The 288358-nt window shown below is 37.4% G+C and overlaps 4 protein-coding genes across 11 annotated transcripts in view; 1 reads left to right on the forward strand and 3 right to left on the reverse strand.

Moving 5' to 3' along the window:
* Positions 1-16348: 16348 nt before the first annotated feature.
* DNER (delta/notch like EGF repeat containing) lies at positions 16349-151142 on the reverse strand. Of its 2 annotated transcripts, XM_074912315.1 has the most exons (13): positions 150766-151142; positions 96748-97044; positions 85530-85624; positions 82921-83087; positions 68490-68635; positions 61551-61704; positions 56746-56859; positions 46857-47081; positions 34093-34215; positions 30750-30863; positions 29526-29657; positions 23467-23713; positions 16349-17445 (listed from the first exon to the last, which is right to left on the reverse strand). In XM_074912315.1, the coding sequence occupies exons 1-13, from the start codon at positions 151024-151026 to the stop codon at positions 17334-17336; spliced, it is 2187 nt and encodes a 728-aa protein (XP_074768416.1). In that variant the 5' UTR covers positions 151027-151142; the 3' UTR covers positions 16349-17333. The 2 variants fall into 2 exon arrangements, with proteins under 2 accessions (XP_074768416.1, XP_074768418.1); XM_074912317.1 differs by lacking the exon at positions 46857-47081.
* Positions 151143-168307: 17165 nt separating this feature from the next.
* On the reverse strand, positions 168308-250406 carry TRIP12 (thyroid hormone receptor interactor 12). 6 transcript variants are annotated; one of them, XM_074912710.1, is made up of 43 exons: positions 249977-250406; positions 220533-220679; positions 211883-212008; positions 210259-210911; positions 210112-210171; positions 202588-202693; positions 201312-201448; positions 200295-200378; positions 198839-198934; positions 197724-197872; positions 197362-197397; positions 197179-197274; positions 196693-196785; positions 196401-196562; positions 194827-194895; positions 194543-194708; positions 193759-193876; positions 193461-193617; positions 193000-193153; positions 192262-192490; positions 191394-191512; positions 190564-190771; positions 189353-189453; positions 189054-189228; positions 188513-188654; positions 187400-187591; positions 186538-186689; positions 184591-184748; positions 184083-184156; positions 183774-183973; positions 182906-183033; positions 182484-182635; positions 181894-182036; positions 180804-180960; positions 179553-179651; positions 178906-179020; positions 178469-178623; positions 177807-177971; positions 176456-176620; positions 172855-172968; positions 171003-171097; positions 170712-170815; positions 168308-169694 (listed from the first exon to the last, which is right to left on the reverse strand). In XM_074912710.1, the coding sequence occupies exons 2-43, from the start codon at positions 220628-220630 to the stop codon at positions 169498-169500; spliced, it is 6099 nt and encodes a 2032-aa protein (XP_074768811.1). In that variant the 5' UTR covers positions 220631-220679; positions 249977-250406; the 3' UTR covers positions 168308-169497. The 6 variants fall into 6 exon arrangements, with proteins under 6 accessions (XP_074768811.1, XP_074768810.1, XP_074768808.1 ...); XM_074912709.1 differs by having other exon boundaries at positions 210112-210911; XM_074912707.1 differs by having other exon boundaries at positions 184591-184763; positions 210112-210911.
* A 151-nt stretch (positions 250407-250557) lies between these two features.
* On the forward strand, positions 250558-282905 carry FBXO36 (F-box protein 36). Its single transcript, XM_074911944.1, is given in 6 exon segments — positions 250558-250576; positions 250579-250652; positions 269937-270045; positions 275679-275851; positions 279727-279832; positions 279835-282905. Coding segments are annotated over 6 exon segments (558 nt in total). The 3' UTR covers positions 279912-282905.
* SLC16A14 (solute carrier family 16 member 14) overlaps positions 282899-288358 on the reverse strand; it is a 13315-nt gene continuing 7855 nt past the window's right edge. For both annotated transcript variants that reach the window (XM_074911942.1, XM_074911943.1), the window contains 2 exons: positions 285015-286007; positions 282899-283366 (listed from right to left, as the gene is read on the reverse strand). In XM_074911942.1, the coding sequence (XP_074768043.1) occupies positions 283218-283366; positions 285015-286007 (1142 nt within the window). In that variant the 3' untranslated portion in view covers positions 282899-283217. The remainder of the gene's footprint in view (positions 283367-285014; positions 286008-288358) is intronic.

Here is a 288358-nt window from a genome sequence, read left to right on the forward strand (position 1 = left end):
TCCCCGTGCCCGTGCCCAGGCTGCTGCTGGCACCGAGGGGCCGTGGAGCGCCGGGGGCCACCGGCCGGGGTCAGGATCCCTCCTGCCCGGCCGGTCCCGGGGTGGCTGAGGGTCCCACGCCACACCAGCGTCGAGGCCACGCTCGGCTGTTCCACAGCGCCTGGCATCAACAGCGCCAGCAGGACAAGGACAGGCTTCGGGACCTGCCTCCTCCTCCTCCGGGGCAGGAAAATACCCCGTGGAGCGTCTCGACCGCCCTTCCCCACAACCAGCCCGAGCCTCTGGTGCTACATTTGCGGTGCAGATGGAGGAGTGAGGGCACAGTGCCGCGGAGAGCTGCCCCAGCCCTGCTGAAGCTACAGCAAGAGGCATTGGGCTCACCCTCGCGTCAGAGCGCAGCCCAGCCCAGGCCCCAGCCACACGCTGGGCTCCTCCTGCCCCTCAACCTCTGCAAGGCCTGAGCTGCTGGAGCGGCAGAAATAGGACCATTTCCACCCCCTAACTCTGGCAGAGTAGGGAGCAGCAGATTAAGGCACAGCAATTGCAGTCAATGGATTTGTTTCCAGACACTGAGGTGCAAAAACTTACCTTCTCCGCTCCCACAGCACACACCCACCCGCCTCCACCCCAAGACCTGACGAGATACACCCACACCTCAGCTTGCCCCAGACACCACGGCGGCAGCGCCGGTCTCAGCTCCAGCTGCCACACGGGCGTATAAGGAAAACTGTCGCTGTTATTAAAATAACGTGTGAATCGCAACGTTCCTGTCACCCTCACAATTATCTGACTTGATGTTTCCATCTCCTTAGATGGATCCGCTTCATGGCTCCTGCCAGGCAGTGAGGGGGATGCTGTCACTGACCCCAAATGAGCTGTCAGCTAACAGCACTCTACACTGGCACAGGACATCCCTTTAAGCTGTAAAAGGCAAAAACCCCAGACCTGAGCCCTCTTCTGTTGTCCAGGAGGTTTAAGGCAAAACCTCCTGAAGTACCTCAGTGACGTTGGTGCTTGGGCATGTTTTAGGTCATGGCAGAGCTGCATCCCAGCTACCAGGCATGATGGAGGGGGGGCAGGGCCAGGAGTGTAGTACAGCCATCGACCCTGGGGGCAGCGGTGGGGGCGGCGAGGTGGGGGCTCTCCCATGGCTCTGCCCCAGCACTCGCAAGGAAACACACACGCTCTGCCCCCAGCTTGTGCAGAGATGTGCAAGCATTGCTCTTCCCCGAGGAGATCAGAAATGCCACAGAAAAGGGAAAGTCTCTACAGGTTCCTGAACTGCACCAAAGAACATTTTTCCAGGCATAAAAGCTGCCCCAGGCCCTCCCTACTGACACAGGGCCACCTGGGCATTGCCTCATGCTTGGGTGCCATGAAGATTTGTTAAAAAGCCAAAGGAGCATGTGTCATGCTTGTCCCAAGCATTAAGCACCACACCCAGTAGCCTGCAAACCAGGCTCCCAAACCAGTTGTGGGTGCGTCAGCCTGAGGGGCAAGTGTGATATCATTTCAGTGTCAGTGCTTTAAATTGCAAAACAAAGCAGTACTTAAGGGCATTTTCTCAAAAAGCCAGGCATCAGGTTCACCTGTGAAGAAACCATGATCGTCGCAGGGCAGCTCTGCCACATGGCTAGTCTGGAGAACCAACACCCTGAGACATGTTGCAGGATGTGGGTGAGGCTGCATCTGGTCATGGTGAGGCCTCAGTGAACTTAAACTTTTCAATTGTTTCTGAAAACACTTTACCACTACATCCTTTAGCAGTGATGGCCTAATCCCTTAGCAGTGACAGCCTAATTAAAGCGATTCAGGTCTTGCAGCCTCACTTACTGATGCATCACCCTCCTCCCTCCAGGAAGGGAAGCACTAACCCTGTACCAGCTCCTGACCAAGATGCCCACCAGAGCTCTCCCCTTCCCACTCGCTGAGCAAACACTGTGTCCCTGTTACCCTCTTGTTTCTTCCAGCTGATGCTTACACTCCTGTGCAAAGGCATTTTCTAAAAGCCTTAATCTTCCTCCGGTGAACTCAGGAGCAATTTCATCACTCCTTCCCATAAGGGTAAATCCACCCGCCATCACTGCTTGAACCATCTGGGAGCAGGCACACCCCAGGCTGTCTGCAGCAGCGGCGCACAAAGGAAGTTCAGGATCTGCAATTAGCAGGAGACCAGCCCTATGGCTGGAGGCTCCTTCTCTCTTTACACGACTTTTATACAAACTAAAACAATTCGGGGGGTAAGCTGCATTTACTGCAAAATGGGTGGAATGCTATTAGAACAAACAAGAACAGTCAATTTCCAAATGGATATGAGAACAGAGAAAATGAATGCTGTAGACTTCAGTCTGAGGTTCTATGACAGGAAGGTAGGAATATGCTTATGGGTGGAGAGGAGCAGCTTGACTGCAAATTTCTCAAATCAGACTGGTTGATTATAAAGCAATCTGTGAGCCCTGCAAGCCCCACCAGCATCCTCCCTAAGCCTTACCCCTCACCAAGACAGGTGAGCAGCACTGTGGAGAGGAAACAGCTACAGAGCCACCCTGCTTGGGTTTGTTTAGTCTCCAGTAGTACTCGAGCATCACAAGGGATACGGTGTGTCAGGAAATTCATCCCTTTCGGACATGCCCCATGATGCCCCTGCAGGAAACTCACTTTCTGGCTGGACCGAGCGCTGCTGGGGTGGCCAGGGCACCAACCAGAGCCCAGCTCAGGAAATGATCAATTAAATTCGGGTGACTTCATGTCACAGTCTCACTAAGATGAGGTCATTTTTACCTAGACTTTCTAATATTTTAATCCAAGCATCATTTTTTATTGGGTATCTAAGCTGTTCTGCATTAAGTAAGTGCTGCTGCCAGCTAGTCAGACATCTTTTGCTTTTGCTTAAATAAATAGTGTGAATTCATATTTCCAGGATGTACTGTGTTCCAGAATGTGCCTGAAGAAGATACAGATATTTTTTCTATCAATTTTCCTTTTACTGTGCCAAATTGTGAGTTTCTCTTCCTGTATAAGTTAATATTAAGACAATTCTTTCCAAAGACTGCAGTACCTTATGCAGGTTGGTCCCATTTCCCTCAGTCTCCTTCACTTCTGTGCTCACAGCACAAAAATACTGGAGCAAGGGGAGTTCTTGCATTTCAAAAGGGAGTATTTGATGCCATAGGACCTATTTCACTTTTATTCACATAGCAAATTTGAAGCATTTCCAGTGACTCCAGAATATTTTCTCTCTTTTAATGGCTCCTAGTTATTTAGTTTGCCTTTCTTTTGCACCATCTCATACCCCAATGTAAGATGTTTATAGCAACATGGCTGCTCTGCATTTGAAAACAAAAATAATCTACTTTTTTTTTTTTTTTAACTGTAGACATTGCTTTTCTAATTAACTAAAATTGTCTAATTGCTGATCCCAATGAATTACTGGACTTCACAAGCTCCATTTAGCTTTAGGAGCACTATTATTTCTCACTGAAACATGACTAGAAGAGTCATTCAGTTACTTAAATTCTGCTTCCCCAAATATTGTGCAGACTTCGCAAGTCCTGTTTCCAAGATCCTCTTTTTGATTACGCAAGTTTACAAAGTGTACAGTTTACCTTGGATTTGTTTTTGCAGAGTAAGAGTTTGCTTAATTAGCAAATTTAATGTTCTGTAAAGTGCTGTAATTAATAACATACTTCCAAAATCTAAATACACTTGTTACTCTTAAACATGTTGTCAGCTTGCCCCAACCAAATGCAGCATCCTTGCATAGATGAAGGACATGAGATACATTGTATGAGTTTTCTGATATCTTTGTGAAAAAATGTTTTGTGGTGAAGCAACCCAAAATATACTATCCAAGTAATTTAAACTGTTTTCTTTGACAACGATCATATTTTAACATCCAAGTTAATAATAAGTACATTTTTAAGTAGAACTTCATCTCTTGCAGATAACAAAGCTAGATAGGATGGCATGGCCTCAACTTTATGTCAGATAAATATGGCAGAGTAAATACCCAAGCTAGAGATTTCCAGCCCCTGTGGCAGGGTGAGTGCTTTGGAGACTTGGCGTGGGGGAACCGTGGCCCAGGAACTGCTCAGGGAGGACATGGCCAGGCTGGGGGACAGGCTCCAGCACCATGGCCAGCCATGGAATTCAGGCAAGGGGTGGCTGGGGCAGTGTCAGAGCATTGGCAGTTCACAAATGCTGACAACAGAAACCTGGACTTTGAGGGGACTCAATCATCTGCAGGGTTCAGGGGCTATTGAAAAGCAATTTAAATTACAGTTATATCTAAATGGCAGATATACACCCTTCGATAGGCACAGCAGCATCTAAGGATCTGGCTTTGTATTCCTTACCTGGGAGCTGCCTAAAGTATGGTTGCTGTTAAGGTAACAGTAATTCAACAGCAAAGATATTTCATTCAAATACTGGGAAAGTGCAGACCACATGTCTCCAGAGGTCCTTAATTTCCTTTCAGAATTGTGTTTTGGTAAATTGAAGGGAAAATTTATTTACATACTTGCTTACTGTATAATCCCAGCGGTGCAGTACTGTTATTTAGGTAGTCGTTTTTATCCTGATGATGTAGGTGCATTGGGATGATTGCGCAGATGTGGGAGCACAGTTCCCCCAAAAGTGGTTCAGCTGAGGCCACTTCTGCTCGTAGTGCATCTGGCTCATTATCCCATTCACAAGTATTTTAAAATGGCATCAGGAGATGCTATAAACCTGAAGCAACATGGTATTAGTGATTTGTTAAATTGAGGCAGCAATAAGTATCCCAGGGAAGGGATATAATTCAGGTTCTGATACACCATGTTCTCCTACCCATCCAGACTGGGCTTGTCAGGTATCATGAAGTCCTGATTTCCAATTTGTTTGAGAAGTTCTTGCTGGGGTTCCCATAGCAACCAGGTGTCTTTAATCACCTGTGCTGGCACCAAAAGAGGTTATGGTTCTGATTACCTCTTCAGCTGTAACTACCCACCACCTTCCCCAAGAACTAGTATAGCTACCTCTCTTCCTCTACCAAAAATAACTTGGACAATTTTGAAAAGTGCCTGAACTAAATAAATGCATGCAATACACACGTAGTGACCTATTTGTCCATATTTATGTGACATCCCTTTCTTCTTCTCACCTTTTGGCTTCATCCTTAGAAAGGCAGATATTTGGTCTCACTCCTCCTTCCCATTGGCACTGTACCAGTCCTTACTTGCAGCAGCAGTAAAAATAAACCACCAAAGCCACAGTAGGTCAAGTGCAGAAGGGAGATTGCTGCAAAGGTCTTGCATGGATTTAAAGGGCCGTGTCAGTTCTGCACAGGACAAAATATATGATAACACAGGGGCAAGCAAGTTTTATTCTTAGTATTCCCGTCACCTCTGCTGGCAGCACCTCCACTGAAGCCGGAGGAAGCCCCCGGTGAGCAAGCAAAGAAGGGGCATCAGCCTCCCAGCAAACACAAAGCTGATCTTTGGGAGCTGCCAATCCTCTGAAATCAGTACCAACCAGGCCCCTTTTTTCCTAACCAGCATCAGGAAAGAAAGGACTAATCTGTGGAATTTGGCAGTGGCCGTGCTGCGGGGGCAGGGCTGGGGCTCGGGGGCTGTGGCTGCACCAGCTCCCCGGGCGAAGGCGGCCTCCTGGCTCAGCGCCCTGGCAGTCTGATGCCAGCCAGCAGGAAGCACCGGCCTGCGGGGAATTCAGGCTGTCCGAATCTGGGCCATGGAGGCAGCGAGAAAAGCGCCTGGAGAAAGTGGGAGGAGGCGAAGGTGGCTCAGAGGCTGCGGTCCGGGCAGCAGTCCCGTGGCGGGAGGCAGGGGGTACCCAGTCGTGGGGACAGGGGAGAGGCAGGGCAGGTGCAGGGAGTACTGTTGGCAGTCACCAGTGCCCAGCTGCTGTGTTAGGAAAGGCTGAGCTATCCAGGGCACAGGGGGTCCCTGCGCGGGCTGTGTCCTGAGGGATCCCCGCCAAGGAAGTGGGACGGGGAGGAGAGAGGCAGCAAGGATGTGGAAGGGGAAAAACCTGAGGCTCAGAGCCTGAGGAAGCCAAAGGATAGAGGGGTTTGGGGGTGGTGAGGACATGTGGGAGGCAGAGTAAAGGCCAGAGAGACGGACAGAAGAAGTCCTCACCTCCCAAGGGAGTGCTCCCACCATGGCACCAGTGACACAGATGGTAGCCAGACACCTCCTTGCCAGGACAATGACATCTCCCAGACAGCCTCTAGCAGCAAATCTTGCGTTAACATACCCCAAGAAGCTCAAGTCCAGCTCTTAATGCACCAGTTAATCTTGTAAGCAGCAGAAAACAATTGTCATAAAATCTTCGGGTTGACGTGTGCCAAATACTTACACCTTCACTCTCTCCAAGGTCCAGAAGAACTTGAAACAGGACCTGTCAGCTCTGCTCTGCTGTGCACCTTTGACTGTATTGTCTTTATTTGTGAATTACCCCATACGATTATTAAATGCTTGTCTGTTAAACAGAAATATGTACTTCCACAAATCTGTACAGAGATCACCATCATCCTACACCAGTTTTACACCAAACTAAAACCATGGCATCTTCACAGCTTCTGTCCATGACTCTGAGTTGCACTCTGTGAACTTAATTTAAATTACTTTTGATTTTTAGTAACATAAGCCAGAGGAGAATCATGTCTATATAGATAAGCTGTTTTTAGAGAGAGTACTGAAGACAATGGAATTATAAAAAGCAATGAAGAATCATAGGTGATAAATATTTGGGCAATTTTATATGCACTGGATATTCTCACAGAATCAGAAAATTTACTGAGAAAAAGATACTTTTGACAGTCTTCAATCAAAATTTTTATTTGCAGAGCATCACTGTAACAAGAAAAAGGTTTGGCAATCTGTGATCTAGATTTCACAATTTCCAATGACTCAAGATTATCCGTGAAAATAGGAAGTTTACTAGAAGCCACACTTCCTATTTCAGTGACATGTACCCATTAGCTATTCATAGGCATAAGGAGACTGGTCAGCTGTGTAATAATCTGGGAGATGGTTCTCCTTCCCCCACTTGAGCATAGGGTTCTAAAGGGTCACTGTTATAACAACCCAAATTCTCCTGGAAATGTCTGTGCATACAAACGTTCTTTCACAGATAAAACCAGATAAGTTTCACATTACACTGCTGAGATGTTCATGGTAGAGGGTGTAATAGGATGTGTAACAGTGTTGGTGTCATTTGTTTAATGCACTCACTGTCCTCCACAATCAACAACAACTGGTAACAATAAAACACTAATGTCTGAGTAAGTCAAATCACATAAAAGGACAGAAAACAAAAAACATTGTAGGACAAGGGACACATATTCCCTGCTCTGCAGTGGTTCTAGACTATAAAATGTGTGAGACAGGAAACAGAGCAGAGTTCAGGGATGAAGCCATGCTCCAATTCACTCAAGCCCTAATTAAGAAAAGACAGATGGGTAAATGGGTTGTGGAGGGCCTCCTTGGTCTGTAACCTGGGCAGATTTTTAACACACGTGCTGCTGGGTGGATGTGAACTGATTTGCTGGCAAATACCTATAGAGGTTGTAAATACAGATTTATAAATCATCCAGAGAAGTCCAAGAATCACCCTCTTGTGTACAATAACTTAGTGGTACTCAGTCCCTTCTAAGTTTTTGGAAAGCAGAATGAATGCAGAGGCCTCACTGAAGGAATAAGGCTGATGTCATCAACATTTCAATACAAGATTTTACCAAGCTTTGGAACTCATAGAAGAACCCTACAAACATGTAAAATGTCTTCAACCCAAGAAGAGGCAAAGATACATACAAGAAAATTAACAAACCTCAAAAGTCCATCATTAAATTCATGCTTAAATTTCAGCATGAGCAGTCCTCAGTACAGCAATGCAGCTGGACTCACATGCTTAGCTTGAGTGCCATGTGGGAACTTGTTTCAAGCTAAAAGCAAGAGAACAGACTGACCCGTGAAAGTCGGAGGGGCTCTTGATGGATCCATCACATAAAATGCCGATGCCACCTATCCAGAGCAGTTTTTACACAAGTAACATATCTATGTGTAATTATGAGATGGATTATTATGAGCTGGGATTTGCATTTTTCCTTTCAAAAAGCTTATTAAGCATTGTCTTTTTAAAGAAATTTAAGGGTTATGTGCCTCTTTGGTATGTAACAAGAAGAATATATCCGCATGCTGAGGGAAGGGATTTGCCAACTATTGCTGCAGAATTTAACAGAGAAAATTGAACTCATAAATCACCCCTGACACTGAAGTTTGAAGAAGAGGGATGTAAATCAGAGACAACACATAAACGAAAGAGAGAGACAATGAATTCTCAGAAATCTCTAGGCTGAGATGCTTTTGAATGAAGAGCATATTTAATTGTTAATTTGGAGTCTGATATTATTTTTCTGCCTGCAACTTCTGCCCTTCATGAGAGGTACTGCCAGATGGAAAAAGCGATTTCTATATTGCTTATGCAAAATCGGGGCTTCTTGAAAAACAATTGAAAAAACATGGGTAGTGCCAGCCCTACTTCCAGGGTAGGGTAGTGGTTTATTTGGAAGATTTTCGTTTTCTCTGCAGACAGGAGTCCCCTCAAGTGGAACAAAATTAGATAATATTAACCAATGTCTACAGGAATTTTGTAGTATTGCATAAAACCTTAAAATGTCATCAAAGCACCATCATACTGACCATTCAATAATCAATTCCAATTAAAGTCTTACAAAATTCAGCAACATATATCACTAAGTAAATCACAGCTGTGAATTATTTTGATTTAAACTTAACCTGTCTGTCAATACTGCTCGATTACTACCCTAACTCTTCAAAGCTATCAGGAATTAAGGCATCTCCATGGAATTGTAAAATACTCTCTCTGTGGAAATGAAGTGGTTGAAAGACAGGGGGAATCTGATAAACTCTGCACCTAATTCAACACTCTAAAAATCTCTACCAGGCTTTGTCCTTATCGCATGCAGGACAACACAGGGCAAGGGAAGAGAGGGAAAGCAGCGTGCTGAGTACTGGAGATAAAAATAACTGGTCATCATCTTTTATATGTAATCTCAATTTCAAATGCATGGCAAGATGAAAGTGGAATGGCATAACAGGCACACGTGAAAGCAGATCCTTTCTTATTTACATGATGTTTTGCCAGTTTTGTTTTGACGGATCATTCTAGCACATGCCATACAAGGGAAAAACAACTGAAATGAGGAGTGAGGATACATTCTTGTGGATACATTCACAGGTCAGATCCATGTGGTCTGACTGTCATCAGAAGCATCTTGTGCTGATATTTTAACATAAACATGTCCTATCTTTGTTATTAGAAGCTGTAGATACTTTCCTCCCAGGAAGAGTTCCAAGCACTCTTGAACTTGTATTTGTATGTCAAACACCCTAACAGGGGCAAAAATACAATTATGTCAAAATGCTGAGACTTTGAACAAGGAAACAGTAGAAAGCATGGCTTGAGGACAAACAAGGGCATTCACATAGGCTACAGACCACCACCTCTATTAATGCATCATTTAAGTGCTAAACACTACAGTCTTGGCTGAGCAATGTTATGCTGAGATATTGCTGTCCTGATGCAATAGCAGATGCAATCTTTCATGTGCAGGAAGGGAAGAAGAGATTTAACTGATCAAAGACTTACAGACATAGATGAGTCAAGAGAGTGTCATAAGTTCATCCTGGTCTGGCTTGCCAGATAGATTCACAGCTGAGAATTCTTCATTGACCAATTTTCATCTGTTTTTCTTGCTTCTCTCCATCTATAGTGCCAATGGTTAAATTTCTCCGTAAGATACCCTAGAGCAGCAAGGCAGAAGATACAGCACAAGCAAAGGGAGAAAGCAGATGATAAGATACATTTCAGCAGTGATCACCCCTCAAACCATTACAATTGAGGATGAGAAATATGTCTTCTGCTGACAAATTAATAATTGCAGCTGCTACATGCCAGAATCATCTAAATTGCATTAGGCCACTTTCTCTTTCCACAGCAGCTACACACATTTTTGTTAAATTGTGCAACTTGTGTCTGGTTTATAGGCTCAGATTTCAGGCAAAATTACTTCAGATTAGTTCAAATCCACATAAATCAATAAAAATTTGTGGCAAAGAACAGAACAGTCTGATCTTTGAGCACTCTGACTTCTTTGAGCAGTGGTGGACTGACATCCATGTACAATCACGTGTACACACACATAAACTTGCTCATATGGAAACATGAATGGAGTCCAAAGTTTAGGACACTGAACATTCAGATTATTGTCCATGTGTGTCCTACTCCCAGGAGGTGGAAGAGAAGTCACAGCTGACCTTGTAAGAGATCTCTTTCTCTTGCAAGGAGCTAAGGGCTGAGGCCAACTGTAGGAGTTTCAGTAAGGCCAAATGCCGGGGGCTGCCCTTGGGCCACAACAACCCCCAGCAGCGCTACAGGCTTGGGGAGGAGTGGCTGGAGAGCTGCCAGTCAGAGAGGGACCTGGGAGGGTTGATTGACAGCCAGCTGAACGTGAGCCAGCAGTATGCCCAGGTGGCCAAGAAGACCAATGGTATCCTGGCTTGTGTCAGCAATAGCGTGGCCAGCAGGGACAGGGAAGGGATCTTACCCCTGTACTCGGCACTGGTGAGGCCGCCCCTCGATTCCTGTGTTCAGTTTTGGGCCCCTCACTACAAAAAGGACATTGAATGACTCGAGCGTGTCCAGAGAAGGGCAACGGAGCTGGTACAGGGTCTGGAGCACAGGTCGTACGAGGAGTGGCTGAGGGAACTGGGGGTGTTTAGTTTGAAGAGGAGGAGGCTGAGGGGAGACCTCATCACCCTCTACAACTACCTGAAAGGAGGTTGCAGAGAGCTGGGGATGAGCCTATTAAACCAAGTAACAAGTGATAGGACAAGAGGGAATGGCCTCAAGTTGCACCAGTGAAGATTTAGACTAGATATTAGGAAGTATTTCTTTACAGAAGGGGTTGTTAGACGTTGGAATGGGCTGCCCAGGGAGGTGGTGGAGTCCCCATCCCTGGAGGGGTTTAAGAGTCGAGTTGACATAACGCTGAGGGATCTGGTGTAGTTGGGAAGTCAGTGTTAGGTTAATCATTGGACTAGGTGATCTTCAAGGTCTTTTCCAACCTAGATGATTCTGTGATTCTGAGCTACCTCTGAAAGGAAGTAGACCAGTCCACAGGAAAAGAAATAAATCAAAAATCTAGACTGAAGGGCATCTCCTTGAAGAGACAGCATTGCTTCCAGAGTGATAAACATGAGCTGTCCTGGTCTGTGGGACTCTAGCAAAAAGTTCAGGGTCAGCAAGCTAGAACAGATTGTTTCCCTTAGGCTCTTCCTGGTCTGTTATTGAAGAAAGCACAGCAGCTTATTTTCCTAAATTATTAACTTTGCTGCCTTTTCCGCTCAACACATCAGATAAAAAAGTTTATTCAGTCATCTTATTTATTTACATTCCTATGCCAAAAATCTCACCAAACAAAGCCTATTTGATGATTTATTCTTTGCTAAAGGGTAAGCTTATTTACAATAATCATCTTATGATAAACTTCTTAAAAGAAGGATTTGGAACTGGAATTCATAACAGAGAAATCTGACTTTTCCAGAGAGGTCACTTTTGTTATCCATATTGCACTACAGAAGAAATGAAGCCAGCTGAGCTCAGATGAGGCTGGATGTGGCATAACCACTTTGAAGTTTTGTTTGTTTTCACTGGTTGACCCACTTCCTGTCAGAAGGAATCACCTTCACCTAATTGGAGCTCTTCCAAGTTATGAGGGGGAGAAAAGACATAAAGGATTCAGATGCAGGGTCCCACAGAGGGTGCTCTGCAGCACAGACGTTACACACGAGGGATTACCTCTAGTGCAAGCAGAGAAGAGTCAAGTACAAAGACAACTTCTGAGCAAGGCCTCTCCAGTGACCAGCACATCAGACTGAGAAGGAGCTGGTGGGAGCAGAGAGCACATTGCACTCTGCCCATCTTTGTAACAATCTTCAGCTATTTTAGGTAGCAGCAGTATTCTGATTGCTCTGGTGATAGACTTGGGCCAGTCACATCTCCTTGATGAGACATTTAATATGGATGTAAAGGTGGCTGTGCTGGGTTTGTGTGTGGTGGGGGTTTTTGGTAGAAGGGGACTACAGTGGTGGCTCTCTGAGAAGCTTCTCGAAGCTCCCCCAGCTCCAGGTTGGACCCACCTCTGCCCCAAGGCCAAGCCAATTAGCGACAGTGGCTGTGCCTCTGTGATAAGAATTTAAGAAGGGGAATCTGGGAGAAGGGGCTGGAGTTGTGAGGAGAAGTTGCGAGGAGGACACCTAAGCAGATCAGTGGAAGACAGGAGGAGGAAGAGGGGGAGGTGTGCTGGTGCAGAGACCCCCCTGCAGCCTGTGGTGAGATGACAGGGCCGCCCCCCTGCCAGCCATGGGGGTCACTGGAGGAGCAGATGCTGACCTGCAGCCCAGAGGACCCTATGTGGGAGCAGGTGGCTGTGCCTGAAGAAGGCCGCGACTCTGTGGGGAGAAGCCCACAGAGAGACAGCAAACCATTTTCCCCCAAAACATTACAAATATCATCTTCAAGCACACATTGTTTTCAAAGGGATTAACATGTAGAGACTTCTGCCATTTGGAGATGTGCTTTACCGAGCTTAAATCTCTCCTCCGTTCTCACTTCCCTCCCACCAGTGTTGCAGCTGGCTACATTTGCAGTGGAGGGAGTAACAGCAAAATGGGTGGGTTTGGTGTAGGATGTTACCCAGCCTGGATTGATAACGCACTAGGTTATTCATGGCAGGGGGTGGCTCAAGTCTCCTTGTGGCTACTCATAGATCACCTGTGTCTCCCCTGAGCTCTCCCCATGTCCCCGGCTGTGAGGCTCCCTCCCAGCCCACCATTTGATTAATCTGCTAACAGGAGCAGGGTAAACTGAGAACAAATACGAGTTCCTGCAGGTTTGCAGTGGCTGTCTACCCAGGGCGTAGCCAGGTCAGGACCATGTCCTCAGGCCTCTCATCCTCTGTCTGCTTCACCGGAACAGCAGGGGGGCGACCAGGGCTGCTGGCTGCCACTGGAGGAATGGCAGTGCCAACTCCAGCTCCCAGCAGCGCCTCTGCTGCCGCCTGCCCAGCCCGGGCTGTCACTGCATGCCTGGCACACCGATACATCAGCGGTTTTTAAAATGTATCTCCAAACCGGACAGATGGCTCTGCACTCAGCAACCTTCTCCGGCCACAGAAAGGCCAGGGCCCCTCACCCAAGGAGCAGCACGCTGCAACACAGCACACCGCAATGAGCCCCACGATGGGGACACGGCCTTCCTCACTGGCGGGGAAATCGTGCCATCCTTCCCAAGCTACCTGCACCCCTCAACATCAGTTTTCACCATGTATTGAGAAGATTAAAAGTGTTAGGGAGAATTGAGAGCTGGCTTCTTCCAAGTGCAAGGTCTGCTACTGAAAACTGGTCCTGGTGGGGGACCAAGGCTTCTCACCCAAGGGTTCGGCTACATGTCACCTCTGGAGACTACACAGGTGGCATGCAAATCCCCAAAGCACTTCCTAGAGACAGGATGCAAAGAGAGTCTCAAGCTGTGACAACAGTCTAATTTTTCTCAGCTAAAGTTAGGGTTACATCTGCAGGTTTTAATGGGGATAATTTGTAATGGTTTTAGTCAACATGTTTTCTAGTTGTTGTCCTCAACTGTTCCCTTGGGCCTTGTATTTATATCATACTGCAGTTAGCCCAACCACATGGACAGAGTCACTGTCTTCATCATTTTGGACTTACTCCATCCAGAATCCATGTAAATCATGACATTTTCCTGTTAGCGCATGTATCACCACTCTGAGCTGTAACTGCAAGTTTCACACCACCCCAAGAAGCATGCAAGAATAGATGTCCATGCTGCTGGAGGAAAAACACCCTGGGATGTTTCCAGAGGGAAGAGGAAGGAAAAAAGAACCAATCTGGGGAGCACACAAATACTGGAGTTTAATGACAAGCCCAGAGATTTGTCCACATCTGCAGGAGGAGCTGGATAGCCCATTGCCAGGGGAAAGAGCACATACAGTCACCACTTTCTGCATCTGGATGATTTACAGCTGAAAAAAACATGCATAGTATATTGACAGCAGGTGGTATTTGCTATACATCTATATTTGCTCTCTATACAGAACAAACCTTCTCTGGTTTGGGAAAAGGATATGGAAGTGTCCTTTGTCCACATTCATGTAGATCCTCAGGAAGACATGATCTGGCATATAAAGATAGTAACCAACTTATTCTGGCAGCTTCAAAGCTGGCATAAAAACTCAGGACAGGTTTGTTCCCTCCAGGTCTGAGGGCTGCTCCACTGGCAGGCAGTGCAGTGCCTCACAAATATCTCAGAAGTGCACAGATCCAGGCATAGTGCATGCATAACATGCCATCAGAGTTCAATAAAATAAATTGGAAGGAGCAAAAGTAATTTTCAAAGCACAATTCACAGGAAGCACAGGATGATTTACAGAAACTAGAGGCTACAAGCTGACAGGAAAATAGCTCCTCACAAATTAGTTATCTTCCAGGTCAGTCACTTGAGAGAAATACAGGACAGTCAAGAATCACTACCAAGGTGTGATTTGTATGCAGAAGGGCTACTGCTCATTGTAACATATCTCTTGTAAAATATGGACTGTGGATATACATGTTCACTAGAACAACAGCGTCGCTTGCTTCCCTACTTGGTATAGGTTTGCAGTTTTTCAAAGATAAACCAGTATTTTACAACTGAAAAGGCAAAAAACTCTGACGAATTAGTATTTCCCTTCTATCTGATTGACAAATCAGTTAAAACTACAATGTATTTTCCCCTCTTCCACAAAACTTACAAAAAAATCACATAGGGTATAGCTTGTTCTTGACCTTTCTTTCTAAGGGGTTCTTAAAACATTCTAGAAGTAATCACAAACAAACGTTTCCATACCTGGAATAAAACAGCAGCAGAAAACAGTACCAATGAAAAAAGCTAGTCTGACAGCCACCAGGCACAAATGTACAACCTCTGTCATAGAAAACTGCCTGAAGAGAGAAAGAGAGGTTTGAATTTAGTTTCTCTAGATCTCTAACTAGTAACTATTATCTCAGGCCAAATTCACTGATAGCCCATGGTAGCAGATACAGGTTGTCAGGAAAGATATTCTTGATTTCTGAGATGCATTTGGCATTTCCATAATTCCAACACAACATGGTTTTACTAACCTACATATTCACCATCCAGCCATTCCAAACAGTAAGAGAATCCTTTGAGCAGTGCTTGCCTTTAACAGTTCTACTAAAACATATTTTCATTTGCTTTCCTTTAAATTTCAAATTTGGCCCATATCTGCTGCATTTACTCTCTTGGTTTTTTTGGTGGTGAACTAGAATGTAACCTCACAATAAAAATTACATTTTAGCAACTCTAACAGCTTGATTTGCGATAATTTGTCTATGTCTTGTCAGCACTCATTGTGCAAGATGTGGAAAGAATTCAATTGCTATGACTGTAACCAGAAGCCATAATAATAATGAAATTCAAAATTTAAAATAACATACCAGATGCACCCTGCCCATCTAAACAAGAGAGTAAAAACAGTGGCAGCTTTTTTATCTTTAAGATTCTTAATTACATTTGTCTTTAGTGGCTGATCTGAGGTCTGGAGATGTCAGTGGCTGCAAAAGAAAGGGAAGGACTGCGTGAGACAAAGGCTGTCCTCACACAGAGATGATCAAAGTTCCTGATGACAAATTTTTTCTGTCTGGAAATGATATTTACGTGAAATATGAAGATTTTGGATGCATTCCAAGATTTCCTAACATTAAAAAGTCAACCAGAGCTTAGCCCTTCAGTGCTTATCAGCCTGTAATATAACAGTACTGACTGGACGTAGCACAGAACCATGCAGCAGGATTTACAAGTAGCTACAGCAATTTGCCTCCATATCATGCAGTGTTGGCTTGCCCACTAGCCAGCCTCTTTGAGACACAAAGTCAGATCAAGCCTCCTCACATAAACTAGTTGTTCTGTGACAAAACCTTAATATTGCTATAACTTAGAGCCCAGATATGCAGTCAGATCCACTCAGGAACAGGTTATGGTGCATGTGGCCTGGAGTGCAGGACTGCCTCTTTACTTTGGTGCTGTATTTGTCTCACTTTTGAGAAATTACCTTAATAATAAAGCCCATTTTTTTCCTTTTCAGATTAACAGATGGATTATCTTCTTTCAGCATTATTTACAGAACATTATATGCTCATGTTCTTTCAAATTTATATACAACACTGCACTTTCAAATGAAGAAAAACAAAGAAACAGCTGCAATCTTCACTTGATAACATTTATTCAATAGTTTCTGAAATAAGCAAGAATTTTAAGAAGCCCATAAGCAATCAAATACAGCCACAAAACCCCCATACTGAACCTAAATAAGAAGCACTATGAGAAATACACAATATTTCATGAAACAATACTGTACATCAACAACCTTTAGGAAACAAACAACTCAAACATATGCTTAGTCACAATATAAAAAACTTTAACCTTTAAAGAAAAATATAGATTCACTCCAATTGTAGGATCCAATCCCATGCTCACTGAAGTCAATGGAAATTCTCTCACTGATTTCAATGTTTGAAGGATCATGCCCCTACTTTGCCTCAAGAGGCACTTTAATTATTATACAAGGCCTAGCCTGAATACTATTACAAAAATGTCAAACATCAACTCAGGAATATGTTTCAGTAACTTTCAGGAAATAATGGAGAAATAGGTTATCTATTCATGCATGGAATAAGGCAAAAGCTAATTCATTCAGATTAGGAATAATAATTTTTACTAGTTTCTTTTTCACAACACAAACATTTTAGACTTTTTTAATTAATGGATATATTATATATCATATTATGCTTCACATTTTTCCTACCTCTACTGAGAAAGCTGGCACTGACATGTCATAAAGAACTCCTCATTAATTATTGTTTTCTGTTCTGTAACAACCACAAGAAACTCATCTGGGTTTAGTAATAGTGTCTACCAAGAAAAAAGCACACACTATCATAAGCTTATCGTTTATAGAGCTCAAGGTACATTAAAATGTAATTCATGAAGTTCACAAATTCTGTTTTAAAATATTTTTCCAAACTAAAAGCTGCAGAAAATTGGTTCTTAAATATTCTACAGAAAATTCTGAAGCATCTAATGGTTTAAATTACTTATGCTTTCTTCTTAAAAATATTTAAATTAGGTTAGTAGCCCATCCTTTTGAAAAATAATCCAAAAAAAGATACACTAGATTACAAATCTTTTGTCTTAATCAGTGTAACCAAAGGTTTGTCATCTGGGCTGTAATCTTCATAAGCAATGGGGGTTGCATCATACATTGCAGGTCGGGATTTCTTGCCAAACCTGGAAACAAAAGAAAGCTTTTGGTAACAAACAGAAGTATGAATGAATTAATGGCAAGAACTCACTGAGTTATGGTATGCGGTCAGAAACAGACACAGAGTCTAGATGAATTCTCAATTGTATTGCAACATTCCAGTAGTACAGAAGTTTAAATATCTGAACAGTGACTTTTGAAATCAAATTAAAAAAAGGTCCTTCTTGCAAACAAGAAACAGATTCCATATCAAAAGGCTACAGGAATTCTGCTACAGAATTCAGCAGTATCAGAATAGGAGAAGACTGTGGAAGGCAAAAGTGAAACTGATACAGTTTCAGTGAGGCCAGAATTTTATTTTAGAGCTTGCTGTAACAAACAATATTAAGGTCAGGTCATACATATTTACAAAAAGTAAATAACAGACAACTGTGTGACATTTGCATTTGGAAATGCAATAGTTGTGCACTGGATTTGAGTTATGAGCTATAGACAAAGAATTTAAAAAATAAACTTTTCTCACCTGATGTGCTTGAGAAGCACATTTTAATTATGAACATGCTTCACACTATTCACAACACTGGCAAAATCAATGGCATTTAGGATAGTGCAGTGCCACACAAACATACTAATCTAGTAAAGGTTCACAAGCAACAGAATCCCATCAGCAGCGTGCTCCTCCTGGGCAACCATTGCTCTTAAGAACCAGGCTGCATCTGCCTGGGCAGAGAACTGGTGCAGATGTATCACTGTGGCCCAGTGCTGGCATATCCAGAACTCCTTCAGGTGCCTTTGTACTGCATAGACAGTCTGTCACACTTCTGATCATTTATTAAGACACAAAAATAATAGTGCTAAAAATGCAACTTGAAAATGGAAAAATGACCAAAGTGTTCTGACTACAATTACAGGAGCTTTAAATAACAAAAAGGATCACAGGAAAATGAGGCAAAAAAGGGTCAAATCTGATTTCCTTATGGACCTGATGCAGAAAAATTACTAACACAGAAACATAAAGACTTATTTAGGTAATGATCCACACTAAGGATTCTTTTTAACCCCTTCTTCTGTGTCATATTAAGTCTATATTAATTTGTGTACAGTGGAAGGTGAGATCCAGAAAATTCAGATTTTGAGGCTAATATTTAGACCAAACCAAAATTAACTTGTTTTTATTCCAAGATCTTTATGCAAGTTCCTGTCTGTTCCAATTTAATTCTTGTCTGTTTTCAGTGATATAGAATTGTTGACAAAACTAAAATGGCTGGAAGCATTATGATCTATATGGTGGAAATTTCATTTTTCAAAGTACTTCAGCTGCCAATAAGGCCACACCAGATACATTTACATGCACAAATGCCTCCGGTCTTCTATAGTTTAATAAATACATACAATTGCCATGTTCGCTCATCAGCATCATGATGGATAAACCTGATTTTTTGTAAATGAGATAAAATTCCAAGAATTGAATAAAGGAATCAAGTTATGGAATCTTACTAAATCAGAGGCAACAATGAATTCTGAATCACCCTTTCTATCACTCTTAAGGGTTTAAAGGAAATAGAGCTCTGCATAGATTGCGAACGATGATGAACAACCTTAAGTGATTTAAGTTAAATTTTGCCTTTTCTGACAGGTAGAGAACAAATGGCTTGTTGCACATGGTGAAGCGGTACAGAATCTGTTCTTCTGTGTAGGTCATAGTTGACATGTGCCCCTAATTAGTAAACGCTGAGAAAAGACCACAGCACATGTGCTAGTTGTTTGTGGCCTGGCTGAGCCATCTAGCTGGTAGACCACATTGCTTTGATCAGGCAGTTCAGAAGCCAGTCCCTGCTCGTAACAGTAAACAGAGTTAACACAAACCTCAGAGGTCTCAAAACAGAACTGTTACATGGGAAGTCCTAGTTCAATGAGTGTGTATCTGGTAGGATTGCACAAGGATGCTATTTAATCGCTTAATTGACGATATAAAAGAAAACATAAAACAATTACCAATACAATCTGCAAGAGGCAACAATTCAAGGGGTAATAAATAGTGAAAAGAAGCAAATCACTGCTATAGAGCGCACTAGATCAATTAATAGGCTGCTTACAACAAAAGCACATACAAAACAAATGAATAAAGATTTCTTCAAGTGCAACCAAATACAAGATTATTCATCTAACAAAGAGTATGCACCATGTTGGGAAATCTCAACCCTGGGAAGTGGGAAGCACTGAGTCTGGAAAAAGACTGGAGGGACATGATGGATAATCACTTTAACATTAACTTTAATGCCATATTGTGTCTGATGATCAATTATGTGCTTAGATTGGTAAGAGAGTAGGATGACGGAAGTTCTATGGCCTCTATATTTATCATTGGCAAGTCCACTCATGGGTAACAGCGTTCCAGTGTGTGTATCAGAGATACTTACCAATGGCATAGGGATCATCACAAAGTCAAATAAATGACATGAGAATTAGAAAATATATTTTGCAATGAAACACTGAACAAGAGCAGTTACCTGTGTAACTTGACAAAGAGAGAATGAGGGTTCCATGAGAATTTTGTGAACAGTATATATTCAATGTAAGAATTCTTCTTGGCACAGGCAGCTCCGTACGTGTGAAAGTAAAAATTAAAGAAACTACACTGTATGTAGTACATGATATCTAGACACACAAAAATGTTTACAGTAGTACAGTCTCTGTAACCAGATACTTTGTGAACTCAGCATGAATGCTCTTCTAAAGTGAACAATCCAGTATCAGCAACAGATCCTGGTTCCAATTCAATGAAGTCTCATGGCTGCAGTAGCCAGTGGTCAACTATTTCATTACAGTGTTCCCTTCTGGCTTTAAAATATATAAGCTTTAACATAAAAAGGAGTATTTATTTCCTGTCTGCATAATAAATACTAAAGAAAGCTGTGCTTCACCTTGTTAGAAAACTATCTAGTTATCATCTGCTAATCCTAAGAACATTCACTAGAAGTAGATATTTATTAGTAACAACCCTTGTGAAGATATGTTTTCTCTTACAGCAAGTACCTTGATTAGTAAAGATCAAATTATAAAAAATGATCAAGAAAAAAACCTGCTGAGAAATATGAACAAGTAATTTAAGAATAATTTACTGAATATGCAACAGGCATCCACACTCCCTGGACACCTACTGACTTTAACAGAAACCTTAAAGAAAATAATCTACTCATTTTTTCTTAAACCTCGAAATTACTAATAAGTTTGGGTATCTAACTGGGAAAGGGAATGATTTTCAGAAAATGCTGAGAATCTATTACTGAAAGTAGGTATCTTAGATACAACAATTCTGAAAATTCAGACCTTGGTATTTTTAATATGCAGATTTAAGAGTTTATGCAAAAATAACTATAAAAGTTATGCTCCTCTTCCTGGAGTGAAATTATCAAAGCAGTGTTTTATATTTTCTTGGAAACAAAATAAACACAATCATGTTCATACTCAACCTCTGTGAATTACCTGACTTGGCAGCTCTATCTTGGATTTTTATAAGGCATCCAGTTCTCTGAGAGCCACAGAGAATTATTTGGAATAAAAACATTTATTTTCACTTGCATTAAATAGAAACACCTTTCCCAAGAGAGGGAAACTCTTTATTGACAGGTTCCAATAATGTAACTTACAACTGCATAATATGGATCTGAAAAATCATCATGAATATATCCTAGTCTAAGAAGTTCTTTGGGTGTTATTTAACCTTGATGAAAACTTGTTTTTCTAAACTTCTGCCTTCAGTAATAAACAGAGATTAATTCTAAGTAGTCCAGACAGTAGTGATAAAGACCTGAACTAGCCCAGCTTCCAAGATTTGAAAGGTTTCATATAGGAAACCTTTTACCATTTCCATTACCGGCCGATGAGACTGTAAAAGGCAGGGAAAATTCAGATTAAAAAGATCCTACCTTGCTGGTACACTTTTCCTTGGTACCCTTAGATAGAAAGTTGCCAAATTTGTTTTAAGAAATAAGTAAGAAAACCTAGGTGTTTTACACTGTTCCTCAGGAGACCAATTCCAGTGCCTGGGGAAGTGCAAAGTACCACGTCAGCAAGTAGTAACTGAACAGGATTGACACATTCATCACTGCTGCAGTAGTAGGAGGGAAGTGATTAATTTGAAAGATTAACAGTATCATTTTGCACCTTGCTTTCCACCCTTGGAGAAGTGTAGTACCTAACAGTAGACATTCAGAAGGCCAAATAGTAAAAAACTGTAAAGCTTTTTACGGTCCATAAAGTAAAGCAACTCGTTCCTCTCCCAATACACTGCTAAAAGAAAAAAAGAGTTCTTAGGGTGTGTATGGTGTGGAGATTCTGAGCTCCCCCTGGAAGAGATGTAAGGCTAAGTGGCAAAGGAGACTTGAGGGGAAGACTTGAAAGAGCACTGATTTTATTGCTATGTGAAATTATCTGTGCACATCCTTCTGTTTAAAATATTTACTAACTAATATATTTTGATAATGAACAAATGTATTATTGTAAATCTAGCTGGAACAGTTTAAGGAGCTACTGCCCAAAGCTGCAAAGTGATTAACTGAGCCTGTGGGAACTCCTCATCTCTTTCAGATAACTTTGACGACTTCAGTGGTGGTACCCATCAACCTATTTAATTTGCACCGAAACAGAACCAGAGCATTCAGAAAATGAATTACCAGCAATCACCAACCAATGCGCGTGCATTTCTCCACGCACAGGAATGTGTCTCCCTCCATTCTTTTAAAACCATTTAAATGGTAATACACATGAACGCTCTTGGAATTTGAAGTGATCTTGACAATCGAAGAAATAGGAAAAAGGAACAATAAAAATGAAAGTTCTACCCTATTAAGAGAGATGTCAGATGCAGAAGAAACAATACTGGCTAGAAAGCAAAATGGCACAGAGGATCTTGGGGTAAGGAAAAGGTCTAACAGGTCACAAAATTAAATCAGCAATCACTAGCGTAATGCAAATTTTTTAAAAAAGCAAGCAGTTTTCATTTTCAGATGTATGAACAGGAATGCCATAAATAAATGCAGGAGGTGATTACTCAGTTCATTTGCTACAGGTAAAGCTTCAGACAGAGAACTATTTCCAGCTTTAGGAACCACTCTTCAAAAAAAGAGAAGGACAATCTGGGGTGTGTCCCAGGAAGACAATAAAGAAGCTGATAGGATCCAGGAGAAGATACTGGAAGAATGGGTTAGTTTAGTCTAAGGAAGAAAAAAGTTGTTATTTTTATTTTGGTTTTATTATTAAAAAAGAAGTGGGGGGACGACACGATGTATATGTTTACTATAAAGGGAACAGTGATAGATTATTCTTCATGACAACCTGAAGACCAGTAAGAAGGGAGCAGCCTAATTCATAGCAAAGAAAATCAAGGTTAGACTTCAGGAAAGCCCTTTTTAACACTATTCAACTCCTTTGGAGGTTTTTAAACACAATTGTTGGCAGGGAGCTAAGTGTAATTAATGCTATATCAGTTCAGTGGCTTACACTTGAGCTCTTGAATCCCTTCCAGTCCTACTTTTGTAATACTGCCTCGCTTGCAAGTGCTCCATTAAAACTAAAAGTCAAAAAATTACTATCTCTAGGAAAGCAAGTAAGAAAGATCCTAATTTTGAGGCAAACAGGAGCACAAAAAATGAGTGATTTGAAGAGTCTCGCTAAATAATCTGGTAAATTAGTCATAAAAATCAAGGTGCCTTTGCTATCTAATCAAATTACTTGTGTGTATCAGTCAAAGAGTATTTACATCCCAAACAGAAGATCTTACAAGCTAAGAACTCTGCATCTGCCCCTCTCCACCAGTTACACCAAATACATTCAGAATAACTCTGTTTTCAAGGAGTTGTGCTGGACTGTCACATTTCAGATGAGAACAGAATAGGGATCAAAAAAGAACAATGAGCAATGCCAGTGATCCTATCTTTTCACAGTGAAGCAGCCCATTCTCTCCCAACGCAGTTAAATGCACTATGCACAGACTGAAATTACATACTGTAACATATTTCTTTTAAATTACCATCCCCAGAACAAACCTGGCATGTCGGATAGAAGCAATTGCACTACTGAATTCACTGTCAATGCTTCTACAGTTGTAAAATTCTTCATAGGCTGGCCTGGAAGAGCCTTGATATTCAATGCGGCTGATGCGACATATTCCCACAATCAGAATGATCAGCATCAGGACAAACGCTACGCAGAGAGCCCCAATTATGATGTAGAGGGAGTGACGAGGCATATTTGTTAGACTCTCTGCCATATGCCCAGACTTCCACTGCAGATCTGCCAGTAAGAAATAAAAGGTTATCGTTAATTAGTAATTTATATCCTTCCTGATGAATAGAATTCTTTTATGACATTCACTTTCAATATTTCTGTGGAGACTTTTGAAGCTAGGCGGATATGTAATATGAACCTTCCCAGGCTCTGTTATGGATATGTCACCATGCCTAACATGCAACAAATTTGAATAGTACTGTCCTGATCCTTCACCCAGCTTTTTTGTAGTTTTTTAAGGCCATATAGGAACACTTATCTAGTTTGAGCTCCTGTATAACCCAAGTCATAGAAAATCATCTAGTTATTCTTGCATTATTCTATGATATACTACAGGCTCTCTAAAGGCAGGCAGGTTTTATGTAAAAGCTTCTAGTAATCCACCAATTCTCTGGGAAGTTTGTTCTAATAGTGAATGAACCTTTCAACTACAATGTGTTGTTTAAGATGTATTAAACATGCTTGATTTTTATTTGAAGCACAGACTTTTTTTATGCCTACCTCCACCAGACTGCAGAGACTTCAAAACAAGCATTTCAAGGACAAAAAGGGTGTCTCATAAGGTGCTACAGTACTGAGCCTGCTAGAGTGTTTTCTCAAGCATAATTTCCCTGAGAGGTCTCAAAGCTGACCTTAAAGTCAGACCCTGGAAGAGGTTTCTTGTATTTAAGTATTCCAGACCTTCTTTATAAATATTCTTGTGCCCAAACTATTGTCTATCAATGCCAAACAGATTGTCTATCAAATGCCTATGTCCTCAGATCTGTTTTTCTCTAGCATGGGTCAGGGTATTTCTAATTAACCTGTATTTCCCTCTAGGGTTCATTTTTGACAGTCTAAAAGCCTATGGTCTCAAAAATTACTTCAAACCAGGAACAAACTTGAACCATTCTGACTACAGAAATCTGACACGCTTCAAGTTATTTCTAGCAGGTGACTGTTCCTTTTTCAAATGGACTTCTGCTTGCACTGGTTTAGAAACTCCCTTTACTTAATAACTGTCTGGGAACAGGGCTATCAAGTGTATGTTTTTGGAATGTTAAGATATTCTTAGAAGCCACCTCTCGAGGATATTGATGATGGCAGATAACTTATTCAAGCACCTGACCTGAAATCACAAGTTTAGTGGCATCTGTGGATGTAATGTTCATCTATGGTAGAAACACAGGGAAATGTATGAGCACAGAAAAAAAAAAAAAATCCATTTTAGAGGAAGGTAGGGAGAAAGGCTAAAGCTGTAATGTGTGGGATTCACCTGGGCAAAGTTTGAAGAAATGCTTACTCTGTGTTTACAATAGTAAAGGTTGTCCTGGAGCACCTCTGAGCTTGGGCTTGCTTAGAATTTTGTCCACAAATGTGAGCTGAGTTTACAGGACTGACTGCTTGTTGGTATTATCTTCTTCAGAGATCAGTAAAGTTTTGATCAGCCTGAATCATTCAGTGATTTAATGTTGCTAAAGTGCTGTTACTGCAATTTTCCCCGACAGCATATGAGGGAGAGAATACAGCTGTGCTCTGTGCAGTCTGGAATGGGTTTCTATTTCTGTTCTGCAGCACATTCGTCACACAAAGTGGTTTCTGTCAGGTTGTCAGATCAGGCCAAATTCAGATCTAATGTGCGCAGATATATGACAAGACAGTTCTGATTTAGATTCTGTGTCTTCCATCTCTGGATGATAAGGATGAAATTTTTTCCTTTCTTCCTCAACAGATAAAAATATGAAGATTAACATCTTATCCTCCAAAGATTAGAAAGAACTATGACAGCTCAAAATCACAGCATTCTTAGTCGTCATAGTAATGTTCGTAGAATTAACTAAGAATTAGATTTCAATGCACATCACACAGTCAGTACTAGAAATTCTTTATCACGTTAGTTTTCAAGTAACCACATGGTTTGGCTTACCTTGCTAACTACATTAATAATTACAAAAGTGGCAAAAGTAATAATATTAACAAATAACCAGCAGGCATCACAGAATTCATATGAGACATGTTGTAAGCTTTTTTTTTTACAATGAATGCTCCATTAACTTTTCAGGCAAATACATTTCATTTTGGAAGGAAGAATATCCTCTTTATAATTAAGACTGATTTAATCCTATTTAATTGGAATTGCTAATACTGGTAAGGACCACAAGATGATATCATAAGTATCATCTCAGATATTTCAGGCAGGCATTTCAGTTCATCCAGGCAACACATATCCTGTCTAGTTTGTTGTATATACAGCACTTGAAAATTAAAGCATGCAGTTTGACAAGAAGATAACCCTGAAATACTGTTAGGGTAGTTACTTCAAGCAGCTAAAACAGCTGGTGAATAAAATGGGGAACTGTTAATAGTAAATAGAGAGTTGTTCTACAAAAGAACACTAAGTACCAACAGCCTCCTTGATGGATAGTAACAGAAAATCACGAAAGATAAAATGTGATCTGTTTAGTCAAATGACCCCCCGAACACCAGCTTGTCCCCCTCTTGAGAAGATTGAAGCCTGGCTTCATCATGTCTTTTTCTAGCATTCAGAGGGATGGTCCAATATAAAGGAAGTCAGTATGCAGTGTTTAAATTTAATTGCCAATACATTATTAACCAGTATGTACAAACTGCTGAAACAATATGATAAATATGACAAGGAGATATGGGAAGATGAACAAAAGCAGATTTACTGATAGATTCAATCTTTAGACCTGAACAGAAATCCACTGCACCACTGACTCAACTTCAGTGAGATCAGAAGTGCTGCACCTGTTTATAAAAGAGCTGGATATTGTCTTTGTAGATATGATTACAACCGGGTTCACATCAGTTGGTCAACTCATAGCTCAGGGAAAGACAGTGAGTGCAAAAATCTTCCCATGGATACACAGTTCTGTAGAAAAAATCTGCAGATCAAAATGCTTTTAAATTCTTTCTGCAAAGTGATTTCTTCAAAACTCAATCCCTCTCTATTTGCATAATCTTTTATATACCTGTTAAAATCCACATGCTTTAGGGAAGCTTCCACAGCTTTGTGGATAAGCCACTGAACTGGTTAGAAAGGTTGCATATGTCCATACTTACATCTGACTATCGTGAAGTGTCATGGTGTCCCATAACAACACATCATTTTACTTTGATGCTGTATCAAAGTGACTTTAATAGCAGGGGAACATGAGACATTTGCAGATGTTAGGTTATTGAAGAAACTATAGGTAACCCTCAAATTTTAAACGTAATTGTTCTTCAAAATGTATCTTTATGAGATTATGCAAAGATTTTTTTCCTGTTTTGATTCCTTTAAGACGAATCCAAACCAGAATTGTCCAGATTGCATATTTTTATATATCCTATGTTATTATTATTATATTATATATAGACTCTGTTAGCTATCCTGATTTGTGGGATAAAAATTTCAACCTCTTCAATTGAAAACAATTGCCATGAACAATAGTATAAGATTTATTCTCCAAATATTGAGAGGGAAAGAAAAGGTCTAATATTTCTGGCTGAGACTCAGCCTTGCAGTGTTATCAATGCCAGTTAACACTGAGATAACTCCCTGTCTCCTGTCATAGCAGTCACAAGATAAAAGAACAAATCAGTCAGTAAAGGCTTAAAACAGCAACAACAAAGTGCTGTTGCTCTCTCCCATCATTTTAACTTGCACAGTTTACAAGTATGCAATACAAGCAAAAAATCCAAGTTTGTGAGCAGCAGGCAAGGCCACTTGCAGTTCAACTATGAACAGATGCTATGTGTAGAGAAATGTGCACTAGAGACAATCCCCTTGCCCAAGAGAAGGAAGTTTAAGCAGAGTTTTATCTACTCTCTCTCACACGCTTACAAATGAGGTCTGAAAGGAGTTAATATTGACCAACCAGAGATGTAAGCTTGAACCTACCTGTCATAGGCAGTGCTTGGGGGCATGCATCCCTCACAGGGGAAAGCAGGAATAATTGAGGAGGTGGACAGTAGAAAAGGCTCCTTCCACTCTCTGTTCTGCTTCTCTCATTTTTCCATGTGTTTATATGCACCTCACTATGTATCTGTGGTGCAAACAGCCAAACTCTTAGTGACTAGAGCGTGACAACCAAAGGAGGACTCCAGAACAAGCATCACTGATTTTATATAGCACATCTGCAGGGCTCAGAAAGCATGCAAGCCCGTCTGTTTCCCTTTGGGACCTATTCATTGCGTAACATAACAGAAATATAATTGTTACTACATTAAGTTACTTCAGGAAGTACCTTTCCAGGATGATTATTGCTTTCTCCAAGAACTAAACTCATCTATCAGCCCAGTGGCTAAGGCAGGTAGAATTACACTGCCTTGCTGATCAACTTGGACATAAATGTTTCAGGTATCACTAACAGCAACCTTGTCAGTAAAAGCTCATCTTTTAGCATGAGCAATATGGCATACAGATAGCACGCAACATTAAGCTCATGTGCTCATCATGATGGTTCTGTGCCACACAGACAATGCAAAGGCAGTGCTGTCACCATCTCTGGACTAGCTAACAATGCTCTTCTGCAGTCTTTGCTTTCAACAGAAAGCATTGAACCTGAATGAACAACCAACAGTTACAGGGAGAGAAGGTCATAAACCTGTCAATATAAAACTTTTGTGTCAGTCTAGGTGTGAACAGAGTTGTCTTCTGGGTTAAACTAAGGACTAATGTCAAGAATAGAAATCAACTTAAAAAGCCATCAACATGTTTAAGTAAAGTTTAAGTAAAAAAGAGTAAAGGAGAGAAGCTTCATATGCTCCTTGTGTAAATGAGATACAGAAAACATTTTTTATTCCAGCTTTTGTATAGGTATTTTCTCATGAATGTACAACATGAGCTTTCCGAGTCCCCCCTCCTGTTTATTTTTTAATCTCTCACCTATCCCTGCAACATTAGCTATGCTAAGTACTGCAAATCCCCTCAAACTTGTGTATCTGTATAATGACTTGAAGGGATCTATGACCACAGTACCCGAGCATTCAAGCACTTAAATACACAGCTAAACTCCCTAGTAAAAACATCTGTAGCCCAAGATCAATGCATCGGGAAATACAGAGCAGCTCTGTGAGCAACAGAACTAATGAAGCCTAATTTCTGTTCTAACTCTTTCACAGTTGGGCTTCATACTTTCTTCCCCTCATGGACTCTCTTCTGCTCCATAAAGGTGCACTTACACTGAAACTTTTCTCTATACTAAGAAGCAAGATCACACTGAACGAGACCCACCAATAGAACCTCCTGAAGCCTTACTAAATGCTTAAGAAATATCTTGCTCTGGAGACCTTTACCTTTCTAACACGTTTGGTGGAAATTGGCCTATGTTTGCAAAATTTATTCCTGAAAAAGTTGGCAAATGCATGCACACACAAGTCACAGCACAATTACACAGGACTTGCTTTCTTAGGTAAGCAAGTTCAAAACTGTTTTGCTGAAACATCACTAGAACTGCAGGTGCTCAGAAGTGAATACAAGTCTGTTAGGACCATGCTTATTGTGCTATGGAAATCACTTAACCCAAGGTAAATACAAAAGTAAGCTCTGAGCCTAAGTGCAATTAAAAGGCAAACTGCTTAGTGCTCAGCTGTGAGATAGCATCTCTGACAATCTAGTCCAATACAACCTAAAGTAGGGTGCCCAGAAACAGAATTTTCTAACTTTCATAGCCCCTTTTGAAATGTTATGGCCTAAAATAAAATGCATTTAACAGAATTTTGATACTTACATGTGATTCAGAGTATTTGTGCAGATCGGTATTTAGAGACAAATATTAATTTCTTTATTATAATGCATTCCTTTAATAAATTTTTAGAAAACTACAAAACTCACGTATTTCACAGTTTGCACCAACCCATCCATGTGGACAATGGCAGGTGTAACCACCAGGCTGATCTATGCAAGTTCCTGCATGGTGACATGGGTTGCTGTCACAGTCATTTACATCAATTTCACATTCTTCACCTTAAATTGGAAAAAAGAACAAACAATAAAAACCAAACTTCTATACAATGGGTGCCACACGTAGCACATCATCAGTCAATTTTTCTCTAGCTGCAAAACACCTTATATCTCTATAGCATCTTTATTCTCAGAACATCAAAAGTATTCTATAACTGTTTCAAGAAATAAGTCTCACATAGCCTCTAAGAATAAATATTATTCTCATTCAACCAGATGAAAACAAAGTCTAAATGACTTGACTAACCTCACACAGATTATGCATGTCTCATTTCTTTAAATATAAATTCTATCCCAAGAAAATGTGGTATAACAATTTACCATGTATATTCTGAAGTGCTATACAGTAATGTAGCTAATCAGTGCCTCTGAGAAACAGTCACTGTACAACAGAAAGCTAAATCTTAAAAAAAACCCCCACACCTTTAATTATCACTGATCGAAAAGCACAATTTGATCTACAAAACAGCTATGAATGCATTTATCTGTTACGATCACAATGAATATTACCTTGCATGACTAACAGAGCATCAGGTTGCAAATTGACAGCAGATATTTGGATTACACCAATCATGCCAGTTTAAATAGGAGGCCAAAGGATTAAATGGGTTGTTTACCATTACTCTGAAAGTGTAAATTGATTCATAACGAGCACATTAGGGCTTTTAGGAGTGGCATATTAATGTCATGGAGTAAGTTGTTTCTATAGCTCCAGTAACTAGGGTCAATGTTAAAACATTTTCCAGTTTCAACAGTGTCCAGTTAGTATATTGGCTTACCTGGAAGTCCTCAAAATGTTATTTTTAAAATGCAATCTAGTCTCAATCAGTAAAGTCAGAAGGCATATTAAATAGCTGTTAGCTTAGTGAATTCTCTTAGTATTTAGTAACAGGCTTTTTTTGCTGCAAGATTTTTCAAGTTCAAAGCAGTTGCAAGTAATATCAAGAACTTTTTTTCTCACTAGACTGATTAGAATTCAGCAAAATCCAAATTAATCTGTTTCGTTGAAGAGACACAGTCTTACTTGGTAGTTGTCTTTTTGGACACAGTGAACACTGACAACTAGACATTCTGTATAATGTATAAATTACTTGCCTGTATATCCAGGTGCACAAATACACGTAGCATTTAGGCCTTCGCCGTCACAAGTGCCACCGTTCTGACAGTTGATGTTAACACAAGGATCTTTGTATAATTCACAGTGCCTTCCTGAAAAGGCAAAATTAGTAATTGCCATTAACATGACCTATACTGACAGCATGAAATCAGTACATGTGATAACCTCACTTGGATGAGCACAATGATGTGTAGCCTCCAAACCTGTCCTATTAGACTAATGCCATAAAAATAAAGACATATAGTTTATGGCAGCTTAACTTTTTACAGACATGCCTCCTCTTTGCTCTTCCCACCCACTGAGGCTTTGGGATAAAAGAGTAGGAAGATTTCTGCTAACAAGAACTGCTGCAGTGTCTGAAAAACCAATGGTATAGTAAAGCATAATCTGTTCAGCTATTTAATATTCTTCAATAAAATGTAAATAATAATTGTCTTCAGTAAGAATATTATGTAATAACTTCTTTAATAATATACATAAGCATTCTGATGCCTCTCATCGACTTTTGCAGGAAACTGAGGAGTATAAGTAACACAATAAAAGAAAAATAATTCAAATGTATAACTGGGTTGCTCAACTTCATGCCACTACCTTCGCTGTTTCATTCTCAGGTGTAGGCTATGTGCATTCAGCAGCTTTGCCTTGCAGAAGACAGTACAAGCCATACCTGGCATACAGAACAGAAAGCACAGCAGATTGCCATCTGGGGATGGGGAGAGATGTTCTACTGCCACTGACTGCTACATGCATCATTTTCTTTGGATCTACTTTTCAGATAAAACCAGAAAAATCAATACATGAAGGATCTAATCAGTGTGTGGATAGTACTGAAACATGAAAGAAAAAAAAAAAAAAAGTATGTGAATAATGAATGACTGGTGGGACTTTGTTTATAATGTATCTACTACAGTGAAATTAGCTTGCAGTTAAAATACCTGCCTAAGTTTATCCATTAGTGTAAATTTTAAGTCTAAATCTAAGTCTTATTACTATTCTTTGCTTAGGAATGAATACAAAGTGACCACTTTGCTAAAATCCTAAATTATCTTCAAGTTTTCCCATTCTTACACTTTTTTGTAAGAATTTCAGCAAAAAAAAGCAGGACAGGATTCCAGATATTTTCATGTGATAACAGTTACAAATTACAAACACATTTTTCACTTTTTAAGGTGATTCATGTTTCTAAATCCTTACTGTCGTGCAAACTGTAAAGATTCATAGTCAAGAGAAGCATAAATTCATATTGTTTATGATGTATAAAAACTGCAATACAGCATTAGCATCAGGAAAATGTTTCTAATCATGAGGTAGCAAATGACAGTGAAGGAATTATGTTGCTTGGGGGAACTACAGAACCTACAATGATGGAGGACTAGAAGAGGTTAGAGGAATACATGTGAAAAGTGGACATGCAACCAGTCCTGCCTTACTCCTTCCCAACAGGAATTGGGCAGTTTATGAATTTGAAATTGGAGCGTTTGAGATGCAGAAATATACAGAGGTAAAATTAGTGAGAAAATAAAAGAATATGAGAAAGAAAAATCAGCACAAAAAAGGAAGAAATTGGACACATAATATATCAGATGTACGTATACAAGCAAATTTATTTAATGAGTGAATGATTAAAAGGAAAGAACTTTGCTCTCTAGCATTCAGCACTGCAGTTATGTACAGCAATGCAAGCTTACATGTGTTATATAAAAACAATCATCTCATGTTAATAGCAATAATTAAAAAAAATATAAACTCATTTTAAAAATATATGTAAAAATACACACACACACACACACGTACTCACTCACTACAGACCTGCTGAAATCATTTGGTCAGTCTGTCAGCAGCAGGAAGGCAGAGCACTCTAGCCTGAGCATCCTGCAGCTAAGCAGCAGAAGCCTTCAGAGCCAGAAGCCCACGCGTACGTGCTGGCACATACTTCAGTGCAGACCAGTGATAACAGCTCTGGTCAGTTAGCAGCCCGGGGGGTGTGGGGGCAGAAGGGGGTCTGCATACGGGGAGGTCTGGGTTGGTGGTGGTAAAACTTGAGGCCTAATTGAGGCCCACATGGTGTCTTGAGCTGGGTACCTCAGCTCTACTCATTAGTGTTACTGAATACCTTAAGTACTGGAATGAAGAAAGCTCAGTAATCAGCAAAAACTGCTTACAGGACAAGGTCCCCTGCTTTCACATAAACAAAATGTGCTGTGCACACAGTGCTTTCAGCTGCACATACAGGTCGGATGAGAACTGAACATGAAGTCATAACATTATGGTTAAGGGCTCTTTAAGCTGTCATGAAAAGCTGAGGGTCATTTCCTCACTAAGCCTCTAAAATGATGAATTCTATATCTATTGTCAAAGAGCAGTGCAATCACCAGCATGAAATACATATTTAGCCTCAAGCGGCTGTTAAGTGAGCATTACTTATCAACACAGATAAGGACTTATACACTTAATGAGAAAATGCTGGGGTAATGTTCCTTAAAACATAGTCATTCTATGTAAAATATGTACATTTTTAAATACTAATAACATAAACTTGCATTCAAAATGTTCTCACAGCATCATTTGAAACAGAATATACAAAAAATGTATAATTTTAGCCCTCCACAGAGGGACATGTCACAGACAGCTGATACGTGCTACTCTGTGTAAAGTTGAAAACTACTGAAAGATAAAAGATTTTGTATAGCAAAACACAAAATTTTCTCCTCTATTTTATAAATTACTTAAGAAATCCTGAAGACCAATTCTGTTCAAACACATCTAGGAATAGCTGCAGTTAACATGGGAAACCAGTGACAGAGCTACTACTGTCTCAGGGCTTTATAGTCTTCTAAATGAACAATCAACATGAAATTTTCATTTTTACTCCTTTGTGCTAATCTGTTTCAAATACTAATCCTTTATTACTATGTTTTCAACTCACTTCACTGAAGAAAATAAATGAAAAATAATTTGGAAAGCTCTTCATGTAATGGCTCCTAGTAATAACTGATGAAAAAATTTATTTAACGCTTATGTTTTCTTTTAAAAACTCATCACTTTCTAACATATCTTAAAAACAGCAGAAAAGAGTACAAAAGAAGAGAGAAGCCATGTGTTCCCACACAAGGACATGCACTCCTCACAGACCTCCTAAATCTGAGCTAGGCATCTGAATCAAGATTATGGGATCAGGATCTACATTGAAGTTTGTTTTCATTAATTTTACATGTGGGATTTATTTCTGCTCAGTTAAAGATAGTCTATATCTCTGTTACAGACCCTACCATAAAAAATACATAGAATAAATCAAAAAACAACAGGCAAACCCCATCCTACCTTCATATTCAGCAAGGCACACACACTCATAGCTGTTGACGAGGTCTCTGCAGGTGGCTCCATTCTGGCAGGGTGCAGAAAGGCATTCATTATATTCCTCTTCACAGTAAAGGCCATGGTAACCTAAATCACACAAAGAGGAAATAAAACAAGCCATGAAATCTTTCTCAGTAAAAATTAACAATTACGCAACTCTAGTCTGAGGACAGATGCTTGCTAATTGAAATAACATGTATCTGACTGCACAGTGTAAGACACTGATTTTAAGGACATCTTTTCCACGAGTGAAAATTACAAAAAACAAACCTTGGAAGCACAATGTTCTCAGAGAAGCCCCAGCCCCTGCGATAAACCACAGCAAGGCTGTAAGCACGCAGGCTGGTGACCAAGGCCACTAGGAACTACGTGAATACCCACACACTGGCTGTAAAAAGGAATAAACTAATACTGACATATCTCCTAGTTTTCCTGGATCCTTGCATCAAAGCCACTTTTCATCAAGGCGGTGATAATTGTATAACAGTAGTTAGAATGACAGTATGTTTTAACTTTAATGCTGTACAATGTCAAAACACTGTAGAAGCATTAAGATACTTAATTTTTTACAGTATTCCCAAGATGTAGGCAGGTATTATGGCCTGATTATGCAAACATAGAAAGTAGGAGCACAGAAAATCTACGAGACCTGTTAATGACCACTGAGTTATTTGTATCATGAGGTAAGAAATAAGGAGTTAATCCACTTGTAATAGTATTTTTCTCATTAATTAGTGTGCCATATGATCATTGGTCTTAACAGTAGTTGAAATTACTTTCTAGACATAGTGTATCAGGTCAAAGTAGTACCTACTCATATTAAGTAACAGCATTAATTAGTATAATGTACCACAGAAAATAAAACTAGCTGTAATGCTAAAACATGTCTACTTCATAATATTGGTTACTTGGTATTAAATATGAAGAAACATAAGCCTGGTCATTTTTAAGACTATTACATTTGATACTAAGAAGCTTATTTAATTCTTCTTCAATAGACCCAGGTTATACTTTTGTTAATGAAAAGCCTCCTCTCTACTTTCTTGTTACTTTTTTCTTTTCCTTCTTTTTTTTTTTTTTTTCTTTCTTAAGGTAGGGGCTTTCCAACTCCAGAAACAATGTCTAAATTTATAGGCAATTAATATATCAACAAGAAAAAAAGAAAATAGATTGGTCATAATGTTTAGTAAGTACAAATAACACATTTAATTGCAACGTAAACACTGCTTTCTTCCTGAAGACAAGAAGCAGCACAGAAGAACTGTAAAACTGCTAGTGTATCTGACCAATTAAAAAGTAACAGGCAACTTGCTTGAGTCTTTCTAAACAGTTGTTTCCCCCTCTTTGGGGTTGCAGGGCATGCTTCATAATTAGCCAAATTACCTTTAGGGGAAGGTTCAGAATTTAATAGATTAAACTGAATATGTTCTTATCTTTTTGAAAGTACAAACACAAATATTTCTACTAAAATGTGCATCTTTCATAATGTTTACCCCCTTCCTTTAAATTACAGCAAATAATTGGTGACCAGACTTCCACATTTTCTACAGCTCTTCAACTGCTAGCTACATGCTGCTAATTACTGCAGGTCCTAGCATCTGACTTGGGACATCACAGAGCCCACCTCTCTCTCAAGCAAAGCAAAGACCACACAGTTAACCTCACCTGAATTAACCGGATAGCTAACACAAATGAGTGCTTTGGATGTTTTGGGAAATGGTTTGGCTTCTGAAACCAAACCCATCCATGAAAAGGTGAGGACAGAAATTCTAACCTATACTGTTGTCCACAGAGTAATGCCAGAAACATTTTGTACACAGTGGTTACTTCACACTCCTCTTCCTGTTGAGCTATTTTATAACATTTACCTGGTACTGAAAACAATGTAGACTGGGAAATGTTTTTATTTGTTTTAAACAAAAGCTTGCCTCTATTTGTCCACTTTGCTCAATGTTCTGGAAATTTTCTTCTGGTGAAGGTCTATATTACGCATTAAAAAAGGCAGTTTCAAATATGCTTTTGTATTAAAAACACAGTTTCACAAAGAACAGTCATATAGAGAAGATATGTCATATAGAGAAGATATGTCACTGTATGTTAACAGTACATAAGGACTTCCCACCCCTACCATGGATTAATTTTGGTTAAATCATAAAAAAATTTAACCTTCTTGTCTCGTCAAGGCAATATTCCCCTTAACCTCATGTTAGCGTGATATAATACCATGAATATGTACTTGTAATCTATAATGTAATACTATGCACTGAAAGAGTGTTTATATGCTTTTTAAAATCTCGATTTGTTCATTACACAGAGCTATAAAAGCAATAAATAAATGAGCACACAATGAATAAAGATGCAGTGGACATGAATAAAGATGCCAGGGAAAAGGCCTAAAATACAAAGTGTAGATTCTGCAGTGTGATTTCACTTCTTCAGATAATCTCTAGTTAGTAGAAAAACTTATAGACATGAAATGAGGGTATCTTTCATGAACAAAGAACCAAAGAGAGGGGCGGATTCTCATCCTAGTAAGTGGTAATCTATATTCAGTCTCCTGGTTTAAATTTTCCCCAAAATTCTCACAGAACCATAGAAAATATGACAAATGTCACCTCCAGACACCATTTCCACCCCCCTTCCTTATTATGAATAATTCAAAATAAAACTGTATGAAGATACAACATGTTAGTACTACACGAGATGTATATGTAGTATTACCCTTTTGGTTCTGCACAAAATTGTCTTTTCATAGTAAATAGTTGGTTGGACTAGTAGCTTATTAAGAAACATTTCAGAACTACTTTCTCTAAAGCTGTTAGCCAGACAATACAGAATTAATTATGCTAGACGTTATGAGATTTCTTATTAGCCTGTGACGAAGTTTATCTAGCTTATTATGAAGGGAGGTATCCTTACACAGTGACATCTGTAGCCAACATACAAACCACCAAAATCAGAAAACTTTAAAAGAAAAACTTATGAGTATTCCCTGTGTTGAACACAGACGTAATTAGATATTTTCAGAAAACACGTTTTCCGCTTTCACCTTTCAAAGGGAACTGAGGGAATTTTGTGACTGAATAGTTGTCTGGTTTCTAAAATGAATATGAACTATCATATCAGCTCTTTAGGATTAAGACAGCCCATGCTGTCAGACACCGAACACAGTGAGGGAAAGATATTTTCTCTCTCCACGAGAGGGCAGATCTTGCCCACATACGATTTCACCCTCATCGTCCTCACCCTGGTGCCAGCAGCCGCCTCCTGCTGTAACTGCTGTGAGGGAGAAAGATCTGCTGTGGGACTGGGCACCCAAGGGAAATGTGTTTATTCTCTTGGAGCTAAGGGGCACCATATCATTCTTAACAAGCGTTTCTCTTTGTATTACTGCTTCTAAATTATGCTGCTATATAAACCATGTATTAGACTGAATTCATACATATGCAGTCAACACGCTGGAGGGAAGGGATGAGCCATCCAGAGGGACCTGGACAGGTTGGAGAGGTGGGCCTGTGCAAATCTCATGAAATTCAGTAAGGCCAAGTGCAGGGTCCTGCCCATGGGTCGGGGCAATCCCAAACACAAATCCAGGCTGGGTGAGGAGTGGATTGAGAGCAGCCCTGCGGAGAAGGACTTGGGGTGTTGGTGGGTGGAAAAACTGACTATGAACCAGCAATGTGTGCTTGCAGCCCGAAAGCCAACGGTGTCCTGGGCTGCATCAAGAGCAGTGTGGGCAGTGGGACGAGGGAGGGGATTCTCCCCCTCTACTCCACTCTCATGAGCCCCCCCCTGCAGCGCTGTGTCCAGCTCTGGGGGCACCAGCATCAGAAGGACACGGACCTGCTCGAGTAGGTCCAGAGGAGGCCACGAAGATGATCAGGGGCTGGAGCAGCTCCCCTGTGAGGACAGGCTGGGAGAGTTGGGGGTGTTTAGCCCGGAGAAGGGAAGGCTCTGGGGAGACCTTATAGCAGCCTTCCAGTACTTAAAGGGGGCTGCAGGAAAGGTGGGGAGGGACACTTGATCACAGAGTGTAGGGATAGGACAAGGGGTAACAGCTTTAAACTGCAAGAGGGTAGATTTAGATTAGATAAAAGGAAGAAATTCTTCCCTGTGAGGGTGGTGAGGCCCTGGCACAGGTTGCCCAGAGCAGCTGTGGCTGCCCCCTCCCTGGCAGTGTTCAAGGCCAGGCTGGACGGGGCTGTGAGCAACCTGGGCTGGTGGAAGGTGTCCCTGCCCATGGCAGGGGCTGGACTAGATAATCTTTAAGGTCCCTTCCAACTCTAATCATTCTATGATAGTTATTATACTTACATATCTGCACAATTTGCAGAACACACACAACCAAGCATTTACTACTAACTTTTTGTGTGTGTTGGCTTTCATTGTGGGTATTTTTATGGATAATCTACATCATATAATAGTTAGTATAGAAAAGCTAATTCATATAAGTTAACTTGGTAAGCAGTCTAATATTTTTGAATGTTCCTACTTCCAGAATGGGGGGGGGGGGGAATGTGTAAGTTATTTCCAAGTTGAATATACTTCTTTTTCAAATGTCTGCTGAGAGGGCCCTGTAGAATTCACAGGCCTATGAAACCATACCTACTTTGTATTATGTGTGTAAGTTTTCAATTATATGTGAAACTTTACCTTTAAATCTTCAATTGCTTACACACCCCAATTATTAATCCTTACCTTCTGGCCCTTTACAGGTAACAAATACCCAGTGTTTGGATATTAGATTCATAGTTTGTGTCATGTGTTTTCATGCTTACCCCATGTTAAAGAACTAATCCTGATAAAAATTCTTTTGCTCCTTTGTTGGATTTCTCATCCAGAACCTGGTTCATGAAACCAGTGGGACCCCATTGTGTCTGTCCATAGAACATTTCTTTAGACCCCGAACCCCAAAGCAGTTTCTTCCTCCTCTTAAACTTTTTTCTCTTTATACTCTATTATTTTAATAGATCTGTTGTTACACATTTAAAATGTGAATATTTTATATATTCTTTTTAATTTTGTCTGGCCCAAAGCAAAGAAATCTATGTGGAAATTGAATAACTTAATGTTGCAGCAAGCTTTTGCATTTGGCCTTCTTAAAGACATAGGGGTATGGAAGTTGAAACCACAAAGCACCTGCCCTCTACTTTATAAATATAGATGATAGCATGTATAGAACATTTGGGGAAAAAAAAAAAAAAAGAGGAGTGTCAGAAAAAATTCCACAGGGTATGAGAGTGGTGGCAATTTCAGAAGAAGTACCATGGAGTATGTTTCCTCTGCACTTGATTTTTTGCTCATGCAGGTTAATAGATGTTTATAGGAACGTAGGTTTATCTTAGTACCTTTGCAGAGGCAAGTGCAACATCTGTCTGTAGCAGTAGCAATTTTTCTTTTCGCTCTTTTTTCCCTTCCCCCATTTTGGAACTGGGGCAGGAAACGCAAGCTCTGGCAGAAGCGACTTTAGGTTAATTCCAGTTCCAGACTGTCTGTGAGCCCTTTATTGCTTCTGTTTCCTCATTTTGTTTCCAATTCTACATTAAGGCAACCCTCCATGCAATCTGGCCATGGCTTGTAAGCATGCTTCCTACCTTCCTGCCATCTGGAGCAGCTCTTCTCTCTCTTACTTAATTGCTATATAAGCTCAGACTTTAACTGAACACATTTATTTCTTGATTATATAACATGCAACTCTCTGTCAGTGAGTGGGCCATGTATGTGAATGGATGGTCTTCTCTGCAAAATAGAGCTCCCTTGCATTGTATCTCATGAGGCCTTCCCATAGAGATGGGATTTTTGTTCTGCTGCCTTGGTTTGCTGATGTTAAGTGTGGATAAGTCTAGCGAATTACTGTTGAGGAGCTAGTGTTTAAGAAAGCCTCAGAAGCTTTCAACTTCGTTCTTTATTGATTTATAAATGGAGAGCAAGCTCCTCCCTCTCTCTTCTGTTAACCTGATAGTGCAGATATTCTCAAGAGGTTGCACTGCTGTATCTTTTGCTCTGTCAACTGCTCTCGAAGGCTTTGAGAAAACCCATGGCTTCTGCTCATCAGCCTGCATGACGCAGATTGTGTGCCCCCTTTTACATTTGCTCCCTTTGCAGTTTTTAACATAGCCATGTGCAAAGACAGTGCACCTTGGCATGTAGCTGTCCGAAGACAATGCTGGAGAGCATCAGACAAACATCCTGGCCTCTTCAAGGCAGCCTCCCTGTCAGTTAGGAAAGAGAAAGAGGATTTGGGAATCCAGGGGAGAGTGGCAACAGATCTGTTTTTGCCTTTGTAAAGACCAGTAGCAGAGGGACAGTCACGTAGAGTGAGACGTGATAATATAGGGACATCTTTATGCTGTTAATGAAGGTATATCTCATTTTTAGTGACCTGGGAAAAAAAAGTGTTTAGTAAGATTAGTTGCCCTTTTTGAAGCTGCAATGCCCAATGCATTTTTTTTCTCTGCTCAGATGGAAAAGTATTGTTAATGTAGATATTGTTTCTTTCTTTCTGAGTACATCCATAGAAATGTTATATACTACAAAAGATGCAAATAGCTGTATTTGGCATTGCTTCTGAACATAAAAGTAGCAGCATCGTAATATTACTAGAAAGAGAGGAAGCAACTGTACTAGAAAGTTATTCTGAAGTTATCTATGAAAAATTCTTTTGTTTACAGCTACATTCTTTAACAAAAATACAGAAATTTTTAATGTAGTCTTTTTTAAGATACATCATAGAATGGTTTGAGTTGGAAGGGACCTTAAAGATCCTCTAGTTCCAACTCCCCTGCTATGGGAAGGGACACCTTCCACTAGACCATGTTGCTCAAAGCCTCATCCAACCTGGCCTCAAACACTTCTCTTGATGCAGCCCAGGACACGTTTGCCTTTCTGGGCTGCGAGCACACATTGCTGGCTCACAGTCAGTTTTCCATCCACTAGTACTCCCAAGTCCTTCTCCGCAGGGCTGCTCTCAATGCACTCCTCACTCAGCCTGGATTTGTGTTTGGGATTGCCCCGACCCATGGGCAGGACCCTGCACTTGGCCTTACTGAATTTCATGAGATTTACACAGGCCCACCTCTCCAACCTGTCCAGATCCCTCTGGATGGCTCATATCTTCCCTTTAGTGTGTCGACCGCACCACACAGCTTGGTGTCATTGGTGAACTTGGTGAGGGTGCACTCAATCCCACTGTCCGTGTCTCCAACAAAGATCTTAAACAGCGCTGGCCCAAACACCAACCCCTGAAGAATGTCACTTGTGACCACTCTCTACTTGGACATCATTCATCATTCTTCAAATCTTATACTGGCCAAAAAGGCATGGAAACCAAACTGCCTACCAAGCAAGGAGACTTGCACAGACCCTTGCGCTAACTGGAACTGTTTAAAATTCTTACTTAGTTACACAGATGAAAATTCAGCTGACAATAAGCCTGCTAGTAGAAACAGTGCATAAAGGAAGGATGGTATTAAGGTCACACATATAAGCAAAACTCTGCAGAGTTTTGCTTCTGTAATAAGAAATTATATTCTCTGTAAAATACCTCTAAAAAACCCCCATGGCATCTTAGAGCAGAACACAAAAAATAAGTGGCAGGTTCTAAAGTTTTTAAAACAGTATGTTTCAGATACACCATATAACAAATTTCAAAGAGAGTTCAAAAATGTTATTTAATAAACTTACAATTAATATATCTAAAAAAATAATGTATAGGAATTCAGGAACATGTCTGAAAGTGAAAGACTCCTGTACAAAGAAGTCAGTAGTCTAGGAGCTGGCACACTGATGCTGAGAGCCTGTAAACCAGAAAGCCTCAGGGTCAAGATGCAGAGATCATTTCTTTCCTACTAATGTATGGTAATATCTTTATGTAGTTCAGTATGTTTATTATTAACCCTTAATAATGCTACTAAACTGCAGACAAATTTTATTTATCCACTTTACAAGTAATGTAACAGAGACCATCAAATCACTGTAGGCAAAATTGTAAATAGAATCCACCATTTTAATATACCAGAGACGTAACTCGTCCACTCTATCAAACTCCTTTTTGATAGAAAAATACATTATTCCATGCTCTGTAGTCATTACTTGAGGAATCCTACGTTGCAATTCCTAAAAAAACCTAAAGTTTAATTACTCATCTATCTTACACACAATAATTACACAAACCACTGGCAAAGTGTGTATTATGATGCCTCCTAAACGCTCATCTACACAGAAGTTGACTCCCATTTATCTACTATCCCTCTAACTCATGAGGAAAACCTCTAAAAGTAATTGGTTCAAATCCCACTGTTATGACTTAACCCATAATGGTATGTTTATAACAATGAAAAGGCATAAAAGAAGGAAACTAATTATTCTGACTATTCCTATCTTTCTACCACTTAAGTGCAGTTCTTGAATGATCTCTGAAATAAATTATCCAAGTTTTTAAATTACTGACAGATTAATGACAAGCTCACATAATTTGGCCTGTAGTTCCACCTCTATATGAAGCAAATAATGCTATTTGTAGAGGGAATTCCTTCTAAAACAAATTGTTATTTTTAAAAGTGAAGTTTACAGCAGTCTACAAAAGGTTGGGGAAAAAAAATGGGTTTTTTTTAATACTTCCCATTGAATTTCACACATGGAGCACAACACAAAAGAGTTCAACTAAAGAGGTACCATATATGGTCTTGGATGCAACCTCTACAGCTTTTCATCTGACTAACTTTTAAATGCAAGAATATTTAAATAAAAACAAGTCTTCATAACATGAGAGGCCTGAGACTACTTTTAAGTCCTGCAAAACAGAATTAATTCGAACAAACCTAACCAACAACTTCTAATGGGGTTTAGGTGACAAGTTTCAGAAAAAATGCTTTTATTTGTCCAAGAATATTTAACTAGCTTTTTGTTGTTTGAACCACAGGCAAAAAACATGCGGAAGAAGATTAAAGCCTCCCTGGTATACTTGGAAAAATAAATGTCTAATTTTTTCTCCCATGGACAACTTGGGACAGGGCACTGTGCTGGACAGCTCCCGATAGTCCAGGCCAGAAATTGGATCCCTTTTTATGACAGAAACGCAGTAGAAATATTTTTTACGCTAATTGGGAAATTCAGGTTTCTGTTGATTTATTTTCCCATCACTTATACAAAGGTATAATATCTCTTCTCATGTTTTGATTTCTACAATTCAAAGCATATGAATACTGCATTCTTTTCAGAACCTCCCAGAGCATACACAGCACTGGCAGTCTTAATTCTTCATTAATCTCTGTTTTTTTTCAGTCAACTGTGGTGTTGATTATATATTAAAAATGATTTACAGATCAAATCATATTGATACATTTTTATCACTTTCCTTATTGTCCAGAGTTAGGCAGCTCCTCGTCTCAAAAGCTTCTCCACCCTTTGTAGAGATTTTTCTTGACCATGCCTAAACTGTTTGTACCATTCAATAGCTAGAAAAACAGCAGTTTTCTGTTATGAATCCAAACAAGTTAACAAAATACTTGCTAGCCAATCAAAGAATAGGTTAATGCTACCAAGTATCTCTCATAGTCCTACCCACGGAGTCCTCCTTCTCCTGTCTTTCTGGATTTTTTTTTTAACTTCAAACCCTTTTTTTCCTGTTCACTTCCTCTGCTATTTAGTCCTTCTGAGGCCTGGGTGAGGGGAATAATATCCAAAATGAAGGGGTAAATATTAAACTATTAAATACTCAGTTCTAAAAATGAATTTAGGAAAACAGCACCTGGCAATTTCAACTACCTGCAATCAAAAAGATATTTTGTCAGACATGGAACTAATTATAAACTGATATGAATTCTAGTTTGTGCTCTCAATAGGACAGGATGTGCTAGCTCTATTTAAATATGATTAGGCCTGTTGCTCTTAATCTCAATACGCAATCCTTTTCTCTAAGGATTCCTCTATTATGCAAACGAACAGCAAAGCAATTAAACACTTCAAAAAGGAAGACTGAAAGTTTGTAATGGAAGAATTATCATCTTCACCTCCTGAAATATATAAACCAAACCACGTTAGGGAATACTCTTCTGCATTGCATAATGCCACTCTGTTGTTCAGATGAAAACTGCCCACGCCATTCACAGAAACATTTGAGGTCACTTAAACATCTGGACCTATCTTGCCACAAAAGTCTACCTACCCTCTGGTTTCTGAAAGGTTGCAAGCAGGAGAACTGAGGGTGCTTCCTGAAAAATTGTCCATAAATGGGGGCTTCTTTTCTTATTTTTGTTAAGTAAGTTAATATGACTCAATTGTTAAAGCTCTTACATGAGAGTTTTATAATCCTGTAGGTCCTGCTGGACAACAAATGAATTATGAGATAACACTACTATGGTATTGTCTGCATTTCACTTTCATGTTTTTCTCCTTTATAAAGAATAATGTAATTTAATTATAAATCTGTCAAATCCAAACTTCAAATTTCGACTAGCTTCTGTTCATTTGTGAGTACCTCTCCAAAAAAAAACTTCTGATGATTCTTTCTGTGTCTCTAAATAGCAGTGATTAATTCTGACACCTTCTAAAAATGCTGCACTAGGAGATTTCATTACAAACTCCCCATATACACAGATAAAACTAATTCATTCTGGTGGAGAAACAACTCAACACAAAATGCACGGAAGGTTACTGTTTTCTATACCAGTTAAATTCAGACCTATTAGAATCAATGTAAGAAAACTAGACAGTCTAGAAAAGTTAGGACTGCTCAGTGAACTGAGTTCAAAAAATTACCTTTTTTCAACAGGCTTTCTAAAATTCAGTCAAAGCAAACTTCACTGTTACATCATGCTCTGTATACATACAAACTTTTAACTACACTAAGTCCTATATAGCCAGTTGTCTAACCTATCACTAAAAGTATCTTCATTCCAAAAATCAAAACACACTACAAGAAGAAATTTCAGCAACAAAACTGTGAAACAACAAAACCATGTTGTGCCATCCCTCTCAGGATAGCATACATCAGTGAGAATCTTGCTACACAACACAAAGCCTTATGATGAAGTATTCATAATGCTGAAACCTGCTCTTCCCACATTTACTGATTTAATAAGTGATGGCTTATTTTCAAAAATCAATCCATTATTCCTCTGAAGTGATGAGTGCTTTCATCCTTAAGTAGTTTCTAACTTTAGTCTCAACATCTGGAATTTCCTTTAAGATCACATGCATCAGTTACTGAAAGCAACACTTTGAAGAGTGCCCTCAATATACCATCCAAGACAAAGACATTAGCTGGTAATGTTCGTGTCTTCAGGGATCCCTCTTCAGATGAGATACCAGTTCTATGGGCTACTGTATCTCAGATAAAAGCTCATGCCTTTCAAGGAAAATAGAAGAGTTCTCTATGTTTCACCTTGCATTAAAGCCATAAGAAGCAGAAAGCAGTGACATCTTTCATCCTCAAAATGCCAATACATGAAAGTCAAATTAAACAGTTATTTTACTTTATTTTTGTCCTAAGCCTCAACTATCCTAATCTGAAGTGTTCTAGGAACAGATCGTGGGCTTCTTTCTTGGCAGGAAAAGGAGGAACTTCTTCTTGGAAGAGAAAGAAGCTGACTTCTTTTTATGCAAAGGCTAAAAAGAAAACATACGGATGTGGCATGTATTAAAGTTCAGACTCATCACCTACAGGACTACTTGCCTACTTCAGGCAACACCTCTGTGATTGGTAGGACACCTGCACATCCTGCTAACTGAGAAGGAAGGGAAAAGAGCTGGAGAATTGTGACTGGTTTCCTACAAGGCAAGGTAAAGCAGCAGAGAGAGAGTATTCCTCTGAAAGGAACTTCATAGAACAACATGCATGTCACAGTGTTATGTGTATGTAGAGCTACTAACTATCCAGTACCACTCCTTAGTTTATCCCTTGTAAACTGGGAATTTATTTTCCCCTTAGCTTCTGCCGTTTTCAAGTTTATAGATTTACAGGAACAGACTTGAAAAAAAAAAAAAAAAGCATCAAAATTATTCAAATTAAAATAATTATTGGTTTTCACTCTAAGTGCTTAAGCAGTAGTGCAGCACACAATATTATTCATTCTAACTGCTACTTCATCTATTAATTATAATTTCTATAATGTATAAAGGGAGCTGTAAGTACCCCAATATTCTGTTACATTGGTACAATGAAGAAAAAAATCTAGAGCTAAACAAAACGCAACCCAGACCTCGGGCAGTGCTAGGCTATATTGTCAGTTACCAGCTGAGTCTGCTAGCTATGCTCACCTAAGGTGTATCACTGGAACTTCTGAAGAGGGACAATTTATGTAAACATGGATGGCAGAACTAAACCCTTTGGGATAACCTTTTTTTCCTTCTCTACCTTTGTTCAGCTACCTTGTTTGCTTCCACTCCCCCAATGTGTCATTTTCCATTCTCTCTACTAAATTTTGTAACTTCAATGACACTGATACCTCATCTTAAAATTATTTATCCTGCAGACTATGGGTTTATAATACAGCTGTAGATATCAACCAAGCCACCTGGATCTCACTGGGTATTTTCAGTGCTCACTCTGCAATTTATGATTTTTCCAAATGGAATGTGTGGATTCCTATCATTATTCTAAACAGACAGAACATCTGCTCAATGTGTTTTATACACTGAAAAGAAAAAAAGTAATTTAAAATTATATATGTAATATATATATAAAAATATTAGAAGATTTACAAAACATGTTACTGTTTGGTACAAACCAGGGATACAGAGGCATCTGTAGCTGGTTCCAACACTGCGACAAATGCCATGTGCACAAGGATTCAGAGCACAGAAGTCAATCAGCTGAGCACATGTAGGTCCTGTAAATCCAGGACTACAACTGCAGGAGAAGGCAAGTCTATCTGCATAACAGGTTCCATTGTTCTGGCAGGGAGATGACACACAAGGGTCTATTTTGTCTTCACAAGAGGTTCCTAAAAACCCTAAACGAAATAAATGGTTTTGATAAGTAAGCATTCTGCTGTGCATACAATTCTAATAACTAAAGCAAGTTAAAAGTAAGCCATTGATATACGTATATTCCTACTTTTTAAATTCTATGAAAATTACAAAAATACATATTTCCTATATATATAAAACTCTAATTCTACCAATTAACATTATATGATAAAATATGTTTCAGGTGGAGTCATACTATCATATGATTAAGGCAGTGAATTGTAAAAATGTTTGTTGAAACTGACAGTGCTTATCCACCTTCCAAAGTGCATCTGGCTTCATACAGATCAGAAACAGACTAGCCTGGAAAAAAAAAGAAAAGCCAAAACTGACCTTTTTTGGGTTATTATTAATGTGTCTGTTAAGAATAACAACCTCTAAAGCAGCATGAGTTTACTTGAGTTTCAATAATTTAGAGGAATATCTTTTACAAGAACATATTTCTCATTAGCAGGAGACACAATGCTTTATTGAAGCAATACCATGTTAAAAATTAGACATAAAGAAAACTATATTTCTGCAAGGGAATTTTAAAATCAGATGTAGAAAAGAACAACATTTGAACAAATTGCAGTATACTAACTATAGTTTATAGGCATACGTCATATATGTACTAACATGATGCATGGTTATTGCACCCAAAAGCAAGTCAGAAAGGTATATCCCAATTCTAGCACCCTTCTAAAAGTATATGCAAATTCTAGCACCCTTCCAAATAAAAGAGAAAACTGTCCTTTCCATTCAGTTCTAATATTTTTTTATCCATCACTTTTCAGACTTAAAGTTTCCTGGAATATCTTAAATTGTAGAACAGCTTTTACATTACAATACACTAATCATTGGGAATAAGAAATTAGGAGCCTCCACTCAAGACCCAGAAAGCCAGTTTTACCAATCTAACAGAAAATGTAAACCACTGCAGTTGTGCCAGTCTAAAAGACAAGAACAGACCACATTGCCACTGCTAACCAGGAGAATGTAGCAACATTTCAGACACTAAAGAAAATAAGTAAAGGCATGAAAAGCTATTCTAGGATTTGAAAAATATTTAATCAGAAAGAGAGAAAAACAAATTAAAAATAAAAAATGTGCATGATGGTGAAAGAAAGAATCAAGATGGAGAAGGCATCTCTGTTATACAGCAGCTTGCCAACACTCAAAAACATGAAAAAAATGACAGGTGACACTTTGGATTAACACTTAATATTGAAATCTTATCCATGATGGAATGAAGCAGATTTTTGGCCTTACTTCTATCATTTTTGTATTTACAAAGCCTCACTGTTGGATTAAAGGCAGTTGATGCATTAGAACTGAACCAAAAGTAAGACCAAATACCACATTCAATGTATACTTTACAGCATCTCGTTATATTTCACTGACTCAGTAAATATTTTTGTTCTAAACTATGTGATTCCACATTTCAGGCAAGGTACAATTCATCAGGAAATAGTTTTGAGTTAACTTTGACAGATGTGTAACTTTCAGGGCATTTTGTTTTTCTTTTCTAATTATTCATGATTCACATTCAGATGAGATAAACTGTAACTGTTTACTGTATTTCCAGAACTGTAACCATGGGTAGCAAGTCACGAGTTGGCATGTCTGAAAACAAGCGCATAAGAAATAGATTAACGTACATTTTAAAGCATTAGAAAAAAAATCACAAACATTTACTAATAGGTTTAAAGTCTATAGTTTGTTCTTGATTAGATTTGTTGAAAACCTGGGACAGAAAGATCTAGTGAAATGAGCATAGTCTGTCAACCTGACTGAGCTCCAAGACTTGAAGAGCAAGTGAGAGCTCAGATAATCAGCCTAAAGACATTAAAGTTTCCAGTATACACCAAAAAAAAGGGAAAACAGCAATTAGTTTAAAATATACTGAGGACTTTCTCAAGGAGACACACTCCATGTATTATAGATCCACAAAACCTCAGTGAAATGCATCAGAGAGGGAAATTGATATTGAACAATTGTGAGTAACCCTTGCAGAGTGTACTACTGGGATCTACTCAGAGAATTAACAAATATTAGTTTATTGTAACTAAGAAAAAATGGAAAGGCCACAACTGCCCTGTGAATTCCAGACAAAACAAGAATATTCTTGGGCACTGTTGGCAGCACGATTTTAGGAGCATCCTCAAAATATTAGGTCCTGGAAAAATGACTTAAAAAGCCGTGTTTCCCTCATACATTCATAAATATGTTCATGAATCTTATGCCAGAGCTATGGAAAGAAAACTGAAGAAAAATTATTCCCATTTAAGAAAAAAAAAAAAAAAAAAAGTAATAAGAAAAAGAAAGGACCTACATATTGAACATTTAACAGTTTAGTCATTAAAACTCAGCAAGAGACCAGGAAAGAAAAGCAGGTCTGGCAGGGCACAGGCAAAGAACAGGCAAGAGCCTTCTGCCCTGTCCATTTTGCTACCTATGGCTCAGATTGCTTGACGAGCTTTACCAGGACCCACCTGCACACCAATGCTGAAGAAGGAGAGCTTGAAAACAGATACTGTATTAGAGGTCCCTCCTGTAGATAACTGCATAACCATCGGAAACGAAAAAGAATGGAAATCCTAAAATCAATAATCTAATTCTAGCAATGGTTTGCTGACAAATTAAAAAAGCCTGTATTGTTATCATCAAATCCTGGACAGATTTTAAAGAATCTGCGAGGACTTTTAACAATTAGGAGGAGATCAGCCACTGAGTCTGGTGAAATCTCTGCTCTAACTCTGAAACCGGATTAAAAAGGATGAAAGAGATCTGAGGTCACACAATGACACTAATGCTGCTTCACTACAACCCTTGCAATAATCTTCCCTACAAAGAGAAGCCTACTGGCAGATGGCTAATGTTTCAAGTGACAAAGCACTTCAAGAACATATGCAGGTTTAAAATACACTAAAACATGTTGCCCTTGTGCTATCTTTGACTGTGCTGTGAAATGTTGTTTAGTTGATTCTGGAAGATTAAATCTTATGTATGAGTTAAATACCCCAAAATACTCAAAGCAGCAGTAGTTACACATCTGAAGATCTTTTATTTTGACATTTCTGAATGTACTTTTAAGTCCATATCAATAAAATTGTTAAAAACAAATAATGAAAATAATAAATTTAAAAATCAAATTCTGAGGTTTATTGACTGAAAACAAAAACAAATGCTGGAGAAAAACAAATAAAAGTGAAGATTATTTTTCTGGGGATAAACTGTTCTTCAGTCAGCTAACATGAACCCAACCCTGCATCTAGGTCATTATTGGTGTAACAGGGACATGAGAGAAATCTAAAGACTGTTGGTGATTTCAAAGATCTGAATGCAAAATTTACCAAAGGAATAACCCAGAAGGTAAAGGGGAAAGGTAATATTAGAAAATATGTATACTGCTAAAAAACATAATGCAATATTTGTGTTTACATGGATCAGACCATTTGGAGTTCTCAGGAAGAATAGAAGTATTAAGTCAGGTGATATTCTGTAAATATCCCTACAGACCTCTAGGGCAGTGATAGAAACTAGATCAGGAAATGTTTTCAGAGATAGAAAAGCTCTGGATAAGAAACAGATTTCTTATAATGGTGGGATTTTAATTACTTGGCTATTGAAAACAAAAGAGCCATGTACAAATCAAGGAAGTTAAACATTTTTTGAAGATACTGTAAAACTGCTTTTTATACAGTCTGCAGAACAACCAACTTGACTGAATGTTATGTTAGACGTATTTCCAAGAATTACACAAATATGAAAAATTAAGTCTGTGAATTGCTAGGACTCAGGATTACAAAACCTTAGGATTTGAAATACAGGGATAAATACTAAAAGAAATCCAGACAATTTATTATATTCCCTATAGAAAATTGTTTTGTGAGGAAATACAAGATGTCTGATGGTATTTCACCAGAATTTTGTACAGGGAAAAAAGGTACTCTTCATAAGGAAACAAGAAATCATTACAATGTAGTTGTAAGATTTTGATTGAAATTCACCCTAGCTAAGTCTTTACGGATAAAGATGAACAGAGGGATGAACAGAAGCTAAACCCACTAAAACATTAAGGAGAAGTCTATTAAAAATAAGAGCAATTTGGGAAGATGCCAGGTAAAAACATTAGATTAGCAGAAAGTACCAGAAACTAAACAGCCATAAAAATTTTTAATTAACAACAAAACGTTCTTCAGGTAAATTAAACTCTCTGATGGCAATATGAAGAATTCTGTATTCTCTAATCACCAGTAACCTTGGGAAATCTTCCATATGCAACAGCTGTGTGACCTAGTTTCCTGGAATCAAGATAACAAATGGGTTTATTGTACATAAAGAAGTTAGAATTACTTCTGCAAGATATAATATAGAAAAAGGCTTTTACATGAACAATGAAGCCCAGAAAAAAGTGAAGACCTTGAAACTTCAACTATTCTTAATCTAGGCAAATAACTTCTGTTCTCCCAGTCAATTAAAATTCATGGTGACAATGTGCATTTTCTAGCTGCTATTGCAAATCAACACATATGAATCACAACTTAGCATCTCCTATAGCTGTCAAACTCTTTATTTTTTTAAACCACAGAAACCACAATAAGAATATTCATAAATTTGCTGCTTTCCAGTATTTCCAGAAATACCTGCAGGTATTTCAGGGCACTTCTGCTCAGTGTGTTGCCTAGCTGTAGTCACCTGCAGCTAGACAAATCAAATTTTCAATAGTAAAATAAAATAAATCCTGAAATGTGAATTTCAGTAATCTATAGTAATCTATGTGTTAAACTCCTAATTATAAGACTGTTTTCTATCTCCTTCTGCAGGATGTCTATGACATCTGTTATTGCTGATCACTAATTTCAAAAATATAGTAATCTGAATTAAAAGATTTCCACCATTTCTGTCAGAGCAGGTGACCTCTACACAGAGAAAGCATCAAAACCCCAAGAATCCAAGCCAGTTTCATGTGGTTGGCCAGCTGAATGCTTGCTGTTTTTATCAAAGATTAGTGTTTTCCTGTAACACTGAATGCAACTCATCTGTACACATCACCAGGACATTAAAACTGCATGTAACAACTTCAAAAACATCTTGCAGCAGAAGTACATTTCTTTGTTAGAATAACTGATCTGAGCTTTGCTAATTATTATCTGGCTTTGTTCAAAACCATATTCTGCCAATAATTTATTTTAATACTGTTTTATGAGTAAAATTAACAAAGTCTCTCCAAATGTTTAAAATATGTAAAATATATATACACACAAGTACCAAGTCTTTCATTCTATCAACTTCACAAAATTTGCATGTGTAAGGAACAGATTAGTGAGACTTGCATTTCCTCACCACACAATCAGGCAATTTCCATACTCTTTATTTTTTTAAAACATTTAACAAAGACTTCACTGAATTTAATAACAACATATATGAGGATAACTAGTTTCTCCATCGCTGAAACATTTATGGTAATTCTATTTGCTTATTCCAAGTTGCTTTTTTAATGTTTCATTGATTCCACTTCAGGGTGCCCTCTGAGCTCAAGCCATGATAGGTAACTTCTCAGTGACTTAAAGAAAATGAAGTAATCCAATTTATAAATTGATAAGCAGTACCGCAATCAACTCAAATAGAATGAATTAGTATTACTGTCACTACAGTAGTTCATTATACATTACAATAAGTAGAAAAAAAACCAGAGGGGATTATGGATATTTATGGAATCATTCTGAATATACATTTCAAATATCCATGTTCAGGTTGACAGATGTTTACTATGTGTGGATTTTTAGAATGTCTAGAAATTTCTTCGCGTGATCATTTGAAGGTAATATTTGCTAAATATATGTTTATTATCATGAAACTTTAAAGAAGATGATCAAAGATCCCTTCCCCATTGTAAATACAACATGCCAAACATCCTTTTCACAATAACAGAGTCAACATTTGGAACGAATTCTTCAGCCCTTAGTATTGGTTAAGCTTCTTCACTATAAATTTGAGTATAAAATCCAATTTTCTCTTTAGTACAGGTGGCAAAAACTTCAGATAGCAGTTTATTTTCTGATGTATTTTTGACATTAAATTCTAAAATGCATCATACAGAAAATGGAATCTGCAAGCATAAAGACATTTTCTTTACTAAAGGACTCTTAGGACAGTAGAATTGTCTAAAGAATATTCATGAAATGTTCATATCTGATCTAGGCTGCTTTTTCAGTGCCTCAGATCTCACCTTCTGTAAGTTATCACATGCTTCTTTCATGAACCACAGATATCATCATAAAAGAAATGCACAGTCTTGAGATCATTCCTCATTGTTTCCATCTCATTCCTTTTTCTGCCATCGTTTTCTTTTCCCTTTGTGATACTTTCTATCTCCTCTTGTCCTCTGCTGCCTGACCACATTATACCTCCAGTCTTAGTTTTTACACATATATAAGCTCCTTGGCTACCTTTCCCCCACTGTGCTGAATTAGCACTTCAGAAAGGCCTCTTCTCAACAAGCAATTACTATTAAGCACAGCAGGAGAAGAGCAGCAAAGCAAGAGACCTCACTTAAATTAGAAACCTATCATGGGGGTTTGGTAGGGTTTTGTTTTTTTTTCTAATGGAAAATTTGAGGACATGCTAAAAATAGCAAATCTGCAAGTTATTGCATCTGCAATTTTCCCTTAACTATCCTTTGTTGTATTTACAAAAATAACTAAACCTCTTCAAAATCCAAACAAAAGCTCTCAAAATATGCCTCTGAAAGGATAATACCTCAAAAGAAGAAAGAAGAATCATGGGAAAGGCAGTCATTAGCAAATTTAGACAGTATCTTTTGTTAAACCATCCCTTTCTTTCCCTCCACAAAATACCTGAATTCCTGAGTTTCTTGGCATTAGGAGGTCTTCCAGAACAAGATGGAAAAGCAACACCTTATTACATAATACATCCATTAGGCTACTCCAGAGCAATAGCACTGGCCCTTGCAGACAGACTGTGTCACTTCTGCACAAACACTATCCCCTCTTTGCAGTGAGGACATGAGTAGGAAGCACAGCTCTGTAATTTAATGGGAAGTGTTCGCTCTCTGAAACAATGGTAATTATTAGAGAGTCAAGAAGAACCTCCATGGCTGCTATTGAGTTATCACAGGCTCACTCTGGCAGAGTGACCATGCACACAAGATGGCATTTGTTCTTGCAAACCTAAGAATGATTTTCTTAGGGCACCAACAATCAGACATGGTGTATACAAGACTTTTCTTCTAAGGGAAATAATGCTGGGCAGTCCAGAAAGGGATTCCTGAAACTTCCTATCCCCTCCAAACACTTTTCCTACATTGGAAATAATACAGGTCAAGGTATGAAAACTGATCTTAACAAGACTTGTAAATGTATTTTAGTAAAAATTTATTCTTGTTGCCCAAGTGCTTTTTGAAAACATTTATACCACGTGAGCGTGTTAGACAAATAAGCAGAGTAACAGCTCTTCCCCCAACTCTATCCTTGCTCTATAACACTGCTGTTCTTGGAAACACAGAAATTATACTGGGAGACTAGAACTGGTAACTTTGCACAAAAAGTTTCAGACAAGTGACACAAAAAGCATGTTTGCCTATCAACAAAGTCTGTGAGCAGAGAGGTACTTCTTGAAGTTGCTAAGTAATTGTAATTTCTTTCCTTTCCTCTTGAAGGGTCAAAAAGCACACTGTATCTTTAAGGAAAATCCAGAAACCATATAAAACCTCAAGACTACAAGCAGAAAAGGAACACAGATTTGTAACACATAATAAGAAGCGCCAAGAAACAAAAATACCAGAATACTGAGAAAATGGCACCAATGTGCCCAGAAGAAAAAAAAGAACAAAGCATACAGCCTAAATACTAAGATAGTACAATGACAGTGTCAAATAAGCCTACTTAAAGCAGAGCACACAACAGAAACAACTGGAAACTTACCAAACACAAATATGGATCAGTGGCAAAGGAAGGAGCAGATCAATACTCAAGAAGCAAAGCAGACAACAAGACTGTAGGACCGAGTGGCATAACACAGAGATAGCAAAACACGAGCAAAACTGAGAAAAGGGAGGCACAAGTAACTTGGTTCTCCTGCAGCAGAAAAGCTGCTATCAGCAAGAATGCTGATCAAGCAGTGGCACATCAGATAACATCTCCATCACTCTCTTTGGGGAGAGAGCTCTGGAGGGAGATGAAGAGAAGGTTTTCCTCTCCTGTGCTCTAGGTCTCCCACACAGCACGGGGCCCTTGGCGCAGCCAGCACTGCTCCTGGCAGCCGTGCCAGGGCCTGTGGGCCAGGCAGAGCTGGCACCTGCCCCACTCCCCTTCAGAGGCTAATTGCCGCTGGCATGAGCTCCCTGAGCAGGAGAGCAGCCACAACCCTGCACAGCAGCCAAGGCATAAATGCCTTTTAGCGAGGCACTGAAGAGCTATGCTACATGTACCGTACCCCAGCCACAGCGCCCCAGCACACCCACAGAAGGGGATGAGTGATGTGGCTGTCTAGGGACCTCAACCCACCAGTAGCCCTGTCCCATGGCCAGCGTCTCAAGTGTCGGTAGGAGAGAAGTGGAGAGATGGTGAGCATGTTCATTAACAGGTCGTTAGGAGGAAGCAATTATGCCACATACAGAAACAAATATGGCAGTTCTAAACCAACCAAAAATCCCAGTAGCTGTTTTTCCAAGCATTTATTATATTGGAAAGATGATTTCCCACAACACATCTTTAAAGATCCTTGAACAGACTCTAAGAAGAATGCATGTAAATTTCTGATCAATCAGTCTAAAGACATTACAAATAATCTTCATGATTAAGCAAGTATATATTACCATAGCAGTTATCAAAGACTTGTACCCTTAGAGCAAGCATAAAGTGCTGGCAGAATAAAAACAACATCCACAGATCAAATAAGAACAGAAATGGAATTTAGTTCAAGGTTCTAATCTTAATTATAAATAACCAATAGAAGTCTTCACAATTCAGAGCTTTCACTCCTGATAATTTTTTTATGAGTGATTTACATGTCTGCATTCCAGTCAGCAAAGTATTACGAAAGCACTTTAGCGTTGTGGTGTCCTCATTTCACATAGTTACATTTACAGTGTTCACCAATGAGAATCACTGAAAAGCTTTTATGTAGAGAAAGGAGTAAGTCGAAATAGAAAGGAGAATGAATTAAAACTTTGTGGAATTAAAACCATTCCTTTAGTTTTGAATTATTGCTCTTACACACATTTTAGACAACAGAGCCATATGCAGAAATATGCAAATACTATAAAGGAGGCAGCTTTTTCTCACATATTTACTGGACAACATAAAAATCACACCCTAAGCCTCCTCAGATTCACCTTTCACACAGTGCTGGAGCCTGATTTCTACTGTAGAGTTGCCAGACAATGAGAGAACATTTCTGTGCCACATACACACTGAAACACTAAGTTCCTACCATATTTTATATACTATTGCTGGTTATACATTATATAATGTTGCTGATTATCTCATCTGGATTTTTTTTTCTGCTTACAATTATGGCCTAAGGCACAATTAAAAAAATTTAAATATACATATATATAAAAATATAACTGAAAATTTAGACAAAGTACACTCGACAAAACACCAGTTTACATGAGGTACTGGATAGGTCTTTGCTGTTTACCTTCTGGGCACTGACAGCTGAATCCATTGATGTTGGATGAGCAGGTACCTCCGTTTTGGCATGGCTGCTGGATGCAATGATCAATTTCTGACTGGCACAGCTCTCCAGTGTAACCTACAAAACAGCACACATAGCGAAAATGGGGTTTTATCACTAAAACTATTACTAGGTCATTCAAACAGTACTATTAGTTTTCCTGAAAAAAATTAGCCAAAGAAAGAAACAGAATCCAGGACAGTCTTCTAATATCATATAAAATGAGATTTTTAATTAGAAATTACACTTCTTACTGAAGAAACAGAAATAATTAGTGGAAATCTAGAGATTATATCAATTTTACCAGCAGCGATATTCTGGCAGCACTAGTATAATGGAGTTTGGTGCTGGACCCTCATCAGCACCCATATAACCAAAAAAGTAATTTTTGAATGGTTTTCAAACATCTTGAATCTCAAGTCAATAATCTTTAGCAAGACTTTAAACAAGACATTATGAATTATTTGTGCATATGCTGAATGACTGTCATTTGTTCCTACTTCTGGGCTTCAAAAAGAGTGTTTATTTTAAGTGGGAGCTGTGAAGAACTGCTCAGCACAGTTGCAAACTCCTCCAAATAAGCTCCTATAAGTTCACAAGCTACAGATTGTGTGTACTGTACTATTTGACCATAAGTTTGCTTTGTTCCATATGTCTGATGTCTATAACACATCTCCAAAAAATGAACAAACGTACAAAATACAATCTAAATGATTAAATACTACAGACTTAAACTCATTAACAAATACCACACATTCCCCTTTCTAATTTGTATTTACCTCCAAGAAGTGATCTTAGATGCATGGCCGCAGGAGAAACTACACACTAGACACAGAAGCATTTTTTTTAATAGGAACCCTACATAAAATTGTAAATATCTTCTATAACAAGCATGTTTATCGCAACAGCTAGTGGTAAAGACCAATAAACTATGACTAAGTGACACTGTTAATACACTGCTATGAACAGCTAGCTAAGACAAAGACTCCAAGGTGAGATAGAAAACATGTCTGGACTAGAATGTGCTTATGCAGGGAAGAAAAAGGGGAAAAAAAATATCTTATTTTGATTAAATAATTATTCTTAATGCAATCAAAATTAACATTTATAAGTCTTTTGGGCAGGCTAATACCTATACAAGTTCAAATATACTGATGTCACCATAAAATACCTCTCAACATAGATTGTTGTATTTAGAGTTGCTAGAGCACTGCTATAGAAAAAGATCTGTAAGGCTTTCCTCTCTGTGTACTTTACTGCTTTTATATGCTATAGAGATCTAAATTATGATCCTATCTTCTGCAATCCAAAACCTGGGAAAAAAACCCTCTCTTTTATGCTGTTTCTGGATTAATGCTCACAAATCACCTAAACTGGAGAAAAATAATGAGGTTGAAAACCAGAACTATGTTCTCATGAGGTAGCTCCTCTGGACCAGATTAAGGCACTTGAGAGACATCAGCCTCACTCCAGATAACTAGTGATTTTCTATAACTCTAACTGGTCTCAAATTAACATAAAATCTACAAAACCAGCACTGAAGTATTACAAGAAGACTACATCAACTGATTTCTTTCATCTATAGGCTTAATGTTTTTTCATGTTCTCACATTCAGCTGATTATTTTTATGAATCGTAACACAGTATTGAATATGCTTAACTCATTTAAGCATTTTTCCATCTTCAAACTGTTATCAAGTTTGTGAAAGTGCAAATTTGGGGGGAAAAATTATGGGTAGAAATGCAAGCCACTGAAGTTACCAATGATTAAGCCATTTGAATAATATTAGACATTTCATATTAAGAAAAACTATTTTAAAAAACTTAAAAGCTAAACCTAAACATAATGTGTGGAGGTTATGGAGCACAACATCGCAAGTTCCAGAATGTAGTAAATTAACTATATAAGGTATACTGAGGATTTCCAAGAGGGACTTGATCACGCTATCATTCAGAAGGGAAGCCTTCACATATGGAAACCAAATAATTTCATTCCATCTATTGTAAGCTTTGTTTTATACTATGAGAAGTAGGCAGGGTTTTGCAGAATGAAATATTTAGAATTTTGACGTTATTTTTTCCCCCTAGTAGAAGCTAACAATTGTTCTAGAGATAAGGAGAAGAAACAATTATGAAAATAACAAAGCATAAATTATATTTTATAGAAATGGTTTTTAAACTGATAAAATCCAAAGTTATAAGACAGTAAATAGATGAATAGAAATATATTTCCAAAATATGTAAGAGAAACACATTTTCTTCAAGAAATTGTCATGATTCCTGTCATCTCGTGGTATCAATTTTTTTACAGTTGTGCTAACACTTTATGAAGCAAGCAATTGAAATGCCTGTCCCTAATAGCAACTAAGTTTTTAACTCATAAGGAGCTTTTAAAAGTATGGAGAGGCCAAATTTTTACAAAATGCATAAGCACTTGGTGCAGATATCTAGGATCATAATAACCAAAAAAACTCTAAAATTTTATATCATTACACAAATAAAATAACATCTGCTTTATCAAGGCACTATAATTTGTAATTTACCAATAGAAGCAGGAACAATCACAGACTTGATCCAAGAGTAAAAACAGCAATACCGCCTTTGGAGTCTTTTACATAAGTGGGAAGTATATTTATGTTACTCTGCAAAATTTAGCTGTACAACTTGTAATTATTAAGTTTTCCTAGTGGAAACACTCTTAGGTTTTACAATAAGCATATCAGAATTAACATAAATATTCCCCCTAAAGCTTTTTTCACACAACTAAACCCAAGAATTTTGAAGTATTTGAAAAATATTTTATGTTAAAATTATATTCCAATAATTGTGATTTAATGGAATTCAGACAGGTTTTTTTAGAATCATTCTTGTACATCTTCTGAGATAGGGAATTTTAAAAAAGAAATTTAGCCTAATAATACTTGATGTAGAACAATTTCCAAGACAGCTATCTCAATAAAAGCAAACAACACAAACAGAACAAACACACATTTTTTTCTTTGCTAATTGGAAACTAATTCTCAAAATCCAAAAGAATTCTCAATCAACCATATTCAACATGACAGTAATGGTAAGGATTGTTCAAACATTTGAAGTTTGTTCCACTCTGATCTGTCTTATATTTAAATCATTATTCAATTGTATTTACATATCTTGTTAAAGTGACAGTTGATCGTTTGGCAAATTTGTGAAATAAGAGTACACCTGCATAATAACTTCATATCTTACTTTCAGAGCAGTATAAATCCAAGTCATTATATAACAAAAATTAAAATACAAATATAAATCCCTTTCTTGCTGCACACTCACTATAGTGACTTTAAGCAAAGAGAGAAGAAGTCAAAGTCCTAGAGGCAGAGGAATTATAATTAAAAGGAAACATCTTGGCCTTTGGAGAGAATGAAGGAGCCTTTGGTGATCTGCTAAACTGCAAAATTCACAAAACAGTTCAGAGGGTAGCACATGGCAGCCACATTAAAGCCTCACTTGCATCCACCTGCTTCTGGCTCAGTCATTTTTCAGGCTGGTACTTACGCATAATCTAGTGCAGCTAGAAGTTTCTCTAGTCTGTGCTGACATGTCTTAAAGTAAAGAATAAGAATATTCCCATCTTTAAAGGGCTATTCAGAACACCCACTCCCTGACCCTGCTTTGGGGCAGAATAAGGGAAGTTTTGCTTCATGTACCTTTTATATATATTTAATGAACACAAATACCCACCCAGCATTAAAGTTAATCAATAACCATTTAGACACAAGCACTAGAAAACTGACCAAATCATTAATTTCTCTATCTGCTTTTTATTATATAGATCTTATATTCTGCAGATCTTAGAGCCTATTCTGGAAGCATCTTCCTTTTTTTTCCTCTTTTTTTTCTTGTTCAGATAAGTCCCCTTTCCCTCTAATATCAACTGACCAGTATTACAGAAATGAAAGTGTACATTAAAATGATGGTAGGAAGAAAAATAAATTACCCGATATTGATCATAATATTTGCAAACTTTTTATTTTTAAATTATTTTAAAAAATATATATTTAAGTAAAGTTCTAATAATTGAGTTTGGCTTTGAAATGTAAAGTTCAGATAGCAAAGTTTTCTATAACAGCCATTTATGTTTTTTCCATCAACATGTATCTTTAATTTACCCTCCAACATATGACCATTGTACTTAGTTTAATTTTAATTTCAATTAAGATGTCTATATTCATTTGATAAAATTTTCAAAGCAAATATTCTTAAAGTAACTTCAGAGAACTCAGACACTTGTTCATTAAAAAAACCCACAAATTGCTCTGTTTGGTTTATGAATTTTTAAAAAAAGTTTTCTAAATTTGTTAATTCTGAGGAATAATCCCACAACTGCATAGTGAGGAGAGAATTTTCTTCCCCTTGATTGGTGCAACTGAAGAAAAGAGTTTACTAGTTACAATGAAAGCATGTTTATTGATAGGTTAGTTATAATGCATACTTAAAATCTACACTGAAAAAAAAAAAAGGATTGAGAAAAAGCTGATGTAAACAAAATTTTGGTCATATCTTCTTAGAAGGTAAAGTTCTATTAGTTATGAATAATTCACTAATTAGGTTATGGTTCAGATGTGTTCTTTCAGTGTCATTTTTCACAAATGAAGAATCTTCCACAGCCTTCATGTTGTATTTTCCTTCTTTTGTAGTACCTGAAGCTGCACGGTTCACTGCTCTGCAAAAGATATGCACTGAATGTTAAAAACAAAAAGGCATTATGCAAAGCATAATACAAAACCTACCAGCCAGGCAGCTGCAGGTGAAATTATTCCTGTCGTGTTTCTGTGCTACATCGATGCAGGTTGCATTGTTCTGACAGGGCTGGCTCTGACAAGCATCAAATTCTTCACACTGGGAACCCTTATACTCATCCTCGCAGTGGCAGAAAAAAGTTGCCTAAAACCAAACACAATATGTACTTCACAATAAATTTTCAAAGATTATATTTCATTGAATACTCTACTGAACAAAGATGTTTTTGTTGTTTTCCTGTTCATAAGAGTAGCTGCCATAAATACATCAACTGCACAAAGTTACTCTTTGAAATACCAGTTCTTCAGCTAAAATTTTTAAGGATGTCAGGTAATTTCATCTAGACAAGGAGGCTGGGATCAGATCCATAATACCTAAATCACTATAAATTTTTTCTTCCATTCCAGAAATTACATTTATAGACTGGAATAACTGTCAGAATAAGAAATGTGCAGATTTACTGCAACAAAATCCTACTACAAAGATGCACCCTTTATGTGAAGGGCAGGGCTGGGGCCCGAGAGGCTGACTTTAGTGGTACTTCAGCAGTGATGCACCCCTTCAATTCAGTTAAAATATGTCTTCTTCTGAACATATTTGCTACTTTTTCCAAACCCTGCTGCTTAATAAAAGATCAAGAGCACTACACATGTTAAAGATTTAAAAACCCTGTAGCAGGCACGATACGGCACATTTTTGTTAGTAATAAAGTAAGTTTAATTAGATTTTTAAAAAATCTTTAGGTCACTAAGATTGCCAAGGACGTCTCAAAGAATGGAAGCAAGGAAAGCTCTCATTTAGATTAAATACCTTACTTTCTTTGTTCATTAAACACTAGATGGCAACATCACTCACTCTCATACGTTTCAAAGTCAGATCATTAGGGCTGGAACACAGCTGTCCCATGCACAGATATTGTAATGCAAAGATCAAAACGTGCATGGAACTAGAAACAAAGAGATGGGGTTAGTATTTTATCTTCTATTTTTACTCATGTTTGCTTCATATGAATAAACAGCTGTGACCTAAGTGGAAAAGAACATAATCATCTTCATACAAGTAAAAAACTTCACTCATTAAAACTCAGATTTCATTCTTCCTTACAAGTATTACTGTGGCAGAGTTTAAACAAGGATTAATACTATACATGTTCAAAACTCAAAATGATGGATATACTATTTATCAGGAGTGCCAGAAGTCCTCGATAAGAGTACAGTCTATACATGTTCTGGTATTTACCCAAGCCTCTTCACAAAACAGCTCTGAATATCTCACACATTAGCAATGACAGGTTTCCAAACAAGGCTGTAGTTCAACAGAAAGAAAACACAGGCAAGCAAAACACAGTCAAAATTACTATAATCCCATAGCACAGCAACTTGCTTTGAGGATAATTCATGAGCTACACAGGAAAGTAGCTATCAGAGTGAAACAGATAATAACTTTTATTTAAGAACTAAACAATTAACATAATACACAGTAAGTATTTCCACATTTCCATATAGCATTGGTGGAAAACACATCAGCACAGGGATCACTTTGGTCCCTAAAGACAACAGTGATCAGTGGTTCAAAATTAGTGTTGTCTTCAATATCTCATATCAATGGAGTTATGCAGTACAATTGTGCATATATTGCATCAGGACTCAGGTAAATAGTGCACATAAACATGTTGCCTGCATCATCCTTCACAGCTGTTCTCTTACTGATACTAAATTATGTTATTGACTTAAAGTGTTTATTATCATTCTTGGAATGGAGTGTTGAGTTTAGACAATACAAAATCAAGGTTGCTGCCTGTCTCATAGAGTAACTCACCTCTTCTGGATGAACAAAGTGAGATATTGCACTACGAAAAAAAAGGTATTTTTTCTTAAAATTGACATGAGTAGAGCATGTGGAAAGATACAGGCACTGTAGCTAGATTCTGTGTTATTTAAAGAGATCAGAGTCTTGATCTCATTTAAATGTTTCTGGTCTTTGTGTATGCACTGGAAATGAAAACAGGCTTACCTATATCTATCTGACGCTAAAGACATCCCTAAGCAAGAGATCCAAGAATTATAACATCCCATCAAAGTTATCATCTGTCAGAACAGAGAGGTATTATGTTTGTTAGGTAGGCTCAGGTTCACGGCTGGTTTATGCTAGATCTAACAGTAAGACATACTTGTCATGTCATTATCTGAACCATTCATTGGAGAAGAAGGGAATGTCTGTACTGACCACACAGACAAAAACACCAGGGCCTGCACTAAAATCTCATTTTGAAGCAATGGAAACTGATCATTATAAAGTAAGTATTAATATATTTAAACAATGCAACAATCAGACATTGCCTCAACATTATTAATGAAATAGAAAGTTAAGAAAAGCTCAGATAATATTAACATCTTTCTGCATGTTAGAGAGATCAATTTACCATAAATTGTAGTTAACAAAATGGGTTTTGAAAGCAGCAAAAGAAGAGCATTGTAACACTTCAGACTGAAATGTTTAATGACAGGTAACAGTTCTGAGATGCAGACAAGTTACTCTGTAGAGCAGATTAGGTGTCATCGTTTTTATTAGGCATGTCATCTTCACTTTTCCCAATGATACTATTAGGTTTTTTTTTCTCACTAGATGACAAGTACTAGCATATTTGAGGAAAACTAAGTCAAGAAGCTACAAACTGCCATAATGCTAGTGTTAAAGTCATTATCTAAGAACTCCAAAACAATCTACTATCAATAGACAGTTCATCTGTGTATATTACCTGACTGTAGGAGTGCAAATCTGTAATATATCATTTTGAATGGCAATAAATTATTTAAAATAATTTTATATTATCCAATATGTAAGTATGAGATTATAAATCTGGTTGGAATATAGTAGTTTCTTCTTGTTTTAAGTACGCAGAGTAATAATGTGCTTATCAGATTCTAAATTTCAGCCTAGAGATACCATAAAAGCTCACCTTTTTTCTTTTTGTAAAGAAGCTGTTAAAATGACCGGAAAAAAATAATGTCTATTCTTTCTCTTGCTGAGAAAGACTTTGAGTATTTATTACAACTCACAGTGAGTTGCTATAATATTGGAGCAAAACATTGCTCTATGATAATTACATGTTTTGTGTTTAGGAGTATATTGTACTTAGGAAACTAAATTCCTATGCAACAGAGCATGCCTTTAGGTATACATGAGGATTTTTTATAATTAGCCTTTCTATAAATATAATCAAGTGGATCTACCCCAAGCTTCTAGCTAATGTAGAAAGCGTGGAAGTCACTGCTATTCAGTTCAATATGTTATTTCTCAGTGCAGGCAGAGGCCAGTCATATTTGTGTAAATCTTAAGGTTTCCAAATCTAACAATAAGATTTCATATTTACACAGTCAGCTCTTACATATTTTATGTGGGAGAGCTGAGGCTATGGAACAGAGAAATCTGTGAAAGAAATCACTTAATCCTGGTATGTAACCAAAATCATGATGCTCAAATCCAACGGATGGGCAAAGTTCACTTTAAAATCCTACATAGAATCAGAAATTCACATAAAACAAATCTCTCCCTTTAGGTTAATACTAAGATTTGTCTCTTCCATTCACAGCTAACTGGTTTGAGGATAACTAATTCTGGTGTAAAGCTGGGTATATGAATGTGAAAGTGGTATTTATATTGTGATGATGCCAAGACCAATATTATCCTTCTGACACATTCCTGCTTCCATTGTAGAAGAATTGCAAGCATGGCAGTAAAGCAGAGGTACAAAGTTCATACAAAGGAAGGAAAAGTCATCGCTTTGACTCAGTATCACCTCACTTCACAGAACTTTGAACAAAGTGGTGAATTTTATGTTCCTTTCAAAAAGCAACAATGATTGAAAAAGAAACTCTGCCATTACAACTTTCCTTTTCATACCCACACACTATAAAAAGCATCTAGCTGAGGAGAAGCTGAGTTGTGTATCAGTAAGGAATGAGTAAAAACCGTCCAAGACTTGCAGGTTAGACCAGAATTCATCTGTTTATAGTTTTATGTACTCCATAGACAACAGTATGCCACTGCACTTGTATCACTGCAGATTGTTAATTACATTTAACTTTCCCATTAAGCAGATGTGTTACTACATTCTTTTACATTAAACTAGATTTGGAATAAAACTATGACGTACATAAAAACACAAAGACAACCATTAATCTTTTTGGCACTAGAAGCAATGACTAGAGTCAGCAGAGCTCTTAGCTTGTTCACGGTATTAGGCCTTTTATGCATTCTTATAAGTTGCTCTGCATCCTGTAAGACCAGATTGTGCAAAACAGAATGAATTATAGATAAAACCAAACTGCAAATCACAAAGGGTGTGTTATAAACCTAAAGAAAATTTTAAATTTCAGTTCTGCAAAAAGAAGTTCAGAAGATGCATCTTGTGGGAAACTGATGCAACTGTTGGTGCCTGTCAAGCATGTAATTTTGGCAATTGTTTGCTCCATCGTTAGGGAAATCATCAAACTATTTTAGGGCATATCTCACCTAAGACGAGTTAAACCATGACAAAAACATCCTGCTTAATGAAATACGCACCTTCTATTTTTACCTATGTTGCTTATGCTAGGCCTGAATCAGTTTCCTGGCTGAAGTTCTCTTATGCAACTAATAGGCTAAAGAGTGAGGAAAACTGACAGATTTTAAAAAAACACTGTGGATGAATAGACAACATGACATTTTTATTCTCCCTGGAGTAGGAAGCTGGACATAAATTATCTACATTTGGAAACACTGTATCTGAGGTTTTTAGTGAGTTACCGCAGCCCAACAGGCTACCTGACACAGGTTTGATGGCACTCAAGAGGATCACTGGGCACATTCTTCATTTATTCAAGTTCTAGAAAATTCAGGAGCGGTTTGTGACAGTGAAACTAAAAGCAACTACGTTTCTGAAGTTAAAATTTTATTTGAAGAGATATTGAGAAGCCTGCTAATTCCAGTTCTCTGACTACCATGAATTGATAGACGCCTCTTCAGAAAAAGACTTCAACATGATTTCTGTGTCCCACAGCTTCAGCCACAGGGGTGTTGCTTAACTACAGCCTAGTGCACGTTACATCAAAAACACTACCTCAATAAATTTTCCTGTTATTAATCTCAGGTTCAAAGAAAGAATAGGTGGAAAGATATGAACAACCCTAAATTTTTCTATTCATCTTGCAGGGAAAGCAACACACTACATTTGCATGAGGGGGGGTTCATTTATCACTGTTTAGTTTTAACATATAAAATTTTTGATGTCAAGATTACAGGTGGGGATGTACAGGTACTGATTTATCTTTTTTTTGTGTGACATAATAGCTCCTCTTTCTTGCCATGAAGCCCATTTGTCTTTCTTTTTAAAGATTATTTTATTTTACTTGTCATGTCTCAAGGATTTCTAAAACATAGATAACTATTAAAGGCCATATATACATTTTCCTTAAAACAGAAAAGCATTACTGTTTCTGCATAGATACAGGAAGTAATTTATTTTTATTTTGTGACATATGACATGCAATAAGAGAAAGAAATTAGTCATAAAACCAGAGAAACTTTCACTTGACAAAAAATGAAAAAGAAGACATTTTGATATGCTGTTATCTATAGTAAATTTGAACATATTATTTACATAAATTCAAGATGCTGAATTTATAAAAATGTTAAATATAGTAAAGTGAAAAAACTAAACTGGACTATGAAATAGGACACTGTATCTGAATGAATAATTTATTTGGATACCAGCCAGTTGGTATGGTAGAGTAGCATTTCTAAATGCATCTTGCAATAATTGTGTTCACACATTACCTCAAGCATTTTAAAATTTCATTTATGAGAAATAAAATAGATAATTATTCCAGATGTTAGCACTGCCATGCATACATAGATTACTGTAGCAATTTAATTATTGTTGTTATATTTCAAAACGTCATTTTTCTATCGAACATGCTTATTGAGAATTTAAATCAGAAAATGGTAGCAGATGAACTAACAGTGAATTCCCTAAATATGCCAGATTTTCTGTGCTCACAGCAGGCTCACAGCTGTTAATATTTACTCAACAGTTACTACTGCTTTTATCTCCCAAATGAGTATTAATAAAACCAAAGATTAACTGTGCATATTTGTGCTGTAAATGACTTAATTCATGAAATAAAATCAACACATATAGAAGGTAACAGAGAACACAGGATCTCATTCACAGAAGGCCATACTGATTTTGTAAAAGCAGTATACAGACTGCAAATTTAACACATTTGGTTCTTATTTTCTCACATTACTAGATCGCACAAAAAATTCACAGTGGCCAGTGGAATTGCTGTCACCATCGTAATCTCTCAGTGTAGTATTAAGTAAAGGAGAAAGCTATACAGGAAAACTTCCAAGAATTACCAAATTACTCCATTCTCTTTCTTCTCATAATTATGCTCAGATAATTCCATTCCACTGATCAGTGATTTCTCAGTGAGCAGTTACTGAGGTGTGGAGAGATAAATACTAGATTAACTCAAAACTAAAAACAAAAGAAGGTTGGAGACTTAAACTGGAACACACTGGTCTAGAGATTAGGGATCCCAAGTGCCCACTACATGCTCCTCATCTCATAAAGAAATATTCTTTTATAGTGACAGTAAGATGCAGTACACATTACCTTATACCTGATTTGAATAATTGGTTTTATTGCCAGGGCAGGGTATAAATCTGCATCTCATATCAGTTGCTTTCTTACTTTAAGTGTTTGATTTTTAGGAATAGCAAATAAATATATTGTTATTATTTCGTAACATCTCTGAGCTTTAGAAGTTTATTACACAGCAGCAAGGTATGCATACACTCAGAACAGCAAGTACAGTTTACCGTGTATTTATATTGTCATGGAATTTCCACACTACAGGAAAGTCTTGATAAGCTCACCTTACCTCATCTGGTTTGGTGATACATTTTCCTTTCCCCGAACACTGGAAGTCATCTGAATGGCTTCCCACAGGCATGCAGGTACTGACTTTCACTATCACAGTCAAGCGTAGGGCCACAATGCACTTAGTAACTGAATCATTCAAAAAACCTTAAAAAAAAATAAAAATTCTTACCATATGAGTAAAACTGTGAATAGATATTAATGCTCTACTGCTAGATAAACAAATAAAATTGATTTGAAATAAACTGTCAACTAAGAACATCACTACTCATATTTCACACACACCTATCTAAATTTAATGCATGTAAATACAAATTGGAATATAGTTTAGAAACACTCACTATATTGGTTAACAAAAGGAAGGCAGGTTAGTGAACATCCAGAACTCTATTCTGCTATTATTTTTTAGGTCTCGAATAATCAAATGCTTTTGCCTATAAGTTAAAAATATATTTCCTTATTTTTTTTAATGACAAGGAATATTAAAATCAAATTCAGTGGAGAAAAATGATAAATGGATTTCTAAAAGTTATTTCAGAGTTTAAAATCACAGATCATAAACCGCATTACATTGGTAATAAATAGACAATCCCTTTGGCTTTACTTTTTATGAAGTTTGCAACATACATACACAACTTGGCAGCATTTCTTTGTATTTTGCATTACAAATAATATTGAATTTCTGATCTGATCACTCTATAGGATGATATACCAGATGAACAAAACATAAAAATGGGAACCTGTGACAAGGAAGAGGAAAATTCACAAATCTCTGGCTAGCACCTGCAATTGTATGGAATTAAAACACACTGGAGCATACCAACATCCCTGTCAGCCATGTTTCTAACAGATATATCTGGGGAAAAAATAAATTACAGCAGGAGAGATAAAATGAGGCACATACACAGCCCATGACATACATAATCAAGTCAGAGTTCATGTCAAAAAACATATACCCTACTCCTGTACTACGCTTGTGCTTGAACTGCATTGTTCGACTGCAGTGATTAGACTCCGGGGTTACAGACTTTCCATGTGTGACATTAGTTAGCTGTTTTGTTCTGGAAGCTTGTAGCAGAATAAATGTGCAGTGACATAAAAACTGCGGGTTTAGTATAGTGTATGCAGAATATATGTAAAAAAACCCCCTGAGATCCTTCCATAAATTGTCAAACTTAAATTTAACTCCATTATCCTTTATGTAAGTAGACTCCTAAGGGTCTAAGACTTTGTAGTATCAGTATGGAAAGCTACAGACACAGAACCATTGCAGGATTATACTTCTCTTTAGAAATTAATAGAGAGAGTATTTAAGTAAAAATGAATGCTTTTTAAAATCTAAATATCTTTAATTTTAAAAGGAATGGCTGTAAACAGATGCAGGAAGTGTATGACAATGTTTTCTCTAATATTTTCCGCTTTACGATATAGAATCCATTTACAGCCTAAACCTCAAAGGAATTTCAAATATCCAGTCTAGCTTCTTGCATTATAGGCTGGAGATAACACAATATTTAGTCAGGAAAAAAAAAAAAAAAAGTACAAGATAATATTTATAATTAACAGTAATAAACCAAAGTTTCACGAAGCACTGAACTTCAGGTGAATTCTCTTCATGGAACAGCTGCTAAACATTAACTACATTCTGCATATGAAAGTGTCAAGCATGACTAATTCTACAAATTCCATAGAAAATCATATGGAAGACCCATTCTTTGTTCTTAATTTTTAGACGTCACTTTTTAAAACGCTTCATCCCTTAAACAATTAGTTGTTTGTGCTAGGAACAATGATCCCTAGACCATATTTTCAAAGCAGGAAAATCTCATGTTCAATATAGGTATCATCGGCTTGAGTATAGTCTCTACAAGTTAGATAAACATTCTAAAAGATCAGATTTAAAAAAAAAAATAAAAATGTATTGGGTATAGTTCCAAATGTCTAATGGTCTGTTTTGGCTAGTGAAGATTACTGTAATCTGCTGACCTCTTCAAAGCAAGCCAATTTATTCTGGCCTTAATACACACTCCATTTTTACCCATCTGTTCAAAGATTCAGCCAAAATTATTTCCTTTAACAACTGAATGCAATTGTCACTGGCAGTCATGCAATTATATGTGAATGCTTGGAAGAATGTGGTATTTAGAAAATGTCTTTGGGTTCACATTTGCTTGTCTGAAGCAGATTGTTACATATTCTTCAGGACAATTCCCTAAAGGAATATTAAATCAACCTTCTTTGTACTTTGAATCTTGTTACTATTTTGGTATCAAAAGCCCTTAGGCAAACCACTGAAAAAAAAAAAAACCAACCCACCACATTATTCTCAGTGGAATGCCACATATTTTCCTGTAATTTCTAATTATCTCATCTAATTTCCAAAGTCTAGAAAAATAAAAACACAGCTATTTATCTGCACTCTATAAAAGTTGCATACAACTTTGAGATCTCTAGGTTTTAGGGCTAGAAGCAGCTTGTCTGATCATCTAAATACGACTCCATGCTTAACTCAGGTCACAGCACTTCAGTTAATTCCTTCTCCAATTCCCATAACAGCAACTGAACCAGAGTGAGTTTTAAGTTCTATTTTTAAATTCTAGGTAGCAGAATAATTTCAGAAGCATGTTTACAGCTCCCTTCATCTAAGGTCTGGAGAAAAAAGTTACAGCTGCTTATAACAAAATGTAATTTTGTTCAGTTTAACCTTGCTCGTTTTCTAAAGCTAGTTAAAACATAATGACATCAGAGCATTTTAAGTTGAAGAATTCAGGGTTGAGTTATTTACAGTAATATTACAGAATCAATTTTAAAGCCTAATAAATCATAATATGATGGCAGTATTCATTTAGATTGCAAAGGAGGCATTTTCAAGTTTTGTGCACACACATTTGGTAGCCTGAGAAATGTCTGCATGATTTTTTTGGCAGTATGCATGGTAAAATACACTATAGCTTATTCCACCCTGGTAACTTCACCTACGGACACCTAGAAGCACAAAGTACGTATGCTCCTGTTTCTCTCATGTCAGGAAAGTTAAGAACAAAAAAAAATGAATAAAGTCAAAATAAAAGATGACAGGTGTCATCATTGTGTCCAGGTGCTTTTGGAAGACCGTATCATGCCATTCAGATTACTACTACACAAACATTAACTGATTGACTGCAGATTATCTAGACTACACAAACTGATTTGCTTCATTCACAAGCCCCATTTCTAAACAATACCTTCTTTCTATGCACAGCAGACTGAGGTCAGCAAGCTGGTCCATAGCCAGCTGCCAACATAAAGAAGACTGAAGCTAATAGGCCACCAACTCAGAACGTTATCCTACTACATATAATGTTAATGGGAGGCGTAAAACTGAACTACAAGTCGTAACTAGCTCTTGGTATGCACCCAATGCTATTACACACACAAACACTCTTGCATATTGCAGTTGGCCCAAATGTATTTCTCTGTATTCTGCACAGTGAATATGTGTATTCCAACATATATTCACCTATGGTTGAAACAACAGATTACCCTTTTACAGCAGAAATGCAGTAACAGTTTCCTACATTAAAAGGTCCATTTCACAAAACTATAGGTCTTTGAGTCCACCTAAAGGTTTCTTGGATGAGAGAGAATGACTGCCAAGGCATTTGGGCACTCACAGTGAAGCATCAGTCTGCAAGTTTTCAACTTATTTTTAGCCTGGTTTCCCAAGGAAATGAGACAGCAGTGGGATGTCTATCAGTTTCCATCTGTTCTCTTCTCTCTCAACACTTTCCCACACCAAAAGCTTTTGGGGTCAGTAGCCAACTTCAACATTTTGCAAAGCGGTGGAGTTCTCAAAGACACAAAGTGCCTACAGCTTCCCTGCACAGTATACAGCCCCAGAACTAAGGGCACTGGTAAGTCAAAATGGGTAGGAAACCAAAAAAGGGCCGAGAATAAGGTGATGAAATTTCTCCACCTCATTCCCAGTGTACAGTACAGTCAGTTATTCATTATTTGAAAAATGGGAAATGAGGATATATACAGATGGAAGAAAACCAGATAGTATCAGTCCTTCAGGAGCAAAGCAGTGGTATTGTGTGTGCCTGCACCACATCTTCAGTTCATGTCATGTAGTAACATTATGAAGCTATAATATTTCCACACGTGATTTCAGCTTCCAGAAACAATACAGCTGCTATCAGAGTATATTGAACCATATGCCTTTGCGGTCCAGGATAGAAGCTACATAAGCATGTCTGCTAGTTCATTCACAGATAATGGAAAATTACAGAATTAACCTAAAGTGCAAAAGATCCAAGAGGAACTTTCTGTTTGACTACATCTCTCACATCACAAGGAAAATGTTATCCAGCAAGCTAAACAGGAGTGGTCAATATGCTCAATCTTTTCTTTTGTGGACACTGAACTTTGCAGACAGAAGAATAATTTTTAAAAAGGAAGCCAGGAAAAAAAGACAACTAAATTTTGATTACAGTACTCACCAGAAAAAAAAAAAAAGACAAAAGGAGATTTTAATTCTAGTCCTTTCTCCTAAAATTTTTCATGTCCAGATTTTATCTGAAGATTTTCATGTCCATAATACTCATACTGTCCATGTTTCATATAGTTATAGATAACATTCAAGACTATGAAGACCACCACAGGGGTCTATATTAATTGCCACAATGCTTATGTGCCTTTTTGGATCTAAGCATAAAGCAGTAAATTCAGCTTAACTCTACAAACCAAGCTCCCTCACGTATATCACAATCTCAAGTAGTGGTTATTCATGTAGCAAATCTAAGAGAGCTCAATCCTTCCACTCATTCATGAAAGTCATATTCAACTCATTTCTAACAAATGAAAAAGCTTAACAAGATGTTCTCATGATACACTTGATTGTGCAAATTTGCCTGTACATGTTGAAATAGTAGAAGCATGCTTTTGATTTAAAAATAGACAATCATTTATCACCTTTTCCATGACCCTAATGGTGAGGGTCATTAAGGCCTATCAATACCCTCAGGGCCCTGACACTAATACTGTTCTTTAGAAATTGAAAAAAATGGGTCAGGAATCCTTTCCTACTTTGCCTTAGGATGATTATCATACATAAGTAGAAAACAAGAAGTGACAAAAAGGTAGTCAATGATATTTACAATCTTTGATGCAGTACTTCTGTGCCATCAGTACCATAGGATACTTGTACAGAACATCTGAGATCATTCTCTAATGATACTGCTAGGCAACAGAGCATCTGGGGATACAAAAATACAGCTGTGATAACAAAACTGCTATTTTGCCCACAAATAGCACTATTTATAAGTGGTACAACTCTCCCAAATTCTATGTAGATCAGCATGTTTACTGTGCTTTGTTACAGAAGCCTTGGTCAGATACTGCTTTTGAAAATATATATTGATTTTAGTGAGAAGCAGTTCAAGAACTGTTTCAAATACTTTATTTTTCAAAAATTCACATGAAACAGCAATTTAAAGAATTTTTGTTGTTATTGATAAGTGACTGTAAAACTTCACATTGCATTTTTTTTTTCTTCTCCAAACTGATATCAGTGACAGTTTAAAAATAGATATGCTTGCTTCCTTTACTACCAACACTGAAAACTCATCCTGGTGTCTGAAAATCCAACATATACTTTCTTCCCAGACATAACCACCATTCCAGTGAAAAAGATAAATGTACTGCTGCTCGTTATATTCTCAGTAACTTTACTGCAATTCTATCAGCAGCAGATTGACAATGATAGTGTTACACAGGTGTAACAGAAGCAAAATACGGGTGTCAGAAAATTATTACTGAAAGTTTGGGAAGAAATAGCACACAGCTTGACTTCCAAGCTGGAGCTCAGTTTTGCAGGACTGACAGTTAAAATGTATTTATAAACTGAGCAAACCAGTTGGATTCACTTAGCAGAGAAAAATCCCCAAACACATGTTCCATTACATTTCCTCCATAACAAATGGCAATTTCTGAATTTCAGTATTACAAAACTATTACCCAACTTCATAGCTTGACTGGACCAAAACCCATGATAGGACTATGAAATAGTCACCTAGCAAGAACACTTACACTTATGACACCACTTGCATACAGCTTATTACAGAGATGTGACAGTAGCTTAGAGTGGGACCCTCATCATGGCTTCAAGGACTCTGCTTACTGTCCAAAATAACAGTGAAAGCCCAGCAAAGGGTGACAAGACTAATCTTCTAATAGATTTCCCATGTCACAATTCCCCCATTATGTGCTTATTTATCAGCATCTCAACAATGCTGCCAAGCTGCCGGTGAACTATTCTGGACACAAATGCAGACCACTATTATCTCTGATACCACACTTCACAAAAGCAGTTAAGTGTGGTGGAGTACAAGTGACATAGCTGGGACTGCGATAAGGGGAGCTGTGCTAAATTGGATGGCAAGGCTGGCTAGGATTTATCTCTAGTGACTGGTTCAACTTAAAGACTTACAAGTGGCCACCCTACTTTTAGATAAACTGTACAGCATGTTACACCACTAGCTGAAGATCTCAATGCATTTTACAAGTGTTACTAAAATGTGCCTCACATTTTCCTTTAAATTATGCATTAGTAGCCTTATTTTACAGATCAGGTTAAGCAGTCTGTTGAAGATCTCACAGTGTAAACAACCATGTGATCAACCGAATGTAAATATCTTGACTGTGAATTGGTCACAAAAGTCACATTTGAAGATAGACAAATCTTGGAAATAAATAAATAAACAAAAGGTATTTCACCAAGCATTACAAATTTGAGCAGATGAACCTTCAAAGTTAGACTAGAAAACTAATTTCCCACTGTTACTTACTAGAAGTAGCAGTGAATAAAAATTAATTTTTAATAATTTACTGATTAAAGAGAACTCTAAAGAGTAAAAATTATTTAGATGCTAATTTAAAACATAATACAATGTATAAAAACAGTAAATAGTTTAATGTTTACATCTACTTATACGTGAGATGAGCTACCTGTAACCTGACCATGAGGGGCAGTATCTTGATTTTTATCATATTTATAAAGATACCCTTCCCTATATAGACTAATAGCATTCTTCAGAATGGTTTGGATTTCAGCTGAATGCTTAACTTTTTGCCTTATAAGGCCATCTTTTACTAAAGTCATGGAAATTAACATTTCATTCACACTTCTGCTGCTGTTATTGATTATCAAAAGGCCATTTTCTGCAAGGTTAGCTCTTATGCCCCAGGGAAGTGTTCACCATACTCAATATTGCCTACAACAGGGCCCTTCCAGGGAAACTGCACACATAAAAATGAAAATCCCATTAACTGGAGCAGTTGTCAACAAATTCCCTCACCAGAAAGGCTGACTTGCACAAAAGTAACTAAACAGTCACACACACACCTATGGCATGTCGGCTGAGCAGCAAGAACTGCACAAACACTCCGACTGCGGCATGTGCAAGGGAACGGGATTTAATTTAGTCCAGGGTGGAAGGGGGTTAAACCAAATGACTGCACATATGCCATGGGCTAGGAGCTCACACAGATGCTCAGCTGACATATGGGTCTAGAGTAACTTGATTACATGGCTCTCAGTGAATTCAATTCACACATGTCCTATTATGAAATAAATTGTTCTATTTCAATTTTGCATAAGTAAAAACAATTTCAACATGCAGCAAGAGGGAATGGCCTCAAGTTGTGCCAGGGAAGGTTTAGACTGGATATTAGGAAGCATTTCTTTACAGGACAGGTTGTTAGGCGTTGGAATGGGCTGCCCAGGGAGGTGGCGGAGTCCCCATCCCTGGAGGGGTTTAAGAGTCAGGTCGACATAGCGCTGAGGGATCTGGTGTAGTTGGGAACTGTCAGTGTGAGGTTAATGGTTGGACTGGATGATCTTCAAGGTCTTTTCCAACCTAGATGATTCTGTGATTCTGTGAAACTGCTTTCTTTCCATGGAAATTCGTGTGTGTTTTAAAGTCATGTAACAACACAAAACACACCATCCAAAAGACACAGTTACAACTTGCCTCAATCTGAAATTCTACAGCCAGATAAAAAGAGGTAGAAAAATCAGATTGACTTGTTTCAAGTTATCTCTCTAGATTATTTATTTTTAAGACAGTATTTTGTACACTGAGTTGCATTTTGCCTGTTCAATATAGTCATATTAGTGGTGACAACTTGTTAATGTATGATGAGATGTTGCAAAGGAAATTCATTAAATAACCCAGAGAGCATAAAGAGAGCAAATAACTGCTCCAGGCAGAGATATTAAAGAAAGTACTTCGTTGCATTAGAAAGGCAGAAGAGCATTTTGGATAGAAAAATACTGTATTTTCTATATGTATATACACATGGTTCACACGCTTTAAAATGCAACAGATTTATTGTCCTTGAGGAACCAAGCATTGATTTTCTTATTTAAGCAAAACTTCAAAAAGTTTTTTGCAATTCAAGCAAGCTGCCTTATAGGGGCTGGCATTTGAATAGCATCAGTATTAATCTCCCCATAAAGATGCTATAGCATCCATTTTCAAGTGAGTCTGTAAAACTACCAAATTTAAGGAAATACTTTTGAAATACTTTATAATTATAGTTTAAACCAGTTAGTTAAAACTGTATTGATCTAATGGGTTGGGCATCTTGCAGAAAACCAGATTACACACCTGGTCTACATCAGTTTGCTGTGATGAAAATAAACATTAGAATTTAGAGATTATGGTGAATGATTTATTTTCTATTCAAAGAAAAATATTAATTAATATTAAATGTTAAAAATTTCTGTCTTATCTGTAAGGTCTTATCTGAGAAATAGCAATTTTGCATATAAATTTCTTCCTCCTATTTTACAAGCAAACAATAAACTAAACTAATGTAGTAATATCTCATGAAAGCTGTATTTTAAGCTGTATAATGGAAGTGCTAAATAAAGCACAGCAAGTAAATTCAAGCTCTTTACAAGCATTTTTTAGCAACTATAGATATACAAACTTTTCTATCATATTACCTATGGGGATATGGAGGCAAAATACTAACACCCAACTATCCGTTTTAGTATTTTTCTGAAACACCTCCCATCATTGCAGCCTCCGCAGTGGGCACACCAAGGCAGAAAAGCAATTTTTTCAACATTTTAGCATGGAAGCAGATGAGAAGCTGGTTTTGCCAACAGTGTTAATATCCTAATAACCATAATAAAAACCTGAAAACATAATTGTATTTTTTTTATGTTCTTGGGAAATAAGAAGGGAATAGGCTGCATGCAGAGTCAGCACTGCCAACTCCATGCTCTCATTATGCCCAAAATCTCAAAAGAAACACCTCTTAAAGCTGAAGCAATAATCATACAATATGCAATTTTATTACCCAATTTCCAAATTCATCCAACAAAAAACCCGCTATGATGCTTTTTATTACTAGCAGAATTGGACTTTTAAATATAAATTGCTAACTGTATACCAGTATAGGTATACCTATACCAGTTTACCCAGTAGATTGGAAACTGTGTGAAATTACAACCGACTATAAATCTCACATCCACAGGTGTAATTCAGCACCAAATTAACTGACTTATGAAGAAACAGATGATATACAGTCACTGTAAAACTTCTAAAATGTGAGTATTAAAAAAATAAAAATATTAATGCTTTTGTTATGCGTTGGTTTTGTTTTTTTCACTATTTTGATAGCAGACTGTGTTTTCAGAATCAGTGTTCCAGTTTTCCATCGGAGTGTGATTGCATGTTTGTATAAAAAAAGACGCATGCAACAAATGGTAGATTTTTGAGAGAGTTGCCATACAAGCTGAAAATGTCCTTTGAAGTCCTTCAGCAGGGCCTTTTTTATTTTCTAAAGGAAAATGTTGATGCATTATTTTTTCAAGAGAGATATTACTTAATCAATTTAGTAAATCTTATACACTTGCAAAAAACTCGTACAGAAAAAGATATACATGTTCCTGTACGTGTTGTCAAATCTAGTATATTATTACCTGTAAGGGAGAAGTGCACAATGTTGGGTGGATTAGATTCCCCCCAAAACACATAACAAAAAGCACTTTCAACTCACCACAGAGATCCTTAGCTGTAAGCTATTAACATTCATGAGAACTTCAGTCTGAAAGATTCATGCACCAACTGACGGTGCATCAGGGTATTCTTATCTCATTTTTTCAGACGTGTAAAATGTATTTCATCTGATTTCAATTTTTCAAGATAGATTGCAGTGAAGAATAGGTGTGTGACTGTAACAAGGTACATTTCTGCAGTTACTCATTTTCAAGTATTCTAGTGCCATTATTGCTAGCATGAAGATCCTGAATGAAAACAAATACTGATGAGACATTTTATAAATATGATACCTTATACAAGAATCTCTCTAACTTCAAAGAACATTGGGACAAATAGTATGAAGCTATAGCTCTATTTAAGTAAAAGGCAGACTTTCCATGAATTAATGTGTTTTAAATGTTGACCCCTTAACTGCCATCCCTTATTTAAAAATAGGATTAATTCCCTCCTGCTTCACTTTCCAACTATCTCTCTGGCAAATCTCAGTATCTACATGTAGCACTCCAGAGAATAAATATTTTTCTGTATAGATATTAAAAATATTAGCTATTCAGAAAAGCCCTCAATAAAATATTTTTTTTCTCAAAGTCCTGAATTTGGGCATAAAATTTTTGAAATTCTCTTCGCATTTAATAAAGCATTTTTTGTTGCAAACAGTGAGCAGAGATCAACAGTTCACCTGGCTTGTAGGACAGATCAGCCATCTAATGATTACCTTTGTCTGGTAGTAACCTGGCATTAAAAGCCACCAGCACCTTGGGATATGCTGTGTGCTTCATCCTACGCCTAAACCACCCAACCTACTGAGCAAATCCGTACTTTCAGGGGCTTTTTCACTTCAAAACCTGAACTTTACTGGTCTTTTTTCCATTGGCCAATAAGTATAGTTTCTAATAAAACATCATAAATTATTTTACAAGGATGGCGTATGTGTAGTATCAAATCTTAAAGACAAACTCCTTAAAAGTCCTCTAAACAAAGCAGCCAGTTTAAGAATGTGTTGCAGAAAGTACAAGCCAGTCTCAAAATTAGTACTCTTTCCCATCTACTGGGGCTTATTTTAATGGGGTAAATGCTGTAATTTAACAACTTAATCATGCTGCATAATCACAGCATCATAATTCTTTTCCTGCACTGCAAAAGACTGCTTGCAGATGCAGTACCCATTTTATAAATCACAATATAGAAAACAGACAGCTCCTTTTTGTTTTGTTGTGTTACACTCTTCTTCCTTCAAACCCTTCATTCTCATACAGTGCAGGTACTGTCTCTGGGGTAAACAGCACTATCATCAAGGTGCCTATTTTTAGAGCTCAGACACAGCATTCTTTCCAGCCTCTAGACATTGTGCTCTGAATCACATGACCAGCAAATCAGTACATTGCTGCTGACTTTTGAGTCTTTTCAATCTTGTCTAAAGAACTTTAAACTTGGGTCACCATGAGGTAACATAAATAACATTTCCCTAAATGTTTTATCTTTGACATAACTATCTTATTCAGAAAGATTTGCTAGAGGTAATTAAAGCACCTTGCTGAGTAACAAAACTTAGAGGCAACACAGTGGGAAGCGACTCAGATAAGACATAGATCAAAAGACAGGCACAAAAAAAGCCCGAACAAAACCACTCAGTTCTTCCACATTTTTCTTTTACAATTCTAATTAGAAATTTTTGAAAAGATCAACAAAACTGCATTGTACAGAATTCACCAATTAAGAGAAGAATCCTTTAAAAACTCATTTGAATAAACAGAAAAAGAGTGGGGGAAGGAGGAAATTACATAGGATAAATATATTGACTGGCATGGTCCACAGCCTTACTGTGTGATTTTATGCTTATAGCATCCTACAGTATCTGGTGGCCTCATGACTGTTCTAGCTCAAATATCATCAATAAAAGCACATGCTACATTATTGATTTTTTATATAAAATTATCCAATTTACTGTACCTTAGAATAAGTTTGTTGCGTATATCAAGAAACATATGGAAAATTTATTCACCTGATCTTACTGAAAACTAAACTATTAAAAACTAAAAACTTAAGTGAGTCAGATTCACGGACCATTTCTATACGTCTGGATCAAATTTAACATAAAGATTTAATTATTTTTATATAGACCTTAGCTGAATTATGTATTTCAGTTGAGTTTGGATAAAATTCAGTGGTTTTCACATTAAATTATCAAGTTCCTCTAAGTTTTACCCCCAAGACTTACACTTTATTGGACGAGAATTGATGATGGAAGGTAAGCAGAATATTTCCATATGAGAAGAAAATCCAGAGGCTACTCTGTTTTCTCATTCTTACAATAAATGCTTGTCACAAACACTTTTAAACTCATCCATGTTTCAGTTTCCCTATTCCTTGTATTTCACCCTTTTTCTGCTCAAGTGTTTTAATAAAAGGAAATTATTCTGGAAAAAGCTATAACTAAATTAAGGCCACATAAAATAATTTATTCCAGAAAACAGTTTTCTCATTACTTGATTATATCATAGTATAGAGTTGCAATGCCTCAGGACTAAAAGATATGCAGAGGGAATGCTTCATATTCATTTTCTACCAAAAGCGCTACAGGTAATCCATCCATTTGCTAAAATGAATAGGATTTATAAAAATTCAAATGCACTATATCTGCACTCATCCTTACTAAGCACTCAGATGCTCCTATTCATGAATGTATCACTGTGTTATTGGAAACTCCCTGCTGCTCCATGCATACGCACTTATGATTTATGTTCTTTACATAAATCACATTACAACAGAAAAAAAATTCTACAGAGAATTTCACTATCAGGAAATAAAGAAGAAAGATCAAAGAAAGTATCAAAAACCACATGGAATTAAAATAAGAGGTCTCAGAAAACTTGTAGTGAATGAAATAAACCAGATCATTAGTACAATTTTTATGAACTATATAGATTCTTCTTCTACACTCATTGAGGAAAAGGTATATTTTCACCTTGTGATCTAGCAAGACAGCTACAAAGAGACAAGTAGGACAAGGAAACAATGGAAGAGTAAGACAACATTCATTTTAGTTATCTAAATTAATAGCCTCTGCTGCATGGTGTGTACAGTCAATAGGAGCCTTCACAGAGCAACTTAGGCCCTCTATTTGGGAGCTTATAGACCAAGCTCTGCCTTTAGGTATTTTCATGAGTGCAAATTATCATGTCTTCAGCAAGTTTTTACTTACTTTTATCGTACATTAACTACCACAAGGCAAATGCAAAAATTTATTCCTGAGGAAGACACGTAAGGAGAGTTATAACTGATAAATTAATTGCAAAACTAGATTAAAAGAAAAAAGAAAGCTAAAACTAAATATCTCAGAAGTAAATAATAAAGAAAATATATGAAACTGGAAAATTATGTTAAGAAAATAAATAGCACTAAAAGAAACCACTACTGACAGTAATTAAATTATTAAATTGCCTTCAAGCAATATCTTTGCTAAGTGACAGCTCAGAAGGAAGAGAATATGGCACCATTACTGCATTTGGGGTTTTTTCTGTATTAGCTACATGCTTAGAATTTGGCCCAATGTTTCTGCATCAGAATGCTTTTAATTTTACATTTATTAGCATGATAAGTTGCCGCATAACAATTTGTGGCAGCTTATATTTCATTATAAGATATACAGCATTTCAAGCAGATTACAATAAATGCTGTTATTACAATGACTTTGGTTTCATGTCATTGGTATAATAAACCATCTGCCCAGAAAGCTCAATTTAATTAAGTCTATTGTGTCTATGCATAAATACTGCATTAAAGCAGTGTTATTTCCCATACACTTAAAAATAGCATATCAGCCTATTTTCATTACACACCTTCCACAAAGATGCTTAACATTTAATTGCCCAGTGAAACATACAGTATATTTCTAAGATTTCATACTCACAGAGACAAAACTAGAAGAGAAAAAGTAGTGCAAGTGAATAGTTAGAATATCAGATTTCCTATTATATTTGAATGTTTTTCAAAGTTTACTATGTAGATACTTAAGCTTCTTTACAAAGTATTCCATGATACGATATCTGACAAAGAAACACCTCAAACATTCAGAGCTATTTATTGTAGCATTTAACAAAAGCTTTACAGCTGATTAAAAGAGACATATAAAATACCTTGCATCATCTAAAGGTACCAGGCAAAGATCACCATCTAGATTTTAAACTGAATGGTGTCACCTGTGTAAGAATTTGTCTGCTTTGAATGAACCAATGTCTAAAACATGGTTCCAGAATAACATATGGATAATTCAGCAGCACTCAAATTAAGGCAATTACCCCTTTGTTTCTCTAAATGTTGAGTAAATCATTGGCTGTCACCTAGAAGTGATAAACAGAAAGTCAACATCTTACTCACCAATAAAGTAGTTGTTTCCTAATGCAAGCATTTCTTCAGAGAGAACAAGTCCACCCATTGCCTGGAGAAGAGTGACACTTCTGCCGTCAATAAGCGAACACTGTTTAAATCCAGTGGTTGTGACTTTCCATAGCAGGATAAGAGAAGCAGTAGCATCTTGCCTTATTCTAAGAAAAGAAATTATAAGAATATTTACACTGAGGAAGATTGGTGTTCTTAGGAAGTACATCACTGCAGAACAAAAGATTATTAACAAAGAAGGAAAATTTAAAAGCAGCAAGTATGGAATCAGGAAAAGACCTGAAGTTTTTTAGCATGTCCACAAAAATACAAAATGCTTCAACAGTAAGATTTGCATAATAGTATATGTAATAGCAGATTTAATAATACAGACTCTCAATTTCTAATACAAGAAGGACACCATCTTAGTGCCCAAGAAGAGTTTTACGTAAACATCACATAATAGTAAAGCACCTTTACTCAGCCTTTGCATTTATGCCTTTTTGGATAGTACCTCTGTTCTACATCTACAATGCCATCATTTTCTGCAGCTGAAGTACATCCAGCCCTCTTGTTTACTGAAGAGCATCCAATGTTTGTTCAATACAGGGAGATGGATCCTGGTAGAAATTCTCATTTGTCTGACATATGAGATCGAAGGTTCAGGACAGTTTATTCTTGTAAATCAAATGAGTCATGTAATGCTCCCAAGGTTACTGAGTCCACGGTGCTTTCCTGAATATTGACAGATTGGATAAAGTAGTATCTACAATGGCATACATCCTGTTGGCTCCACTAGGGAGCACTGTATCTATGTCAGTCAGTGTTTCTTTCCTCTCAGGATAGTTTTTTCCCTACTCACCTCCATAGAGAAAAGATAAAAAACTGTCATGTTTCTGTCAAGTTCCCAAATATTTGCATTAAATTCCTCTGAATGAATCCCAAACGAGCTTGAACAACCCTCCAAAAATCCAAACACAATTGCATCTAACTGCTGAAAACTGGTACTTCTCTCCTGCAAAAAACAGGCCTCCAAATACCCAGAGATGAAGTTCTGTTCCACAATCTCCTGTAATGAAATAGTTTAAATCCTGCTAAAATCACAAGGCAGTTTATCTCTTGTCTCTTCTTATTTGAGTTCAAAACAAGAAATGCAAAGTTTTGTAATCATGTTTGACACAAGTTGAAAAATATTGCAACTAGATATCATAAGAAACATTTTTTTTTTTTGCAGTATCTTGTGTCCTCCCTAAGAACTACCCCCATCACTACTCCCAAAGCTGACCATCTCACTTTTAGAACAAAATAGCAACTAGTTTCACAGTTTAGGTCACACCTGACAATCAAAACAAAATTATTAAATTGGAATTATTTTTCTTTCACAGACAGCCATTGAACCAGAGATGCTACTTGGGGCCTTGAACACAGGAAATACAATGAAATAAAGATAGATATTGACTTGCATTAATCTACCCAAATGTAAAACACCACTAAAGATAAATAGTGTAAAAAATGACCAAAAATGACTGTGTCCTCTGCAACCTCCTTTAAAATGAGGTCCTGCCATGAAGGGCCTTAAATACAGATGTAGAATCTACAAATGCCAGCTTATTCTTGATTTCAAGAAAAGACACTTGTTTGCTTACAGATTCCAGTCAGCCAGAGCATCCACACTCACAGATCTCTTCCTGACTTAGGCTTAACGCTCATGAATGAGCACGATTCAAAGTCCCGTGGGAAGAGTAGGACAGCTCCCACGTTTAACAGTTACTGCTCCAAACTGTCTGCAGCTTGTCTGCTTGCATCAGTTTGTTTTTTCCTGCGAGCATGGCCTTTTTTAACTGAAAGCTGGGATTCTGAAAGATAAGATGACAGTATGAGAAAAGTAGGCTATTTTTGGAAAATTGAAGTCTAAAATGGCAGTAAAACTGTGAGCCAGAGAACTACGTTGGCAGCTTTTTATTTGAAATAAAATTTCTAATAAGAAAACGTCTCATTCCAGCTGACAGAATCAAATCTTTCCAGGAAATCAGGTTTTGTTAATTAAAAGTAACAAAGCAAATATTTGATCAAAAAGCCATGAGTTTGAAAAGTGAGCAACACAGAATAAATTCAAATTTTTGAGAAATGTCGTTTGCAGGACATACACAAAAATTTCACAGCTGATGACACCCAAAGCAATAATCCAGAAATCAAATACAAATGCACAAAATACATGCATTTATATAGTAAACATTAACATTTTCTATCAGCAAGTACAGATTGAGATTAAAGGAGGGGAAAAAAATGTTCACTGCATGAAGAAGGGAAATGTCATATCTTCTCCAAACTGACATCTTTATTACATCTGTGCTAATTTCTAATGCATTCCGATAGCCCAGAAACAGTTTACATGCTTATATCTTCTAAAACATTAAATATGTGGGGAAAAGCATACCAAGCAATGAGTTGTTGTGGCACTGCTAGATGCCTGATGTCTGTCTGAAGTTCCCTTATATACTTTTAGCCATTTGACAAATCTGACTATCTGAAAAAACGTTGTCTAAAATATCCAGGCAAATTAAAATAAAAGCATTTTCTATTTCATCCCACATTACACATATTCTTACTTTATTGATGTATTCTGTGGAACTTCAAAGGAGATAAGCCGACCTCCGGCAGAGGTATTGGAACTGGCATTTCCACAAGCCACATCGGGGGTTATCTGAAAATAAAAACAGTTTTATTTAATACTAAACCAGAAAGTCTGACCAAAGAAAACATGAAAGATTTTTTTTTTCTTTTTAAATAGCACTAATAGTCCAGGAGTCATCTTTTAAAAATCAGCAGGATAGAGCTAAACATTCACCAAAACATTTATGCTATCAATAAACATTTGGAAAATTCACATAACCATTATTTTAGGTTTTTGTTTTAACAAAAATTTCCTGCGCATAAATGTGAACTTCTAAAGGCATCTTCCTTCAAAAGTGATCATGTTTAGAAAAAAGATGAATACGCTTCTCGTCTTTTAAAATAAAAAAGCTCTAACATTTGCCACATCCAAGAAATACTTCATCATTAATTTAGGTGGTCATGGAGGATTCGTAATAGCAAATACTGTTATTATCTTTCTACTACACTGAAATATGTTTTTTTCCAAACACAGATTACTTTTTAAAATACTCACCCACTTGCCCATTACTATTTTTTCCAAGTAAAAGTTGCTTACACAAACAGTGCTTTCAAATGGAAACAAATCATGAGCACAGTTGAGAGTGAAAGAATGTTATCTGCCAAATATGTTATGCCTAGTAGGCGTAGAAATCAGTTACTGTATTAACTAGATCAAGACACCATACAGGATGCCATACAACACAGAGGAATCAAAGGCAGACTCTTTAATTATTCATATCTTGGAAAGCAGTAATTCCATAAAGACAGTTTGAAAACCATTAGTGTTTCCAATGATACCTTTATTTCAAGTAAGTAATATTTTATGTGGCATAATTGAGTCTTTCTATCACCTAAAATAACACCATCAGTATTTTTAATTAAGCAGTTTTCAGGTATCTTCATCAGCTTGCCTATGAAATATCACACTGTAAGAAAAAAAATCAGTCATTTTCATCTTCAAATTGCTAGGCAGATTTTGCAATGTTATTTTCTCAGTCATCTAGAATACGTGTGCAACATTTTTACATCAGCCTTACTGTCAAACTCAAAATGCAACCTGACACACTTCCATGAATTAATCATCCATCAAAGAAAAAGCCAGAATCTAATTTGTAAATTTAAGTAAAATTCCAATACATATTTTAAACAATGCCATGAAACACTTGTGAGAATATGAAAAGTCCAGAAGTCCAGAATATGATGCAAGTCATAATTTTTAGGAGACTCAGAGCTGATTTTGACTCAGGCAAGACAAATACTCAGTATTCACATTCACCAAAAATGTCTAAATTACTTGATACATTGTTGAATCCTCTGCTGCATATAATATGAATACATGTCATTTATGAAAATAATATGAGATGCAATTTTATTGTATTTGTTGAAATAAATTTTGAAAAAGATAATATATCTATTATAATTTTTCAATCTTGGAAATCAAATTATGGAGCTAACATTCAAAGCACAGTGAATCCAAAATTAGTCTGGCTAACGCTCTTCCTTTTTTATTTGCCAGCATTTAAACTTTCATTTTCTTTAAGAATCTATATGACTACTGGAACAAAGGAAAAGCAAGAAATCAACATCTCTATTCTCACGCAGTCGTATACTACATCTAAAAATACACTCGGTTTTAACATTTTCAAAGTATTTATTAGTTTTACGATTTCATGCATCTATTACCTTGGAACACAAGGGGAAAAAACGTAATTTAAGAGTGTCATTTACCTTACTATTCAATATTAGACGTTTGTAAAGTAAAAGGTATTGATCTCTTTGAAACTAAAATTAAAAAAAAAAATAAAAATTAAAGAAGCAAGAGCCGAACAAAGCAGTTGCATAGTAAGAGATTCAACCTTGTAAAAATGGAAAAAACTAAAACAAAACTACTTGTTTGCAAACACAGCAGAATTAAGGATTACTCAGCATGAAAAGCACAGATAGGAAATATTTCAATGGTAATCAGAAGAGGAAAAAGGAAAATGCATGATTTTTGACTGTTCTATTAAGAGATCTGTAATATTTGATGTCTTTCTCTATCTAGGAACTCCATTTGTAATTGGCTCTAAATTCATGTTCTAAGAATCCAATAAAATAATCATCTAAACCAGTAGGACACTAAACCTAGCATTTTATAACAGATGAAATTTAAGCTGTTTCTTTTTTTATATATAAAAAATCTGGGTATGTGGATTAGACAAAAAACACAGGAAGAAGCAGCAGCTCTCATAAGGAACAAAAAATCGTTCCATAAGTGTCCTATTTCAGATAAATACTAGAGACAAAAATGACTGCTTTGACACCTGAATAATGAAACAAATTATACAGTTTTTCACAGCTGTGAGAAATTTGCATAAAGATTTTTATGTCTCTTTCCTATATTAACAGACCTCTCTGCAAAACTGAAAGATTGAAGAATGAGGGCAAAGAAGACCAATACATTACAATAAGAAAAGACACTGAGAAGATGAAAACAATCTGTAAATCTCACTCTCAAAAAAAAAAAAAATAGGTAAGAGATATTTAAAACAGAACTCACTGGAAAACATACTTCTAAAATTTTCAGAAGGTAAAATAAAGAGCATTCCTATCCTAATTCCTCAATAAAATTTAAAAAGTGAAATGGTTAAAGTAAAAAATACAGTCCATCTAAAGTCATTTAAAGATAATCTTAAAAAAAAAAATTACATATAACTGCAAGGACATCAAACTCTTCCAAAATTCCCCTGAAGCATTCAATGACACAGAACTTTTAAGCTAGCAAGGAAGCTCCTTGGGGAACAGACTTATAGATACAACACAAATGATGTAGCTACTTTAAAAATAGTCACCAAAGAAAACAAAATCTTCACACACCTGCCAAAGACTAAAGTATGTTTAGGAGCTGCTTACAAAGATAATCTCCTACATCAGTATGGAATATACTGAAGAATTGCTCTTTTAATATATTACTTAAGAGTATAAAACACTTAAATATCAAATTGCTGATAGGAAAGAATTCCTCTTCACATGCATGTTCCTTAAATTTGCATTCAAATCATGTTTTTGTTTTTTAAAAGAGAACATGATATACAAGAACTACATTTCTGCTTCAACTTTCCAAGTCTTTACAAAGGTAAAAGAGAAGCATCATTTGAGAAAGCAAGAGTGAAATCTCCAGAAGACTGCCTGTTCCTGCAGTCTCTTCCTGGACCTTAACAAGACAACAGTGAGTTGGCTAGAAGATTACCTTACCAGGCCATAGCAGTAGCATGGATGAGACTGCAAAGGAAGTCAGGTGTGGTACCTAAGAAGAGGGCAACAGACTGTTCTTCCATATTACAACTTTTCTGAAAAAATTAAATAATGTGAAATTTACAGATACTTTCTGCCTTACACACCAACCAGAATAATGAAATAGACAATTCAGTAAGTGCTGAAATACATACATAAATCCCAAGGTAATAATTTTTACATGAGTGCCTTTATTACTTTGGTAAATTAAGTGTACAAGCCTTTAGTTCAATGAGGCTAAGAAAAGTAACATACAGATTCTACATTTATGCTAGGATACATATATGCAACCTCTCACTACTAGTAGTTATCTGAAGATACTAGTTGTATATGAAATTTCACAGTGAGTTTCTGGGAAAGCTGACCAGGCATCTGTAATTCTACAAGGCCTCATCGACAGTGCAAAATACAGCCATTCTACTACCATGATATGTGTTTGCATTTCTTTTGTATCTCAACCCACCGAGTTTAAAGAACCACAGAAGGCAAAACTTCTTGTAAAACATGTCACACTTGCCTCAGACTAAAGTGGTCTGTAAGTGGAATGACCAAATTCACATCAGTCTCAGCAATTCCTCACTATCTTATTAACAAGATATTAATGAATATTTCTGAAAACTAACAAATACTTCCAAACGCTGGAAGAGGCTCTCCAGGTATCTTATGGACTCTCCAGCCTTGGAGGTATTTAAGACTCAACCGAACACAGTTCTGAGCAACCTGCTCTAGCTGACCCTGCTTTGAGCAAGAGGGTTAGACCACACAGTCTCCAGAGATCCCTTCCAACCTACACTGTGATTCTGTGAGTAAAAATTCACTCCCTGAGCCAGTTGCCTACCAACTCTTTCCTGTAAATTGCCATTGTAACTTCCGTGACATCACGGCTTTCACATAAACCCCACTCCAACACACAGTAAGAGTGCTTCATTTTGAAAATATTCCCAAAGTTATACAAATAAGTATGTGTGCATGTGTGTGCACACTCACACAGGCATCTCTGTATTTGTAATTGACGCTTTTCTTCTCTGCTAGCTGTGAAGGTTCTCACTGGCTAATGTCTTGTCTTTCCACCTGTTCTCCTATTTTTACCTCTAATGGGGCAACAAAGAAATCTGCATGGTCTTGCAGCCAAAGCAGTAGGGCAAGTTAGTCTGGAATTAATTAATCTCCACACATCATTCTTGAACTAAATAAAAGAGATGAATACAAACTCATCTTACAGAAAAATCAGTGCTTAAAAGAAAAAACTATGCTTTAAAATGTAAACATATTTGAAAAGACATTATGTTAACAAAAAGAGTACGAAAATTAGTTCTTTGAGAAAAACAAGGCTATGTTCTGGGGTGGTCTCCCATTAAAATTGACATGGCAGTTAAGAAAGATAACCTTTAATTTCTTTGGAAGGACAGAAACTATCACGATGAATGTATTATGAGGAATGATCCTGCAAATGCTAACTCTTTCAAATCATCTCCAAGGGATTACATATTAACTTTTAATTCAATAAAGCAAGTTTTATAATGTGCAGTTTTGCCTTTTCTGAACATAATATTCCATCAGGATAAGGACTGCAGGATTTATTCTTTTCCAACCCTCTAACGGTGGCAAGAGGTAGCTTTTATTTTCTAAGAAGCATGACAACTTTGTCAGACTTCCTTATGCAAGGGAAAAATCATGTTAAAGAAATAAAACAGGTTAGATCCTGTCGATAATGTCTTAAACAGCTGTCTGCAAAGAATTAAAAATGGAAAAGAGAAGTAGGAAAATAAAAGGCAATATAATAGAACCATAAGAGATTTCTTGTAGTCAAGATGCCCAGCAAACCAGGGTCATTTCCAGCACGAAATCCATTCAGAGAGAAAAAAATTATAAAAGAAAGAAAAGCAGTTCCCTTGTCCCATAAGCATGGAAAAATGACTGCTTCTGAAAATCTAGTGTCACACAGCTTAACCTCCACATAAGTGTATTTGTTTCTACCCTCCAGAGTTTCATATGGGACAATGCTTGAATGAAAAACCAGAACAGAAAGAAAATAAAGGCTTACTTCTAACATATCTCACCAGTGGGAGAGAAAAGCAAAACTGTTTAGAGTAGGAGTAGTGCCTCTCTGAAGAACACCAAGGGAAGACTGACAGACTGCATCCAAAAACAGTATCAAATGAAAAAAACTTGCCAGTTATTGTAGCACTAAAATGTGATGTAAGGAAGGCTGCATATCCACCCAGCAAATTCTGTTACTGGCAGTTTGTGTTTGCTCATCTGAGCAAAAGGCACTTTGTAGAGTCAGCAATCACGCTGCCAAGAGGATCCAGCGCACCCTGGTGCATGGCAATCCTCTCGACAACACTATTAAAACTTTGTATTTCTGTCACAGGTTAATATTGCCAATATTAGACCAAGAGGTAGATGCTTAAAGCAGGCACAGTAGGCTGTCTTAACACAATGACACTTTCTCAGATAAATTACCTGGGCAATCATATTAGTCAGGTGCCTTCTTGTCTCAGGATGGCTACCAAAATCAATGTCAACGTCATAAAATCTGACAATCAGACTGTACAGGTTTTGGCCAGAATAGAGTTAATTTTCTTCACAGTAGCTTACATGGTGTTATGTTTTGAATTTGTGATGAAAACCGTGTTGATAACACGGATCTTTTTGTTAATGCTGAGCAGTGCTTACACAGCACCAAGGCCTTTTCTGCTTCTCAAACTGCCCTGCCAGCAAGTAGGCTGGTGGTGCACAACAAGGTTCGGGGGACACAGTGGGACAGCTGACCCTAACTGATCAAAGGGATATCCCATTCCATATGATGTCATGCTCAGCAATAAAACTAGGCTGTGGGGGATAGAAGTTGGCCAGGGCTGCTATTGCTCAGAGACTGACGGTGCATCAGTCGGCTGATGGTGAGCAATTGGGGTGTTTTGCACCACTTAGTTTTCTTTGTTTTGTTTGGGGTTTTTCTTTGTTGTTTTCTTTTTCTCACTTTTTAAAAATTATTAAACTGTCTTCATCTCAATCCATGAGTTTGCACACTTTTACCCCTCCCACTGGGTTGGGGAGTGAGCAAGCAGCCGTGTGGGGCTTAGCTGCCTATCCCCTGGCTAAACCACAACACTGCTACTCAATAAATATCTCTTGCTTGAACAAATAATGATCATTTCTTATTCTTGAGTGTATGGAGCTGTTCTGAATAAAGGTAAACACTGTGGAAAGGAGTTCATTAAGCAAAAATTCCACATAGTCATATCTTTACATGCAGTGTGAACTTTGTGGAGTAGGGCTGATGGTTGGACTCGTTGATCCCAAGGGTCTTCTCCAATCTGAATGATTCTGTGATTCTGTAACGCAGGTCACTGAAGAGTAAGCTACGATGTAAAATCCAACGAAAGGCTGTCAAGTCAGCCATAGATACTTCTACTCCAACACACTGAAAGGCAGTAAACACATCAGGAGGGGGTTTTTTGCTCAGACTCTCAAAGACTTCAAGATGGGATGATTCCTAGATAATCAAAAATACTGAGCCCACCCAACAATACAGATGCAGCAAGCAGGGCTTCGGCATTTTGACATAATTGCACTCAGTAGAGTTTTCTGTAGGGTATTTCTGTTCTTAAAGGGGATACAAGAGTTTTGATTTTAGGAAAGCTAGTCTTTATGACTATCCATTAAACATCTTTTAGCAATGGAACATACTAAAGTAAGGTTTGTGTGCACTTCACATAAGTTTTGTTTGAGCATACTGAGCTTTTAGGGACTTTTGGTTTATGTTTTGAAAATAAATATAATAAAGGGTATCACCTATCCAGAGATGCTTACATCAAGTTGTCTTATCTGAATGGCAATTGTACAGAAATTTCCATACATAAATATTGTAGAGGAGAGATTTAGTGAAGTTACAGACTTATCCTAGAATAAAGTTAATCTTATTCTAGCAAAATCTGTTTCCTTCAGTTTATTTGTTTAAATGATAACTTTTTCTAAAAGAAAAAAAAAAAGAGGAATCCAAAATTAACCTTACATACATGTATAAGCTGATCTAACCAAAAGTATACATATTCCAGTACTTTAACCCCAACAGCAATCATAAGAGGGAGGGCCAAGAAAATAGGATAAGAAAAGGGCAAGTATACATCCTCCAGCCACCTATTTCCATGTGAAAGATTTTCCTAAGCTGTCATTTCTATGTATTTAGCAACCCCAAATGGATCTCACCTCCATGATTCTGTTCAGCCTCCTTCAGCATCCATAGCATACTTTGGCAAAAAATGCACAAACATTTAGCAACACATAAAGCAGTCAAAGATTCAAAGGTCTCTGTTTCAAGCAGAATTATTCCTTAAGCATTGCTGCAGAGCAGGAGCACTCTATTTCAGGATTTTCCACCTGACCCAGCTATACTCCTTTTAAAGGCTCATAATCTGCTAAGAACACATGTAAAACAAATGCTGTCCCCATTGCAAGGGGAATTACAAGTTTATTGTAGCCTCTAATCACTAGCTCCAAACGCTTGAATCTGAGTGGTAGTATTGCAGTATAAGTAAAAGGTTAGACTAGGACCCGCATGCCTAGCATTCTAATTCCTGGCTGCATACCTGGCAAATCACTTTACTGCTCTGTGCTTCAGTGGCTTCATCTGTAAAATGTGAATAATACTGCTGATTTCCCTTGAAAAAAATTTGAGAGCTATTAAGGAAAAGTAATATATGAGTACAGTACTGCTATTCTTACAGTTGATTTTGTACACAGAAACCTTTGTTGGATCTGTTAGTTGAGTAGGGTAAACAAAATGGTTTCTTTTTTCTTCTATTATTGGCTAATATATATCTTTTCTGCACTGTAACACAAAAGATCATTGAAATGGGGAAATGTGGATTGCTAGTTGTATCTCTCTTGCAAGGGGAACAAGTCAGTTACCCAAAGTAGGAAAAAATGTTCTCTTTCAACAGCTGAACACAAAGATAAATTCCTATTATACTAAAGAAACCAACAGACAATATTTTTCTCTCAGTGACCTGTGTTTGTAGCCCTTAATTTGCATACCAGGAAAAGACTAATTTCTTATAGCAAGAGCTGTCTAAGAAAATAAACTGTATCCAAAGACATCTGTGTGTTGTCTACTGGTGGAGACATTACTGAGAAGGTTCAGTCAAGCCAGCATTACCGAGTATATCCCTAGTATCTAAAGAATACAGAAAAAATGTCCAACTGTAACCGTACATCATGCCTCTCTTAGACAATGTACTTTTCTCAGCTGTTCATTTTTTGAGTTCCCAAAACTTGCTGAAAAAGCTTCCATGGAAACTTCGTCCTTGCAAGATAGTGAGAGCTTTCATTTTGAGAGATTCTGTCAAAATTTCTCTCTAAGCAGAGAGACAAAAGAGTATGAAAACTATTAGTTCACTTGCAGTATCAGCATACAATAATGTGAAAAACAGGATGACTTAGAAGATTTTAAAAAACAAAACCAACCAAACAAAAAACCCAACATAATAATAGCCGCCTTTGTTGCCTCTGAATCTCAAGGAGGATCAAAACAGTAGATTTTTGCAACACAAAACCTAGAGTTACTTTTTTTTTTTTGTCCTTTTAAGAGGTCAAGAAAGGACAAGCTTTGCAAAGCTTTTAAAGATGTGAGAAAAGGTAGCAGTTTCCTGCTTAACACTTAACTCTTTACTCTTGAAGTTTCTGCTGAAGAGGCTTGAACACAGACCTTCAGGCAAATCAACTCTCTTTAGTTTAATATAGGTCAGAGAAACTGAAATCTCTTTCTTTCGGATAAGCATCTCTCTCACTGTGAATTCCAAAGGACAGAAGATCATAATGCTACACTAGAAAGACCACAAGAACCATCACAATCTATTAAACACATATCAACACAAGTAGTTTCATAATAAGGTAACAAATAACTTCCATGTTAGTGCTAATAATGCAATCACAATTGATAACATATATGTATTTCTCAAGTAACAGGAGACATGGAGAAGGGATGAATTTCAGCTATTAAAATACCCACTTGCGAAGGATCTGTTTGGCTGAAATGCTTAGTGAATCTACCTAAAATGCAAACCAGGCAGAAACGTTGCTTATACAATACCAGACAACAGATTGAGGAAGAAGCACAAGGGAAATCTGGTACAGAGAAGGGCATGCCCTTAATTGATCAGGACATATGGAGCACCCATGCAGAGATGACACTTCTTTTAAACTAAGTAATAAAAAGAGATCATTGTTCGTTTCTGCTTCAGTGCGCTCTCCAAACTCCATACTTGGTGCCTGACATATGTTCTACTGTAAAATAATAGATATGGGAGATGGAATTTCAAGAAATAAAGCTCTGTTCTCCAGACATTGCCCACCAAAACTCCCACTGAAATGGGATACAGCCCTACAACTACTTGTACCTCAGATATAATCTGAGAGTCATAACACATCAAACATATATTTTACATAGGTTGACTTTAACTTGAAAAACTGATTTAAATAAACATTGCAGTAAAAACATGAACAAATTTGTTTGGGCTAGCAAAGAATGATGAAAAATATACTTATTCCATGATTAAACTTATGCCTGTTCACTTTCTCATTACGGAGTGTGAAAACACCTCAGAAGAATCACACTCTTTGAAACACTTCAAAAACAGATACAGCTGACATTTAACCTATTTATCCCTCAAAAAACTCAAATGAAATAATTTTACAATGCATTTTTCATTAAGAAAAAGATGTCATGAAGATTTTAATTCTTTGACTACTGAAATTATAATATTTCTTCACCAATAAGCTTCTAATGAAGCCCTAGGTGCTTGCTACTAAGTTGATCCAAACAAAATGAAAAAAAAGGCACTACCATTACCCCCAAAACAGATGCTCTCTTCTATGGCAGACTGTTCTTTGGGATGCATTTTGTACATAGTTAGCATTATTATAGGTGGGTGATCTTTGGATCAGGTTTCAGTACCAACTACAGTAGGAAAAGTATATGCAGGAGTAGTAGTCTCACACCTCCAAGTAAGAGAACAACAATGAAGAGAAAGACAAATCATTCTTGCACTAATGGACTTCAAAGAAGAAGGGAGGAGAATGGTCATGTGATAGAATGCACTTAATACACGGAAAAGTTATCCAGAGATAAATAATCAGTTTTTCTTTGCAAGAAAACATACTTTCTATCTATACTTAGTTTTCACATGTAAAGATTAATATTTAACAGTAACTGGGTTAAGTCTGATACTTCTTTTTACTTTTGCAGATACTAGAGTCTAGGCAAGACATCTAAGAATTACTAATAAAACAGCGTACAAAACAGTAGAAAGCAAAGATCACATTTCTTAAAGCTCATATGTTGTGTGCTTTCCAGATGTAGTTTTGCCAGACACTGTTAAGTTTGTAATTTTACTAAAAGACACAACAAATGTTTAGAAGTTTCCTCCATCATCATTGCATCACTAGAGTTGTGTACTGTATAATATATTGACTACCACTTTTAATCCCCAAATAACTATGTTTTCTTAACACTGCAAGGACATGTGTTTTTCAAAACATGTGATTATAACTGCAAACAGAAAAAAATATATTAAAGGTATCGTTTTAACCTTTTAATTTTCCTAAATTTATTTGAAGTTTGGAGATACGGTGTCATACAAATGATTGGAAGAAACAATATTATCCCATTTCAAAGAAATACCTAATACAACATGTTGGCCAACTTAAATCTATTACTTTTAACAAGTATTCAAATTCACTGTGTTTAATTTTATTAGCATATTTAACTCAGGACAGAGATCATATCTTCAGTCCCCTCATGTAGACATCCACGACAACATGCACAAATTGCAAACCAACAACGATAAGACTAAAAGTTCTTTTCTGTGCATTTTTGTTTAGATAGAATATTCTCACCTCTGTTTCATCCCATTTCAGATCTACAACTTTCTGTCCCGCTTTTGGCTGCCATGTAGGTAACGTCACAGTTGCTCTTGAGCGAGGAAGAACAATGTCAGGTTCCAAGGTGGATGAGACCAGTCTGCTCTGCCTTGGTGACGTCAGCTCTGTCCATTCAGAGACTGGAAGGCTGTGAAATGAGTGTTCACAGTTTGTTCCCTCATAGCCTTCGCTACAGAGACAGAGGTAGCCATCACCGCTAGCGCTGCAGTTACCATGGTGACAGGGGTTGCTGGCACAAGGATCTGAAACAAACTGGGAAAAACATATCATATAGGTCAATTACTGCATATAAAGGATTTATTTCTGAACTTTACAGAGACTATAAAACAGGGTTCTTTTCTCTCACTGCATTTATCTTCTAAACATATTTATGAACCAAGCTCATCTTTGATGTATCTTCAAGGAAATAAATTCAAAGAATATAGATTAATCTATATTAACCGCTTTTCTCAGACTATTTAATGTTAATTCACTGTTGACACATTAAAGCAAAGTGATAAACACAAAGTAGCAACATGGCCACTGCTCATAATCAGGAATTTTCAAACACAGTCTTAAAAGAGTAACCTGCCCAGGGAAAACAACAGACATCTAGAAATTTAACACTGCAACAGAAGTAGGAATGGGGCGCAGAACTCCTACAGATCAGCAGGACATGAAGCAGCTCTGTGTTGCCAGCATTAACCACATCACCCAATCCTATTTGTGGACACAACTTCTATCTAAAACAAATAGTGCAGCCTTTTACCCGCACTTTGTTTAGTGGACAGCAGTTTCAGAATCTGATCTGTTCTGGTGCTGAAAACTGTCTATCAGGAGTTAGAAGTTGGGGCAAAAGTGTGCTTATTTTTAAAACAGCATCTGTTAGTACAGGACAGGACTGAGCCCAGTGATGTAGGAAAAATCCTGTCCTAAGCTCACCTGCCACCTTCTAATTTCTAGCTTAAATTTATCAACAGCTAGTTTGTACTCATTTACTTACATCATCATTGACTTTCAGGTTAAATGCCTTTTCTCTCTTCTATGCTGATGTTTACATCCAGAATACATCTACAAACCTTTCTCAAGTTTCATCTCACAGACTAAATAAGCAAAGCTTGCCCAGTCTCCTTGTGGAGGACAAGTCCTGCATTCACATGATCATCTTTGCACTCCAGACTCCAAAGTTTAGCACTGCCTTTTGCAAATGCATCGATACTTTTGTTTGTCCTGGAAATAGCTTCCTTGATATTACTTAAGAAATGTTTGCCTTAGAGCTAAATCACACTGCTGACTCACTGTCATGTCATTTGACCAACTAAGCCAGGCAGTTCCCTTGATTTGTCTTCACATCAAAGGGATAACCCATCACTGGAAACAGACATTTTCTCAGTCTTTAAGTGCAGATTTCACCCAAGTGCTCCAGCCCTAAAGGTTACCCAGTTCTTCCTTGTACAATATTCCAGTCCTTACGTACATAAGCAATGTTTCTTGTTGTATTTCTCAGTGAAGGACTGCAGTTATTTATTATTAAACATTTGTTTCATTTATCGTAACAAATACATAAGCTTTATATATCATTAATGTCATAAAAACAAAGTGTTGAGTCTACACAAGGAATTTACCTTTCCATCAGTTCAAAGGCCTGGCATCAGGGACACCAAATCTTAGTATTACACTTCATTATATAAACAGTACTATTATTGACCTCAGCTAGAATTCTTTCTTTGTCTGAAATTTTACTATACCCCAGCCTCTGTAACATTTTTGGACAGAAAACAGAGAAAATATTATTATGAAAGTTAGCTTTGGAGACAGTTAATGATGAATGTCAGATTTTGTACTGACTGATGCAGAAGAGTTAGAGGCCATGGAAGACAGTCCAAAATATATGGTCTACTCATTTATCTCATGGTTTGATTACAGCTCTGAATGGTATTTACTCTGCATGGAGACACATCTCATACGTATCAGGTGACACGTTCAGTAGCAGGGTCAAACTCTGATTCTTCCTCATTTTTAAAACTCAACTATATAGTGAGTTTATATATACTTAATATATCAAGTAAGTATGGATTTTTATGATCAAATGGGTTTATCTCAAGTCTCTCCTGCAAATCAACAGAATATATAAATTCTCAAAGAACAATTGCTAGATTGCTTCTTCGCAAAATAGTATTTAAGTGACAGAAAAGAACAATTTCCAGGGAGGAACACAACCTAGTTCTGTTCTATGGTTTGTCAGTTACATTTCAAGCTTGCTCCCAGTGCTGAGTAGCAGAGATTTTCACAGAAACTTCCTTTTCCTTTAAGAGGGTTGAAGATAAAGAGTGTTGATGTGTGAACAAAACACAGTTCAAAAATTGTTTGCAACAGTTTTTTCATGTTCTAGTTGCTTGGACTAGATCTGAGTTTCAAAGACATGAAGCTATCCTAATGTTGGCTAAGTATTACTTTACTCATTCTTTCACAATTAATCCAAATTCACATTAACCCATTTTTGATTAATAAATGGCCATCTATTCTGATGAAATTTAATTGTTCTCATCACATGTAAAATATTATTTGCAAACCTAGTAACAAGAAAGAATATTTTCAAGCAATCACAAAAGGCATTTTTTCCCCTGAGTGAATATATCCATTCACTTTACAAGCAAAATAATAAAAAGTGCATTGCAATACATGTTATTTGCTGTAAACTGTTCTGAGCTTGTGTGACTGGAAACAGCTGTGCTTACTACCACGCATACCTTGCACCTTATGAATCGCCACTAACTTTCCACATGCAGTGAAAGTGAAATAATTTAAGACTGCTTTAAATGAAGAACAAAAAAAGATGAGTGTAGATATAGAACTTCAGCCATGCACTTGGTCAGAATTGAGTTTTACGAAGTACTTCACAGGATTTAAACTTAGAATTCCCTTTTCTTAGTTACTATTAATTCTAAAGCTCATTTTTCTTTCAGTAAGCCTATCAAAATAAATCGGCGTCCTTTGTGCACATAAGTTTTCTGTTGAACTAAAGAAAACTCATTTTACTTAGCAATTAAAAAGAGATGAGGAAATAAAACTGATTAATTTGTGTTGGGTGATGTTTCTGTGGTTCCTCTAGTCCTCTCCAAGGACTCTGAGAAACATCTTGACACAATGAACTGCATGGCTCCATCAGAATTAAAAGGTAGCAAAGTTTCAAGACTTAACCTTCAACTAACTTTTCAAGCTCACAGAAAAAAGCTCACAGACTGTCCTTGGTCTAGTTGTGAGCTGAACATAAGTATACCATGAGTACACAATTTTAAAAGCCCTTTTTTAGCCATTGTTTGTGAAGTTCACAGTATTTTAAAATACTGTTGCAAAGAGAAAAGCAGGAAGCAAGTAATATGTATCCACATAGAACATGATTAAATAAAAACACAATATAATCACAACTAAAAAATCCCAGCATTTGTTTAGGTGTAGAATTTCAATAAACTTGATTAAGAAAGTGTATTTAGTATCTAGGTCTCTTGTTTTTGTCCCTATTTCTCTATTTAATAGTCTGTTTTTATAATACATTCATTGACTAAACAGGCACAGTCAGCAGTTGCAACTGCCAAAGCTGAGCTAAAAATCATAAAACGTATTTGCATGCAATTACTATTCCATATGTCTAGGCAGTTGTAATCTTTGGAGTATTTTTCCAATAGAATCCTAAAATAGATGCATACCAAGGTGCCCTTCGTATTGCAGTTAATTTCCAAATGCAGACTGAATATGGTAAAACACTAGGCTTGCTTCAGAATCACATTCACAAACATGGATTGTTTGCCAGCCAGTCCAATTGTTTCCTAAGGTTTCAGTTTAAGAACGGAAAGATGTAAATCTGTAAGATCTTTCTGCCAGTCCTCTTTTTGGTGACACCAATTTGCCATTCAATGCTCATTCAGCATCTCTTCAGAGGGGTTCTACTTGTTTTACCTGGAGACAGTCCAGGTAGATCCTCCAGAGAGCTTAAAAAAATAGAATAGTAAGACTAAAGAGAAGGCTATAGATGAGCTCCTAAACACCACAAAACCTGTCTTCCACCTCTGAGTCTCCTCTTAGATGTGTTAGTACGAAAATAACTTTTGGCTGGTTTTATTGCTGCGGCCTACAATCACAGAAAACATTATACCAGCTTGCAACCCCAGTAAAATAAGAAAAAAACAGAGTAAATCCAGTCCTTATATTAGGAATTCAACAGATTGTTTAAATCCATTCTACACAGTGAATGTCAACCTGTTAACAAAGCCAAGCTGACACAATGTCAAAGACTGATATTTTACACATGTGTGCAGTAGGACTCACAATCTCTGAAACAGTTGTCAGATATTAAAAGCCGATATAACCTATAAATTTCCAACTCTTCAATGGTTTCCTGAGATAATTTTTCCAGTTACAGGATAAAATGTTGTGTTTTCAGGTATGTAAACTGACTCTATCTGGTTGGCATTTAGACAAATATTTTCTTCATGTATTCTGATAAAAATAGATCTTTTTAAAACAGTAAAAGGAAAACTGGCTTTGCACTTATATTTCTGGAGAAATTCCCCAATACAAAAACAAACAGCTTGACCAGGAAGAGATCATGGGAAGATCCACCACATATCACAAACCGAGAGAAGGCATCAGACACACCAACTTCAAGCTACGCACAGTATATTAAAAACTATCCACTTCTGAATAGTTTATACGGAAAATTATTAAAACCTACTGTCTAAGCTATTATCAGTTTGGTTTTAATACAGTAAGTAGGAAAAAAAAGATTTTTCTTATACGCACATCTGAAATATCATGCTATCTATGCATATGCATCAATTTATGAAAGAGATGGAAACAGATTTAAATCTTTGAGACAGCAACGGCAATAAAGATTATCTAGAAATGTAATCTCTTTGAAAGAATTTTAATTATGTCCAAACTATTATTTAAACTCAGCCTCGTTCTATCCTTCATTCAGTGAAGTTTTAAATCCCATTCTATCACACATTAAATATTAATGCAAACTAGGAAATGAAAGACAAGAAAACAGGATGAGTTGAAATAGAAAAAACCCTAGATGTTCCAAAAAGTGTCCACAGAAAAAGCATTGAGATTAGTATATTGAACAAATGCATTTTCTTCTATTTTGACAAAAGACTGTCTTGTCACTCAGTGGGACTCAAGCAGCATATGTGGGTTCAGCTTCTGGCTCTCCCAGAGACATCCTGTGTGACCTGAGAACAGTCAGACTCTATCTCTGCCTCTTTCCTAACTGTAAAATGGAGATTACACTTCCTTTCTCACACTGCCTGTGTTGTCTGGTTAGAGAGCAATTTTTTTCAGGATGGTAAACACAGAGCCAGATGTAGATAGGAACTCTCAAGCAGCAGTGAAATACAAATAAATATACTCAAGAAATACACCTCTGTACAGAAGGCTCAATCTGTAACCTGCAGCTATTCAGGTTTGTTTCTTTCTTATTCTTTCTTTCTCTCTCCTTTGTTTCTCTCTGTGGCTATTCACGTTTCTTCTGAACACTTCTTTGCTCAGATGAACAGAAGCATTCAGAGAAATACCCAGCAAAGATTCTTTAAAGTTAAGAAATTCCTAAATTATATAATCTTTTCTAATTAACCCACAAAAGACAGCAAAATCATATTGCTATTGCATGTTTAGACACTATTCATCAAAACAAGATCTCTTGAAAACAAGTAGGCTAACAAATACATTATTTTTCCAACTGTAACCAAACATAACAAATAAAAAGAGTGGCTAATACACTATGAGAGTTAGGATGAATGAGATTTTTTTTGCCTCATGAGAATGTAAAAATTAATTAGTAACAGCACCATGGTGCACATAGGTATCTCCACCTTAAATAGCTGTTACTGAAAAGCTGCCTGCAAATACTTTTGCATATATGTTTAAGGATGCTCTTGGTACTTCTACCACATGTGGAGAACTGGTGCTACGTCACAGTGAAACACTGCCTCACGGGGTGCAGTGACCACCTGGACCTTGGTCAGACACCAGCCAGTCCATACAGGAATCAGAATATGAACTGTATCTGTTTGAGCCCTGGCTATCAGGGACTTCAAAGAATGGACAGGCCATAAAGTATCAGAAAGTGATTTATGCAGAGCTCCTGGAAACCAGAGCAATTGGGGCTTGCTTTCCCATCCCTCAAAACAATGTAAGCAGGACAAAACATTTATATAGTACAGAAAACATTAACATGGCAGCTACATCAGTTTCAGTTATTAGAAACTACAAGCTGCACACAGAAGTGGAATTAATTAAGATTTAGAGGGCTGATCCTAAGAACTGTATCATACTGAAACTACAACGTAAGCAACTTCTTTCTAGAAGCAAACATTTACTGTTTTCCTTTAGCAATTCCACTCAATGCCCTAACCCATCAGGAAAGACATCAATAAGTCTAACAAAGTGGTGCAACCTTTATCAGTTAATTCAGAACATGATTCCTTGAAACACCAACTAACCATAAGCATTTTGGATTACTTCCAAGCTGCCATTCTCATTCTATGAGTTTTGAATATTCAGAGTAATGAAACTGCCAGCGAATGTAATAAATGGATATAAACCATTTTCTTTACTTCAGTGAAGCTGCAGAAAAATGCCCAAAGAAATTGCCTGTTTAATTGAGAACCAAAGCATGGCTGCCCAAGTCTATTTGAAAAACCAGCAAACATAACAAGGCAAATTTTAAACAGCATGATAGGCTTTAAAAACAGAGCTCTGGCAAACGGCTAAGTTACCCATGCGTAATGCTACCATACATCAACTACTTTGCTCATTCGTACCTCAAGGCATACTGAAATGACTACAAAATAAATCGAGATCACTTTCCCCCTCCCTCGAGAAAAGGAAAAGATTTACTTCACACTAACCACAGAGTACTGCTAGATGTGAGCTTGTAGATAATTACTGAGAAGCATCTTATAGGTTTTCTCAGCTTTCTTCATCAGATTACTTTTAATACCTTTTTTTTTTTTTTTTACATTTTTCTTTATCCTGTTGGGAAAGGCCATTCAAACTGTTTGATATTTGTCTAGATATAGTGGATTTAATATTACATTTCAAGTAGACAGCCTGTCAATTTACTTTGTTTTTCAGCAACACCCATACTTAGCAAAGATGTTTTTTAAAAACAAAATTAGGTCAGAATATCTATCCTGAAGATAGAGCCTTTCTGACAAGTAGTTGACCTAAGTATCAATAGATCTGTGAAGATTATATTGAGGCTTTTTACTGCAGCATCACCTCATTTTACTTCAGTACAGGCTGGCAACCTACAGTAAAATTGTTAAATGGGACCCCAGTGGCACTCTCATTACTGGTAGTAAAACTAGGGGGTAATTCTGAAGACAAAGCATTAAATTTGTTAGAGTAACGTAACACATTTGTTTATTTAGATCTTATGCTATTATTTCATTATGAAGGCATCACACAGTGAAAGAATTATCAATAGTGTCTTTATTCTTAATATTGTTTTCCCTTTTAAGAAGCGTTTTTTCCTGAGCAACTGTAGGTTACACAAAATAGTTTTATGGTAGGTCATCATGTAATGATATGAAAATTGGTAACATTTTTATTTCTAGAATTAACTTTCTGTTTGTTTCAAATACATTGTTCACGTGAGAAGCTGAAATTAAGTAAATATGCTCCCTTATATTATTCTAGAAGTCATTAATTGACCCAAAAAAATGACATGTAATATTCTATAAAAAAAAAAAGTATTACAACTTACATGCAAAAGACTTTAAGATATTTTTAAACAAAAGATTAATTCATTCTGATTAAGTTTGAAGTTAAGCATATGGGTCACAGTCTAATTCAAAGCTAATAATATTACTTCAAAAATCTTACAAATTCTGCCATAGATACTCAGTTTTATGACATAATCAGGATTAGCCCAGGGAGGAATACTATTCAAATATCTTTACGAAACAAAAAATCCCAAACAATCTACTACTGGGATTTTCAAAACTGGCTAAAGAAATTACTTATCCTACTGAAAGTAAGAGATTTTCAATTCCTAAATTTTTAGCTGTTTTAAAAGCAACAGCACACTATAGGGAGGGTCCATTCAGGTATGCAAAGTTTTACACAATCTATGTGTCTGTCCACCCTTATAAATTCGGACCCCAGTGAACAAACCAGATTTTATAGTTTTCCAAAGATCTCAAAAATAATTAAACTTCTTGTACTTCCATTGCATGAACAGGCAACCAGATAGAGGATCAAGCCTGTGTAAGTGCTCTAACTGGTAAAAGACCACAGCATAAGCTCACACTTTATTATACAGCAAGCTAGCTACAAGACAAGAGCACCCTTACAAAGTTCAACAATGGGAACATCAACAGCATTCCCATTTTCTTTAGCATCGACATCAATCAACCTCCAGACACAAATTCACATAAACCAAGACTTCATTAGTTCAAGTACTCATGACACTTCTTGATTTACAAGTCTAAGACTTCAGACATTTTCTAGAAGAGATAAAGCAAAATAGCACACAGTTCTTGTAAGAACAAGAGAAGGACTGAATAACACAATGAGTTGTGCAGTAAAACTATGTAGTTTAAACCATCAATACCACATGAAATCCTGAAAAATAGATGTGACAACTCGCTACTGTCATAGCTTTTTGCCCACGAGAGGTTGTGGAAACAGGAAAAGAAAACACATCCATAAGGTATCTAGGAGATGTGATATAATCAGCAGCCCACTGATGCCATATTTTTCCAAATCAAGTATGAAAAAACAATTAAAATTTGGCAAGTTTGAAAATAAATAGTTGTTACCATTTCAAGCCACAATACATCAGAAAGGAGACATTTTGCCAGCTGAGACGTTTGGCAATCAATAAACCAGAAAATGCTTATGCACCTGGTCAAACAGACGAGCATTATACAGGTCCTCCAGCGCCTTCAAACCAGCAATGCAACCAACATCACTGCACTCGGTGCGGTACTATTGACAACACAGTATATCACAGGTATGTGGTCTCATGAATTTATTCTTACTTCTCATACTTAAACATCCTGGCAGATCAAAAGTTAAAACATTGTTTAGTTGGAGAAATACTAAAATAAAGATAATAAAAACTGCAAATGCATGAATGCATTCACTCAGTATGCGTTCTCTGTATTGCTATTTTGGATTAAGTTACTCCCTGTGATCATTATTTTAAAAATTCTTTCCTCTGTATATTAATATATACTTGATTTTAATCGTTCAGGCTCAGGACTAAAATTTGAAGTCTCAGCTACACTGTTAATGCAGTTATTAGGGGTTACATATTGAATACTTAATTAATTGACCCACTGAGCAGAACTGACATCTATAGGGAATCAGTGAAAAGGGATACCAGTGTGAAGTAGCTGCCTTCAGTTCTCTGGTTGTTACGCAGACTCACTCACAACCTTCCTTCTTGGATTAGGAATCTAAACATTTTTCTGGTCACAAATGATTTTTTCTATTAAGACAGGGTCAGAGGCAGTATAGAAAAGTCAGCATCTTTATCTCATAACAAAGCATCTGCCTACACATGAAGAGCAATGTCCAAAGAGTTTCAACTCAACATTCAGTTCCAAACCCCTGAAGAATTTATCATTTTACTGCAAGAAGTAATTGGACTAAATATTTGAACAATGTTAGGAACAAAGATAAAAGCCCAAAATTTCTCTGCTCCTCCTTGCTTAAACACCATCACTTACTCATGTTGACACTCGTTCCCATCGTCACACCCTCTGCCCCTGTGAATTTGCTCTGTGAAAGCAGTTGCAACTACCAAGTTTTATCTCACATTTTATGACAGGCTAACAGCGAACTCAGTTGCTTCAATGCAGCTAACACACAGTAACTTGTTAAGGTATGACAACAGCAGCATATGCCTGAATGTTGAGAATAAGTCAATCTTCAGATGCATAAAATAGGTCTTTATATGCAGTGGTTCAAGGCAGTTGTTCTTTCAACCTCATCTGAAATAACTGGCTTGCCCAGTCAGTAGAACAACGTTCTTGGGACTATTTTCTAAAAACAAATTTATTTTGTTTACATTGTAATAAAATAAACTGGATTATGATTTTTCCCACAACATACACAGTAATAATTGTTCAGGGTTTTATCTCTCTAGCCAATGCCAATACAATTTTCTAATGTCCAGTTTTAATTATTTTCTTGTAATTTCAGCTTCTCGATCTCATGACTTCTAGTTATATACAGAAACTTTTCATTTACTTAATGCAGAGGACTGTGCCTTCCTGCTAGGACAACTCAAACAGGGAACTACCTCTAAAATCTCTAAACCTAGGGAAATAGAAATTTGGTATTTAGCCCACCTCTCTGGGACAGTAGTATGTACTCTCAGGTCTCCAGCAGCAAGTTACAGGGAGCCTGTCATTACAAATAGGAGAATTACTCCTCAGTGTGGGTTTTTTTTTCTCTCTGTCACATCAGAGATAACAAGAAGAAAGTGGTTGTTGTACGATCTTCTCACTGGTGTCTCCAGGATGCCATGTATACTCACTGTTCAACATGATCAAAGATACATGTAGAAAAACTCATCATCTATCATTTTAGATCTGCCCCAAAGATCAGAGCTGTTGCCAACATTAATGAATAGTTCCTGAAAGAAATTACAGGATTTGTGCCCCCTCTAGAGGAAAGGGCACAAATAAAGGGGCCGTGTCCCTTTACAGGGCTTCTTTGCTTAAATCGCTCTTTCAGTTGGTCTAAACACTGGGATCTACAAAATCAGATACAATACTTTACAGACCATTTTTCTACCACTGTAGAAAGCAGGGCTGTGACCTAAATAAATTCTCCTATGAATTTTGTTCATGAGGTCATATATCAAATGATCTTATATCTGTCATCAAACTACATCTTGTGCATGCTGTCATTCTGATGTGCACTATAAACTCCAGGAATTAGTATTTTTTTAAACAATACCTCTCTACAATTTCTCTCACTCATACAAATTTCTTTTGATGATTTAACCTCATGAATTTCTGTATCCAGACAAATTGAAACTTATGTCATAGATCATTCCCCATATTTTTTTACTTCTCAGAATCCTTCATTACTCTCTTTGAATGACTTCAAATCTGCTGTCTTAGATAATAATCCCAATGCTAATTTATGTCTATTGGCCTGGTCCTTTAACGCTTTGATGCTATGAATTAGATTTATCACTTTCTGAACTCAGCAATACTTCATGGCATCTAAAAAAAATTCTACAGCAGTAACTGTAGAACTTCTGTGAGGAAAACTTTCTGTAAGGAAATATTCCTTTTGTCTGATTTAAATCTTCCGTTTGGAAATTTTATTATATGTTCCGACTCCTTATCTGGTGATATTTAGCAAATATGTTGCTCTCTTCACATCACTCATGATTTTTGAGACTTCTGTCACAACTGTGTTTGGAAAAGAGGTGAACAAGATAAGTTTAAGATATTCAGAAGTTGTTTCATATACCATGTCACTGACCCTTTCTGAGGTAGGGAGAGAGTTCCAGACATGTGGGTATACCTTGGATTTATATACCGGTACAGTGACATTACCTGCTTTTTCCTCTGGTTCTTTCAATATAGTAATCAAAATATTAAAACCAACTCCAACAATGATTCTCACTTGTTTTGCCACTATATGTCATTTCCTACCTATATGACACATAACTCTTTCTACTCAAGAACAAAATTTATTGCCTTTACTGGTTCAGGCACAGAACCTCTGATGTTCTGTACATCACCATTCTCTTGCACACATGTGCGATACCTAGTCGATGGAGACTACCTACCCAAATCAGGAGGGTAAGGATTTGCAGATCTGATCACAATTATGCTGGAAAGCTTTGTATTGGATATAAAAAAAATAGTAGCAGAATTCTATTTCCTGCAGATAGCTCTAGCAGCCTTTTATTAATTTGAGTCTTGTATGCATGCTTGCATTTTTAATAGTTTTCTGTGCATTTTTTTGCAAGATCCCATTATTTCTTATCACAAAACATTCATTTAGGGTGGCAAACAGCAGGGCTTTTAAAAGGCTGTCCTGGTTTTGGCTGGGATAGTTAATTTTTCTTCATAGTAGTTAGAATAGTGCTGTGTTTTGGATTCAGTATGGGATTTGGTATGAGAGGAATGTTCATAATACACTGACGTTTTCAGTTGTTGCTAGTGAGATCAAGGGCTCTCTAACTCCCCATGTTCTACCTGTGGGCAGGTGTACAAGAAACTGGAAGGGAGCAGAGCCAGAGCCAGGACCCAAACTGGCCAATGAAATATTCCCTATCATGTAAGGTCATGCTCAGTATATAAAGGAGGGTCAGCCAGGAAGGAAGGGGTTTCTCTCTCACTTCTGGGACTGCAGTTGTGGGATCTTGGTATTTCAGGATTGCTAATCAGGAACGGGCTGACTATCAGTCAGTGGGTGTGAGCAATCACCTTGTGCACTACATGTTTGCACTTTCTATTATTGTTATTGTTTTATTCTATTTCAGTTATCTCATAGGTTTCTATCTCAACCTACGAGTCTCCCTTTACCGCCACAATTTCTTTCCCATCCCCTGGAGAGGAAGGTGAGCAAGCAGCTGCACGGTGTTTGGCTGTGACAGATTTAAACCACGCCAGAAGTACTCTCCCATACTGATTTATGATATAATGGGTAGCAAGACACACGGGAGTGTCTGATAGCACTCCAGAGCTAAGGACAAGTGTTTATGGATATTCTTTTAATTCAAGTTTCAATGTTTTTTTACCCCTTTTTGAAACAGCTATAAGAATTCAAGGAAATATTTCCTGCTACTATAAAAGAATTCTGGGTTATTTCTAGGGTTATCACCCAGCATGTTGCCTCCAAGTCACATACATTAGTGAGGCACCTGCATGCTGTCGCTCATAATGATTAGCTCTGATGTAAGTGTTAGTCATGATATTAAAAATGCTACTTTTCCTATTGTAACTGTATTGAAAGATGGTGATTTAGGAAACATTTGAACAGGCAGCCAAACACTGAGTCAGCCTACAAATAACAAAACAGTATAGTACATTTTACACAATCTCTGGAGGCCCATCCAACTCCACATAAAATTCAATTTGTACATGAATGTATTTACATCACAGAATAAGATAGCATCTTTTGACAAATGTCAAATATTTTTTTAAATTATTGAAAACTACACAAGCACATCTTGCATCAGTATTTTGTCCTTGATCTTCAGCAAATATGCTTATACTAAAATTTTTTTAAAAGATTGGAAAAACAGAAAAAGAAATGTAAATTTAAAACCACTGCTACAGGCATGGCTTGCAGGAAGCTTCTGGTGATGGACAAAAAAATAGCTCATTAAATCCCTGCTGTGCCATATCCTACGTTCTTACTGTGTCAGGTTACATGATATTTTAAGGCACTACACAAGTGGCATTGCCTCTGAGGACAGAAAGTGTAATGGATTAGGATATGATCTTTATGCTGTATTTGCAAAAGGGTAAAACACAAAATAACCTCATTGTGGTATAAATTTTGTCATTAGCTCCTGCTCCCTCACTGTTGGTTCAAAAATTGGTTTACTTAAGCTAAGTAGTTAAAAGGATAACACAAATATGGACAAGAATAAGAAAAGTCATAAAAATAATTTTTTTTCTTCATTTATCTTGCTTCTGGTTTGCTTTCTTATGTCCAGGAAACCTTTCAGATTTACAGTGTTCCTTTAAGATTCCACTGAAAGTCAAAAAAATTTGAGAACTATGATGTGATTAACCGATAATCCTGGCGAACCTATTCCCATTAACATACTTGCTTTTTGGCTTACAGAAATTATTTTTGAATTAAGGACACAACTAAAATATTTTTCTGAGAAATAAGATTTTTTAAAAATCTAAATAAAAAGGTCTTTTGTGAAGCAATTTATCTAACATTGAATAGGAATAACTCTGAAATAGGATAGGAAATAAATACTGGGGGAGATAGTCTAGGGCAAGAATAAAAGCAGCTAAGAGAAGTTGACCCAGAGAGACAAAAACATATTTTGACAATATAAAAGAAATAAGTACTAATTAATCAAAACATCTAGTCACAGAATCAGTCAGATTTTCTAATACTAAAGATGATGAATCATGGGTTCAGGATTCTTTTCTCTATTGTAACACGACGCTGAGTTACAGATGAAATAGAGGGAAAGATACAGCTAGTGCTACAGCTTTTAGCCCAAAGAAATAGATTTGTATTGCAAGGACAGAAGAATATAGGCATTTTACATAATAATATGCAAACATGTAAAAAATGAGTCAGAACTAAAAACACTTGCTAGACTTGGTACTGTATCTTTAACCTCCACCTACAGATGTGTTCTTGAAGCACTCAGCTGCAGAATACTCATAGAATATCAATTGCTTATATTAAAACAAAAAGCAAAGTAGCACAAGTACTACTTTCTGATATGTTTGTTTATAGAGACAAAGAGGAAAAAAAGTTCAATTCTAAACTGTTAAAGCCAAAACCGTTATTTATGCATGTATACCATATAAGCTTTCCACTATTCCTTTTACTTACAAAATAAATACATAGGAGGAATACAAAAATCCATATATTGCAGGGCACACAGCAGAAAGTTTTTAGATCTATTGAGACCTACGATTTGGGACAGAAACAATCTGATAATAATCTAGCCCAGGAGTTCTCAACCCCTCCTTCACCACAGACCCTGTTTAAATACTTTTTGTGGTCATGAACCACCAAGACTTAATTCAAGATTTAAAGCACTAGACTGCAATAATTATTTATTTCAATTTTTTCCTGAAGGATCTTCAAATTTGGAGAGATGAGGAAATAAATTAATCAATCCACACACTCCTATTATAATATCTTCATTGCAATGATTCCAAATGAATTTAAAATAATAGGATCAACATTCTTCTTGCCTAAATGGCCCATGTTATTGTATTTTAATGTGCTAATTTCAAATTTTATGCCAATTTTTACATTAAAATTTGATGGTTTTACAATTCTTCTCACATCCCCTCTTGTTTGTCTGTGTTCAGTCACTGTATATTTTTGTTTATGGGTCCAGGGCCACCACTTGGAGGAACAGACTTCAGCCCCATTGTGGCCCTAAAGAGGACGGTTGGGTTAAGAAAATGTCTTTAAGAGAAAAACTGCTGAGTTAAAGTGGGTCCCACCAGCCATACTAACACTGAATATCCTAGCGTGTCAGGGCAGGCAGGGGGGGCTTGAGTGTGAGAGGAGCACTGAGGGGAGCGGGGTGTGGGAAGACAAGGCGCAGTGCTTGCTGCAGGCCAGACCAAATGTTTCCAGGCAGGATGTTCCCCATCCCTGCTTTAAGCCTTCACAGACCCCCTATGACAACATTGCAACCCCCCAGGGGTCCACGGACCACAGGTTGAGAACCACTGATCTAGTCCCATCTTTTTCCTGTTTGGGAAAACTCAGGCTGTTGCTCATCTTCCAAAAAGCTTTCTTGTGAGACACTCCAGCATACCACTACTGCTTCTTATTCAAATTTTCTGTAAATGCTCTATAAATGCTAAAATATATTACAATTGCAGTACCATCATGGAACATCTACTCCAATTACATCCTTAAAGACTACAGATTTTTAGGCCTTCCTATTTTTATCTTTTTTATCCAATAGATGATCTAACATACATTGGCACTAAGCCACTAATGAGCAATAGGCATTTGCATATATTTGCATCCTTGAGTAAAGAGTTGTCAGTTGCAAAATCAAAATAAAACTCAGAATTAGAGAATAAATAAATATCCTAGAAAATACTGTTGCCCTGCCTAATAGGTATTAGGAATTACTCTGTCAACAACTCTGATATCTTCCATACAGTTCTGATGGATATTCACAAACATGCTGAAATTCATAATGAAGCCTGGGTTTCTGTAGCATTTGATTCGCTGGGTCTAGTTTTAACATTGTCTCTTTGGGTTCAAATGCTTAAGCATGCATTCTAACACACCCCAATATCTTTTTCATCTCTTATTTGGAGAACACCATCATCCAAATATCCATGTACTTGTTTCAGGAGAAACTCTCTCATATGTCCTCAAAGGAAACTTCACTGTAGACTTCTTTAGCTCATCCTTTATCTCTGACAATTAAATTACAATTAAGTCAATTAATGCTCAGACACTGAGACTTCATACACGGACCCACTTTACTAGGTGAAAATGAAAGAAGTACAGTTGGTGGAAAAACAACGGCATGTGAACAAAATCCCTTTTGCATTGTGCAGGCTACATGAAGATACTTTGATTACAAGTCAGTCCTGAAACTTTCTTACTATATTTAGGCTTGTAAAATCCACTCTCCTCTCCAAAAATGGCTGGGGAAAAAAAAAAAAAAAAGGCATCCCTCCTTATCCCTCCTTTACAACCTTGCAACCTTGCAGCCTGCTTTGCTAGTTTAACAAATCCATACCATTTTTTGTCCCTGCTCAAATGATCTGCTGCTTAATTATGGGTTCATCTGGAATGATCAATATTGCTTGGCAGTAGTCAATTAATTATCCTAACATTCCTGCATTTCATTAGGAGAAAATCCAGTCCATTTTTGTTAAGTGTTCCTCACATGCATCCTCTATCAATACCTCCTGGAATTCCAGCACCAAACATTAGTTTAAAAAAAAAAAAAAAAAAAAAAAAAAAAAAAGACAGAATCAAAACAGACATATACTAAATCTTCATGATCTTTGTCTTTAAAGGAAACAGGTCTGAATCTGTGAAATGGTACTGAAATTATGTTTAAGAGAAATACAGGAGTACCTAAAAAGTTACTTTTATTCTTACGGTCTCCTCTGCCGAATCACTGACTTTCTGTGACAGCAACAACGAAAAAGAGTAAATGAAATATTAAATTCCCATTTAAATCAGATAAACTTTTTTGCTCATTACTGCTTTCAGCAAGATTGAATTCTGCTTCACTATCTGCTTTTGCCATATCAAATGAAACAAAGGGACAGATCACTAGAAAGCCTAACAACACATGCAGTAAAATATACTGCTTCAAATCAAAGTGTCAACACCTGCATAAATTATTATCCAGAACAACTGTATTTAAAACACAGATATACAAAAATACAATACTTAGTTATACGCCAAGCTGTCATTTCTCTAACAGCTTCACTTTTATTTAATTATTTTAATTTCAAAAAACAGTTTATCAGGAATAAACTGGTGCTCAAGACAGTTTTACTGGAATTTAGGGACTAAATGTCAGTTGTGTTCTGGCTAGTGACATTGGCCCTCAACAGATACAAAGAGTAAATGGAAGCCTGCAAGCTGTAAGCCAGAAAAAAATTAAGGGATCTTTGTCTTCCTGAGCTTGTAGATTAGTACTGAATTTGGAAAAAGTGAGAAGCGTTGTCACATCGCTTTGCCAATGTATTTCCAGCTTGATTTGTCACAGTTCTGTTACTTTTCTATTAGCCTTTACTGGAAGAGACTGCATATTTTATGAAGACATTAAGGAATAATTTCTTGCACACAAAAATGCCAAGTAAGGACAAAATAATTAGCAATTTCATTTTAATTTATGATATCAAACAGGATTTGAATCTTGATAAAGCATGAAATCCTTCTCCTGAAAACATAAAAAGGAAAGGAACAACCTTTAGACTGCCTGAATTATTACATCCTCACATTGTGATTTGTGAAAAACTATCTGAAATATTTGCATATTTCCTAATTCCACAGAAACACACCATGCAAAATAATTATTTTAGTCTTATGCAGAACACAGTCAACGCTATTTATGTTTGAAATGCATCTAGAAAAAAATTTGGCTATCTTAACTGAACAACCAATCACAGAAGCCTCCTCCCTCATAAGCCATCAGAATTCCAGCAAGTAGCGCTGCAGGTGTGCCTAGAACTCCTTGCTGTGGCATCTACTAGATAAAAACTAAAGCCGTATTCCGCCATAAATGTGTGCAGAGATCTGCAAGGTAAATATTTGGGAACTGGAAGGCCAGTATTACAAGCAGATTGAAGCATGGCACTATCCCATCCTAAATTTCCTTAGGATACATTCCTTATGTCCACACTTTGATTGCAAAGTCAGAAAAATAAAAGCAAAGCAAAGCAGTTTTTAGATGTTAAGCCATCTGGTAAAATGCCTAAAATAATTACTCTGTTTCCTTTAGAATAACTTTCCATATGTTGGTAACTACCCATATTTTCTTGTCCCATGATACAATCAGCTTGGAACTAAAAATACATTCTAGAGTGTTGAAATTAGAATTATATTTGCAATTTAGGATATACCCTACCGCAACTATACTTGTTCTTTTATTTAATGTAGAAAATTCTGCCTGCTTTTTATTGCTCTTCATCACCAATTTTATTAGATTTCAAATTGCAATGACCTTGCAAAACAAAGCACTGCAGTTAGATTCATTTTATTTTTTTTTAAATAAAAACCACCACATCTGTTCGACATATTTAGCCTGCTCTGCTTATTATAGAAATATTTCCAAGAATAGAATTATCTTATTTCCATCCCAGTAGACACATTCTGTAGCTTCATCAGTATTCCTATAGCCAAGCTATATTATCCAAGATGAGCAAATCCAGTATACTGAACACTTTTTTACATTAATCTTAACATTAACTCCCTGTTCTGCTCAAAAAGGGAGACTGCAGCCTTTTCTTCTTATAATTTTTATTTCTCATAAACAGCTCTTGCTAAGTTGCAATGGAAGAAAAAATGCATATTACTCCATATCTCATATAAATGAACTATATGATCTATCCTTTCATGATTACTTTTAGATGCACTTACTAGCTTGTCTGGATTTTTTACTGTATCAATCCATCTAACAAACTGAAGCAATGTACGACACCTACATTCTTAATATGCAAGCATTTGCATAACTAGATGACAGAAATTCTCTTGATTTAGCATTGAAAGTCTTTTCTCCACAACTTTTTTTTAGAATAATAAGTTTTGGATGAAAACTTTAAAGCACTTTGTTTAATGAATTATAGTCATACATACACACACAAGAACATTCAAACAGATTTTGTTAGATTGTCTAGTTCTTGTTCTCAGTTTTATTATTTTTAATACGGCAGTCTAAACACTTCTGACACAGAAAGATCATTAATACACACTCAGAAATGAACAGCAGTGTTTCAGGAGCATCAATAATATGACAATTTACACCCCATAGAAGCTAGCAGTACAGAAATTACCTAACAATGCAAGCAACTTCCCCAAGGCTGAGGAAAAAAAAAATCTAGTAAACACATTTCACGTTCTTTAAATACAGTAACAGTCTCCCAAAATTGATATGAACAAGTCAAAACACCTGGTAAATCACAGAATGACAGAAATTTTAATTTAGAATGTATCATTTTTCACACTACTTAGCTAATACTACAGATTTTCTGATCTCGGCAGTGAAAAACTGAACCAAACAGGACATCACCCTTAGTTTTTTCTTATAATCAATTTTCATGCACAGGCCAAAAGCCAAGCACCAGATAGTTTGCATGGGCATCGTGAAACTGCAGTACGGATGGAAGCATTAGGAGTAAACAAATGGAAAGATAACAATTATGGTTGTTTTCAAAAAAATATTTGGGAGGAAAAGCAAAATTTGAAGGATAAACAGTCAAAATATAAATCATTTTTATAAATACTAAATACATGAATAGTCTAGTTAGAAGCAAGACAATAGCACTTTCTACCAAAGAAAAGGTTCCATAGATCACTTTGTTCAGTGTTTATTACTGCCATCTGTTTTAAAAATTGCAAGCATTTTCCAAAATGCATCAGCAACTTCCCTGGTTTTTGGCACATCTTTTTGTTATTTCTTACAGCAATTTATTTTAGAGTCTTAGAACCACCTTTCTGATAATTTCCAAAAATAATAACACAGTAGATAGCCAGTTCGGTTTTTTTCTTTAAATTGGAGAAAAACAGCCTATGTTTGACCCATGGTACAATAACTCTTCTACTTATATATAGCACAAAATAAAAGATACTTCTCCTTATACACATGCCATTTCAGAAAGACCCCCTCAGCCTGAGACTGTTAAAACGGGGCCACATTTCTGTGATTTAAAGCGTAGGTCCATCCTATAAAGGCTCTCATACACTTACAGTAGAAATCTACTTAACTGTTTTAGAAATGTGGTTTTATCTTTACGCAAGAGGAGAAAAAAGTTGTCAATCACATAAATGTCAGCTAAGCTGTCTCTACTGAGCCAGGGTCAAGAGTAGCTGAGACTTATCTTCAGGATGAGATGCCTCTAACTGACACTTACACCCATTGTTCAGCATCTACCTATCTTTGCTGCATTCACCCTCCCTTCCCACCTTGATCAAATGAGAACGTCACATTTCCTTCCACTGCTTCTTGAACTAAATAGGAACTTACTCCATTCACAATCCTTTGATATTAATGGAATACATTATAGTGTGTCTTGGTAATTAGGGAACATGTCACACTCAAGCAAGGGCTTCTGTAACTCATTCTTGAGTTCAGAAATCTTCATTTCAGACAGTTTCCACCGAGTTCACTATATAACTTTGGTCTCACTTTAGCCAAAGACGAAAACTCCCCACTCTCCTCCTCCACTACCACCCAAAGTTAAATTCTTATAGTATGTCTCAGCAGAAATATGTACCTTTCTACAAGCTTGCTGTAACTCCACAACTAATTATTGATGAATTTTGACTGTGTATAACAACATTTAGGCACAATTTTACTTCATCATACTAATCCTTGAAAGGTTCTTTTAAAGAAAATGCAGCCTAAATTTTCTAAGCATTTTCTTAGAGATAAGATGGAACAGTAGTAAATTCCACACTAGTAAAGAGAACCTTACACAAATAGCGAAAAAATGTTCAATTATAATTTCTTGTCTATCTATTCCCAAAATGTATTCCATTTTAAAATACTTTCAACTTGTTTTTTTTAAACTCAGGGCCCTTTTATCTTTCAAGACAGAAAAATGTAGAAGATTTTTTATATTTACTTCTTTAAAAATAAAAATGGATTTACGTTTTTCTCCACTTACTGTCAATATACAGTAAGTTTTTGAAGGATGAGCCAGAATAACTAGATTTCAAAAACGAAAATCTTATCTTCTGTGTTGGTAAGGTCTGAGAAAGAAGACGTGAATCCCACCCATGTACCTTACATTAGTGTCCTGGCTTTCAGCATAATAGGTATTCTGGAGTAGGTCTCTGCTTCACCCGTTAACACTGTTTTATATCAGACAGGTAATTATGTATCTATCAGAGGAGGCACTTAAATTTTATCAAAACCCAGGCAAGTGCCTTTCCTAATGATGTATGTAGTTCCTCAGTCTCTGTTTCTCCAGCAGAAATTTCATTTTTGTTGTACTAGAAATGTTCCTACAGAAAGGACACAGTCACACATAGCTTTGTAGGTTACTATACAATCTTAAATTACAGGTATAAACAAAGAAAAGCAAGGACTTGATAGCAGGCCTCTGCATCCAACATTTACATCCAAAACTTGATATTCATAGACACACATTCCTGTCATTTCCCTGTTGGAATACTGTACTTTCTTCAGATCAGTTCATTTACAATGAAAGAACACAAACATTTAATTGTGAGTTTTATTCACACAAGCATGCACTTATCAGAATTCCCCTCTTGGTGTATCTACAGGTTATAATTTACACCAGATGTAAGGTTCTGAACTATTTATGTTCTAAATCTCTTTCTGCATTTGTATAATGCTACATCATAGTTTAATCCAAGCCTGACTTGGCCTTTTAGTACTACCACCAATACTTACTTTACTAATGATCTGCTGAATTATATTTGGATCCTCTGTTAAGTTGATCATCATAATTTTGTAATTTCTAAAACATCAAAAAAACCTCCTCAAATGGATGATACTAATCCACTTGCTACACAAAACCCGATTGTTTCTCCAGGGGGACTTCATACACTACAGAATATCCTTGGCTGCTAAACGTTACATTCTTAAGTCAACCAGAAGATGCTTAAAATTAGGGAGAGGAGAGAACCTTAGCAATATGTAGTCTTCCGCAGCGATTATCCCTGCAAAAACATTAAATGTTCACTAACATTTGTGTTCACCTGGATTATATGAAAAAAACTGGCACATACAGTGAACCTCTGCATTTTAAAGGACTCGTATCCCTCTGGTGAAAGTGCTTGAATCTATGAACCGCACGAAATATCTTCCATGCAGAACTGGAAGGCCCTATAGTGTCTTAAATTATATTTGAGGCTTTGCTAATCAAACTTCTGGAATAAAAGTTTTACCCAATTAGCTCCCTGTTAAAAGATATAGTTTCTGGATTTCCACATTTTCTTTTCAATTGCTTTCTGTTATCCGATTTCTGTTCTTGGGTCCTTGTGATGACCTATATAAAATTACAAAGTCTCATTATCAGAATTCTGCAGTACCCAGAACTGGCTGCAATTGATGAATCGAAGCCACAGCTGTAGTAAGAGCCTGTAGTTTTAAAGTCAAGCAGGAAAGCGTTCCTTTGAAATAAGCCAGAAATGGGCTGTTCTCACCAGTGCTTTGAAAACTGGGGTTGCTAAAAATGTGAAGTTCAACTATACAGAAATAAGCAGGATTTTGGAGGGGGGGGGGGGGGGAAATCGCTGACACTTTTATCCTTCTAACCTCTTCTGCCCACACAAATTAAAGTCCATCCAGTCATTCAGGAACACACTCCTCACGGATTTCATGTTCTTACAATGAGTGGGGTGGGGTCAGCGAGTAAAGTAGCTTCTGTTGACACTGTTTGGGAATACAGGAGAGAATACTTCATACACCAGATAAAAAAAATTAATGAGTGAGTCTAGTCATGAAAAATCCATAGAATTCCTAGGACTCTAGCAAGCACATACACAGACATCATCCAAAAAATAGATAATGGATTAGATAATGGATAGATAATTGATTACCAGTTCACATACACTTTAACAAGATGTTATATTCAGTGACCCAACACTGATCAGCAGAACAAGGGAAGTGTAACACAAAATATTTTCAGTCTGAGAGCACAGAAAATTTCAGCAAGACTGAAAACTGTGAGCATTTCTTTCATCTTATTAACTGAATGAGAAGTCAGAGGACAATAGTTCATTCATTCTCCCTCATTCTCTTGAAATCTGAAGTACCCTTGGGACTTGCACTGTGCATAAACTACTTTCTTGGATGATTCTAACACATCAATCTTCAAGTGTTTATAACACCACAACCACCCAGCCTTGGTGCCTACATTTTCTCTCCATCCTGACAGAACTTTAACATGAGAAGTTCTATAATAGGCAATCCCAAAGATCATTTTCCTCCATGTGTAATTCATTGAAGGAAGCTTAGGAACTTCTGATGAAACATCTCCAAACTTCTAATTTCTAAGCATATCTGAGGTAAAGAGATGAGTACATGTCTTTCTATCTTATTTCCAATTTTTGGTTTAGACCTACCTCAGTTTTAGGAATACTTAGCTTTATTTGTTAATTTATCTTCAAATTTACAGCCCTAGGCTGAGCTTTCTACTTTTGTGTAAAAGACACTAAAAACTGCACTTCTCTGACAGCTCTAGGGTAAATGAAACAATGTTCCCTACACACACTTGCTGGTCTTTTGTGTTAAGAGAGCAGTAACACAACTTTACCGCAGAAACAGAATATCACAGCTTTAAGAGGTTTGTTCATTATCTCTTAGAAGAAACTCTTCTGCAGTTTCAAAAGCTCCCACTATTGGCAATTCTACTGGACCTCCAGGGCTTTGATGAGATACAGACGTGACCAGTTTGTCAGAATTTCTTAGATTCCCTACCAATATTTTAAGTGTCTACATACAGAAGTCTTCTGATTTGTGCATCAATATGAATTGACTACACCTGACAACAAAATCTTTAGCTACATGCATTTCCATCTAGAAGCCGTCACAAAGCTCATCCATATCAAAACACTTGGGGTTATCAGCAACTGAAGTAAAATAACAGGATTAGGTAGAACTCTTAGCTCCATGTGTAATTTATGCTTAAGGGCCACATCTACATCTTATACAAGCATATGAAATGTGTATTTTGTATCTTTTCCATTCTTTCTAAATAATATCTAAGAAAATAACTGAGATTAAAAGAAAAAAATTACTTGAAGAATATTTAACGTGTTTCAGAACAGTAGTGACAGCAACAACCAAAACCAACAAACTTCAGCCAAAACAGGCACATAACACCTTTTGCTTCACAGCCTTATACCATATAATGCAAACGTCATCTACACGTATGCTGTCATAAAACGTTGAAAACCAAGCTTTTGTGCCTCAAAAAATATATCAAATTAGATTAATTTTATCTCTATTTTCCCACTTGAAAGCTGTTTTGCTTATAAAATATTAGTAAAGTGGACTACAGAAAACATGATTCAGTTTAAATTGCATGTGTCATGTGCAAGCAAAAGTTTCATAACATGCTCTATAGCTAATTTTTTTAAAGAAAAAAATCCCAGAAATATTGTTCTAGATATAGCTGCTACTTGCAACTGACAGGTGTAAGAGTCTGGTCCAGAAAAATGACCTTTCAAAAGTTTCATTTTAATAAAGTAATACAATTTTAGCTCTCTGATACCACGAGGTTACTTTTTCCATAATAATGTTTCTAGAAGTATAAAATCCTTCAAAAAAAAATTTGGACTACAGTGCTCAGTAGTTCCAGAGTAAGAAAAGAAGGATTTTTTTTTTTTTTTTTAAAAAAAAGGTGGTATTTCTGCATCTCACACTGAAATTTTTAATTGCTATAAATATTTTTTTAAATGCTACTAGAATACACTTGGTCAGCATCTTAGATTGCATCAATTAACTAATTGGCTAATTCATTACCTTGATCCAGAAATCTATTTGGTCCCTACTTCTGCTGCAATCACAACCAAAGTGCCCTTCATAACTCTAGTAAGAATTTAAAAATAAAAAATATTTTTTAATTGCTTTTTTAAAAAAGCAAACACAAAAAACCACCACATGGGAAGAATCTTTCCTTGTTCCTTAGAACAAGTGTATCTATGCGCTTACAAAAATAATTATAAGACACAGTACATATACTTTATAAATAAATGTCGTTACAGCTGTAATCCTCCTGCCTCTGTATATATAATTCTCAGAAATACACCCTTTACAAAAGAAACGAATATATTTATACACCAGTGCCTCCACATTCATCTGTAGACATGGAAGTACAATACTTAAGTGTAATGCACAAATAACTTTCTCAGGACTGGAGGATGCATTACCACAACCATCACCCCCACCACACTTCCCCTCCCCCCCCTTTTTTAAAATGAAAAATAGCCTGTTTAGCAACAATCAAAGAACCAATTCAGGAAAAAATGCATACTTTTTTAGTATGTGCTCTGATTCCACTGATTTCAATAGCAATTCCTGACTGCTTTTCCTAACAAGGCCTAAACCATATCCCAACAGAAATTGATGTATCCTTAGAAGACAGTCACACATATTTCTGTGTTTTCAGGACATGAACTGCTCATTTCCATGTTGCCTTACAATATTCTATTGAGAATGACACTGTCTCGTATCATAAACAGGAACTACTTATTATAAATACATATCCTTATCATAAGAAATTAACATTCCTAAAATCTAATGAGCAATACTGCAGGTTGCGTGCAGTTCATTAAGTTCCCACGTGGAAAGCTGAAAACAAAACAATTCAAAATTAAAAACAGTGGTTTCAAATTAGTTCTTTTAGGGCTCCTCATCTTTTAATTGACAGCAGAAAATGGATATAAGACAGATGCTGTAAATTCAGTTCATTACTACCAACCATGTATTATCTTACTGACCGCATGCAGATTGATTCCTACTCTGAGTCATATTCCTCTAGTTGGATCTGGTTTTGAATAAAAGTTTTCCATATTTCAGGAATTTTAATATTTTTCGCTCTTCTCCCATTTCCTTGCATTCATGATACACTTTGGAAATCTTGTCTCAACATACTCTCATGTAGTAATGGAACAAAAATCACTAGTAATCTTTACTGAACTGTGTCTTGTCTCTAAAGCAGCAAAAATATGTTTCACATTATAAGTGTGCCAAAGTGCTGCACTTCTGAGAAAAGACATATATTAGCTCAAGAACCCTGGCCAAAACAAAGATGTTATCATGATCCAAAAATAGGGATGATTTTCACCAAAGGTGTGTGTAAAACAGATGAGATAAAAGCACTGAAGTTAAAAAAAAAAAAGTGGGCAATATGAAAAAAGTCTCACAAACTACAGCTGCTCTCTTTAGCAAACAGCTTATTTTCAGTAATATATGAAAGCTTAGGCTGTTTAAAAATAACTTTCCTAAATTTCTACTGAAAAGTTTAAGAAAGTTTATCAAGTTAGTAATATCATGTTACATAAGAAAACAAACAAACAAACAAAAAAGAATGGATTCTGGTCTTTTAAAATTTACCTCACTACAGAAGAAATAAGTCTGCCTCATCATGTTTCAAGGTTTTGTAATTTGGTCCCTTATTTTATGTCCCCATAAGACTTTACATATCTCTGAATCGCAATAACTAACCAAAGCGGACACACCTCTACACTTGGAAAAGCAGAGAAGAAAAAGCATAACGGTATTTTAAAATAAAATAGGTATTTTAGCTTGAGTTTTTAATCAGATACTTTCAAAAGATTTCATTTGAGGATACATACCGAAGGAAACAATGAGGTGAATAAGGAAATAAGGAAGGAGAATGACGATTTACAATGGGTCACAGCATAAACAATAATGCCAATACATTTACATAAAATATTTAATGTAGACAGCTTTTGATGTTGTTGGACTTTAAAATTCTTTAGAGAAAGCAAATCAAGGGAACTACAAAATTTAAAAGTAACAAACAAAAATAAATAAAACTCTCTTATATTTTGTGAAACTCAAGAGGAGGGTTTACTCAAATATTGTTTAGCAGTCTATACAAACTTGGATTAACTTTATGAATGAAAAGGGTATTCTACCTATAAGAAGTCCTTTTTCTCCATATGTTGCCTCCAATATTTTAATTAAAGACTTGTGTTCAGTGCAAGTTTTAGTTCTGCAACCAGTTCAGGGCTACAAATAAGATAGCTCTGCATCACACACTCGTCGTTAGCTGAAGTAGTTAGTATTCAGAGTTAGAGACTGCACTCTTCCTGAAACCCAGGATCCCATGACTCTGAGACAATATACACACAATGACCCGAAAAATGCTTTCTTGACAGTTAAAATCACACTTTCATATCTTTTTCACCCTGGGTAACCACAGGCTTTTCTCTTCACAAACCTGGATCAATCTTCATATCATCAACAAAGTGGGATTGTAAAGTGAGATTGCATATCGTTGGAGGAAGATACTGTAGATAATCTTATGTAACATCTGAAATATAAAATAAAAAAACTAACCTGCTATTTTTTAGCAATTAATAATTATAGGTTTAATAACTCAGTATCAAAATAGCTAATCTAATGTATTGTACTGTGCATGTAAAGTATGGACCAAAACCTTCTCCAACAAGGAAATCAAGCAGAAAATAGTGCTGGCTGATGGTAGAAAGCCTCCCTCACCTCATGCTTTCTTAACATACAATCCCACATTCAGTCTTACATTCTAGTAATAAACTACAAACCGGACTGCTATTCTTTGGAAGAGTGCAGAGTAAACAAACAGCCTGGGACACTGCACTCTTTGATCCTTCTTTGGGATAAATTCTAGAGTCCAAATAAAACCTGAAACCTGTCTAGTACTGTATATCTGGAAAATAGTTATAGTTTTTGGAAAGCATTTAGGTTGGAAAAGACCCTTAAGACCATTGAGTCCCACTGTAAACCTAATAACTGTCAAGTCCACCACTAAACCATGTCCCTAAGTGCCACATCTACACATCTTTTAAATGCCTCCAGGGATGGTGACTCAACCACTTCCCTGGGCAGCCTGTTCCAATGTTTGATAACCCTTTCAGTGAAGAAATTTTTCCCAATATCTAAACTAAACCTTCCCTTGATGTCATTTACTCTCATCCTATCTATCAACTGGGAGAAGAGACAGACACCCACTTTGCTACAACCTCCTTTCAGGTAGTTATAGAGAGGTAGTTGTAGATCAGATAAGGCCAGTTAAGACAATAAAGAGCAGACACTGGGAAATAGTCACAATTGCCTGAACTATTATGTGGAATAAATCTATCAGTCATGTCTAATTTCACTTCAGTAAAAGGGTAAAAAGACAGAGAAGGAACCTGCAAAGGGCTACTGCACACATCTATTTTAGGACATGTCAGACAGTCAGAAAGGAATAAATGTAAGCCTCAGTGTTTAGCAAGACCAAAACCAGCAACCTCAACTGAGAATCTGAGGAGGAAAAATACACTAACTATAAAACAGTGTTTACACAGCAACCATGAATCACTGACACAGGGGTAGCAGAATGAGTGCAATTCCCATGAAATCTAGTAACTGGCCATACTCAGAAGTCATGCCAGGTTAACTGAAATAGGTTTGGTTAAACTAGTATGTGATTTGTGCAAGGACTCTTCTCTAATAGGTTTTCATACAGTTATTTCAACTTAAATTGTATCTGTAAAGTTGTGCCATTCTCATTGAGAATTTAATATAATCCTACTCAAAAGAATTTTTGCCTTCAAAACCCTATGCTTTTAATCCTGGTGGAAGACAGGGAGAGGCGAAATAGGGCAAGAGGATTATTAGACAGGAGACAGGCAGCTTTCCCAGTAACTTTAGAAGACAGCCCAAAATATTTCATGTTTATGTGATATTAACCAAGATTTTAACTGTATTTTTTTCTGCACTGTCATGATAAACCAGCCACGGACCTAACACTGCTAGGTCTCCATGTCACACCATCCTTTTTCTTTTGTGAAGAACGGGAATCTTTTCACATAGGAATCATTCCTTCCTTCTGTGCTTATACAAGTACAGCAGGATCCTAATTTTTTGCTTATTTTCTAGATGTTACAACAACATACATGAACTATTACGAGCAGGATTACTATCTAATGACGGTCTTGGTTGATACATGGCTGAAAATTCAGAATCTTATTTGGGAGGTTATTGCAGTGAGCTTAAATGACCCAAATTTAACAGGCTATGCAAACTACACCTCTCCACACCATAAATCAGCTTGAACAGCTCTCAACACGAGCATAAGGGTTTTAGAGCATATTTTATACAGTCTGCCCAGAACTATCTGACCCAAGAAGGATATACTTCACTGATTATTATCTGGAAGGGATTCTACATCCAAGAAAAACAGTTCAAAAACTCAAAAGTTCTATCTGAAGGTAGGTTAGGAAAAAATACATTTTGCTTTTCAGCTATTACACCTGAGAATATCTACCATAAGAAAGCCTAAATGCAAAAGCTTCATACATTATATTATAAAGACTGCTAAAAATTTAACTAGCTGGAATCCAAAACATGTGACACTAAAGTGAGAAGCTGTTAAATAAAACATGTAGGAACACACTCAAAGCTTTCATTTGGAATTCTATTGTGGCCATTCTATATTTGGAGCTTAAATGTCTCAAGAATTACCTCAGGTAACCTATAAAAAATCTGCAGGGGAAAGAAAAAGTCAGTGTCTTAGGAAACAAAATAAAAATAAATCCTATTTTGAACCCAAATATTCCTGCAGCCTACATGAAATGCAGAAGTAACCAAGCAGCTGAAAGCCTCCTTTGTTACAGCCAATAGTTTACTTAAATGATTTCTCTATTTACATTTAACAGTGTTTAACTCTTAGATGGATATCCAGAATGAACAGCCAGCTAACAGAAAGAGACATAGATTAATAGTCACGCATGCTGGGAAAAAAACTGTCCAAAAGTTTTGCTGTCACATTTAGTTCTTATATATATAAAATATCTTTCCCCTTTTTGAGGGCTGAAAGTTCACAAAATAACCCCTCTTTTCACTACTTTTCAACTAACATGGTAGCAACCACAACTCTAGCCAACATTAGCCAAGACTGGTGAATATTGCTTTGAGGGCTTGGTTTTCCATTATTAGACCATTCAGTTAATTAGTTGATTCGGATATATGAACCCATACATGTAACAGAAATCAAATCCCGATAGTCTGATAGAACAGGTAACTGGAGACACACTTTTCCTAATACAATCTGCATGCTCTGTGAGCAAGAACAAGACAACACTGCATTGAACAGCCTTCAGTCATGAGCTTACCAGCTTCAGAAACCTCTCGTTAACTTTTCCCTCTGGTAGAACTCAGATTTTTTTTTTTCCAGAAAATATGCTATGTTACAAAATGCTACTTTATTCAGTTTCAAAAAGTGTACATACACCTCCTGAAACAATAAAAAAGAAAATGAATTTGTTATGACAGTATATAACAAGGCTTTGGAAAACAATTTCTTCTTAAGATTTTTCTTACAATTTCTGGCAACTTCTTCAGTCCTGTCCCACATTACCTTCTCTGCAATATTAATACTACGCTGGATGTCTATTCAAATATTCAATATTGTTTGTCACCACAATGTCAATTAGATTAATTTTCTAAATTAAATTTTCACCATCCCAACATTAGTTGTAAGCTGTTTGGTGTTTTATAGGGTTTAGACGTTAAACTCAAGAAATCTTTCCAGTGCCACTTGTTTGAGTTGGGGTCAGGACAGTAGTTAATGATCCTACCCAAAAAAAGGTTGCATAAAAGGACAGTAATAAAACTGTTTGACTTTAAAAGTTGTTTTAGCAGCTGTGGAACCATGTGCAAAAAAGCAGTAGCAACAACATAAAAATCACTAGGTGCAAGTGGGTTTAGTTTCTTGTTGGGAGAGTATGACTTACAGAATAAAAATATTTGAGAAATATCTTCCTAGATGTACTTGTTTTCACCTTCTGTCAAGCACAGACCTTCTAGTAAACAAAGCAACTTAGAAGACTGTCTTTTTAAATCCTTTATTAAAATTAGCACCCATCAGTTTCTCCTAGAAATAAAAAGGCCCAACACAAGAGATTCAAAAAAAATGATTGAAATGTTATACATCGTTTATTATAATTTTTCCCATAGACTTAAACTCAAATTCTCCCATAAACATAAACCCATATGTCATCCCAATGATGATGGTCAAATCAAGGAATGAAAAATTAATCTAAATTTTCTCATTTGCATCCTGACAATGAAATTATTTCTCTTTCCACTATAGTATTCAACATTGTCTACCCAGCTGCTGTCTTATGCAAAGTAAATGTTCACCGCATTTTTAAGACTATGAAAAAATGTAAAAAAATTGAAATTATCCAGAAACAATGTTCACTGTTACTAATATATTATGTAAGAAGCAAAAATCATCTAAAAGACACAATTTTCTTTTCAATAATGAGCTCTCAAGCAGATAGGTATGGAAACAGTAGGGGGATTTTTGTTTTGTTTTGTTTAACTACAAATAATTAAAAGGTAACTATTTACATTTTACTGAACAGAGTACAGGCTAGCCATGACTGACATAAATTTGGATTCAGTTTCTCCATAATGCATAATGCCAGACTTCCCCATTTCTATTCAAATTAAAACCCATAACTGAGAATTCATTACCTATTGAATCATATGTGTAGGACCATTTACTTTTTAATAAAATCCAAACAAAACACCACAGCAGAAAGTGCTCCCTAGCTTACAAACATACCTTCATTAAACTTCCATTTTTAATTACAAATATGATATTAAAATTAGGTCTAAGGTAACTGGCAAGATCTCAAATCACATGCAAATACTTGTAAAAAAGTTATTAAAAACATTTGTTACTATGTCATTAACTTTCGTGCTTGTCAAACTTGTCTATTAAAGAATGTTAAAATTTAACCCTATGCCTACCTATTAAAAAGTAAAAAGCAAAGAGAGAAAAGGAAGAACAACATATTATTACTAAAAGCCTGAAGCAATGAAGATGATGATAGTCAACCATAACTGGAGAAAAAGAATAAAAAATGCAAATTCCACTACCTCGATAACACTGGGGCATGTATTACAAAAAGGAGAGTCAAATACTTCTGGGGGCAGGAAGAGATGAGTAAAATAATATACTTCTAGAATTATTAGAAGTATCAGCATTACTATAATACTAAGCAAGGAATGTTTCTTAGCATTTTTTATTTGCTATATAACATGGAGCAAGATTGAGGAGTATTAAAGTGAATAACCCAATCGAGAATAAACAGAGGCTAATGAGGAATTATCACCAAACACCATCTTAGATATGGAACAAACAAAATCTCAATAAATCAATCAAGGTAGGATATATCGGAAGTGACACTACACTGTGCCACCACACTGGCACAAAAGAAGAGAGACAGTCATAATGCACTTCGACTATAACATCCTGAAACTATAAGTAACACAACCCCTTCCCTCCTCCCCCAGTTTCCTATTTTTATATTATTTCTTATTGGTAATATTATTTATTATTAAGAATAGCTTCCTCATATGAAATGTATGTCATATCACTTTAGAATGCCTCATCCATGTTCAGTGAGCAGAGTTCAAAAAAATTACAGCTCAGCCCTTCAGCCACAAGGTAGGAAGACCAAGAAGTACCTATCTGTCAGATAGGCATATAAGAACGGGCCACAGAATGAATGTTTTAAGAGATGCAAGATAGATACTGTTTCAATTTAAGAAAGGTAATGTGTAGTACTACATATACTTTTGGCAGTGGTTAAAAAGTAAGCTATAATTTGCCAACTAAGCAAAGGTTAAAATCCTTAATTAGACATCCAGATAGAAGAGCACATTTCAGAACTAGGAAAACCTTAACACTGGGTTTCAAAATCAGAAAGGTTGGCTTTTCTGTAATTCAAGAAAAAAAGGCCTGTTTGCTTTAAAAAACATAATCCTCTTCCCAATAGATGTAAACCCTTTAGATTTAATTCCTTACATATAAACCTGTCTCAAATGAAATGCAATTGAATAGAAAAATGTGCCACTGTGCATGCTGCTGACAATTTATTATTTTTTTACCATACAAAACTTCACATAATTTCAAGCACACAAGTCATTAAGCAGTGCAGCTTTGGGGCCAAAAGCAATCTGAATTTTTACTTACAACCTTGACAAAACTTCAAAGGTTTTATATAAGTGTCCAGAAAACACATGCTTGGGATATTACATCAGTGAACCAGTTCACTGACATATCTGCATCTGGGCAAGACTAAGCATTCAAGAGTGAAACGCAAGCTAGAAAAAGTGTTTTCCTGATAATGGACACTGATCTAGCATGGTTGATGGTTTTCAACAGAAACTACCATTACCTGAAATTGTGCAATCCAGCAAAATATCTCACACTTAGGGGGAGCACAGAATTCAGATATGTGACAATGAAGCTGGACAGCTAACCTAACATTCTAGACCAGACTGTAGCGTTCATTTGACAGAATTGTTTATTTCATTTCATAAATGTAGGTCTGAATATGTCATCGTAAACAGCTTTCACCCTTTTTGAACACAGATGCAGAAATACATGCAAGCTACTGTTGCAGGAATTAATCAGTAGTTTGAGTTTCAACTGTCAGTGTAACTTCTTAAACCAACATTTCTTCTTTGTCTAACTTTGACTGCTATCATCCATTGCAGCAATACCATAGTAAGTAAAGCCCTTTATGTAAGTGAACTTTCCTCTTTCTTCTTTTTTCATTGCCCCTTCCTTTGCTGCAAGAGATCATCAGATGAATGGAAGATTGAAATAAACTGTCTCTGCGCAGAATCAAGCATATGCCAATAACTTGTCATTGCTGAAATCAGCAGATTGAAGATTAAATGGTCAAACATTTGAAATTTTAATCATTCACCCATTTGTGAAAAAAAAATATTTTTTTCCTTTCCCTGCATGCAGCAATATTAGAATGACCTATTGTTACTGTTTTTACAATTAAAGAAACTTGGCAATAAACACTTGTTTCCTTCTACTCACAAACAGACAAGTTAGAAAACCTCCAGATCTAACTCCATATTTCCCAATTTTACAAACCTTTTTCCATCTTATTTTAACATAAGAGGTCACATCAAATTTGCTTTACTAATTGTGCACATCTCTAACAGCTGTAAAGTGCAAACAGCATGGCAAAGGTATTTCAGGAGACTGGAAAGAAAGATGGCATTGCAGTAAATTGAGAATTTGTGTCTACAGATGAACATATTTCCTAGAATGAAATCTTTTGTTAATCATTGAACTATTACAGTCAGCAAAGTATTTTTATTCCCACCGACTGTCCAGCTCCCGCGGGATAGTAGCTATGCAGCAGCAGGCAGCCAAGGTGAGAGGCCTTCACCCACAGTCGCTTAGCAACGAGCAGCCTTGCCTAGGCTGAAGGACAAAGGGGACAGGACCAGGACCGGGCAGCCCGGCTGGCCTTGGCACACACGATAGCTGTGGCATTGACAATGCTCTTAACGCCGCAAGTGTCTCCTGATGACAGGAAGAGTTCATTTTCCAACCATTATCAGTGGGATTTTTGTCATGGATTCTCTCTGCTGATAGGTGACACATTCAACCATGGAAATTAATGTGCTGTTGCATCAACTAAAGGTCCACTGCTAACCAGGCTGGCAATAGTTTTACTTCAGAGAGCTTAGGCAGGACTGGTGCTCCTGCTATACCAACGAGCATCAAGGACCACAGCCTAACTAAATTTTTAATACAGGTGAGTTTACAAAAAGTGATACGCACCTGTTCAATATTTGTATTTAGCAGCTATCCAATACTAAAAGATCTATGTGCAGTTTGGGAATTCCTCTTCGGAAAGAATTGTTCTGCATTATTAAGTCTTTCTATTATAGGTTCTCTATTATTAGATTTTACTAATTTAAGTTCTTCTCCAGATCTTACAACAAAGCTGCATAAACAGACTTCACACTGATAGCATTTAATTGCTTTGCATGTGCATCAGTTAATGCATGGATGACTCAAACAATTAAGACCCAGAGGTGCTGATTAGTTTCCATTTTTTCAGAATCTAGGAAAATCTACTGAAATAAAGCAATGGTTCTCAACTGGACTCACTCAGTTTGAAATAATGCAGTCTTGTCTTCTGAAATAAAGAAAGCATGTAAAACTTACTTTTCATTATTCCTTTGATCTGAGAGTTTAAAATACACCTACAAACAAGGCATCATGTTTATACTTTTGGAATATCAATATGAAATTAATGCTTTTTAAAGCATATTTTAAGACTTCAAGAACGGTTACTTTATGGACAGTTATATAACCAGTGTGTTTATAAGCAATTCTTTCTTCGGAGAAAGTTTATTTCATTCCTAAAAAAATCAACTGAGCATTCAACCATGGGGCTGAGACAGCATCAATAATTTCCCCAAAGAACACTAGTGTAAGACAAGAATATATAGTGTCCATTACTTATTTGTCCAGCAGAAGGATTTCTTTAGAGAAATCCAACTGGTTTTGTCACTTTTTATCACCATATGGATCTTTTTCCAGCAGAAAAAAAAAAACAACTTTGGTTTTTAGAATTACATATATGCATGAAATGGAAAAATTGATAAAATAGTATGCTTATTACAAGAATAAGTTGATTCCGTATGTCTAAGAAACAGAGTTGTATTATGATTCCACAGAACAATACTTATCGTTCAGTGCTTTTCACTGTAATGCAACGTTTTATTTAACACAACCATTTAAAGACCCATTCAGAAGCCAGATAAACAGAAGTACTTGTAAATACTTAGCTACCCATATTCAGAGTGAATTCTGAATTTTTTAGGTTAATTTTAAGGAGACAAAGATCTCTCATGAGTAGGACATACCCTAGCACAATCTCATAAACACTTAAAGTTATTGAAATATGAGGGTAATTTGCCAGATAGAGACCTAGAAGTATATCAGGGCACCAGCCTCAAAACTTAAATTAATGGACATTTTTACTGGTTTTACCAGTTGCACAAAGGACTGAACTGGCATAGAAGGTGAAGTAGGAAGTCTTGTCAAAGTAGTCCCAGATACATTGCCATGACAGTGACTGATGTGTAAATCAAAAGACATCAATTCCAAAACTCTACAATTAGGAAAATATAAATTTTTAAATGTGCTGAATAGTATTTTTAACTTACAGTTTTAATATGCTTTCATAAAGATCACATGCAGTGACTGCTAACCATTAAGAATAATTTTTTTATTACTACAGCTATTACATCTTCAGCACCTTTTGTTATCAATTAAACCTATACAAAGTTCTTTGTCTAACTAGTTACATCTTACATATACATATTCAAATTCCTAAATTTTGCATGTTTTGTTTAAAAGTTGTGAGACATTTCTAATTTTTTAATTAATGAACAAATGCTAAGATACACTTTGTGAATCTACATGATAGCTTTCGTGGCTCATTCAAAATTCTTGTTCCAAAAATACTTCAACAATCCAGATACCTGCAGTAAGTTTAATTGCAGAAGAATGGAGAATTGAACAAGGTCTACCTTTTCCATAAACACTGTCTCTCTGCTCTACCAACAGCAAAGCTGTTAAAGCACTCATACACCAAAATTGACTTCTTTTCAGGTGATCCACACATCATCTGTAAGGAGATTCTCCTGGAGAAGGCTCATTCTGTGTAGCAGACAGACCGTTACAGAAGGCAATGATGGCATGGGATCCAGAGGGGCAAGGACAAATGGACACAAATATGGATTCTTATTGCCAAAAATTCCATTTACTATATGCAAAGCCCAACTCCCAAGAAAAATTTCTTGACTTCAACCAAGTCCAGAAAAGGTGATTTGCTGACATTCAAATGTTGACTTTTGTATTTTGTAGGCAATCAGCTGGAAGAAAGCTGGATGTGCATCAAACTTTATAGTGAGCTGACCTGGCAGCCAGGGAACAGTAAGCAGAAAAAGATTTCTGCATCTGTAGGTTACTGTAATGAGCAAAGAGCATTCTGTGAAATCTCCTAGGACATAATATTAGAACTGGTTCATATTCACACAAAATAAGAGGAATTTCATTACTACATTCAGCTTTCAGTTGTTAGCAGATTTTTCAGGTCGAAAAATAAGCAGACTACAGATGGGGAAAATATTGGAGCTGGCTCAGCAGGGTTAATTCTGGCATGATGCTGCATTACTAGTCAGCTGCAGTGCCTCAGCACCACACTCCAGGGACCAGAGTAATTGTGCATGGAGCTGGCAGGGAGTCAGGAGCTTTGTTAGCTCCTGATCAGCATTAGCCATTCTAAATAAAGCTCAGCTCTACACAGACAAATGTAGGTGACTCCACATGATCCTCACCAGTACCCTGAAGTTTTCTTCCATGTGAAGTATGCCATTTCCCCAGTAATAAAGATAATGGAAAGTGACTACTTGTAGAAGAAAAATTTTGTTCAAAGATGTCCCACTCTAGTTTCAGCCCTTCTGTACGTACTTCCCTTCCCCCAAAACACGTACAAGGAAAGGAGGAGGTTAAAAAAAACCACCAGAAAATAGCAGAAAGCAGTCCTTTTGCATTGTCACAGGTGCACAAATAAAAACCTGCAATAAAATAAAAAATAAAATGTGCATTTAGTGTGCTTGTTACAATAGAGGGAAGATGTCTGATTATAATGAGAAGAGTTTTAGCCAATACTGAGCATTCTCGAAGTTTATAGTCCATGCAGGGGAACATTTCCAGGGACACGTAGTCACTCTGCAGAAATTAAGACAAAATTGATAAAACAATTCGCTAGAATAACGTCCTATGACAAAGTAAAGTGGGAAAAGTAAAAATATAAGAGGGACCAAATTAAGATCTTGCCAAAACTAAATACAGAACCAAAATCCACCAGATTACTAGATCATATACTAAAAACCTTCCAGAATAAATCTGGGCTGTAATGAAAGAAAATTAGTACCAGCAGGGGAAAAAGTACAGTATCTATCAGCTCTGAAGAACATCTCTATGGGCTCTAAAAGGTCACCATATTGTGAGATTGTATAAAGAAGTTTGTACTACACTTGAAATTAAAATTACAGTGCCAGTTTTGTGGTCTGAAGATCTAAATTTTTCTCATAATATCAGGAGATTTGCAGAAGTGTGAACACTTTTTCCAACTTTGTAGAGATACAGAAACTTTTGATGTTGAAGAATATTTTGAGAAAATTTCTGGGGGCAGACTATAAACCAAAGCTTGCAAGACCAAGTTTCCAAACCTTTAGATCAAAAAGATGATGTTAACAGATCAGGCAGGAGGCAAGGAAGAAAAAGGAGGGCAGAGGCAGGGTTTTTTCCTACATCTATTGATGATTTGTAGTCAGAACTCTTTTATATGAATTGACCAATAATGCTATCTTGCAGATACTGATCACTATTGCAGACTATTGATCTAATCCACAATCAGCTGAAAGCAATGGAAGCAGTCTTTAATTATTAATTTAAATATGCCTGCAAACCAGACGCATTTCGTTCTACCTTCCTTCATCTCAAGTCATATCAAATCTTTTATCTTCACATAGAATCAGACATGGAACACACCCTACAGCAATGCACAGTGAAAGCATAAAAGACAAGGGTAGCTAGGACAAACTGTGCTTACCACATCTATACAACACAGCAAATGACGCAGGGTTTCAGAGCAAGGCCTCTGAGCTGTACTGCTGAAATCAAGTCATTTCAGAGCACCTGGACAAACAGGGCATAACTGATTGTTAATGAGAAATAAGCTTCTTTAAGAATGTCAGCAGCACCACTGCTCACTCAAAAAATTAATCCACAGTTGGCTCACCATTTTTAGTGGATTTATACACATTAACGATGGGAGTCTAGCACAATTATTAAACTCAAATGTCTCATTGTAGGTAATTACTTAAAATATTGCTAGGAAGAAGTGTTACACAGTTTCAACAATAGATTATTCAAGATCTATTCCAAAAACTATACAAAAATTGAATCTCAGATTTTACTTACACTCCCAAGGTACACTTAGTTATCTCAAGGATAGAAAGGAAGTTGCTATATCGTCTAGCTACTTAAAGCAAGAAGCTGAATTGTAACACTAGTAAGAGATGCACAGTACTTTTGTCACCCGATTTTCCAGAAAATGTTTTTATTTTAACATTAAAATATTGAAAATAAATTTGTTCACACTGATGCCTCTGTGCTTCACGGGATGTGCAGGTACAGCTCCCACTCTTCTGTATAAGCCATCCTCCTTGGTGATACAAGCCACCTACTCACTCCAGAAGTACTTTTTCATAAGAAAACAGAAACAGTAGAACAATTACCAAGCTGCAAGCACATCTGGAAAACCTCATTAAAGGCCTTAGTCCCTAGAAAATCAGTCTGATAGATAAAACTAGTGTTAAGTCACTGCTGTAATTACTACTGCTGAGCAATAATATTTTACCTATGAAAAGTCCATAACTTGTCTAATAGGACTAAATGAAAACAAACTGGATCACTCTAGTTAGATCTCTAGCATTCACTATGGAAATGTGAATCAGATTTGCTACAGAAAAAAGGAAAGGAGAATAAAATAGTATTACATTTGGAAAGTCATCAGCAATGAAAAATAATTACTTTTTCTCTAAACTATCTGCTTCTTGTATATTCCAAATCATACCCTGATGCCAAAAATTAGCTCTTACTATTTCTATTCTTGTGAAATACTATGGCAGATGTCTAACTATGTCTGCTTCTGTGTTTTAGAACAATGCTGTTTTAAGAAGTAAAATTTAGAAAACCATACAGACGACTAAAAATAATTTGGATTGCTGAATCTGCTTGAACAATGGTACATAACATATAATAGGAATGCAGAAATTCATAATCCTTTCATACCCATGAGAGTAAAAAAGACACCTGGCACACTATGAAGCATCATTAATTCGTTTATTCAGACCTGGAACACAGGCAAGTGCTGAAGAAAAGGCCAGCAGTGAAATTCTTTGACATACGTTATGTGATTTCACCTAGCTGAGACATAGAAAATTCAAACCAACTATCATTTTACTTATACCTAAAGAACTGTCAGTAGTGAAATGAAAAACCCACAGTGCCATTGAAATGAAATTCAAGCAAGAAAAGAAGCTATCAGATTTTTTTCAGCATCTGAATCCTCTTTGTCTAAAAAGAAAGTAAACATTATTTTTAGAAGTTAACTTTATTTATGCAACTCGGGGCTAAAAGATATCAACAGAAGCTACATAAATTACATTCCTGCAACTACAATAAAAAAAAAATCTTAGGCAATGAACAGATGCCTTAGCATCGAACGAACTGGGAATTAAACAGATGTTATAAAGGTAGAACAAAACCAGGAAAACGTACGTAGAAATTATTTCAAATAGATTGACTTCTAATGGTTGCTTCTTGTATTTATTTACTCATCTAGTAGTGTACTCAAGACTATTCCAAACACTGCAAAGGTCAAAGGAAAGGGCAGCTGGGTGGTTCTGGAGCAGCACTGCTATGGATGTAGATGACGGACTAGGACCTCAGACCAGTTCTTCCTTTCCAAACCGGCAAACAGCAATGCACATTTCCCTTGGTCAGAGGGAATAAACTTTATAAACTTCTATAACCGTCCAATTCCACAACACAGCCACAAGTGCTCTGTGATTAAGCCTGAATATATCGATTTCCTCATTCTATTATGAATATCTATGGCAAATATTTTAGCTTATCAGATATACAAGCTTAAAATACAACATAAAGTTTAATTTTTGTCCTTTTTTTCCTGACGCTGCATCTATTTCATGTCTTAAGTAAAGAAATGGAAACACACAGCAACATATTCTACACTCTTCATCCCACTTATTACATGAAGTCTAAAGGGACTGTGAATAATTTATTATTCTACTCTTCCCACAATTCAGTTACTGCAACCAAATCAGTTTCCGCACTGAAACATCCCTACATCAACTTTTGTTTCCTCTTGGTTTGGCACTATTGCCTTTAGAAAGCAAGAAAGAAAATTATCCTAAAATAAGGGATACAAGTTCCATCAACAACTCTCCCATGTGACTTTTTTTGTTAATACATTGGGAAGACCGAAAAAAAAAAGAAGAGAACATTGAAGGTCAGTAATTGAAAACCAGCTGCATTATAAAGGTAACTTGTGATCCATAGGACAAAAAAATGGAAGATGCTTTGATACAGAGAGAGTATGGAGAAAAGTAAGTATTTTCTTAACCAAAGTAAAAGACAGATTAACATAAGAAATACACAAAACCTACATCATCTCAGCTCTGCCAAAAAAATCATCTGTTGTTCATCCTGCTTCCAATGGCCAGCATTTGTAGATCTTAGGAGTAAGTTTCATTTATGTTTGTTTCCATAAACAAATGGACAAGTTACTACAGGATAAAACAGATGAGCAGCTACTTTAAGACACATACTTACGTAGTTGTACCCCACAGTAAGCACACATAAGCAATTTCAGTCCAACTTCAGTGTAGCATTAACACTAAGAGCATCAATAGCATGAACGTAACTACATAAGTAACAAATTTACACCCAGATCTTTTCAGTCTTGCTTTTATGCATCCATATATTAAAGTTTTCCAAAATGAGCCTAATAGCTTCACAATATCCTTGAAAAACAGAGAACCTCATCTGTGTTACTTTAAAAAGAGAAAAATAAACTGTTCAGATCAACAACTGATACCCTAAAGTTCCACAATTATCTCCAAAATTAGATAAGATAATGGCAATGTTAACATCAGATTAATACACAAACACTCAGGAACTTTTTCCACTAGACACCACTGTGCCACACTTACTACAGTTGGTAGAAACTTCTGACTGAATATAGGGGTTATCAGAAAATGACAGTTCATTGATTAAAAAGATTTTTGTGCTGGAACCTCACATCAGGGGAGGCCACAGATACTTCTCATGGAAGCTTTCTGGCAAAGTTACCCTCCCTACTGCAGCACTAGTGCTCTGCTCAAAGATCACACCTTGAAGCCCTGAGCTGCAGCCCTGCTCTCAAAGCCACAGAAGAGAATTTCCAAGCTGTAAGGCTTGAAGCCTGCTCAGCTCCACAGAACTGACCTGCTTAGTGTCACGGAGCTTGGAAGAGCTTCTACCAGCCAGCAGCTCTCAGGGCTCCATAGCTGCTTGCAGTAAAGGCCCCACCTCCAAGGCAGGGTCTACTTCATACCCTAGGCAAGGAGCTTAGAAAATCAGAGAATACAGAATAGAACTAGATGTAATTTATCTTGAAAAATAAAAATCTTGTCCTCAGAACTAGAAATCTCAAACTGGAAGCTGCGGCAGTACTGATTACAAAGTGAAAAGCCTATACATCATGCAGAAATCAACTAAGGTGCCCCAGTTGTGTTTGCTGTATGTCATTTACACAGTAAGGTTTGCTAGCACAGCTGCCATTCCAGAGCATCCTTCAACTGATTATCTCATACAAATATAAAATATGGTTAAATCCCTCACTCACTAAGATGTTATGCTAACAGAAAATCCTCCATATTTGAAAAATCAAATATAGTGAGGTTCTGGCCCATACCCTGGTTTGCTACATGCTACTGCTAGCAGGACTGGATAATCAGAGGGCATAGCTGTAACTGATAAATCCATCATGCTGTTCTTAAGCAGGCCTGTGTGAAAAGGCGGAATCACTGTATCTATTAATTCATCCTTTCTCACTCACCTGCAGAAAAAAGTTAAAATTTGGTGTTGCAAGGGAAGATGCTTAATTGGGAGAAAGGTGTTTCGGAAGCAAGTGGCACAGCTGACCTTGCTCCTGCATTCATTCACCTCACAGAATTTCTTTGCTACATTTCAGGAACACCAACAAGCTCAAATGGTTACTAAAACAACTAGTTCTGAACTTACATTTCTTATTTTTATAGACAAAGAAATTACTATCAGTTTATTTCACCTTTAAGAGATGTCATAGTGGAGTCTCAGCAGCCCTTTAAAGAAGATGTTCCATGTTTTTAGCACCATCTATAAAAGCCAGATCCCCCTACACCCTCAAAAATATTAAGAATTTTTGTAACATCAACCCAGTACCATTCCATTACTTTTAAGAGGCAATAGTTAGCCAAATTTTAACATTAGAGTCCTATTACAGTGATGTAAATTAAGTCAATTTATCCTTCCTTCAATTAAACATGTTAATTTCCCACAGGACTCAACACCATTTTCTTCAGTTGTCACATATGCCATCATCACACAGTACTCTGTAGCCTTAAAAAGAATTAATCAAGTATCTGGTCTTACAGACCCTACCTATGTCAGTAAACCTCATGTGACTCAACTCACTGAAATTCAAAGGCATTCTCAAGTGAGAAAGTTTCTCAGATCCCTACATACAAGAACACAACTCTGGTGTTCCACAGTGACAATAAGTGCCAGAAAACAGCCCTCTTGCAACCAGACAGCAGAATTAGGACTCGCAACACAAAAGGCACCTAGATCATAAATTATTAGATTCTACATGGCCATCTTTACTTTCTTCTGTTTAATAATGCTCAGTTACATTTGCCTGAAAATTAGTTTACAATCAAAGTACACAAATACAGTCAGTCACAAGTTAGTAATAGACTGCTGGGTCTGTACAAAGCTTAAGCCAAATATTTTGGAGTGTCATTACTGATATTCATTCATTAATTTGATTTTGATTAAAAGTATTTAACAATTTGCCTAATTTCTTGAGCAGAAGAAACCATACATCTGTTAAAACCTTCAAAACCAAAATACAAATAAAATTTGCATGAATTTTTACAGATTTGCTGAATTTAAAGCACAAATCATTAGGGCTGAATAGGAATAGGAATTGCCACATAGTTCATGGGGTTGTCCTTGACAAATGTCCCTACCCAAGACTTCAAAGGGAGATCACAGCAACCTACCAGGTCTGGAAAACGACAGAAAATTGTCCATATATTTTTCTTAGCCACATTAGTTGATTATTAGCTGATGCCCAGAAGAATTTTACTGTCTCATTCCTGATAGGTTTTTTTTAAAGCATTGTCCTTGTCACAAGATTAACTTTCATTCAAACTCTTCTTGTTTGTCTCTGTATAAAAATGAACAAGTTGTTTCTCCCAGGTTATTCAAACCTTTCCACATCTACTGATCACTTCTGGTGCTCTTTCTCTGGGTCGTATTTATTTCTGCCCTCTCTATCTTATAAGTAAACTTACCTGAATTTGATTTCAGAGGATTAAGATTCATTCATAGAAGGGAACAGCATTCTAAAACAGCTTCCCTTCTCTTGTGACGTTATTTGCACATCTTTAAATTATTCGCATTTTGAGCATTCAGGCTCAGTGAGGATTATTCAACATATCACTACCAGAACATATGGGTATTCCTCCCAAATAATCAGAGTTTATTTAGAATATGTATGGTTAGCTGAAGCTATTCCCTCTCTCGTGCATTTGTCAATAACAAGCTTCAGTTTTGTTAGGTCCAGTGCAAAGGACCACATAAGGACAATCTAGACTGAAAAATGAGGCTTGTAAAGAAAAAGAATAATATCTTGTTACCCTTTCTACAGCTACTGTTCCTGAAGATACCCAAAAGTCTTCTCAAACTGACAATACGGTTGCTGTTGTAACTAATACATGAAGTACAACAAAGTCCCCCAAATCATTAACATTCAGTGACCTTATCTCAGTATAACAACCCTACTTTCACAGTCAAATTGAATCCTGTTCTTACCTTATCCAAGAGCACCTTGTTCTCAAACACCTTTGCTACAGAAGTCTTTGAAATACTGATCATTGATCTATTGTCCCTGCTTCTGGTGGGAAAAAACATTACAAAGAAATAGTCAGACAAAGAAATAGTCTAAATCGTTGATTTTTTTTTTTTAATAAGAAGGCTTTTTCCTTACAATTTAAATATAATCTGATAGGCTGCTGACACGTAATTCAGAACCTGTCATTTCAATAGTATGCTTCCTTATAAAGTGCTTTTCACTCAACATTCTTAAAACCTTCATAAACATTCACAAATTAACCTTTTGAACACCCAGGATTATCTGAATTTATAGAGGAGAAATCCAAGTAAGAAGGTGTAAGAGTTTTGCCCTGCGTGACTCAGCAAAGCAGTGAGAATTCCAAGTACCAATATTCCCATTCCTAGTATGATGTATCACTTTCAGACCTTTCTCTAGAGTTTACAGATAATTTTTCAAGTTTACAGCAGAATATAATATTAAATAATACAGTATAATTGCTACACTTACTATGGCCCATACAACTGTAAAACAAACCAAGAAAAAACATGAAAAATAATATAGGGCAGCAATATGTATTGCTGAACTCAAACAGGTTACCTATGTAGCATACAAATCAGCTTTTGAATGAAAAAGTGCCTCTCTGTAAGAGATTACACTCAACCAATAGAACAATTAAAGACAAGCAAACATTACTTTTCTCAATGTGATTCTCCTATTCTGCTCTCATGAGACACCACCTGTGTCCAGCTCTGGGGTCCCCAATATCAGAAGGACACAGACCTGCTCGAGCGGGTCCAGAGGAGGCCACAGTGATGATCAGGGGCTGGAGCAGCTCCCTTATGAGGACAGGCTGAGAGAGTTGGGGGTGTTCAGCCTGGAGAAGGGAAGGCTCTGGGGAGACCTTCTAGCAGCCTTCCAGTACTTAAAGGGGCTACAGGGAAGATGGGGAGGGACTCTTCATCAAGGGGTGTAGGGACAGGACAAGGGGTAATGGTTTTAAACTGCAAGAGGGTAGATTTAGATTACATATAAGGAAGAAATGCTTCCCTGTGAGGGTGGTGAGGCCCTGGCACAGGTTGCCCAGAGCAGCTGTGGCTGCCCCCTCCCTGGCAGTGTTCAAGGCCAGGCTGGAAGGGGCTGTGAGCAACCTGGGCTAGTGGAAGGTGTCCCTGCCCATGGCAGGGGCTGGACTAGATGATCTTTAAGGTCTCTTCCAACCCAAACCATTCTGTGATTCTATGATTCTGTATCTTGATGTGCATTTCCACTGTTACAAAACTGTTGGAAAATTTCAATTGTATTGCAGTGTAAGATCTTTTTCCTATTATTTTATGTTTAGTCTAGCTTATATTGATGCATGACAAGTTCCTCTCCACAGGACATTTATTTCAGTGTTTACATTATTCCTGTAACAAAACCATACAGAAAAAGTTGAACAAAACTATTTTTTTCTTTAAAAACAGAGAACCAATTAAAGACTCTTAATAAATGATGCTCTACAACGTTAAATGCACATACTAAACTGCTTTTACTTTCAGATTTTGACCACTAAGAAATTTTTAATGAAATTATGGCTATTCTTGCCAAGCACTGTGCTTTCAATTGACGTGGATGCACTGTAAATACGGATACTTTCATTTGGGGATCACTCCACCACAATCAGACACCTCTAGTTAGGCTGCTGAGCTGAGTTCACCTGTACCAACCAAAAGGTAAAAGAAAAAAAAAACAAAAAAACCCCAAACCCACCCCTATGAATATTATTGAAGCCTTCCCTCTAATGCAGTTGTCAAAAGAACAGGTAACCTCTCAGTGTACATAAAAATGGGATTTAGCATTGTGCAAAACAGACTATATTTAGGTTAACCACCAACCAACAGGAATACTGTTATTAACTCAATCTATTCAGCTCAGAAAGGACACTGCAGAAAAAGAAAAATATTTGCTACATGCACAGAGAGTGGAATAGCTCACTTTTAAAAGAGACAAAAATACAACAGAGAAATTCAATTAAATTGAAAGAACATAAAAACTAATAAAATTATGTTTTCCATGCAATTAATCTGTGGGATTATTTGGAACACAAATGTATTACAGTCAGAAAGAGTCACTAGGAATAAATGAAGGACTTGATAAGAACAGCGTGAGGTATGACAGCAAGTATCAAAAAACCATAAACACCACCAACCTATGTTTAGGGTTAAGTGGACACTACTTTAAGCAGACTCATGTCTGCCTATTAAAATGGAATTTCTTGCATCATCTTCTAAGATTTCTGGCCTCATGATCCCATGATCGAGCTGAAATCCTGCTAAATGCCACTTCTGAAATTATTGATTACAAGCAAGTACTTCTCAGAAGGGCAATATGTAGAAGACCCTATGAGAGCCCTCAAGAAGAGGGGAGTAATTCTACCTCCTGTAATACTGAGTCAAGTCATAGAACTGCAGTACTTTAGGCAATATTCTTGTTTATTTGTGTTCCTGTCCATATTCTGTTGTTTCTTATCTTGTATTCAGGATAAGGTATTCTCCTAGTACACTGGGAACCTGCTCCACTAAAGAGGATTTCCAGAGCTACATACATTCAAATGACAATATCATGTTAGGTATTTCAAAGGAAAGCAAAGCAACACTAGTTTTTAAACACGTATCATTGCAAAGTATTTCTCTCAGATCAAAGAACATAGACTGCAATGAAACATGACATATGATAAAGCTGAAGCATCTTCGTATAGCATATCTTCTACTATTACTCACTTTACACCTGATCCATCTCTTTGGAATCCTTAATCGCAAAAATTATTAAAACTAATATTGAAAGTTTCACTTATATGATGGAATTTTTCAGAACCAAATAATTTGTACTATGTAATGACCTGACTGGCATTTAAAAAAAACCTATTTTGAACAGATTTAAAGGGAGTGTTTCAAGACATTGAAAGAGAGAATACAAAGATTGACAAAGGTTAGTCTGCAGATGATACCCAAATAATGACCACTTATATAATTGAGACAGTTTGAGTTATTACATTATTCCAGTTTTATTATACGGAAATCTAGAATAAATTTACTTAGATCCCATGGCAAAAAACACAGCTCAATTCTTTATTGACTGCTTTGGAAATTGCTGAATTATAGTTCTCTCGCTCACATATTTTCACATTATACGCTTCAAGGCAAGATGCTAATTTGAAAAGCTTACATTTCTGACTGGAAATATATTTCTACTAAGAGAAAACAGATGTTATAACAGCTAAAATAAATTGGGTGAAGAAACTGTTTTCCACATTCATTTATTCTGTGCTAATGTTCCCCGTATTTGATACCCCACATTGCCATACTGCAGAACTTCATCAGTTCCACTGCAACCATGGAGATCAAAGTTCATGAGGGACCTGAACAAAACTTCACTTACAGATCACAAAAACTCACAGAAAACAAGTAATATCCCTCAGTCCTGTGTGACATAAACTGTAACTTGAAAAAAACAAAAATCAGCAATGACTGTGAAATGTGAATATACTAATTTGTGACTAAAGGAGCTGTAAACAGTGTCTTGAAATTAATACTAAAGATTTTTTGGGTATCTAATAGTAATATTGCCATCTTAGAACTCCTGCTTGCACTGCACATGAGTTTGTCAGCTTCCAGGTACAGTCTAGACTTGATGTAAAACATATATGTCTAATAACATAGAAATAATTTAAATATCCAGAGAAGGGGAGACAAGAAGAGGACAAGAGTAGTAGGCAAATGAAAAATATAGAAAAAGAGAGATATATACAGGTGTGTGTACATACAGAATCACAGAACATAATCATACAGTAGTTTAGGCTGGAAGGGACCTGAGGGAGTTCTCCGGTCCAACCCCTGCTCAGGCCAAGGCTAATGCTAGGCAAAGGTGCTTGTGGTCTTGGCCACTCAAGCCACAAATCTCCAAGGATGGAGATCCCACAACTGTTCTAAGTGCCTGTTCCAGTGTTTAACCGCTATCGTTGTGAGGAATTTTTTACATTAGATTTAACTGGAACTTCCCCTACTATAACATGTGTATCACCTGTCGTCCTTTCACTGACCACATCCAAGAAAAATCTTGCTCCATCTTCTCTATGGCCACCCATTAGATAGCTGAGAACGGCACTTCAATCCCCCTCAGCCTCCTCTTCTCCAAGAAAAACAAGCTGAGCTCTCGCAGCCTCTTCTCACACACAGTAATATTTGCACATCAGCGCAAATATTTAAATTCTTCAACTTGAAAGCACTGCAAGAATTAGCAGAGTTAGTTAGCAGGAAATGACATGGTACCCGAGAATTCAAGCTAAACTACATCCAGATAAAGCAAAGAAAACTCCAGGGCATCTGCTAACTACAATTTACTCTCATTAAGATAAAAGAGCAATCAGAGTGGCCACATAACAAAACACTTGCATCACAATAACCACATAATCTAAGTATATACCCTTCATTAATGAGTACAGAATGGAAAAAAATAGCATTTTAAATGTGTTAGAGAAGTCATTATCAATTCAAGGATTATTTATAGATCTTTCAGAATGACAGCACTTAATAGAAAACAAAATCACTTGAAGAATTATTCAGGATAGTGACATGGAGGTGATTTAGCAGTTAAAGGATGTCCTTTTACACAGCACTGCCCAGTGCAACCTGATATAACCTGGCCAGTAAAATTTTGTACCACCCACTCTAAAGTATTACACCAGTGAGTCAAGAAACAACAATCCTTTTTTTGTGCAGCAGTTTGCTAACCCTGAATTTCTGCATTTAGCATTAAACAGATAATCAAAATCTACTGAGAACAGAAATAAATTCAAAGAAAAAGAAACAAAAACCCAACTAAGGATTAAAAAACAGAAGAAGGGGGCACAGAGCAAAAAGTGAAATCACTGCATTATAATCTACAAATGTTCATTACGTTCATACCATGATAAGAGACAAAAATAAATTCACCCAGTATTCAAAAGTACAAAAAACGGGGAGAGAATGAAGAAAAATATAATTGGGCAGAAATTTGGGGCGGGGGACCTGGGGGAATAATTCTAAGAACAGAATTTAAAAGATAATCTTCTGTCCATCTGTATTAGGTTTTATAATATCAGTTCCTTCCTTGACTTTTTTAAACTCAGATTACACTTTTCTAAAATTCCATTTTAAATAAGATGTCCACAATTATTTTAAAAAAATATTTCTGCTACAGGTGTGGAAAAATAGCCATTAGAGTGAACACAACAAATCGTCCCCAAGATCGAAGAGTTCTTTTTGCTACTAAAATAACAATTTCAATACTGACTCAAAATGGTATTACAACGGTGGCTACCACATCCTGCTCAGAATTGGAACATCCAGTCATCACTAATCAGACTACATAGAAGAGAAGAGCTGCAAAGCCAGAATGCTGGTTCAGTATGCTTGGACACTACTTGTTTTCCCATTTTGGTTACTGACCCAATCTATAAAATAGCTAAAAGTACATAGAAAAGCACCAAAGTAAAAGAATGAGGGAAAATTAACAACCAAAGGAGAGAAGAAAAAAATAAAAATAAGAAGCAACTAAATCAAACAAATCAAGTATTAAATTTTTAAAAAAATATTAAAAAATTAATGTTTCTTCATGTCTTTTAATGAAATCAGCATTAGCATGGAACCAAATAAACATCATGCAGTTTAATGCAATTAGCCATTCAGATTCTGTGTTTTTAAGCAAGTGACCAACTCTATCATGAAATTTTTCATTTCCTAGTGATTTTGTACCTCATGTCTCTAAAATTATTTCGTTAGGCAGCAACACAAATAATTTTTTACATAAAACTTTCCTGATCAAGAAAAAAATTTGTATTGGATTATACACATCATTTGAAATAACAGAGTGGTCATTAGACATAAAGGTTAATGCTTGCTTTTCAAATTAAATATAAGTAAAAATCTAGGGAATATAAAGTTTAGGGAACTTCAACATCTGTTACTCAGTTCATTTCAATTTACTTCATTAAATTCTCTCAGTGTAAAGCTAAGAATTGGCCAATTTCAAATTCCTACAGAAAGGCAGTTGAATTTACTATAATTTTTGTATTATTTTCTTCAGAATATACGATTTCTTTACTCACTGAAGTTCAAGATACTTCAACACATTCATTCTATTTCTTCTTTACAGAGAGTAGAAGTATGGTAAAGAGAAATGGGGGAAAAAATCAGAACCATGGGAAAAAAACCCTCACAACCATGAAAATGGCGTTAAATTCAATGTGAAACCAAACAATCCATAACAAAACAAACCTGAAGTCTGCAAAACAAAGTATATTCAAACCCTAAGTAATGTGAAATATATACACATGCATAATTCATGGATGGATATACTAAGAGGACCTATAATTTCTGTTGTTAAATAAATAATGAGTTACTAAATCAATTATAAGATCATGGAATTGGTTTAAGTTCAAGTTAAATACGTCACTTGATGACAGAAAAGCTCTAGACTTTTAGAAGAATCTCATGTGTATGTAAAGCCAGTTTTATTTGCTTCTCATGCCAGCACCAGCATCATCTAGTGCATCAAAACTAGTTAAAGTAAAAACCTTCAGTAACACAACTTGTGGGCAATCTCCAACTTTGACTGTTAGCAATCCCTCTACATTATCAACGTCACTGTGCCCAGTTGACTTTAGGCACATTTACAACACTTCATCATTCTACATCTCAACACATCTGAACAGAAGTGGTGAAATGTTGCCTTTCACTACAAGAAGTGAGATGAAAGTAATCCTATATTTTTAGGGAAGTAGGAATCCCGAAGAACTCCAGCTCCATCACACATTCCAAAAATGCAAACTTACCTTCCATGATCTTGGGTATTCAAGCATAATACTTCCTGTTCTTTTTTCCCCTCCTGGCATTCCCCTCTGCAAGTCCAACTGTTCAGTAATAACCTCATGAAAACCTCCTGTCTAGATATATCCCAACGATTTCCTAATTTAGCCCATATTTTTCTCATAACTCTTAAGGGATACAAGAAAAAAAAATCCTATAGCTATTTTAAAATCCTTACAATTATTTATTATCATTGAATTAGAAAACATGATTGGTCTAATCTTTCGTTGTAAAAGTTTAAACCATTAGGCATTTGTTAAACTGTTGGGTATTTGAATGACAGAGCAACACAAGAATTAATGCATTTGTACAATATTTATTTATTTCCTATTTCAATAAAATGAGCAAAACCTCAACTATAGATATACTGTATATGTATTACCCCTTTAAAAAAACTGCCTGCTCTCTAGTAAAAGTTACATTTCAAAACTATATTAACTTTTCATAGCTAACTGATATCCACACTTCAGCTGCTGACATGATAGCTAGAAGTGGCTTTCGCTTGTTTAGCAGTTTTCTTTGCAAGGGTCATTACTCGGTATTTTATAAAAAGAAAAATAAAAAGTGACACTGTAAGCCTTCTCTTATTAGTTAATAAAAAGCATAACTGCTATGAAAATACTCCCTATCTCTATTATTAGAAAAACAATTAAATCCAGTTCCCCAGGCACGACACTTCACAGGAGGTATGATGCCAGCAAGTGTTACATTCTTCTAAGCCTTTAAAAAGGTCATTAATCTTTCAGTCATGGATCTCAGACACTCGTCTAACAGCAACAAGCAGAAGCAAACATGCAGCACGCTCTTTCTCTCTTTGTAGTGATGGAAACATAGTAAACTCTTAAGAGGACAAGAGCTAAAATTAGCCAAGAGAAATCTGTTTAATCCACTTTTCATCTCTCTGATTTTACAGAATCTCATTAGTGTAAATATTTTCACTTTCATTGTTACACTGAATCGGCTGAGACATTTCAAGGCAAGCACAGAACTCCGTGCATAGTGCTCCTACTTTACAATGACTTTTATACTTACCTACACACTAAGGCTTCAGTAAATGTATCATCCCTTTCATCTGTTCAACAGTATAGTTCTGATACTACATGACCAAGTAACATTAAAAAAAAATAAACCCAACTGAAAAGCACACTGAGTTTACTTGAATTCACTTGCTTCTATGTCAAATCAACTTAAAAGAGAGAGCATTGATAAAGGAAGGGTTGCCAATCCATACAGCCTTTTGTCCGCCACCGTCACAGAAAGTCACCCTACACAGGGATACGCAGGAAACAAACCTTTGTCCCTCTGCCCGCTTTCCCTTATCTGAAGATACGGAAGATTAAGTTTTTGTGAATTTCTGAACATGGTAACAAAGATTTTCATCACTAACACTAGAGACAAAAAAGAAAAATTACAATCTTCACGTGACAACAATTAAATTCGATTCTGTTATTACAATAAAACCCAATATGACCGAGCACGTTAGAAAGATACTGCTTACTACCTCTCTGTATTTCAGACCATTAACCCTACTCTGAACATTCTGACCTTTCAGAATTCAAAATCAATCCAAGAAGCACCCGAGACGTGGGAGCAAGCTTTCCTAGCCTGGGAAAATGACCACTGGAGACACGATTTAATGATTAGTATTCAGTGCGATACAGGATCCGCTTCCAAGGACCATCCTTTTCACCTCCAAGTAAGTCACTACTAAATAATTTGCGAGGACTGGACGCGGGGGGGGGGCTCTGGGATGGAGATTAACCTGGAAGGCACGGCCGAGCTCAGCGCCGTCCTCCTCCCCGCCTCTAGCCGAGCCCCCCCGGCCGGCCGGCCGTTCCCTGCCGGGGCAGCGGCTCTCCCCTCGGCTCGGGCGCCCGCCCGCGGCGCCGCCCCAAGCCCGTCGCCCGCAGTACCGGCACCCGCTTCACGCGTCCACCGGCAGGAAGCGCCGCCGGCCCCCTGGAGAGCCCGGGGGGAGCCGCGGCCGCGCTGGGTGCCCGCTAACGGCACCAACGGCCGCCGCGCCAGGAGCCGGGAGGGAGCGGCCGCCCGCGGGGAAGGGGGCGGGGAGGGGGGGCGCCGGCCGCCCGAGGAGCGGGAACCGGACCGGCACCGCGGCACCGGACCGGCACCCCGGCACCGGACCGGCGCGGAGCGAGGCAGAGCGGGCGGAGGCGCCCGCAGCCGGGGTAGGGGCGAGGCGGTCCGAGGAGCGGAGGGAGCCAGCCGCAGCCCGAGCGGGGACACCCAAGGGCAGGGACGGGCACAAGGACGCGGGGCGGGAGGGAGGCGCTGAGGCGGGTGCGCCCCGCGAGGGGCGAGGGGAGGGGAGCGGAGGAGGGGGCGCGCAGGGCGCTCTCGGCGCGCCCCTTACCTGGCAGGAGGTGCCGGTGACCCCCGCGGGGCAGGCGCAGCTGTAGGCGGCCGGAGGCTGGGGCGGCAGCGGCTGGAGGCGACGGGGCGCGGCGGGGCCCCGGGCCGGCACGGGCGAGCAGGTGCCGTTGTTGCGGCAGGGCTGGCTGAGGCAGGGGTCCCGGCCGGCGGGCGCGGCGGTGGCCGGCCCGGGAAGGCAGGCGCGGCGCTGGGCCAGGGCGAGCAGCAGCAGCAGGAGGAGGGTGGGGGCGGCTCGGGACATGGCGGCGGGGCGTCCGGGTGCGGTGCCGCTCGGCTGCGGGCAGCGGCGGGGAGGGACGGAGGGGACGGAGACAGCGGCCGCCCGGCTGCTCCCTGCCCCCGTTCCCCGGGCAACGGGCGGGCGGGGACTGGGCGGGGAGGGGCCGGCCGCCGCGCCGCCGCGCTCCCGGCAGGGGGCGCTCGCCCGCAGCGCGGCCCGGCCCCGGCCCCGGCCCCGGGCGGAGGCGGCGGCCCCGCGGGGCAGCAGGGGCGGGGGGCGGCGGCGGAGCCGGTCTGATCCCGCCCCAGGGCCACGGCTGAGCTCCGGTCGCGGCGGACGGGGCGGCTGCGCCCGCGACCCGTCTTCCCTGGGCGGGGGAAGGGCGGCCGGGCTGCACCGTGCGGCTCGGTGCGGCGGTTTGGAACGGGAGCGGCGCGTCCCTGCCGCCCCGGGGGGCATCGCCCGGCCGCCCGCGCTAGACAAACGCCCCGGGAGAGGAAGGCTGGCATCGGGGCAAGGCGCCCCTCGCTTCCTACTGTTTGACAAGTGTAATGTGCTGGTAATTACTTTAAAATTCTACTAAGACCAAAGCAGAGGCGTATAAATTAATCCTGTCATGTCTCATAGTAGAAAAAAAAAAAAAAAAAAAAGCGCTGTGTGTTTGCTCGGCTGAGGTTATCTGCAGCCGATTCTTAAAAATCGGATTTATATATTGGTAGTCTTTTAGGGATTTTTTACGGGGTCGGATTAGAACTGAAACATACGGTCTGTAAATCACTTAACGGACAGCAGGAACATAATCCGCATTCTCTGGCCTTCGATTAATTTGCTTCTGCAAAAGTATTGAAATCTCTCGTAACTACCGCCTGCCCCCTCCTCCGGTGAGGGCGCGGGAGGATGCTGGCACCAACACGCTACAGTCCTCAGGACCGTAGGGCCGAAACCTGTACTCCGAGCAGAAATACCTGGTGATGCTAATTGAACTGAGAATCCATTGAGGTTTGTAGGAGCCTGAACGCGATCTAAAGCGCCACTGCCGCTCCCCCCGAACCCACCCGCCCCCCCTCCCGGTGGCGGCCTTGCCGCCGCGGCTCCCTCCGCCGCCCCGAGCTCCTGCCCCGGCCCCACAGCGCCGGCCTCGGACCTTTACTACAGCCCGCAGGCACGGTGGTAATACAGATAAGAAACAATCCTAGCCGGAAACACTTGCATTAAGTTGGTACTTTATTTTACAACTGTCTTCTCCTTAAGGTTACTTTTTCTACCAGTATTCGCTCATCAAAGCCCTTCACAGGCTGAGACAAAATCCACACACTGTACTTACTAGACCAGTTCATCGTCTTTTCTTTACTGATCGTTATCAAAGGTTGCATCTCAGTGAAATGTAGGGACTTGGAAGACATGAGTTTGAAACAGAAATACTACTTACTGTTCTTTAAGCATGTTCTTTTTCCAATCAATTTTGCAGCCATAAGAAACATGTTATTAAATAGCTAAACTTGTTCATAAGAACGTTGGGGAAAGCAATGCCAAATGCTTTGTCCATGTCAAGTTGTAATGTAATAACTGTTTGTTCATTCTATTCCATTCACAAGATCTGTGGCCTTGTTCTACAAGAAAATAATTCGGTTTGACACGATTTGTTCTTGATAAATCCACAGAGAGCTGCTACTTGTCTTCTTGTTATCTTCCAAGTGCTCTGAAGTAACTTGTATATATATCCCAGGTTGCTGTGGCATTTGATGTTAAAGAAGCTGGGTTGCAATTCTCTCCATCCTCCTTCTCTATAAAAATGTTTATCCTTGTGCTGGCTAGGATAGAGTTAACATTCTTCACAATAACCAGTATGGAACTATGGTTTGGATTTGTGCGGGGAACAGTGTTGATACCACAGGGATGGTTTAGTCAATGCTGAGCAGGGCTTACACAGAGTCAAGGCCTTTTCTGCTCCTCACCCCCCCAGCGAGGAGGCTGGGGGTGCACAGCCAGGACAGCTGACCCCAACCAACCCCACGTGGCATCATGCTCAGCATAGAAAGCTGGGGGAAGGAGGAGAAAGAGGGCAGTGTGCGAAGTGACATTTGTCTTCCCAAGTCACTGTTATACATGATGGAGCCCGGCTGTCCTGGAGATGGCTGAGCACCTGTCTGCGATGGGAAGTGATGAACAAACTCCTTGCTTTGTTTTGCTTGTGTGCATGGCTTCTACTTTATCTATTAAACTGTCTCTATCTCAACCCATGAGTTTTCTCATTTTCACCCTTCTAATTCTCTTCACCATCCCACCAGGGGGTGGGGAGTGAGCATGGGGCTGTATCAGGCTTAGTTGCTGGCTGGGGTTAAACCATGGCAGTCCTTTTCCACAGAGGTTATCAAAGACAGTTGTTAACAACTAGCTTCAGCCAGTTCTTTAAACATCTTATAGAACAAGTCTGCAGAACCAGACAAGCTGAAAAGATGTTCTACTCCCTAACCTGACCTACCTTTCTTTCTGCTCAAGCTCTTCTCCTGGCTGATGCTAATTATGTTGACCAGACAACCAACCTTTGTAACAGAGAGGATGCCTGAATCGACGGATTATGTAGTGCCCCTATTTTATAACTGTTCTTGGTACCCCCAAAAGGGTTCAGTAATTCTGGTCTATATCTGAGGCTTTTTACATAGATAAGTATCTGATCTTGAAACCATCTTTTCCGATAATGAATACTGTTGATGGAGTAGCATGGTATTTGCAGAAAATAACAGTTTTATAAATAAGCTAGTCAACCAACGGAGCAGGATATAACACGGTGTGTTCTGAGCCAGACCAGACATAACGATATCACATGAGTTTCCTTAGCATTTTACAGAATATACAAGCAACCTTTATAATTGCCATTTTCATAATATTTAACTGTACAACAGAAAATAGTATGCTTACCTAATTAGCTAGTGATTTTCCAAAATGTTGTGTATTTTTATGCATTTTAATGTTCCAGTATGCATAGTTTAAATAATCTTACAGTGAGCTTTCCATAAACAAATTACTAATCATAGTATTCAATAAGGATTTGAACTGTCTGCCTCATTTACACTTGCTAGAATTTGAATTGTATTACCAGTCTAATAGCTTATTAGTGTGGATTAGATAAGCTACATTACATCTTAACTATTTATTTTGATGGAGAAGTACTCATCCTCTAGTGGCTTGAAGAAGATTTTGCAGAGATTTTTTTTTTTTTTATCTGTTCTGATTAAATATTTAGGAAGGAACAAAAATATCTGTGATTTCCTAAGAGGAAGTTAAATGTCTCCCATAACAATTATTTTTTTCTAAATATTGATGAATACTTTTTAAACCACTATTGGTTATGTTTTTCTTTACTACAAGAGGAGTTAATTTAGATGAGATAGTTACTGTGTAGAGCCTTTTCTGAACAGTGTCTGGACTGTGATTCATTTCTGTTTCATGTTTTGGGTCAGGGTGCAATCGTGTCTTTACAATATTGGTTTGCAGAGTGCAGAACTGACATTTCCTCATGTCTCCCTCAGCTTGTGCCTGCTTTAAAGCGTCTCAGAAGTTTCATTTCTTATCTACCAGAAGAACTGGGGTTTTAATTTCATTTGAGAAATTTCAGAAAGGTCTCTCACACAACTGGAGTCCAATTTCTGAAATTGCACACCATGTTCGCAATCACACATCCAACAGCTGCCAAACTTGAAGCTAAATCCTTTTGAAAAATCATTTCTGCACTCACTGAAACTATTACTTTTAACATTGTGTTTCATAAGGTGTAAGATACATTTATTCAAAATGTTTTGCATGCGTATTAAATTTTCTTTTTCCAAGCACATAGTTTCTATTCCAGCAAATTCTATTAATGTAACTGTGTGAACGATCCATGCCTCAATTTATCCAAATATCAAAGTACACATTTAAACATGTAAGCAGCCCACGTAATTCAGGAAGAATACTGATCTCAGAAGTTTCATGCTCAGGGGCTTCACAGTGGAACTTATTTTGAATGTTGTTCATAGATTTCCGAGTGTAGATTTTAGCTACCTATCTTGGGTTAGTCTAAGACAATAAACAGAGAAGTTTTTAAAAAATATATTGTTCACTTCTGTAGCTGGATAGGAGGGAAATGTTCCTTTATTTTCATATGTATAATACCTGAATAATTGCTATTTTTCTTTTATCTTGACAGAGCCTGGCACCCTGATCCCTGACAGTGTGTATGAATTTATCTGCTTTCCTCCCCAGCATTTGTGTTTATTGTACTTTTCTCCACTTTATTTGGCTGTTTGAAGCTTACATGCTTTCTTCTTTTTGTTGGCTAACTTTGATATATGAAACTGGTGATAATCATGCTCATTTGTTTACCACTGTTGTCAGTGGAAAATATATGTCATTATTTAATGGCTGCTGCTCAGGGGATCTGCAGTACAAGTAGAGAGGTGTTGATACAACTACTATCAAGAGAGAGTATGTACAGAAACATTATTTATCATGGGAATCATAAATCATGTTTTAAGGGAACATCCACAAAGCAGAAGTTAAACTCTCATATTGGAGAGTGCAAAACCATTGTGCTGTGAAAATCCATGATGCCTGTTTTATCAGTGGCAGACAGACAATTCAGGAGTGGCAGTATTTCCCACATCTTCATCTATTTCTTTGGCTCATAGAAACTTTTATTGTCCTATATATTTTTTATATATTTTAAGAACAATGGAATAAAATTAATCCATATCTCTACACAGTATAGATCTTTCACAAACAAAATTACTGTCAGCTATTTAAGAAGGATCTTTTGCCAAAAGTTGCCAGAAAAGTTCTCTCAATAGCTATTTCATTCTTCACCAAAAAGCTGTACATGTAATTTGAAAATAGACACTTTTGCAGCAAAGATGTGCTTTTTATACTCTTACGTATACCATGCTGTATGACACTAGAGCAAATACTACTGCATAAAATGAAAAATTCGTCTTACAAAAAGACTGATCTGGACCCACCTTTAGGCAAATAAAACCACACTGGGTAAAATCCTGAATATTTATACCAATTTGAATCAACTGCTAAAGAGCTTGTTTGAAAAGTCTCTCAGAAAGTAACACCACAAAACAAGTGTTGGAAATAAGAGCTGTAAGTAGCTTAAGGTCTTTAAATCTTGTGATATGGATACAACAAAATAATTAAGAAAGAATGTATCGGTTTTGTCATTTACAATCTTCCACTCTATTCTTAAGCCATGACTTCGGGTTTCAAATAATGATCTGATGGGACTACAACTTCAGTAGAGATAAAAAAATTTATAATGTATAATTCATACAGACAGTAATTTTTAGCCAAAGAAACACAGCAAGTGCAAAGCACAGAATCTTAAATAATGTCAATTATCTTAAGTCTTTATCTTAGGATTTACATAGATGATATTTCTGCAATTCAAATGATGTGCTTGGTATGACAGTTTTCAGAACAAGTATTTGACCATGAGAACTTCAAAGAAGCACTATATCTGAAGAGCAGGTATTCTTATATCCAGTAAGTAAATGATGTCTTATTTCTATGAGTTTCAAGTTCATATAGCAGAGGACATGACATCTATATTCTGGTTAACTGGAAAACCTTACACATTAGAAGCTGTACAGAAGAAAAGGATAAGTAGAACATCAGTAGACATTTTACCTGGAAAAAAAAAAAAGTCATAAGGTAATCTAGTGAGAGGTTTTAAGGCTTCATGTTTCTCCTTATTACTCTTCCTAAGCAGTAAATAAAAAGGCAAATCTTTTGTTTGGTTTGCAGTCACAAAACAGCCAGCACCTGGGATTCTCAATGCAGCAGCAAAAATCTCAGAAATAATCAGAAAAAAATATCAGAGAACTGCTTTTATTGTTTTAATCTCAACACAAAATTTCACAGCAAATACAAAATGAATTTGTGGGAGTTTTTCCCTTCATGCCATTATTCTTTCAAACCTGATTTTTCAAGTAATAATTTCTTTTCAGGTTTTTCAATTTGTTATTGCTCAGTAATATCCCCCTCACTAGATTTAAAATTCACAGATAAATGTCACCATGTTTCTATCTGTGTTCTCTTACATGTCATTTATAAGTAGTAGATTATGGCTCAGCCCAAGCTTGTCTTTTCAATTTAATTCTCTCCCTAAGCATTTCTTTCAAATAAGACATGTATACATGTATTTCAGTAAAAGTAGATCCACAAAATACCTTGACTCCTTTACAGGTTGAATCTCCAAGCTCCTGGTTAACTTATTCAGTGCTGGTCATAACTCACCACCTCCTCACTGCCCTCCACTGAGGTGGGGAAGTGATATTATCCCATTTATACACCTCAAGCTCCAGCCCAGACTCTAAACTGTTTAGACACCTAACCAACAAGGTGGATTCTTGCCTAATATCCTACAGAAAGCCAGTGGTAAGCAGAAAACTCATCCTGTATCTCTGAACTACTGACTTACACAATGAAAAAGCTCGCTATAGAAAACAATAAGGCTCTAAATACTGTAAAAGTAAAGAATGTCACATATGTGCTACTTATTGGAAAACAATGAAGCCAGTATGACAGCACTTACACTGAAAAGGGGGGCACTGTGCAATGTATGTGTTAAGATCAGTTGAAAGTCAGGGAAAAGGAGACTCAACAGATTCAAGGTATTGGTGCCATTTGCAGAGGGAGTGGATGTGTACTGGTCATTCCACGTAGTCAATAGTCAGAGTTAACGATAGCCTGTTATATTCACTGGTTCTTAGAACCTTTTGAAACCCTTGAATACAAAATGGTAATATTTTAAGACAGTTCTGGGTCAGTTTTCATTGGGCCTCCCACATACAGAACTTCTCTCATTTATGTCAAGACTAGAAATATGCATAAATTACAGTATCAAGTCTTTATCTGAAGACCAAAAGTGTTGAAGACTCTAGGTATATTTTTCTCACGAACTTAAATCAATTTTAATCCAAATTAGTCAAGTTTCAGTCACCCTTGGATCTAGTTTTACTTTTTTTCCCCCCACAGACTAGGGAGCTACATGCTATCAGTCATTTATGTAGCATTTTTACTTCTGTAGGATATTCTACACCAAGATCAAGCCATTTGTTTAACGTGCTTTTAGATGAACTGAACATCTTTTGGTCACTGTATTTATTGAGACTAATGTACTGTAGCTCACATGGACATTTCATGGCAATAAAACTTAAATACTCACCATTTCTCCTTGTATAATCACTGCAAATACATTTTCTTCATGCAGTTATCTCCCCTTAACAAGTATTGGTTTCTGAGGAAACAGGCAATATATCTAGCTTACTGTGGGCCTGTAAAAACTTCATAGGGAATAGGACAAAAATTACATGGGCATTTCCTTACACCATAAAAACCTTCAGAAATAAACATTAGGCTATGGAAATGTCACATGCACATAAGTTACAGTAAAAAAAATAAAATATATACATATATAATACCTGGTGTGAAATGTATTACTAATGCAAACATTCTTAATTGCTTTCAGTAATCATAGCAGGATAGGTACTGTCTGACAGGTGTTCACTAGGTCAGCTGCAATGTTATGCAAACACGGCTGTAACATTTGAACCCTGGACATCTTTTGGGACTTGGAAACTCAAAATATAGACGTCCTTAATCTGTGCATTAGTACTAGAATCATTCAGTGTTTGAGATCATTTGACAAAAAGTGATTTAGGACATGTCATACCTCAACTCAAAAATCTTAGAAGTGACTTTAATATGCCAACCTGGCTTTTGTCAGGCTGGCAGATCCTATATAACACATTAGTAGGTGGAATTACTCCCTTTACTTTTAGCACTGGGTGAATAAATCATACATTAATGTTTTATGTTTCTGAAATTACTACAAAAATGATAGAAACCTACAGTAATAAAGCATTAAATAGCTTACTTACATCTTTCTGGCTACACACCAGACATTTTTGTATTAATACAACAGTGACAACTATTCATACTATCCTACTGTCTGGTATAGAAACAGAACAACAGCAAACTGTTTATTTTTTCTTAATGTCTCCTTGCTTAGCTCTGTAAGTGGCTATATATAAAGTTCATGGTCTTACGTGGTTTAACAAGTCAATAATTCAAAATAGGAAATGCAGAATCATTCATTCATATTCCATATTCAGCTTCACCTCATTTTTCTTTTTTTGATTTAAAAGTGTTTGTATGTCTATTAACAACAAGGAATGAAAGTATGCTTACAGGATTTTCCAGAGTAGACAGGTGTAGGGATTCTAGAGGACTTTCTGCGAGAGAATGGCCATGTGAGCAATCCTGCGTGAGAACAAGACTGATAAGAGCCTCAGTTGAGCAAGAATGCGATAAGGATGTGACCCTGAATGAGGGGGGGGGGAACTCGACAAGACAAACAACCCCCGGAAAGGGTTGGGACGGACGAGGAAGTTACACAAGGCAGGTGCCTGGCAAGGCTGATGTGGCACTTTTTATCCCATCATAAGAAGGTTTAAAGCGCGGGCTAAGTTAACTGTCCGATCTTGAGGACTTGTACTGCATGTTACTCACGTGTGCGGGAGAACATTATAAAAGGGCTTTCTTAGTTGTAATAAATGGGCATTGCCTGATCACATGGGTCGTGTGCGTGCTCAGCTCTCCCGCAGACAAGCACATACTGAAGTCCCTAGTAAATAGGTTTTTACTCAAGTAATGAGAAATCTAAGTCATAAAAACTTGGCATGCTCTCTCAAAGATACTTGTCTAGTTATCTCAACATCTAGCACACACATTTTTGGTGTGTGCTACAAATGACCTTTATCAGGCAGGCAGGCCTTTTTGCATTAAGTGGTACCTCTGTAAAAGGAAGCTTTTGCTTTTAGGAGTATGGCTGGTTGATTTTGCAGAAGACAATGCCAAGATGTTGATCACTTTAAAGTTCCTTTCCTCAGAAGTTATCAATTCTGCAAAAAATTAACATAATTTTGAAAAAACAGAGGAACAGAATTACTGATATTAGCAAGTTTACTGAAGATTTTTAGATACAGATACATAAACTGTGAACTTGGAAACCAAAGTGCTATATCTTTGGATATCGAGCAAGGAATAAATCTCATGGTGTCTGGTTTTCCACTGTCACATGATTTCTTTTCTACTCTCCATAGTCAAAAAGGCAAGATATTAAATACTTATTTTAAAAAAAGCATATGGCAGAAATAATCTCTGTCATTTGACAGCTTCAGCTTCGTGCATAGGTGCTGTAGCTTTTTCTCTCTGGGAGACGACACTGTTTAGAAAAGCAGCAGTACAGTGCACATCCATGCTGCGTACTGCCAAGCAGCAAATGGAAAATACCTAATCCCTGTTGCCCTGGAGGTCAGTCATATACTTAAACAAAGCTCCAACAAGTGAAAAGTGAGGCAAGCTCTGTAGAAGATTGCTTAATTGAACTTGCCAGTAAATTTCATAAATGGCCTTAGCCAGGTAAGAAGACTACATTGCACTGAGAGTAATTTTACTATAAAAACTGAAAATTGCAGATTTGCCCTTTGGAAAACTGTTTTGCTGATATTGTGTAATACAAAGCAAGTATAGTCTAGACTTCTTAACACATTTTAGAACTATATGACCATAACATGAAGCATTAAAGACATTATTACACAGTATATTATTCTGATCTTCATATTGATTCAGGTGTGAAAAGATGCATTTTCATGATTAAGAATCAAAGTACGCCTCCTGAAAGAAATAACCGGAAGAGACATCTTTGATAAGAGTATTTATATTGACAACTAACTAACTAACTGGAATCACCTTCCATTTGAGAATTATTAAAAAGCTGAAGTTTTGCTATTAAACTCTTTCCCTTAGATAACAATCAAATAGAAGTTTAATAGTTAGATTTTCTCTCAAAAGATTAAAAAGTAAATTCCTGGCAACTGGTAATTTTTTGCTCCTATTTCCAGATTTGGTAGCAGTTCTGAGATACATGCAGCTATATTCTGTTTGACCCTCTACATAGAAAAGACAAAAAAGCTCCCCACTGTAAAAAGCTTACCATTAAGGCACAAGAGAGGGCAAAGCCAGGCATTACAGCAAGACAACACAGCATTAAGGACACAATGAGGCAATATTAACTGCCGCAACAAGCCATAAGCATAGACAGCAATTGTCACTTATCATGATCATTTTGGGGGCAAACATTATGGCAAAGCAGCTCTTTAAAGATTAATTTTAAGGTGTCTGAGGTAACCTGAGAATACATACAGGTATGAGTTGAACAGGAGAGGGAATAAAGGTTCTTTTTTGGAGCACTGGAAGACAAGGACTTTAATGTCATGGAGAAAAGGGATACACTTGGAGAGAAGAGATGGTTGACACAAGCAAAGCAATAGACTAAAAGTGGTCTGTGAATCTGTCCCTTGAATGGAAATAAGCAAAGTTGTCTTTACTAGTTAAAAAATGAAAACCTAAACAAAAATGCCAGTTACATAAGGGATATATCCACTGAAAATATGTATGTGGATAGGAGAAGACCCGTTAAGCAGAAAGCATCAGCACATCCAAATGCAGTATGGATGCAAGAATCTATTTTTGACCCCAGACTAACAGGGAGGATGGTTGTATTAAAAAAAAAAAAAAAGTAAAGCTCTTAGAAGAATGATTAAAAGCCTCATTTGGACTTACAGATATTAACCATCTGGACATCAGTGGTGTTACATCAAGACTGGAATTCGGTCAGAAATAGTCTGCTCCAGCACAGAAGGATAAAACCTTTAAGTCATTATTATGAAGGTAGCAGCTGAATGTGTTCGAGTGCAAGATTACTGAAAAATAAGCTTTGACAGAAAAACAGGAAACCAAGAATGGGGACAGTAATCATAGCATATAATGCATGTAGCAACAATGACAACAATAACAGAAGACAGAAGTAATGTCTAGTTAAAGTTGGTACTGCACAGTCTCCCCCTATTTTATTGCTAATACTGCTTCCACATTCAAGTTGAAAAATTTGTGGTAAAGCTGTCCACTCTACCTAATTCAACTTCTCTTGTACATATACTCTTACTTTTGAAATAGGTAAATATCATATCTAAAAGAACAATGCTGCTAGAGAAGAGGCAGATATCTGCCAAGTTACAGTGCCAATTTTGTTTAGCTCATGAAGCATGTATATTCCTCCTATAACATGCTGTCTTTCTAGCTTCAACTCCCATCATTGTTTTTTCACTGTCATTCACAAAACAAATGGTTTTCTACAAAACTGCATTAACAAAGATGGCTTGGTAAATCCATAAATACCTCTACCTAAATAATTGATACACAAAGTGAAATCCTACTTGATCTCAACTAATTAAAAGCTTATTGATACACCTTTTCATGTTTATGCTCTTACAGACATACACGATCTGTATCAACTCAAAATCAGGCATCCCACAATTGTCAAACACAATATAAAATTTTATTGACAGCTGGAGTGTACAATAGTCTCAGAAAGATGGGCATCTGACATCAAACAGCATCTTATTCTGTTCTTTTGCTCATCCATTTCATAGGATCAAAGCTAAGTTAATCTGTTTGTAAACTGCACGATGAGGTTTTGGTAGAAAATGTATTTTGCTACAAATTACTAAAAATTTGCAAGAGCACAGTAAACCAGAAGGTTAATTATATAATCTGATCACAAACATCTTGAGCATTACCATGGACATACACAGCACTGCTGGGGTCACTCACCTATCGGTATTCATTTTTCAAATTCCACATATAGGATGGGAGTATAACTTTTCCCTGTCTTTTGTATTTCACATTAATTCTACCCAGTCTTTCAAGTTTTAGGCAGTTTTCTAGATGTTATTTTTGGTTAATACCCATAGAAAGTCCTGTATATGGTTATGGCATCTCTCCATAATTGCTGTCAAATCATGTTAACTGTGCAACCTGGAAGAAACTGGAAATGACTGGCTACCTGCTGGGACAGAGATGAACATACAGACACAGCAGCTTCTGAACACAGGTAAAGGCCACTTAATATTAAAAACAGAAATAAGATGCCAGAAAAACTTTTGAAAGTTGAAACCCTTTTAAGAAAAGTAGAAGTAATTAGGGCCTGTAATTTTCAGTCAGTTGAAGCAGTGTCCTCTGAGGATTACTCAAGATCTGCAGCTGCAACAAAGACCCTTGTCCCTTCTATTCATTTTATCTGAAAATTTGGAAAACCTTTCTCTCTGCATATCAATTTCTCGCATTGAACTTATTTAAATTGATAGGACTGATGTAGCACAAAACAATGCAAGACTGTTTAAGATGCATATCAGTTTTTTTTGATTCTCAGTCATTAGTAAACGCCTGCATGCAGTTTTGTTTTTAAATTCTAAAGATAACTAATTTTAATTGCAACATGTTTCAGTAAAAAACAAACAGATTTATCCAGTTGGGTCTTGAAAAACCCACAGAGACTGCACAATCTCTCCTCTGGGAACGTGAAGCAAAGGGGAATAATCCTTTCCCGTGATCTACCAGCTGTGCTCCTGTTAATGTCAGGTGGGCTGCTGTGCCTTCCCTTACTGCCAGGGCACACTGCTGACCTGTCCGGCCCTTTTCAGCAGAGCTCCTCTCCAGTCAGTTTCTTCCTTTGACTCTAATTTCTGGTGTAGCAGAAGTAGCTGATACTGCTGGCCATAAATTGGAAATTACCAGTTTTAGAATTCAGTGTTACTAAAGGTGGGATGTTGCTGTTTGATAACCATTTTAAATCTACTTTTTTTCTTTCCCTTTTTTGAGTAGCATTTATACTTCCAGTGTCCCAGAACAAGGCTTACTCCTTTGTATACCAAAGAAATAACCAAAACCATGGGAAACCCTTCTGAATGATTAGCAACATCAACACTTTTGGTAAATTAAGCACACCAAGCTACAAAGCAAAGGCATAAAGATTACATTCTGCCATGTGTTTGAGAAGCATAGCACAGACTATGGGAAACACCGGCTTAAGGAAAAAACTAATTGGGTAGGAAATTTTCATTGTTTAGCCAATGTCTCAATAGTTTCGATACATAGAAATAACAGTCTGTGAAAAAAGGTTGGAAGAGGCTGGGAAATAAAGTGCTACCTCCTAGATTGGCAAACTATTTCTGGATCACTGCTTGCATTGCCTGTCTGCCAAAGAGGCTTCTGCATACAAATCTTAAGAACAGAAGAGCTGCAGCCAGACCAGGCCTATATTTAGCCTAAAATACTTGGCATAGCAGCTGAAGAGTAAAGCCACATACATGATATTTGCCCTAAATATTGTTTCCCAACATCTGTAGCCCAGGGGCCTCCTAAAACAGACACAGTAACACTAAATTCTGTTTCTAGTCCTATGACCCATTTCACTAGCTCACTACAAAGCATCAGTTAAGCATAGGTTTTCCTTCCAAAGATCTATAAAATGTACCCTGATGCTATCACAAATTATATTAAACACAACATTTAACCTCATCTACCATATGAAACAGCCACAAGAAGCCATAGGAATAGAGGGGAATCAAGGAACAGAAGGACATGCAAAATGATGAAGCAGGAGTCTGTAATGTTTAGCTCCTGACTTAAATACCACAAAAATGTTGAATACAGTTAGCTATTTACAACAGTTTCTGCTGCTAATTTGTTGTCGTAGTTTTCCATACTATAGCAAGAATCTAAAAAAAATTATTTTCCCTTCCTGTAGGAACACACCATCCAGGACAGTTAAAAGCAGGTAACGGCCAGGAGTGCTCTACATATAGCTTATGAAATCTCATCTTTTCTCTCTGCCTTGCTCTCAGTTGTACATTTGAGAAACAGCTATTGAGATGGGATTATTGCATTACTTTTAAGTATCTCCATAGCATCAAACTGCCTTGGCTTTCAGTATGTAAGAATATATTGTGTTTAAGCTTACCTTTACAAAGAGAAACCTCTTCCTTTCACCTTTTCCTGTTTGCAGACAGGACAGGGTGGTTGCTGTCTCATAACAATTTCTCCCAGGCTTACCTACCTTTGATGGGGTCTTATCAACAGCCTCAGCCTAATACTAAAGGGGAGGAGGGGGAACAAGATGGAGACAGACAGGACCAGAAAACAAACCAAAAAAAAAGAAACAACCCACCACACACGTTGCTTTACCCTAACATGCTGTTACAGCTTGAACTGGACAGTTTCCTTTAGCTGCAGAAAGATGCCAAGCATTAGGAATTTCACCCCACCCCCTTTTTTTTTTTGGGGGGGGGGTGGGGGTGGGAGGGGCACACTTTAATCTCTCCTATTATAGTTTTCAGGGTGGTTTGTTGGGGGTTGGTTTGGTGGGGGGGGGGGGGGGGGGGGGGGGGGGGGGGGGGCAGGGTGGTGTCTCCTCTTTGAATCAGGTTTCTAGAAGTTGCTTGCTAAGGCTCTGAGGACCTTTAATCTAGTGCTTTGAAAATACTAGATGTATCCTCAATGTTCTCCCTCCACTCAGTTCTCCTGTTCATGGTCCAAGACTTCATGACTCTGCAGACACATGCAACAAAGTAAACACCCACACCTGTCCCTCCTCCATGCCCCCCAAAGCAGCTCGATGTCCCATCAATACATGCACATTTCAGTACCAGAATACAAGGACATAGTATTCCTCTAAAGGTATCTTTTACTCCAGTCCCCTGAAGCAGTTACTCCTTGAGCCATTCACTGTCACAAGCAGCAGAGCTATGAAATTTGTTTCCTGTTGCTCCCAGTTTGTTCCTAATGCTCTACTAAAATGCATGTGACTGTACAGCCTATGCTTGTGCACTGGGGAGGAGTGACTACTCCTACCCTTGGAACAGCCAACAACACCCATCTGAGAAAAGCCATTAAAAACACAACGCAATGGGAGAAATACAAGTTGAGAGCATAGAGCTGTGAAATTCCTGCAAGATCACATAAAGATAGCACATGGCATAGTGGCATAGAGGTTTTCCAGCTCAAGCCATGAAGAGCCTAGGAAAGTAAAGTACAAGAAAGACAGGACAATTCCTGAAAAGGCTCAACTGCCAGTAAGATTTTGCCACCCTTACAAACTTTATTCTAATCTGTCTAATCTGTCTCAGCAAAGCGCTTGCTTTTTTTTTTTTTTTTTTTTTTTTCCCCCCATTCTGCCAACAGCTTTAGCTATAGAAAAGCATTTTTGGCTTGGGGGAGGCACATTCACATTAAAAACAAGGCCTTATCCCTGAAGTAGAATACTTATTTTCCTACTGGAAAGCCCTCTGCAGCAGTACAGGCTTCTGAAATGATGGGAGCTGCTATTACTCACTTGAAGACAGGTTGCTGAAAACAGGTGGGACAGGGCCCAGAACCTCTGTGGATGACAGACCTACCTCCAGCAACGGCCAGAAAAGAGGGCTCAAGTGACACAGACACTTGGAATTTCATCTGTCCCTACCCTTAGGCACCCCACCACCCAGAGAGCTCAGTAAGGGAAAGAAGATAGAAAAAAGCCAAAGATAATGTTGAGGGGAAAGAAGGAAGAAGCTAGGCAATTCAATAACAGAAGTAATCTGCATATGAAAATTTGAATATTTGATTAAGTTTGGCAATGGGCATGGGAATTTTTACACATGCTTGGAATTAATTCCTGTACATCTACCTACAGAATATGAAGTAAAGAAGCACTACAACTTACTAATTCGTGTCAGATGTGACACTACTTAGGTGTTCCATACACAAAAGGTTTCCATATGAAGCAAATATCTAAAAAACCAAACCAACCACTGCACAAGTTCAGTAGCAGCTATCAGTGCTCAGACGGCACTTTTTTCCATGAATGATTTTTTGCTGCTCTTGTTAATTTAGGACATGAAACTCATCCAAAATAGTAACTGATGGCTGGTGTTCTCTAAAACCAGTTGAACTTACCATGTTAAGGCCTCTATTGTCAAAAATAAGAATTATTTTTGTACCTTTTATTATACCTTATAAAGGTATACAAGGAAGTTCAGTACTAAAACATCTTCTGAGGGCTACATAGTCCTCAACAGGCATCTACACACACCTATGATTGACTTTAGTGAGCTTTTCCCTTAATCCAAAAATTCCTGAAAAGGAGGAATCCCCAACATCTTGCCCCACCCCTCCAGTTGTTCTCAACTACTCTTAGGTACTACATTTCCATTTGTAGGAAAATATTGCAGTCATGCAAACTGTTATGCTTTGATTTACTCTTATCATTTACTACCTTTACCTTTTAAACCAGATTGCTTTTCTAATACACTAAAAGCTGCCCTAGGTAGAAAAAAAAAGGTGTCACCCAAGGGTTCATCCACTTTTCAAGCCAACTACATCCTTAGTCTGTGCTGAAAATGAGAGCCAGCACAAAAAAAAAAAAAAAAATCATCAATCACCACAGGTACATTTTTTCCCACTGAAACAGTTACACAATGGCTACATATCAAATCTAAAAGCTCCTCAAAATCAATGAAAGCCAGATTCTAGAGGGAGACAACATGGTAAAAAAATATCAATACACATGATATTTTAATACAAAATATTAGCTTTTTTCTTTTTTTTTTTTTACACAAGTCAGTTTTTTTAAAATATAGAACCTTAAAAAAATGAACAAATTGCTATCCACACACTATAAACACTCTTTTGTGCTCAGTTTGATCAAGTTATCAGAACAATTTAAACACCAGTCCATAGTTTAAACACTGCCTTGAAGTTTTATGAAAACTATGCCGCACTGTGCACTACCATTATTATATGTACAGTGTGAAGCGCCTTCTTTCAGTTTTAATACGGTAGTAGAAACTGTTCAGTTATCAGGTTCTTTGTGCAAGGATTTCACATTCTACTCAAGCTCATGACAGATTTGCATTACATTTCAGTGGCACTGGTATGAGCAACCACATGTAATTCTGTGAATGTTCACTGGAAGAATGTCCATTACATATTCTGGAAGTACAAGTTCTTCAGCTAGATAAAAGAAAACTTGTTAGTTTAGGGGAAATACTAGCCTGATTAGCCAGAACTTAACAATTACTAAGCACTGAAATGAATTTTGATTTCTCAAAGTTGAATAAAAGTAATTAACTATCACATTTTCATAGAGATGAACTACATAGCAGGTACATCTCAGGAATATTTGTAATTGCCTGTTTTTTGAACCCATAGAAAGGAAAAAATTTCCCTCTAAGTTGGAGGTCTTAAAAGGTCTTGTTTTAGTAGTAAATCATCCATAAGTTGCAGGCTGTTAGCCAAGTAGATTTAGGATGATTTACTTGCATTACAGTAATTTACACAATTGAACTTTATGCATACAGTACAAAACTATAAACAAAAAGGTGAAGCAAACTTTTTTATTTATATTCAGGTAAAAACATTAACCTGATGAAGTAAATTATTGCAGATTTGAGAAATCAGCACATAAAACAGTTGGACAGAGCATTGCTTACAGGTGCTTTATCTGTGTCAAAAGACAAAGGCTGAACTGTTTGTTCCAAGCTAGCACTGGGGGAGGGGGGAAAAAAAAAAAAAAGAAAAAAAACTACAAAAGTAACCAGGAACTTAGATCAAGAACAAGAAAACTGTTTACTCAAACAGGGAATGAAACAACTAATTAATCTTTTAAAAAACTTTACATCAATTCGAAATGCTCTGGCCTTACCACAATACACACTGGCCAGCCCAAGCTGTTGGACTTCAACTACATGAAAGAAGTAATTCTTCCTCGCCTCTAATAAGAGGCTTTTGTTGCCTGCATCCTGTGTAAACAGCTCTAGAGCGTTGACTGGTAAAGACTGTCGCCATTATATCCTACCACTACAGTAAAACTATGCTATAAGGAAGGTTCTACTTAGTTACAAAGGCTGAATTATATTGACAATATATATTTGATTTCAGTAAAATTTAAATTATCTTAATCAGAGAAAGAGGCATGGAGCAGTTAAATGCCCATGCTAACCAAAACATAACAATTGTTGAATGTTGCACACAAAAAGAACCAAGTGAATTGCACATCAGACAATACATGAGGATGGGTAAAATTAGAGGCAGGTGAGGGTACACAGAACTAGTCTACTAAACTAGATTCGTCAAATACATGGTGTATTTTAATTTCTGTACTTATGTACAAAAGTTGTCTTTGGAGGAAAAACTTCAGACTTAGCTAGATGGATACACACAGCCCAGTATTAAACTGCACAGCGACATTTATTGTTCCAGCCTGGAAAAACATCCCTTTTTAAATTTCACACAGCAAAGCAAGTTAAAAACTTCACTCATCAAATAAATGATAATTTAAACAAGAACTTGCTAAAGAAACCTTGTCACAACAACTTTTAGGGCCTGATCACTTTAAGTCCATAGGGGCCTTTAATGAATATCAACCAAGTGTCTTTGTTTATAATCTGCAAGCCGTTTTTCTACAACAAGAAGGCGTAACACGTTTCCTTGACTCAGGTGATATATTTAGAAAAGAATCATGAGTTTCTCTTTTGCTGTAACAGGCAGACATTGCATTTTTCATTGTGATCAGGAAAGATGGAATGACTGCTGCCCTTCTCTCGCAGCTATCAAGAGTTTTTCACGCATTATCTCAATAGTTGAATAGTCCGGCAATTTGAGATAGTTCACACAAGTCATTACTGAGGGTAAGAAATCATCTGGATTCTCTGTAGACTCAAATGTCTTGCGTACAATTGTCAACGGAGGATTCAAACTTCGAAAGCCTATTAATGAGAATAAAGACATTCAGAATAAGGTTGCTCCTGTAAACCCTCAGTTAACACTGTGGACATCTAACAGTGACAGAAGCATGCATTCGTAACTGACTACTTAATCTCCATTTTCAGAAGTTTAGTCTACGGCTTTATAAGGCCATACAGCAAGCTAAAAAAAACCCATCTAAAATCATGTCTGCAGATTAGTTTCCCAAGATGAATTTAAAAAAAAATTAATAAATAAGCTAGACATCTACTTTTAATTCTGTGTTCCGTATGTGTAAAAACCTATTCCAATCACATTTTCAAAGATACTCAGAAATTATTTATGACTGTGGTACCTTATTTATTTTTTTACTCCAGCTAAGGTTTTTATACTCCTAACCCTCACTCCTGGTTGCATCATCTCTCCGCAAAAGAGCTCTAAACTTCTTTTTTTTAAAATCAATTCTTTCCACCACCCCGAGGAACGTAAGTAATGGAATAGATGCATAAATTATGTTTTTACTTGCAAAAGTTCAGCTGAGAATATGGTAAAATGTGTATTCTACAATGGTCCCTAGCAAAGACAGCAAATTCGTCAGTTTTCCTCATTGCTTCTCATCTAAATTCTGAAATTCAAAAGGGGGAGAAATTAAATTTCATCACTATGCTAGTATTGTTTCCTTTCAAAAAAAGAGATTGTTTCCAGGTAGCAATGTTGTCATAACTTAACGCACCTCTACCCAAGAAATATAGTATTAAGGGGTTTGAGTTTTCTTTAAATTTTGAACTATTTTTTGCCCTCTGACAGGTTATCTGGTAACACAAACTTGAAGAGGGTCAATTATGTGTCATATGACCAGAAAATTTATGAGAATTCTACCTGAGGTGTACCCAGCCATTTCTGAAACTATAAATGTCAGACAAGCATGAACCACTAAACCAGTTAGCTCGTTTTTTCCTATACTGAAATAATCCACTTATTCTGAAATGCATTAATAACATGGATTTCATATATAGCAATATGTAATAAACAAAACCTACCTCCTACAGGCAGTCTGGGGCTACCCGTCACAAACTGGAGAAACAGTCTTTGTTGCTCACTATCAAAACTACTGAGAATTTCAAAGAGATACTTCACTGCTCGACTACAGAGAGGAAAAAAAGAAAAAGACATTATTATTTTGTTTATAGTTAAAATAACTGCATCAGATTTGTATTCAGTGCATATCTTCTAGTAAGTTCATGTAATTCCTTTACCTTCAATAAAAGTTTATCAAGATTATTTAAAAACATCTTCTGGTGCTAATATTTGTTTTAACAAGACCACATTACCTGTCATGTGTATAACCATGATCTGGCCTACAACATTCCATTAAAGTCTTTGCATCCCAAGTGTCTGTTTTACTGCCGCACAAGAGCTGCTCCAACTATAAAATTAAAAAACAAGGAAGTAAGGTTTCCTCCTTAGAACTTGAGACAGAATTAGTACTCTCTGTTCTGACTACTACTACAGCATTCTACTTTCTGGAATGGCTTGCTGCAAAACCACCTCAGTCACGCCAAGCAATCCTCCCAAATTCTTTGAATGCAATAGCTTCATGCCAGTGACAGCCTCATTTGCTGAATCTGCCTTTGCATACAACCCACTACCACATGAGATGATGAATGTTATCTCTTAGAACAGAGACAGTCCTAATAAGCAATTTACACTGGAGAATGAAAAACACCTTAATGTTTTGGAAATCTCACAATTTTTATAGAAATCTAAGGGAATGGGAAGAACAGTGTTTGCACTTGCTTTTGGAACTTTAAGCTTGTCTTTGAAAGAAAAAGAAAATCAATCATTGGAGATGGATCTGTCAGACAGCAGTTTTGTACTTCAATTATTTTGTTTGTTCCTTCTATGCAGTTAGGCAAGCAGACATCGTAGGCTACAGTCAAAACATTAAAGGCTTCTCCAGATGCCCTTCTAGGATACACGAGGGGTTGTAAAGCCCCAGTCTCAGTAAAACAAGACGTTTAACACACCTCGCTGTTCTGTTCGTGAACAAGAAAAAGTTACAAGCTCTTTATAATCATTTATGAATGGTTTGTAAAAAGGTTCAAATGGCTGGATAGCTATCAGCAACAGAACATAAGATCACACACGTATATTCTATTCAAGGAAGAGATAACACTATGCCTATGGCTTAATTTTGATCAACTATATTAGTAGATTAACAATAGACTACTATCTGTATTTCAACATTTCCAAGCAGAAGCAAGCATCAAACCACGCCAAACAATGACAAGACAGAAGAACAGCATCACACATACCACAAAGTGGAGAAGTTTGGGTAAAGCACTGGAGAAACTAGAGTAATCTGGCATTTTTACTAGCCTTATATTTGTTGCAGATAAAAAGGTGCTGGTACTCTGAAAGTAGTACCAATGGAGAGACATAAAGAATCACTATAAGCAGTTACAGAAGAGTAACGCAAATGTTTAGTTAACACAGTGCTTCAGAGCATGCTTAACATTTCTTCATTAAGTCAAAGGTTTAAGTTTATGAAGGTAAACAAACCCTTTGAAGTACAGTCTTCAAATAAACTCCTTAAATGCAGAGTAATAAAACATTCTCTTCTGATCCAGACACCCATAACTGTGTCTCAATTCAGTCCACTTAAAAGTGTAAGAATTTTACAAGGAAATTGATATGGTGCGTGGTGAGAACAAGGCAAGACCAACCACTGTTATTCTTTGCCCCTTCATCTGAATCTTCTCGTACCGTTTAAAGCTTTGTTAAAGAGCTGATGATTTTTTTTTTTAATATAACATACAGGTAGCATCCACATCTATATCTACAGCTACTAAGAGGTACTGCAATACAAGGAATTAAAGTACCCATACCAGTATAGAGAGCCTGCATATATAAATTTAAGCACTTTTCAGAAAAGCTAGATACACTCAATTTTAAAGAAAATGGAGCTGTTCATAATGAAAGCATCAAATAAATGACCACTGAACATAGAAATCTTTAACATTTAAGTATACAATTTAAAGGACATTAAGTTTTCCTAACATGCATCAAAAATGTAATGTCAGACTGTCACAAATGCACTGCATACAGTGCACACCCAGGTTCACTATCCAAAATATATAGCTATAAAGTTGTAAAAGCATCAGTAAAAACACGTTTACCAACCTCCTCAGGATAGAAGTACTGAAGATGACTGAGGGGGAAGACCGATTCAAATCCATCTCTGAATGAGTCAAACTGTCTGGCAACACCTTCATTTAGTGCCCAAAAAATAACCAACTGCAGGGAAGAGAAAAAAAAAAATTTAAAAAATAAGGAAAAGAGAAAGTCATTTGAACAAAGGAAGAATCAAAAAATCACTACTGTACAAAAGACCACAGCTGCAGAAAAAAACCTTTACAGTAGCCTAGTCATATGCTCACTGTAGTTGTGGCAGTTTGAACTTTGATTCAGAGCTTCTCTACAGCATTGCCTCATTCTGCCTTAACTCATAAGCTCCTAACACTGCATGTGTATAAGCGCAGTGCTGCTGCAATGCAACAGACACAGAATTTATTTGGTTTCTCTTTATAACGTTATTATGTGGTCTGTCATTGCAAATTAGCAAAAGTCATTTGGAGTTCAAACAACCCCCTATTTAGAATACCCTAAGTGTGCAAGTCATGCAGAATTTAAGCAACTTATTTGTCTTTATTTTTTAGAAAACAAGGTTAATAGACCAAATTCACATTTGCTGGTTAAACTGAACCTATGTAACAAAATATTTTAAAACAAACCTAAATATTTATTAGATATTTTTAGAAGCCAAACCTAGATGTTCTCTCTGTACACTCAGATCCATTTAAATTTCAGCAACTGAAACAGAAATCCTTAGGGCATCATTGGCAGTATTGTATTAGTTTCCTCCATGGAAACATATGGATCCTTTTCTAACATATAGCAAGAAGACTAAAGTTACTTTTAAAAACTATATTAAGTATCTTAATACTGTAAGAATACATGGAAAAAAGAGAAATAGTATCATGTTACTGGGATTAAGAACTGTAAGACAAAAGACAGTAAGACAATAGTCTAGGCTTTTGGTGGGGGGGTGGGGGTAGGGGTGTTTGTTTTGGTTTTATATCTGCAGTTAACCCCTCGAGACTAAATTCACCTTCCAAAGTGGACAGCACATACTGAAACAATAAGCACTGGGGGGAAGAAGAGGACATGAAATAAACAAGACCAAAATTCTTTTAGATCTCCTGAAGCCAGTATTTCTCCAATAAATTAAGAAATAAATTATATACAGTAGATTGCATGCCAAGTTCAGATTCTTTTGTCAGTTAGTGCTACTGGTGACTACACTTGCCTTGGATACCTTCAACTCCAGCAGGAAATGAAGGCTGCTTGTAAGAGATGTGCTGTCAACACACAGCTACTAAGTTGTTAAATGTGTTAAAAACTCTAAACCTGGAATGCTGAGAAAAGCATCTGAGTACGATTAAAAATCTCATTGATACTGCTGGACTCCTGAAACAAGTATTTAATCCTGTCCCAATAACTGAAGAGTTACTTGTTCCAGAAAGCTCTCAGATATGAAAGCTTATTAGGATGTGTTGATAAGCTTTCCTACTAAAGAGTCAGGCATTGAGTTTCAGGTAAGATACACGTCCCTACTTTCACACACCAGGTTGTAACTGTATGAGCAGGACTGTGTGGCAAAATTAAGCTGCAACTGTATTCTTGTGGATTCAAAGAGAAGATCAAATTGCTAGGTGAAAAACTGCACTCCAGAAACTTTTTGTCCAATCTAGAACAACTTGGCCTCTTTACAGTACAGCAGACAAGGAAAGAAGGAAAAAAAAAAAAAAAGAATGAAGTCTTTCACTACACTGGCAGCTGAAATAGTTCCACTTTCTGATAAAGGTAGGCCCTGTGGGTACTGTCCTTCAGGAAAAAAGGGAGGTGGAATGTGGAATGACGTAACTGCAGGAGAGGCTAACAGTAGGATATTCTAGCTTTATAAACTACATCTAATGGTAACCACACACGATTTTAATGAAAATGACATTTTCAAGAGCAGGACAGCTGACCCACAGGGAGCTGTACAGGCTAGCTGATAAATTAAATATACTGTTTCTAAATTACAATTCATCATAGTTGTGATACAGAGGACACTGATTTTTCTCTCTGAAATATTTTCTATTTCCTTGACATCAAGTCCATAATGCTAATTACTAGGATCTAATCTGAAGTCTCCTCTATAAGGCAGGAATATAAAGACAAGTACAGAAAAACTGCACAGGTATCCTTTACAGAAAATAGTCCCAAAACTTGTTCAGAAGGAAGCAGAGAGAAACCTTTCTGTGGTGATCTGCTTCCCCTTTACAGTGCCAGAGGCCTGCAATAAGACAACTACAGGACATCCAAGATGTCTGCAAGCCTTTCTCAGCATATCAGATACCTGATACATGTTACCTACAAGACTGCAAACTGTACAAAAATTAGACCTGAAAGCAATCTCTCTTAGCTTTCCTCAGTAAACAGAGACTGTAAATGCTGTTTCTAACAAACTATGGTTGTTGGCATTGCCCATCTGTAAGTCTGCAAACAGAAATATATTTAATTTTGTAAGTGATTCCTGACTAGCAGAATTTGCTTTCAACAAATAAAAGTATGAGAACTGGATATGTGCATAACAATTTGAATCTTGAGGATAAACAGCAACTGTTCAATACTCAGTTATAAGGATTAGGGAACAACTTCACAGAGTTCTCAGTTGATATCCAGGAGCTTGCATGTCCCTTACTGAATCGTTTTTACCAAAATATCAGATATGTTTATCAGTGTTTCAAAATCTTAACAGTCCTCAGTGAAACCGGCAGCAGACTAACCTGCCAGAAAATGCATTATTTAGGAATTGCTCTTTCATGATGCAATCAATCGTTCTTACCCCCCCATCCAACTCATGGCTTCACATGACAATACTGCATTCTTCCTGCCTTTCCTCATCTCTTTTCCAGGCTGTTTTAACCTATTCCCTTTAACACATTCTTATGCAGAAACAGTTTCCTACCTTTGTTCAGCAGTATCACCCTTCTGTTTTTCTAGGGTTTATGTCCCTTCTGACATAAGAATAAAATAAGCAAGTGTACTGTCAATTTATTATGGCACTGTTTTGTTACCTGTTCCTTACATTTGTTTTAAACGGGTGGGGTTGGTTGTGCAATTATATTTTTTTTGGTGGTTTGGGGTTTCTTGTTTGTCTGGGTTTTGGTGTGGGTTTTTTTTTTAAAGAAACACTACTGCTCTAGTTTTGACTCACAACTGAGCTGATGTTTTCTTAAGTTCAACTCCAAAAAAATTCACTATTATAGCAGTTCAAAACCCATTGAATGTGAGTAGCAGGTGCTAAGTCACTAATGCAAACTAATCCATTAGCATACTCATCCATGGGAACTCGTTAGAAGAATCTAAGAGTTCACAGCTCAAATTACACCACAACAGACTTTATCCAAAAAAACCCTATACTTCTGATAACTTCATTATGTATAAACCAGACTTTTTTGTACTATAAGAACTTTCAAGTCAGGTGCACTGACTAGTACTCAGAACAGTTTTTCTGTAGTAATAAGCTAGTACAGAATAGAAACAAATCAGTAGGAAAATTACTGCTGTGACCAGTTCACGAGAATGAACTGAAAAATACGTGGAAACATAACTACTTCAGAACAAGGTGAGGAAGAATAAAGAAAATTTTAGTTCTAAATTTGCTTTTACGTACTCTGAGATACTCCTCTAGATTGTGGATGGTCACTGGTGTATCTTTTCCCCCTTTTTTCAGTTCTATATTAGGAAATCCAGGAAGTGTGAAGTCCAGGCCTAGATCTTCCACTGAGCAGCCATTCATAGTCAGAGCCTCCAATGCATACTGTAGACTTTCTTTGGTCTAAAAAATTGGAAGTGAAAACCAGTGAGAACAATTATTTCATATTAACTTATCCAAAAATTATGACTTCTAAAAGCAGTTGACTAAATGTTTCTATAAAAATATTACTGTTAATACTGTTACAGTACTCTTTGCTTTCTTTCTATATTTTTCATACATAACAGCAGACCAAGACAAGCCAGAAACTATCTTAATGGATGAACTTGAAAGATTGTAACAGTACACTTTTCTGTAGCAGTTTTAGAATTACTTTACCTTCTTGCATTGTAATTTATTTAGTAGAAGACACTACTGCAAGAGGAGGAAATGGGTAATACGCTAAGGCTCTTAAGCTACGTCTTCTCCTTAGAATAATTAATGACATTCATATTCAGCATGCATACTGACATTTTTCAGCTTTCATCCACCAGGTTTCAAGTTTTTCAAACTCTTGTTGGGAAATTAAAAGCAGTGATCAAGGAGAGAGAGACAGTGTGGTGAAGAAGAACAAACTCCCACAAGCTTGCAATAGCTTCACTACTAACAAAGCAGATATATTAAGAGTATAAATTAGGTTATTATCACCTACTGTCTATTAACATTGGACGCTCGAAAAAGCATGCATGCCAAAGACCTTTTATCACTACTCACAGCAGTGAACAGTATTATTTTCATTTAAGAGTGTAACCTTGAAAAATTAAGGCTAAGAACCTGTATGCTTCCATATGAAACCAGTTCACACCAGTTCTGCATACAGCTCTTCAGTGGGGAAAAAACCCACAAAAGGCACCTTCCAAAAAGCCCTGAAAACCAATAAAAAAACCCCAAGCCTCTTGAATGTTCAAAAATCAAGGATAGATTTTTTTTTTTCCTCTGATTGAAATGACTAGCCAACTTTAACAAGTGAACCAAAAAGTAAAGTTTAGGCAAACACGTGGCAGTTTTAGCCATTTCTAGCCTATGTTTAATCACACAGAAAAATCCCATAATAAATTCCTAATGTTAGAGTCTACACTACAAAAAGACCATGTTATAACTACTAGCTACTGATTTAACAACATTAAAGCTATTCCTTTTATTACAATGAAGTAATTATCAGTATTACTATCAGTATTATGCAGTATCATATACTCTTAATTACAGCTACTTCATAAAATCCAAACATGTGTGAAGATGCGTTCTTCCATTCTTAGGGTTACTTTCCCACCTGTGTTTTGTCCTGCTCAAGTCTTTTCTTTTGTCTTACAATATCTTCAAGGTGATATATTGATTTGGCTACTACTGGATCAATACTGAACAAGTCATGTGATGTCAAGGAAGTTTCCTGTCGTAGCATCCATTTATAAAAAGGAAGTCCAAGAGGAAGGTCCACCTGGAAATCAAAACTTAGTTTAGTATTGAACTGCCTTTCAAAACTGTATCTTTTGCTATTTTCTCCCTTGTATTCCAGATCTATTTACTAACTCATAGTTCTGGCACACACAAAACCACTATGTCTAACTGGTATTACCTGAGAAATTTAGTCAAGAACTCACAACCAACTGATCTAATGTATATGCACTAGGCAATCAGCAAGCTAGCAGCTGGTATAATAATGAGCTCAAAATGACCTTGAAAGAACATTGGAGAGAGATTGCATGGCAAAGCTTTTCCTTTTTTCACTGTGGTCTCAATAGACACTGTAAAGTTCTTCAACATACACTACCCTTTCGTCCCTCAAAAGTTCAGCTGCATCCCTTCTCGGCACCCCACCCAAACTGCAAAAGCTGAAAATAACTCCATGCAACTCAATGATATTTTTTTCCCCAACAGTCAGAATTAGGATTTCCATTTAACCCCTCAGAATCTCATTTTCCATTTTATTCTCACCAGTCTAAAATCCATGATTGCCTTGGCCATTAGTTTCCCCAGAAAGCGGAACTTCATTTTAACTTTTGCAATGTGAGCTGGCTTGGCTGTTCTACCAAAAGGAAGTGCAAAAAGGCCCTGAAGGTTATGGATGTACTTTGTACCTTCCTGGCTTCCTGTTAAGAACAAAAGAAAAGTTTAAAAAAGTGAGTTCAATACATATACTACTAGTTTAATCTCAGAAGCAAGTTTGAAAGCGATTAACAGATAACTATAACCTAAAGCTTCTTATAAAATTAAAAAAAGCCAAACTACAAAGATAATCACACACTACCATGAGGCATATTATCTGATCACCAACTGAGATGCTTTTTCAAAGCCGTTCACATAATTAAAGTCTATTTAGGATCAATTCAATATTAGCTCAATATTGATAGTTCAGGTAGTAAAACATTTACCTTTTGGATTGGCTAAAGTCACTTCTTCTCCCCTCCAAAGGCCTAAGTCTGCTCTCTGTAGTTCCTGAGATACAAGTGCATAGAACTCTAGCGTGGGGCCTAGGCCTGTGCCAACCTTCAGGGAGAGGGAGGGTGTGGGGAGAGGAGGGGGAATGAGATAAATGAATGCGTCAATTAGGTCAGTTTGAATATCAAAATCTTTATTTATTCTGAGAAATATGGTACATTGTTGGCTATAAAGAAAACTGCATTACAAAAAGCATCTAGAAAACCTAACTATGCCAATGCTTACGATACAACTGAGACAGCTTGGAAGGAACACATATTAGAGGGAATAATAATAGCATAAAAGTATTAGCCACCTAATCGTTGTATTATAGAGGAAACGCACACAGATGTTTGCTTTCGAGTTAGAAAAATTGTGCTCTACAGAATAAGACCGATTATGAAATTTAGTAGACCAGAAAGAGTTCCTCCTAGCAACTAAAAATCACAACCAAGTGGATTATGGATAGTTAATAGATAAAATTTTGTGGCACCAGCAATGGGAAGGACCAAGAGACTAAGTCATTCAAGGAAAGTTGTAGCTTTTTTGTATTACTCTTCAGTAAAAAGGGGTTAAATTAGACTGCATTGATATTACTTACTTCATTCTCATACTGGATTTCCAACATGGCTCTTGAACTGCCTAGATCCTGCATCACAGATTCTGCCTGTTTCAACAGCTCATCTCTGTTCACAGTGCGCTACACATTAGAGAAGTTTTAAGTAGTGAAATTATGTCTGTAAGTCCCAGCTCCCAAGGCAGTTACAATAGGATAAAAATTAGTTATGAATGTTTTTCCACCCCATGCTAATAGTTCCACAGTTCAACAATTTGTAAGCTTATAGTTTGATAAAATAGTTCTTGTTTCTATATAAAAACTGACTACAATTAAAGAGTTTGATATAAAATGAAAAACCAATGTCTTACATTTGTATCAGTGTAACTAATAGTTGGTACTCCTGCCAAGCATCTGGCAGTAGGACTATAACATAGAAATGTTGTCATGTGATGTTATGTACCTCAAACTAATATATGGAGAAGAAAACACAAAATAAAGATGCCAAAATCCAGCAGCCTAAAGGAAAGATCTTATACCCTGCCCTTGCAGATTCTCTAGTAGAGAAAGTGGCAGGTTTAAAAAAAAAAAAAAAGCCACACACCCACCACAAAAACCCCCAAAACCAAACCACACACCAGCACTGGGATTCCTGCATATCAGAAGTTACATTCTAGCTGAAGTAGATTCTTAAGTCTCTTGTCTTTTTTTCCCCCCAGAGATATTCAAGACCATACAGATCTACAATATCCAGCAGACCTTAAACTAAGATAAGATCTCTCCAAGACTCAAGGCAGATACCCAAAACCCCCTCAATTTAAAACAAACAGTCACAGCTTAGTTTTATTATGTTGTGATAAGAGATTTAATACTCTCCCAGAATACAAGAACATTTTTGTTTATTCAGGTAACACTTAAAGGTCTAAATCCCACTGCTTGAATTCTTCTGAAATTCTAAAGCAAAACATATGTTTACAAGGCAATATATGGAAATATCACTAGTGTAACCTAAGCCTGAAAACTCAAAACTCCACATGAAAACTCCAAAATTAGTCAGGATGTAAGAAAGCAAGTGTAGCATACTCTAGCCCCTGCTGCCACCTTGTGGCAGACACCTAAAAGACGTTGTGCTTCCTACCCAGGGGCTTTCAAATGAATAAAAACAAACCTCCCCTTATCGGTATACTACCCAAACCTGAAGTTTTACAAATAAATCTTGCTCACAGTGATATTTCTATAGTCAGTATAAAAACCCCAACAAATCATTCATTGCATTTTTAAAGAAGATATACCTACTTTTTTCCTGTCCAGTCGCGGTGCCACTCTGCTATCCTGAGAATCTGATTGATTGATTTCTGGATTCGTATCCAGCAGTCTTTGCATGGCTCGATCACGATCAAAAGCAGTTACATAAAACAGCATTTGACGGGTATCAAATGGAAAGAAGAATGGGCTGCAAAGAGCACTGGATTAGTTAGCTGGGTTCCAATTAGCATCTAGGACTACAGTTTAGTCTAAAACATAATAGAAGTGTAGTATGCCTGAAATTAATGCTTTACTAAACACTGTGGTGAAAACAGGCCCCAAAGGAAGACTTCCAAGACACACTTTAGTTTTAGTTACAATGCTTATGAGCAAGAGTCTGGAGATAGAATTTGATAGAAGGTATCAAAAAATTCCAGAAACTTCTAACTCTTCCAGAAGAATAACTCAAAATACCTGACTCCCTTATCTATGCAAAGTTCATATCAGAAAATAAATATTCTTTTACTTGTTCACACCTGGCTTACAATTTAAAAAATTAACAAATTCTAGAGTATGTATTTCCAGCCAGCTGTCACCAATGTGGCTTACATTAACATGCTTGAAAAATCCAAGAAAGTCAACTTTTATTTCTCATTCTTTCAAGTGGAAAAGTTTTACAGCTTACACTCTGTATCAAGATACTACATAGTACGATGAATATAGTTATGCTTTTAATATTTTATCAATAATTCTACAAATATTTTCCTTTGTACCATACTGAATATGCGAAGATAAATGTAGTGGTATGACAAAAATGCCATTAAGCAGTTTAACAGGAGAAAACACAACCTGAATAGTCACATACTATTATTTCAATGAGAAAACTTCAAGTTACTCAGAAGCTCCTGTAAGAAGTGATCCAAACTTTGCAGCTACTCTGTCTGTATGTGGTTTAAGCTATGCCATGCAGGTTTAAACGTTCACCCAAGTGTCATTATGTAACTTAGCAAGACTTCTATGACTGTATTTTACTCTCCCTCAGCACTTCCAAAAGCCTTCTAACATATGATGCACCTGGGCTGCCCAGCCAAGAGGCCTAGTGAACTCAGATTAGAAACACTATACAGTAAGTCATTCATACCATGTTTTTCCAAGTTCTGTCAGCCAAGTTGGTATGTTTCCTGTCATAATTACCAAAGGATCCTGAAGCTGCCTGTTTGCTTTTGCTGTCAGTTTACTGTTGATAAACTCTGAGGTTGGAATTATCTCCTTGCAGATTGCATTCTGTGTTAAATAAAAACAATGTACTTCTAGTTAAAGTAGTGCTGGAAAAAATACCAAGCCTCTGTTAAGAGGTTTCTTTATGCTTCTAATTTGCTTATCATCACAAGAGAAAAAAACAACTTTCATTGTCACTTTGGTCATACAGAGTCTAAGCCATGAAAGAAAGACTGAGTAGATATTTACTATTCATTTTCTTTCAGAAATTATTTTGCTCTTTGAGCTTAAAGGAAAAAGCATGGAAAATGTGTTTAACACACTAAAGAGGAAATCATTGACTCTAAGAACTTAAAAGCCTCCATCTTAGCAGAAGTTAAGAGAAATACGTAGGGCAAGATGATATTCACATCGTTCTGTCTTGGTGGGGTGAGGTAGCCAGGGGAGGAAGGTGTTTCAGGACAGAGGTGTCTGTATCAAGTATGAAAGTCGTTTGAAAAGTGCTCTACTCACATCATACAAATAATACCAGTAGCGACTGATAGCATGTAAAACTCTCAAAAGAAGAATAACATCTAATGAGGGATCTTCAAATGTTATGTTTTCAGGTGGAGTAGATATGAGGTAAACTTCTAGAGGATTTAATACTGAAGGGCAGACACCATCTAGAAGGAAAAAATATGTTATCAAAACAAATCAATTATAAGTCTTCCCAAGATTTAATTATTAGGGGCCTAGGTAGTCATTGCAGTCACTTAACTGCAACAGTTTAGTTAGACGATTCAGTAAGTATGTTATTTTTAATATACAGTAATATATGCTTAATTTTCATTTACTTGCTTTAAAAGAAACACTATGGTGTCTCTGAACATTCTTCCTTCTCATCCTTTCAGAAATTTCACAAATCTAGCATATTAGCAAGACAATGCACTTACCATGCCACAATTCATCATGCTTTTTAGAATTTCTAGGGGAGGTTTTTGTGGGAGCGGTTTGTGCTCTTCCTCTTTTACCACCAACACAGTCCTTATTACCATCTTCATCCTCTCGCACGGGTTTGTACCTAAAAAGTAATTAAAAGTTAAAACATGTTTGAGAAATACTAACTTACATGGAAACAAAAGTAGTTGTAAAAGTGTTGGTTCTTTGATTACCAGAATTTTACTTGAATGACAGTTAAAAAGCAGAAAGACGAGAACAATGCATTTGGATATGACACAGCATTTGAAGCTAGGCCCTCAGAAGCAAAGTATGTCATGGGGGAGAAAAATGGGGACTCTCCAGCTCCATGAACTGAAAGAAGAGAAGCAGAAGTATAGACAAAAAACCAGAAGTGATTTTTGGTTTGGGTTGGGCTTTTTGGCTTTTGAATAACACATTTAAATATCAGAAAGAAAAAGACATTTTGTAATGTTAAAACGTTTGGCACTGCTCTTTACAAAGTATGGCTAGCAAGTATCCGCACACCAACCAACTGTGAAAACCAGTATGAAGTTGACCATTATTTGTAGACTGCGGACACATTCTCTATTGTTTGTGGTTAGTTAGCTAACACTATGATTTCCCTCCACCTAGCAGGAGTCATTTAAGACTCCCCATTTCTTCTTTATCAGTTTCTCTCATGAGCTAGAAAATGTGAGTAGCTAACAATTCTTGCTAAGATTTAAGTATCTCAAGCACATCAGGAAATTGAAAGTTTCACAGTTTTGGGAAAGGGGATAAACAACTATATTCCAATTTTCTTTATGTATATAGATCTAGGAAACTGGAGAAGTTGTCCCCTGATTTCTCTAGCCAACTTACCAAATGGTATGCGTTTTTGTCCAAATCCCAGCTCTTCCTAATGGGTTGCTTTCATCATCTGTAGACTCCCTCTCCTCCTCAGCTTGCAAACTGTACTGCCTAACTGCTTGATACACAGTCATATTGTATGGCAGCAAGTGATCTCCAATGTAAAATTGCAGTCTATGTCTCACATTCCCTGAATTTAAGAATTGAGCAGCCTGAACAAAACAAAAAACCCACACAAGTTAGAAAACTTGTTGCTAGCTTTTTTTTTTTAAGCCTCTCACCACACTGTTCCCTCCCCTTACCCCCAGAGCAAAAGCTTACCAAAGATTCATCTATTTCTTCATCAGACCCATCATCATCACTATCCTCATCATCTTCTCTAACTCTTCCATAGCCTGAGACAAGAAGAAAACGACATCCTCATTTGTTTATACACAAAACATAGCAGTGCTTTTGTACTTTGACTTAGAAAACTCCACTGTTTAAAACAGTTCCAAAATATATCAGTTAAAATAGGTTCAAACATGTTAGAACAAATTTCAGTATCAACATCTCACATCTAAAATGTCAAGTTACAGCCAATATGACAGTCAACTAGATTATACTTCTGTCAGTATTTAGACTGAACCACTTACAAAAGGAGAGAGTTTGTCCCAGAAAAAGGAAGATTCTCTGCAGTCTTAGTCTCCTCCCCTGTGAGCAAGATATATTTATAGCTATCTTCCATTTGCCTTCAGTATAATCCTCACAGGTTTTTACAGACTCTACACTACTGACAGTAGTGACTATCCCAAGAAGCAAAACACATATGACTGTGTAATATATATACCTCTAACTACGAGGTATCTTTCAATGGCTTGTACCAAAGCCAGAGGATCAATCTTCACAGGTCCACCTTTCCACTGTTTCACATTAGCACAGTCTGGATGTCTTTGCAGCTGGCATTTTAACTGATGTGTATTGAAGAATTTTAAAGCTTGGGATCCTCTGTTAAGAGAAAAACTCAAAATAATTTGTGAAAAAAGTTGCTACACAAAGAATCTAATAACCATCACTGCATTAAAAAGTGCTTATACATGCGTTTACAAATTCACTTGTTCAGAGTTATTTTTCAGCCTACTTCTCTAAAATAAGCTATTAAGACTTGGATAAAAGAATAAAAGTTTTATTCTGCAAGATCACCAGAACACAAGTTGGACAAAATCTGATTTCCAATGGAAGCTACAAGGATTAAGACAATTCTGAGGTCTGATTACAATACAGCCTATACTGACCATCTTTGAGGTCTGAAGTTGATCAGTAGTCAGCTGATGCCACATGAGGTTTACCTGCAGTGCAACAGGGATCATAATTCGGGGTGGGGGGGGATGCAAGTACCCATTCATATATTTTTAATACAGACCTAAAGAGACAACTTGAAAGCACCTCTGTTCTTTCTTGCCAAGTATAGATTATGTACATGTTCTATCTCACGAAACTATCAATACTCAAGGTAGCCATTTTTATATATAAACCTCTTGGGCTGCTTCTATTTCCAGGTACTAGTGAAAGACTACCAAATCTTAATGCCTCAAAAGTTCTCATTAACATTATCCACAGTAAGACCAGCAGTCAGACAGTGCTACGGCAGTCTGACTTCCCATGTTTAATTTTCTATCAAAAAGAAAATCAGACTTTTGCTTCTATGAGTAGCAGCTTTATAACTTTGGTAGCTATCCCACATTTTAAAGAAGTAGTGCATATTAGGAAGCATTATAAGATTACAGAGCACATAATACTGGCTTTTGCAAAGAGTAAGATGATTAATTTCTTCAAGTATTAGAAATCTCTGTATTGCATTCTTTCCCATGGATTTTAACAGTTTCACAAAAAACAAGTACTGAACTTTAATGTAAGTTAATTAATGCTATAGTGTGAGGCTCTACTACATCTACTATAAGGGATGTTGTGTCACAATTAGTGACAAAAAAATCCACGATATTTTACTACTTGGGAGACAGAAGACGTCTGGCATTTCACCAGGCTTCAAAAAGGAGTTTTGAAAATGAATTTTTGAATGTTCCTCCCCTCCTAATTTCCACACAATCAGAAGAATGTCTGTAACTGAATTGAGCTTTTGACCAGCACCACAAAACACTTTCAAAACTTACAGGCAACTTCCAACTGAAATAGATGTACTAACTGCTATATATCAACTGAAAAAGTATTGATTTATTCAAGAAAAGTGGAGAGAAGATATACAGGTCTTCAATCACTCAGATTAGTTACTTAAAATGCAAGTAACAAGTTGTATTCCAAACTTAATCTAGTTTAAGACACAGGGCAGGTCTACAGTTATATGCTGACAGCCAACAGTTATCACTCAATCCATTACCATCCTAGAGAACAGAACTTCAAGAACAAAGTTTAGCCCTGTAATACAAACTCTCAGAAGTTTAATTACATCTCTAAAAACATATCAGTGTCTCAGCAATAAATACCTTGTTTCTTTTCAGTGTTTGTTACATGGGGACAAGGAAAATATTCAAATTTTTAAAGCTTAGATTTAGACATTGAATTTAAAATTACACATCCACCCTCAATCTAAGCGAGAGAGGTTTCAAGATAAGCATACATTTGGTTAAATACTCAATCTTCCACTGAATAAAAAAGTGTAATTGCTTTTGTCTTTAATAGGGCCAGAAGTTTCCATCACCTCTTGAAACTTTTAGCATTGAAGCAAGTTTTGGAAAACAAAAGCTTCCAACAAAACTGTTACCTGAGCATTAATCCTTACCTGCTCCCTGTTCCATTTCCACTAGGGAAGTCATGCACTTTGACAGGAAACTGTTCCATCTGACTGAGGCAATTGTTCATTTTATGGACTAATGCCAACAAAGGTGCATTTTCTAATGGCTCTAATCTTCCAAGGGGTTCTTCACCAGGAAGCTGAAATATATTCCAGGCTTTTAGTTACATGCTTGAATTAAGCCATTGTAAGCAATTTATACCACAAATTGTTTTTTTTTTTTTTTTAAAAAAAAAGAAAATTAAGAGTCACTGCTCTCCATTAAAATAGCAGAAGTATCTTAGATGACACATAGCAAGTTTATGAAAGACTTGTTTCAAAGAACTTTTCACTCCTGATTTTAGTTGACTAGCCCTACAGATATTAAGCATTCACCCCTAACCATGAGCAAAAAGCTTCATGGAAGCTCTAGTTATCTACTTTCCTCTCTTCCACTTAATATTTCTTCCTTTAAAAACAGGATAATTTAGTTTCTTGCAGTACTGAGCACTAAAATAGAGCAAGTGGTAAGATTACTCTCTCCAAACTCTTTCCATATCAACTTCTTAAAACTCAGGAACAGCTTTCAAGTTGTTCAAGACTCAGACAATTGGCCATTCAGGATTTTTTTTTCCACTGTTGTGTGGAATTTTCTGCAATTACACGGTATTCTAAAAAGTGTATGACCTGCAAAGACATAGAACCATGTGAAAATTGTAATGTTATGCAGCTTAGGCATTAAAAAAATAAATATTCCTTCCATACTCCAACTTTAAGACAAGGTCATTCCTGGACCTCTCAGATGGTCAGGTAAGTACAATTTGAGAGAAAGACAACTAAGAATGACAAAACAATAAACAAGAAAACTTACTGGAGAAGAAAAAAATACATGAAGAAATCTTTTCAATCTGATATCCCTGCTTACAGCATCTTTCTCACTTTTAGATGTCAAATAAAGCAGCAGTTGTTTAACAAACCCACTATGCTGGATTTCAAATGAGGAGACGTCAGACTCCGAGACAATGCTACGGATTTCTACAAGGCACTCTGTTCCACCATCCACCTGAAAAATATGAAGGTAACATTTTACTACCCAGGTATTAAGAGATTAGGAAGTACTGTTTTTTCTCCTACTGCATAGAAAGCTCTAAAGGGAGCAAAAAGCAGGGGAAGTCTGGAGTGTACAGTAACTCAGTACAAACAGTGACAGGGCAAATAATCTGAGGATAAGCAATTTCTTTAGTCAAGAGTAGACACTACAGACAACATCTACATATTTCCCATTATAAGAGAAATGCAAGGTCCTATTTCTGTCTCATGCAGTGAAAACATGAGCTCCAAAATGTTTATAAAACACACCACACTAAAAATCCTCAGATCAGTATATATTTTACATGACATCTGTGTGGGAGAGAGGAGGATGCTAAGTTTCATATTTTAAGGATTGCTTAGATCAAAGCACAAAACATAGCTCAGCTGTTTAACTACTTTAGAACTTACAGGTTTAGACAATCTATCAAGGATCACAACTATCTGAGAAGCAAGGGTCAAGTTCTTGAGATGCTATAGATTCAACCCAATCTGTATTTCTTTTATCCTTTCTACCGCTACTTTCACCACCCTCCCACCCCCAAAGTTCTTATTACAATCTGTTTTCTTCTTTAGGTATAAAGTCAATCCCTAACATTTAACTGCAGAATTTTAAAGTTTGGAATAAAATGGTATGTAGGTGTCACATTGCTAGGAATCAAGAATACCTGTGCTAATACTAGTGATTTAAAGTTATATGTGTCAGAGCTTATATACTAATAGTAAAAATATTCCAAGCAAACCATTGCAAATGAAGAAATACCATATCATCATTTACGGTAACAAAACCTAAGCTTAAAGTATTTGCTATGCAGTTTAAAACGGTCTAGCTTCCTCCTAAATACTTCTACTGCCTCTACACCTACTCCCATACTCCAAGACTGCCATTTCTAACCTGGAGGTTGAGTTGTTCAGTTGCAGTGCAAAGTCTCTGTAATACGTTTAGTGCAGGATTGCTTCCATCCATGTTTTCAGAACTAAAGTAACGTTCTACAAATTTATGGGCTTGCTCCTTAATCCAGCCCTTAATTTTTTCTCTGTAAAGAAGCACACAAAAGACATTCAGCCACACTTAGCATTTCCATGCTCCAACGCTGCAAGTAAAAGCACATCCAGAGTATCGTTTTCCCCATGTTTAACAGCAGTCACAGACAAAAACTCTTCCCTCTTACTCCAACCCAGTAAAGGTCCATTCTCTACAGATTACTTCTTGCACCATTTTTCCCAGTTCTCCAACTGTTCCCCAGCATGCTACTTAATAGTTTAAAGAGGTTTTTTCCTCTACTTTTACTTCTTGATTCTTCTTCCAGAGTTATTTAACAGTGGTTAAGCTCAAGCTTCTTTGATAGGTGCTACCCGATGGCTTATCATAAGAGATTAGCTGCACCTCAAAGTCTACATCACATTACAAGTATTTTTATGTTTTGTGTCTGTACCTGTTATTGGAAATGGTATCCTTGGATGCAGCCCTTGCAAGACCACTTACTCCTGCTGTTCGTGCTGGTTCAATATTATTACTGTTGGACTGTGTGCTTAATCTTCCCCATGTTTTAGGATTTAAACTTGCCAAGAAAGAAGATTTAGGAGATTGAGTAGTAGTAGGGCTTTTAGCTAGAGGAAGCAAAGACAAAATTGAGAGAATAACAGGTTATTACAGCTAGCACTTTTGACATCTTATAAGCTTACTTTTAAATTTAAAAGGAAATAAGAGTATTACATTTTAATAATGATTTACCTTGATTGTCTGCTTTGTCATCATCTCTTGGAGGAGAGTATTTTGGTCTCCTTGGCCCTCGTTTTGGCAGTCTTTTCCTCTTTAGGACATCACTCAGTCGTCTGTCCAAATTTAAAAATAAAGTAACATGTTTCTATCCACCAAATTCATATGCATACCCATCCCTCAGTTTAAGATGCATCTGCCAGCTATTTCTTCAAGAATTATAAAAAGTTTCCATCTCATAACAAGGAGTTACAAGGGAAGAATGATTGCTGGGAGAACACATCTCAACTCTGTTTTAATTGGAAGGACAAAGTGACTACTCCATCCAGAAAGAAGCGGTTCGACTTGCTGTCACCCTTCTACTATGTGAAGTAAAGAACAGCCTGAAGTGCCTCTAAATAAAGGTTTCTCATAATTTTCAAGGTTTTATTTGTGTAGCCATTTGGTTACTCAGTTGAATAACCTTAAGAAGAAAAAAAAAAAAATCCACAAATCTCTGCTAAATAAACACCAAAAGACACTGGATATTCGACCTGCCTCCCTCTGTCAAAGCCCCTATCAAAATTTTCAACAATTTATGGTGTTTCCAGCACCAAGTCCTATACTTTCCAAGCTCACATATTTCAATTCTGGTTTAAAGTGAGCTTCCTTATTATGCCAATACATTAAAGACAAACCTTTAAAGACATTTAAAGACAAACTGTGTAACACCAAAATAATTTATTCCTACAAGAGATTTTAATTCTTCAAGTGTTCAAAATGGTTGCATTCCAACAAAATAACTTAAGGATGATTTTTCCCCCTCCTGTCTCCAGCAGAGAGGAACCACACACCATAGCTATCTTTTCTCTGAAAGAAACACTCTGTCCTCAAGGGTTACATGAGACTACAGTTGTTGGTCTTGGCATTCTCCAGCCTCTCCCCAAACAGCAAATTGCTTCATAACATTACATCATAATTATCAAGTGACTAGTTTGTTGGGGTTTTAACATTTCATATAAAATGTATCAAAACTACCCACTGATAGCTTCAACACCATCCCATTTTAGAACCTTAGAGGAAAATACCACAGCAAAATGCAGATGATACAGTGTAGCAGCCCATGTCAGTCAAGACTTAAAAAAAGACACAAACACCCCCCCCAAACACCACCAAAACCCCTCCAAAATATTCCCACCCAAAACACATCCCAATAGATTGTTTTTCACAACAAGAAGTGCACTTACCCCTGTGGACTCAGATCCAAAGAATCCTCCCGGCTGTGTTGTAAGCTGGGAGAGCCCAAATCTGCAGGTGCATTACTGGCAGCAGTGGCTGTTCCAGTACTTATTGTTGTAGTGGTACCCAGCGTTCCTGATCCATTAGTGCATACTTTTGGTGGGCTTGTTAGCAAAGCCTCAGATTCTGCTAAGTTCTTCACTTGGTGCATCACCCCTTTGCAAAAGAAGAAGTCTTTGTTTGGTGGGTTGGTTTGGTTGTGGGGTTTTGTTTTTTTCAGGGGGAGTGAGTACAGCAAGAACAAAGATGTTTTAAAAGGCAGAAGTCTGTTATTTGAACCTCTACTTTGGACTATGGCAGCATCAGCTCACCCTACCCATCAATACTAAGTTTTAAAAGCAGTTCAATCATTTCTTCAAAAAGTTTAACTACATAGTTTTAAAAAACTAATCACAGCAGCAAAACAGTAGCTAAAGAAACCCCCAAATCCCCAGTGGATTAGAACAAAGACCTCCTACTAAAGATTCATCAGCTTTGTCCAGTAATACTACCCATGTAATTTCAGAAAGCCATCTTCAACCTAAATATGTTTGCTAGCACCTAGGAAGCCTGTATAAACTTGTTTCAGATTCAGAAAAAACAAGCTTGTCTCCTTCAGAGACTTAGTCAGCTCTTCTCTAGTCATATGATGATAGCTTGCATGGATTTGTCTTTATTATTAAAGAACAGTATTAACTTTTTACAGCTTAGGGGAGATAAAGTGAGGGATAAAGTATATGGATTCTATACACACACACTTAGAATACTAAAGATGTTAAAAAAGGAAACAAGGATTTACCTTCTCTTCTGAAGTAAACACTAAAAATATCAGGTAACTTTTGCATTAAAATCTCTGCCATCTGCAAGGCTCCAACTACTATCTTAAGGTCTTGACTTGACAGCATGGAGGCAATATGACTAAAACAGATAATTTATTAGAATTAGATTTGCCTTTTCATTTTTCTGCTTTTTTGAAAAAAAAAAAAAAAAAAATCAAGCCAGTTCATCTTGAATACATAGTACTGAAGATTGAAAGCAAACAAAGTTTATTGTGCTTTTGTAAAAGCTACAAGTAAAATGACTGAAAAAGTCCTCTTCCCATCTAAACCACTTTTACAACATTTTAACATGTGGCATAAAGGAAAAGAGAAAGTTTACTTTCTTTAAAGAACATGGTGTTCTGGAATCTGGTACTGCCTTTGAAAAACTAGTCAGTTTATTTTCTAATTGCATAATTTTATCTAGATCTGTAACTTTATGGTATAACATGTAGAAGAATTTTCACAAACAGAACTTACCAGTTGAATGCAATGAGAGTCTGTTACTGTTCACACTGTATTAAATCAAAAGTCATCTTGCCCTCAGAAAAGTTTACAGGCAAGTCTTAGAAACCAGGAAAACAGTAAACGGTAATAGTAGACATTACTAGTACACACAGCCATACAGGTAATCTAAGTTTCTAATAAGAATGCCTAGAGTTGGCACTTATTGAAAAATCTAAAATGCAAAAAAATCATGAAGAGCTGGCAGCCTCAGCTTTTGGAAAATAAATAAGAATTTTAAAGTATAATTTTCCCCTGAAAATATTATTCTTTTTTGAAAAAGCCGCCACATGTCTGAGTGTTAAGCTCAAAATTAGTTTCACTCACAACAGTTAATGAACCCACCTTGAAACAGCATGATTTTTCAGCACATCTTTCAGAAGTTCAGCATCAGCAAAATAAATTATCCTAAGAATTGCTCTAAGGCACTTGTGTCTAACAGCAGGTCCAGCTGAAGAACTATATACTTCATAAAGAACACCAAACAACGTTTTGATAAAGGATTTTGCCAGTTCTGGGTCCTCTTTCATTAGCTGTGCTCGAGCATCATCCTTCTTCAATTCTGAATGTCCACCTGTGAGAAATTGCACAAGAAACCACTGCATAGTTGTTTGCATCTCTGCTCTGAAGATTACTTTGTTAAAGATTAATTACTTTAGCTCTTGAATTGAAAAGATATCATTTAAGAGCCAGAAGTAGAATTGATTGCAAGAACTTAGGTACAAATCCTCCTCTTTCAAGGAGTTGTATCTTTTTTCTTCAGTTTTCATATATATTTCTGTATGGTACTAAGCCTTTGTTAAATAAAAAGGTGTATGAACAAAACTTTTAGGAAATCCCACATCAGGAACAGCCCTAGCTCTACTCCCCACCCACAGTTTAATGCGTTTTCAGTTTCCAGGAAAAGAGTATACATGTTATAAAGAATGCATTTCAACAGTTTGAGCTGCGTTGTAGAAGTCAGATCAGATTGATGTTCCACAGAAACCGTAAGAAATATCAGCTAAGTAATTGGATTGTTGCATAACCTAGCATAAATTAACTACAGCTAGAGACATCAGGTGTCTCCTAAACTGTACTTACTAGTGTTTGTATTGGCTAAAGGGTTTGGTTTTCGCTGAATGGCACGTGCTGTTCCAGTATCCTCATTTATTTGCTGCATAGAGTTGAAGTCAATAGTATAAACACGCCCAAGCGTAGACAGGCTTATCTCATCCTCACCAACCTGATGAGCTGCCTAAAACCAAGAAAGAGTTCAAAGTTAAGAAACCCCTATCAAATAGGAAACTATATGAAAAGTGAGGAGAGGGGCAACACGATAGGAAAATCAATGACTGACAAAAACAGTAAGAACAGTGACTAAGCAGTTCACCCTGAATACCAAAACAGTGCACTGTTAAGAGTAGGAGGTTTGAGGAAACTCATGTATTTCTTACTCAGAAAGACGACCAATACATTCAAAGCCATGAAGCAAGCACTCAATTTCCTATACGGCCACATGCATAATTAAAAAACATCAACACACAAATGTGTGGAAGTGCTACCTCTATTATTCGACTATCAATCCTGTTATAGGGATGCCAGAGACCCCTGTCATCTCGCCACTGCCATATTGCACCGTCTGTATTTTGCGCATTTCCTTTCTTTAGCATAGTATCAACAGCAAAGATTCCCTCTTTTGGCAGGCAAGGCATCAGTTCACTGTAAAGAACATTAAAACAGTATTTTACTAGAAATATACAGTAAGGCCATCTAGGCTGAAAACTGTTTGCCTTCATTTTAGAGAAGTTAGGGATTTTAACATACCAACCAGACTCAAAACCTAGGGCTGCATTAACTTACCAGATAAGAGAAGTAAGCTCATAAAGTTCTTGAGGACTTCGTGGAACAAGGTCAATTTGTTCCTGACAACTCCCATTTGAGGCTCCACAAAGAAGGAAGTGAAGCGTTTCTGCAATATCTACAAAAATGATTATTCATGAGATTGCCTATATAAAAATATAAACTCCATTTTGTGTTGGACACTACACAGAAGAGGCAGTCACTGCCCAAAGCAAACAGATAGTAGATAGTAAGACAAAAGCCATCTTTTTGAACATAATAAGAAAAGTGTGTTTCCTTAGGTCTGAGGTTTGGACTTTTTTTGGGTGTTTAGGTGTTTTTTTTTTTTCCTTTAAGGCATGTATCAATATACAGGGCACAAAAGAAAACAGGGGAACATAAGGCAGCTGAAGTGACAAGTCAAATTTTAGAAGATGGAAAGAAGAAAACAAGTGAGAACTAAGACAGCTACACAGCAGTTACGTCTCCATGTTTTCCCTTAGAAAAACTCCTTAAATCACATATTTCCCCCACCTGGTAAAGACTGCAAAAAGAATTATTCAACTTGTGTTGGAATGAGAGTAATCTGCAGCTAATACAGACTCAAAATCAGGCAAGCACTCCAATGACAACACCTAGAGGCAGGAAAGGGGAGAAAAACCCCTCTGGAAAATAAACTTTCAACAAGATTAACTAAATTCTGTATCCCAGAAGAAGCATAGAGCAGAGAAAGAAAAACAAGAACAACACAGTATTTGTATAATCAAGCGAAGATCCCCCAGAATATGAAAGGGTAAGAACTCACTTTGCTTCATAAGTTGGACTGCAAGTGTAGGGCAATTGGAGCACATTAAGGAAAACATGCGCACCACCATGATGAACATTCCTGAGCTCAGGATAGGAGGCGTCACTACCAAGAGTTGCTGGATATTTGTTAACAAGTCCTTGGAAGCAACCTGCTGGAGCAAATTCTTTAGGAGGGAACAGCAAAATTGAAAACATTAGTTTGACTTTGAAAAGTAAGCCCCTAGGAGGAACTGAGGGAGAGAAGGAAACAAAAATCCACCCAAAAAAACCCCACACCCTTACCTCCTCATGCTGGAAGTTGTCCACTAGCCGTGCAAAACAGAGACAAGTGCTTTCAACAGACTTCTTGTCCTATTATAAAAAAAGTTAAGTATTTGTTTGAATTAAAGTAATTTAACTTGCTTTAGATTATCCTGTCATTTTGAGGCATTCATAAAATTTCTCTAAAAAGGCCAGCTGAATCACATTTTACAGAATATTACAGCTCTGAATTTTAAATTCATTGATACCGTCTAAACTGACCTCCTGATATGGCTGTGCTCCTGTATATTCCCTGGGAAACACCTCACACTTGCAACACAAATACCTTTAGAGATGAATAAATGGATCTATAATATCCTTTTTGGATTCTACAAGGAGGAAACAAAAGGGAAGAGAGCTACAAAGCCAAACCAACAGGAGATACAGACAATAAGCAGGAGTGAAGGCTACTGTTCTACAAGCTACATGAAGCCTGATTTTTATAGCATGCAGCGCAGCCAAGACAGCAAATCGAAGGATACCACAATTGTTCTAAAAATAGCTCATTAAGTTTGTTTGAACACTAGAAAAGTTCATTTGAACATAATAAACCACTTTTATTGTGGTTTGAACAGTGGAAGAGGTTTCCCAGAGAGGTTAAGTGTCCATCCTTGGAGATATTAAAAAAAAAAAAAAAAATTCAGCTGGACATGGGCCTAGGCAATCTGCTCTAGCTGACCTTGCTGAAGTAGGGGGTTAGAACTAGATAACTGAGAGGTCCCTTCCAACCTCAACTATTCTATTGAAGGCTAACTCAAGACTTGTTTTGCAAGGAAAACTCCACTTCAAAATTTCTTAAAACCTTACTTTTGTGGGCTGTAGCTTCTCTTCAGAGAGCAGGAGTCAGTACTTGACCCAACTGCTGCTGAGAAGGGTGCTTCCTGTTTCCAGAGCACCATCTAAAGCTGACATTTAGACTTCTGTGAAGCTGCCTCAAAGATTCAAGTAGTCTTTCAGCAAGAAGATGTTGGCAAAATTAAGAATAGCACAAGAATACACAAAAACATTACCTGAAGACTTCCATTTAGTAGCATTTGTTAAGGAACAAAATTATTTCACCTTTTTAACAGGGAACTGCCAACCAAGCAGAAAGTCCAAATCTCTTGTGGTGCAATAGTCATTGCGAGTGCTCACTTATGAACATAGCAACACTGCAGGATGGGCAGATCTCAGAAGCCCCATGATTTAGGATTCATCACTTCAAACTATTGTGCAAGAGTAGGAACTTTCTTTTTAAAAAGCTGTAAGCTCTCCCAAAAAGTCAAATGAAAAAAAAAAAAAAACAAAAAAAACACACACAAAAATTGAAACTGAAGCTTTTCTGAGTTTGAAGTGGGAAGGAACCTTGCAACCCATTAAGAAAAAACAACAGTAATGGTAGTGGATTTCCTCTTACAGATGGGCAACAAGGACTACAGACCCACTATATCACAACTTGACAGTATAGAAACTTTAAAGGCAATTATCACATTGCAAAGGCAAAGAATACACAGTAAAGAATGAGATATCTAGAGGCAATTTTATACTAAACTTTCCATTTTATAATAGCTCCTTACCTGATGGGTTAACCTTTGTGTAAGCAGTGGCAAAGAGTCTGCCACAAAGTGAAACTCATCAGGTGTTATACTCTGGCAGCAGTTGGCAGCAATAGCTAGTGCATTCCTCTGTGCATTTATACTGAAGAATTCCAGATACAGCAAACAGTCTGCCAACCCACCCTATAATAAAATAAACATTTTCACTCAGTACTGTTAAAAATCACGGAAATTCGTTTTCTTATTTCATCTTCGCAGAAGATCACCAAGATGTAGAATGAGTAGAGGTAAAAATGGTTTCTTTTTTACTTACTGCCTGCAGAATGGCTTTGCTATGCCTGCGTGATAACATCTCCAGGGCTGTAAGCGCCTGCTCTGCGACATCAATGCACTGAATAACTTGCAGCTACAGGAAAACAAGAAAGCTTGTCAATCATTTTTTAAACTAGTTTGTAAATAATAATAATAGTCTTGATTAAGACTTGGACAGTTAGCCCGTACTGAGACACATATGCTAATACAGCTGCACTGCTAGATCAGCTATACAGCTACTCCAAGTTTGTATAGTAAGACAGTATCTTTGCAACACCAATCAGACAGAAAGTTCTCAGTGAATCAGACAGTGCTTTTCAGTAAGGGTATGAACAAGGAGTAAACCTGTTTCTAAAAGCTTCTCATGGATTACATGTTATCCTGTAAGCTATGAAAAGAAGCCATTACCTTAATGGTATATCGTAAAGTTAAATCAAAAGATAAAATCCCCTCAGATGAGTTTAACACTGCTTTGACTTAAATTTACCTTTTCCAAGAAGACAGGAATTGCATCTACCACAACAGCAGATGATCTGGGAAGTGCTTCCATCATGTATGTTAAGGCCCGACATGCATGGTTCATCTATTAAATATATAGATATTTGTTCTTAAGTTCAGATGATACATTTCTCAATTTCAAAAGATTTCTTAAACATTAAAAATCACTTACAATGTCGAAGTTGTGCTCCATCTGCAGCAGCGTTATCTGTTTTTTTAAAAAAGTGGTGTTAGTTCAGTAAAAAGTATCTAGATATCAACATTAAAAAGGGCACATTGTAGCTTTTGATGCAGAACTTTGGATTTTGGTAAAAGTTTGAAGAGAGCCACTACCTATTCTCAATTATTAAAGAATTAATAGGGCTATCAAAATTTAGTGAAACATGCCCTCAAAGTCAGATAATGTGATATATAGATACACATACACACACATATATAATTAAGAATATATAACAAATTAAGAGTATTTGATTTAAGCCAGATATTGAGTGAAATATTATATCCTCCTATAAAATTATGAGATTTAATCTTTACCAAAGCTGGTACAACACTCTTGACTGGAAATCCTCCTAACGTTTCTTCATTCCCCATGACCAACAGCTGGCACATCTCAATCACTGCCTGAAGTTGCTGACTTTCATCAGTGGCTTGGAGACCTTGTAAAAGCTGTTGGGCTTTAGAACCTAGATATTCAGAAAAAAGATTAGGAAAGAAGATATTAGAAAACATAAGTGTTCAAGGGAACTGTTATGCTATACTTCTGCCAGAGTGGAAGACCAGAGATAGTTTGTTTTCCTCTGTATTTGCAGTTTCACTTCCTTTCCCTGTCATAAGAAGGGAGGCAAAAATCTCACTTTTGGCTGTCTTTCCAGTGAAGACTGGTCAGCACAGGGAGTCCACACTGCTCACCATAGCCATCTTGCCAACCTACAGCAGGTGCCAGAACCCACACCATTTCACCTTTATAAAGCAAAGGACTTTTCAGCACACCCCCTACATAACACAGCACATGGAGTACCCATGAAACCCCATCCTCTTCTTAGCAAGCAGTGTAACAGGCTGCCTTTGGCTCTCCTGGGAAGCTAAACAGACTTGGACTAGAAGATACACATCTTATCCAGCTGCATAATGCAGACATGGTGGAATAAGACTAAGGACCCATGTTCTGACGCACTGTCTGAAGGAAATTATTTCTGTCTGAAACCCAAGACACTTTTGAAACTATAAACAACATACCTTAGAACTGACATCTACTAATAGTTTTAAAACTAGCTAAAGCATTTGTTTGAAGCTAGCAAAACACAAGGGGGTTGGAGAGATCTTTGGTTAAGCAGCCCATCATGCAAAAGAAAAAGATAAAAGGGGTGAAAAGGCAAGAACCCTCCCTTCCCCACCTAGAAGGGAACATTAAGATGCCCCAAAAAAAAGAAAAGAAATATGGCTTAAACAAATTTCTCTTCCTTGTAGGAAGACAAGCAAATTAATATCGCTAACCAGTGGTCTAGTACTATCATGACATACATATGTTCAACATGTAAAATATTATATTAAACTAAGAAGCTAATACAAATATTAGATTTTACTAGTGGCTGAATTCTACTAGTCTGGAAGTGGAAAGAATTAAGTCAAATTAGACAAACTTTGCTTACTAGCTCCACTTCCAATTGTCCTGTGGAAGAGCTGCGACATCCGAGGACCAAGAGGGCCAAACAGGTGAGGAGGAAGACCCCTAGCCTCTAATAGAGCTAAAAGCAAACAGAGGATAACAGCCATTGTCAAAGCTTCTACATATATTTTTAAAAGCTTAAATTCCATGATGCTATAATTTAAGACTACTAGAATTTTGATACTTTACGAAAGAAGAGTTAAGATTAGATGACTGCAGCTACCTCAATTTCTAAAAAACACCAAAAAAATGACCTTTAGGAACAAATAACTAATCTTTTATGCATCAGAGCATTAAGGCCCTTTAAGAAGTCACCCACTGAGATTCCAGAGTTATATATTTCACAGGAGAAGTCTGGTCTACTAAATTGTTTTAAGTCTAGATCTAGAATAGCAGATACACCAAACTAATTTCAAATCTCAAACTACATAAAATAGGTTGTAAGTTTATCTTCACATTTTCAGGAACAGAATGGCACTATTAATGTAAAACAATGACAGTGACAAAAGGGTTCACAGCTTTATTTGCTGATGAGGAGAGGGAAGAATTTCTGCTAGATATTAGGTTTTTGTTCTTAAACACTTTTCAGTAGTGTTACTTCAGCTAGACTAAGTGGGTGATTCTGATTTTTATTGTAGCAACCATGACTACTACTGAACAATGCAGTAACAATTAATAGTGAAAAACAATTTAGCTCAATATTCCTAATGCATGCCTATGCTCACTGAGAACTATAAGCAAGCGAACTGGTAGTGACACAGCACTCATTTCCACATTAAATACTCAGATTAACTGAAATTTGTCATTTGCAATGGAGATCATGATCTCAAACTTGTTGCAATGTAGTGGTAAAATCATTAGAACAGTTGCAGGACATGCAATCTGAGTTTATACCTGCCTGTACTCTCAGGTTTTGAGAGACCTGAATCCTTTAGCCCAAGCACAAAAGCAAGCATTTTAAGAACATCTAGATTTTGTTTGGTCAAAGCTTACAGCAACGTGGGTATCTATGACAAGCACAAAAAATGTTATCCAGAAGCAGGCAGAGTAACAGTAGGCCTAACCTGGCCTGTCAACTGAAAACATTCTTGCAAAGACTTCTTTTCATATTTGAGCTTGCACACTCTTACAGGACTGAGTTCTCAGTTCTTTCCCCCCACCTCCTCCTGAAAAATCATCAATAGTAGTATATTATACACCATGTAAATGAGTAAGGACACTATGCCACCCCCCTCCAGATATCACTTCCAAATTCTCGCACCTTGAGTAAATTAAGGCTTGTAAACTCAATACTTCAGAACCACTGTAAGCAAAGCAACACATTCACAGACAGAAAAACAAAAATACAGCCTTCCCACTAAATATAATACAGAATTTGGGTAAGTATAGCTATTATAGACTACAAACAAATTAATGTAAATTAATAACAACTTTTATACCTTGTAGTCTTCCCATCTCAGAATCATCTGACTCACTTTCTCCAGAGGTTGTCATACCTACAGCCCCAGCAACAGAACTAGATGCTAAATAAATAAAATAGAGATTACTGCAAGTTATAGTGCCTTTAAAACTATAAATTTGCATCAATTCCATCATCAAGCAAAGTGTCCACCATCAGAAGAGTGCTCTGTATTTAACCCTGCCACCATCATACTTCTGTACAATTGTCATTTTGACTAGACCAGTCTACAGGTCTAACACTTTCCAAAAGCTGAAGAGGCTGTATCAACACAAGATAATACAAAAAAGTACAGCTAGATCAGCAAATTTCCTTTCAGACAGATTTGCCTGTATCCTTAGAAAATTTATGCCTTTCTTAATTGAGTGTTATGCTACACTTAGTTCCCATTAATTCTGACTTTTTGTACTGATGTAGTTATCTTTAAGCAGAGAACATTTAAGACTTTCTACAATCTATCATAATTGCTGGAAAGCTCCTCTGAACTCACTACTGATTAGGACTAGATGATAAAATTAGATACCACTTAATAGGACCGTGCAAGTAAGAATATTTAACTTCATCACACATTTCTCCAGTACAGACATGCTCGCAATCTCAGCAGAAAACTTATAGAATATTTATGAGTAGTTACAAAAGAGCTTTTACAGGTAAATACATGCCTTTTGTATTCTGAATACTTTGGTGTCTCTTTGGTTGGCACTACAAGTAATTTATGTGGCACCAGCTGAAGTTACATTTTTAAAACTAAAGTCTGCTTTATTGGACATAGTTTGGAGACTACAAGAAAAGCAAACTGAAACATGTACCAGTCATCCAGGAGATCAGATTCAAAAGTAAAGGTCCCTCTCGCCGAACAGCCTTCCAGAATTACTTACTGTCTATGCTAGCCTAAATAGTTTCTCCCCAGAACTTAATCCATTTAATTGTTTTTAAATGCAAAGAAGTTTGTATCAGCAACTATACTACAAATGTTTCCACTGGAATTTCTTCTTACCTGCAGCTCCCTGGGGAGCCTCATCTGTACGTGCAGCTGAAGAGTTAACTCCATCCTGGTTGTTGTCAGGATCAGCCATCTTCTCCTGTCGACGAGCTTCAGCTGCTCCTCTTTTGCCCAGGCCAGAGCCTCGCCGACTAAAGATTCAAAAAACACAAGTTTCAGACCTTATGAACTAAGACAAGAGATTTATTAATGTGAGACTACTCAATACCACATAACATTTTTGTAGATCACTACCACAAAGTTGCACAAACTGATTCACATAAGAAAGTCTTCACAAAATCATCCAACTCATCTTTCCCCCCTTGCACCGCACCGTGGGGGTGATAGTTCATACAGATGCATTACAGCTAGGTCCTTACATTATAACCTTCACAGAAGTTTGATAACAGGGTAATTGTCTTTAAATGAAAGTTCTGAACTACTGAAAGCAAAGAGAACTCTGATGTGCAATTTGGTTTTCAGTGCCAGAACAAGTTTGAGGACATGAGCCTTTTTAAATTTGCATTTTTAAAAACTACCATCATCACCCCTACAAATATATATGTCTACAAAATAAACAGTCAAATTCAAATGCACACTTGACAAAAGAATCAGACTTCGGAAGCTTTTTTTTTTAATGGCATGGAAGAGGAAAAGGAAGTTATGCTGGAACTACTAAACGTAGTTTAGATGTAAGAAAAAAAAGTTGTTAAGGCTTTGTAAATCTAGCTTCAGAATACATGCAACTACAAAAATTGTTTGCGTCACGGTACACATTTACTCTCCCATTTAATCTACCAGCTGTTTTAAATTATTTGTTCAGGAGTAATTTTCCCCTATATCAGAAAGTATATTAAGTACTTAGATATTCATAATATTGTTCAAACACAACTGCTGACAAGCTGAGTCAGCTTAACAACGTACACTATTAAAACAGACTCCTGTGTGATACCATGAAGTCTTTCCTTTTTCAAAGTAGTCCTGTATTATTCATGATGGACAGTAGTTTAGCACTTCTTTGTGTTTAGTACCTTTTTAAACAACACCTCCCCAAGGAAAGGATTATTTAAATCTGTGATACTGACTTTGGACATTTCTTTCCCTCCATTGTCATGGCTCAGATAAATTCTATGTGCTACCCATGACACTGATGTAGAGTAACCCAGCAGGCCTGAAAAGCTACAGCTACTTCTGCAATAGCAAAGAGATAGACAAAGCCAGTTTTCATGCATGAAAACGACATTAATATCAATCCACTGCAGTAATCATGTTTCATTATCTTAATTTTTACCTGGTGCTAGCACAGGAGCCCGTGGTCTTTTGCCGTGTGCTCCGCCGCAAACTGGGGAGCTCAGCAGGTGGTGATTCACTGCGCTTCTTTGTAGATTTTCTTAGACCTATGTAATATGTAAAGAATAGAATAAATCAGTCTTTAAATACACAGCAGTTCTACAAAGAAATGAAATTTCTGTGTACAGGAAACTTCCATGTAGAATAACAGCTTCTACATAAGAACCACAATAAGCCCACATCAGCTTTTAGTCACCTTGCACTGAACCAGTAAAAGAAAGGTTCGTATATTAACTCAAAATAATGAGGAAAAGTAAAGTAATAAGAAACTCCAAGTGGTTACCTAGATACCTTTTCCTAACCTACACACTACAGTTATAGAAGAGCTTGTGTTTCATATGCTAAACAGATTATCACATTATAGGATACAAGTTTATTATTTCCACATGTTGATGTTCAAAACACTTAAAAAGAAAACGCTTTAGCTTTAGATAAAAGAAGGGAAAAAAACCCACTCTATGCTGAGGGGGGAGGGCAGTGGTGGTTGCATCTGTTTTCCTGCACCTCCAAATAAATCTGTGCAGCATAAACTTAATCTTCATTAGCTGAATTATAATTTTTAGACAGTTTAATTCACATTAGTATGGTTTAAGAATAACTGACTTAAATTAAAACCATACTCTCCTCCAGGAGTCAAACACTACCAGTATTGAGATCTGTCCTATATATTATTCATGTTCCTATTTTAACTACATCCCTTCAACCCTTATCACTGTCATAAGGTCTTCCTTGAGCCAAATAACCAAGCACATCTTCACAGCTTTGGAAAAGAAGTTGTCAAGTTTTTAATTTAGAAGTATTTGGACTGTTAAAGACTGACCCAACTAATATTAATTTGCTCTAGGTTATAAAGCTATTGTTCTGATGATATAACCCACCACAGAACCAGGCAAGTCTTAACACACAAAACCCCATGCAATATAAAATTATCAGATGTTGAACAAGCTTACTATCAGGCTGAAATATCCCATAACAGCTTCCAAACCCAAAGGCTGAGAATTATCATGTCAAAAATTAAAAATCCTTATCAGGGCCAGCTTTACATTTTAGTTCCCTCCCACCCCTGCAATAAATAAGAGAACCCCACAATATACACTTCTGAAATACTATTACTAGAACAGATGTAAAGAATTTTGAAAAGATGAGAAAGTTAGATCACTGCTCCCTCTTCTGGCAATAAAGCAGAAACAAAACATATTTAAATACCTAATGCTTTCCAGCACTTTACCTATTAAACTGGCTCCTGTCTATTTCCTTAATCCTAAACCAATCCAGGAATACTGAGCTGTGGTACTGAGGGATAAAGTGATAACTACACAGCTTCTGACTGGATATATAATGGAAAAGGGAAAGTGATCTGAAAAGATGTTCCTGACCTGGTCAATAGCCTGTCCTCTCAAATACTACACTATATCTGAGCCAGGAACACAATGCCATGTGCGGTTCCACATAGATGAAGGTTAACCCGACATTCATGTCTTTACCACACATCTTGCTTACTAACTCAGGAAATTTGGCAGCCTTAAGAAAACAACAAGGTTCTTTAACAGTCATCCAGCACCAAACTGAATCAGGCCAACCACTTAAATTTTCAGATGATCTGCACATACAGAAAAAAATACATAACTATTTCAAATATTTTTAAAAAGCAGTGACATTTTTACTATGTACGCTTTCAAACCAAAAATTGAATTTGGTACAACAGAAATACTGTATGTAAATAGGGTCAGTCATTATGTAAGATACCAGGGGGAGGGGGAAACACGACACAAAAAAAGTGTGTTATGAAAGTAGAGATGCAAGACAAAAGTAGTTTGAAACAGTTGTAGGATCCTATGTCATAGCTATCCAAGTTTCTCAAGTACTAGAAGTGCACAGATACAGTAAAACTCCCCTCAGCTAGTTATATTTTACAGTAGAAAACACATGCTTTAACTGGCACTAGGTGTAGCACTGTATTGCTCCACAGATAAAACGTGTTTACCACTCTGGGTTCATATTACATGTATGGAAAAACAGGCTACTCAGTACCTATAACTGTGTGGCAAACTTCTAAGTGAGATGTACTTTTGCTTTACATATAGAAGAATATGTTAATTAACTTCTTACAGTAAAGTTCATGGAAAAATATACAAATACCTTTTAATTCTGTACATCAACATGCCACATTACTTCAAATCTTTGGGTACTCATTTTCAAGTAGTAGACCTAAATATTAAGTGACTTTAGATCAGCTTGGTAATAGGCTATCAAGGAGACACCACACATTCACTGTATGTGAAGCAAGATTGACTTAACTTGTATCAAAACAGGAATTCTGCTAAGGGCAAAGGTTTCACCAAACAGCTGTTGCTTAACAGTATGGTACCAATCCCAAGAAGCACAAAGTGCACACCTGATGCTCACTTTCTTGTACCATTAGCATCCTGCCAGTTTGGTGAGCTGAACTTGCTTAACACAGATCAGATGAGCACAGACACCATGAAGCAGTAAAGCAATGAAGCTCTGAAATGGGCTGTCCTTTTCTGTAAGAGGCATTAAATTAGCTCAGCCATCTCTTTTAAACTGAATTACCTCAGTAAGCAGGTTTTAGAGAATGTAGAGTTAGCCAGTTACTGCTTGGTGGATGAGCTGCAGAATACATCACAGCCTGAGCACCCAGAAGAGTTGAACTCATTTTCTCCTGCTGCTCAGGAAGAATGTTGTATGTGTCTGATCTTTTTGCACGTTTCTCATTGTCTCAAGTCTTTATTTCTCTACCTCTGATATCTACCAGGTCACATAGGAGCTTCCACCTACCTCTATTAATTTCAAAGGTTAAAAAGGAAGCAAAGAGACTTTTCAGAGCTTGTTCCCTTCCTGCTGTTCAACGCCACTCCGTGCCCTTAAAGTTCATTGTTTAAGAAGGCTTAAGTCAATCTCACCACCTGCACCTTTTGCAAATCCTTTGAATCTTCCCAATACCATAAGCTCAGGACTGCTAATTTCTTCAGCACAGGGCTGAACCTTCTTCCTTTCACTCACATTGTCACAAAAATTTGATCTCCCCCTTAACACACTGCTAGCATGGCCTCCCAGCTGAGGAGCTGCAGGAGGCTAAGAGACCCAAGCCTTCACTGGTAAATAAGGCACAACCAGCATTCAGAGATAGGAGATTAGAGATGCCCTGTGACTGCCTGATGAAGGAAAGCACCAGTCATACTGCCGTAAGACAGACAGGAAGGGCTTTCAGAGGAATTGGTTTGATGTTCATACTCAGAAGTTGTTTATTCAGCACCATTTCTGTAATATACAGAGCTATCACCAAGAGATCTGTTTCAAAGAGCTAGTGAAAGTTATCAACAGAGATGGACTTTTAATAAACCAGAATAATATCAAGTTTGAGCAGTTTACATTCAGCAACTGCTCTAACTTCTGATGTAAACTTTAGAAATAAAGCAGAGGCACAGGTTTCCTTATAGCAAATAGATATATTGCTTATGGCCTGACATCATCCTATTTGCATGCCAAACACTCATGTTAATGACTCAGAAGGAAAATAGACCCAAACAGGCTAAACTTGAAACAGCACAGCCTAACAAAAATAAAACAAAACAAAAAAAAGTCTTAAGAACATCTTCACATTTAAGTGTGTTTACTGATCAGCATTTTAAGGCATTTTTTGGTGCATGAAAGAAAAAAGTTCTGAAAGCAGCTGAACTGAATTCACTTAAGTCTGAGTGTATTACCCAAGCCAAATCAAAGTTAGTCAAAATTTCACAGTACATAGCCTGTAAAACCCTTTCTGTGCAACTCAAAGATAAATCAGTAGAGATTTACTTGTTAGGACTGGAAGGTTAGACTTCAGATTGGCTCCTGTGTTGGGCTGCTCTCATCACACAGTAAAGATAACATGAAAATAGCTGTGGCAAGGGAAGGCAAGACAACCTCCTGTCATTCTAATACTCCGCTATTTCCCTCCCTCAGTACCATCCCAAACACCCCCAGCTCTCGATTATACATAGCCCATCACCCCAATTAAACCAAGTATCTCCAAGATAGTCATCTCCTCAATCCCAAATCCACAACTCTAAGGCTCTAATGACCACACAGACAGCACTGTCACCCACAACCCCTAATAAACTATTTCAAAGGTATTTTCAGATTCTTTCCTCCCCCACCTCTGCAAAATTCCTTAAAGATAGGAGTTATGCACCATTCACACTCTGTGTTCACCTTCATATGGCTTTCCAGTGTATACCAGTAACCTCTCCAGCCTCCCAGACCTTAAAGTACTAGGTAGAGGCTTCTCGGTCAGGGACAGTTACCGTAAGTTACCCTGCTCTCAACATTGTCCCAGCCATCATTGTCAGCTTCTTCCTACTTAAGGGCCACAAGACACTACAGAAAGGGCAGTAGAGATTTCTCCTCCCTAAAAACAGTGACATAATTAAACTTGGTTTTATATTGTTACATAAGCAGTGAGATAACGTCATTTGCAACATTTTAAAAGCCCCAACCAAATATAGGGCTTAAAAGGGAAGTGAAAACAATGAAATCAAGAGAGCAGAACAAGGAACTTGCTTTTATTTTCCCCTTCCCATCAAGAAATATTTAGCTACAAGAATAGAGGTGAAAAACTTCAGCCTGCTTTTATTCTTCTAACAAATACCTGTTTTTCAGTGATATCACTGATAAGTTAGACTGCTGTGCAGCTGACAACGCTGAAAGTCATCTTGGATGCATTTAACACCTATCAATTATACAGTGAGGGCTGGACAAGAAACCTCAGGGTATTCCCCTGCAATATGTCAAAAAGCTTCTGCAAAGGTAGCAACCAAGTCTCTCCTCATTCTTCTCTTCAGTAGAGTAAGCCAGTTCAGCTCTTCTAGTTTTTCTTTCAAAGATCACAACTACTAGTAATTCTCTTGTACTTCTTAAACTGCAATACACAGAATGAACAGCACCACACTTATGTAGACATGACTGACCATGTTAGCCAGAATGTCCCCTCTCAGTTTTCTTCCTAGAACCACTCTCCCCATCATTTCACTTGAAGTTTCTGCAGCTCCTCATAGAGTTTGCATGTTTGTTTTTTGTTTATATCCCACTAGTTCTATAAGCCCTACTTCAAACATCTGTTTCATATTATACCCTTATACAAGACTACTGAGTTTTAGCTTTCACTTTCTACACAGGATTACTATGACTTCCAAAGACATGTTCGCAGACAGAGGAACATACACCTCAATAATTTAATCCAGATCACTGTTTGCCTTACTGCTTTAGAAAGCTGTTAATGTATGTGTGAAAAAAAATCACTCACTTCTGCTCCCTTATCTTCTAGGGGCTACTTGCTTGCTACAGAAAATAAATTTCAACTTACCCATTCTTCCTTGAAAACCTACCCTGGAAGTTTATTTTCTTAATATTTTCTTGATGCTTCTCACCATTATCCAAAATGCATATTTTGTTTAAATATTTCAAATTTGTCCCGATATTTTTCAAGACAGTGAAGCTGTGTGACAGACAAGTTATTTTTTCCTTTAAAAAGAGGGCTGAGTTAACAAGTTACTACTGATTCCAAGATCTCTTTAATCTGTTGTCAAAGAGCTCTAATGCACTATTTGAAAGGCTGAGACTATTCAAAAACATCATAATTTAACACTTCTATTCTAGGCTGAGTTCTCACTCTTAGTGATATCCAGTACAATCACTTACTCTGATCAGTGATATTCAGTGTAACCACCATTGGATTAAGTTTTGCTGTAATCTACAGTAAAATAAAGATGCATTATACATTTTAGACTTCCTAGTATCACCTGTTAGTACTTCTTTTTTCTCTCCTCAAATTGCAATACTACCTAGAGAAAGTAATTTCAACCCTCTACTGAGTCTGGAAAGGTGTCTCACCATGCTTTGTGCCCCTTACCAGTAACTTTTTATCCATATACAGACATCCCTACAGTTCATACCAACTTGATTTTGTGACATATACTTGAATGTCTTAGTCCAACTTGTTTATCTTTTTGCAAAAGATAACTGGCAGGTCATGGAAAAGCTAAGACTAGTCAGGCTGGCTTTCTCAGTACATTCTTTGTGAAGACAGTTTATACGCATATTCTCAATGCTGTTTTTCAAGCTACTCAACTCACACGCCACTTACATGGTGTTATCCCACCCTTCCCCTTCTCACTCCTTGCAGAACATAAATCACTCTCTACCATTACCTTCTCATTGTTCACTTGGAGGTAAATTCTTTCTCCTCCCTATCGTTCTTGTTCATTGCTAAAAAGTTGCCTATAACATGGACAGGCTTAGCTAAGAACTTGTTGGTTAGTCTCACTCTTGCTCAATTCCTGCCACTTCCCCCTCAATCCACCTTGTGCACATTTAGAGTTTTTCCTCTGGAACTCATCATCCTGTAAGTCTTGAACCATGAAGCAAGTAGTCAAAACCTTGTTACAAAGAAAATAACCTCTCTCCTCTTCCCCTGTGCTGTTCTTAGTCAATTATGTTAGGGCACCCCAGAATCAATACTCCAGTCATGCCAGTTATGCCAGTTATCCAAATCAAGCCTGTTAGGGCAATTAAATCTATTTTGATTAGAGAGAAAAACATACAGTTGCTCATGTTTATTTCACCTATTGCCTGCATTAATATTAACTACAGATCTTGCTCCAGTTGGGACAGCCTGCTTGTACTCAGGTCTAGGTAAAGGAACAACAGTAAGGAAGCTTAGGAAACCAGCTTCTTAAATCAAGTTTTAGAGGATACATGCTATAAATCGTACTGTACACAAAGGCAGCATGATGCATTTCAAAAATTTTTGTTCAATGTAACAGAGCTACAAGCATATCTGCACACTAGCAAGCAGGTGTTTTGCTTGGAGACAGCCTCTATTTCCCAGTGACAGTGTCCCAGAACAGTACCTGTTACTCAAATCCAGCACCAGAGAGGACATATTTTAGAACAATTTAAAAAAAAGTGACTAATGTCGCAGGCACTAGGTACACCAGGTTTAAAAGACTACTGTTCTTAAAGTAACATCAGAAATTCTCACAGTAAGGAAAAATTAGGAAAGTGGTCTTGAAACAAGAAACCATGTATTATCTATTTGTTTTCCAACATTTATTACTCCCACTTCATGAAAGCTTATGAAAATGAGGAGAAAAAAATGTGACAGGAAGAATATAATGAAGAGTTTTGTAACATATATGCCCCATCACAACACCCAACTATTTTGCATATATTTTATTTTTAAAATTGATTTGCAAGACACAGAAGCAACTTAAACTTATAGAACACTGACTGTACTTAAATAATTTGCTTTAGCTATAAATAGTTTCAGGCACAGCTTTACTTCAAAGCTCAGCAGAACACACTAGAAATAAATTTCTCAATGAAGATCCCAGGAAGCCTGAAATTTGTTTAGAAGACTTGATTGTGAAACATACATGCTTAATTCTTCCCCAAAAGAACTTACTTGCTAGCTTAGCCTGTAGTCCTGAAGGTCCAGGTTTTGATGTCTCTGACTTGGAAGAGCCTGGTAGAGACAGTTTTGTTTTAGGCAGACTGACTTTTGGGCTGAATCGAGCAGCCCAGTCAAACTTTGAAGAGCCACCTGTTTTACTTGGTTCTTTGTCCCTGCTACTCCTTCTTGGACTGGGGCTGGATGCAGAACGGGAACGTCTAGCTTTATTCTGGTCCTTTCCCTGTTTCACTCTGGCACCCTGAGTAACAGTAGAAGAAGCAGAGGCAACAGCAGAAGAGGAAGAGGATGTGGAAGCTGAAGAAGAAGAATCAGTGATGGTGCTACACCCAGCTTTGGCTGAGGTCACCGATTTTGAAGCCAGCTTGGAGAGTTTTGCTGACTTTTCTTCAGCGCCAGTTGATTCAACAGCTGAACCACTCTTTATACAAGACAGATTCTCTGTCCTTTTCCTTTTCTGACTTCGGGAGCTACCAGCAGCTCCACCCTTTCTGGTGTGAGCCTTGCTTGTTGATGGCAATTGTGTAGACTTCGACTGTTCTTGGTCTAGGTGTCTTCTCTTAGATTTAGTATGTGGCTTATTAGTTTCCAAGGAAGTATCAGTGTGTTGAAGTGCTTTGGGTTTTTTAGCAGAGCTAGGAGAATTGGTCCTCCTGTAATCTGGACTAGCACTGCGTTTAACTCCTCGAGAATTGTCTTTCTTAGGCACTTGCCCCGTTTTTTGCTTTTCTGAAGTATTGACTCTCTCCGGATCTTCTTCTTGTGGTATTAAAACAGCAGATGAACTACAGCCTCTGTAAAAGTAAGCAGGAACAGCATTAATGTTGAACTCAAGAAATCTCAGTTGCAACAGTTTTGCAAGATAAATATCATTCTCTAATAATAAAGGAAACCACAGGTAAGAAACAAAGTTGATTATTGAGTCTACACTGAAACAAGAAAAAAACCCCATGCGTGTATGAGAACAGTCATATTGCAAACGTTTTCTAGCATGAAAACTAAAATAAATTGCAGAATAAAAGCATAGTACACTGCTTTTTTTTTAAAGAGAAATATATGAGATAATGTAGATAGATTTTACTATCTGATTTTATTTTTTTTATAGATATGTTGAACTGATTAAGAAAGGAAAGAAAAAAGAAAGCCATGAAGCTATTATCTGAAAGTTTGAGAAGTTCCACAAGAGAGTAAGGAGTAATGCATAACTAGTTGTAACTGGATTCTAGTTCAAGAAAGGCTCTTAATGAAAGGATAGTTTCTCAATCTTGAAACTAACGTAATTAATCACAAAAAAATGGCAAAATTATCTTCTACATGATAGAAAACTGTTCCAGTGTGCATATAGCAAAAATGTATGAAGAGCAAAGTATGACCGAGATGATGACCCTGAACACAGGCATACTTTAGATTATTACATGTTTCCACAAATACAAGACAGTGCTCAGAACTCCTTGGGCAATCTTCCCCCAATATGAAGCCAGAAAAGGGGAGAAAGACCTTGCAAGTATTCCAGGACTAGTTATGCAGAAGTCATTTCCTCCCCATCACTGATGGAATGCTCTTAGTTGGTGAATTAGAAAAACAAAAAAAAAAATATCACAAACAGAACGCAAAACACTGAAATACATCCACTGAATGCAATATCTAGATTAGATAAAATCTATTAGTCATACATTTTATAAGAACTCTGTATAACTAGACGTATTATACACAGTTGTGAAGCGCAAATAACACTGGTTAACATATAAATATGAAGAGCAATTACCTTTTAGAAAAGTGTCCCTTGGACTGCTCAGAAGTAGTATTAGACTGCACTTTCGGTGTCTTTGAAATAGATTTTCTACTCTCAGGAGGGCTATGTGCCTTATGTTTTGCCTGCCCTAAATGTGACCTGTCAGCAGAAAGTCAAAACAGAAAGCTATCAGGATTCCAAGATACAGATACAAACCTGTAGGTGGAATTATTATTTATTTTTTGGAGTATTTACAAATATTAATTTACAGCTTCAAACCTTTCAATATCAACCCCTAACATTACAGCAATATTTCAAAAGTATCACCTGGTGCAGTTACAAATCACCACCAGTGTACCTGTTTTGTAAAGCACACAGTTCTTTAGTCATTTTAAATGACTAAAACATCTTCTCACACCTGAGCTGTGCAGATAAGTTCAAATTTTTCTGGTGTGCAAGATTACTAAATTATTCACCTAAGCATTAAGCCAGCATGCTATGGCACAAGACTGGGGCACCTGCCAAAGACCTCTTCTCAAAAACAGATATACACTTATCAACCTCAAGATTACATGCGGTAAGATTTTACCCCGTTAACGAGTGTTTACAAGTTTGTTTCTTTACTCTTCCATTTAGGAAAATCAAATGCTTGGAATGGGAATGCAACTAGTTCCACTCAGTAGGAAAGTTCAACCCTGCCAATTATTTTCTGGCTGCAGATCCACAAATTCAAATGATTGAGAGCTGTTTAGTAACAGCTGAAGTAAGAGGAATGAAGAAACACATGCTACCAATGAAGGCCTTCAGATAAAACAGGAAACCTGTGATAGAGAAAGGAATTAACTACAAGAGGTCTTTCAAGCAGCTTTCAGCTGCATGCAAAAAATGGTTTATTTCATGAGATCTGACTGGAGGACAAAGATCATACTATACCATAGAAAAAATTTAAGTATTAATTTATATCTTCACATATTCCATGTCTATTTTCAAAACCAATCAGAATTACCATCTGCAAGACTCAGAAGAGACAGCTCATCAGCATGTAAAACAGCACGGTTATAATAAGATTAAGAAAAATAAGTAATAGTAATAATTGCTAAGGCAAGAGACATCTCACTTGTACTTCCCTGGACAAAACACACTTTTGGCTAAGCTGTCACCAGAAGAAGACTCTACTGCTCATATCCTACCTATACAGAAACCCCAAGCACCACTACCCTTTATAAAATCTCAAACTAGTGTAGTATTAAAGCTCGAAGAAGCCATGTTTCAAAGTTAAAGAACTCCTGATTATATGCTGACATGCTATTAACCTAGGCTATCTAGTCCTTTGACCCAAGTTATGCAAACATCTTTGAATCACAGAGGGGAAGGGGAGGGGAGAAATGTAGATTTCATATTTAAGTGTCCTGCTCCTACCCATGACCCCAAACATCAAAACGTTTAGGCCAAAAGTGTAAGAGGTAAAAGCTTTCAAATAGCTTCTTCCAAGGAAATGCCAAAAATATAGTAGCAAAAACAGAGCTAAACCACCTATTGACCAGAAAGTTTCACCATCCTCTTAAGGATTTCAACACAAACTTAAACAGAAGCCTTAGTAGGAAAAAAAGTACCAAGTCTAATCACCTAAGCAATAACCACATGATAATATGCTTACAGAGTTGAAATGGTAAAAATTTGGTAATATTACTGTTTTTCTTGATAACTTTCCTTCATTTTCTTCTGAAGTATTCATCAGTTTCAGTGACTGAGTGAGAATACACCTAGACAGCACATATTCAAAACATATTCTGTGGTTCATCTTTCTAAGAGCATAACAGTCTGAAAAGATTAACAGCATCTTCTCCATATTCTAGTAATTTGTTTTTACTTCACATACTAGAAGAAGTCAATTTTTCTATCAAGAGCAAGTGAAATAAAAGTCAGAACTTTAGCTCACAATAGTAAACTCCATCAAGGTAAACTTGGGAATGTTTCACCTGATACTCAGTGTTTGGATTTTCCTTCTCCCCGCAAAAAATTAAGGTGTGAAATTTAATTTTCCCTTGAAATGTTTTTATTATGGGAGTAACAGAAGTTATTACATAATTTACACTTGGAAGGAATCTATTTTTTTATGTAAGCCAACTGATTAGGGTTCATTTCTTTTGAAGTATAATTTAAAAGGCTGTTTTCCCTTAAAGATTTTTGTTTTGCTTTAATTAGAACTGGATTCAGCTTAGTGCTTTAAGTGTTCATATAACGCAAATAACTTTTCAACTAAATTATGGCAATAATTTACTCATATAACACAAATAACTTTTCAACTAAATTATGGCTAAAGCAATACATCAAAATACCAAGTACTTAAATCATGCACTGAGAAGTTTCCACTTGTTTCAGGCTTCTTACTTTTCCCCTTTAACCCCTTCAGGTTCTGAAGTTTTTACAAACAATTTCATACCAATATCCAATTTGTGTAGACCAAAGCTACAACCATATCCTGGAGAACCTGAATACTGTATTGTGCAGACTATTTACATTTGCTTTATTTTCTCTATCTGTCAAACTATCAGTAAAAATAACACTCACAGCCAGAGCAGAAAGGTTACACTAGAAACCTAACAAATAGGGAGTCAAAACTGATCAGGAGGTTTTTTTAATTTTATTTTTAAAGGTCTACTGTGTTCTCACTTGTCATTCTTTGAGTTTAATCATTCCCTTTCCATGTGTTGCAAAGAGAAGGTACACAAGACAATAGCAACTTCAGGTCTCATTTAAAGTTAACTTACATACAAAGGTAGTTAAAATAGTCTAGTGAGCTAGAAACAAAAAGATAATGCTTGGAGAACTAAGTGCTATGAAAGGTACCTGGGCAGCTAGAAGATTGATTCTTGTTAAAGGCTGTGAGCTACCTGTAGTTTTGTCCATAATTCAAGGCTTTTATCTCATAACTTACCCAGTTACAAGCTCTTTATTCCTGTCCATTAACATATCATTCATTCAGAAGCTTCACTTAAATATTTACCTTTTTGCCAGTAGTGAGGAACTTAGACTTGTTGCTGGAAAATTTATGATCTTATGTTTGTCCATTTCTATTTGCAATCCAGAAATAAAGAGTGCTTGCTGCACCTTCAAGTGTTGCTTTGGATTTTCTTAGTTTTGCCACCCCCCACCCAAATTAAAGGCAGTTTCATAACCCACTCCAAGGCTTCACTCAATTGGGCAAAACTGTCTGCTGATAAATGTTTTTATTCATAGGTAGACACCCAGTTTTGAGTAGCACACATAAGAAGTTGCCAAGTGACCCACCATTTAGTTTGCAGTGTTCATATAAATAATCTTGTGGAAACTACCAGCCCTTAGCATTCCTTAGCAAAACCATAAAAAGGAATCAACTAGAACCTGTCTGCAAGGAGTTACTCCATGTGTATGAAAAAAAAGTACCTTCTGAAGTTAGTTAATAAACAAAGTGTTTCATTTAAGTCACGTTCCTCAGCAGCTGAGAGTGAGGTATTAAATGCCTACAAACATGAAGCATACAAAGCTGAACACTCTTCTACTTCTGTCATAAGTGAGATGAAAAAAAGCAATCGCAAAGATGAACTAAGCTGTGTAAAAAAACCCTACTTTCTCTCCTCAAATACTCTACTCATCTTCCCTACCAATGCAAACTTCTAATTTAGTTTTTACACAAGTCTCAGGTAAGATGTTAAAAGTTAACATATTATCAAGACTGGTCCAAAATCAAAACCTGTTCAGAACAAAAATAATGTAACTGAAAAAAAGTGTTCTTCTTACTTTAGTATTTGAAAAGGGTCAGACCAAATTGTTTTCCAGATTCTGCTTATACCAATGTCCTCTATGCAGCTAACAAGGATCTCTTATTTAGCCTTCAATCCCAAATGCACAAACACATGTATATATTATATTGTGAAAACTTAAAGTTTTTATAAAGTATCATACTTCCACAGGCAACTGCAACAGCATACCAATCACTTATGTTAAAATAATATCTCTACTTAAATACTGCTGCTCCTAAGGTTTCAGAAGAGTGACAATATGCAGATTGAAAGATAAGCACCACTGTCATTTCATGCAACTAAAAACAAAGTTAAAGTTTTGCATAACTAGTACATAGGTCCACTTTCATTGCTCCATACCAAGTACTAAAACACTGCTCACATCTGAAAGGAACAGCCAACCGCATCACTTTCAGAAAAGATCTTATTGTGTGCCTCACAATATCACTTGCAAATTGCTCACATTCTAAGTAAATACTGTGGCATCACTGGCAACGTAAGCCACAAGGGCACAATTCTTCAACACACATGGTGACAATGTAGATACAGTTAAAGTGACAGCAAGTACCTTCCACCCCCTCTCCTCCTGCCCCCAGGAAAAGAATGCTCTCATTAATGCATCTGCTTCCCACTCCTCTTCGGTTTACTGCTGCAAAGGGAAGCTTTAGTATCATTATTCCTTCCTTGCAAACCTGCAAAAAGTCATCCTTCAACGGAAAGTGCTGGAAAAGATAGTTTAGATAAGGGTTCATGTTGTACAATTAGGAAGGTGTTGTCCTAACAGTAATTCTAAATTAGGAGGATAACACAGAATACTTCTCAATCTGGTAGTAAAGCAAGTCAGAACTACAATTTCCACGAAAGCAGAAAGTTATTTCAACATCACTAGTGACAACAGAAAGTGAAAAAAATCACATTAACTCAACTTCACCAAGGCCAATTTGGTATGCACCTACAGGGTGGGGGAAGACAGTTCACTGGTTTATACATCTGTAATCAAACATACATCCCTTGATTCTTTTAGAGAAAACACACATCATGGATGCTAAGTTTACTTTAAATTTGTGCTGCAACTATCTTTCTACACTGTGAGCCTAGCATCACTGGGGTTTTTTAAGCAAATGCAACCATAAAACTCAAACACCCAAAGCTCCTATCAAGTTAGTGTTGAGTGTGAAATTGCTAGCAAAACCCGAGCAGAAACCACATTACGGGTATCCCCTGGTCATTCTGACTGCAAGTATTGATCTTATTAGGGTGACATCAAAGAAACCCAGTCTAAAGGAAAATGGGTTTGCATTGTTGCTTCCAGGTTAAGCCAAATCTGCCAGTGTTAGATGTCACAGGAGGATAGATAATCCGGCATTTATGTTTTACATACTAGACCAGAGAGGAGTTTGGCATTTCCAAAGTCTGCAAGTGAACAATAGCTGCTCATCAGGTTGAGCTGATAAAGTTTTAAAAAGACGACCTTTAAGATGCAAAAAAATCTAAAGACTACAGAAGGACATGCATTAGCATTTTGGCTTGAAGCAATATCATTCTCCAGCCTCTCCTTTTTAACACCTTTCTCAACTGAAGTCTATCGCAGTCAGAGCATAAGAGTTGGAGGCAAAATTAGGGCTATTACAACCACTCAGATTAGATTAGCGGATTTGACATCAAAATCTGAAATTATAGTACAAGTGACAGAACTGCAGTAACTCTGCGTTTTTGTCACTTAATCTGTATTTCTAAAAATGCATGCACCTTAGCTACAAGAAAGCTTTAAGAAAAAAGCTGCTGCATTTCCACCATTTAGAAAGCTATTTATACAAAGCACAAATGTAATCAAGTACACAAGTTCAGACAGTATCAAAACTTGTCCTTGCTCGAAGGGTTACGATTGCATATCTATGACCAAAGTGAAGTAACCTTCTCCAACACTTTACAAGGTGTGGCCCTTAAATTTGCCTATAAACTTTGTGGCTAATTTTAGGTTGAAGCAACATCCCCCTGCAGACTCACCTTACTCCTTAATTCCCTCTACAATCCTAGTTGTTTGTTGATTTGGGGTTGTTTGGGTTGGTTTGTGGGGGGTTTTGGGTTGGGTTTTTTTTGGGAGGGTGGGGGGGGTTTGGGTATTTGATTTGTTTTAAGAAACACGTGGATCTAATAAAGTGGCTAAAGAAAATCTCATACTGTCTGTACAACTACATCAACAGGTAGTGCAGATCAACAGAATTTGTAAAACAAGATAGTTTCCATTAAGGACTAATGTCCACTACCTATGCATTTCAATGATTATCTACTTCAAAGCAGATCAGATGACAACCACAAGTGATCAGGATGCATGAACTGTTCTCCTACAGCATAACTTCCAGTTTCATTTTCTCCTAAAAGATTCCAATTCAAGTGCTCCAAGGCCATTCCATGATGTTAGCTAAAGCACAGCTGGTGAGGATGACAGATCCGCTTCAAAAGAACATTCCTAACTCCAACCAAAATACTAGCATAGACGCATCATGAGTTCAGTTATTTGCACAATATGTGCATATTATTGAAAGTGATCTTCCCACAGTTTGTTCATTCTATTTAAAGGAATAAATTGAAGTTTCACTTTACGGTAACAAATGTGAGAAAGACTGGAAATAAGTGAAGTGTCTCAAGTGTCCCAAAAACACTCATGTAAGAGAAGGTGGTTTTGGTTGTGGGGAGGATTTGCTGGCTTTCTGGGGGTTTTGGCGTTGTTTTTTTGGGGTAGGGTTTTTTGTTGTGGTTTTTTGTTTTGTTTGGGGTGGGGTGTTGGTTTTGGTTGTTGTTTTTCTTTTTTTAACTATAGCAGCCAAAGCAGTGTGTATCACCAGAATACATCAAGGCATAATGAAGGTACATCAAGCTGTAAACTCTAGACCCTACGTACTGTTCAACAACAGAACTACAACACCTATCCCACTGCATGCTAGATGCGTAGAAGGATGAGTCCTGAGGTTTGTCTAAAGACAGGCAACCAGAGAAAGAGTGACTGTTATCCGAGAGCCTGTCTCTTTCCATTTAATCTACAAATTTTTCAAGGCCCCAATTGATCTGTCTTACATTGTTCCTTGTACAATAGCCATTTCTGCCCAGCAGCTTACTAAAGAGGAGATACAAAAGACAGTAAAAAATGGAATTCATTATAATTTATATTAACCAGCATGCTTTATCCAGGCCTTTTTTATATGCTTTTCCAGTCAATAAAGCTTGTTCAGAGATGGAAAGGCAGGCGAGGTACTATACTAAAAGAGCCCACATTTTCAAAGAGGATTGTAAGCTTCCATCGGCTTTACTTAAGCAAAGAACTTTGGTTCCAATAAAGGTCAACAACATAGTTCAGGAGTGCAATACACTCTTGCTCATGGAAGTCTGATTGATGCAGATTTGGTGAGAGGTGAAGAGGTCCAGTCAGTTAAGACATGTTGGATCTTGATTCACTGTATGATAGCATAAGATCACAATGCACCAGAAGACCAGCTGTGTAACTTATAAGAAAACAGTGCTACCCCTAAAATTCTTCAGTTGGTCTGACTCACCGTAGAGTGTAGTGTACTATATAAACAGTAGCTATCTGAAGAAGAATCCCCCCACCCCATACCCAAATAACTTGTCTCTAATTCTAAATTTTAGGGAGAGGCTTATCCACCCCAGGTCTAATTCAGCATAAAAGGAAAGAGTTGGTAAGGCAGTATCTAACTTAAAACATTCATTCAGATGTAGAGATAACACAGAACAGACAGAATGGAATGAAGTGTTGACCATACCTCAGTTAAAGGGGTATTCTCCAAAAACAATTCTAGCTTGAAAAATAATGTTACATAAGGCAGCAGCTTTCCCTTCCTTATGCTAGAGACCCAGGACAGAAGCCTTGTGTGTATCATCTGTTTTTCCATTTCTACAGTAGAGACTAGTTTAGAAACAGTGAAGTTGCATTTTGCAGATTGGATTATTCCCCTCCAAAGTTCTTCAGAAAAACAGCTAGCCTCCTTCATCCATTCAACAGTAACTTTGTTCTTCGACAACAGCAAGAAATATACCTTGTCTTCATCATTTAGCCCAATTCCTTCATAGTAAGAAAGTTATCTTGTGCCACTGACCTGCAATATTTTATTACTCTTACACCAAAAAACCCAAGATACACACATTCAAACAATTGCATCAGTAACACCTTTGAGGAAGTAAGATACAGACAGATGCTGCCTAACATGATACTATAACCTTTCTCCATTAGACTAATATTTTAACAAAATTGAAGGAAGACTTATCCATACAGGTTTCACTCAGATGAAGGCTCTTAATTCCTTAGAGGACACTGCAATAGTTACACAGTCTACATCCATAAAAAAAAAAGTTTCAAGGATCTTCACTCTTTTCATGTTCTGCTTACAGAACAAACATCCTGATCCACTTGCTCACCAGTACAAGTATATTAAAGGATGGCAAACCTTTTATTCTTGATTTATCCAAAATTCAAAATTATGCACCAAATTAATATACAGTGCAAGGGAACAGAAGTGTGCCAGTTATTCAGTCTTCTCTAACAGGGACACAAATTTTCCAAGATTTCACATACCAGTTTCTTTGTCTGTCCATCCTCTCCAGATATTTTTGTTATGAGGGAAGACAAAGAAAGAATGTTACCACCTATGATTTATGGAATATAGCTCAGTTACACTTTTCCCCCACAGATCTACTACTGCTATTCTAGCTGAACATACATCATAGTTGAGTGTTTTCATCCCATGCAATAACAGTACAGAGACCATTTCAGAGGTAAAGAAATTTTACACAAGTTTCAGTGCTTGGATTGCAGGGTGGAAAGCTTAATTCTCTAATTAAACCACATCAAATTTGCTTTCATACATTAAAACAGACATAAGTCATACCTTCCTCCTACTGCGCCGTCTTGTGGCTGGGCCCCAGCAGTGTTCCTCTGTGAACGTCGCAGTGACCCCCCTGGATTGTTATTAGGCCGGTTGGACATTGGCACCTCTCTCCTGAAGGGACATACCCTTTCTAGACACTATCATTCACTGCAAGACAAGAAAGAGATAGTCATAAGACACATGACATGAAGACTCACAGCCATGCCTCAAGAGGCAAATGTAAAATGCTATTGTTTAATCAAAAACGTAAGACAAAAACCGAGATTCTTTAGATCCTTAATACAGAGCAACCAGTGTTCAGTATATATAGCATACAGATGATCTATTAAACTAGATGACATTTAGAGGTCCCTTCCAACCCAAACTATCCTATGATTCTATGCCACACTTCTTTCCTGGCACACTTCTATAATTATTTTATGAGACAAGACAAATGCAATTTAGGAGAACTTGTATTTGTCAACATTAATGAAAAACAAACTAACTAGTAAAACTCAATGCTTGATAGACAGCAATAGTATTTAAGTATTTTAACTATCACTGTAGGACATGACAATACCAGTTTCAGGAATGACCAGCTGTATCCACAGGATTACAGAAGTAACTTAACTACTGTGCTTTTACCACTCTTTCTCTAGTCAGATTTATACAACTTCCATTTGTGTAAAGAAACATACATAGTAATTCAGGAAAAGAGATCTAACTATATAAGCAAGAAGTTCTTGCTCATGAGAGCTTAATTAATAAGAAAAGGTATTTGAGACAAGAGTTAATGAGTGTATAAAATTATTCAAAAAACCAATATGATGTCTTTGTATTACTACTTTTGTAATTGCTTTGTGACTGTTAGAGGTCTACACATTATATTTTTGGTACTTTTATGGAAGACTAACATAACATTCAGCTGCAGTTCTCAGAAAGAGGTATTTCAAGGTCAAGCCTCAGCTAGCTCCTCAGTGAAGTAACTATTGTATCCTGTGCTAAATTGGTATTTCTTTACAGAGAGCATAACAGAAGGACCACAACCAGCAAATGCAGTTTTACTGTTTCTAATTGTGTGAAATCTGGTAAAAAAAAGGTATGTGCAGGTGAAAAAAGCCACAAGAAGGAAAATAACTGAAGTTTAAGAACACACTAGTCTATATACTGATTCAGAGTCTATTATAGTTATAGCACAGGAAGCAAGAACTCCGCCAGAAAAAAGTTTAAAACATTTCATCTGCAGGTAACTAAGGCTCAGTTAAAATTCAAATGCCTTCAATAAAGTAACTCTCAAGACCTGGTATTGTCAGTAAAGCCAGACAATACTTGACTATATTCCTCTGAAAGAGCCCATAGAAGTGAACAAAAGTGAGAAGGGAAAAAAAAAGAATCCTAAATTATTCCATTTTACTGTAGGCCATAAGAAACCAAGCACATAAACTGGTATTATGCAAACCATTACCTTACATACCTAGTACGAGGCCAAAAGGAACATGTATATATGATCAAGACACCTGCACAGCACAAGAAGTGATCAAAATTCTGCTAGCTCAGATTCAGTCTTGTTACACCATAATGATACAACCTAGTACTAAAAGCTCTCCGTTAACATGCCAGAAATATTTTAAATAAGCTCCAGAAGTCAAATAAGAGTACAAGTTAGGCAGAAGAATTGCTCCCCTTCCTAATCCCCACATCACAGGAGTCAAAAGCATCTTTTTAAAGTTCTTCATGTTCTTTCCACTAAGAGGTCCAACAAGAGCAGCAGACAGCAAAAGCAGAAAGTAGGATCAATTAGCAGATAATTGTCTTTACCTTGTTTTTTCACCTTACATTTAGAACTTCATAGAAGTAGAGCACAAAAACCACAATCTAACAAAATATAGTTGTTCAATGAACCTTGTAGCTAGTCTTGATGACTGTAAATCCTACTCCTCAGAAGCTGAGCTTTCCTTCTTCAGGTTTCTTATCCTAACTCCTTAATCATAGTAAATATTCCCACTAACAAAAAGGTTTAATGCTTTTAAGCAATACATGACACCTTCAAGTCTACAATTTCTTGTACTTTAGAGCACAAAAAGACTTACAATGAAACAGAAAAAGCCTGCTATAGCTGTAAGTTACACCAGCTTGCTGGTGCAGCCATATTAGTCAGGTCAAGGAGAGCATAAGTGGGAGCATTCTCTTCAGAGTACACTGCAGATGCAAGACAACAAGCCTAGCATTAACCAGGCTGAAACCCAACCAAGGTTGCAGCACTATGTAGGGGGTCTACCTGAATTCAAGCACAGGCACTGTCAAATGCTCTTGCGCGTTCTCTCTTTATTTCTTTGTATTCAAACACCAAATGAAAAAACACCTCTTCATAAACATCAGCAAGGAGGAACATTTTGTGCATTTTACACAAGGAAGGAGTAGTGTCCCTTCTGCCAGAAGTCAACTAAAGTTGAAATTGGGTATGCATGTCAAATTATCAATCATACTATGAAATGGTTGCCATAGATCTACTGTCTCACCTTGTACTGACTGTAAGAACATGCAATTCAGCAGGTTTCATTCTTCAAGGAGCAGTGCTCACGCTAGAGCTCTGATAGGTCAGCCACATGCCTTTCCACCTAAGGCCAGTACATGGGCTCCTTCACAAAATACCAGAAGTTAGCTGAAAAAAACATCACACAAGCAATCCTGGTGCTGTCTAGGGAAACTTGAGTTTAACGTTAATCTGTCCGGGTCAGCCAGCCACTTTAAGAAGTCTGTGCTTAGAAGTTATGCAGTACAGTGTGTTGTCATACACATGGTATTTTCAGCTGTGTAGAAGAATGAAATGGCAGCTGTTTCATCCTGTAAGGCATCTGTCAAGTCAAGATGATGTCCAGAGTTTATATTGAAACCTCTCAACATAACTGCATTTCTTACCATATAGTGTGTTACCATGACTCCTAGTTTGCCTTTAAATATAATGCTGCTTCACAATTCAGCTATGACCTTTACCATCACAACATTAACTTAAGTCTCACTGCAAGTATCTGAAGCCACACAATACCATGTGCCCAGTTAGTCCAGTAGGGAAGAGATCTTTTCAGTGGGTCACAACTGACTTCCACATGTTAGACTGACAAGAAAAGAGCCCTAAGGCTCCTAAATCTGAACTTCAGACTTGTGCCTCCATATGTAAGCCTCACTTCCAGGCTTATTCTTCCCCCTCTTTAGATACCTAAATTCAAAGGAGATGCACAACCTAGTAGATCAGCTGAATGCACCAGTGCAGTCCTGTCACATTTTATGACCATTTCCTCAACTAGATTAAGCATTCTCCCCACACTTAGAATAAAAAAAAAAGTTACAACTGTACATCAGACCTCTGTGTTTCAGTTGACAGGCTTTGTGATCTAAGAATTTTAAGTTCAGGTTCTCTTCTAGCATGACGTTTTCTGTAAACAAGCCATTCTAGTTAATGTTTCACATTTCCATATTCCTAGCTTTAATGATGCCATGCACTGGCCCACAGATGCTCTCTTCACAAGCAGACTTTTTAGACTGAGGATTAGTTCTAAAAACCAGCATTTTAAATAAACCCAGACATCTCTTTAGAAGACAACTAACAGCACTGGCATCTAACTTATCATCTTGCATAGTATTCTAAAGTTTTAGTGTACTCTGATTACCAGTAACAGTTATCTTTGTTACTGCACAGGAAAGCAACTAAAATAAAATTTCTGTAGACCTAACATACCTATTACGAACACTATAGCTAAAGTATACCCAATATATTACTTGAAGAGGTTCCACAGGAACACAAGATAAAAAAACATCTGTCAGCTTGCAGTAACGCCTTTACCTTTCTTCTCATTGAAAAGCCAACAGGAAGTGATCAATGCTTTTCCAGGTCTTTTCCAGGTCTTTGAAGCAGAGGAAACAGACTACAGAATAAGCCTGTATCAGCTTTTACTTGACACCCAAAAATCACTCCCTGAAGGACACTGAACTGTAACATAGCCTATGTGATCCAGGCTACAGCGAGAAAAAGAAAATGAGTAGACTGAAGCACTCCAATAAACTCCTGTGCCACTAACAGTGCAACAAGGCAAGCTGGTAACAAGCTCTGGAAAAACTGAACTGAACCCTTTCACAAGAAAAGAGCTTCCTTAATCTACTTGGATGAGCTCTAGAACTTGTTTGACATGTTTGTTGGTTTAGGGTTTTGAGGTTTTTCAGTTCTTTACAAGAGTCTTAGGAGTGCAAAAACTCTTCAGGCTCTTGTACTCCAGTTTTCTGAATGTTCAAGGATATGCCTAGCACCTCTGCCTATAATACTCCAGTATAATATCTGCTATCTGCTTGGAATTGAGCTGAAGACACTGGTCAGCACACTGTTCTGTACCTTGGCCCAAAAAAACAGTGCCTTACTTAATGCTGCTGCTGCAGTCCAACTTCTCAAAATTGCTAAGACTTACTGCCCTGAAGTCAGTATTAGGCAAAAGGTGGGGAGGGAGGGGCGGGGAAGAATGAAGAGACAAGAGGATGCTTATGTGTCTTGTAAATTCAGAACATTTACTTTCAGCAAGTTGCATATCTTGCCAGTCAAAACCCAGAGTTCAGCGTACTTATCAGAAAGTGTTAAGGCTAAGACTTCAGATTTGTATTCCTTCACTTCATTGTTAATTTACTTCATCAACTGCATCTGTGAAATCTAGTCAGTTAAGGTAGAAGCACATTGTAAATAAATATATAAGCATACAACACACTTAAGGATTGAGACTTCAACTGCAACTAAACTGAAGAACTTGCTGCATATGGTTTAGTACCACTGGATTGTTTTGGAACCACACTACTTCATTTTAAACTGATCTCATAGCTGTACCTCATTTTTCCTCACTCCTCACAAAGTTCTCCTCATCTACCTGCAAACACACACACACCTATTTTCTTTCCTTGCAAGCAAGTACTTGCAAGCATTCATTCTATTACTTCTACTACTTCACCAGCTACTCAAAGTAGGAAGACTTTTCAGTCCACTTAGTTGCTTTAAACTAAGGCTTGTGCAACTGATTTTGACACTATTCTTCCTCACTATACTCCCTAAAATCAAGTTACTCTGTTGAGTTCTTCTCCCACTCCAGTCCTCATCTCCAAACATAAATTTCACATCAAAGCTCCATGCAGGTAGAGGCTTGCATTTTCAGTTTAGCAGCCTCTTGTCCCTTCTGGTTGTAAAATAGTTCATGGGATAGCTTAGGAAGTGAGCACAATGTACTGAAGATTTCCTAGAAAAATTTTCTGACATCTCCCTAACTCTCATCATCCTTCCCTTCCTCCTGACAGCAAACTTCTATACACAAAGAAGGGAAAAATATATTGTCCCATGAACTGCAAGGTGCTGTAAGGTCTGGTAAGGTATAGACAGGCTTGGGGAGGAGTGGCTGGAGAGCTGCCAGTCAGAGAGGGACCTGGGGGGGTTGATTGACAGCTGGCTGAACAGGAGCCAGCAGTGTGCCCAGGTGGCCAAGAAGACCAATGGTATCCTGGCTTGCATGAGAAATAGCGTGGCCAGCAGGGACAGGGAAGGGATCTTACCCCTGTACTTGGCACTGGTGAGGCCGCCCCTCGATTCCTGTGTTCAGTTTTGGGCCCCCCACTACAAAATGACATTGAATTCCTCAAGCATGTCCACAGGGCAAGGAAGCTGGTGAAGAGCCTGGAGCACATGTCATATGAGCAGCAGCTGAGGGAACTGGGGGTGTTTAGTCTGGAGAAGAGAAGGCTGAGGGGAGACCTCATCGCCCTCTACAGCTACCTGAAAGGAGGTTACAGAGAGCTGGGGATGAGTCTCTTTAACCAAGTAACAAGCGACAGGACAAGTGGGAATGGCCTCAAGCTGCACCACAGAAGGTTTAGACTGGATATTAGGAAGCATTTCTTTACAGAACAGGTTGTTAGGCGTTGGAATTGGCTGCCCAGGGAGGTGGTAGAGTCCCCATCCCTGGAGGTGTTTTAAGAGTAGAGTTGACTTAATGCTGAGGGATCTGGTGTAGTTGGGAACTGTCAGTGTTAGGTTAATGGTTGGACTGGATGATCTTCAAGGTCTTTTCCAATCTAGACAATTCTGTGATTCTGCGGTTTCAGCTGCATTCATGCAAATCCTGGGTTATGCAGAAGCCTGAAAGCATTGAGTCTTAATAAATGACAAGCTTTCTTTTTCCAACATAGGAAGAGTGAGCTACCACCTATCCTCTTACCTGTTTTCATTCCTCCTCCTCCCCAAGAATAGCCATAAGCCATCTACATGATTTAAAGATGCTGGAGTACACTGAAGCTTACCTGCTGCACTGCATCTAATAATGTAAAATTCACACGGTGACTTTTATCAGATTAACTTCTGATACAGAAACCACACAAAATGGCCCTGAATCATACATTAGGCTGGACTAGACTCTTTGTATTCTCCCCCTCCAATGCTAGATTTAAAAAAGCTACACACAGAGAAATACATGCACAGACACAGTAACTACAGCAAATTCAGTACATATGGAAAAACCTTCAGAACAGAGAAGATTCTACATCCTCCTAGTACTGTAACATTACCTCACTGCTGAGAAAACAGACAAGGAGGTATCATGGAAGTTTCTTCTTAAAATGAGCATGTTAGGTGGCAAGGAGACAGATTTCCACACCTCTTTCAGCACAGAATTTCTACAAATTTAAATAGTTGCATCACTTTCATCAGTTTTCTTCAAAGACATTAAAAAGATATTGATGGGAAGACAAGCAGAGTTTAACAGCATACAGAAGTAAACTCCTCTTCAGACCAGATGCCTCCTTGATGCAGGGTTCAACTGGAGTGCAAGAGTTCAGTTAGAATAATTTAAAAACCTTGGCTGTAAAGGATTCCTTGAGATCATCTGGCCCAAACTCCTGTTGAAAGTAAGACCTTAGATTATGTTAAAGATTTCTTATTCTGCTGAGTAGCAACAATTTCCAATCATGATGACAAAATACGTTCTGAGAAAGAGCAGAAAGGCAAAAGGTGAATCATGAAAGATACTCCAAAGAACAGGGAAGAAAAAAACCCAAACCGTAAGATATTAAAACATCACTCCAGATGCAAAGGCATGCAAGAGGAAACACTAACAGACTACCAGTATATTCAGCAGAAGCATTTGATTTAAAAAAAAAAAAAAATAAAAATCATGCAACAGATGTCAGTTCAAGTAACCCAAGATCTCAGATCTGTGTAAATGTACAGGTGTGCAAGAACAAACTCCCCATCCCTTCCCAGGACATCCTCCCTGAGAGGAAAAGAAACAACTCCGGCCCTGTTCCTCACTGTAATCACATATAGCTCAGAAAGCATTCCCTTTCCTTCAGTTCCTTAAAAACACAATCCAGTAACCTGGACTAAAATGAGGAAGTAAGCAAAACAGACATGTAAGCTACAAATATCAAAGGAGACCAATCACTGAAGACATTATAGACTCAGGACTAGCTCACGTTCACTTTTACACTTGGTAACTTCAGACGATATATAAGCTGTTAGTTGGAGACAAAAAAAAATAGTTTCAGCACAATATTCTTCCTAGATTCATTTACAGTGGAAGAGTACTTTTTAATTCAACTACTCTCTAATCATTAGAGTGGAAGCATTTCTTAAACATTTAACATATACCCCCTATTTTGAAAGAGGTATGGATACTGCAGAAAACTTTTCAAATATCAGTTGGCCATAAATACACTCGAGCTACAGTCTCCACAAAAGAAAAAAAAAAATCAGTAAGGAGTTACCCCCTGTTCCCCATAGCCATCAGAAGATTATAGCAATCTTTGGGCCTTACTACATTAGGAAGAATTCTGCTTTCCCTTACGCAGTCTTTCAAGAGCTTAGACCCTGCCTAGCCTTCTAGTTGAGACAGTGACAATGCAGAAGGCCACCTTCACAGAATCAGCAGAACAAGCGACTAGGGGCTTGAAAGGATGTAACCACCAGGTTAAGATCCTCTAGACTGCATCTATGCATACCTGTCTGTAATGACCTACAGACAAAGACTGGGAAGAGAAAGTCTTGGCATGGAAGAGGAAGCTAAAAATATCCTCATTTGTGATCTCAGTTCAGAATTAGGGGAAACTATACTGCTAATTGGTAGTCAGAACATTGTCTCAAACTGAAAATTTACAGGTTCCCACAGGAGTCCACTATTATTCACTGCTCTCAGACTGCTCCTCGCTGTATCACTGGTGCCCACGTGAAACAGCAGCAGTGAATAATGGGCACCAGTGATACAGGGAGGAGCAGTCTGAGCACTCTCAAGGATTACAGAGCCCTGGGAGCAGTGGTAAGGGACTCTGGAGTTCAGGCAGTTTTTTCATCAATTCTCCCAGTCTAAAGGAAGAGGTTTGAAAGGACCAGCCAAAATCTGGGAAGTCAACAACTGGTTCCAGGACTGGTACCACAGCCTGGGGTTCGGCTATTTAGACCATAGGACTTACTTTGAGAAACCTGGCCTACTGGGGGCTGATGGGTCCATCTGTTGGAGAAGAGGAAAAGCATCTTCAGTCACAGGCTTGCCAAGCTAGTGAAGGCAGCTTTAAACTACAGAGGCAATTGGTGACAGCTAACATGGCTTCACTAAGGACAAATTGTGATGGACAAATTTGGTGGCCTTCTACAACAGGATTACAGCATCAGTGGCTAAGGGACGAGAGCAACTGGCATCATCTACCTGGACCTGTGCAAAGTATTTGACACTGTCCTACATGAAATCCTTATCTCTGAATTGGAGAGGCACAGATTTGGTGGATGGACCACTTGGTGAATAAGGAATTGGCTGGGTGGTCACACTCAAGAGTTGTTATCAACAGCTCAACATCCAAGTGGAGAGCAGTGACAACTGGCATTCCTCAGGGGTCAGTGATGGGACCAGCACTGTTTAACATCTTTGTCAGCAACACAGTCAGTGGGATTGAGTGGACCCTCACCAAGTTCACCAATGACAACGAGCTGTGTGATGTGGTCAACATGCTGGAGGGAAGGGATGAGCCATCCAGAGGGACCTGGACAGGTTGGAGAGATGGGCCTGTGCAAATCTCATGAAATACAGTAAGGCTGAGTGCAAGGTCCTGCCCATGGGTCGGGGCAATCCCAAACACAAATCCAGGCTGAGTGAGGAGTGCATTGAGAGCAGCCCTGCGGAGAAGGACCTGGGGTGTTGGTGGGTGGAAAAACTGACTATGAACCAGCAATGTGTGCTTGCAGCCTGAAAGCCAACCGTGTCCTGGGCTGCATCAAGAGCAGTGTGGCCAGCAGGTTGAGGGAGGGGATTCTCCCCCTCGACTCTACTCTCGTGAGACTCCCCCTGCAGTGCTGTGGCCAGCTCTGGGGCCTCCAACATCAGAAGGACACGAACCTGCTCAAGCGGGTCCAGGGGAGACCACAGAGATGATCAGGGGCTGGAGCAGCTCCCCTGTGAGGACAGGCTGAGAGAGTTGGGGTTGTTCAGCCTAAAAAATGCTCCAGGGGAGACCTTACAGGGGCCTTCCAGTACTTAAAGTGGGCTACAGAAAAGATGGGGAGGGACTCCTTTATAAAAGAGTGTAGGGGTAGGATGAGGGGTAACTGTTTTAAACTGAAATAGGATAGATTCAGATTAGATAGAAGGAAGAAATTCTTTACTGTGAGGGTGGTGAGACACTGGCACAGGTTGCCCAGAAAGGGAGGGGGCAGCCACAGCCTGGCAGTGTTCAAGGCCAGGTTGGACGGGGCTGTGAACAACCTGGGCTAGTGGAAGGTGTCCCTGCCATGGCAGGGGGGCTGGAACTAGATGATCTTTAAGGTCCCTTCCAACCCAAACCATCGTATGATTCTACAAGAACACTGAAAAAGCCTCTGAAAAGATGCACAACACTGCTCACTAGAGGAATGCCCAGGTTGTTACAACTGTGTGATCCAACAGGTCATACATGCCAGTAAATTATCTATTGTCTCTCTGGTGAAAGAACTGAAAGGTATCTGTGCAAAAGCTACTATAGCTTGAGAACAGAGTCTGGGGAAGTCAGAGGTCAAGTATCATTTAAGAAAAAAAAAAAAAAAATCTAAATACATGCTATCACATGCTCCAGTGTTAATAAGAATAGTTTTGTAACAGCAGGAAGACATTATGAGTTGCAGAAGCTGAACAGCCTCCTCTGCTTCAAGCAGATCAGTTGAATTTGAAGTCTGAGACTGCAGAGACCTTTTGCTGGGCCTGGTACAGAAAAGCAAACTGAAGATGTCTTCAGTGACCTGGAAGAAGCTTAAAACCTTGTTCTATAAAGATTACTGAGACCTGACACCCACCACTGGTTTAGAAGGAAAACAGTGGACTGGCCTAAACACCACAGCCAGAACCTTAGCAAGTCTTTTTAGGCTGTGGAAGAGTCAAACTGAAAGAGCAGGGTACTACTCAAAGCTACAGAGAAGCACAGGTACTGCTGGCAGATGGCTTTATATCCAGCCAGCAGTATAACTGACTGTTCAAGAAGTTAAACAGCTCAAAAATCAAGAGCAACCTATGGATGGAGGGGAGGGCCACAAATTAGCTAAAAAAGTGCACCTGCAGGAGTTTGACAGAACAACATTCCTGTTCATCTGGGCAGCTTACAGGAACAAAAAAACCCCACTGCTCATGTTCCATTCTGTATACAGTTATATAGGATACAAAGGTGAGCTCAGGTGTCAGGTCTGTTTGCACAACTGGTGATCCCAGCTCATGGTACACAGGAATCCATAGCTTCATTTCATTACTGAAGAAAGACTCACCATCAGTGCACTGAGAAATTAAACCAGGACCAAAGCTTAACTGAATTCTTAAGTGCTGGTTAAGGGGGATAGCTAACATTAAGATTGTAAAAGCCTTTATCTCCTATACTCCTTTCCCCTAAAACGCCAGAGGCTGCAGACTGGGGAAAAAAGTAAAGGAGTTGCATGGAACAAATATACTGCTGTTTTGAGAGCATCCCTCTTCAGTTTTGCCACCTCATGCTTTGTTTCTCTTATGTTCATCAGGGACAGAAATATTACAAGTTGTATTGTTCTTTGCACTGCATTTTGGTTCAGAAAAAGTACACAAGAGTCATTCAGATCTTAGATCCTCATCCAAAAGAGAAGAAAAACAGAAAGCACTTGCTTTTATTCTCTTGCTTCTCTATAATTTAGCATACTGTATATTTTGAAATTAAATATATTGCTAACAGCAACTACTCTCATTTTTGAGAGCATCAGCAATGGATTTGATTATAAAAGCAATCTTAGAACATTTAGTTATAAGGGTAGATCACAATTTAATTCAAAGTATCTGCACTTGTAAAAAAACTCAATTGTCATTCTCCAAATAAACCAAGTTTGTTACCTTTCCACTTCACCATTTGTAACACATCCAAACTGCTTCAATGTAAGTTTTCCATCAGTGTATAGTTTGACTTGAATTCATTAACAAAGGAAGGGAATGCTCTCTCAGTGGTAGAATGCCAGGACTCAATGCTTTAAGAAAATATTTTCGTGTTTACAACACCTGTACTTTCTCAGTCTTCAGTGCTCCGTTTTGTTTTGGTTTTTTAATCATTAAGTCCCATTGCATAATTCAGTCAACCCTGCAGCAGTTATTTTTTTTCTGCACACAAACATAAAGATTATCAAAAGCATAAGAACTCAGAAACTTCTGAATCAACCTGTATTCAGCAATAGTCTGATCTGGGTAGCTGCAAGTCAGGCAGCAACAGCTCAGCTTAAAAAGCAGCCCAGAGATATTTAAGCCAGTTTAGTAATATGAAAGATTTGTTACACCACATGGATAACAGGCACATATAAACACAGCAAACGTTAGCTGTAGAATACTGAACCAGCTTTTGTTTCTGTGTTGACAGATCTTTTTCCCTTTTAGCACAGCAATGGGAAAGAGAATGGAAAAGTGAGGAACAGATGTGTTCAAAGTTTATTTTATTGTGTACACTTCTGTCAGAACAAAATATCCCTGCCAAATCATATCCTACAGCAAAATCTTGACTTCACCTCTACAGGAACTCTAAAATTAATGTTACTTACTGACAAGCTGCTAGACAGAGAAGTTTACACTATGAAAGTCTCAGTATGCAATTCTACTACCTGATACTAATGCAAGTGTGGTTCCAACTTGTTAGCAACAATGGAAATAACTACTTTTTTCCTTTTTTTAAATTAAACAAAACTGATATCTCTTCAAGGGAAAAGAATGTATTTTCCAGCAGCCAAATTCTGACCAAAACTCTGCTATTTGTACCCAGAGTGAATTAATGTGAATTCCTTCATTTTGAGCAAACTCCCAGCAAAAGCCATTGCAAGCAATAGAAATAAAATTTTCAGCTCTTCTCTAGAAACCCTTGTTTAGTAGGAGCCAAAATGCACTATCTGTGTGGTGGCTTAAGCTTTCACTAACATTATAAAAAACCATGCTGCCTGGCAAGCATGAGGGAGAACATTCTCTTCAGAATAGGGGAATGAATTTGAATGAGGAGCTTTTACCTTCTGTGAGACAACATGAACAAAAGCACAAAGTCCTTCATGAAGTTCAGATCAGGGACACTGCCAGAAATTAAGACAAGCTAGCAGGTAGGTGGTCATGTTAAGACCAAGTAAACAGGTGTGATGAAGTTGAGGCAGTGGGCATTTATTACCAGTTAAGCAAAAAATCAGTTGAGCGATTAGTGCAAATTTCAATTTAGAAGCTCGATTTCAATACTGCCACGCAAGTAATCCAAGAAACACCCAAAATCATCACCCACTCCAAGTCTGCCCTGTGCAATGCTTAATGTCCAGCTGTCTTTGTGCTGCATAGCTCCATTTACTTCTATGAGCCTGAATACAGAACCTACTGCTACAACACCAAGCCTCTTCCCTATTCTAACCCCATAGACCAGATGGTGCCTTATTTGCAGTCTGCCATTCACCTTCATCTGGCACACACAGCCCTTAAATAAAATCAAGTGCAACAGCACAAGACAAATACTGATATGGTACATACACATGTCCTACCTGCAGAGCCTGTTAGACAATACATGCCCCAAGTTGCAGCATGGCAGGTTGCCTGAGTCCTGCCAGGTTTCTAAGCAACTTTTGCCAAGCTGTCTTACAGAGAGATCATGAACTCAGTGGCTAGTAAAACATAGTTTGGCCACCCAAAGTCTAAAATTAACATAAAATGATCTCTGCAATCTTTTAGACAATTGGGGGGGGGGGGGGGGGGGGGCAGGGCACAGAAACAAAAAAAGAACTTTAGTTAGCTGCTAGAATGAAGAAATTAAGAGAAATTACAGAAGTTTCTGCTGGGGGGAGAAACACAAACAACAGTTCACCTGTACATGCAGATTAGACAAGCGCCACAGATAAACCCAAGATTACAGGACTAAGGACATTATGTAGATCTACTCTGAAAACAAGGTAAAGAGGGAGGAGACTGGGTCTTCAGTTTGATAATATTCAGCTTCAACTTGAAACTAGTTTACATACAGAAATGCTAAAAGTTGAGAAGCCTGTTCACTCAACTAGCACGTCTTAAAGAGAATTACTTTAAAGATAAACACAAAAATTTTTAAAAAAAATATTCTAGGTTTCCAGGGGAAGAGGAGAGGGGGAGTACTCATCTGTTTTCTACTTAACAAGAACGGGTCTTAAGTTTTTGCATCTTCAAAATATCATAGCTTTGGACAAATCTGTATGATCTCTGCAGTTTTCCTTTTGTTTTTCTAATCACTGATACTTAGCACTGACTCCAACCTGATGTCTGTTGAGGCCTCCTTTCCTATACTGTCTGAAGCAGGTTATGCTATCGTCCTAGCAAAGACTTTTATCCAAATGCTACACAAAAAAGGACAAAGGCCTACTGCATAGCAAGTTTCCTACGCCATATGATACAATCTGGTAAATTGCTGTTGAGGAAGAAATGCAATTAAAACCGGTTAAGTTTCCTGCTTCCTCAGCACTGGATCTGCGTACGATCTTTAACTATCACAAGGATACTGAAACAACAAAGGGATTAAAACACATTCAAGGTTTCTAAACGGAATAGTGCTTGAACCAATAGCATCTTGGAATTATGTGCCACAGATGCATCTTCTCGATCAAAGAAAAACAATTTCTACATTGACATCATACCTTGCAGTGATGTAATTAAGAGTGAGCTCCAATACACATACCAAATTACTGACATAGGCACAATTAAAGACATTTATCTTGTATGAAATCACAAACCAAACTACCTACCCAGTATCTGCATAAAGAAACAGAAGTTCTGTGTAAAGCTGAACAAAAGGAAGGCACACCCAAAGAAACACCTGTTAAGCACCAAGGACTAGGCTGTCTTTAAATTGATCCTATCATTGATCAAAATCCTGATCCTATCATTACAGTGCTCAGAGCTATTCTTTCATGGTAACTACCCGGAAAAGCAGAGAGTATTAGCTTCTACAACTGTATTTTAGGAAGGTTCTCACTTTTAAATTCATGGCAAAAGTTGTCAAAAGCCAGAGTACCAACCTTTATGAAAGAATAAAGGAACTTTATGGCATGCTTTCACAAGACTGTCTACTCCACTCCGCACATATGCGCCTTTTCAGCACTTGACAAGTAAGTTTGTGGGAACAAGGTGCTGTACACAGGGATTACAGAGTATTTTAACCACAAATGAGTGAGTGTCCTAAGAACCTGAAAAGAGGCTTAAGGTGCTGAACTTTAGCAAATCTAAATATTAGAGGTCTTTCAAATGCTTTTTTATCAGGATGCCAGACTTAATTTTAAGCTAGACAAGAACTCACCATCATCAAATTTTAATACAAACAACAAAAAAAGTCTATTACAAATTCCTCTCTTCCTTCCCATATGTTTAAGTGCCACCAGCCCTTTTTTTCTGCTTTACCTCCCCAATGATTTTTAACTCCTTTCTCCCAAGCTATGCACACACTTTTCTTGCACAAGTAAGAAGTGTAACTATGCCCATATTTTACAGTTCACTAGATTAACAAATTGACACTAATAATGTATTTTTCCTCAGGGTCACAGCATGGCCTGGATTGCCAAAGCCTGAATTCTTTGCCAACAGTCAACCACTTCAGAACTGGAAGAAAGGTTACTTTCCTGGCAAGAAGATGTTCCAATAGATGCTGCCTAAATCCGTTTGAAGCTTTTTGTTACCTCCCAGCTAAGCTCCTGCTCCGTGATGTACTGAAAGGACTCGCAGACTACCAATAACACAGAACACCTATCAGAAAAACACAGTTTCTCCACATCTGAGATGCATATAAACGAATAAGCAGAACTGTAAGCTTTATATAGCTCGATCTTAGGACCAAAATGAGTAAGAACTAGATATTATAATAGCTGATTTGTTAAACCTTTGCTCTTGTGGTTTGCTCTGACCCAGTCAGAATACTCAAGAGTTGCATCCTATACAGGTGACCTTTTTTCCTACAATAATGCTTAATTATGCCTTACATGCAAACCTACAACCTATCACGCCCAAACAACACCAATAGATTCTAGCCTTGTCTAGGATTAGAAGATGATATGATGAGGAAGAGAAGAAAGGAAGACAGTGTTTCTTTTAAGTACTTTCTGTCTACATCAATGATAGAATACTCAGGAGCAAAGCTATGCATCCATCTTGCTATGCTCCTGAAAGACATTTTTGCAAACATTAAAATAATCCCATACTCTTGACACTGAAATGAAAGCAAACTTCACTCAACAATTCCTATGCAAGATGTCTTGTCTGTTTTGTTTTTTTAAAAAACTTCCATAAGATGTGGATACAGCTTCAGAACTACTCTGCATGTCATTCTTCTTACTATTTAAGTCATTTAATAAAATGCACCAGTAAGGTAGACAAGACGAACAAAAGGATATTTAACTAGAGAGGGCAGATTCATCATGATGCAAGATAGAACTCTTCACCACACTTGAGTAAAAAACACAGGGAATGGCGTGGCTTCAGGAAGAGATTCAAGAAAGAGTATGTATTAGGCTTGTGATGTAAAATACCTGTAAGCCTCTAAGTAATCAGTTTCTTCCTTCCCTCCCCTCTGCACAGTATCTTACATCAAACACAAAATTCAGGTATTTCATAAAGGCTGCAGCCTCTCTTAATCCTACATCTATTCTGCTTATCAAAGATACTCAGCCAGGAGCATGCACATCCCTATCCCACATATGATTAATGAGCAATGAAGTGCTCTAGTATCTTTACTGCCTCTATTTCCCTACTTCAAGTCTTTGAAATAAATCTCTTCTCCCGTTTATTATTTCCCAGCACCCCCAACCCCTATTAGCTACCAAAGATGCCAAATTCACTGTACTAACTTTGGGTCTCCTATGCTTTTCAAAGTTTACTTATATGAGTTTTTTGTATTTAAAGGCTCCCCTGGCAGAACAGTTCTGGGACACAGATACTGTGTACTACCATTTGAAAACAGCCTGATCTGTCCAGCAAGAACTTCTTCCACAGAACTGAAAGTTAAACAGTTTGAAAACTTTGCTCATCAAACTTGGAGCATCTATTAAGAAATAGATTGAATTATTTCCAATTAAATGTCTATTTTGGTTAATTAGAAAGTGGAGGGTATGAAGCTTTTAACCTGGGTTTTTCAAATCAGCAGTCTGGTGTTGTAGTTTCAAATATCAAGGACAGCATATGCATTAGCATATACTAATCTGACAATATTTATTACATTAAACAGCTGCATGATAAGAGCCTGAAAGTTTCAGTAGTGCTTTATTTTACTTTCAAGAAAAACATTTCAGCTGTGATATAGTAGTGTGTGTTTTATAATGGATACTTTTCTAATTAATATGACAGCACAAACATTCTGTACATATTCAAGTATGACAGACATTGGGCTAAACACACCTTTTTTTTTAATAACTCCATTAACTCTAAGCTTAATAATGATTACACTTCCTTATATTCTTCATACAAGATTAAAATTACTACTAAACTTACAGTACAGACTAAGGAGAGAAAATCTAAACAAGCCAGACTTCAGGGCATTCGAGCTGTGAGTCTGCACTATGCAGTTTTTCAGCTGAACTCTGCTATGTACCACAGCAGTGATGGAGGTTGAAAACCCAACTACTACATTTCTTGGAAGACATCCTAGTGAGCACAGTCATCTAAATAAGAAAGGAAACTTAGTTCCTCTAATCTAAAAACTAAAAGTCTTGTGTACTCAGTAGAAGGTAGCTTGCAACTATTACATGTATTTACTCAAAGTTCCTCCTACCTTTGAGTATGTCATTATTTCAAACCCCTTTGCTTAGACAAATACCTCAGAAGGTACAGGGTTAAATTACTAGTTTCACACTAATGCCTGTGCAGACTATTTCCATGTTAGAATTCAGCACAAACTTCAGGAGTCAGCCAAAAATACAGATTGCAACTGTACAAGTTTATACATACAATTTCAAACCTTTAGAACTATCACCAGTTTTCACCAGTAAAAGCTTTCAAATTCTGCTGAAGCAACCAGAAATTACATCAGATTCTCCTCTACCCTCCCACCACCAATGTTACTGCAGCAAGTATAAAGAACAAAGCAGCTTAGATAATAGCCAGTCACAATGTGTATTTTGAAATTCCCACCTCAAAGCTGGGCCACCAACCTTCCCAACACCACAGGAAACACACACACCAAGAGGAGGTGCAGCTCTAGTTTGTTGCCACCACATGGAATACTATTAAATAGTAGCAAACTCCCTTGATTTTGATGCACCTTGACTTAACTGAACTTGGACATTTAAATCACTACATTCTACTATAGGTTGAGCTTCTGCTTCTAGCTGTCACAGGTCTGGACTTGCACTAGTCACTTTCTGCTTCTGATATTGTCAACAGAAAGACCAAACCCTTCTGAAGTAGGCTTTTTTAACAAGTTAGATAATATACTTAAAGCAAAGATAGGGGCCTACAAGCCCCAACTCAGCTATGCCTCACACAAGCTATCTGAGAATCACAGGAAAAACAGTAGTTTGCACCCGCTCTACTTGTCACACAGTGATCTCTGAGCAACATTCCTGAGTCAGTGGGCACAGAACTCTGAGCATTCTTGAATTCTTTGCCTCAGCTGTTCAAAGCTTAGGCATAGCAGGTTAACACCTTTAGAACACCCTCCCTTGCAGGAACTAAGCATAGAGAACCCTATGGAAGCAACTACCTCTCATGATATAGCTATAACATTTATGACAATACAGCTATAGTCAGTGATATAAAAACCTGAACACTTAACACACACACTTTTGCACTCTATTTTTTCTCCTTCTGTTAGCCTTCAGCTGGAAACTAGGTATTTCAGTCAAAGTCAGGCATTTGAAGTACTCCAATCTAAAGTGATCCAAAAAACACAGTAAGGAAGAACTGTCCCTTTGCTTTAAAAAAAACACACCAAAAAAACCCAACAAAAAACACCACAAACAAAAACCAAACTACTATTAAAAAGAGAACCCATTAGTGTAGACAGCATTACCAGGAACAGGCCCTCTCCTTTCCTGACAAGCTAAGATTTAAGACTGCTTCTTTCAAATACTTTTCACAAGACAGCCTACCCTCCTTCACTATGTCAGTAGCACCATGAAATTATACTTGTTTACTCTATGAACATATGTAGATAGACACTCTCACTGAACCAGAGTTTAGCAAGAGTACAAGTACTCTTTGACAAGGACTATTAAACTACAACTTTCCACCCCTGTCAGTTTCAAAGCTGTGTTACAGCAAGCACACTCTAGAGAAAGAGTATTTTTTTCTAAAGTACTTTCATTTTTAGACATTGCAGGACTTAACATACTCATGGCTACTGTGAATGTGCAGCCAGAGGCCCAATGTTGAGAAAAACAGTTGGAAATTACAGTGTCTGTAAACTATGGGTGCTTACACATTTGTAACACTTGAAGGCAGTCAAGTTAAATCAAACTTGTGATGGAATTAGATCTTGAAACCCTAATTCAGTAATGACAGAAAAGCAGTAGAGTCCAGAAGGGAAACAGGTTTTTGACAGCAGAACTCAGGACACTTGCTACTATTTCCAAGCTTATAGAAAAGAGGTCATTCATTACTTCATTTTCTTAAATCCAAAACTATTTAAACAACCAACTGCCGTTAAGTAGCACAGGAATAGAATACATGATCATATGAGTTTACAGGAAGGTATTTGTAACAATGAAAATACTATTACCCATAGAAAGCCTTATCATTGTTACAGCCTTGCTTATTTCAATGTAACTACCCTGGCGATATGGTTACTGAAAGCTGGAGCTGTTACCTCAAAACTCTTTTTTTTTTCCCAAAAACTACCAAAACCTACACATTCCCTTTCCTCTCCTCCTTTCTTCCCCCAAAATAATAAATATGTATCAAAACCATGGAACAGTAAACTATTCTAATGAGACACTTGTAATGCTATGAAGTACAGTAGTAACAAGCAGCATGGAGATTCTATAGCTTAGTACTAAAAACAAGAGGGTTTGCTGTAAGCCAAGCCCTTGTCAGTTGAAATAACCATTAGTGACTACATGTTCCAGTTCCTCAGAGTGATACTGGAGGAAATGGGGGTGGGGGTGGGGTGGGGGGTGTGTGTAAGGAGGAACCAATGCTTAGGTATATATGCCGTTACAGAGTAACTGAGAATTCTGCAGTTCTTTTGTACAAGAAGTATTTATCTGGAATACACTATCCCATCACAGCTAGCCTTGGTCAAGACAGATGAATTCCAGTTGAAAGAACAGAAAAGTGGTCTTACAAGAGGTGACTAATAAAGCCTGTGCTGTTTAACCTGGCAACAAGGTGGTTGTTGCCTGTACAGGCCAAGGGTAGAACACCAAGAAAAGAAAATTACTTTAAATGAGAGGGTAGCACTGATACAGTTAGTAAGCAAAACAGTTTTGAAATTTAGGATCATCTAATTTCTTGTCTGAATTCTTCTCAAGAAACAACATACTGAAACAATCTCCTAGGAAGACAGAAGAATTAAAAAAAGCAAGTATGAAAACAAAACCAATGCATGCACTTAGCTGCTTCTTAAATGGTTTCAAGTTAGAGATTTAAGTGATGTATCAACAGTATTGGCAGATTACATTTTTCACATTATGAAGTCTCTTACTAAGCTTATTCCTAGGCAGTAGTACTTCACTGTCCTTACAGACAACTGACAAATAACAAGTTCTGTGTTCTACTATGCCAACCAGAGATGGTATGCTCATGTTGCTCAGGACTGAGACGCTCAGGTACGAAAACTACTTTAAAGGTTCAGTTCCTAGAAAAGACTAGTACCCCCTCTTTGATCTTTTTGCTAAGGAAGTAACTGGAGCACCATTCTTGTTATCATAACACCCATTCTTTCTCAGAAGATAAAAGAAGTCAGAGAAGACACTGCAAAGAAGCAAACCTATATTATCTACAGTTTGTGAAGCTTTTTTTGTCCTGTCCCATGGTATCTACCACTGAAACTGTTGTGACTAAGGAAAGAAAACTTGTCCCCACACCTTCTGCTGGGAAGGAGTGGGGGAGGCAGCAGATAGGTCTCCACAAAGCAAGTTATTGCAGTAAGCAGCAAGTTCTAGGATTTAAAAATAAAAAACCACAAACCATACACCATGCTTTTGGATAGGGTTATTCTATGCAGAGGTTGTTTATCCAGCTTGATCCTTCTAGTGCTGTGTCACTCTGTGCCCATATGTTCATGTTTGATATCTCCCAAATGTGTGTGTGCGGGGGGTGGGGTGGGGTGGGGAAATCTCTCAGCGTTAATACATTCAGAAAACTAAACCAGCTACTTGATTTTTTGGAAAGAGTTCCACGTAGGACTAGCAGACACACAGGAACACTATGAAAGTGCAACACAGAGACTTTGTAACTGAGTTATTAACAACAATGAAGGCAACTGATATTTCAGAATGGGTTACATACAGAGCAAAGTCAAGAAACTAATTTTACTGTCTTTAAATCCATTAACAATATCACCTGCTATCTAGTTTTGATTTGCCATCTTACTGAGCTGACTTCTCAAATATCCTGACAGAATTTTGTGAGGAAAACAATACTCCGATCTAAAAATTTGTAAAGAAGCAGCTGTATCTTGGTTGAAGGGGAATAGCTTTTACATGAAAACACGTTAAGCAATTTTGCAATGCACAGCAACCTACTTCCCTTCTGATTTTTAAAGTGTGCGAAACAGCACTAAAACAAGATTAAAATTAATTGCATTAATAGTACAGATGAGAGCTAATAGGGTTTCCAGTACTTTCAGTGGCTATGAAACTGAAAAAACAAAACATATACCACAAACAGAAGCAACACTACTTCAGAACAGTCAAACTGCCAAAAACAGGTTGAAGCAGTTAAAGTGTTTCTGGTGACACTACAGGTGTTACCATCAGGAAGCAGTTAGAATTTATGTGCAGTATCTCAAGCTGATAGAAACTCAGACTTCACCTGAACAAAATACATGAAGTAGTAAGGACTTCTGCAGAATAGACCACAGAACTACATTAAGTTTATTCACCAACTTGTTACCTAATAGGAATCTAGTTTATTTAAAACTACAGTAAGTTTTAACAGCTTTTGGATGAGTCTGTGACAGAAGAAAAAGCCTCATGCACTCAGGGAATACACTTTACTTCCAGAGGTTGTCTGGAGTAACAAAGTACAGCAACAAGTGTGTTCATTGCATTTTATTTTGGAAGTGACAGATTGAGATTACTTTGCCCCTAACTTCAGTAGAGTCTCATAGGCAATTTTATATTTCTTCTAAGTGCGCTTTCAAAAATTAACTCATTGCTACATTTGTATTTACCTCAAGTTTCCAAATATACAGTACACCAGTCCTGACTTAAGTTCATCTGCATACAACACAGTTAAGCCAGAATCTTCAGTGCCCATTCTGTTTCAACTCCAGTTCTGTTTTGGCACTATGTCAAGAACCCCTAAACTATTAAAAAAAGTTCCCATCCTTACTACTGTGAACATAACACTCATGTATTTAAATGTTCAGGGAAGGCATTTAAGCAGTATTGTTCTTTCACATACTAAATTCCACAAAATTCATCTTTCCTCTTGAAGGTTAACCTGAAGAGAGCTCAATTCAGCTCAATGGAGTATTTAAATTTGCAGAGAAAGGTGTGCAAGGGCATTTGTCTTAATGCTTCTTTTCCAATTCTAGTTACTAAGTGCTGATGAAAGTTTTAAGTTGGAGTCCTGCTGTCAAAAGTCTAGTATAAAACATGGCTACATTCCCTTGCAAGTCAACAAATACTTGAGGTAAATGAGAAATGGGGATTATGCAGCAGAACTGTATCAACTTAAAAGTTGTCATACAAGAAATTTGAAGAAAGCATATTTGCTGTCTTATTTTTGGCAAAGTATGTTTGCTCTTCTGCCAAGCTTTTTGTAACCAAGTAAGGGAATGAAACTAACTTCTTTATGCCATATTCTTATGGTATAATGGAGGTCTTCATTTTTATTACCAGTGTTTTATTGTAGAAAGTTATCTGCTAAATAAACCAGGCAGAATGCTACCAGAGGAAGATATGGTAGCATGCATTGTCATAACATAAACATGAAAAACACTGTGGAATAGACTGTAGCAGATCTTTAAACCACAACTTCTAACACTTGGAACCCTGTCTTAAAGTTTGCTAAAGTTATGCAGCTTCCATCACTTTATTTAAATGAGATTCAGTTGAAATGTTGTTTTCTCCAGAGGTTTTCTAAACAACTTCAGATCAAGCTGCATTTTTATGTACACCAACGGTATCCCTGCCCCTTCCATTACTTGAATCTATTTATTTTGTTTATTGGTGTTACTTAAAGATATGAAACCTAGCTATGCAGCTTCTTCTCAGGTGCTATTCACTCAAGCTTACTCACATAGACTATGACTGTCTGCTCACCCTTCTTCAAGTTAGTGATTTCCCACTTTCCCCTCACCCCTTTACAATGGATGAATTCATCAGGCTGTTATACCCGAAACAACTGCAAAGGTCAAAACAAGTGAAGTTTTAAATAAAAATTACAGTTAACAGTCAGTAGCTTGATTATAACAAAGTATATATCCTCAAAGTAAAGAGGAAGAGAACATTCACTCTCTAAGGAAGGCAGAGATCCAAGTTTGTGTTCAGCATATAGGCTATTAATATGCACCTTCACTTACTTTCTTCATTAGTTCTCTTTAAATGCATAGCCACATCTCACCTGTGATCAGAAGGTTCAGTTACACTGCACACACCTTCCAAGAAGGGACATTCTCTATACTGAATAGGCTAATTACATAAAGGATTTGACATGAGAAGACACAGAACATTATTAACATGGACAAGATGCCATCTTTTAGCCCTGATGTTAACATCTTGCAATATTATCTTGTCCAAAAATAGACATCTACCACAGATTCATATTCCACAAAGATATATGATGTAAAGACAGCTTCTCCTCAACTAACTCCAAGAGTTAAAGTAAGCAGCTAATTATTACACCAAGATCAAGGAAATTTAATGCAAGTCCCTTGACTGGGGAGGGAGGGGAGGCATGTGCATATGTGTGTATTTTTTTTTTCCTTTTCTTTGGGGCAGGGCGGGCAGACATGGGGGATGTTGAAGTCTACCATTACTTGTGTTACTATGCATTGTTTACAGCTTTCCTTTTTTGGTGCCTCAACTTATTTATATTGCTCCTAAAACCTCACATTTTCAACTTAGAAGATACTACATAAAAGTGTATTTTTTTACTTCCAGTTTTATTTACCTGTACTTCTACTTTTACATCTAAGCAGTCCTGGACTAAAAGCAGAGTTACAGAATAGACTTCAACCACATAAAAGCCCACAGTACAGAGAGAAGATCATTTCTCCCACCCAGAGTGGATATGAAACCATAACAAGTTCATAGTGAGGCAAGTAAGCAGAAGTTAGACATGGAGAACAAAAAACAGCATGCATATTTTCTAAAAACAAGTATAGCATAAGACTATACCTAATTACTTCGGAGCGTAAGTATGTACCAGATGACCTACGAAGATTTGTCACAGGGCTATTTTTCCTAATGGGTTTTCTTTAGGAACTACACCTAAAAAACAAAGGAAAAATTCTTCATCATAGTTACTGCTCTTCATTAATAACAATTGATATTAACCATACTTCAAACACACAATAGTAGTCAGCCATGCTCTGAAGGAGACTCACATTGCTGATATTTAAACAGCTTTCTGGAAAGTTTAACACCTTTGTCTCCAAATAACACATGTACATCAGAAAATAAAGAACATGATTGTATTCTTTCATTTCCACCTTTACAAGAGTCTAGCAAGTAGCTGCCCTTCTTAACACTAAGTTTACTTATTTAGATGTTATGCAATAAAACAAGGGTTGTCAGTAACATCTTACTCTGAAAGCAGAATAAACATGAAATATACCTTGACTTTAAGATCTTGAAAAAGCCTTCTTGTTCAACAAGTACCAGGGACCTCAGCTTCCATTTTGAAATACCAAATTGCTCCCTACAACTCAAGGTTCACATTCCAGGATATGACTCAGACCCTTTCGTACCTTTTAAGAAGGTCAAATCTTTGCAGCTCAGCATATGCACTTTATTGTGGACACCATCACAAAGCAGAATGATCCATTCAGAAAACACTGAGAAACTGTGATTCCCCCCTGCTCCATGATACAGCATGGCACTGCTTCACATCATAGAATCCTTCCCCACACATAACTTCATAGGTTTGCTGCTTTTTCCCCTTTCTTATCACTCAAGATCGAGCTCTTTTATCAGTACAGTAATCAATGAAAAACTATTTATTCAAGAGTAGATAAAGTCAAGTGGTGAGCAGGGCCAAGTGACCTCCAGAGGTCCTTTCCAAACTGGCTTACTCCATGAATCATGACAAAAGCAGCTTTTTAGGAGCAACTGAAGGCAACTATGGCTTGAACACCATTGCCAGTACTTCTCACGCATTTTCACTATTGAAGTCCAGTATTAGATCACCATAATTAACTTCTCTGATATACATGTAACTTTTCTAGTTTTTCCTATACAAGAGTCTTCACTTCAAAGTTGACTATGTATTGCTCTTACACATGGCAGTTTTCTGCCATATTTGTACTATGTTCATGAGTCAAGTAAGACTGGCAACAGTCAGTACATTGCAAGACAAGACTTATTATAGACAGTGAGAGTAAACAGATTGGTTATGTGTGCTCGAACCCTGGCTGCCAGACAGAATTGAAGGAGAATATGACTGCATATTTACACAGTTAGATTTTACCAACTTGATGAGAAAAAATTTATCACATGGCAGGATTAGGAGAACAATTGCTCCTCAAAACTAACCTTCGCACCAAAGTAACCATCACTGGTATGTGAAAGCACACAGTGGAGAAGCTAGTTGACTTAGCACTGTCTTTCACATTGACTGTACACTTGGTATCACGTGTAGCTAGAATTTTTTCATTTACAGAAGATGGCTGAATTCATGTTTTAAAGTTAATCATTTTTCTTAAAAAAAGACATCCTGAAACAAGCAGCTACACACAAGCATTTTGTCATGCTTGATCACCAGTGAGAAGTCTGAAAATAGCTTTGCTCCTTGAGAAACATATTCTTTCACGTAAACTGAAAAAATATCAGGACAAAAAAAGTTAACATGACTTTGTTTTGGAGCTATCAACCTCATGTCCTGAACTAATTTAGCTGTGAAAATGTTCAGCAAAAAGTTGGTTCATATACTGCCATAAATCTGCTATGATATTACGTATAGATTAAATATTAAGAGCAAATTCAAAGTAGGTATTACTTCTCCCAAAAATTAAACACACTGACCCAAAGGTAATCTGTTACCCTACCAAAAAATTCAGATGTACCTTCAGAGTCAGTACTGAACAGAGCAGTGACAGCCTGATTAAAAGTTTCCACTATTAAGAATGTCAGAGTCCACAAAGTGTTTTATAAGGAGTGCTACTAATTTGAAAGGTGATGAACAGGACACAGGTCATCCAACAGGCCAATGGGAGATCCCAGAAACATTCCAGGTTAAGTTTTTGACAATGTGATAGTACACCATGTTGTACAACTTTGGGATTTGATTATATTTAGTCACAATAATTTAGTCTCAGTGTGACAGAAGACAGACCCATCATCAGAAGTGTTCTACACGATGCTAACTAATTAGCTATTAGAAAATATAGCATGGCCTATAAATATAAGATTAACACAGATAGTTCTGAGATTCACTTACACTGCAAATTAAGTACAAACATACAGGTTAGTCAAACAATAACTTCCCTGCTCATGCTTCAGCTTCACTGCTTAGAAACAAAAGGAATTGTCAGGTTATCTTCCTGGGTTGTCTTAAAGTAAATAACTATCAGTGATGTAAGGACCCACAGAGAAATTCATCATGTCTTCATTCATGACATTAAAGTCAACTGCATTATATTTCTGCTAAACTGCTGCCAAAGGAATACAGTGTCTTTGCTGCCTACAGCTTTGGGCCTCAAATTTTGGAATGATTTCATAAGAAACAAGTTTTCATTACTATTTTTTTCTATAATATTTACATCCTGGGTTTGAAGACAAACAGCCAAAATGCAACATAAAAAGAAAAATTTAAAAAATGAACCTGTACATGATTCCTGATTGAGAATGACAGCTCTGATTATTCATTTACTGGGAAGATACAAGTTCTTTCCCTAATGGTCACTTTGGCCTGAAAAACTTTTGCAAGACATCAAAAGACTCCATTTTCATAAGCCTCTTACTCAACAGGTCGGCACTCCTACTGAAGTAGATCTGCTATATTAATAAGTAGTAATGTCACACTGCGGATGACCTACAATTTTTCTACTAAGAGCTAAGACCTGTTTTGGTTCCTACCTATGGAGCCATCTGGAGACTGAAGAATATTCAAATTTAAAGTTGTCAATTCAAGCTTACTACTTACAACTTTTTCAGAGACCCTAAGAGTGGCAGAGGAAAAAAAAAAAAAAAATCACCTATATTTCTAACACTACAACAGGATACACCAAACAATAAAAACACCTTTCCATTTTAAGATCAAAACCAGTGTATATACAGAATCGAGCCATGCAGAGTCACCCACATTTTACAAATACAGAAACTACAAGTTAAAAACATGTAAGTTTCTGAAAACTTGAAGTATTATTTACAGTATCTACTCACTAAAACACTGCTTTTAAACTTCTTAGTTCAAATATAACAATGTTTAAATTAGCTGCAAAAAATTAAATTCATTTAGTTCCTATCAATATTTATTAAATAGACTACTAAACAATAGAAAGGGTATACTGTTATTTTTCAAGTACTGTTTTCATTATGCATTTCATATATATACACACAAATAAAATATATTTTTAAACTTTTAGCTTAATCAAAAACTTTAAAATCTCACAAATCTGTTTGAGCAGAAATCAAATACCAAAACCCACCCCTGTACAATTAATAGTCTAATCTTGGGGGTGGGAGAGAAGACAGAACTGGAAAGAGACTATACTAGAGATAAACAGAAGTAATTACAGCAATGCTAGCTAGTTTTCTAAGTCTTACAAAGAAAGTATTATCCACAGTGAGAGCTCCCCTAAGAAAAGCCTATAAAATTAATTTCAATTGAAGTGATTAGAATTCCTCCTCTTTCTCATTATGAAGGATGTACTTCATATTTGTCAGGTAGTAACTACTCAGCTCCTCTTCCTGAGAGTCTTTAAAGCACCAGAAAGCTCAATATTCATAAAACACACAAAACAAACCGTGGAAGTTATACTGTTTGAGTAAAGTTTGGTGTTATGGTGTTAGAACCTCTGGATCAATATTATTTCTGCTGAACAAGGCAGGAAGAAAAAAAAAAACCTAAACAGTCTTATGGAAAAAAATAGTTCAAATTCAAATTATTATTGGATTGCTACACATAATAAAACCACCCTCAAAACAAACTGCACACACACTAAAAATGTTCCCAAGTTGCATGCCAGACTTACAGAATAAATTTAGGCCAGTACCAAGCACTCATTTCTTCCCCGTGTGTAAATGCGACACAATCAGGCCTCACATGCAGGCCTCTCTCCAATACAGGCAGGACCTTTGTTCGATACGTCGATGTTTTTCCCCCAAAGCCCTTGACATAACTTTCCATTCTTTCCCCTATTATTTTCCGGTTCACAGTCTAGACTTTCGGACTCCCGTTCTGTGAAAACCCCTGGCTGTCGAGAAAGCCAGTGCACTAGGAAGGGGGGGAAGGGGGAACAATAAAAAAAGTTGAACAGCAGGAAGACGGGCCTACAGGTCTGGCGAAAGCCCCGGTATCGGTTTGTTTCCCAGCCCCAGATAAAGAGCAGTAACCAGGAGGTGGCTGGCGTCAGTGCTACCAGCACCTCAAAACTTCTCCCACTCCCCAGCCCCCCCAGCCCGCCGGGGAAGGGGAAGAAGAAGGAGGAAGAGCCAGGCAGGAAAGGCAGAACCCAGCGTTTGATCAGCCTCCAAGTACGACGCATTATGCAAGCAAACGCGAGGACCAGGCAACTTGCTTCTTGACTGAAAGCAACAAAAACATCAGCTCTAGAATATTAACTGCGAAAATAACCCCTCTTGTGGGTAGTCAACAGTGTAACTCCGACCCTACAGGCGCCTCCATTCTCTTCCCACCTCCTTCCTCTCTCTCCCCCCCCCTCCCCAAGCTTGTGAAATATGGACGTCGGCCGATTATTTAGCATTTTTATCGAGCCGGGCAGGGGGGGAAGGAAAGAAGAGTTGCTATTTTTTTCTTTAAGATATTCGATAGCTCTTTCAGAAAAAGAAAAGAAAAAAAAAAAAAAAAAAGGAGCCATTAGGGAAAAGGGGCCAACCAGAGTGGGGGAGGGAGAAGACGGGAAAGGGCATACAAATCGGTACGGCAGTGTCAACACTGACACTGCCCTTTTGTATCAGCAGCTCCACAGGGCCCGGAGAGAGGAGGCCGCGCTCCCCCCACACGCCGGGCAGCCCGGGCGAGGCGAGGCGGCAGGCAGCAGCCCTACCCGACGCCGGGGAGAGAGGGGATGTCCCTAGAGCAGGTTCTGGTGACTGCCTGGCCATTTTGTCAGCTCCATTTCCACTCCTTTCCTCCTCAGCGAGGCTCCCCTCCCCTCACCCCATTACACACCTCCGGGCCTCTCCCCCCCACACACTCACCAGCGGGGCGCCGTGTCGTCCCCCTCCAACCTTTCCCCCCCCCCCCCATCCGCAACAATGCTCCGGGATGGCGCTGCTCCCCTCCCCCTGCCCCGGGCCGCCAGGAAGGGCAGCTCAGCTAATGCCGGGGATGACACAACAGGCCCGGCCGCCCGGCCCGGATGCTGCCGATGGGCCCAACGGCACGCCGCCCCGCGCCCGCCCCCCACCTCGGCGCCCCCTGAAAGAGCGGAGGGGCCCCAGGTACCTAGTTTGTCCCGACGCGGCCTCCGCAGACGCTCCGTGCCTCCCCTCCTCCCGGCAGCAACCGCCTCTCTTCCCTTCAATTATCAGCTGAAGCCGCAGCACCGAGCACCGCCTCGTCCGCCGCCTCCGCCGCCGAACCCCTTCCAGCGGCGCGAGGGGGAGGCCGAGGGACTACTTTCTCCCGGCACCGGGGCCCCGCCGGGGCCCTGCGCGCCCCCTGGGCCGACGGGCGGCCCCTGCCCCGGCTGCCGCCCCCCCCGCAGCCCCCGCTGCGGCCGCGAGCGCGCTCCACTCTCGGCGCTCGGCGGGGTCGGCGCTCGGCGGCCAGTATCCCTCCGCCGGGGTCGTCACCCCTGGGTCCGCGCAAGTGTCTCCCCTCGGGTGAGGGCGGGGGCGGGGGCGCGGGAGGGGGGCGGAGCCGGCGGGGGAGCGGGGCTCTGCCGGCGGCGGGGGCGAGGACCCTGCCCGGCCACCGCGGTGCCGCCGGCCCTGCGCCTTTAAGAGGGGGCTGGGCTCCCGGTGACCCCGCGTGATGTCCGCCTCTTCCTGGTTGCCATAGACACCGCCTGCCAGCGTCCCAAAATGGCGTCGCTGCTGCGGGAGGAGTGTTCGAGGGGCGCGGGCAGGCCCCGGCCCCCAGCAAGGACCTCTGCCGGCTGCTCGTCACCCGGCGGGAGGTGGGCGCTGGGCCGCCTGCGGGCGGGGAGCGGTGTCTGCCCCGCCGCTCTCCTCCTCTCCCCTTGCAGCGGCCCTTCCTTTCTCCGGCCGGGAAGGAGAGTAGCTGGGGCCTGCCCCCGGCTCCAGAGGTAACAGCGGCTGTGGTGAGGGCCCAGCCTGGGGGAAGGGCTGGTAAGGAACGGAGGGGCTGGCAGCGCCATGCCGGGGAAGGGCGGGGGTCGCCTATTAACACCCCCGGGGAGCGACCCGGGAGGCGCCACCAGTAAGAGCTGCAGGTTTGGCCTTCTGAGGGCTGGGAATGCCTTGCTGCAGCCTTGGGATGTGGTGTCGGTAAGTAGCTGTGGAGCAGGTAAGGATTTGCTACCAAAAAGTGTTGTTTCCTGGCACAAGTGAAAGTGTCTCGATGAGGAGCCTCTGTGTGCGGGAGATTATCTCTACCTAGGGTATTGCAAGCCTGTGGGAAGGGGCTCTGGGTGAGGACCAGAGGAACGGGGGGGGGGAAACATCCTTCAAACAGTGTTAAGTAGCCTTGCAAAGAAGTATATACACATCTGTGATTTTGTAACTGTAAACCAAACTTAAATCTACTCTCAGAAGTGCCTCACAAATAATGAGATGCTAACATTTAAAGTAAATAAACAGCAAATCCTTAAGTTAACATTACAGTATTTCTCCTAAGGAAAGACAAGTTTAGCCGCACTTTCAGAGTAACTAGTCTTAAGGTGCACGGAAATAATAGCCTAACATCTCATTCAAGGAAAATAAAATTAAACTGTCCATCTGGGAATGGGAGTACCATGTATATTTTCCATGTGGTACCTGAAAGTGTTTAGGTGTCTTGCCTTATGGCTGTGTACATAACTGGCCTTCTGATCAGAGAGATAAGCAATGCTCAGTATCCTGGAAGAGATTTCTTTTTTTAATCTCTTTTGAAATATGCTGCAAAATGTGCTCTATGAACATTTTTCAGAATAATAATAATCATCAGTGAGGAATATTTGACAGTAAATGAATGAGATTTTACAAATCTGATTATGTTTGCAAGGTTATGAAATTAAAAAAAAAACTATAGTTTTTGTTTCATTTGGACCTCTGACTTTGTGTATATAAGAGATGAACATAGATGCTTGTCTCAGGCTGGACATACTGATATAGAAGTTGGAAGTTTAAAAAATTCTTCTGAGAAAGCTTTTAAAAATGTTTCACTGGAACAAAAAAAGCCAATATATTTTGAAACTAGGAGGAAGTTTTTGTTTTATTTTCCCAAACTAAACCAAAATAGTGAACATAGTTTCTTCCAGGGATGAGAGAATTGTCAGGTTTGTAACCAAGAAATTAGAGGGAGGGGGAGGTGACAAACTGAAGTTCAGCTGCGATTCCAAATTATCTGTGTTCTGTATATTATATGCTGTTCTGCTGGTCTCTCTGGTGCCAAGATTTTCTTTTTAAATCACCAGTGTCTTTAGCAGCTTCAGAAGGCGTTTTGGTTTCATTCTCCTCAAAAAAAAAAAAAACAAAAAAAAAAACTGTTTTAAGGAAGAAGTGACAAGACAACCTTAGGGAGCTTTGAGTTCCACCAGAATTGAGAGTAATTACACTGCTGCACAGTAGCTGGGAAATATGTGCTTATCTGTACCTGAAGTCTTCTAATGGGCCAGTCCCGTTGACCTCATGGGAATCATATCAGTGTCATGCTTGTTTGTGGACTGTGTAATTGAGTGTGATGGAGTTTTTACCATTCACTTTTGCACCGGTATAATAAAAATAAGGTGTTCCGTATTATTATTATCCTCTTTTTTTGTTGTTGTTCTCATATCAGTTTCCTGTCAAACACTTCAGATACCTATTTTTGGTTTTGTTTTCAGCTGCCTAAATATATCCTTTAAACAAACCAAATTCAGTTAACATAAACTGTGCAAAAAAGCTTTGTAATTGTCAGTGGAAGTAAGGTAAAATTATTCTGTAAATGTTTATTGTACAAAAGCATTACCAGGAAGTTAGTGTCATTGAAAAAGAGCCGGTTTGGATTATTTGAAAAAATTGGGTTTGATTTTATGATGGTAAGATCATTTGAGTATGATGCAGTGAACACACATATTGGAATATATCACTATGTCCTCTGCAGCTGATGTATCCGATTCCAGCAAAACTTTGCAATTCAATCACATTTCAATTCACTATTGCTGAAAGCAACTAACTTCACATAAGTAATCTCTGCAGCTTTAACTGTTGTACATGTAAAACTTCCGGATGCCAGTTAGCCTTTCTGCAGGCTATGGGATCTCCTGAGAAGAGATCTATGTCAAAAATAGTAACTGAAAGTATAGTCACCACTGATGTGCCAAGTTATGTATCATGTAAAACATATTTAGCCATACTGTGTTAGCATCTAGGAAGCCTAGCTGTTGGTTCGTGTTTCCAGTATGCTATTTTGCAGTCTCCTAATAAATAATAGTTATTGCCTGAAAGACCTTACAGTCTAAGCCTCCAACCTGGCACATAGTTACATGAATGCTGAAACCTGCTGCTTTGAATACTCCCATTCTTCAAAATCAGTGGTTTCAAAACATCCATTGTTTTTCTTTAAAAACAAAAAGAGAGTTTGTGGCTGTGTGATTCCATGTTTCTGTGCTTGCTGCCTTATTTTGAATGGTCTACTTGGGCTTTACATGAGCAGTAAATTCAACTCCTTCAGGATGAAGTTATTAATTTACCAAGCATGTCTTACACAGCTCCAGAGTGCATGTACCTGTCTGTGGTCATGGCCAGGATTTCCAGGTATCAGCTGACTATCAAGTCAAACTGTCATAGAATCAGAAATTTTGTACAAGTACAGAAGGTCTTAAGACTGTTAGGGAAAGAAATTCAGTTGGACAAGGAAGCCATATCTGAGGGAAAAAGCAAGTCCATGGCAGTAAGCTTTGTTTTCAAATCGGCCATGTGAAATGTCTGTGGCTTTTGTTTAGCTTTTACTCTCATTCTAGGGAATTTACAACTTCCATCATGCACCTGATATGCTAGGGATGTGTTCCAAAAGGCATTTTTGAAGTCTGCTGCTGCCTCAAGATCAGTACAGTAGGCCCAAACTATTGTATAACTAAAAATAAATTAACTGAAATTGCTGTAAGCTAAAAGAAAAGCAATCTCTGAGCCCAGAGTTAAGCATACACTAAGAAGTTTGCTGAAGCTAAGTATAGGACAATAGTCAAATAAAGAGGACAAGACAAACCAAAAATATACCAAATAGTATGATACCGCAGGACCACACATCCTCAGCTGTAAGTATGTGAATTATTACTGCAAAAACAAATTGGAAAACATTTTTTTATTACTTTCAGTGTTGGCAATTGTAATAACAGCAAGGTGTACTTTAGCACACTTGTTTGTATTTAACTCAGATCTAGAGAAACTAGGACACCTGGAAAAAGGAAAGCAGGGCCTGCTGCAGACAAAGCAGAGGCTACTTTGAACTCCTTTAACCAATCAAATGCAACACTAGTTGGATGAAAACAACAACAACAAAAAAGCTAGAAATTCATCCACTTGCCTCTGTGGATGTATTTGTGTCAAAAATGTGACAAGGACACCCTGATGATAACTTTTCATTTTGCAACAAGAGACAGCTTCCATCCCAGATACAAATTCAATTTCAGTTACATTTTAAAATTAGAGCCATTAATTAGGACTTTATAAACACAGGTATTGACTACTAAGGAGTAAGCACGCACTGCCATTGAGCAGTTAGGAATGGAAGATTACCAACTAGTTACTGCATAAGCTACTTCAAGGAGGAAGCATAAGGAGAAGGGGAAAAGCCTTGTAATTCATTGCAAGTAGAGGTACAGATGCATAAGTGAGTATTCACAGAATACGGTTCCACCAGTTGGATTGTGTAGGAGAGATCTTTTGAACCATCAGTGAAAAGAATTTTTTTTCAAGTAGCTATTTTAAGGCTGCAATCATAAGTTAACAAACGCAGGGAAACTATCCCACATATTTCCCCTGTGTGGGCACCTGCCAGTCCCGCTGCAGAAATATAAGACTGAAAGAGATGACTTCAGGTCATCAAGTCCTAGTCCGTGCTGTTTCATCCAGCCACATAATAGATCTCCATAGCATAAATGGGACTTGATATGTTTCAAAGGTAGTGAGGCTTTTTTTGCCTTGCTACTTCACACAGAACAACTGCTGCAGATCACAACTTCTCTGATGGTTAGAAATGCAGTTATACAGACTAATTAACAGCTTATTTTGTGCATGGATATCTTTTAGCTTGAATGTTGTCCTTGTGTGTAGGTAGCAATGTTACAGATGTGTGTATACATAGATATATAAAATGTTATATATATTTAATAAATATGCTCTCTTGATAGGGTTTGTTTTTTCAGTCTCACCTTGAGAAACAGACTCTCTACTTCCTTGTCACTTCAGTATCTTTTTTGTTGCATTTCTTCCCATTAGAACTTTTTTTCTTAAGTCGTATGAGTGCCATGTGTAAAGGCATTGTTACTTCTCTGTGTCTTCTGGAAAATCCTGTGTGATTTAAATTTTAGGTTTATATTGAACTTTCTCTACCAAAATCATATTAGTGACTCTTGATTATCCTTTCATCAGTTGTTATTCCAATGTCTTTCTCCTCTGTCAACTTTCAAGTTATAACCTTTTGGTTTGTGGCAGAAATTATTTCTAAATGAATAACTTTGGCATTTGTACTCTTCAACATCTTTTTTTTATTTTTTATTCCCCCTCCAGGAGTGCTTTGAGTTGTTATGAAGGAGAAGTTGGTGTGCATGTCAGGATAAACATACTAAATAGAAAAAACATGCTTGGCCGTAAAATGTGTACTAGGAATCCTGCTAGAATTCATGGGAACAGCAGATAGTTTTTGGTTTGTGTGAGTGCATGTAACATTACATAGAACAGGAATCTTTTTTGTCTCAAGACTGACATCAAGGATGGCAACTTGTTTAACACATGTCTTTCCATCTACCTTTCACTGTACATGTTTTTCAGTCGCTCTTGAAATGCCAAATTAATATTTGATATGCCAGTTATAATTTGGCAAGGTTTGTCACAAACAACAATACATGTTATCTGTTTGTACAAAGCAAGCAATAAATCATATGGCTTCCAACATTAAACATAAGATGACTTGAGATAGCCACACAAATAAGCTTTCAAAATAAAATTTCTCATAAATTGTTTAACGGAGGATAACTACAGGTTTTGAAAATTGTGAGAGGAATCCAGATGGTGAGGTAGTATAGAAAAGGTCTGTCTCTTATTTTGGTCAGACAAGGGATATAGAGACACACACCCCCACACACCCCCCCACACACACCCCCACACCCACACACACACACACACCCCCAAAAAAAAAAAAAAAGTCTGGTGCTTATCTGCTCATAGGACAGGCTGATAACTAGAAAGATGAGGCTGTTAACAAAAGAAACGTAATGGGAAGATGATCCACTCGACATGTAATTAATACTAGCATCTGTCACCATTTAATGAATGCTGCACTAATCAGAGGATTTTGTCATGTTAGTAGAATGTTTAGCTACTTACCCGTAAAAGGCAGGCATCATATGTATGCAAAAGGATAACTGAATCTTACCAAATATGTAAGTGCAGAATTGTATGTTTTGTCAGAGATCAGCAGCTAGATTCTTTAACAGATATATACAGGACATCTAGATGAGCAAATAGTTTAAGTAGGCAAACAGTTCTGATGACTCTTCTTGTTCTTTACCCATCATTGCTCCTATTTAGTGTTCCTTTCTGCATCATGAATCAGTTTCTGATTAAATCATATATATTCTGAGCATAGCATATTATTTTGGATACTGAGAATTACAATATTTTTCTTAAAAGATCCTGTAATTAATTGGTTTCATTTAAAAAATAAAGTTGCTTTCTAGCTTTTTCAGCTGTAAGTAAAAATTCTGTACCTACACCACTTAACATTCAATTTTAAATATTTCATGTCAGATCTCTGTAAACCCTAAATTTAAACAAAATAAACCAAACAAACAAAAAGCAACATCATTTTCAATAAAATTTCCGTTTTAGGAGACATTAGTAAGTGATTGTTTTATTGCTTGTGGGCTGGTTGTTTTTCAGTTGTGAGTACCTTCAGGCTCTACTGAAACCTGCAAGGATAGTTACTTTATTATGAAAATGGTACTATAAAGTTAACAAAGTGTTGCCTTTGTATCTTGGGCCTGTTTTTAAGTCTTAATGATGACACTTGATATAGAACCTATTTGATTGACACAAGATGCCATTTGAAGTGCTTCAGCCAGATGGATTTGGGGGGGGGGGGGAAATTAACAGATATTACTATAGTAATTAAGCTGAAATTAATTTTGTGTTATACGAAACATTTTTTTTGCAAAATAACTCTGATTTTAAAGTAAAGATCTGTTGGAGATGAACCTTTTTCAAAGTCATACTATTTTATTTGCATTTGAAACCTGAAGGGTGCCACACCAGTTGTTGCCTAGCTGGACCAATTCTATTCAGGTTTCTTCTTTGACATTTGAATCAGAGAATTTGAGTTCGTAAAAACCAAAAAGAGCACAGAAATTTCTATAAAGGGAGTTTTTAAAAATTATTTTTTTGTTATGAGGTATTTGTATAGAGGGCCTTAATTGCATAAAACCCACAACATTTCATTGTTGTTGTCTTAAATTAGAATTATTTCAAGCATAGTTTAATGACTTCAGGAGAAGGAAGCCATTTTGTTCCAGCTCAGGAAATGATCTATTATGCTGAAAAAGTGTATTTCCAAAATAAGTGAACACTTTTGTGGTAATGGTATCACACAGTATTAAGCAATTGTTATCAGGAGAATGTTTGTTAAACCTACAATACATAGGGAAATCTGCTTTGCTTTTTCACTGTCTCTAATTCAGATATCTAAGTAAACAGTAGAGCTGCTTGGAAAATGGAAACAGTTTCTCTGGGGAAATAATGCTGTATTGGAAAAACATGAATATTGTTGTCAGATGTTTCTGTCCAAAGCTAAAATATGTTGGTTTAGCAATGTTGTGATGTTGTGTTACAGTTTGGATACCTGACATATCTCTCACTTCTTCCATAACGCCACCTCTGGATGTATGCAGTTGCTAGTTCTTATCCATAAGGTTTTGGAGAAGATTGGGGAATTCTTTAGTCATGCTGCAGTACTGAAGATGCAATCCTGCACAAGTATCCAACTAAAATAAGAAAAATTTTACTTTTAACAACTGATATGCAATTTGTGATGTGTTGCAGGAGCAATTTGGCATTTCAGGGCTTGCCTTATTGGTGGATCAAGGTTACCCTGCAGAAGCACAAACAGCAATATAAGTGGTGGCTTTTTTCCTGCCCAGAAGACTCAATTCTCTGTTTGGGTTGTTGCTTTCTTTTCTTTCCCTATGAACATTATGAAATGCTTAACCCTGTGAAATATTAATTTATGAATTTGAAATTAGAGACACAACTAATATTGAGTCCTTAAGTGGTTATTACTTGTGAGGTTCAGTTGGTTGTGAGCCTATGATAATTCAGTACTGTCATGTGGTCTTACAAAATTCCTTTTTCAACAGTGGTTGGGCTGTTTTTTTGAAGATGCATTGGAATATTCTCATATCAATTTCAATTAAGGTATGTTAAATAAAGTAATTTTAGTTAATTGCTATTAGTCAGGCTTTCTGTATCACTGGTAGCCTAGAGATGAATTTTTTTCTTTTGTCTAGGTTGGTTTTTGTCCACTGTATACTAGTCTTTAGTATACAGACAGCAGTACCACACTGAATTGCAGTGTTTACGCTCCCATTTTATTTTACGTTTTATGCATGGCTTTAATATTTGTGACTTTCTTCAAAGGTGTCATGCTCGATCTAGTTCTACTTGCCAAGAATGATTTTCAGGTCATGAAGGTGTAGTAGTTTCTCAAGGTAAGCAATCGCCACTATTTTCTGCTTAATTAAGTAAATGTTTCCTACTGTACCAGAGTGTCTGTTGTTTACATGTTCATTACTGTCAGTGCTTGTTCTTCCAGAGAAAGATTCAGTTATATTCTTCACTTGCCTTACTGTAGGTAGTACATCCCTTATCCCTGTTGCTCTCTGTCTTGGGAAACCTTAGGAGTAAATCTACATTTGTGTTACCAAAGGTAAGTTTGTGTTCCTGTCTGTTTTGTTTTCCTTCTTTCTGCTTTGAGTTAGGAAAATAATTATTTCTTCTTTTCTGTTGCTTTTATTGAGCAAGAGCAGTTTTCCTTATTTCATTTTCCACATACACAGCAGCATTCATCATGAAGAACCATCAGATATGTTTGCTTGAGTAATGTACCATATATTTATACTTTTTTCATTTATCGAAAATCAATTAAATGCACTCAGTAATGTGTTCAAGGGAAGGAAGAAAGAAAAAAGAGTAGGAGGCAAAGCTAGAAAAAGATCAGGATTTTTATCTCAAGGTGTGCTAGGCAATGAAAGGTCTTATCTAAATATGCACCAGTGTAAACAAACTTGCTAAAGCTCGTCTAAACTGCTCTGTGGATGCTTATTGTAAAGATTTACTTGATTTTTATTAGGTATAAACTAAATCAATTTATGTTAAACTGAAATAAGCCTAAACTAAACCAAAGTAAAAGTGCCTGCAGCTTTTGGATGGACTTAATTAAATTAGATTAAACTTGTGCACTGGATGCAACTAGTGTAAATGTCATTTGTTGAATGAAACCAGAATTAGACAAATTATCTGGAGGAGTGTAGTAACTAGAAGAAAGTATGCTAGTGCACAGTAAAATGATCAAAATGATTTGTCAAAAAAGGCAAAATGATGTTGCAGAAGCAGATGCCTAGGAGAGTGTTTGAAGCTAGAGGATGATTGTGAATGGTGTGGAAGGAATGACAACAGGTGGGTATTGCGGGAAAGAGAAGCTGTGTGGCTGGAAAGCATCAAAAGAGCAAGCAGATACTTGTGACAGAAAATGCAATGTATGTTTTTAATATACACGCACATCAAATTATCATGACAACTGATAATGAAAGGATAGATTTTGGCATTCACTAAATTGGTGCTACAGCTGAATTGTGCAGTTGTTCCCTCCTGTGCAGTTTACAATGAGACTGAAACTTACAGGTAACAAGTGTTAAGTTTAATGTAAAGCAAGTAATTAAAATTTGGCCTGGACAAAATTAGTGTTTGAAAAACCAGAAATTTAAAAGAAAAACTTTTCAGAGGCCATTTATAGTACTGAGTTGACAACTGACAGAAAAAAAAGGGCATACTTGTCACCACAGCTTTTTCTGAAAACTGGAGACATGGGTAGGAATCAAGTATATCAGAATGCCTCCATAAAGTGCTGGGTTCTTTAGTGTTCCTGTTATTTGATCAGGTGGAATTAAATCTGTAAATAGACAGCAAGGGAACACCGAAAAACACATTCAGAGTGTTAATCTATTCTTAAAAAATTGTGATGAGATTTTAGGGGCTGTGCAATAGGTGTTTCTCAAAATTTAGAGTAAGAGATATCAGTGCTGAAAGTGAGCTGACCACATAAGAATACAGGAAAAAACAGTTTTAAGCAGGTATTAGATTAGACTGCTTGCAGATACGCACAAATCAGGGTGATAAGAAGTATCCAAGAAGGGAGCAGTGGGATGACTGAACTAAGAGTTAATCTGTAGTAAAATGGATTGCCAGTTATATTCACATACCCTGCTAAAGGAAATGCAGATTCCCTAGAAAAGGGCTTTCCATTGTAACACTACTGTATTTGAGGACTTTTTATACACATAGCAGGAAGTCTGACTGTTCTGGGTTTTTTATACTAATGAAGAAAAAGAAAAAAAGAAGAAATTTAAAGCATAGACTCAACCTGAAATTGTGACCAGGAGACCTTGAAGCTGAAGTAAGGAGGACAAAACTAAAATAAATGGTTTTAAATGAAACCTGTCAGTGTCTTATCCATCTAGAAAGGAATGTTATGTCTTGCACTTAGCTAGCATCCTTTGTTGTGTTAAATAGTGGAATAATCTCTTTGTGGTAGTCTTATCTAGGTCTGCCTGTTTAATTACATTAATAAATGGCAAGTATCATGCTTATAATTGAAGACTCTGATCCTCGAGAGTAATTTTTTATTCCTTCTGATAGCATTGCTTTCCCCTCAGCAAATACCTCCCTCCCTTCTGCATTGTCTCTCACTCTTCTGTTCTTGTATTGTTTCCTCTGATCTGTGTGCACAAGTCTGTATAAAAATAGAAGTTAGCCTCCAAAGCACCTGTGCTGTAAGCATCTGTAATAAAGATCTTTAGCTATTTTTTTTTTATTTATTTTCTTGCCTTTATTTTTTTTCTTCCCTCCAAGCTCTCAGAAAACCAAAGAGGAAAGATACTAATATAGGAAAGCAACTATGTAATTGAGAGGAAGTGAAGAGATCATGGCAAGGCAGCAGATTTCTTGTTCAAACATAACTACTGCATTCCCCAAAGGAAAAGACAATTATTTTTTCCAAGATTTTTATTCCATCTTCCTCCTGTATTTTACTAAAATGCTTTTCAGATACTTTAAGTGGAAGAGTTAGGTAGTCTTGCACACATGTGCATGCAGAGCAAATCCCTTCATTTAAGTGGGCTGATGTTTCTGAGTGAAGTGGGGGAAAAATTAACAGCTTCATAGTTGCTACATATGAAATTTTGGGGTTGTGACATTTCTTTTCCATACACTTGAAATATTTGTTAATAACAACTCACAAAACAGTTTGCATTGACACCAGGAAATCATCTTTCTTTCCATATGCCATTGTCTTTACAGCTGTACTGTACTGCAGTCACTGGGTTTTTTTATTTGCTAACTGAATTGTTTTATCTTGTTGTTAATAGTGATTTTTTTCTTTTCCTCTAGAACCAAAGCAGATAGGTTTGGTTTCATTTCAGTTTGCTGAACTCTTGCGTTGTTCCACCCAGATACAGTACATTTTTTGTTCTTACTCCTAGAAAGATTTCCTTCAAAGATGTCTTGGAACGCTAAATAAATGAAAGCTTTATTAGTTGCGTTAACTGTTGATAGTCCATTGTGCTGCCTTATCCTATGGAGCAGGTCAAAACACGGACACACACACCCCTCACACCCCTCCCCCCAAAACCAGTGTAGTTCGTTCTGCCAGGCTGCATTTGCTAGTGAACACTGTTCACATTCTTGCATATTAACCAAATCAAGACTCTCAAAATAATCTCCTTTCACCAGTCATAGCAAAGTAACAGTTTTAATTGCAAAAGTTCAAAATAAACCAGAAAAATAAAGGCTGTATTTAAAAAATTAAAAAAAAAAAAATTAAAAATGTCAAAGCAATCATAACAGCTGTTTTCTTCCATACTTCCACCTCTCTGATTAAAAACTTCAAATCACACAACCCCTCCTGAATCCACATTTCATCAAGACCGTAGAAAAAGTGCTATATATTGTAATAGTTATGAAATAGTTTGTGAAGCTTGTAATAAAGACTACTGGATGTTTGTTAAAAAAAAACAGTTGCAATGGAAGTAACACAGTTGTTTACATTCAGCAGGCTTTACAGGCTGGAGAAATATTATTACTTTCTAGATCTTTCCAAAGAAACATGCAGGTCCGCAGTTCATAAGTGTTGTACCTTAACATCATTATGTGACTATTCCTCACTGCCTTGAGATTTACGCTAAAAGTAATTTAAGTAGGTCTTAAGTTTTAAGTGTATTAAAAATGTGCTAATTTTAACTCACATGTATTCTATATACTTCAGTAAACTGAAGAGTTTTATGATGTGAATTTCAGTATATCAAGAAGAAGTAATGGTGGTCTTTCAAGATGGTAATTTAGTCCAGATAAACCAGTCTTCTCTTTAAATTTTTGCTAACTCACAAGAATTAATTTTCTTCTGCAAATATTGACATCCATATTTATATACACTTGCGTTTATTGATTACTATCTAAATGTTAGTGTTGATTATTTTTTTAACAGAGATCTGTTATAAATGGCAGGAGGCACAAATATATACAAGTAACAGGACTGATGCTGCTTAATTAGTCAGAGGACAGGTGGGACATTGCCCATGAGTAGCTGGCCAGAAAGTAAAAGAATATTTAAGAAGTGACTAGAGCAGCAGTAAAAGCTTGCCTGCTCAGTAGCCTAGCGCAGTTGGAGACTTTAATTGGTGAACATAGTAAGTCTTTCTATTGATGTCATGTGGAGGAAGAGTGGTTGCTGATTGTTATCCCCTTCAGTTACAACTATTTTCACAGCAATATCCATTGGGAAAAGCAGAGTTAAATATTACTGTATTGATTTATTCTTCTTAATTGTGTCCTACTACCTGTCTCATACAGTATTGTTTTTTTCTCTGAAAATCTTGCAAGACTCACCAGTATGTCCATTCTGGTATAGCGGAATGATCAGGTTGAGGAGATGGATCTAGTACCAGTGTGTTATAAGGAGACTTCTATTATTCTGTCTTTCATTGGTAAATAACCACATTATTTAATAAGATATGAGTGTTAATCACTTTCAGGACAGTACTGGTGAAGTTGTATGATGTGGAGCTACTAATTTAGTGCAAGCATTAAACTTCTAAAGTGTTTAGATAAATATTTTAGCAGTAGCTTTAGAGCATTTTGTCTTGTATTAAGCTATTCATGTTTATGACCTTAAAGCCCAGTTATTAAATTAAGCTGGTTTTCTGTTGTTGCTTAGAAGATAAAGGCAGAAGATAGCCATCTTCAATAGCAATGAGTGATTACAACTGCTTTTCAGCTCTTACGTTTATTACAGCAACCCTCCAAAATAAGCAGACTTAAAAACATATATTAAAAGTTTTGTTTGTTTTTTTGTTTTTTAAATCTCACTCTTAATGGAATAAGGAAGCTAGAAATAACAGTTTTTCCTGGTGGACAGTGAATTCCTTGTGAACTCTTATTTTTACAGTCTAGGTCAAGCTAAATGCCATAGGGTAATGATGGTGTACAGTAAGTAGGTCATCCATTCTTATCCTCTGCTGGCTCTTCTTCATATCTTTGTATTTAGAAATAGCCAGCTGAACATTTACTTTATATTCATACATACTACACAAGCATGGTTGGGCAAAAGTTTGAATTTTCATGTAAGTGTCCTCAGGTGATCATAATTGACAAAAAGCTCCATACAACATCATAGCAAGGCTCTGAAAAAATCAAGTAGTAGGCCACAAAAGAGAAACCTCAGTACTCACAGATTGTGATGCCTACGGAATTTTGTAAAACTGGCAAAAGTTGCCTCTCTGGCAAGGCTTAAGTTCTGCTACAAAAAAACCCCCAAACCCTTAGTGCAAGCAATGGATATGAAATAACTGCTTATATTTGCAAGATTTTTGTGTAACCATCATTAACAAACTTAACCATGAGAGTGACTGCCATTTTCTTTCATGTAGAGACAGCAAGGAAATTATGAGGAAAAAAGTTGCTGTGTAACTGTGCCAAGATCATGTTATGAATATTTGGTAGTATTTGTTAATTGTCATCTCTGTAAGTATTGATTTTTTTGACTGTTTCACAACATCTTGTGAGATACCTTTATTTTACTTGTTATGCTGTATGAATGCACAGTGGCAATATTTATTTAAACAAAGGATATATTTTCATTGCTAAGAATCTAACTGGGTTTAGGGGCAAGAGGGAAAAAGGAGACTTAATGGATTCTTCAGTTCCACAAGATCTGCATTCTTGCTTTTAAGTTAATCACAATATGCCATTAGTAGCCTTACATGAAACAATTGCCCATGTGTGTTACTGTTCTTCAAAGGCTTATCCCACAGGGATAAAAATAGCATTTGCTTTAGCAGCATCAGTGTCAATGCATAAGAATAGCCTCACTCTACCTCTTTGTGAAGTTATTTAACATTTTATTTTAGTTCTTTTGAAGATACCTATGCATTGTTGGTGCTACTTGGTTCCATAGTTTAGATGTAATGTGTGGTTTTCTCTTCTTGATGAAAAGTGAGTAAAATTTTAAGGTACCTGTTTTTCATTTTTTAAAGTGACTTAGAAGCCTACTTCACCTAGAATGAGCATAGCTCTGTCTAACCCTAAAGATTTCTATTGTCCTATTTACATTTTCCTCTATTATTTAGGCAGTCAAAGCTGTAGTGTGGATGTAGCTGCAACTGCATGAAAAACTTTACTATCGTATCAGCTTCTCAATTAGATGCAGCTATGTTAGAATGAAAGTAGAAAAAGCTATGACAGGAGGAGTGCTTTTTCATAAGTAAAACTACATCTACACTAGCAGGGACTGGAAAGATGAAGGAAGCAGGTAAGCTGGTAGTTTTCACTGCGTAATTATTTCAGAATTTTTAAAAGATATCTATTGAAGACATTTGACTTATTCATGGTTTGGAAATTGAACTTAGATTTACAAACTCTTAGGCAACAGATTAGCTGATACTGGCTTCAAGCAATCAATTAACTGAAAGATATTTAGGCATACAGATCATAGCTTTAGATACATCTCTCTTATAGTTACCTCCTTGAAGATGTTTCTGTATTGCTGATATTTATTCCACTTTTTTGTAAATATTTATATTAGGGTGAAACGGGTGATTTCAATACTGGAAATGGATTACTTCTACACTGAGGTGCATGAAAATTTAATGCTTCAAAAAGAATAGATTTATTTGAAATTGTAGTAAAAGTGTGACAATATTCTGCAAGAGGAAATGAGATAAAAATGAGGGACAGAAGCATTTGAATACAATTACTGATTGAATTACTGATTGAAATCAATTAGTAAGGCAACATAAATTTTTATAGTCTCCTCCAATCCACAAAACCTATCCAGAAGCAGAGATTTATACTTTTTTAAAAATCTGTGGGAAAGTAGTAGAATATGGGATAAAACAGTCTGGGAGAAGGGATTTAGTAGAGGTAAAGTCACTGTGACTAACTGAGAATGTGACCGCTTTTTTCAGTAGAAGATGCAATAGCTCCTTCCCTGCACAGGGGAATGAGAGTTTGGACTACAGTGACAAATCCGAGGAGACTGGGGATTTAGGTTATTCACCTGAGACAGAGAAAAATATTTTGGTCTAGATCTCCTAAATTTCAGCAAGCACTGTTTTCTACATTCTGGAGTCACCTTTCTCCTCCAATAAATGTTTAACTATGTAAAGTAGAACAACCTAAGGGAAAAATAGGGAAATTAATCTCCAAATAACCTGTAATCTGAGAAGGGACATTTTGAGTTACTAGTTTTAAGCAGAGCAGAAAGCTGAGACTTGAGAAGTTTGAAATCCTAAAAATGTATTGAGAAGAAAACAGTTTCTCACATGTACCTTTAATAGGTAGGGCTTCATTCACATCATGAATTCACATGCTTATTATACAGTATGAGTCTGCCTTGTGAGACTTGTCTCTAATCTATAACTTCCAAAATAGATTAAATTGAGGGTTCAGCCCAGCAACCTTAAAAGATGGCTCACCATGACAAACTTCAAATATTATTTTCTCATACAATATAAATAGTACTGTATTTCTGGTAATCTAAATCCAGATTAATTTTGTCAATAGAAATTTCCTAAATAGTATATTTCTTGCTAATTTTCACATAAATAATTTAGTAGTCTTATTTGTTAAAAAAATTGCTATGACTTTTTTATCTGAAGCCTTGGTTGGTTGCTGCAGCTCATCCTTTCCTCATCTTGCTTTTTTCATGAAGACATGCCAGTGGATTAAGCAATGTGGTGGTGAATTGCTTTAACACTTGCACCTCCAAATAACATCGAGAATGAAATGTGTCCATGGTAACCAGGATGCACTTATAATCTTTCCATTCTTCATCTTTTTAATCTATGCAAAAAGTATAGGTATTGCAAAATCTATGCAATGTTTTTTCTTTGAAACAACTGTGTGCTAACAGATTACCAAGGGAACTGTAGTTTGTCCTGGATATTTGTACATCAGGAAGTTTTTAAATGGAATAGTGCTATTGACAGTTTGTTCCACTGCAAATCAAAGAATAGTGTTTAGAAAATACACGTTTTTTTATATTATACTTGAATATTTTACTTTTCGTGTGCCTCTGCTCATTGGCCTGATCTTCCCTTTCTGGCAGATAGTTCTGTTGCAGTGTGCCTCCTAGTATAACAATTAAGAAGAGGAGAGATTATTGAAATATGTATTTCTGTAATTTTTTTAAGATTTTGAAGTTATTATTAACATGCTTTGGAGTTTATAATTGTACAGCAATACTACAAGAAAGTAAATTTTTTTAACAATGTTAAAAAATCTACTGTAATTGCTTTAAAAATAGGACAGAGGTATTTATATCGTAGAGTATTGACTTAGTGTTCCATTTTAGGGTTGGTTGGATTGTGTAAAGATAAAATGTTATTCAAGAGTCTGCACAGAGTATACACACTCTAGTATTTGGATTATGCATAAACTTGTAGATAAATACACTCATACCCACAAAATACTAAACAAAAAATATATAGAATACTTAGGGTGAAAACTTTGTCTGGCTTATACCAGTGCAGAATTTGGGCAAGCATCTGCTATCTCTATACACTTAATTTTATTGTCTGTATACCCCAGGCTGAAAAGTATTTATTTTATCATGGATCACAACACACTGTAATCTGTTGTGCAGTATAGTTCTGCTTTTTTAAGAATTAAGACTTCTAAATTTGTGTATAGTTAAATCTATAAGGTTGTACATAAAATTAATCTGGAGAATGTTTTTAGGTATTAATGTTCAAAAGTTGAAAGGCAACAGTCATCATTAATCATTTTTGGTAAGTGGTTTTGGGGGCAGGTGGCTATATTTCAGTTACACTTGGCATTCCATTTCCATGCCAAGAAATGGGGGGGTTTTGTTGATGGGGTTTTTTTTTTAAGAAATGTCACTTCCAACAGTTACACAAAAAGACCAAGAGAAAGCATATTAATCCGTTTTCTTTAACAGTGATTTTTTTTTTTCCCTTATGATATACTGTATTCTTGCATACCATTTTGAAGGGTATGCAAGCTGAGGTACATGTAGGAAAATGTCTTTTCTTTCTCCGTTTGCATATCAGTTTTGTTCTGACCTTATTCTCACCTCCTGTTCTCCACAAATAAGAATGGAAGTACCCTTACGTGCTGATTTTCCCTGCATTGCTAGAGATAAAAAGAGCTTTTGGAAGTGCAGTACAGTATTCACTGTCCTGTTATCCCCATGGTAGGCTGCAAACATACTAATTCTAAAGCCTTCCCAGATAGTTAAAATCATCACTGAAACAGAATGACAAGTGGTTTATAATCTCTATTGCATTGTATTCTCATATTACCACTAATATATTGAGTGGTGTTATTTTAGCAGTGTGGTGGTCTATACTGTGCATGTACATTACAGAAATGTTAATTCTGCTGTTATAAAATGTTTCAGGGGTGTAATTTTTCATCTATTAAATTCTAGAATGCAAAATGGATGAATGGGATTTCTTGCACTCAAAGAGGCAACTGTTTCACTGGAAAGGAATAAAGATTGTGTGTGTCACTGTAAAATAAGATGAACTTATGCAACTGAGTAGGATGTTTTTTCTTTTAGTCACATAATAAGGGTTATTTTGCAGAGTATTGCAGATATGTCTGAGTTACTTGAAGCTACTTTGTATGTATGCTCTCAGAAACATGATTTAGTAATTCTGATTACCCCCATAAAGATATTAGCCACAATAAACATCAAAATAATAAATTTTAGCTGACTGTATTTGACATTCCAATGTAGATATTAAGCCTTTATTCAAATTCACTTACTGTTACTGTATACAAGATAGGTATACTTGATACACGATACAAGCAAGATTTTAAAAATACAGAATCGATTGGTGTGGGCCTGCCTGAGCAGATTGCCTGGAATCTGAGCTTTAACTTGAAAATTAATGATGAAAGTTAATGCAATTCATTGGGAATCAAAAATGCTTAATTCTCAACTTTAAAATCTTCACTTTGACACTGAAATACCAGAGACATCTAAAGTTAAACTTTATGTTAACAGATGTAAACCACTGTTGTCAGAACTAAGATTTGTAATAGTAAATTTAACTCTGTGCTCTTCAGTCAATATATGTGAGTAGTCTTCTGTGGCTTCTTGACAGTTAATTCAAGGCTTGCTTTTAATGTTCTTCTTCTATGTGCCAGTAGAAAAAATAACTCTATGGAGTGTATTTTTTAATATATACATGTGTATGTGTTTATAAATGTATACCTCACTAGTATTCTCATTTGTCAGTTTTCTTGCTCAGTGTGTCAGGAATCCACCTATACATATAACGATGTACATTCCTCACTTTTCTCAATGAAATGGAAAGAAATAAAACAGATTAATATTAGTAAGACTGCAAGATTTATGTTTTTTAACCTTGCCTACAACAGCAACTGAATCCTACTTCAGGATTGGAGTGTGATCTTTGCTAGCAACTGGTGTGAGGGAAGAGACACGATTCTGACTTTCCTCTTGTTGGAGACCCAGCTGTGACAGCAACAAAACAAAAGCCAATATTAAAAGCTGACACAGTTCAAGCACATATGTAATGTTTTAAGAGAACTCTAGGAAAATTACTGATAGCCAGGGCTGCTTGTTCTCCGTCATTTCATAGCTACATAATTTACGATTCATATTAAATTTTTGTCTCAGTTGTATGCTTTGTAATGCAGGCTTTCTTTTCTTTTTCTGACTCTGAAAATCTGAATTGAATGTGTGCTTCTGGAGGCTTTTTCCAGAGTTTTCAGAGAGTCTCTGCTGACCTTTGAATTGTCCTGTGAGTTTTGATTTTAACAAAATGTTAAAATGACAGTTTAACTTTTAATACTGCCACTTTTGAATGCCTGAGCAGTTGAATGGGTATTTCTACTTAACCATATAATTTAATGCCTGATGAATTGTATTTCTGCAACTAAATGAAAAACAAAAAGAGAATGTTTATAGTTTTGCAAGTTGATATGTCAGTAAACATGTTTTAATTTTTAGGAACAATTTTTATGCAGGGGTTGCATACATTTTTCTTTGTGTGTAAAAATATTTCACACTTGTCTAGGTGCATTATGGGATGTTTATTGTCCTTTGAAGCATGTTGTAGGGCTGCTGGTAGTGTAACCATGGTCTGATCTCTTATAATCCCTTTGTTTTGGAAATGTAGTAATATTTACTCAACCAGAGTCCTGAATCTTAGCAATGTATTTATCTTGTGGTACCTGATACTCATTTCTTTTTTTTTTTTCTTTTTCTTCTTCCACAATTGTAGGTAATTTTCAGGTGGTGGAAAATCTCACTTAGGAATTAATTTCATGAATCAAGACCTGGAGAAATTAAAGAATCCCAGGAGGATTTTTTGGATGATTCATCTCTTCATAGTAAGATAACAATAATAATTACAAATTTGCTGTGGCATATAATGGCATCATCTAGCAATAATGATCTGTAATAACTTTCATGAAAGATGTGATTGCTTTAGCTAACAAGCTTTTTTTGTATTAATTTATTAATTAATGCATGGATACTGGAAAACAAAAAGATATAACAGTAAATATACATGCATGATAAATCCCAGCAACACTGGTATTTTTATTATAAAACAATGACAACAAAAATAGGCCAGAAAGCAATATTTTTATTGCAAACAATTCAGTCCTTATAATGCTGTGTGCCAGCACATTTGTTTTTATGGCCATGTCATGAGCCACTTGGATTCCCAATCTGATTTAACATAAATAACACCAGCTGCAACAGGTACTTGGGATTATGCAAGTGGAACATAACTTTAAGAGCATACAGCCAGAAAAAAGAAAAGTAGTGAGGACACCACTAAATAAACCTCAAAATGGAGAATCACAGAGTTGTTTTACAAACTGTTCCCGATAGACTGGCTGCTGAGAAGACCTGAAGTAATTATTCTTTTTCCCAAAATTCCATGGGACTCTGTGTCCCAAGTAGTTATTGCTCTGCATCTTCTAACAATCTTGGTTCTCAGTAATGGATTAGTTTTAAGAGATGTCATGTCAAAAGGTATGGTTGGTCATGGCTCACAGAGGAAACAGTCTCCTGAAAATACGGAGCCAAAGAAACATTAATTCAGCAACTGCAGCAAATAACTGTCGTCTGAGCTATGACCTGGTCTGAAAAGTGGGACTGGATTGAGATCTGAGGCTTTTGTAGCCCAAGAGACTAGGTGGCATTCAAACACCTTGCATTGGTGAGATTTTTTTTTTTTTTTTTCCAATAAATTGTTCTTGTATTCTGATTATGTCCAGAGTCATGGTTTAAACCTGGCTGGCAGCCAAATGCCACACAGCTGCTCACTCACCCTCCCCCATCCCTGGGGAATAGGGGAGAGAATTGGAGGGTTAAGGAGACTCATAGGTTGATATAAGAACAATTTAATAATTAAAATAAAATAAAATAATGATGATGATAATAGTAATAATAGAAAATACAAATGAGTAATGCACAGTATGATTTCCCACCACCTGCTGACCAATGCCCAGCCCGTTCCCAGCTAGCAATCCCACAGAAAATATAATCCTGAAACCACAATCCCAGAAGCAAGGGTGAGCTTTCCAATCAGCCTTCATCTATATACTGACCATGGTGTTGTATGATAGGGAATATTCTATTGGCCAATTTGGGTCTGTTGCTTTGGCTATGCTCCCTCCCAGTTTCTTGTGTACCTGTGCTCTAGCAGGACATGGGAAGTTGAAAAATCCTTGATTTCTTTGCAAAACCTAAAACCAGCAGTACATTATCAACATTGTTTTCGTATCAAATCCCATACTGAATCCAAAACACAGCACTATTCTAGCTACCAAGAAGGAAAAAAAAAAAAATAGCTATCCTAGCCAAAACCAAGACAGGACAGACATTAAAAAAATTAGTTACAAATGTGACTTCATATTTGTCCTACTTTTATGATGGACTTGAAAGATGTCATTTACAAATTAAGTCCTGTTTTCCTCATCAACATCTTTGGTAGACATCACCTTATTTACACCTAGGCAGAGGAGGTCTCCTTTCCCAAGTATATGCATCTCAGGTGGTAGGGGAGAGGGTAAAACTTCCCTCAAGAGAATATGCCTGTTTTCAAGAGTAAACCTGAGTGTATCTTCATTTAGGGTCAGAAATAAGATCAATACGTTTCCTATGCTTTACTTATTAAAATGTAGCATTTCCTACAGCACAATCAAGAGATTTTCAGCCCTGGTGAGTTAGTGTGGTCTGCATTTCTATGTTTAGGTTTGTGTTTCTGATTCCTATTATAACTTTTTCAACTGACATTTCAAGTGAATTTGATTTAAACACTTCCTTAGACCCTTGGGTAGGGAGCCTGCTAGTGACTGCTATTAGAGTTCCGTTGACAGAAAAGACTGCACGTTGTGAACTCAAGTCACTGGATATATGCACAAAACGTGGAAAAATTTTCAGTCAGCACTCACAGTCCATAACAAAACAAATTTTTGATTCCAGTTATTACTACTTGTTTTGACTAGAAAGGGAATGAATGTATCATGAACCAATAGAAAATGGACTGCCTGTTGAATTGGGATAGTCCTCAGGGAGTCTTTGGATGTGCTATCCTTTTTTGCGGTAGGTGTTTATAGTTGCTCCATTAGTGGAGGCGAAGAGTTGCACCACATTTTAATTTGACAAAATTGATTATCAGTTTTTATAAACTTGAGCTTTCAAAGTATTAGTCTTCTGTGCTTTTTGTTTCCAAGAATTACATAGAACTTATAACTGAATTTTAGCAATAGGTTTTAGTGGGTTTATTTTCAAAATCTAGTTTTAATTTTTTTATTTAACTTATAAAAGTGGATTTGATATGTGACTATATATTGATGAGGATTCTAGCTTGTTTTTTTTCCTCATTGCTTATACTGTAAGATTTTCCTGTGGCATTTGATATTAACTATCTTACATCACAATAAAACATCTGTTTTACATTACCTGGGTACAGTGATTCAGATAGTTAAATTATCGTTAACACGCAGTTTTCTACTGTTATTCTATGTGTTTTCAGTAGGTTACAAGTAAGATCTGCCTGCTTTTTCTTGAAAAGTGTTACTGGTGGTTCAGAGGTTTCCTATCCCACAGGAAGTATTGAAAGCCACAGTTGCCATTCTTGCCTAACATTTAGTCATTTCATCCTTCTTCTAAAATTATCTTTAAAATCATGCATGAGGTTTTCCCTCTGATTTTAGTAAAATTTGAATATAATTTGTTTTCAGAAAAATGCCAACAGAAATAGAAGTATTCCGAATATAAATTGCTGTTTGTGAGAAGTTCTATTGTTATATTGATATTATTTCTGTCCATAGCTCTTGCTGTTCCACACAATCAGATGTTTTTACACCTCCTTCTCATCTTCTGTTAAGAGGAGCTTTGCTGCTATTCTTTTAAGTATTTACAGATTATTTTTTTTCCATAATTCTCCACAAATATATATACTGGAATAATATTCTAGTTATCCTTTTGGAATTTTTTGCCAAGTGCATGTTCAGATAAAAGACTCCACCACACCCATGGTTTGCTGCTAAATATTTGGTACACCCCTACCAGCAAAATCAGTTTTGTATTTCCTGTTGTTGTCTCCTAGTTCTCATTCATAAAATTTTGTCTATTTGCACACAGTTAGAGGTTTTCAGAAAAAAATTGTTAAAAAAAAAAAAAAAGTGCTTAAACTATTTTTAATGGGCTTAGGAAGAATGGTCCCCCTGCATATGAAACATTTTATCAATATCCCGTAGAGGCATTTGATGAAGCATTCCATAGAAAACTGGAGAAGTAAACATTTTATAATAAACATTAACATTTTAGTAAACTTATATTAACTACCATACAGCTACAAACATCTGTGTGTGTTTTGAAATTTTTTTTTTTTTTTTTTTTTTGGACAGTGAAGTAAGGTATCGTTAGTTTCTTTTCATAGTCTTGATAGAGCCAAGAGGAAAGAGCAAGGTTTTGTATATGTCTGGAGTCTTCATTATGGTTTTCCAAATATGGAAAATTAATTGATGATAGTGTAGGGCAAGAGAAGAGAGGTCTATTTACATTTCTGGATGAGTGAACAAACAGTGCAAGTCATCAAGTAGTATCCCACACTCATAGGATGAACAGTTCACAGAAAACCTGAAGTTCAATATACTTTCACAGTTCATCATTAGCTGCAGATACATTTAAAAAGCAAGATAAATACAGCTAAATATATTTTAAAATAGCCAAACCAGGTCACAGGATTATTTCTAGAAATAAATAATTTTCAAGAAAAACTCAAGGAGCAGCAAATATTCATGCAGTAGCCTACTAATCATTCAACGTGAAGTAGATGTACACTACAGACATTATCATTGTCATTCCTAGTCTGCAAAGATTTGAATCATTCTTATGTATTAGTTTGAATTAGACCAGCCAAATAATTTTTACTTGACTGTGTAGATAATTTTTGTACTTGCATAAGGAATTTGAGGAAAATTACCAATTATATAGAACCAAGATGCTTGGAAAGCAAAAAAAGCAAATGAGAACCAACAGCAAGCTGTTTGTGCTTGCAGTAAGATATAGCAACAGAAAGCAAAGTTTGAACAGTATTGGGCCATCTACCCAAAGACATGAAGGAAGATAATGTGATAGCTTCCTTCTACATAATTATCTTGGAGTATTTGGAACAAAAAGAGAAGAAAAAAGTCTTAACATAGTAACAGTGATTTCTTGTCATTTGGAAAGCTCTTTCAAATGTTCACATAAGCTTGAGTTTTGTAACTAATCTTACAAAATATTTTGGAATGAAAATTGGTGCATCAATATTGGATGCACTTACTGCGTATACTCAGTATAGTTTCAACTTCCGTGATTCTGTTTCTTTCTCCTTTTATGACTTCAACATACATGAGAAGATAGACTAGTTGGTTAAAAAAGCAAAACAAGAAATCCCCAAAACAACAAAACCCACCTTGGTTGCATTAGAGTAATTTCATAATACAAAAAATAGTAATCCTGCTTTAAATTTAAGTTTTAATCCCTGTGTCCCTGTGTGAAAAGCTAAAAAAATAAAATAAAATAAAAAAATTACATATCTGGATGACTGCATTCCTGTTGTCAGATCTTAGGAAACAACAAGCTCCAAAATCTACCACTGATTGTTCATCAGAAGTGTAGCAAATTGATTTCAGGATCCTGTTTTATAATGAGCTAGAATTTTTATTAAAGCAACTTGATAAAATAGATAAATTATCTGAAGAAACAGTGTTAAATTCAAAAGGCCAAGTTCCAAGTTGGACACTGAAGCAGAAATTATCAACTGTATGAATGCAGGATGGGGGAGTAGCTCACTAAGTAGCAGATCTGTAGAAAAAGAATTTGGCTTTGTACTGGATCACAAAGAGAGTGAGTCAAAAAATATCATGTCCCTGTAGAAGATAACAGTCTTCAATTTCATTCTAGTGGTTTAACTGTACCTACATAAGAAGCAAAACTACAGACACTCTTTATATCAGAGCCACCATTGTTTTCCCCAAAGCATACAGCTGAAGTACTTTTATCAGTTGTTTTTACCAACCTCCTCCTGAGTAAATAGCACAGTTTTTATGTAAATTAGTCTATAAGTATGTGGAAAAATGGACAAAATGTATCTGGACAAGTTTCAGTTCAACTTTGCTACTGTTTTAACATTCCTCAGCTGAGACAAGAGTTTGCTGTATACTAGACAATGTAAAGTTTTTTAACTAAAGCCTTGTTTTACTGTGCAGGCTTCCTGGATGACACTAGCAGCTCTTAAGATTAACTGAAATACTATAAATTAGTAATGTTCAATATGAGATACTACATGTACTTTTCTTTAGAAAACATTTTAAAAAATGAGCAGAATGTGGGGTTTTTTTCATTTAATTTTTAAGATTTATCTGAATAATGTGGGATTATTGGGAAGAAATTTCAGGCTTTTACAAATCTGTCTCTTGGGGTTTGGCTTTGGGTTTGTTCTTTTTTTTAATCACAGTTCAGATTGCTATAGTGTTTGGTGCCAAAGTTCTGGAACATGTCCTCAATCTGTGCCGAGGTAACTCTGACTGCCTGGAACGGCTTCCTGTCCCAGTGGTCCTGTACATCATTTCCTTTCTGGAGCTTGAAGATATTGCCAGGCTTTCCCAAGTTTCACGCAGATTTGAAATGGTAAAAAAAATTTTTTTTAAAAAAAAATTGTTTTAAAACTGTTAGCTTTGCTGTGCAGCATGTTGGATTTGATTCATTTTACATTTAACATAATCATCAATCTGCTTTACTTAAAGTTTGAGGCAATAAATTAATCATCTGAACAACTGAATGGGTGCAATAAAAACTAGATCTTAGAAAGGCTGTTAGACAAACTGTGCTTATCCTGCAAACTTTTGTTGCACATAATAAACACAGTGATCCAGATAATTCCATTGTAACCCATGGCTGGTTGTTATGCACTACTTCCAGGATTAAGTATTTGAAATGTAAAATCTATGCTTTGCATTATGGTTTGTATTATTGTAACGTCTAGAAACTTCAACCACAGCCCAGGATCCCCTTATGCTAGACTCATTAACAATCAAAAAAAAATCATTGCCATTCCTAGACAGCTTACATTTAAATCTTTCACAAAAGACAGGAGTATAAGGAAAGAGGAGGGTTTTTTCAAGATTTTTTGTAGATGTCACAGCAAGGAGCTGTAAGAAACACAGGAAACAAAAGAGATGACATTATGTGTGCTTGCTAGGAAGCTCTTTCCAGCTATCAGGAAAGTGTGGGAAATAGTATGAACATGTTGAATTGAAACTTGAAAAGTTAATAATGGAAGTTGCCACTATAGGCTGATTGGAGCTAAGGGTAGCCTCTAAAGGGTGCTGAATGAGGAGTAACAAATAGGAAAGGCTAGTCCTAAAGTCCCAGGAGAATGAGACCACTCTGTTGGTGCAAAAAGAGCAAAGCCATAGGATCAATCACTTAAACTGTGCCCAAGAGGCCCTTGAGAGGTCATCTATCCCAACTTGCTGGTCTGTGCAGGGTCAGGTAACTGGAGGGATGGAAAGATAGTATGTTCAGAGCTGTGTTCTAGAAAGCTTACTTTTGTGGGTCTGAATACCTCAAAACTGCATTTTCTGTCACAGTCAGACCCTGAGAAAAGGCTGCTGCACTAACTCGGGTAGGGGGAGGAGAGGATTTTAGCTTCTGAAAAATAGGAAGAGAAGCATATTAAAAAGAAAAATAACTTGATTCTTATCCCTAGGGGTGCTGTAGGCACCTAGAATGAAGCCTGTCAAGTTATGGGCTATACGGTTACTGAAAACATAAGTAATGGTGAGACCTTAGGAGGAAGATAATAACAGGTTTAGTCATCTTGACTCTGATGTGACAGCTTGATACTCTCTGAAAGACTTGAGAGAGACAGATTAACCTTTTAGTTTGGAGAACAGGACATGTCTCTGGTACAGAGTACATCTCCAAATTGTATCAGGATGAGATTACTCACAGGGTTTGAATTATTTTGAGTCTGTGGCCCAAGATTTCAAGAAAAGTTCTGAGGAGGACTGCTGTCAGTTCAAGAGGACATGGCTGTACTACTGTTCCTATGGTGTGGCTACAAAGACATAGGTGCTTTAGTGAGAGTGAGTTCAAGTGAGCAGAAAGAATAGGAGATGGTGTAAAGAGAGCACAGGAGAAAATGGCGAGGTAACAAAATACAGCTGTCATGAATTTAGAGATAAAGGGCAGATGGAAGTATATAAGCTTGCTGAGTTCTGGGCTTTATTTCAGTTTGAAGATAAAATAGTTGATACTGTGACTGGGAAACAAGCAGTAGGGGATGAAAGAATAAAAACAAGTAAAGGAGAAGAAGAGTATGGATAGAAGGGCGGTCAAGAAATTATTAGTATGTTTGGAATCTATCTGTCATTTGCAGAGTGTGAGTGGAGTAGGATGAGGTACTGTGGAGGGCAGTAAACTTTTAATGTTTAACACAAAGCCTTGGGTATTCTGAAATTTAAGAAAATCGTAGGAAGAACTAAGTTTCATAATAATAAAATAAGATTTTGGCACAATGAAATAATTTATTAGAACTAGTAATGTCATGTTCTCTTTCTCTTCTTTTCAGCAGTATTTTTAAAGAATTAAAAATTTGACCCAGTAGTATGAGTTTTCATTTCCAGACTAATTTATGTGTAGGCTGGAATGTTGCTCTCTGTGGAATTATAAAATAGCATATTCAGATTTTCAAGTAGGGGAAAATAGAACAGTCTCTGCACTTAGGATTGAGAAGTGGAGTGTTAAAGTCTCCATCCCGTCCTGTGAAATGAATCCTCGTAGGCTGAACTAAGCAGGTATCGTTATTGGTTACCCAAAGCATGGCATTTCTCTGACTCTGTAATTCTGAGCATAAATTTGGCTCTCTGGAGTATTCAGATGCTTCCAATATAAATTTCAAAGTATTTTAGATTTTCCCTAGATACTATTTTTAAATGTGAAAGAAGCTCCATCTCAAAAGAAACAAAGTACAGAAGCCCTGTCGTGGACCACCATTGGAGCACTGTGTGAGTTTTCCAAACACTTTCATCAGACTGTTCTATTGTGATCTCTCCCAGCACAAGCTCAGGATAGGATTCATTTAGCTGATTTTGTGCAAAGTCTTTAGATAGGCAAAGCGAAACTACAAAAACACTGCTTTCTATGAGCTCCAGGAGGCTGCTCCCGCCAGAGGGAGCCCAGTCCCCAACGCAAGAGTGATCCGGGTGGCAGCAGCTGCCCCGCTGTCCAGTTTATTCCAATTTACAGAAGGGAAGACTTTTTTTTTTTTCGCAATTCAGAAGCCATTGGCACGGAGAGAAAACCACAATAATGATAGTGAATATCGGGTTTATTTCCATTCTTTTTTTAATAGAACACTGTATTTGGAAATACATGATACCAAAACCCAGTCTCCATATTTTTAACTTAAAGGTGTCCATTTTTCATAGGAACAGCAGAACGGCAAGAGAGCGAGAGCAAGCAGAAATTTAAAGAAAACTTTAAACATGCATATACTTTCATTTCAGGACTTCTACAAGAACTTTGCACAGATAATCCCTGCTTTACCTTTGCTAAAATATCCTAGCATGTTCTGTGTGCCTGCAGTATTATCACTCTCACAAGAACAAAACCAGGACCACACATAATCTGATACAGCTTTGCTGTAGTCAGTGAATTAAATAGTTTAAGGTATCCAGCTACACCAGCAATATGTAACAGAAGTTATACCAGGATTTTTGCTATTCTGTTTCTGTTACTACTTGTGAGAGACATACCAGCCACTTGCATTGGAGTAATCTAGTACAACTCTGCAAGTCCCTATAATTACACATGTAGAAAAGTGGAACATTTGGAGGAACAATCAATGTTACTATGCTCTAGTATAATTTACTGGCACTGAGTATCTTCCTAATTCTTTTTTTGTGATGGTTCTTTCATCTAACAAATTACATCATTTTTTTCTTCCTGTTTATAATATTTTCATCTGTTTATGGCATCATTCTGAAAGATAGAAGCCTCTCCTGAGAAACAGGCTTAATCCTTACAGTGTTTTGAAAGCTTCCAAAAATTGCATTTCTGTTATAAGTCCAAAGGCAGCTTGATTCTTTTATTTACCTTAAAAACAGATTTTAATCTGCAATGCAATTTCTACATCCAGACAAGGTCTTTGGCATAATCTTATATAGCTTCACTGACTTCAGCAGGGCTGTATGAATTACGTACCAGGAGAGTATGTGGCATTACAGCTGCTTTTAGAGTGGCAGAAAGGCCTCTGATATCATACCAAAAGAAGCTTCTCAAATTTTTCAAAGAACATGCAATATCTTGCAGTGACAACACTTCCACTGATGTTACTGAGTTTTAACTAATAGTGCCTTTCAAGGTAAGTGGGTAGCTTTCACTGCAAGTGACCTTCATACAAGGCATTTCTGTTGTCTAAACACATTTTGTGTAGTAAAATAATCAGCAATGAGTAAGCCAAATTGTGATTTTAAGCCTCTACTTTATCTTCCGACTAGATATGTAACAGTAATGCGCTATGAGAAAATATTGTGCAGAACTTGTGTGACACAATTACACCTGAAATGAAAGAACTTGCACAGGAAATGGGCTGGAAACAATTCTTCACAGACTTCAGCTACAGCTGCAGCTCCAAAGGAGGAGGCAGAAACAAGATGCTCAGAACAAAAACCAAACTGAATAAAGATGCATTTTTTTATTGAAGCAATTGTTATAAGGTGTGGATTTACTGTTTATCAGGTCAGACTCACTGACTTTTCTTCTTTACAGTAGAAAGAAGATTATTGTAAGGACTGAAAGAGGGAAAACAAAGTATGTCTTACTAGGAGCAACATGTAAATAATACAATGTTTAATATGTTGGACATCTTGAAATTGTATTATAGTTAGCATCGTAACAGTTACTAGCAACAGAAGAGGTAGTGGCTTCTTTATACTTCTTCATTCTAACTTCTTTATTTGGTATATATGCTATACATGCTCCATGTCTTACATCAGATGCCATAGCATTGTCATTATTACCTTTATAGAAAACCATCTGTCATTTCCTACTACAAAAATTGCTGATGAATGCTGAAGTTTTTAATGTCCATCATGATAAATTTGCAATGTTTATAAGCAAATAACATGTAGCTGGTTCCAGAGTTTGATGTGTGTTAAAATGTTTTTAAATTAATTATCTAAACTTCAAGCAAATAGTAATTTTGTCACCAAGAGGAAACGTCTTTGGTGAATGAGGGTGTGAATCAAATCATCATCTTCATCTTCAAAGGATCATCTCAATCCATCACAATAATTTTTGAGGCACTGCCAGAATGGAATAAGGGCAAAATTTTTCTTTGACGTTGCTGATGAACAATGGAAGTCAATTAGTTTCAAAAGTTCCTGCAAGTTACATATTTGATAAGAGACATTTGCTATCTTACAAGACTAACAATGGTTACTTAAGAGTGTTGTAAGATGAAGGCAGATGTTACTCACGACTGACTTGCTCCAACATTCAGTTATTAAGAGACCAAATATTACTACTCTGAAAGTACCAGTTGATTAATATATCATTTGCCATTGACTCAACTTAGGACCTGAGTAGTGGTTTCAGTATTTGGATATAATAGTGTAATTTCAAGAGTGTATTAGGTTTACAATTTTTTAACACGTCAAGTATCAAACTTGAATTTCATAAATTGATTAAAAACTATGAATACAGGGTTCTTATTCTTTCTTTATAAAGTAGTATATTCTTAAAATGTATTTGCTAATAATTTAGATTATTTTGTTTTACAACTATATATCAGTATTCTTGAACCATTTGGTGATTGCAGATCTTCAGATAGAAGAAACACTTAAGTATATTCTTTCCTCTTATTGTTTCCTTTTAGGACAACAAATACAAATTTCATTATGTGCATAAAATACTGTATTCATAAAATTTTTTCTGTGTAATAAAACACTATAAAATGTAATTTTGCTTTAGAGAAATTAAGAATTATTTTAAGCATGTGAGCAGAGCTACTAAACAACAGACCCTCTTTTCTCACTTTCTGTTAATTTATCACCAATGAATTTTTTTCTTACCTTGTGCTTTTGTAACAGATTTAGGCAGTTTCAGGTTAGGAAACTAGAGCCTGTGCTATCCAATACAGACTGAGTAAATATTAATTTAAAATCCTAATTTCACTCAATTTTTGTCAGCTTACCTTCCCTTCTCCTTGATCAACCATGTACCTGTCCCTTCTGTTACAAGAAATAAGAACAGTCATTTTGAAGGAAAATCTTCATTTTTAAGCTTAAAAAAACCCCTTAATTAGTAAATTTGGGGTAAGTTTATTCCCATCATATAGCCCACTAAGGACTTCTATAGAAAGATATACTGCAGATATTGTAAGTGAACAACACATTATTCATTACAGTAATAGGCAAATGAAGTTGATTTTGACAAAAGACAAAGTGAAGATCTAAGTATAAAGGGTACATATCTTTCAAAAAGAAAAAGGAAGTGGAGGGAAATCACCACCAATATATATATATTTCAACAATAAAAGATAGCTCAGTTAAAATAAGCTGGCAGCAGTATTCACGCCAATACATTAAACCTGTAACAAAATAACTGATGTGAAAGTGTAGTTTATGGGAACATTTTCTCCAACAAAAAACCCCCTGATTTTAAGAAATTTGTTCAATATAATTGAATAGTATAAATAGTTTTTAAAGAATTCCAGCAGCATGTATCAGTATTAAACAAAGAACCTGATCTGTCAAGAAAAAACTTTCATGAAACTAGAGGAAAAAACCTAATGTGACTTCTATTTGATAGCAAAATTAACATCAGACTCACCTCTCAAAGCTGAAAAAAGGATGTCTTGTAGCACCATACAAAACATTCCACATTAACAGGTGCTTAACACTGTTTAAGAAAATTTATTTGAATATCTTAAATGGTCTTTAGCTCTTCCATGCTCTGCATTATTTAATTTTCTAGTGAATAAACATCTCAAATGTAACCAGTCTTACACAAGACTGCTCATAATGTCGCTTTTCATTATTTAATTAATTGTAACAATTTACTGTGCTGTAGTCCAGTTCTTTCTAAAACTATATTTGGCCAATTTTGCCCAACTCTGTTTCTTTAGTACTGTTTACTCGATGAACAAGTCCCACAGAAGAAGTCAATGGCAATGTTAGAAAGTTCTACAATACCTCTAATTAGGTAAAGCAGCCAGAAAATTCAAACTGTTTCTGGAAACATTTTCCAGTTTGTGAATAATAATAATGTTTTCCATATGTTGCCTGGTTTTGCTTTTATGTTTGTTTTACTTCAGGTGCATTAAGCGTCACAGCGTTTATAATGCAGCCTACGTATGAAGGATGGCTACTTTACTATGCAGTTGATACTTTAAAAAAATAAAATAAAAAATCCTTGAAGTAGAGAGTCATTTCAGAAAAATATAAGAACTCTTCTTCAGTTTTGCATCACAGAAATAGTCATTTTAATACACTGGATTAATTGAATTGTTGTACTAGCATTTCAACAGTACTCAACCAGCCTGGTAAGAAATACAATCATTTTTTCATACCCAGTAACTACTCTTTTCTCAGACAGAATACGCAGTAGGAAGGACTTTTATAAATCATTCATATCCTGGTCAAATTCTCTTGCAGGACTACTGTAAATCAGGAGTAACTGCACTGCAGTCAATGGAGTTTCACCAATGGATAGTGGTGAAAAGTTAAAAGAGAAGCAAGGGTAAAGGCTCTTAGCATTATCCCAATTTTAAGACTAGCAGGGTGCTTTTAATCGCTGTATTTGTTAGTTCTAAAGTAAAAGATCTTAACTCACTTTAAAAGCATGTTTCTATTAATTTATTAGCATTTTGGAGCACATTTGCATTTCACTTAAGTACAGCTCAATGTGGTTGGATCCATAAGAAAAAAAGCTTCATACAGAAACGTGAAAACAAAAGAATTCTGTAAAAAAACTTCTGGAATTTGTTCTATACTTGTGCTTCTTCTGTAGATTTTTCTCTTGATTGTTTCTTTTGAATACAAGGTTGTATAAGTAAAAATATTATTCCCACCATGTATAGCAAGCCAGATATGTAAAACGAAAAATCATATTTATGTGTGATGTCATAGATCCAACCTGGAAAATAAGGACAAAACATATTTGTTACAAAGCTGGAAAACAAGACACATTGCATGGGAAAATATGAAAAACACTGCACATTTTTTTCACGACAGTTCAGTCAAATCCATAGATGTTTTATGGAAAAAAGCTGGTGATTGTCTCCTTCTCTAGATGCTACGAATGGAAATGTGTTAAGAAAAAGTCTTGTTCATTCACCAAAACCCAAAATCAGTGCAAAACCTATCCCCTCATTTAAGTATCATGGAAGTCTTAAAATGGGACTATGTGCCATCCTAAGAAGCCTAGCAACCTTTGCTCTAAAACTACATTTTTCAAACAAGTTATCACAGGTCTGACTTTAAAATAGCCATTTTGGAATCCCAAACCAATTAGTTCTTCCACCCTATTATTGTCTTTGTAAAATGTCTGATATGGCAGGCTAGTTCAAATGCTGTGCCTCGTGCAAGCAAACACATTCCCAATAGCTTTCTCAAAGACTCACATACGAATAAAAGACTTCTCTCATTCCAACCTTAATTCCTTTGCAAAAATACATTAAAGTTGCTTCAGAAAGGTTTGAGAACCCAAAATAGCAAAATTCCCTCATGTCATGCTGGTTGCATTGTGATGTAACCTCAAGATCAGAAGCTTTTTTTAACATCAACTAATTGCATCCTATTTGCTTCGTTACTAATAACCAAACACAAAGACATGTTCAGCACAGGCTGAGAGGTGCTGAAAGAATGTATGGTAGAGTAAAACACTTCTGCTTTTCAAAGGGCACTGAATGAGCTTTCTTCTAAATTGTCTTATCTCACTCAATGGTGGGGAGAGAAGGTGAGAGTGGTCTCGCTTTTCTGCACTGCTTGTGCTGTTAATAGCTTCAGTTCAGCCTAGTGCCATCCCTGGCTGACCACAGCCATTGCTCACAACGTTTCCTTTTGCCGCCTTCTGATTTACATGTCTGTAAAAGATAGCTGTAGTCTGACAAGCAGTACCTAGTACTTCCCCGCCTCTTTCTATGAGGAAATTTATAATGAGTGTTTGTTTAAACCTAAGTAACTTTGGGGATAACATACATATGCTTCTACCTTCTGCTATGGATGGCAGTAAGGAGATTATGAGCAGTGCGGTCCCTAAAGTAGGTATTTCTGGCTGAAGGAAGGCAAAGCTAAGTTAGTTAAATCAACACATCCATTGGCAGCTTAGAGTGGTGACACCCAAACACACTTTGCAGTTCTTGGGGGGGGGTGATACTATGGTACAAACACCTGCCTATCCTGAAAACTACTCATCATTTTTTTCATCTAGATAGAGGCATGAGTATGTATAGTGCATATATTATACAAAATACATAAAAACAGGTTAAACTTTCTCATTTTAAAAAAATATATGATAATATTTAACACACAATTGAAAGGATACGTTGTAACAGATTTGGGGTTATTTTGCAAGGGTTGTAATTTGTAGTGTGTGCATAGTGAACTGGTACCCAGCGAATGCAATCTATAAATTTGTACAATGTAAAGCTGGATGTTACAGTCCATTCTGGAGCAGCTGTATTGTTAACTACATGTGCTCATAACATAAGAAAGCCTAATAATATAACAAGTCACACGGTTATTATACAAACATCTGGTGCTTAGCAATTTGAACTTTTTACCTGCAAAGGGTGGTCCAAACAACGCAGATATTCCGTTGGCACAAATGATGATGCCATAGGCATTTGCAAGGTGTTTAGTTCCAACTAAATCTTCGGTCACAACAGGCATTAGAGAAAAATAGCCACTAGAAAATCCTATTAGAGCACAAACTACAGCCAGGCTGACATATGTTTGCATTAGTGGCAAAGTAAGAATGCAGGTGACCAGGGTAAAGTTAGCCATGAGGAAGACATTCCACGTGCTGATGCATGGGAGATCAGAGATGATTCCAAGGATCACTTTACCAAAAATATGAACAATGGCTATAATTGATGTCAAAGGAAAAATATTGTTCTGACTAGATAAGTTGTACTGTTTGACTATTTCTGGAAGATGAATAAAGGGAATGACAAAGCTGCTATAGGCAAACAAAGCCCAAATTATAAAGGCCACAAATACTCTATTGGTAAACAGTGATGCAGCTCCAAAGTAGCTGGAGTACCACATTGCAAAGCCCTTCCTGACTGTAACCGTCAGCTGGCTCACTGTCTTAAAAATGCGCAGTCCATACATATTCCTTCCGCTTCTAGATTTACCTCCAATTTCTATGTGCTGAACACTGTCAAGCACTTCTTCATTTGTCTCTTGTTTTTTTTCTGGTTCATCACTGAGGACTCCATTAGATTTTATAGTCTCTGCAGAATGGGACAGAGCTTTTGCCTGATTATCTTCACTATTACTTCTCACAATGTATTTTTCACTAACAACATCTTTGGGAGCAAGTGGTCTCATGAGCGCTCCACAGACACAAAGGTTCAGGGAGATGGCGCCCTGGATGAACATGGCGTTCCTCCACCCAAATTCGATGCAGAGGTACTTCAGTAAGGCAGTCATTAGGAAAGCTCCAAACCCTGTTCCCGTGGTACTGAGTCCTTGTGCAAGCGCTCTTCTCTTCTGAAAATACTGCCCTACCATCACCACCGCAGGCAGATAAACCATGCCACTTCCAACACCTACGAAAATAAAACCCAGAATCAGTCTGAACTTTTTGCTGACAAGACAAAAAGCAGTGAAAAACAAATCAGTTTTATTCCTAACTTTTATGCGAGCATAGTAGTAAAACCAAGAATAAATATTCAATGCTCATATTAGCTTTCATTTCTGTCTTGTAGCACGTTTCAAAATTTGCAATAGCCATTCCAGTGAGAATACTATACCACTATTTAACTGCTGGAGAAACTGAAACACATGGAAGATAAAACCTTTACCTCAGTTCAGCATGACACTGCTGTAAAGTCCCAAACATCCCACAATAAATCAGTGACAGTTAATATGGGAACAAACCCAAACAAACCCTACTTTGAAACACCTGCATTTGTAATACTTCCATCTGATTGTATCAGTGACCAGAAATTGCTTAGCGGGCATATCTTGTTGCTTTTGCCCAAGTTCACCAGCAATGACAATTCAGAATGAGTTTCTGTTTTCTTTGTAGCTGTAGAGCCACAGTGACTGTGAGATGTATTTCAGGAGTCAGCACGGGATGTTCGCCCCATGGTGGGACCTTGGGTGGCTTTCAGGTTTCTCTTTGGATACTCCAAGGAGGGCCAAAAAGTAGCTGCACAGGCATATTCTTAAATGGCAGATCTGTAATTCAGTAGAAAATCCCTCAGCCGTATTTATAACCCGGGGTATTAAAGGTACCTATTTCAAGCAGAAGGTGTTGAGAGTTGTGCAAACACATCGTTAAATGTAACAGCTGCCCAGTTTTTCTCACAGTAAATTCCTGAGGGAGGGGATTTGGACTGGAAGAGGTATATGCAGAAGATGCTTCCAAATTCACTGTGACCATAATTTAGAAGACTGTTTTCGGCTTAAAAGTTTTTCTAAGTATCTGGTAACATAGCTGCATGCAGCTACAGCATGATGTAGCTACACCTCCATCATTGAAAGAATGGTTATTCCAGCAAAGCCTTAAAAAAAGCACCTCAACACCACAGCAGTGTACTGTGGTCAGAGCTGACCTGTTTTGCCTGTTAGAAGTGTTTATTTCTTTGCTATGCAAATACATGATCGTGTTTCTATTTTGCACAAGGTCTCCCTCCCCAAACCGAGCCACAAACCCTAAGGAAATCTCTCTGCCCCCCAGAAGACTGCCAGCCTTGTCGGACCAGCCTGCCATCGCCTGCTGTGAAAAACCAGCCCAGGCTCGTGCCTGTGCTAGTGCTTACTGCGCTTCCCAACGCATCCCAAGAAGACTTTTTTTGAAGTTGTTTTAGCTTTTCATTCTGTGGGTTACATAGCAAAACCTACTCTCATTACATGTGAAGGCCTGCCACCTTCACAGGTAAACACAGGGTCACAAGCCTCTCCGCTCCTTTTGCCCTGTGATGGCAGCGGCAGGGCTGACTCCGCTCTCCCCCAGCCCTGTGTGAGGTCTCAGGGGGCATTTTGCCCTAGCCCACAGGCACTCCCTGCTGCCAGCAGCCCCAGCCAGGGGCTCCCCGGGATGGGTGAGGGCGCAGGCGGCTCCTCTGCCCCCCGCCACTGCTGCCACAGGGAGAGAGGCTGGTGGAGCTGGGATGAAGCTGTGGGGCAGGAGGGGAGGAGATGAGGCTGGGGGGCTGAGGCGAGGGGCACTTGGGGAATGGGAGCTGAGGCGGCAGGGGGCTGCAGCTGGCGGGACCAGGCTGGGATCATGGGGACGTTCTGTGTGAGGGCATCTGGCATGGCAGGTCACCGACCAGGAGAATGGGAGCCACGAGTAAGCATGGAGGCCCCAGAAGTGATGTCAGCAGGAGGTGGCCACCGTAAGTGACCAGCAGTCTTACATCTAGCGGCCACCAGAACACGAAAGAAACTTCCCTGAGGTGGTGTGAGGGAGGTGGCTGGGAGCAAGGGGCTGGGAGTGAGCGGCTGGATGGGGCCTGAGGTGAGCGAGGGGACGGTGGGTGATGCGGTGGTGAGCGAGGGCATGGTGAACGGAGGTCTTGTGGAGATGGAAGAAACATCTCAGGCATCTCTACACTGTTCTTATGACCAGAATTACTACTGCTAAAAATCTGCGTCAGATTTTTTCTGAAAATAGGGTTTTCACCCCTCTGTAAATTCGGTGTATAATCTCTGCCTTTTTGTCTGATATTTTGTGTATGCTCTTTCTGAAAAGCAGCAAAGGCTGAGCAAAACAGTGTGTAGATCCCGTCTGTTTGATTATATTCCATATATATGGAAACAGAAATTCTGACAAGGGCAGAACTCTGCCTGTAATTACTGCTCTTTGTTCAGGAATTTACAACATTACTGAAATCTATGGCATGGTGGTATAAAGACTTATCACAGTGATCCTTGCTAATTTCAATTATTT

This window comes from Athene noctua, chromosome 8 (genome assembly GCF_965140245.1).
Source record: "Athene noctua chromosome 8, bAthNoc1.hap1.1, whole genome shotgun sequence".
Classification (NCBI taxonomy): domain Eukaryota; kingdom Metazoa; phylum Chordata; class Aves; order Strigiformes; family Strigidae; genus Athene; species Athene noctua.

What these genes read in the sequence shown, in the direction of transcription:
- TRIP12 (XM_074912707.1), bottom strand. Translation starts at nt 220,630, where the DNA reads ATGTCCAACCGGCCTAATAACAATCCAGGGGGGTCACTGCGACGTTCA. An exon ending in GATACCATTTCCAATAACAG is followed by an intron (nt 188,655 to 189,053) that starts GTACAGACACAA and finishes GCTTCTTTACAG; the next exon opens with AGAAAAAATTAAGGGCTGGA. An exon ending in CTGAACAACTCAACCTCCAG is followed by an intron (nt 187,592 to 188,512) that starts GTTAGAAATGGC and finishes CATATTTTTCAG; the next exon opens with GTGGATGGTGGAACAGAGTG.
- DNER (XM_074912315.1), bottom strand. Translation starts at nt 151,026, where the DNA reads ATGTCCCGAGCCGCCCCCACCCTCCTCCTGCTGCTGCTGCTCGCCCTG. An exon ending in CCACAGAATACATCAATAAA is followed by an intron (nt 83,088 to 85,529) that starts GTAAGAATATGT and finishes TTCTTTTCTTAG; the next exon opens with AATAAGGCAAGATGCTACTG. An exon ending in TGGTGCAAACTGTGAAATAC is followed by an intron (nt 23,714 to 29,525) that starts GTGAGTTTTGTA and finishes TCTTACTGGCAG; the next exon opens with ATCTGCAGTGGAAGTCTGGG.